At 40.2% G+C, this 261,024-nt stretch overlaps 3 protein-coding genes, 1 long non-coding RNA gene, 1 other non-coding gene and 1 pseudogene across 7 annotated transcripts; 4 read left to right on the top strand and 2 right to left on the bottom strand.

The window, feature by feature from the left end:
* Positions 1–12,745: 12,745 nt before the first annotated feature.
* CHP1 (calcineurin like EF-hand protein 1) lies at positions 12,746–58,462 on the bottom strand. The gene is made up of 7 exons (XM_045771046.2): positions 58,158–58,462; positions 49,090–49,162; positions 37,256–37,336; positions 33,749–33,876; positions 19,890–19,951; positions 15,112–15,234; positions 12,746–14,727 (listed from the first exon to the last, which is right to left on the bottom strand). Exons 1-7 carry the CDS (start codon positions 58,222–58,224, stop codon positions 14,674–14,676), a joined length of 588 nt encoding a protein of 195 aa, XP_045627002.1. The 5' UTR covers positions 58,225–58,462; the 3' UTR covers positions 12,746–14,673.
* On the bottom strand, positions 17,516–17,622 carry LOC123776532 (U6 spliceosomal RNA). The gene has a single exon (XR_006775386.1). It is a non-coding gene; the product is annotated as a U6 spliceosomal RNA (small nuclear RNA).
* Positions 35,603–37,604, top strand: LOC148107053 (uncharacterized). Its single transcript, XR_015723188.1, has 2 exons — positions 35,603–35,725; positions 37,216–37,604. It is a non-coding gene; the product is annotated as an uncharacterized LOC148107053 (long non-coding RNA).
* A 440-nt stretch (positions 58,463–58,902) lies between the features above and the next one.
* Positions 58,903–89,172, top strand: EXD1 (exonuclease 3'-5' domain containing 1). 2 transcript variants are annotated; one of them, XM_045771025.2, is made up of 12 exons: positions 58,903–59,151; positions 60,132–60,317; positions 65,975–66,043; positions 68,663–68,720; positions 69,029–69,150; positions 72,421–72,479; positions 74,588–74,674; positions 77,334–77,438; positions 77,519–77,599; positions 80,917–81,060; positions 81,728–81,919; positions 86,900–89,172. In XM_045771025.2, exons 2-12 carry the CDS (start codon positions 60,185–60,187, stop codon positions 87,557–87,559), a joined length of 1,710 nt encoding a protein of 569 aa, XP_045626981.2. In that variant the 5' UTR covers positions 58,903–59,151; positions 60,132–60,184; the 3' UTR covers positions 87,560–89,172. The 2 variants fall into 2 exon arrangements, with proteins under 2 accessions (XP_045626981.2, XP_045626989.2); XM_045771033.2 differs by lacking the exons at positions 58,903–59,151; positions 60,132–60,317 and adding an exon at positions 65,801–65,887.
* Positions 89,173–129,081: 39,909 nt separating this feature from the next.
* On the top strand, positions 129,082–259,047 carry INO80 (INO80 complex ATPase subunit). 2 transcript variants are annotated; one of them, XM_045771011.2, is made up of 36 exons: positions 129,082–129,617; positions 159,557–159,742; positions 159,971–160,140; positions 160,233–160,300; positions 162,077–162,241; positions 166,514–166,634; positions 167,707–167,921; positions 174,940–174,993; positions 176,015–176,218; positions 178,237–178,432; positions 179,688–179,755; positions 180,802–181,011; positions 181,496–181,576; positions 182,267–182,362; positions 188,961–189,020; positions 189,456–189,598; positions 190,732–190,816; positions 191,802–191,919; positions 192,864–192,949; positions 195,966–196,133; positions 196,349–196,482; positions 197,728–197,795; positions 198,494–198,587; positions 199,337–199,508; positions 214,775–214,915; positions 220,572–220,797; positions 225,122–225,249; positions 234,901–234,995; positions 241,600–241,672; positions 249,105–249,263; positions 249,886–249,988; positions 251,226–251,314; positions 253,953–254,105; positions 254,408–254,567; positions 255,274–255,489; positions 257,447–259,047. In XM_045771011.2, exons 2-36 carry the CDS (start codon positions 159,600–159,602, stop codon positions 257,662–257,664), a joined length of 4,680 nt encoding a protein of 1,559 aa, XP_045626967.2. In that variant the 5' UTR covers positions 129,082–129,617; positions 159,557–159,599; the 3' UTR covers positions 257,665–259,047. The 2 variants fall into 2 exon arrangements, with proteins under 2 accessions (XP_045626967.2, XP_045626951.2); XM_045770995.2 differs by having other exon boundaries at positions 129,083–129,617; positions 253,950–254,105.
* On the top strand, positions 167,932–173,491 carry LOC148107052 (divergent paired-related homeobox pseudogene; annotated as a pseudogene).
* Positions 259,048–261,024: the final 1,977 nt, after the last annotated feature.

Below are 261,024 nucleotides of genomic sequence, written 5' to 3'. Positions count from 1 at the left end.
TCAAATTGATTAGAGTCAGTGCAATACCTAACAAAATCCTAGCACATTTTGTGTGTGTGTGTGTGTGTGTGTGTGTGTGATAGAAATTGACACGCTGATCCTGAAATGTATAAGGAAATACAAAGGACGCAGAATAGCCAAGCCAATCTTGAAAAAGAATATGTTGTCTGAATTACATTACCTGATTCATAACTGACTACAAAGCTACAGTAATTGAGACAATATAGTATTCATGAGGATAGGCCTATAGAATCAGTGGAACAGAATTGAGAGTCCAGAAACAAACCCTTACATTTATAATCAGTTTATTTTATTTTATGTATTTATTTGACGGAGAGACAGCCAGCGAGAGAGGGAATATAAGCAGGGGGAGTCGGAGAGGAAGAACCAGGCTTCCAGCGGAGGAGTCTGATGTGGGGCTTGATCCCAGAACGCTGGGATCACGCCCTGAGCCAAAGGCAGACGCTTAACGACTGTGCCACCCAGGCGCCCCACATTTAACGACTGTGCCACCCAGGCGCCCCACGTTTATAATCAATTTTTGACCAAGACACAAAGATAATTCAATGGGGAAAGAATAGTGTCTTCAATCCAGGATATTGGCAGGGTCAATTGATATTTAGCTCAGTTATTAAAATATTAAAATACTTACACACTTCCCATTTCCCATTTTTCCGAACCCAAGTTTCCCTTCCTTTCCTCCTCTTATACTCAGGACCACACCCCGTCCCCCCCGACCTACCCTCTATCCAGCAACTGAGGGATTTACTGCCTAGCATTGGAGAGAATCTATCTCTAGGACTCAGCTCCAGCCATACATTCTGATAGATCAGTGCAACACTAGCTAAAAATAATTTCCCCTTATACATATTTTTCTTCCTTCGGCACAGGCAACTAGGAAAGAACCAAAAACGAAACCATAAAACAGTGTAAACTGGGATAATACAGACTGTTTCTCATTTATTTCCTCCTCAACAATCATACCCTTCATGCTTAAAAATTCTGCAGATGTAACTGTATGTACCTAAAAACAAAAACAAATACAAAACAAATACACACACACACACAAACAAAAAAATTAAAATAAAAAATATTTTTTTAAAGATTTTATTTATTTATTTGACATAGAGAGAGAGCGTGTGTGCACAAGCAGGAGTGACAGGCAGAGGGAGAGGGAGAAGCAGGCCCCTGATGAGCAGAAAGCCCCAACGTGGGGCTCCATGCCAGGACCCTGAGATCATGACCTGAGCCGAAGGCAGATGCTTAACCAAACTGAGCCACCCAGGTGCCCCCCAAAAATAAAAAAATATTTTTGTAAAATACTGTTATATATACACGGAGAACCTGACAACCTAATAATTATGCTCTGAGCCAATAGGAATTCAAGATCATCTACAACCTCTGTTGTAATTTAGGAATTCTGCAAGGTTCCTGACAAAAATGGTCATAAAAGATTTTGCTTAAGCAACTCTACCAACTAAAGGCTAGAGAATGCACTAGTTTTGGCAATATCCTGTTCCTCATTTGACTAGTTTAATAATTATAAAGAAATTCTTCCTTAGGAGTGCCTGGCTGGCTCAGTTGATGGGAGTATGAAATTCTTTTTTTTTTTTAAGATTTTATTTATTGGACAGAAAGAGACACAGCGAGACAGGGAACACAAGCAGGGGAGTGGGAGAGGGAGAAGCAGGCTTTCCACTGAGCAGGGAGCCCGATGCGGGGCTTGATCCCAGAACGCTGGGATCATGACCTGAGCCAAAGGCAGACGCTTAACGACGGAGCCACCCAGGCACCCCAGAGTATGAGATTCGTGATCGTGGGGTTGTGAGTTCAAGCCCCACGTTGGGGGTAGAGATAAAACAATTTTAAAAAATCATTTTAAGAAAAAGAAAGAAATTCTGGGGTGCCTGGGTGGTTCAGTTGGTTAAGTGTCTGATGCTTGAGTTCAGCTCAGGTCATGATCTCAGGGTTGTGAGATTGCACCCCACACTGGGCTCCACACTGGGTGTGGGGCCTGGCTTAAGATTCTCTCCCTCTCCATCTGCCCATACCCCAACCTCTAAAAAAAAAATTTTTTTTTTTAAATAATTGTTTCTGAAGAGGGTGTTCTGGCTGGCTCATTGGTTGATCATGTAACTCTTGATCTCGGGAGGGCTCGGGTTCAAGCCCCACGTTGGGTGTAGAGATTAAAGTCTTAAAAAAAATAGTTGTTTCTAAAGTAATAGTGTGTGTGTTTTAGGGAGTAAGAGATTTTCTTGTGAATAAAACACCAAAAGTCTGTTTAATGGTGCTTGATATCTATTATAGCAGCCAAGAGATCTTACTTGATTAATTCTTATTTCTTTTTTTTTTTTAAAGATTTTATTTATTTATTTGACAGAGATAGAGACAGCCAGCGAGAGAGGGAACACAAGCAGGGGGAGTGGGAGAGGAAGAAGCAGGCTCATAGCGGAGGAGCCTGATGTGGGGCTCGATCCCATAACGCTGGGATCACGCCCTGAGCCGAAGGCAGATGCTTAACCGCTGTGCCACTCAGGCGCCCCTGATTAATTCTTATTTCTGCCGCCACATTCAGGTATAGCATATAACAATTCAGCTACCTGGTTCAGTTCTTAAATAGACTGCAAAAGATGGTGTCTCCAAAGTCTTTCTAGTTTTGACAAGAGATCAGAATCTAGTGCTTAGAAGACTGAAGAGTATAGAGAACAAAACTGAGTCTTGACATCTCAAGACCAAGTCCTAGATCAGCAGCTACCTCAAGACAAGATGTCAGGCTAATTATGTATTCCATCTTAAAAGACATGAGGCTCCTCATTGCAGTCTGCTCCATCCCAGAGCTGGGAAAAAAAGTGCCTGCAGTACCTCACAAACTTACAGGTAAATCTCCCATCACTCCTTGGTGTAAAGGAAAAGAAAAAGAATCTCTAGGGGCGCCTGGGTGGTGCAGTCGTTGGGCGTCTGCCTTCGGCTCAGGGTGTGATCCTGGAGACCTGGGATCGAACCCCACATCGGGCTCCTCTGCTGGGAGCCTGCTTCTTCCTCTCCTACTCCCCCTGCTTGTGTTCCCTCTCTCGCTGGCTGTCTCTCTCTGTCAAATAAATAAATAAAATCTTAAAAAAAAAAAAAAAAGAAAGAAAAAGAAAAAGAATCTCTAAGTTGAAGTTTCTACTAAGCTAGATGTTAAACAGATCTGTATTAGGAAATGCCAGCCATCGTTAGTGTGAATCATTTGCTGACTTAAAGCTCAGTCAAAATAACGTGAATTTAGGGAATTTCAGCCCATTAATGACTTCCTTCCAAGCAATTCTGTCTCAGTGTTTGGGAAGCAGGATAAATACTGGTTTGCAGTATAAGAAACCCAGTTTGTAAAGATAGTCCTCTCTGAGGCATCTCTGCAATGAATGTTTGCTCTAAATCCTAATCAACACAATCTATTCTAGTATTTTATTTTTAAAGATTTACTTATTTTAGAGAGAGAGCACGAGAGAGTGGGGAGGGGTAGAGATATTGGGAGAGAGAGAATCTCAACCAGACTCCCCACTGAGTGCAGAGCCTGACACATGATTTGATCTCACAACCCTGAGATCATGACCTGAGCTGAAATCAAGAGTGGGTTGCTTAATCGACTGAGCCACTCAGGTGCCCCATATTCTAGTAAGTAATTTAAACACAGAACTTGATAACATGATTCTAAAAAGCAGTTTGAAAAAATAGATGACAGTAAAGAATATTCCAAGAATGAAGGTAAAAGAAAGTAATTCAATTACTTGTGGCAGTTCAGCATTTATTTCTTTTTTAATTTAATTTAATTTTTTAATCTATTTTTATTTTTTAAATTTTTTATTAACATACAATGTATTATTTCAGGGGTACAGGCCTGTGATTCATCGCTCTTACACAGTTCACAGCACTCAACATAGCACTTACCCTCCCCAATGTCCACCACTCAGCCACCCCATTCCTCCCACCCCCTCCACTCCAGCAACCCTCAGTTTGTTTCCTGAGATTAAGAATCTCTTATGGTTTATCTCCCTCTCTGGTTTCATCTTGTTTCATTTTCCCCTCTCTTCCCCTATGATCTTCTGCCTTGTTTCTCAAATTCCACATATCAGTGAGATCATATGATAATTGTCTTTCTCTGATCGACTTATTTCGCTTAGCATTATACCCTCTAGTTCCATCCATGCCACTGCAAATGGCACGATTTCATTTTTTGATGACTGCATGATATTCCATTGTATATATATATCACCTCTTCTTTATCCATTCATCTGTTGATGGACATCTAGGCTCTTTCCATAGTTTGGCTATCGTGGACATTGCTGCTATAATATTGGGGTGCACATGCCCCTTCGGATCACTACGTTTGTATCTTTGGTGTAAATACCCAGTAGTGCAATTGCTGAGTCTTACAGTAGCTCTATCTTCAACTTTTTGAGGAACCTCCATACTGTTTTCCAGAGTGGCTGCACCAGCTTGCATTCCCACCAACAGTGTAAGAGGGTTCCCCTTTCTCCACATCCTCGCCAACATCTGTCATTTCCTGACTTGTTAATTTTAGCCATTCTGACTGGTGTGAGATGGTAACTCATTGTGGTTTTGATTTGTATTTCCCTGATGCCGAGTGACATTGAGCACTTTTTCATGCGTCTGTTGGCCATTTGGATGACTTCTTTGCAGAAATGTCTGTTCATATCTTCTGCCCATTTCTTGATTGGATTATTTGTTCTTTGGGTGTTGAGTTTGATAAGTTCTTTATAGATTTTGAATACTAGACCTTTATCTGATATGTCATTTGCAAATATCTTCTCCCATTCTGTCAGTTTTCTTTTGGTTTTGTTGACTGTTTCCTTTGCTGTGCAGAAGCTTTTTATCTTGATAAAGTCCCAATAGTTCATTTTTGCACTTGCTTCCCTTGCCTTTGGTGATGTGTCTAGGAAGAAGTTGCTCTGGCTGAGGCGAAGAGGTTGCTGCCTGGGTTCTCTTCAAGGATTTTGATGGATTCCTGTCTCACATCGAGGTCCTTCATCCATTTTGAGTCTATTTTTGTGTGGTGTAAGGAAATGGTCCAGTTTCATTCTTCTGCATGTGGTTGTCCAATTTTCCCAACACCATTTGTTGAAGAGACTGTCTTTTTTTCATTGGATGTTCTTTCCTGCTTTGTTGAAGATTAGTTGACCATAGGGTTGAGGGTCCATTTCTGGGCTCTCTATTCTATTCCATTGATCAATGTGTCTGTTTTTGTGCCAGTATCATACTGTCTTGATGACTACAGGATTGTAATATAGCTTGAAATCTGAAATCGTGATACTACCAGCTTTGCTTTTCTTTTTCAACAATCTTCTGGCTATTCGGGGTCTTTTCTGGTTCCATACAAATTTTAGGATTATTTATTCCATTTCTGTGAAAAAAGTGGATGATATTTTGATAGGGATTGCATTAAATGTGTAGATTGCTCTAGGTAGCATAGACATTTTAACAACATATTTCTTCCAATCCATGAGCATGGAATGTTTTTCCATTTCTTTGTGTCTTCCTCACTTTCTTTCATGAGTATTCTATAGTTTTCTGAGTACAGATTATTTGCCTCTTCGGTTAGATGTATTCCTAGGCATCTTTATGGTTTGGGGTGCAATTGTAAATGGGATCAACACCTTAATTTCGCTTTCTTCTGTCCTGTTGTTGGTGTATAGAAATGCAGCTGATTTCTGTGCATTCATTTTTATATCCGGCCACTTTACTGAATTCCTGTATGAGTTCTAGCAGTTTTGGGGTGGAGTCTTTGGGTTTTCCACATAAAATATCATATCATCTGTGAAGAGTGAGAGTTTGACTTCTTCTTTGCCAATTTGGATGCCTTTTATTTCTTTTTGTTGTCTGATTGCTGAGGCTAGGACTTCTAGTACTATGTTGACCAGCAGGGGTGATAGTGGACATCCCTGCCATGTTCTTGACCTTAGGGGAAAAGCTCTCAGTTTTTCCCCATTGAGAATGATATTCACTGTGGTTTTTCATAGATGGCTTTTATGATCAAGAGGTATGTACCCTCTATCCCTACATTGTGGAGAGTTTTAATCAAGAAGGGATGCTGTACTTTGTCAAATGCTTTTTCTGCACCTACTGAGAGTATCGTATGGTTCTTTTTCTTTCATTAATGTATTGTATCACATTGATTGATTTGGGGATGTTGAACCAACCTTGCAGCCCAGAAATAAATCCCACTTGCTTGTGGTGAATAATCCTTTTAATGTACTGTTGGATCCTATTAACTAGTATTTTGGTGAGAATTTTTGCATCCATGTTCATCGGGATATTTGTCTGTAATTCTCCTTTTTGATGAGGTCTTTGTCTGGTTTTGGGATCAAGGTAATACTGGCCTCATAAAATGAGTTTGGAAGTTTTCCTTCCATTTCTATTTTTTGGAACAGTTTCAGAAGAATAGGCATTAATTCTTCTTTAAATGTTTGGTAGAATTCCCCTGGGAAGCCATCTGGCCCTGGCCTCTTGTTTGTTGGGAGATTTTTGATTCCTGCTTCAATTTCCTTGCTGGTTATGGGTCTGCTCAACTTTTCCATTTCTTCCTGGTTGTTTTGGTAGTTTATGCGTCTCTAGGAATGCATCCATTTCTTCCAGATTGTCTAATTTGTTGTCATATAGTTGATCATAATATGTTCTTATAATTGTTTGTATTTCTTTGGTGTTGGTTGTGATTGCTCCTCTTTCATTCATGATTTTATTTATTTGGGTCCTTTCTCTTTTCTTTTTGCTAAGTCTGGCCAGGGGTTTATCAATCTTATTAATTCAGAGAACAAGCTCCTAGTTTCATTGATCTATTCTACTGTTCTTTTGGTTTCTATTTCATTGATTTCTGCTCTAATCTTTATTATTTCTCTTCGCCTCCTGGGCCTAGGCTTTATTTGCTGTTCTTTCTCCAACTCATTTAGGTGTAGGGTTAGCTTGTGTATTTGAGACCTTTCACGTTTCTTGAGAAAGGCTTGTATTGCTATATACTTTCCTCTTAGGACCGCCTTTGCTGCATCCCAAAGATTTTGAACAGTTGTATTTTCATCTTCCATTTGTTTCCACGAATTTTTAAAATTCTTCTTTAATTTCCTGGTTCACCCATTCATTCTTTAGCAGGCCACTCTTTAGCCTCCATGTATTTGAGTTCTTTCCAACTTTCCTCCTGTGATTGAGTTCTAGTTTCAAAGCATTGTGGTCTACAAATATGCAGGGAATGATCCCAGTCTTTTGGTACCGGTTGAGACCTGATTTGTGACCCAGGATGTGATCTATTCTGGAGAATGTTCCATGTGCTCTGGAGAAGAATGTGTATTCTGTTGCTTTGGGATGGAATGTTCCAAATATATTTTGTGAAGTCCATCTGGTCCAGTGTGTCATTTAAAGCCCTTATTTCCTTGTTGATCTTCTGCTTAGATGATCTGTCCATTTCAGTGAGGAGGGTGTTAAAGTCCCCTACTATTATTGTATTATTGTCCATGTATTTCTTTGATTTTGTTATTAATTGGCTTATATAATTGGCAGCTCCCACATTAGGGGCATAAATATTTACAGTTGTTAGATCTTCTTGTTGGATAGATCCTTTATGATACAGTGTCCTTCCTCATCTCTTATTATAGTCTTTGGTTTAAAATCTAATTTGTCTGATATAAGGATTGCCACCCTAGCTTTCTTTCGATGTCCATTAGCATGGTAAATGGTTTTCCACCCCCTCACTTTCAATCTGGAGGTGTCTTTGGGTCTAAAATGAGTCTCTGGCAGACACCATATCAATGGGTCTTGTTTTTTTATCCAATCTGATACCCTGTGTCTTTTGATTGGGGCATTTGGCCCATTTACATTCAGGGTAACTATTGAAAGATATGAATTTAGTGCCATTGTATTGCCTGTAAGGTGACTGTTACTGTATATTGTCTCCGTTCCTTTCTGGTCTATGTTGCTGTTAGGCTCTCTGCTTAGAGGACCCCTTTCAATATTTATTGTAGGGGTGGTTTGGTGATTGCAAATTCTTTTAGGTTCTGTTTGTCCTGGAAGCTTTTTATATCTCCTTTATTTTCAGCGACAGCCTAGCTGGATATAGTATTCTTGGCTGCATATTTTTCTCATTGAGTGCCCTGAATATATCATGACAGTCCTTTCTGGCCTGTCAGGTCTCTGTGGATAGGTCTGCTGCCAATCCAATGTTTCTACCATTGTAGGTTACAGACCTCTTATCCCCTGAGAAGCTTTCAGAATTTTCTCTTTGTCTCTGAGATTTTGAGTTTTACTATTAGATGTCGGGGTGTTGACTTATTTTTATTGATTTTGAGGGGGGTTCTCGGTGCCTCCTGGACTTGAATGCCTGTTCCCTTCCCCAGATTAGGGAAGTTCTCAGGTATGATTTATTCCAATATACCTTCTACCCCTCTCTCTCTTTCTTCTTCTTCTTCTGGGGTCCTAACTATTCTTTTTTTTTTTTTTTTTAAGATTTTATTTATTTGACAGAGATAGAGACAGCCAGCGAGAGAGGGAACACAAGCAGGGGGAGTGGGAGAGGAAGAAGCAGGCTCATAGCAGAGGAGCCCGATGTGGGACTCGATCCCAGAACGCCGGGATCACGCCCTGAGCTGAAGGCAGATGCTCAACCGCTGTGCCACCCAGGTGCCCCTGGGGTCCTAACTATTCTAATATTGTTTTGCTTGATTTTATCACTTATCTCTTGAATTCTCCCCTTGTGATCCAGTAGTTGTGTATCTCTCTTTTTGTCAGCTTCTTTATTCTCCATCATTTGGTCTTCCAGATAATTATTTCTCTCTTCTGCCTCATTTATCCTAGCCATTAGAGCCTCCATTTTTTATTGTACCTCATTAATAGGCTTTTTGATTTTGACTGGGTTAAATTTTATTTCGACAGAAAGGGATTCTCTAGTATCTTCAATGCTTTTTTCAAGCCCAGCTAGTATCTTTATAATCGCCATTCTAGTTCCAAGATCTTATTACTGTCCATATTGATTAGGTCCCTGGCAGTCGGTACTGCCTCCTATTGTTTTTTTTTTTTCCCGAGGTGAGTTTTTCCGTTTTGTCATTTTGTCCTGAGAAACATAGATGAACAAACATGCTAGAGAACAAAATGCTAAAAGGGTAACGACAACAAAAACAGAAAAATATACACTAAACAAATCAGAAGAGACCCGAAACTGGGGGGAAAAGGAAAAAAAAAAAAAAGAGAGAGAATATGATCAGGCTGGTGAATAGAACAGAGCCACACACTAGATTTTGGGTGTATTTTGGTCTGTTAGAAGAAACCGCCTCCCAAAATTTTAGAGAAACAAAAACTTATATATATACAAAAACAAGGATAAATACAATGTAGTGTTGGAATATGACTGTAAAAAATAAAAACTAAAAAAGATTTAAAAAAAGGAATTGATAAGAAGTTGGTTGAGGGGTGCCTGGGTGGCTCAGTCGTTAAGCATCTGCCTTCGGCTCAGGGCGTGATCCCGGCGTTCTGGGATCGAGCCCCACATCAGGCTTCTCTGCTAGGAGCCTGCTTCTTCCTCTCCCACTCCCCCTGCTTGTGTTCCCTCTCTTGCTGGCTGTCTCTCTGTCAAATAAATAAATAAAATCTTAAGAAAAAAAGAAAGAAGTTGGTTGAAAAAAGAAAGAAGAAAAAATTTTTTAAAAATTTAAAAAAAGAAAAAAAAAAAGAAGAGAATGTGATCAGGCCGGTGAATAGAACAAAGCCATACGCTAGATTTAGGGTATATTTTGGTCTGTTAGAAGAAACTGCATCCCAAGATTTTAAAGAAAGAAAAGCTTATATATACACAAAAAATACAGTCAAATACAATGAAGGGATAGAATATGACTGTAAAAATGAAAATTAATAAAGATTTTAAAAAAGGAATTGATAAGAAGTTGGTTGAAAAAGGAAAGAAGAGGGGCGCCTGGGTGGCTCAGTCGTTAATCGTCTGCCTTTGGCTCAGGGCGTGATCCCAGGGTCCTAGGATTGAGCCCCGCATCGGGCTCCTCCGCTGGAAGCCTGATTCTTCCTCTCCCACTCCCCCTGCTTGTGTTCCCTCTCTGGCTGGCTGTCTCTCTCTCTCTGTCAAATAAATAAAAAATCGTTAAAAAAAAAAAAAGAAGAAGAAGAAAATAGAAAAAGAAAAAATAAAGAAAATTTAAAAAATTAACTTTGGAAGACTAAAGAATCATAGGAAAAAGCCATGAATTCTACCTGCTGTATTCCCTTAGTGCTGGAGTTTGCAGTTCTCACTGATCAGTAAACTTGGTCTTGGCTGGGTGTTCTTGCTGATCTTCTCAGGGAGGGGCCTGTTGTCCTGATTCTCAAGTGTCTTTGCCCCAGGCGGGATTGCACCACCTTTGCCAGGGGCCAGGCTAAGTAATCTGCTCGGGTTTGCTCTCTGTGGCTGTTGTTCCTGAAGGCTTTCCACTCGGCTTTAGAGGATGAAAATGAAAACGGTGGCCTCCCAGTCTCCGGCCCCAGGGGCCGAGAGCTCGGGGCCACACTCCTCAGTGCGGCCTCAGAGGAAAGCAATCACTCCCGTCTCCCTGGTCTCCAGCCACACTCCATGCTCACTGGGCCTGTGACCCTGCGTTTCTAACTCAGGCATCCGACCCCGTTTGGACTCTCCAAACCCATCAGACTCCTGCAGTGGGCTCCCCTGCGGTTCCTCCTGAGGTAGGAAGGGGATTCTGCCCAGTTCAGTTTGTTGGGCCCTGGCTCGAAGAGCAGTGGCCTGACTGTGCCCCGGATCCTGGCTTATGGAAACCCTGAGCTGAAAGCCCACTGCTCGGCTCACTGATTGCAGCCAGCTTCCTCACTCTGATGCCTGGAAGCTCTGCTGCACTCAGGCACCCCCTGTCTTCCTGTGACCCTGAGAGTCCCGAGACCACACTGTCCCAGTGAGGTTCCCACCCCCTGCTTAGCCACTGGAGCGACATCCCTCACAGGAGCCGACTTCTAAAAGTTCCGATTTTTTTTTTTTACAAGGATTTTATTTATTTATTTGACAGAGAGAGACAGACAGCGAGAGAGGGAACACAAGCAGGGGGAGTGGGAGAGCAAGAAGCAGGCTCATAGCGGAGGAGCCTGATGTGGAGCTCGATTCCATAATGCCAGGATCACGCCCTGAGCCGAAGGCGGACGCCCAACGACTGAGCCACCCAGGCGCTCCCTAAAAGTTCCGATTTTGTGCTCCATGGCTCTATCACTTGCCAGTAACCGACTCCCGCCTGCGGTCTATCTTCCCATTTATCGCCTCACATTCACTTCTCTGCACATCCTACCTTCCAGAAACTGGTTGCTTTTCTGTTCGTAGAGTTGCTGCTATTCTTTTCTTTGATCTCCTGTTGAGTTCGTAGGTGTTCGGAATGGTCTGAGAACTATCTAGCTGAATTCCTGGACCAGACGAAATTTAGGTCTCCTACTCCTCCGCCGTCTTGTTAGCCCCCTGGCATTCCTTTTTTTAGAGACATATCAAAAGCTTTAAGTGTTATGTCCAACCTGGACCTAGTAATCCCAACATCTATGTGCAGAAAGGTATTCATCGTATCATTATAATAGATAAAACCGGAAACAATAAGCAAGGTAATAATTAAATACTATATCAAGTTTGTAAAATGTAACCATTAATACAAGCTAGGAAGAACAGGTAACATAGGCAAGTATTACAATACGTTAATTTTTTAAAGCTGACATAAACTTGTGTTATGTTCCGTTTATGTTCAAATATGTAATGCATGGATAGACCAGAAAGGAACAAGAGAGGAATCAGGTTGGTTAAGGAGATTCCCTCAAACTACATTTAATGCTGTAATGTTCTCACAACATTTTTACAGTATTGATTGGGTTCTACTTTAGTCACAAGACTGCTGTGCCTTTGGCCATGGCCAGTAACATTCAGTTTCTCCCAAAATGGACTGCTTGGTCCTTCATCTAGTTTCTGCTTTCACTGAATCCTAACATTAGACTCAAAGTGAAACAAAGCTTAAAAACACCATGCAAGTTATTTGGAATGGACTTTGGAGGCAGATGGGTGGGAGAAGAAGAAGAGGGTATCGTTTTAGAATTTGTATAGCTGACTCCAGCTATTATTACTGCTTTGGATCCTGTGGCATGCCACTAAAACTAAAGACAGATATTCACACCCTACAGACAAAGGAGTCACCGAGTCCTTTTTTTTTTCTTAAGCAGGCTCCACACCCAGTATGGAGCCCAACTGCGGGCCCAAACTCACGACCCTAAGATCAAGACCTGAGCTGAGATCAAGACTCAGGTGCTTAACCAACTGAACCACCCAGGCGCCCCGAGTCACTGAGTCTTAACGATGTGAAAAGCCATGTAATACTAGCTGGGTATAATATGTGATTGAGGCTGCACGCACATGAGGGGGTGGACGACCTTATAACAAGCAATAAACACATACCCCATTTTTAGGCCTTTTCTACATTTAAAAAGCCAGTGAGTCAAGAAGAGAAATCGAATTCTACCTGGAGTGAGTGGGAAGTGGCCAAGGTAACAAACCTGTGCCCAGAGGCACACAGTGCTGGCCCCTGGATGAACACCCCACATAGTATGTCCGGTCAGCAGCAGAGCAAACATACATTTGATAGCACAGACATAAACCTGAGTAAGGGAGACACGGTTTGGGATTTCAAACTTGAGGAAGGGGACTGAGTTATATAAAATTCTTTAAAAAACACAAGGACAAAATTGACCCAAGTTATTTTGTTTTAACCACAAGTATTTATTGATGGATTGAAGAATACAATTTTAATGGAACAATAAGGCACAACCGTGGATTAAAACAGTTTGCTATACAGCCAAAAGGAGGAAAAAGCCATATCTTAGGAACTTTAAATATGGAAGTCAAGGAGCCTCTGAAGTACCTCTCTAACAGATCAGTGTCAGAAAATTCTTCCCTTTTATACATTTCCTATATTACATCACTTGATCACAAAGTCAGACTGATATTTCATCAAGAATTCCTCAGTCATTTATACTTGAGTCATCCAGTCTGGCCACTCTTGTTTCCCACTCTTCCCAATCCCTTTGCAGCATCTTGTTTTTGTTTTTAAGCAATTCCCTTCCTAAAGTATTGTGTATACATCTTAGATAGCCTTCCAAAGCAAGGGAACAACCAAGCAAGCAAGCGATGAGTCAGAGAAAATCAGCCAAGGGCAGATACATAGACAAAGAGATTCTTAAAGACAGGGTGACAAGCCCCTGATTCACTGAGGTCTATACTAAGCTGGACAGGCAGAGAAGTTGCTCTGGCTCATGCAAAAGCCTGTAATGCCACCTCAGGTTGCGCCACTGGTGCCAGACTCCTTGTTTCTAAGGGATGAGTAGTGGTTTACGAGAGGAGCTAGGAAGTCAATGTAACCAGGCAGCTTATGATAATAATACATTCAATGCTTTGGACCTCTTTTAGGAGCGGACTATGGCTTCCAGCAATAACATTTGCCAAGTGTAAAATTCATTGAGAATTTTGTGCAAAACTTCAAGACACTGAGGACAATCTTTAAATCTCTTGGACTGGGATAAGTCAGGCACTTCTGTTAACACTGCTCATCCAGTGTGCAAATGTGACGTGAAACACATTCCAGGGCACATAACACTGAGGCATAAACCATGCTACAGAAGTGGGGATACACCAGGCTTTGAGAGTGCCTGGGCTCCTTGATCAAAAAGCCACAAGAAAGGCCCCAAGCATATTGTCAGGGCAGCCATTTTGGTGGTGATGGTACCTGAAAACAAAGCAAACCTGCAGGCATACGGCCCTTTTCTGAAGAATCAACACTGTACTAACAAGAGTAGCCATGCAGTTATGTATGTTGAGAATCAGAGGCCAGAGGTAGACCGACCTGGGCAAGCGACCTGGAAGCCTTGGCTCTACGCCTCTCACCAAGGCCACCACCTTTCAACATCTGACCAACAGCCCTTTGATGACAGAGCAGAGTGCAGAGGACCAAGAGATGATCATTCTTCTGAGAGAAGTGTTGGTTACGGAAAAGCTCCTGAAGAGGCAACATCCCAGAGACCCGTTTAAGAATAAAGCTAGACAAAAACTGCCAGACCACCACACTATCCTGCCAAGTCAGAAACACGTTTAACAGGCCCAGCTTGGGTGCCAAGTAGAACAGAGGGACTGAAGCTTAATAAAGAGCAGGGAGACTGAAGAACTAAGTGAATGGTATGTTGGGCGAAAGAGACGTAGGAAGCAAAGGACATATAAAACAGATGAAGGAGCATGCCGAAGCCTGCTGGAGGGAAGGCAGCAAGGCTGTCGTCTACATCCAGTGAAAGAGCTTTGCTGGTTGGTTCTTGGCATAGATTCCCTCTCTCACTTTCTCAGACTGGATGGACATGTGGCCTTCAGCAGCGGACCAGGGGAGATGATATTTAGAAATGGAGATAACTGGCGAATGATACTGAACAGAAATAGACTGGTGTACCATTCTGTAATGCCCTGTTTATACACCAAAGGCAGGTTTATGTTGACAGAACATATTTGGGGTTGTCATGCAACAGCAGTAGTACTTTGGGAGAAGGGGAATGATGGGGTGGAGGTGGGGCTGGTGGATAGGAGGACTCTCAAGTTCCAGTTCTTAAATACTAGAAAGCAGGGGATAGTTTGGTCTCAGTCCTTCAGTGAAGAAATCGGATGCTCATTTTCTGTTCTACATCCACCTTCTCCAAAACCTGGGGGGAAAAAAACCCCAAAACCCCATTATGGTTATGAAGGTCAAAAGAGGAGATACTGTCCCAAGTTCTTTCTTTCTTTTTTATTTTTTAAGATTTTATTTATTTATTTGACGCAGAGAGAGACAGTCAGCAAGAGAGGGAACACAAGCAGGGGGAGTGGGAGAGGAAGAAGCAGGCTCCCAGCTGAGGAGCCTCATGTGGGGCTCGATCCCAGAACTCCAGGATCACGCCCTGAGCCGAAGGCAGACGCTCAATGACTGAGCCACCCAGGCGCCCCCCCAAGTTCTTATCTGAATGTTTTTCTCCCTCCCTCCCGTGCAACAGAATTTTCAAACTTTTCAAACGTTTCAACTTTTTCAAACCAAGAGGTGAGTGACTGACCTTAACAAATTCTGTGAAAGATATGGCGCTGTCCCCATCCTGATCAGCCTCCTGGATGGTCCTGTCTGCGATGCTGCCCAGCTGCTCATCTGAGATATTTACTCCAACCATCATACGGAGCACCTACAGGACCAAAAGCCAGGAATTACAGGAGACTTGGGGGTCAGGGGGACTCTTTTAAAAAGAAAAAGATTAAAGAAAAAGCCACCCCCACCCTCTTTTCCTTTGATGTCCTCGAATATAACAGCCAGAAAGCAGAAACCCTTATCTTCTCATCTAGGCCATTCTAGACAATGTTATGAGCAGAACTCTCTGGCAAGTTGCTGGATAGGAAGGCAAAACAAAACTGGGGGAGAGTCCTTTACATTTTGCTCTTCCCATTCTTTCTGTCTGGAATATAGACAATGATGCTTTGGTGGTATAGCAGCCTTTCTGGGACTATGAGGTCAAAGTCCTCTATGTTACGCATCCAGAGCAAGAATACAGAAGCCTGGTTCCTTGACATCAGGTAGGTTCTGTTATCAACCCAGATAATCTCTCCCCAGACTCCTTGTTGCATTAGGCAAACAAGTTCCTTATTGGCTTAAGTCGGTTTGGTAGGGCTTTCTAGGAATCCCACATGAATGCAGTCCTCTCTGAAGCAGTGCATTCACCCAGCTATTCTTAAAGGATAGCCGAGAAACATAAAGATCTTTGAAGGGTCAAATACTAAACCCTTCTTTTTAGAAAAATAACAAGCACATTTAAAGGACTGTAGTCTGGGGTGCCTGGGTGGCTCAGCCATTAAGCATCTGCCTTTGGCTCAGGTCATGATCCCAGGGTTCTGGGATCGAACCCCCGCATCAGGCTCCCTGCTCAGCGGGAAGCCTGCTTCTCACTCTCACACTGCTCTTGCTTGTGTTCCCTCTCTTGCTGTCTCTCTCCGTCAAATAAATAAATAAATAAATAAATAAAATCTTAAAAAAAAAAAAGAAAAGGTTTGTTTTAAAAATAAATAAAGGGCTGTAGTCAAGAGAATTTAACAGGGTTTCACCACATTTGCTTCACGCATAACAAAGAACCCCTCCCCCAATTCTGCTAACATCTTTAGGGTATAAATAGACTTTGAAAATTGTTACTTTAAGCAAAATAAGCAACTGTAGTGATGACTCTTAGTATGAAACGGGGGACAGGGTGCTTTAGTGACGCCTCACGTCACTGTAGTCAGCCACCTCTGTCTTCAGAGGTAAGAGCCGTGCTTTTCCATAGGACAGAAAGACCTGGCCCAACAGTGCATGGGCCTTCCTTTCCCCCACTCCTTTACATCCCTCTCCAGTCTCATGACATAGATTTTTAAAAAGTAAATTACAGAATTTTCTGAAAAGAAAAAAAGAGCTGAATACTGATTTGCATCAATACTGGGTATTTTTTAGAAACTAATTCTTGAAAATTGAAGTTGTACATTTCAGGGTAAAAAGATAGACAAATAGAAGGATTACTAAAAAGAGGGATTCTTGGGGCACCTGGGTGGCACAGTTGGTTAAGTGTCTGACTCCTGATTTGGGCTCAGAGGTCATGATCTCAGGGTGTGAGATAGAGCCCCACCTCTGGCTCTGTGCTCAGCATGGAGTCTGCTTGAGATTCTCTCTCTCCTTCTGCCCCTCCCCTCACTCACACACACACACACACACACACACACACACACACACACACCTACCTCTCTCTCTCTCCCCCAAAAAACAAATAAAATTAATTAAAAAAAAAAAGAGGCGATTCTGGCAAAAATAATGAATGGCTAACCCATTTGCCATCTTCCCTGATTGTGTGTGGTTGACTAGAGAAATCCAACCTCAAATAGCAGCTTCTTCAGATCTCAGTCCAATTATTCTCTGAAGTGTTTTATTTTTAAAATTAGAGAATTGTATTGAGCATGTGTGCTCTGTGGGGAGAGGAGTGGTGGTGTCTGAAGAATCACTCCTCCAGCCTGTTAACGAGGACAAGAGGGCCTAGAAGTGGCCCTCACGGTCTGCCAGGCCTCTGTGCCCAGTCAACACTCCACAGAGCCACTCAGGGTTCCAGTTGGAAGTTCATTAGCAAACAGGACTTTTATTATTACCACTCATTTTTTATTTAAGATTATTTATTTATTAGAGAGAGAGAAAGAGAGAGAGAGTGCATGAGCAGGGGGAGGGGCAGAGGGAGAGAATCCCAAGCAGACTCCTGCTGAGCATGGAGCCAGATGTGGGGCTCGAGCCCAGGACCCCAAAATCATGACCTGAGCCGAAATCAAGAGTCAGACGCTCAACCAATTGAGCCAGGCACCCCTATTATTACTACTTGCTAATGTCTGGTAAGGTTTGTATATTCCTTACATTAGTGTTAAGAAAGCTCCCTTCTCTCTGTTTTTCTAAGACTTTTTTTTTTTTTAAATACAGAATGCTTCACAAATTTGAGTGTCATCCTTGCGCAGGGGCCATGCTAATCTTCTCCGTATTGTTCCAATTTTACTATATATGCTGCCAAAGCGAGCACTTGCTAAGACTTTTTTTAAAAATCATGAATGGACGATGAATTTTATCAAATGCTTTTATTCTGCAGGAAAGACCACTCAATTCTCCTATTTTAATTGTTCATGTGGCAAAATATATTGATTTTCTAATTTTAAAGCAACTTTGAATTCCTGATTTAAACCCACCTTGGCTAAAATCCAGCATCCTTTTTCTATGCTGTTGGATTCAATGTGTCAATATTTTGTTTAGGATTTTTACATCTATGTGAATGAAAGAGACTGCGCTGTAATTTTCTTCTGCAGTCTTAACAAGATTTTCACATCAAAGATACGCTAGCCTCATGGAGTAGAGCAACTATCTATTATGGTATAATTGATATCCGTTAAACTATATGTATTTAAAATGTGCAGTCTGTTACGTGTTGACATATGTCGACACACGTAAAACCATCTCCACGATCAAGATAATGAACATATCCATCATGCCCAAAAGTTCAACCAGTACTTTTTATACAAAAATCACACTAGGGGCGCCTGGGTGGCGCAGTCATTAAAGCGTCTGCCTTCGGCTCAGGGCGTGATCCCGGTACTTCGAGTCCCACATCGGGCTCCTCCACTGGGAGCCTGCTTCTTCCTCTCCCACTCCCCCTGCTTGTGTTCCCTCTCTCGCTGGCTGTCTCTCTCTCTGTCAAATAAATAAATAAAATCTTAAAAAAAAAAAATCACACTAAAAAAACCAGCCACTCAGCTTCTCTTAGGATAAACTCACCACAAACTTTTAAACATCCACTGAGTAGTTAAGAACTGTGTGTCACAAAATATTTTAGACATGGCAGTGTCTAGAAAGGTAAACTTTGTTTTCTTTGTTTTCTTCTCACTTTGCTAAGATGTTCATATCCTCTTCCTGCTAGGATAAAACTAGCTCTGTAATCACGACAGTCCATGAACATGTTTGTCCTAAAGTCATTTCGGGCTTGAGGAACATTCTAGTGGCACTGACTGGCACTCTGGCACATGATCTCCCCACTCCTTGCCTCTGGCTTTGTTATCCTAATAATAGAAGATAAATCAACCCACCACTCCAAAATCTTTCTGGCAGCCAGATCTTCTCGGTTAGAGGATGAAAACATTCAAGTATAGAGGGACTGCCTCTGTCTTTTCTCCTCAGAACTCAGAAGCCCATATATAGCAATTTTCAATAAAGTACATTCTTCTTCTTCTTTTTTTTTTTTTAAAGATTTTATTTATTTGACAGCTAAAGAGATAGCACAAGCAGGGGGAGTGGCAGGCAGAGGGAGAGAGAGAAGCAGGCTCCCCACTGAGCAGGGAGCCCAAAGTGGGGCTCGATCCCAGGACCCTGAGATCATGACCTGAGCTGAAGGCAGACGCCTAACCGACTGAGCCACCCAGGCACCCCTAACGTACATTCTTCTCAATGAAGAAAGAGATCTCCAACTCAAAAGCAAAGAACACTAAAAGTGACCTGCAGCCTGTTTTGAATTCTGCTCAGACACAGAACTGTAGGAATACCTTGGGTTGGTCCTTAATCTGGCCTGAGTCATCTACAGCTTAGGAGACTTCTCAAGACACTAAATGAGTTCAGACTTACTTTGGGGTGAGCGGAACCCACTTTACTTTTTAGGTGTATCTTGAAATAGAGGAATCTCCCTAGGAAATTCCTGAATGTATTAGCTTCCTAAGGTCCTCCAGAATCGTAAATATTAAAGAAAAGAAAAAAGGAGAAACTTCTCCCCTCTAAGCTTGTATTTAAGGAAGTGGGGAAGATAAGAGGAAGGCAATGCTAAAGAGGACAACATGCTGGTCACTGCTAGTGGGAGGACAGGGAATTGTCCTCAGGAGCAACAACGGACAGGGAGCAGTCGGCTCTGTACACCAGCCTGGCAACAGTTCTTGACTCCTACGTCAAGTCCAAGGACAGTCGGGACAGCAGCATTTACCTAAGTGTCATCAGAATCACCTAGATGTCAATAAGCGGATATAACAATAATTGAACTATGTGACTTAGACCATCTTGCATAGTTTAGCCCTGCCAGTCAGCACCTAAAAGACATTAAGTTGGCTTTTAAATAGCAGAGACATTTGTCTTTGAGAACTCAATGAGCCATTTCACGTTTCCCCAGGGTCATCGGGTTCTGCTTTACATCTTGGATGGGACCCTCCACCAGCAGGCATTAAATAAATGCTTGCTGAAGGAACAGTTCCCGCCCTAAAGGACAAGCAGGCAAAGCCCAAACAAGCTGTCCACATGCATGGCAGCTTTCCCACATACCTGTAACAGCTCATCACGGGAAATCTTGTCATCTTTATCCAAGTCATAGAGTCGAAAAGCAACTGGTAGGGGAAAACGAGAAGTTACTGGAAATTAGTAGTGTTTTGCCCCTTCTCAAAAAGTAAGTGTGTAGAGAACAGTAGACAGGAAACCGACAACAGTTTTTCAAGTGCAACTGACATGACTCTAGAGCTTTTAAAGACTTTTTAACCTTTACGAAATTGAAATGCATCTCATAATTGATGACATCTTAACCCTGATACAATAGGGCCCCTCTTCAGGCAAATCAGAAAACTTAATAAAAAGAAACAACTGAACGTCCTTTTTCTTACCTTAGAATGTTAAAAAAAAAAATCCAAACAAATCTGTAAGTGGTTCTATACATGAGGTCGTCTCACAAAACCCATCAAGTCTACCGTGCACCGCTCAGAGGGAGCCAGGAATAGGAGCCATGCGGACAAAGGAGCTGATTACACAAAGTACCACTCTGGGAAAATGGCCACTTCGGCATATTTGTGCCAAATTTCAAATAACTATCTTCCCTGTTGGAGCCCTAAGAGTAAAGAACTTCAGTTTCAAATAAAAATGCTAAGAATGTGATGGTCTCCTGGCCTTATCATGTTTTGTCTCCCTTTAATGGTAAGTAAATCTTGGGGCGCCTGGGTGGCTCAGTCGTTAAGCGTCTGCCTTCGGCTCAGGGCATGATCCTGGCATTCTGGGATCGAGCCCCACATCAGGCTCCTCTGCTGGGAGCCTGCTTCTTCCTCTCCCACTCCCCCTGCTTGTGTTCCCTCTCTTGCTGGCTGTCTCTATCTCTGTCAAATAAATAAGTAAAATCTTTTAAAAAAAATGATACATAAGTCTTCTGGAAACCAGGATAAATGAGAATTCAGAAGAGCAAAAATCATTCAGACAGTGCCACGTTGCTAAAGAGCTACCAGGTGAGGAGTGTCATACCACCGGATGATTTTACTGGCAACTATGAGAAATCGTCACACTGAGGAAATGACTGCCTTGTAATTATAGCTGAATGGAGTGTGGTTTTGAGGCTCTGAACCACAGTACGCTACTAAGATTTTGGGGTTTTGGTATGGTGCTGTGAATATTAAAAGGTCAAAATCCACTGCTCTAGTTATTAAGATACAGATTTAGATCTTGTCCTCTGCAGCTCACGATCTGGGAGAGGACAGCAACACACCTCTCATTTTATTTTATTTTTTTTAAAGATTTTATTTATTTATTCAACACAGATAGAGACAGCCAGCGAGAGAGGGAACACAAGCAGCGGAGTGGGAGAGGAAGAAGCAGGCTCACAGCGGAGGAGCCCGATGTGGAGCTCGAACCCAGAACGCCGGGATCACGCCCTGAGCCGAAGGCAGACGCTTAGCCACTGTGCCACCCAGGCGCCCCAACACACCTCTCATTTTAATACATTTGCAATGTTATCATACATATGAAATGCTGGGGAACAAAAAGTATGGCCTTTATGCCTTTCTGGTTCAAGTAATATTTAAACATGGTCCTGAAAGACAGACAAGGCAGACGACGGGTGAGTTTCTAGGCAGAGCTCATACTGGGCACAAAGGCATTAGAACTTGAATGAATATCTCAGTGTCAAAACATCACCCCTCCTTCACCCCCTACCCCTGCCAAAAAGGAGTGAGTCCACCAAAAGTTGAAGTAAACATTTTAGAAAAATTTCACTTACTTGTTTTAAGGCACATGTTAGAATTCTAGAGGGGGAGGGGCACCTGGCTGGCTCAGCTGGTAGAGCATGAGACTCTTGATCTCGGGGTTGTGAGTTCAAGCCCCACACTGGGTGTAGAGATTACTTAAATAAATAAATAAACGTAAAACAAAAACCTAGAGGGGGAAAGAACTGGGAGACTTCCTCTAATGTTTGCTTTCTTTAATTTGGTTAGTTGATAAATTTTGTCACATTTGAGAATTTATACGCTTAGGAGGTTTAGATTGCAAAGGAAGGAAGACAAAGATCATTACTATTCCTAAAGGAGTATGTGTTCATTTTATTTTATTTTTTTAAAAATTTATTTGAAAGAGAGAGAGAGCATGCCCAAGCAGGGGAGATACGCAGAGGGAGAGGGAGAGGGAGAAGCGAACTCCCCGCTGCAGGGCTCGATCCCAGGACCTGGAGATCATGACCTGAGGCAAAGGCAGATGCTTAACCTACGGAGCCACCGAGGCGCCCCAGGAATATGTGTTTAGTGTAATCCCCAGAGTGAACACATGAGGACACACATACCTGTGTATGCTGTCAAGTTTAAGATACATAAAATGTGTTATCGATCTACTAAGCACTATTCAGGATGATTTCAGAATGGAAATCTGTTTGCTATGTAACCCATAAACATCTGTTTCTGAATTTTTTAAATTTAAACAACCATTTATTTTCATTTTTTTAAAAGTAACTTCCACGCCCAATATGGGGCTTGAACTCATGACCCCAAGATTAAGGGCTGCATGCTCTACCAGCTGAGCAAGACAGGCGCCCCTGTTTCTGAATGTTTTAATCAGGTAACTGTTATAAACACATCCCCTTCTGCCAAGGTATTTACAGAAGCCTGAACTGCTAATTCTACTTTCTTTTTAAGATTTATTTATTTACTTGAGAGAGAGAGAGAGAGAGAGAGAGACACGAGAGAGAAAGTGGGAGTAGGGGGAGGGGCAGAGGGAGAGAGAATCCTTAAGACGACTCCATGCTGAGTGTGGAGCCTGACACAAGGCTTGATAACAGGACCCTGAGATCATGATCTGAGCTGAAATTAAGTCAGATTCTTGGGGCACCTGGATGGCTGTCAGTTAAGCCTCTGCCTTTGGCTCAGGCCATGATCCCAGGGTCCTGGGATCGAGCCCGGAATCTGACTGCTTGCTCAGGGGGGAGCCTCCTTCTCCCTCTCCCTGCCACTCCCCCTGCTTGTGCTCTCTCTGTCTAATAAATAAAATCTTAAAAAAAAAAAAGTCAGATGCTTAACCAACTGAGCCACTCAGGCGCCCCTTAAACTGCTAATTCTTAAAACTCAGCTGCCAAGGACTGAGTGTTTGTAACCCCTCCCCCAATATCTATGTTGGAACTCTCAATCAATCCCCAACGTGATGCTATTAGGAGGTGAGGCCTTTGGGAAGTAATTAGGTTTGGATCAGGTCCTGAGAGTAGGGCCCTCAAGATGGAATTAATACTCTAATAAAAAGAGGAGACAGGAAATTTCTCCTCCTCTCTGTCTCTCCCTCCCTCCCCATATGAGGATACAGCAAGAAAAAGGGAGCCCCTTCTGGGTGAAGCAGGAAGACCCTCACCAAGAACCTGACTGTGCTCCCACCCTGTTCTCAGACTTCCAGGCTCCAGAAATGTGAGAAATGTCTGTTGTTTAAGCCGCCCGGTCTACGGTGTCTTGTTACAGCGGCCTGAGCAGAGGTAGGTATCAGCAGAGAGGTAAATGCAGAGATTACCTGATAGGACCTTCGAAGAAAACCCACAGCATTAGTAGTTGTTTCTTAACTGACGTGGATTCCTATCAGGCAGTTCTGGCCCTGAACCAGCAAAAACATTTTCCCTAAGATAATGAATGGTCAAATGCGTAAATGACTGAGCCATTTTGTTAACATTTCTCTCTTTACTCTTTTCATCTCTCTTTCATCTCGCCATTCTTGGTCCTATGATTTGGACTCTCCTAACCCAGAGCTATCTTCCTGCATCTCTGGTTCCATGGCTTTAATTGAACGCTTTCTAGTGCCCTGATTCCTAAATGCGCAGCTCCAGCTTGGACCTGTGCTCTGAGCTCCTGACACTGATGTCAAAGTGATATGGTACACTGGTCAGGACTCTGGCTCTGCTGAATTCCGGCTCTGAGGGTTACGAGCTATGTGAACATGAGCAAGTTACTTGACCTCACAGTGCCTCAGTTGCCCAAAAGGTGTAGGCAACGTGAGGATAACACAATCCACCTCACTGGGTTGTAAGGACCGAATGAGTTAGTACACAAAAGGCACTTTAAACAGTGCTGGGCACATAGTGGGAGCTCAATAAATGTCACCTACCTGCCATTACCTTCCTACCCTCCTTTCACACCACTCACTTCTGTCTTGGTAGTGCTTTGTTCTCTGAACATTCCAAGTACTCACTTACCCTGGTTGTTCTCTATGCCTAGAGCTCTCTTCTGTTCTTTGCATGGCTGGCTCATTCTTAGCTCAGAGAGGCTTTCTTTCACTCACAACTCCTTCTAACGCAGTGGCACCCCTCACCGCTTTCTCATCTCATCTTATCCATTTCCTTCACAAGACTTACCACAATCATAAAGTTTGTTTCTTCATCTGTCATTTTTTTTCCTTCTTCTTCTTTTAAGTAGGCTCCACACCCAGAGTGGAGCCCAACACAGGGCTTGAACTCACGACCCTGAGATCTAGACCTGAGCTGAGATCAAGAGTCGGACACTTAACTGTCTGAGCCACCCTGGCACCCCCATCTGTCTTTTTCCACGTAGTCTGTTTCCCTTATTAGATCGTGAGCTCTATGAAAGCAACCACCTTATCTGATTTATGCATCATTGTATCATGGGACTAAATTAGTGCCTGGCATACAGTAATTGCTCAAACACTTGCTTAATGAAAGACCAAATGAATGATCTCAGTCAAATCTTCACCTTTTAATCACTGATTCTTCTTTTTAAAAAACACTGTGGTAAAATATACAGAAAATTTACCATTTTGACTCTTTTACAATGTACAGTTAAAGTACTTTCACATCGTTGTGTAACCACCACCACCAACCATCTCCACAACTTTTTCATCTTCCCCATGAAACTCTGGCCCATTAAACAGTAATTCCCCATTTCTCCCTGTCAAGTCCCTGACAACTTTCTATGAATTTGGGCTACTCTAGGAACCTCATATAAGAAGAATCAAACAATATTTATCCTTTTGTCTATTTTTTTTAAAGCTTCATCCATGTAGCATGTAGCAGAATCTCCTTCTTTGAGGCCAAATAGCGTTCCGCTGTGTGTATATAACGCATTTTGTGTATCCTTTCATCTTTAGATGGACATTTGGGTTTCTTCTGCCTTTTAGCTGTCTCTGAATATGCTGCTCACTGTTTCTTGTTGGCTACTCTCCCCAACTCCACTTTACAATATTCCTCAACATCCAAATAAAAGAGCTTCATGCAGACTCATTTTCCACATCATTCATTATGTGTTATAAAAAACTCTAGGGTCGCCTGGGTGGCCCAGCTGGTTAAGATCTGCCTTTGGCTCAGGTCGTGGCCCTAGGGTCCTGGGCTTGGGCCCCACATGTGGCTCCCTGCTCAGCAGGGAGTCTGCTTCCCCCTCTGCCCCTCTTCCTGCTCGTGTTCTTCCTCTCTCTCAAATAAATAAAAAATCTTAAAAAAAAAAATTCAATCATTTAAGAAGACAATCAGAACATCAACAGGAAAGCTTATAGACCTCTCCCCTACCACATCCCGGACCACCTAAGGCGGGTGGTACCTTTCATGTAAGACATTATAACCTCACTGATCTGAAAAGGAGAGCAACTAGGAACCATTCCTTGGAGACAAACAGATCAGTAGTACTATGTGTGCTTGGGCCTGTGCCTACATGGGTACAGTTCAGCCCTGGTGGTTGCCCTTGACATTCTTTCACTGATCATAATCAAATTTGGTTCCAGAAACTCATATTTTTAAGTAGCTAAATGTGGAAGGTAAATGTCTCTTAGTGGTAAATATGTTGCTGGATGTACAATGTTCAATTGCTCTTAGTCTACACCAAAAAGTGCTGTCTTGCTGCTTCTTTAGCTCTGTGGGAAATTCAGAGAAAACCAACATATAAACAGAAGTAGACATACAAGATCCTCCTATAGCTTTGGTTTCATCAATCACATCACATGAACGTGATCCCAACAGATAGATTGCAACAGAATTCTAATTGGTTTTCAGATTCCTGTAAAAGCTGGTCTGAAAGCCAAGACTAAAGTAATGGAAAAACTATGTATAACGTGCACAGCACTTTGCTACTATTCTCTCTCATTCTAAAGTTTGCCATTTCTGGGGACGCCTGGCTGGCTCAGTCAGTACAGCGTGTGACTCTTGATCCCAGGGTTGAGTTCAAGCCCCAGATTGGGTGTAGAGCCTACTTAAAGGAAAGAAAAGGGAAAAGGAAATGAAAGAAAAGAAGGAAGGAAAGTTAGTTCGCCATTTCTGTGGCATTCAGACCTTCTTCCTTCCGAACACACTCTCATCCACAGCTGTCTGTCTCTGTCCCATCAAATGTGAACAGGGAAACAGCCTCGTTGCTGATGAAAGCCATCATGTGACCACAAGGAACCAGGCCTTTGGACGAAGCACATCCTAAGGATGGCAGAGCAGAGCAACAGGAAAAAACACAATCAACTCTGACACTTAGCTCACCTGATTTGTAAAGGGAGATAAAATACTTTCTTACTGTTCAATCCAGATGAGTCAGCTAAAGGAATTCTAACTGATACACCAAGTAACTACCGAATCTGTTTGGAATGTTTTCTTCAAGGTCAGTGTGAATTAATGCCTTAGACCATGGCAATTTACAAAGGAAATGAACTACAAAGAAAAGACACTGACCCATGTGTTGCATAAAATGTCTGGATCAAGCCATGGGAATACAAAGCTAAAGAGGTACAATTTCTTTCTTTTCTTACTATTAACTGCTTGCTGATTTGAAAGGTCTATAATGCAGAAATTTTTAAAAACCACAGGGGTTCAATTTGTTTTACCCACTAGTTTTTCTTTTTTTCTATTGGGGTAAAATACACAGACTTTACCATCGTAACCATTTTTAAGTGTACAGTTCAGTGGCATTAAATACATTGACACTGTTATACCAGCATCACCACCACCCATCCCTAGAGCTCTCTTCATTTTGTAAAACTGAAACTCTATACCTATTAAGTAATAACTCCCCATTTTCCCCTCCCCCCATCCCTGGCAATCACCATTATATATTCGGTTGATTGTGACTACCTCTAAGTACCCCTATCAGTGGAATCATACATTATTTGTCTTTCTGTGACTAGCATCATGTCCTCAAGGTTCATCTGTGTTGCAGAATACTGCAATTTCCTTTCTTTTTAAGGCCTTATTCCATTCAATATGTATATAGCACATTTTTGATTATCTACTCATTTATGGATGGACACTTGAGTTGCTTTCTCATTTTAGCTATTGTGAATAACACTGCTAAGAACATGGCTGTAGCAATATCTCTTCAAGACCCTGCTTTCAATTATTTTGGAAACACAGCCAGAAGTGGAAGTCTTAATCATACAGTAGCTCCATTTTTAATTTTTTGAGGAACCAACATACTATTTTCCACAATGGTTGTACCACTTTGCATTCCTACCAACAGTGCACGAGGGTTCCTATTTCTCTACATCCTTAACAACACTTGTTATTTTCTGTTTTTTTTTTTTTTTTAAGATTTTATTTATTTACTTGAGAGAGAGAGAAAGCGAGAGACAGCACGAGTGGAGGGAGAGGCCCAGGGAGAGAGAGAAGCAGACTTCCTACTGAGCAGGGAGCCTGACGCGGGGCTTGATCCCAGGACCCTGAGATCGTGATTCAAGCTGAAGGCAGACGTCCAACCAAAAGAGCCACCCAGGCGCACCTATTTTCTTTGCTTTTTATAGTAGCCATCATAATGGGTGTAGGGTAATATCTCATTGTAGTTTTGATTTGCATTTCCCTAATAATTACTGATGTTCAGATTTTCATGTGTTTGTGGACCATCTGTATGTCTTCTCTGGAGAAATGTCTATTCAAGCCCTTTGCCCGTTTCTAAATTGCGTTGTTTTTGTTGTTGAGTTTTAGGAGTTCTCTATATATTCTGGGCTTTAAGCCCTTATCAGATATATGATTTGCCATTATTTTCTCCCATTCTGTGGGTTGTCTTTGTACTTTGTATTGTCTTTTGAAACAAGAACACATTTTATTTTCATGAAGTCCAATTTCTTGATTTGTAATTATGTCACCTATTCCTTTGGTGTCACAGCTAAGAAATCACTGTGAAATGCAATGTCATGAAGGTTTGTCCTATGTTTTGTTCTTAGAGTATTATTGTTTTAGGCCTTACATTTAGGTCCTTGATCCATTTTGAATTAGTTTGTGTCTATAGTTTGTGTCCATAGTTAGGTAACGGTCTTCATTCTTTTGCATCTGGATATCCAGTTTTCTCAGCACCATTTGTTAAAAAGGCTGTCTGTTCTCTTTTTATTGAATAGTCTCGGCACTCTTATCAAAAATCAGTTGACCTGGGGCACCTGGGTGGCTCAGTCGGTTAAGCGTCTGTCTTCGGCTCGGGTCATTACCCCAGGGTCCTAGGATTGAACCCTTTGTAGGGCTCCCTGCTCAGTGGGGAGTCCTGCTTCTCCCTCTCTGTCTGCCTCCCCCAACCACTTGTGTTCTCTGTCTCAAATAAATAAAAAATTTAAAAATCTTAAAAATAAAAAAAGCATTCTACAAGATGCCCTTTTCTTCTTGAACAGGGAATTACCTGTTATTCATACTCATCTCTCTTGTTAAAAAAAATTCCTCCCAGAGTGCCTGGGTCACTCAGTTGAACAGCATCTCACTCTGGATTTCGACTCAGGTCATGATCTCAGCATCCTGAGGTAGAACCCTTAGCACAGCTCTGAGCTTGGCAGGTAGTCTGCTCCTCTCCCTCTGCCCGCCCCTCCCAGCTCATGTGCAGGCATGCACGCCCTCTCCAAAATAAGTAAGTAAAATCTTTAAAGAAGACGGTTAAGATGGTAAATTTTAGGGAAACCCTCTCGGGTCCCCTCCCTCTTTGGAAGCTTTGTACTATCACTTTACTATCACTCAATAAACTTTGCTTTGCTGCCCACCAAAAATTTTTTAAAAAAGACAAATTTTATGTTATGTGTTTTTTAGTACAATAAAAAAAAATCCTCCTTATCATAACAATTTATGGCTCTCAGTGCCCTCAAACTTCTAGGTAATTTCTTATAAATGTGCTTTAGTATATCTCTGGGATCCAAAAGGAAATACGGCTCCTAAACTGTATTCTCTTTAGCATAGAGTGGGATTACCATTATTCTCATTCTACAGGATACATTTCTGTTCTTGCGGCCCTGATACTACATGACTCTGAGGTGAGGGTGAAGGTGCTACAAGCCAGGCAGTCCCGGTGTACAGCGGCTGCATCTGAGATTTATCCCTGAGGTCTTGTTCAAACATGCTGTTGGACCCAACTGCAGCACCCTAGTAAATCCCTTACAGCATTCATTTAATTACATTTAGTCCAACTTTTTCCAGCCTATCAATATCTCTTTTGGTTCTGATTCTGTGGTGTCTTGTATTCACTATGCCTCTAAGTTTAGAGTCAACCAGAAACCTGATATATTTACTTATTACAGCTTCAATGAAAGCCACCGATGAAAAGAACAACAAAAAGCTATGGGGCCCCTCAGCATACCACTGGGAACCTCTTTCTCGTCTGACATAAATTCACACCTTTTTTTTTTTTAAAGTTTTTTTTTTTTTTTTAATTTATTTATTTGACAGAGAGAGACAGCCAGCGAGAGAGGGAACACAAGCAGGGGGAGTGGGAGAGGAGGAAGCAGGCTCCTAGTGGAGGAGCCTGATGTGGGGCTCGATCCCAGAACGCTGGGATCACGCCCTGAGCCAAAGGTAGACACTTAACGACTGCACCACCCAGGCGCCCCTAAATTCACACCTTTTGGGTATTCTAACCTACTGCTCCATTGTATACAACGAAATACTGAGAAAGACTTTATTAAATGTTTTTCTGAAATTTATTTTACATCAACAAATGCCATGAAAGAAATATGCAAAGGAGAAGCACATGAATGAGTTTCTCTTGCTTTCTCCAATGTATTGTTTGCCGTTTTTTGGTTTACTTTTTATTTTGGAGTAGAGATTCACAGGAATTTACAAAAAAAAAATATAGGAAGGTATATACATATATACACCCATATCCTGGTGGTTACTATCCTGCATAACTGTAATATACCATCAAAATCAGGAAATCGACAGTGGTACAATCCAAAGCTTATTCAGATTTCACTGTGTGTGTGTTTCTGTGCAAGCACACACGTGTGTGTACAGTTCTATGCAGTTTTATCACCCATGTAGTTTTGTGTAACCATCACCACGTTCAAGATACAGAGCTGTTTGAAACAGACTCATAAATACAGAGAACAGAATGATGACTGTCAGAAGGGAGATGGGTGAGATGAGCAAAATAGGTGAAGGGGATCAAGAAGTACAAACTTCCAGTTATAAAATAAATTGGTCACAGGGATGTAAAGTACAGCATAGGGAAAATGAGCAGTAATAACTTTTGGTGACAAATGGTAACTTCACTTACCATGGGGAGCACTTCATAATATCTATCAATGTCAAAGCGCTATGTGGTACACCTGAAACTACTATATTGTACGTCAACTATACTTCAATAATAATAACAATTAAAAAAAGATACAAAGCTGTTACACAGCCTCCAAAGTTACATCCTGTTATTTAATAAATAATTGGGACGCCTGGGTGGCCTACTTGGTTAAGCGTCCAACTCTTGGTTTCGGCTCAGGTGATGATCTCTGAGCCCTGAGATGGGACCCTGCATCAGATTCTGTGCTCAGCAGGGAGACTGGTTGGGGATTCTCTCCCTCTGCCCCCTCCCCCGGCTCGTGGGCTTATGGGCACGTGCACGCGTGCACACTCTCTCTCTCAAATAAATAAATCTTTAAATAAATAAATAACAAAGAAGCACATCTATTACTCTGCCACAAAGCTGCCTTAATACTTTGGCAATTGGGGTGCCTAGGTGGTTCAGTTGGTTAAGTGACTGCCTTCGGCTCAGGTCATGATCCCAGAATCCCAGGATTGAGTCCCACATCGGGCTCCCAGCTCAGCGGGGGGTCTGTGTCTCTCTCTGACCCACTCCCCTCTCATGCTCTCTCTCTCAAATAAATAAAATCTTAAAAAAATACTTTGAAAAAAAAAAACCACTTTGGCAATTGTACTTCGATATAATTGGTTTCCTTTATAATCCTATGTATTTGATTTTATGCTTTCAAGAGTATTCTGAGATGGGGTCAGTAGGATTCACTAAACTGCCGAAGGAATTCATGATTTAAAATAAGTAGAGTTCTCCCTACCCCCAAAAGTAGAGCCCATGCTAGAGAGGGAATTCAGGTAACAGGTATGTGTTAGGTCTGATGACCTTTAGAGTCTCCTCTAATCCTGGATTAGAAAAGCAAACATAGTTTCATTCTGTGCTTTCATAACAGCACAGAACGTCTCTCAACTGTCTTCTCCTTAACTAACTCACTTGATTCAAGGATTCTCTCCCTCTCTTTGCAAATCGTTCCAACTGACGTGGTGGCACACTGCGTACTCGTAGTTAATGGGCAACACCTGAGTGTCTACCCCACCAGCTGAGGTGGATGCTCACCACGAGTCAGGAATATACACTGACCTAAAATTGGGCTATTTGTACTGTTAATAAAAACTATATATAATTAATAAAAAGTGAAACATGTATGTGAAAACAAAGTTACTTTTTCTGTGAAAATTAGATTACTTCTGAAAGATTCAAAATTAAGTTACCAGAAAAAAAAAAACAACACCTGCTGCTTACGTAAAGTGTGGCAGAACAAGGGTAAGAGATTGAGGAAAAATGTAAACAACAGAAAGATTCTATTTTCGGAATGCTTTATGAGCATCTTTAAGCTTTTTCCACTAAAAAGAAACTGCAACCAGAGACCTCAGACTATACATTATATATGTGCTCTATATAAAAACGTCACACCACTCCCACCAGCAGACTTCTATGAAAACAAATAAACCCAAAAACTCTTTAGTCCCAAACCAAAAGATTGGGCAGTGAATGTGTAAATCAAAAAAAGAAAAAGAAAAAGAAAAAGAAAAAGAAAGAGAGAAAGAAAGAAATCTTGCCATCTGCAACGATGAGTAAAATAAGTGAGTCAGACAAAGACAATTATCCTATGTTCTCACTCATATGTGGAATTTAAGAAACAAAACAGAGGATCATAGGGGAAGAGAGGGAAAAAATAAAACAAGACTTGAAATCAAAGAGGGAGACAAACCTTAAGAGACTCTTAATAATAGGAAACAAACTGAGGGTTCCTGGAGGGGAGGAGGGAATGGGAGGATGGGGTAATTGGACATTAAGAAGGGCACATGATGCAATGAGCACTGGGTTTTATATAAGACTGATGAATCACTGACCTCTACCTCTGAAACCAATAATACATTATATGTTAATTAACTGAATTTAAATAAATATTTTAAGGTAAAATAAAATATTAAACCATGTATCCTCTTCTCTGATTCTATGCTATAACTGGCTTTTTCAATTATTATTGAAGTCCTGGTCTGACAACATTGAGTAAGAAAATTTCTATTATGCTAATGTCAGAATCAGGCAAACATGTACCAAACATATGCTGAAACTCTTAAAATGTTGAGAAACAGGCTTTGTCTCAAGTAGTATTTAGTCTTGAAAGAAGAAATTAGAATTCACTAACAAAGTATTCAATACATTTGAGAACAATTCATTGGAGTTCTATTTTCTTCTACATTGTTTTGTTTGTACTTAAGTTTTCTGCTCTTCATTAAGGTACATGATATTGTGGTAAAGAAGAGCAGTATTTTACTATTTGGGTTCAAAAATCTTCCCTGTCCTATATAACAAAACTTATTTCAGTGCTTCTGAAACTCTTTACCCAAAATATCAAGAGAGGAGTAAAATCATAGTCCCATAGCCAGGGAGATCTGACGATGTGGTTCAAAGGCCACAAGTTAAAAGTTGAAGTTTCAAGCACCCATCTTTTTTCTTCTTCTTTTTTTAAAGTAATCTTTCTGCCTAACATGGGGCTGGAACTCACAATTCTGAGATCAAGAGTCACATGCTCTACGCACTGAGACAGCTAGGTGGCCTACATCTTTCAAATGTGTGTAAATGTGGCATTATATTCTACAATTTATCTATATTTGTTTCAATATTAAAAAGCTTGTTATTTTTCTTTAAATCACCCAGTAAAAACTTGATGGGCCCCATTTATTCTGTGGCTTCGAAGACCTCTCTGTATACCACCGTATACTCCTGTAAGAGAAGCTTGGGCTCCATCAGTGCAATACAATGTCAATGTCAATTTCAACTTGTGTTGAATGAAAAGAGAAATTCAATTTCAATTTCTGCAGTAGTGTTGCAAGGGATTGGGCAATCCCATACATGGATCAACGAGGGCAGAGGGAAATCTAACAAATAGCCAAGGAAAGGAGACAAGAGGCATGGGGACAAAAGTTAAATCTTGCACTAAGCCAGCTGTCTACCCTTACTTAAGTCACATCCAGAATCGATGGAATTCTAACAGCAGCTGAGACTGCCATTCTCCCTTATAGGTGGGGCTAGGTCTTACTCACTGTTGTTGCTCTGGCACTCACCACACCGCCTGGTGGACGGTAAGCATTCTATGAATTTACAGGATAATATTAGCAGCTAAGCTTTTTATTGCTGGGTACTTGACATATTCTAACTCATTTAATCATCACAACATCTTTAGGTGAAACCCCTTAACATCCCATTTTACACAAGAGGAGACCAAGGCCCAAAGATTTTAAATAATTTGCCCAAAGTCACGTGGCCAAAAAGTGGCAGAGCTGGGATTCAAAACCCAGTCCGTGTAATTTCACATTCTGAGCTCTTAATCACTATGCTCTTGTAAATGCTTGCTCAATGAATGAATGAGTAAATAAATGATTTGTAAACGCAAGTGAAAGCAAATATTTTAAGCACAAAACTTCTCCTTACAGTGCAGTTTGTTGCTTCGGCTATTGAGTGGTTCTGGTCCATTCACATCTTTGCTCTTTTCATTATCCTCAATGGGTCGAAAATGAGCCAAAGTTCTCATGAATCCACGGAAGTTTACCTGGTCCTCTCTGATTGGGAAACAGAATAAACAGAACACCATCTCAATCAGGGGATTCTTTCTTATGAATCCAATATACTGGCAACAGTTTTAGCTAGAGTGGCTTGAAAGTCCATTCAATGAGGTCTTTCCCCATGTACACGATTCTTTAGAGCTCATTAAAATACCTTTATTAGCGTCACCCCAACCTTGTGAGGTAGGTATTCTTTTTCCCATGTTATAAATGATTAATCAGACTTAGAGAGGTAACGGAACTCAGCAAAGTCACCTACTGAAGTTCCTTCTAGCTCTTTTCTCAAAAGGATTTCAAGCAGCACCAGGGCTACACTATCAGGCAAGTCAGGACCGGAACTCACTGCTTCGAAATCTACAGTGAGCAGGAAGTTAAGCTGTGTCAACCCAATGACTCCCCAGGCACCTCTCATGTTTCCCCTGCACGCACATACACCTAGTGGTATTTTAAGGTTAAAGTATACTACGGAAATGCAGCTTTTAAAATAAGTACTTTGCTATAAAGGCAATAAATACATTTTTGGAAATTTGGGGGAAAAGAGTAGAAAGAAAATACCATTCCTAGCTCTAGCAATTACTACTATTGTTAGTATCTTTTCTTCTATTCATTTTTCTATGATTTTTAGAGAACTGTGAACATACTGCATATCCAATTTTCTACCCTGCCTTTTTAAACTTTTAAGCATGTCTCCAATCAATAGAAACACTTTGAAACATTTTAAACATCTGCAAAATAATTATGTTACTTATTATGATTTTATCATCCCCTCACAATTGGATAGATTTCTCATGATCATAATGCTGGGAGGACTCTTGTAAAAGGCTTTTCCGGTACTTAAGACTACAGAAAATCTTTCTATCATACCACAGGCAAATCAGTAACCCTTTGAGAAATAATTCTAAAACCTGAATGAACAGCGAAGAATATCCAATGTGACATAGTTATTTATCTATGGCAGTCATGTAAAGAACAGGCTGCCTGGTTCCTGTGACTACCTAAAAGTAAATCCCATTCTTTTCTTGCCCCACTGAATCGTTGTGATATGTCAGGTCTCATAAGTGCCAGGCAGAAACACAGATCAGACTTTCTAAGGGCAGCTATCAAATGCCAGCTCATGAGCCCACTGTACTCAAAAGAATGACCGTTAGTTTTTCAAGTCAGCTAGATGGCTAATGGAGCAGATCTGAGGAATCAAGTAATGTGGAATAAGATTTGAGTCATATGCCTGAAAAACAGATTAATGAGTACAAATATTACTGCCATCAGTCTCTGAGTAAAAGAGAACTAAATATCAATGCTCCGCTCTCAAATCTCATTTAAAAAATTCCACATGCATAAGACTAGATAGAGAAGAAAAAACCCAGAACCTGAACATCTGTATCTTATTAGAGTAAGCAGCAGAAGTGCAGCTTGCGGAGAGCTTAGTGGTGTAGCCCAGTGCGGGCCTCAGCTTCCTCGTGTACACCTGCCTGGTGTCCTTAGCAGAACATGGCCTAGGATGGCAGGCGACACTGGAGTCAAAACCGCTTGCCTCAAGCTGTTTTTTCTAATAACCAGTGGTTACTGTGGAACTCTGAAAAAAAGTGTTGGCAAAATGACTCTGCTGGGTTTACTTTTCATTGCATAAGGTTTGGATACAAAGCATAGTTGTGAAAGTTATCTCTGGACAGGGTCAATGCTCTGCATGGGCTAATGAGGAGGAAGTAGGAAAAAAAAAAATCTTGCATTGCAAGATTGCAGCACAAAAGCCACACCTGAAACAAACAGGGCAGTTCATGGAGAGAAAAAGGGAATAATGAATATGGGCAAGATATTCCTCTGGTCAGCATGAATCTGAAGAGAGCAGGTATCAGTTTGATTCAATTCCTGTCTTCACATAAACCAGCTGCTAGTCTTCCCTGTCACTCAGCTTTACTGAATGCCTAACTTCTCAACTCACAAATTCTTTTGCTTTCAGTTCAGAGTTCTAAAATTTCCTCTCCATTTTATCTGATAATATCCTCACTGACACTTAGTCTCATTATTAAGAAATTGGCAACCACTGAACTTTTTAAAGTCCTTTGGGTCATACGGATAAGTCACAAGGAACCAGGAAGAAACTGTTAAAGAGATTACTTAAAATAATATAACATAATAAGCTTTATTCAGAAAAAGGTACCTAATCAAATCGATAAATATTTACTCAGTACTTTGAAGTCAGTGTATTAGGTAGTGAAGCATATCGAAAGCCTAGTTCTACACTAGACAAGCCCAAATCTAGTTGATAAACTGTATGTGTGGTGGAGCCGATGTTGTAAAAGAAAAATAAAGGCTGTGGAAATGGTCCACATTAAAGGAGGCCAAAGAAACACGACAACTGACCCACACTGGATCCTGTACTACACAGGGAGAAAGTGTTATAAAGGAGATTAAAATAGGAATATGACGGATATATTAGAATAAAATAGACAATGGGAGAAACAGGTGAAGGTGGTCAAAGGGTACAAACTTCAGTTATAAGATGAGTAAGTTCTGGGGATGTCACGTACAGCATGGTGACCATAGGTAACGGTACTGTGCTGTGTATTTCAAAGTTGCTAAGAGAGTGGATTCTAGAAGTTCTTATCCCACAAGAATAGGAACTATGTAAGGTGATAAATGCATTAACTAACCTTACTGTGATAATCATTTCACAATATATACATATATAAAACCACTGTGCTGTATGCCTTAAACTTACACAATATGAGTTATTTCTCAATAAAGCTGGAAAAAAGAATACATAATATGTTATATTAGTATTACAGCAGCTGATCGGTGCTGTAGGTATAAACTACACATAAGATTTCAGAGACTTAATATTAAAAAGAATGTAATAAATTAGTAATGTAAATATATTGATTATATATTAAATGATAACATTTTAAATACACTGGATAAATAAAATATATGTTGACAAAGTTAATTTTTACTTTTTTTATGTGGGTACTATTATAATCAAGTATGTGACTTGATTATATTTTCATTGGCTAGAACACAGGGAGACAGAGAGCACATGACAATGAGGCAAAAGGTTACCGATTTAACAAGAGATGCATCTGGGTCAAAGACATACAGAAGTTCTTTGTATTGTTTTCAATTTTAGCAACTTTTCTATAAATCTGAAATTATTTCCAAATAAAAGTTTTTTAAAGATTTAGTTTTACATTAAAGATAAACAGAGATTAAAGACAGAATTTTGAAAATAGGCTCATATACCTACTTTAAGAGATATTCTAGATACAACCAAGTTAAGGACGCCCAATATAATCAGGAGGATCGTGGCCTAAAATGACCCAACCAATAACATTATTCCAGATTTGCCTCAGAAAGGAACCCAACCACTGCAGGGACTCACCCCTCTGGAAAGAAGGCATTGATGATCCGGTCCCCCAATGGGTTGATAGCAAGTTCCGGAATTCGCTGGAAATCTTCCCGGCTGCCAAGAGAATCACCTTGAATTAGAGACTACTGGCCCTTAACAGGAACTCATTCGGTCATGCAAGAGTACAACCTAGCAGGAATATTACCTCGTGGAATTTACTTCTGTGGCAAATTATACCAAATAACTGCAAAGAATCGCACTTTAGCAGCTGCCAAGTGTTTCTTGCACCAACTCAGGAGTGGAAGAAGCCAGATTTGACTATGCCGCACTCCAGTGAATTCAGCACACAAGTTACGTCAATAAAACAACTGACGGGCAAACACTGAGCTGTCCCTGTAAATCATTCTTTGAACATTACCATTTTGTACCTAGTTATTAAGTTTGGAGAGTGAACAGCAATGCGAACTACCAACACCACAGAGCTTGTGTATAGCAGCAAAACTCCTGTACCCTTGGTAAGATTTACAATACCTATGAAATGCAAGCAATTCTTAGGCAATGTCCAAGGGAAGAATAAAATGTGACAACTAACTGATTTCCAAACTTCTTGCTCTGATTCTGGCCTTTTCTCCATTGCCTTCTACAGACTCAGACCACAGGAGTATTTAAGCCTTGAGCCTGGCAAGAGCAGTCATCCTCTCGCAACTTGGAAGTTATGCTGAAATGAATAGCATTAGCTGCCATTCACTGTACACACATCATGTGCTGCTCTGTTTATACACATTATCTCATTTCTTTAGGCCAACATTTTACCTGCACCTTTTTCAAGTTGAGGAAACTGAGAGTCAGTGAGATAAAGAAACTTGCCCAGTGCTAGGAGCTAGTAAGTGGCAGAACTATGATTTAAATCTAAATTTAAGTTTAAGTCAAAGCACATGTTCTTTTTTCTAAAAAAACAAACAAAAAAAACCACCCAAAACACATTTCTGGGGTGCCTGGCTGGCTTAGTCGGCGGAGGGCATGACTCTTGAGTTTGAGCCCCACGTTGGGTGTAGAGATTACTTAAAAATAAAATCTTAATAAATAAAATAAAATAGTATAGAATAGAATAATTAAAAAAAACACAGGGCACCTGGGTGGCTCAGTTGGTTAAGTGTCTGCCTTCGACTCAGGTCATGATCTCAGGGTCCTGGGATAGAGTCCCATTTCAGCTCTCTGCTCAGCGGGGAGCCTGCTTCTCTTTCCCCTTCCTCCCATCCTCTCTCAAATGAATAAATAAAATCTAAAAAAAAAAAAAAATACCCCACACTTCTTGGGGTGCCTGGGTGGCCAAGTTGTTTAAGCATTCAACTTCAGGTCAGGTTACGATCCCAGGGTTGTGGGATCCAGCTGCACCCGGCTCTGCACTCACCGGGGAGTCTGCTCGAGGTCTGATCCCTCTCCCTCACCCCCTCTTGCTCTCTCTCTTTCACTCTCTCAAATAAATAAATGAATAAATAAATAAATAAATAAAATATTTTTTAAAATTTGATTATTTATTTTAGAGAGAGAGAGAGCATGAGCAGGGGGAGGGGCTGAAGGAGAAGTATACTCCCCACTGAGCAGGGAGCTCAACTCAGGGCTTGATTCCAGAATCTCAGGATCATACCCTGAGCCGAAGGCAGACGCTCAGCAGACTACGCCACCAGGGCGCCCCAATACACACACACACACACACACACACACACACACACACACTTCTTTCCCATATTAAACATTTTGAAAGAAAGGTGGTCTCCCAAAAAACGTTTAGTTAGGTATTTTCTAAAAACTTCCTAGTTGATATTCTGTGACAAGAATATAAAGCTGTCCATAATGTATCTGTCCTGTACTCCTCAAAAAAATGAATGTCATGAAGGACAGAGAAAGGCAGAGGATTGTTCCAGGTCACAGGAGACTAAAGAGATACACAACTGAACTCAATGCATGATCTAGACTAGGAATAACATTGCTACAAAGGACATTACTGAGCCAATAGGTGAAAATGGAACACAGGCCATATAGAATATGGAATTATATAATAGTACTATATCAAAATGCTGAATTTCATGACTTTGTCACACTGAAGTATGTAGCAAAATATTAACAATTGGTAAATCTGGATATCAAGTATGTGGAAGTTCTTTGTATTATTCTTGGAACTTTTCTATAAGTTTGAAATTAATTCCAGATAAAAAGTAAAGGAAAAAAAGAGAGAAAAAGAAAAATAGAACTCAAATAAACCTGATTCCTGCCTTCAAGACGTTTACTAGCAGAAGAGATAAAACTTATTCCCCTACCTGCTCTGTACTAAGTGCTAATGAAATATCCCTATTTTATCCAGAACCCTTCTCTGTTTCTCTTAGAATGGTTTAACATTTAGATAGTGCTGAATTAATTCAAGCTCAACTCCAGCACATCCGGTGGTGACACAGGTTGAAACTGACCTAGGGGACTACATGCAAAGCTCTGGAACAATAACTCTGAATTCTCATCTTCCTTGATCACTTAGGGTAATAATGTTTACATCAATGAATGAACCCGAAGAAGTCATTGCTTAAGATGAAAAAAGATAAAGGAAATTACAGAGGTCCTGATTATTTGGTTCCACAAACATGCACTAAGCTCTTATTACATAACTTGTTCTGTAATACGAAGTCCACATTATCACCCAAAATGGTTCCTCTTCTTTGACAGAGGTTAAGAAACAATAACCACTTCCTTTTAAATGAAGATTAAGGCTCATTTGAATTGCATAGCCACATACCTCAGCTTAATGTATAACAAGCTGGAGTAATTTTAGCTGAGAAAAGGCACAGTTTAAATACCAGGTCTAATATTAGGTGGTGAGTACACAACCTAGCCTGAACTTCAGTCTCAAAAGGGATCCAGTCTTGGAATTCCAATGTTAGTAAGACCTAAACCTGTCCTTTGACACTTTTTTTTTATTCTACTCTTGGAATTTAGATTGTATATACAATGCAGTTCTAGAAGACCAAGAGGAATACTGTTGATAGTATCAAAATTAAAATGAAAGAGTATAAAACAATAGTTGGTAAAATGCTAAACAATACACAGTTCGTTATTACTAGTTCTTCTACAGAAGAATGGAGATCATCTGGGCAATTTTTCTAAAATGTAGCTTCTTAAATTTGTCCACTAACATGAACCTAATAGAGAAAAATATATACTCTTAGCAGTCCACACACAAGTATTTGTTCAAAATTTGCGTGCGCTCATAAAAAAAGCATGCCAATATTATATTCTACCTTACAGTAGACCTAGGAAAATCTTTCTCAAAGATACCTTTTTCCCTCAAAGAAATTTTACGAAAAGATATAACTAGATGTAGGCAAGTCTGAGAATAGAATCGTATATAACAGCGTTCTTTGTGGCCAAGAAATTCCCAATGAAGGGGCGCCTGGGTGGCACAGCGGTTAAGCGTCTGCCTTCGGCTCAGGGCGTGATCCCGGCGCTATGGGATAGAGCCCCACATCGGGCTCCTCCGCTGTGAGCCTGCTTCTTCCTCTCCCACTCCCCCTGCTTGTGTTCCCTCTCTCGCTGGCTGTCTCTATCTCTGTCGAATAAATAAATAAAATCTTAAAAAAAAAAAAGAAAAAAAGAAATTCCCAATGAAGAGTGGTTTTCCAGACCTTCATAGGCATAGGGACGTTTGAGAGACCAGAGTAACCAGAAGTGCCAGCCCTCTACACTGATCTTCACGATACAGGCCTTCTCTTACCTGGAGAATCAGCCTCAGTTAACTGTTTATATTTCGGGACCCAGGGTCGATGGTGAGATGACTTATACATAACGAGGACATTAAAATCTGTTAAAAGGACGTACTTGTGGGAAAATATCCAATGAAGAAAAGTGTTCTATATTTAAGTGATATAATAGAAATAAATAACTTATTATTTAGATTTAACATTGAAATAATTTCCATTTGAAGCATTTAATCGATATTTTAGTTTACATTTTTTAGTAATCTCTACACCCAACGTGGGGCTCAAACTCACGACCCCAAGATCAAAAGTCACAAGCTCTTCCAACTCAGCCAGCCAGGCACCCCCACTTAATTAATATTTTGAATTAAACTGATAATATAATTTTGTTGTCTTGATAACAGAACCATGTAAAGTGTCAACAGGTGCCAAATCGAGTCTTTGCTAGTTGTTTTAGCATTGCAGGGCCAGACTGGCTAGGCTGCAAGGCTGCATGTGACTTTTGGTTGAATACAGTGGGCACATACACATGTACCTACTCTCAGTCTCTAAAACCACCTGAAATGTCAAGCAGAAACATACACATGGGAATATATCCCTGACATAAACAACCAGGGTGGGAGGAATGTGCTTGTAAACAAGGGATTGTGACAAATTCTGGAAGTCAGAAAATAAATGCAAACGTAGTAACAAGTAAGTCAAAGTAGAGGAGGGCCCATGAAGAGGCTGCAGCACAGCTGAGAGCCATTCTGTCCTACAGAATCTCAGCAAAGCATCACACTCAGAGGTGCCAGGTAAGGGAAGCAGCATTTAGGGCAATTAATTAAAGGAATTTTTAAAGAATAGGCCAGCTGCCCACTGCTGCTTAGTGCCCATCCTAAGACTATAAAACCATCTGTCCCCAGGAGAAAAATGGAGAAGGGTTATGGAAAGAAACAGAAGGTCCTACCTGGGCAGGGCTGCAACCAAATATGGGAAGTTGGCCTCGGCGGAACACAGTCCTTTTATTTGGGGGAAGGGGGCCACTAGTCTGTTCCCTTGCTCCTTGACCCTAAAGTGAGGTCTACCAACTTATTGGCCCTGCTCAGAGAATAGAGGGCCTGAAGTGAGCCCTTCCATCCAGGGAAGACCTGTGGAGAAACCAACCACAAACAAATCCATGCCAGTTTTCTACAGTAATCCATGCAGGTGTTTTCATAAATATGAATGGACAACCAAAGCTCACCAGATATTTTTGGAAAATTAATAGCATAAAAGAACAGGATCAAGATGAATAGAGATAATGATAATTCAGGGAACACATAAAGTTCTGAAAGACTCTAGTAAATAGCCCAATAAACATTCGATACATTTTTACATCTGTAAAGCAAAAATAAGCTACTATGACAGAACAGAGGTGAGAAAACAAGAAAGGTTCTTAGAAGTTAAAAATAAGACTGTGGACTAATAAGAAAATTCATCAAAAGAACTGAAAAATATATTCAAGGATTTCTTTCAGAAAGCAAAGGAAAAAGTCAGTCAGGAATTATGAGTGAAAAGCTGAGTCTTGATGGTCCAATAACCAGCCAACAGATATCCCATAAAGATTTAAAAAAAAAAAAAAGGAGGAAGAAGGAAGGAGGAAATAATAAAAGAAATAACAGAAGAAAAACTTTTCAGCTAAGGGACATATTTTTAGATTGAAAATGTTCATCTAATACTGAGCAATGAATAATGACCCAAAAAACCCCACAAAAAGGTACATCTTTGTGAAGTCTCAGAACGTCAAAAGATTATTTGAAGGTTTCAGAGAGGAAAAAAAGGGAAAAAAAAGATTTTCTACTACAAGAGTGAGAATTAGACTGGCATCATGGTTCTTATGTGTGAAACTTCGTTCTGGAATGACTAATAGCAGTGTGTACAAAGCAAATGCTTGTCTGGGACATTGAAATCATCTGTCCTCTGGATAAAGTCAAAAAATAAAGTGAACTTCAAAAGCACTCAGTGTTAAAGCAGATAAATGGCTACCATTCAGGACACAAGCTCGTGCAATTTACAGGTAATTTTTTTAAAGTGATATGTAACAATACAGCCGCTAGTATTTCTCAGTAATAACGTACTTGCAGAGTTTAGTTGGCTTGCACTATCCCCTGTAGTCAACTTAACCTGCATGATTTAATATCCAGAAATATTTTTCATCATTACTTGGAAAAAGTATTATCTGACAAAGAGTCAATATTAAAATTGCACAATACAGAAGAGATTTTTCAAGTAAACTTTTACTCAAGTATAATACACGCATAGAAAAGAGCACAAATCACAAGTATTTGGCATGATGAATTTTAACCGAGTTAAGAGTATAACCAGCCCCCAAATCAAGAAACAGATTATGATCTGTACCCAGTCACCGCCTCACGGTCCTTTTGTCTCTACCTGATCCCCTCCGCAAAGGGTAATCATTATGTTGACTTTTAACACCATACATTAGATCAGTACAGAAGATATTTTTCTTTAAAGATTTATTTATTTATATAAGAAAGCAAGAGAGAGAGAGAGAGAGAATGCACGAGCCAGCATGAGCAGGGCAGAGGGAACAGAGGGAGAGGCAGACACCCCAATGAGCAGGGCTCCCTCCCTATGTGGGGGCTTGATTCTAAGGAACCTGGGATCGCGACCCGACCGGAGCCAAATGCAGACACTTAACCGACTAAGACACCCAGGTTTCCCAGTACAGATGATATTTAAACAAAAGAAATCATGTTTGTATTCAGATGCTGACCAGATTCTCATCTTGACCTGACCTGCAAAGGGCCACTGTAAGACCTTCACAAGACAGATGCCATTTCAGGAAATCAATTTCAACAGCACTGGTAGAAACATTTTACCCAAAATAACAGCATCTGAAGAAAATAAGATTTATGAGGTTAGAGTATATTCTTATATTCTATGAAATACCAATCAGAAAGATGATCCACGCAAAAAGGAGGTCTATAGGAAAACTGCAAATCATTTGACAAATACTGTTTACAATATTCCCTTCTTGAAGAGGCCCAATTCACTTGAGCATTTTAAAGATGCCAGGAAATTCCATAAAAAAGAAGCCTGTTAAACCTTGCTCATGAAGCTTTGCACTAAGTTCAGTTGATAATTTTTTTTTCTTCTTTTTATTCAACACCTATTGGTCGACCAACAAACTAGTGTTCTGTTAAACATATTTTGGGGTGCAATGCTCATCGCAGCATTGTCCACAACAGCTAAATCATGGAAGGAGCCGAGATGCCTTTCAATAGATGACTGGATTAAGAAGATGTGGTCCATATATACAATGGAATATTATTCAGCCATCAAAAAGAGCGATTTCTCAACATTTGCTGCAACATGGATGGGACTGGAGGAGATAATGCTAAGCCAAATAAGTCAAGCAGAGAAAGACAATTATCATATGGTTTCACTCATTTATGGAACATAAGAAGTAGGAAGATCGGTAGGAGAAGAAAGGGAAGAAGAAAGGGGGGGTAAACAGAAGGGGGAATGAACCATGAGAGACTATGGACTCCGGGAAACAAACTGAGGGCTTCAGAGGGGAGGGGGGTGGGGGAATGGGATAGGCTGGTGATGGGTAGTAAGGAGGGCACGTATTGCATGGTGCACTGGGTGTTAGACACAAGAATGAATCATGGAACTTTACATCAAAAACTAGGGATGTACTGTATGGTGACTAACATAATAAAAAATTATTATAAAAAAGTAACTAAAAAAAACACAACAACATACTTTGGGGTGAACTCTGAAAGCACTCCGGAGAGGCTCCATTTCTAATGAAAGCTTTCCATAGTTTCTGCTTTATGTTCCCCCAGGGACTGACCCTGCAAAGGCATACAAATGCTATGGGTGGTACACGGTATAGCCTCTTGCTCTGTAGATCTGGTTTCAGGCCTAGGCCCAGAGCACCACGGAGGAGGGAAGTGAAGAAAATGTAAAAAGGAAATGATCTCTGCTAAAAGCCTTCTTAAGAAAGTGGGCAGGCAACAAAACATTGGTCACTTGCATTTGGCTAAACACCCTGATGGGTTCTGGAAAGGTCAAGACAGGACTTGGGCTGGGTTGGGCAGTAAAGGCTAGAAAGAGCTACATCATACTACACTACAGAAGATTTTAGAGTCCAGTAGGTATTCTCTAAGGCTGGAGGGAGCAGAAAAGAAGATGTGGCTGAGGAGGAGGGTAAGACAATCTACGAGATGGCCAGAGGCAGAGATGGCTGTTGTCCGGAAGCACAGGCAGAGATGGCTGTTGTCCGGAAGCACAGCCAGAGTGACACCCCTGATAGTGGGTGGTCCAACAAAATGATTGACATGTAATATGCTTGTTGTTTACTATGTAATACAATGGGGTAATTTCTTCTTGTATTCAAGGTAGCCTGGGGCTTCTCCCATATTTGAATCCACACCACATGGAGGTCAAAGCACAAATTTAGGACCTAGTGCTTTGTAAAGCTGAGTACAAAAAAATCAGTTAGATACAGGTAGCTGTGAAAAAAAAATTATCACTTTCTACCACCTCTTCCCCAAGAATATGTAGAAACAAGCACTGAGAACAGTGCCTAGCACATCACAGATAACCAAATAATACCTATCAAATGAGTGATTAGCCCACTGGCTTTCCATAGAGCATGAAACAGTGTTTTAAGAATTGAGCAAATCTTAGATTTTAATGAACGGGTAAATACTAGCTGACATCTGCAAAGTTTTCATCCCTTCTGAGAGACAGCTCCTTTTATAAGAGTCTTTCCACTGTTTTTCAGCAAATAATCAAAGTGATTTAAACACACACACATTTACGTATCACTCAGTTTCCACAAAGAAAAGGACTCAAAATGAATGTGAATTTTATATCTTTTTTTTATAAGATTTTATTTATTTATTTGACAGAGAGAGAGAGACAGCCAGCGAGAGAGGGAACACAAGCAGGGGGAATGGAGGGGAAGAAGCAGGCTGCCAGCGGAGGAGCCTGATGTGGGGCTCGATCCCAGAACGCTGGGATCACACCCTGAGCCGAAGGCAGACGCTTAACGACTGAGCCACCCAGGCGCCCCAAATGTGAATTTTATATCTTTACTCAGTGGTTAAATCTGAATTTATGAGGAAGATGTAACCCCGAATTCAAGTAAATAATTAAAGTATTAGAGCTGAAAGAAAAAAAAAAAGATTTCTGGGGTACCTGGCTCACAGTCCATATAGCAAGCAACTCTTCATCTCGGAGTTGTGAGTTCGAGCCCCACATTGGGTATAGAGATAATTTAAAAATAAAATCTTAAAAAAAAAAAAAGATTTCTAGTCTGATTTATTTCTTTTTCTTTTTTTTTTAGCTTTTATTTATTTATTTGTGAAAGAGAGAAAGTGCGCAAGTGGAGGGAAAAGCAGAGGGAAGGGACAAGCAGACTCCACGCTGAGCCCAGAGCCAGATCCCATGACCCCAGAGATCATGATCTGAGCCGAAATTAAGAGTCAGACGCTCAACCGAATGAGCCACCTAGGCACCCCTGATTTATTTTTTCAAGTGCAAATCCACATAGTCTCTTTAACAAATGGTACTGGGACAGGTAGATATCCACATGCAAAAAAAAAATATATAAAAGTTTGACTTCAATAACCTCACATCATATATATATAGTACATATGTACACACACAAAATTACTCAAAATGAATCAAAGACTTAAACAGAAGAGCTAAAACTATACAACTCTTAGAAGAAAATATAGGGGTAAATCTTCATGACTTGGATTTGGCAATGGTTTCTTAGATAATGACACCAAAAGCACACAGACCAAAAAAGAAATTAGATAAATTAGACTTCATCAAAATTTAAAACTTTGGTGCTTCAAAGAATACTACAAAGAGAATGAAAAGACAATTCACAGAATAGGAGAAAATATTTGCAAATCATGTCTTTCATAGGATCTAAAAGCTAGAATATAGGAAGAACTCCTACAACTCAACAACAAAAAGACAACCCAATTAAAAAATAGGCAAAGGACTCGAATAGGCATTTCTCTAGAGAAGATATACAAATGGTCAAGCATGAAAAGATGTTCAATATCAATAGCCATCAGGGACTGCAAATCAATACCACAGTGATATACCATTCACACCTACCAGGACAGCTAGCATCAAAAGACAGATAGTAAGTGTTGGTGACGATGTGAAGAAATCTGAACCCTCAATACACTGCAGGTGGGAATGTAAAACAGTGCAGCCGCTGTGGAAAACAATCTGGTGTTCTTCAGTAAATTACGCATAAAACTACCAAATGACCCACAATACTACTCTTTTTTTTTTTTTTAAAGATTTATTTATTTATTTATTTGACAGCCAGCCAGCAAGAGAGGGAACACAAGCAGGGGGAATGGGAGAGGAAGAAGCAGGCTCCCAGTGGAGGAGCCCCATGTGGGGCTCGATCCCAGAACGCTGGGATCACGCCCTGAGCCGAAGGCAGACGCTTAATGACTGAGCCACCCAGGCGCCTCCCACAATACTACTCCTAAGCGTAAGTCCAATGAGAATTAAAACATATGTCCACACAAAAATGTTCACAGAAATACTATCCATGATAGCCAAAAGGTGTAAAAAACCCAAATGCCCATCAACTTATCAGCGGATAAACAAAATGTGGTATATGCACACTATGGAATATTATTCAACCATAAAAAAGGAATGAAGTACTGATACTTGCTATATTGTTGAAGAACCTTGAAAACCCATGTTAAATGAAAGAAGCCAGTCACAGAAGGCCACCTACTATATGATTCCATTTATATGAAATGTCCAGGGAGAGAAAAAAGTAGATTAGTCTTTGCCCTTGACCCTGAAATAGGAAGTGACTGCTTATTGGGTACATGGTTTCCATCTGGGGTGATGAAAATGTTCTGTGACTAGATAGTAGTAATGGTTATAAAACATGTGAATGCACTTAATGCCAATGAATTGTATACTTTAAAACCGTAAATTTTATATTATTTGCCTCAATGTAAAAAAGAAGAAAAAGCACCCAGTGTGGTCTTTGCACATGGTAGGTATTCCATAGTTGTTGACAGTAATGACTAAATACAGCATGGTTTGAGTCCATCGCAGCTTCCAGTGACAGCAGATTTTGCCCTGAACAAACATGGCCCTATGGATTTACCAGCATTCTCTAGCTATTCTGCTTGAGGATTATGTACAAAGGCTTAGCAACTATATTCCCCCTTTAGACCACATCCCACAACTGTGCTAGAAGTCTTCCAAAGAATTCCCAAACTACTTCTTGCTTCCTGCCAGCCACCAGAAAAGCTCAGCTTCATTCTATATTAGTTAAAGCTGAGCTTGCTACTGAGTTAGGGTGGGAGGTGATGGTAAGGTGATATTTCACTGGACTATGATAAGACAATTACAAATATGAAGCGGTATAACATCACATTACTCTAAGTCAATTATTAACTCTAGACCAGAGCTTCTCAACTTCGGCATGTTTGATATTTAGGGAAGAATAATTCTTTGTTGTGGGGTGCCTGTCCTGTCTATCACAGGATATTTAGCCGCATTCCTGGCCTCTACACACCAGACATCAACGTCACACCCCAGACAGGACAATCAAACACATCTCCAGATATTCTGTTGCCTAGGAGCAAAAGAGCCCTCAGTTGAGAACCACTGCTCCAGACTAAAACACTGAACATCTTATCCAACATTAATACATACAAAGTGGTGTGTGGACCTTAGGGTTAGGGGGCTGGACTGGGAAATGAGAGGAGAAGGCAAAACAATCTAGACCACCTTGGAATGCTAATGGTCGACTTTCTGAAAGCTAACACGTTTGGGAAAGGGCCATGGGAAAACTCAAGCAGAGAGCGCTGAATTCTCAAAAGGAAGTTCGTAGGACCAAAACAATGGCCACCCAAGCTAAGGGGAGTTAAGAGTAAGGCAGAAAGTACCAAGTGATAAATGTAATGCCATTCTTCTGCTTATTTAACTCCCTTGTGAATCCATGATGCTCAAAGACAGTGAAGAACTGGTCCCTGCTCTCCGCTCTCTAGATGCCTATCACTCTGCCCTGGGGATAAAGGCACCTGGTTCAGATATTGCCCGAAAATAAAGATGGGAACTGCCTACCTGAGAGTCCCGTTCTCTCCTTTGTCCAGGCTGGTGAAGCGGCTGTAGAGGCGAGTGATCTGACTGTGGGAAACTAAAGAACACAAAATTAGTCCCATTTGGAGAAGTCACCCTCCACTCAGACAACTAGAGTGTGGCCTTGCAGAAGTCAACTGCCTTTCTGGTCCCAGCCCACCATACACTTCAAAGAGAGTAAAATGGGGAGCTGTCTCAATTCTAACTGATTTCTAGAGTGTCAAAACAGAAATTTTAAAAGCTAAAGAAAGAAAGGAGTTAGAAAATAAATAGAGAGCAATCAAAATTGACTCTCAGGAATAAAATCTAGGCTTCATTAGGACTATATATTAAATGTCAAGTGGTTAAGATTTAACAAAACAAAACCAAATTTAGTTTCAAAGGAAACTGTGAAATTTTTACCTTTTTTCACATTTTCACCTGACTTAGAGGCTATTAAATGTACACTTTAATTAAAAACACACACCTATTAATCATTTTGATGTTTCAGGCTGGCAATGCCAGGCTGGTTAACTTATACTTAATTAAAGATTGGGGCAGATTCCTCTTCTTCTTCTTCTTTTTTTTTTTTTTTTTAAGATTTTATTTTTAAGGGGCGCCTGGGTGGCTCAGTCGTTAAGTGGCTCAGTCGTTAAGAGTCTGCCTTCGGCTCAGGGTGTGATCCCAGAGTCCTGGGATCGAGCCCCACATCAGTCTCCTCCCCTAGGAGCCTGCTTCTTCCTCTCCCACTCCCCCTGCCTGTGTTCCCTCTCTCACTGGCTGTCTCTCTCTCTGTCAAATAAATAAATAAAATCTTAAAAAAAAAAAGATTTTATTTTTAAGTAATCTCTATACCCATTGTGGGTCTCGAACTTACAACCCTGAGAACAAGCGTCGCAAGCTCCACCAACTGAGCCAGCCAAGTGCCCTGGGACAGATTCTATTTTTAAAATCTGGTTTGCTCCTGCACCAGGCTTTAGTGGCTTTCTTTTCCCCCACGACTGACATTTAGGTAAAAGATCACAGGGTCAGGTCAGCCTCTTTCCTGTGATTCCATGAGCTCCACTGAGTTCCCAGTAAAGCAGTGGGCTCCCAGAAAGCAAATTAAGCTATCTGTACAAAGATCAGGTTATCAAGAGATGATATCTACAAGGAAGCTATTTTCCTCTTCATTTTTTAACTCAAGCACAAGCTGGCAATTAAAATGAGGTAATAACCACAGGTACACAGTTAGAGTTTGAAAATGCAAAAAGGAATTTCTGGGAAACAGTTTAGCTTCCTGGCTGATGGGAAGTAGGAGGGTAGAAAAAGGAGAGTTATCAAAGGGGAAAAGACAGGAGCCAAAAAGGGTGTGGTAAGTGTGGACTTTGTCCTAGGCTGTACCTTCAGGGGCTTAAAAGGGGTGGCTGAAGGCGTTCTGATAGTAGCCCTCCTCCCCCAAGCTCAACAAAATCTACTTGCAGTCTTAGGAACAATGGGACAAAGTAAACCGGGGCACAGCGGGAGAAGCAGGAAGTGAATGGCCTAGAGCTAGGATGAGAGGACACACTAGGGGCAGCAGTGAATTCTTCGGCATCAGATTTCACCCCAAGCTGCGCTGTTGGGTACTAGCTCTCCAAAGAGAGCAGAGAAGAATCAATCTCAGCCAGCGCAGAGCCAGCAGGTGCCAGGCAGTGAGAGGCAGCTGTGGACCCACTGCCAGCCAGCGCTCTCTGGCGAGGGTCAGGTAACAGACTGATCCCATTCATGGCACCACCGCCTACCTAGTGAGGGGTGAACAAAAAGGGCTGCGGAGAGCACTAGAGGAAAGCACTTTGGCAGAGTGTCTGGTACAGGGTAAGCACTCCAGGTTAGCCATTATCATCATCGTCCTCACATTGTGAGCCTGAAGGTACATTTCACTGCTGTGCTAATTAATCTCCACCTTTCTCCTGACTCTGGCAGCTGCGTCAGTTTTCTTCAGGAACCTGACCTGTTTACCCTGGCTCTGGCCTCTGGCCTCAAAGGATGCTCTAGAAGTACAGTTCCCTTTAGTTTAACAAAAATAAGTCAGTTAAAGAATGACTAACTTTCCCGAAAGATTTTTTGAAAGAACAAAACTTGTTCACAATCTCGACACCACTGTTCTCGTTTATGTACCATCTAGTATCAGCCACTTGTACACTTTCCATAGTTAGAACAGCTTCTCATTTATTCATTTATAATTTTTCTGTGTTGTTTTGGAGTTCTTAATAATTGCAGAATATTTAATCCACTGGGTCAGTTTTTAGCACTTAGACTATTATATATTTCAGATTACTTTCTTTTTAACAAGGAAAACATTGAATTATATTTCTTTTTATACTAGTTTTTTTTTTTTTTAAGATTTTATTTTTTAAGTAATCTCTACACCCAACATGGGTCTCAATTCACAATCCGGCAAGAGTTGCATGCTCTACAGACTGAGCCAGCCAGGAGCCCCTTTTTTTAATTTGAGAAAATAATCCACACACATTGCAAAAATGCAGATAGTACAAAGTGTACACAATGAAAAGTCTCCCTAACAATCAAGTTTCCAGTTTCCCTTGCTAGAAGCAAACACTATTACCAGTTTTTGTGAATCCTTCTAGACATTCCATATATGTATATGTAAGTATATATAGCTATTGATACAATTTTAAAAATGGCAGGAATGTTGTCATCTAGTCCAACCCCTTCAATTAACAAGTGAGCCATCAGACATCTTTCTAATCTAGATCATCTCAAAGAACCTCTTAAAGTACGATTCTAAAAATTCCCTTACTAAGTACTGATATGGTATTACATCCCATATTTCAGAAAAAAGATAGGCTTATGGCTGGCTTCCTTAAAAATATGGAACGCTTGGGGCACCTGGGTGGCTCCATTGGTTAAGTGTCTCTTGGTTTAAGCTCAGATCATGACCTCATGGGTTGTGGGATAGAGCCCAAAATCAGACTCCAAGCTGGGGGGGGCTAGACATCTGCTTGAAGATTCTCTTCCTCTGCCTCCTCCCCCCTTGCGTGCACATACTCTCTGTCTCTCAAACAAACAAACAAACAAATAAATAAATCTTTTTTAAAAAATGTGGGACACTTCACAAATTTTTGTGAACCATAAACCTGCTATCTTCCAGAAGGAACGGGGCTATATGGAAATCACTGGAGAAATGTACAACCAAATGTCAACTTTTAATACAACTCGATATGGTAAAATCTCAATCTATGTTCTAAACTTCAGAAATAATGTTTTGGTTTTTTTTTTTTTTTAAGTTTTTACTTATTTATTTGTCAGAGAGTGACAGAGCTCACAAGAGCATAAATAAGGGGAACAGCAGGCAGAGGGAGAAGCAGACTCCCCACAGAGCAAGGAGCGTGATGTGGGACTCCATCCCAGGACCCTGGGATCATGACCTGAGCCGAAGGCAGATGCTTAACGACTGAGCCACCCAGGCATCCCCAGAACTGTTTATTAACAAGAAAGAGAAGGAGAAAGAGGAGGAGGAGGAAAGCAAGCTTTAATTTGGGTGTTTAAATCCACCATGACAGAGAATATAAAGCAGTCTCCAAGGTATAGAGCTCAGAGCAACTTCATGGAGCAGAAAGATATTGGAACTGCCACAAATGAAGGCAGGACAAGTTTCCAGTAAACTCTTCTCACCAGGAGGCACTAGGCTAACAGAACAGGTGCCCCAAACCTGCACCAATTCTTGGTAACCCAAAGGAAGTCTCTGGAGTTGACCTCTCAGAAAAGGCTGTGCACATAGTCATGTCTTGAATGAAACTATATTCTTCTCCACTAATGTGTAAATAATTATTTTATTCTGTTGAAAGATTACTTGAAAGACCCTGCCAATCTGACTTACAGAACTCTCTATCATCACTGCCTCATGCTCAGAGGACAAAGGCATTTCAGAGAAGTACCAAGCACGAGGCAAGAATGACAGAGGGAAGAATACAATGGAAAGGGAGTAAGAAAAAAGTTATTTTTCCCTCACCTTTATCCTAAATCTTAATACAGAAGAACAGACTGATAACCTAGGTAAAGCATACTAATACAACCAAAGGGAACTCCAGATAAAAGATTGAGAAGTTGAAGCCTGAATCTCAACCATTCCACACCCGAACACTTCCTATTTCCCGACAGAGGACTTCAAGGGCTAGCCTACTCTCTAAGAGAACCTATAGATTAAAAGAGACTTAAAAGACATTAAAACAACAACAACAAACCACGTTCTTATAATTGGGGAAAGCTGAATATGGACTAAATGGTAGATAGTATTTTAAAATTACTGTCAATTTTCTTAGGTGTTATTATAGTACTGAGGGTATGTAGGAAAAAAAATCCCTATTCTCAGAAGATACATGCAGAAATATTTAAAGGTGAAGAGTTCCGTTATCTGCCTTTTAAATGGTTCACCAAAAAATAAATATATATATATACACATATAAATAAAGCAAATACACAGCTAAAGCTATATATATTTATATGTAGATAAAGCAAAATGTTAACTGTTGAACTTAAGTGGAAGGTATATGGATGATCATTACACTACTTTAACTTTTCTGTATATTTCAAAATTTTCATATAAATTGGGGGGAAAAGTACATAGCTTTACAAATCACTTAACCTCAGACCAGCTAAACGTGTTAGTTATATGTGCATTTCCATTTCAATAGGAGCCGGAAGATAGCACCTTCAGGCAACATGGCTTGGCAGGTAAGGGCCCTGAAGGAGTTCTTGCATTTTGAAATAGCAGGAGCCTGAAATTGAACTTCGTGTACACTCTAATCCAGGAAATTATTCTCAAGCAATTGCCTTTGCCAGACTTGTGCTCTTTGTTGAAACTACAGAAAAACCCACACTAGTTCTATCACCACTATACCTTCTCAAACAAAACCTCACCAGCCTGTAAAACTTACTTCCTAAACCTGTTCAACACCATCCCCATATCACACAACACACACCAGAACTAGAAACTAAAATTAAATGAATGTAAAAAATAATAATTAAATTAAATGAATGGGCATTCATTACTACTTCATTGGTTTGAACTGCTTCTCACAGATTAAGTGGCTACTTTTAAAAAATGGTTTTAAGTAATTCACAGCCAGTTTATTGCTACAGTTAAGTCAACTAAGAGTGGAGATTACAGAAACTCCCAAGACCGTTGTGATTTTCCCCCCAATGACAACTTTTATTCAGCTGGGCTTTAATATATGAAAATGCTAATGTATGAAAGAAGGTAATAAAACAAAGACAATATAGCAAATGTTTTATGCCAACACAAAATGTTTTAAGGGGTGGCTCAGGTGGTTAAGCGTCGGACTCTTGATTTCGGCTCAGGTCATGATTTCAGGGTTTGTGAGATCAAGCCCTGCATTGGGTTCCGAGCTAGGCAAGGAGCCTGCTTAAGATTCTCTCTCTCCCTCTCCCTGTGCGGGGGAACCCCCACCCCCCTTACCCCCAGCCAATCTCTTGCAAAAAAAAGAAAGAGAGAAAGAAAGGGAGAAAGAAAGGGAGAAAGAAAGAAAGAAAGAAAGAAAGAAAGAAAGAAAGAAAGAAAGAAAGAAGAAAGAAAGAAAGAAAGAAAGAAAGGAAGGAAGGAAGGAAGGAAAATGTTTTAATTTTTTTAGAGTGGTTTTTTTTTATTTTTTTTTTAAAGATTTTTTATTTATTTATTTATTCGACAGAGATAGAGACAGCCAGCGAGAGAGGGAACGCAAGCAGGGGGAGTGGAAGAGGAAGAAGCAGGCTCATAGCAGAAGAGCCTGATATGGGGCTCGATCACACAACGCCGGGATCACGCCATGAGCCGAAGGCAGACCTTAACCGCTGTGCCACCCAGGCGCCCCTAGAGTGTTTTTTAAACTGTTAGAAACATTAAGGAGTCTATTCCTTTAAAGGTTTTACTTCTGTAGAGTTGGGAAAACGACTTGATTTCTATTCCGATGCTCCCTGAAAATAGGAAAACATAAAATGGGGGTGCCTGGGTGGCTCAGTCATTAAGCATCTGCCTTAGGCTTAGGGCGTGATCCCAGAGTCCTAGGATGGAGCCTGAGCCTGGCATCGGGCTCCTCCTCTGGGAGCCTGCTTCTTCCTTTTCCACTCCCCGTTGAGCTCCCTCTTTTGCTGGCTGTCTTTCTCTCTGTCAAATAAATAAATAAAATCTTTAAAAAAAAAAAAAAGAAAGCATAAAATGCTTTCACCTCTCCATTTATACAGCCCTAGACATAGTTTTATAACTAGCACACACAAATATTTTCCCAATAAGATGACTCTTATCTATGGTTCAAAATAGTAGCTGACACTTACCTGATACTTATATATCAGGCACTGTTGTAAGTAGTTTACATAATTTATCTCATTTAATCCTCATAAGAATCCTATGAAGTAGATACTATTATTATTCCCATTTACAGATGACAAAAGTGAGGCTTACAGGTAATTCTTACCTAGAATTAGTTTGCCAAACACTTGACAGATTACATTTGAAATACTGGCTAAACCAGTCATGCAAGAATTCTAATCAATTTAGACTTACGGAAAATATGTTTAAATATAATCATCAATTCCAATGCAAAGCTTTCATATTCAATATAAAGTCAGTTTTCCTCAATTATGCCACATTTTCTTACTGGCAAAGGAAGTAGTGAGATGTCATATTACTTGTTCTTAACTTGAAGTGTTTCTGATTGATAGGTCCTTAAACTCTTAATGGAACAAGAAGCAGATGAAAACTGGACAAATTCCACTTCTCCACCTCACCCTTGGGTATCTGTTTTTAGTCTTCTAAACCTTTTTTGTATCACGTTACAATTACTGCTTTAAAAATCAACTCCACTGAGGGACACTAACCGGATAAAGTGATAGCTCAACTCCCAGGGCACAGGAATGACTGTGTAGCAAGCTGAGGGAGAAAGCCTGGAAGCCACCCAAAATGCCCTAGGTTAATGTTTCTAAATCTAATTCATTCATGGCTGTATCAGAGCCCAATTCCTGTCCTCTCCCAGCCCAGCCCACAGACTCGGTCTTCCTTGAGACTGAAGGCGCAAGGTACACAATTTCAGCTACCTTATGTGGTAATGCTAATCCTAACTCCTATGGGCATCTTTCGTCACCATCTGCTTTGAGTACCTAGCATAGTACTAATCACAGACAATGCAAAAATTCAATAACTACTTGTTCTTTAGGCTTTCTGGCTTAACATCATTTGCACTGGTTGTGGTTGAGAATCTCCTTCAGGCTTGATTCACTTTTTGGCAACTAGGAAAACAGCTCTTCCAGAAGTATGCAGTGTTGTTCCTCCACAAGCCACAGTAAACTAACTCCAGTCCTTATAGAGTCCAAGGTCTGCCATTTTGTCAAAGGTAAATAAGCCCAAATGGGATTAGTGCTCCCTTCATCTTGAGGCAAAAATAGCTTTTTCCCATCCTCACTATGGCTTGCACTTTATTATGTGACTTTCTATTTTAAGTATGAATGCTTTAACTGGTGTCACCTTAGACCTAAAGTAGTTCTTACATTTACAAGTGTGGCCAGAGGTCATGACCACAAAATTTAATAAAATGCTTGCTGACTCCAAACTGCCTACATTTCTACTCTTAAGAGTCAGAATGAGTCATCAAATGACCATAAGGTCAAGTAGCCAAACAAGTATCATACATTATAACCAGCTAACTACTTTCTGTCTTCCATCCAAAATCAGTAGGTGGTATGCTCATCATCCTTAAAGGTATTTATGGAGAGGCTATTGGCCATGTGTTAGGGGATGCTAAAAGCAGTAAACCAATCTGACAAGGGTGGGGGCTAGATAACATCCCTTCCAAACTGAAGATTCTAGAAAGTTAAATTTTTTTCTCTCAGGCCACCACTGCCTGTGTAATTCTGTAGTTCCCCCAGCACCCTTTGACCTTACCTGCATATGGGCCACTGGGTTACTTACTGGTCACCTCACTATGAAAGACAGGTTATCCAGAGGGGAGGGGGCTGAGGGGAGGGGGTAACAGGGTGATGGGTATTAAGGGGGGGCACGTGTTGTGATATGCACTGGATGTTATATGTAACTAATGAATCACTGAACACTACGTCAAAAACTAATGATGTACAATACAGTGGCTAACTGAACACAATTAAAAAAAAAGACAGGTTATCATGAAGAGACAGAGCTCAGACAATTACATAACTTATGTAAAATACAAGAGTCATAATGGATTACTGAGAAAATAGTGTATGCATTATCAAGGGCTATACAAAATTGTGTGATGATGTTACACAGAGCTTCTGAATTCCCAAAGCCCTGTTGCCCCTATGTTCAGGCTAATGAGGAAGAGACTGGACTATAAAAAATCAGTTCCTAGTACAAATTTGCACTGAGACTTTGGAGCACATCCAATTTCCATAGCGACTGCATAAAGTACACTAGCATAGAAATCAATATATCTGAAATTAGGATGCAAGCTTTCTCAGTGTGAGTAAAAAAGCTGGTGGTCACAGCATCTGTGCTTTTTTCTCCACAGCCTCAGAATGAAAGAAGTCTCACAATCTCCGATCCCTCATTCTTTTTTAAAGGTCTCCTGTCACCAGGTCACGTCTTCCAAAGCATTACTATAGGATCTTGCTTTCTGGATTTATTTTCCCAGTTGAAGAAAGAATTTATTTGTCATTTCCCACAGTTGACAGTGATTTTAAGTGCTTCCCCAGAAACGTCATAGGAGCGGACTGTTTTCTACAGGATCCATCCAGAGCTCCTGAATTCGAGGTTGGTGAGAGGAAAGATAAAGGAGTTCGGAGGCTTTCATGAGCAGGGGGTAGAGAAAAGAGCGGTGCCTCTGCTCTAAGGGTGATCATGAATCCTGCCTTTGAGGGGAAGGACAGCCCCACAGGAGCCAGAGCCCCGCTCCAAGTAGCCGTAAGAACAGGTCCTCCAGCCCTCGGCCACGAAGCGCCAGCGCTGGAGGCTGCCCAGTACCGGCAACCTCCGGGCACCCCAACTCCGGACCTCAACGACAGCCGCCGTCGGTTCTGAGGCCAGCCAGAGGCGCCCGGCCGCTTTCCCACCCCCTACCCGAACTCACAGCCAGTCTCCTTCTTGATCTCCTCGAGCTCTTCGTCCCGCAGTAACGTGGAAGCCCGAGACCCCATCACCAAACCGGGAGCTCCTTCGGGAGCAGGGGCGTCTGAAGCGACAGCGGCGGCGGGAGGGAGGGTGGGAGGGAAGGGAAGGCCCAGGGTCAAGAAGCGAGAGGGCAGTGTTTCTACTGCGGACCCGGGAGGGAACCCAGGGGTAGCAAGAGGGGGAGGGCGGTCCCCGAGAATGAGCCAATGAGGAGCGAGGCTGCGCCCGGCGCAGGAGCCGACGTTCCAGCCCCAGCCCCCGAATGAATCAGCCCAGCGCAGGGCCGGGTATTCCTAAGGACGGACCACGCCCCCGGAAGCGTGATGCCACCGGCCTTAAAAAGGCGATGCCACTCTGGCTCTACCGACCGCAATTAAAAGGGAAACGCCATCAACCCACAGTTTTACAGCGAGCTAACCTGAGGCAGGGAGCATAGCCAACCCGTTTCTCACAGAACTCTGAAAGTGGAAACCCCACCCACAGGTGGCACGGATTGCAGAGAGAAACTATAAAAATAGACCAAACATCTCTTGGGGCAACTCTAGGGTGTGTCTCTTGGGAACTGCATGCTGGGAGTTCCACCTCCTCCTTTTTTCTGGAGGTCCTCCCACCTCCTGGCCACTGGGGGCGCTCGGGAGCAAGCCTCCGGGTCGAGCGCCGATTGGCTCCTCGGGAAACAGCCGGGACCTCTGGTTCCGCCAAGCTGGCGTCCGCTCTGCGGTGTGGGTTTTCAGTCCCGTGTACTTTTCTCCTGTTTTTTCGGCTCTGTCCTTTGATAACCGCCAGCGCTGGCTTGGAACACCCTGAAAGTTCTTCCTTACCAGCAGTACCTCCTTTTTTAGTTCAAGACTGAAGCTGAAGGAAGTCACCATTTGGCTGAAATTGGGACAGGATTTCCCAAACTTCCTTCGGGAAAAAAATAACCTAACGGTGGACAAGATTGAATTCCTAGCGTATGGCCCGCCGTTTATTTGGAGTTTATTGTTTTGTCTTAAAAATGAGGAGTTTTGCATTTTATTTTTATATTTTTCTTTGTTTTTCTTGAAAATGTTTAAGCCGCCCGTTAACTAATTTAGCCCTCTGCGTGAACCGGTTCTTTTTCTGTGGCTTTAATGCCTTTTCACCCTCTCTCCACCCTTCTGAGTGTTGCTTTATGCATAACCGGTTTGAGATACGGAAGAACCAAATTCTAACCACTGTCGTTTAGTACCTAAACTACTTTTAAGCTTTACCTACGGTTTTGACGACTTAGCATGAGGCCAAGGTTCTAGTCTCACTGAGTTGTTTTCATGATTGACCTGCTCTTGTCTGTTCTAGTGTTGTCTCCTTTCAAACGCACTGACATGGCAGCCGGATTGGTCATGCATAAATTGTGATAGTTCTAAGCGTCTTATGCTTTGGTTGGTAACAGTGTCAAATTCTGGAAATGTTACTAATGCATAAGAGGCCAGAAGAATTTAGATCCTAGATATTTCTGGGTGGGCAGCTTATGGCAGCATGTATTGGCAAATATTTTGCCAGCATCAGTTTTTTTCACTTGTTTTTTTAGTTTTTCTTTCTTCCTTCTTTCCTTCCTTCCTTCCTTTTTTTTTTTTAATTGGTGTTAAAAAGATATATGTACGTGCCATTTAAAATCCTCTAAAATGTTCTGCTTGTTCCACTTAGCTAAGGAATGAAAGGTAGTATTACCCCATTTTATAGACAAAGAAGTCAAACCTACAGTGCCTGAAGTCTTATGGCTTTCAGTTTCCCATGTATAAATTAGAGTTGGGGCTTGCAATAGTCCTTTTCTCATTATTGTTCTAAAAAGATGAGCAAAACTGAATTACTCTCATTTTTCTTTTTCTTGTCCCTTCTAGGTATGGGGAAAGGGAAAATAACCTCATTCCCCCCAAAATATTTTTTTAAATCCTGGATCTCTTTTATTTTCAAGTGTTTGGATACTTAAAGAAGATTATTTGAAGACTGCTTTTGGAATCAAATAGCATGGATCCCAGCAGTGACTACCATTTCCTCAATCAGATTTTGTGGAGAAGGGTGAAACTCACATTGGTTTGTGGCATATTTGAGGGGGTACTCCAGCATGTGGACCCTAACAAGATTGTTGTCCTGAAGAAAGGTCTCATTTTATTTGTCGTTATCTTTTGCCTTTAAGAAATTAATAGTTAAGTTTGGGTGAGGGCTCTGGGGGCTTCATTAGCAACTAGGAGGGAGGCATTCCTATTCTAGGGAAGAGTTAAGAGGAAGATTAGAATGCTGTTTTCCCTAACAGAAAACATGGCTGCATCTGTGGGCTTGTCCCCACTTTTATACTTTTATTGACATGATAGTGGAAATTTTCAGTGTATAGATTCTTTTTCATTGGGTGCTTCTTTTAATTGCTTACTATATGCATATTGAAATTAAAATTAGCCACTCTATTAAGTAGAATTACTTTTGGCTTAAACAGACAAATTCACAAAGACAGGGGTTAATTTTTGACATGCAAAAGGTAGTCCAGAGGTAGGCTGCTAAGGAATAGTGCAGTGGCTTGAAGATGCGGGGAGGGACCAGGTGTCTTGTGATTTTGCCACCTCAGGGATGATGTATTATCCTCATGGTCACAAGGTAGCCTCTAACCTCCCAGCTTCAATTCTGTTCATTGTAAGGGTTGCAATTCAGGAACAGTCAAGTGGAAGAGATGCATAGGTCAAGGTCTGTGGGAAGGAGCTCAGAGTGTCCATGCGGCCTCTGGGTGTACCACCCTCCTAGTTCCTACATGTGCTCATCTTTAAGCTCCAATATATAGTTTTTTTTTCAGCTAGAATGTTAACTTGCTAGGGTAGTTGTTCACCTGGCATACGTTTCAAGTTCACAATTGAAACATGTATAAATGGCATTTGAGAGATTAGTGTTATTGTTAAGCCATATTATAAGTTAGAATAGACCTTTGTGGACCATGGTGGGGCTATACCAGACTTTTGTAATATTAATTCATTCAGTAATCATTTATTGATAGTTTTGTATCACAGACACTGTGATAGGTACCAGGGATATAGATAAGAATAACATGGTCCCTGTCCTTAAAAAAACTTAGTGTGGTAAGGAAGTAGAAAGGTATAATGCAGTGTGGTATCCTCTCTGATAGAATGATGCACGAGATGCTATGGAAACACCAAGGTTTGGTTAATTCAGATCTGGGGGTGGTAGGGTTAAGATAGTGGGGAAGGAGTCCCAAAGGTGAGTAAGATTTAACTGGATGGGGAAAGAGTGGTAAATGTTTTAAGCCAGTGATTCTCAAACTTTATCTGTGTATCAGAATCACCTGGGGGACTTGTTAAAACACAGATTGCTGGGCCACCCTCCAAGAGTTTCTGATTCTTAAGGTCTGGGATGGGGCGTAAGAATTTACATTTCTAACAAGTTTCCTGGTGACGGTGGTGCTCAGCAGGAGACCCACACTTTGAGAAAACCATTGTTTTACGTAGAAGTAGCATCATGTACAAAAAATGTAGACCCATGAAAACTTGGTTCATTCAGAAAACCTAACTAAATTTCCCTATGGGGATGTAGTGAGACTTAAGGATGGAGAAGTGGGTATGGGACTGATCAAAAGGCCTTACCTGGGGCGCCTGGGTGGCGCAGTCGTTAAGTGTCTGCCTTCGGCTCAGGGCATGATCCTGGCGTTCTGGGATCGAGCCCCACATCAGGCTCCTCTGCTGGCAGCCTGCTTCTTCCTCTCCCACTCCCCCTGCTTGGGTTCCCTCTCGCTGGCTGTCTGTCTCTGTCAAAAAAAAAAAAAAAAGAAAAAAAAGGCCTTACCATATTATAGAATTTGGACACTTCTGAAAGCAATGAGGAAAAATTTGAAAGATTTTTTTTAAGTAGGCTCTAGGCCTAGTGTGGGGCCTGAACTTATAACCATGAGATCGAGAGTTGTTTGCTCTACTGCCCAAGCTAGCAAGACACCCCACAATCTGAAAGATTTTTAAGTGGGAGACATCTAAGTTTTCAGACTCATTGTCTGAGATTTTTAATGCCGTGTTAGTTAGGAACCATGCTCAGCTGCTGGAAAGAGATTCATGTACAGTGGCTTAAAGTAGGAATTTATTCTCTTATATAAAAGAAGGCAGGCCTCTCAGGGCTGCTGTGAGTCTCCCCAGACTTGGCAGAGATCCAGGATTATCCATCTTTATGCTCTACCATTTTCATGACTTCAAACCTCAAGATCCTGTGATGGCCTGGTAGCTGGTAGACATTACAGATAGGAGGAAGAGGAAAGAGGGGTGGGAGGGTGTTCCCCCTAGCTGAGTCAGTCCCCTTAAAGAGATGCCCTGGAGGTCCAAGAAACCACCACTGTCTGTGGGGAGACTAAGCTCATTGCTAGCCTGAATAAATGACATTGAGTTGAAAAGAATCAAGATATGCCACATGCTTGTTCAACAAAGCATTCAGTTTAAATGAAATATTTTGGTATATTTCTCTCTAGTCTCTAATTACATAGATTTTATATAGTTGACATAGTAATTTAGGTATATCATATTTTTTTTACTTAACATGATAAAAAGCATTTTCTCATGTTATTTGAAACTCCAATTTAATAGCTAAACTTTTGATTTTTAAAAAATTTTTTTCTTTTTTTTAGAGAGAGAAAGTACACATGAAGGGGGTGGGGGGCAGAGGGAAAGAAAATCTTAGGCAGGTTCTATCCCAGGACCCTGAGATCATGACCTGAGCCAAAGGCAGACACTTTACCAACTGAGCCATCCAGGTGCCCCTAACACTGGAATTTTTTTTTTTAATGCTGATGTGTATCTTTCCTAAATTTTTGCTAGTTTTATAGGTAAAAAGTGATATTTCATCTTGGCATGTTTAAAAAATATTCCTAAAGAAGTTGAATATATTTCTTTACACTTCTTTACTAAATTTATGCACTACTGGGACAAAGCAGGGAGTATTTTCACTATGACAGCAATGTGAAGGAAGAACTGAATTAGGGAGAAACTAGAGGCAAAAAGCAAGGGATCCAATAAAGGGAACATGATGGGGGTCAGAGCTAAAGCTCAGCAAGGAATGGAAAAGAGAAGACAGATTTTAGAAATACATAAGAGATGGGATAAGTAACCTGGTAATCAGTTAGATAATTAAAGAGCAATGGAAGGGTGCCTGGGTGGCTCAGTCAGTTAAGCATCCAACTCTTTTTTTTTTTTTTTTTTTCTGTGAGAGAGCACGAGCAAGGGAGGAGAGGCAGAGGGAGAAGGAGAAGCAGGCTCCCTGTTGAGCAGAGAGCCCTACGTGGGGCTCGATCCTAGGACCCTGAGATCACGACCCAAGCTGAAGCCAGATGCTTAAACACCTGAGCCACCCAGGTGCCCCTAAGCATCCAGCTCTTAATTTTGGCTCAGATCATGATGTCAGGGTCATAAGATTGAGCCCCACGTTGGGTTCTACACTGAGCGTGCAGCCTACTTATGATCCTCTCCCTTTCCCTCTGTCTCTCCCCAGCCCTGCACACGTGCTCTTAAATAAATAAATAAATAGCAATGGAAAATGACTACTACATTTATGACTCAGAAGATTAGGTATATAGTACAGTTATTTTTCTTTAAGATTTTATTTATTTATTTGACAGAGATAGAGACAGCCAGCGAGAGAGGGAACACAAGCAGGGGGAGTGGGAGAAGAAGAAGCAGGCTCATAGCGGAGGAGCCTGATGTGGGGCTCGATGCCACAACGCCGGGATCACGCCCTGAGCCAAAGGCAGACGCTTAACCTCTGTGCCACCCAGGCGCCCCTATAGTACAGTTATTAATTGATAGAAATTGGAAGAGGAAGTTTGTGGGTTACTAGGAGAAGATAATGATTTCAGTTTGAGAATCTTATAGTAAGCCTGCTACTAGTCATTTGGAAATGAGTGGAGCTCAGAGAAATAATCTGTGCTGTAGAAATAGTGGATATTGAAGGCACAGTCCAAAGAGCATGTGACTCTTGATCTCAGGGTCGTGAGTTTGAGCCCCACATTGGGTGTAGAGATTACTTATGTTTAAAAAAAAAAAAAAAGAAAGGAAAAAGAAATGGGGGGGGTGAGGATGTCAGAGGTAGTGGAGGCAGTTGAAGAGATGGGAAGGAGCAAATGAGGGAGACTGTAACATTGGTTCAGAGTTGCATATTAAAATACCCGAGGCCTGGGTTTGAATCCTGACTCTGTCTTTAATTAGTGTGATCTTGACCAAGTTATTCAACCTTTCTCAGTCTCAGATTCGACCATAACAGAGATAATGAAGTGCCTCTCTCGTTACGTTACTGGAGAATTAAATGTAGGCAAATAATTAGCATGGTGCCTAGCTCTGAGTCGGTGCTCAGTATGGTAGCTCTACGAAATTAGTAGGAAAGAACTAAACTTGAAGTGTGTCCTATAAGCCAAAGAAGAAAGGAAAGAACAGTATTGTCAAAGGATACATGGGAGCCAAGGGTGATAAGACTATAAACTTCTTTTTGGATTTGAAAAATAGACAGTTGTGGGGTGCCTGGGTGGCTCAGTTGGTTAAGCATCTGCCTTCAGCTCAGGTCATGATCCTGGGGTCCTGGGATTAAGCCCCACATCGGGCTCCCTGCTGGCCCGGCGGCGGGGGGAGCCTGTGTCTCCCTCTCCCTCTGCCCCTCCTCCTGCTTGCGCTCTCTCTCTCTGTCAAATAAATAAAATCTTAAAAAAGAAAAAGAAAGAAAAATAGGCAGTTGTGATTTTTGACCTCAGTAAGAATATATTCAGTGGAACAGGAGGGTGGAACTCAATTATTTTGGATTGCTGAGCGATATGGAAATATACAGCTGCTGGGACACTTACATCTAGAGAAATGACACCATATTGTAGATAAGACATCTAAACTGCTCCTGACTCTCTTACCTACTCACAGAAGAGCTCTATATTTGGGCTAGAAGTTGGATTATTGTCCTTGACAGTATTTTCGAGCATGTAGCATGGCATGAAACAGGGTGTGGACTCTAGAAGTAGTCAGCTGCCTTAAAATTTTATCTGCAATTAGGCAGAGTAAAAATCAATAGAAATATAATAAATAGATAGTCCTGAGCCTCAAGGGCCCCAAGAGTCTTGGGAGAAGTTTAAATGTACCGTACTACTCCTGCCCTTTAAGTTCCTCTTGGACCATTCTGAGGTTCCCTCTGTTCGTTGTCCTTCTTGTTTCAAGGCTATAGCTTTGTAATTTATTTTTGAGTCTTCATTTCTTGGGGAAAATAATTTGGGGATTTTTATAAAACTCAGATATGGTGCTTTTTAAAAAAGATTTATCTATTCTAGAGATAAAGTCAGTGAGTGGAGGGAGGGACAGAGGAAGAGGGAAAGGAGGGAGAGAATCCTCAAGCAGAGTGGGGAGCCCGACACAGGGCTCGATCTCAGGACACTAAGATCATGACCTGAGGGGCACCTGGGTGGCTCAGTTGTTAAGGGTCTCCTTGGACTCAGGTTATGATCCCAGGGTCCTGGGATCAAACCCTATGTCAGGCTCCCTGCTTGGCGGGGAGCCTGCTTTTCCCTCTCCCTCTGCCTGCTGCTCCCTCTGCTTGTGCTCTCTCTCTCTCTCTGTCAAATAAATAAAAAAAAAAATCTTAAAAAAAAAACAAAGAAAAGATCATGACCTGAGCCGAAACCAAGAGTTGGACGCTTAACCAAATGAGCCACTCTGGCACCCCTAGGTATGGCACTTTTGAGAGGCATTATTTTCTTATAATTTTAGGGAAATGCTATTTTTTATTAACTGAATGAATTGTTTTCCGTAACAGTGAAGAATGTGGAGACTGGTCGAAGTGTTCCAGGAGTGAAGATGTTTTTTGGGCATGAGATTCTGAACGGTGAGAGCTGCACGTTCCCTGACTGTTGGTAGTGGGATTTGTGGTAGTCGCAAATTCATTGCTCTGCCTCATTCCAGTATTTGAAAAAAGAAAAAAAAAAAAAAAGAGATGTTGTGTTGCCTTTAATATTGCTCTTATGAACTCTTAAAGTTCGTATTTGAGACTTGACATGTATCTTACTTTTTCGGTGGGTACTATGAGAAGAATCGTCATAGAGAATTTTAATCATCTTGGTTTTACAATGTGAGGACGGCTGGTGCTCGTTACTAGAGACTCAGTCAGTGAGTAGTTAGGAATCTCAACCGCAAGGAATTGTCTTGCTCAGCAATTGAATTTAGCACTATGGAATCAGTACCTTCGCTGTCCCTTATCTGAGCCCTGGGGGCCAAATGTTTCAGAATTCAGAAATCTGGATTTTTGGAAAATCTAACACAGTGTATACTCTTTATATTATATAAATCTCAAGCAGTTCTGGGAAACACTCTGTAATAACACATTTCTACAGGGAAACGGGTGGATAATCATTCTAAATGGAATAAAATAGGACTATAAATAGTATGCAGTTAGGTTTTGCTGCCAAAATTTTTAGTTTTTTAGTTTTCAGAGATTTTTGGATTTGGGAATTGCAAGCTGCAGCTCTGTTTTTCATTTCTGCCAGCAAAAACCATTTAGCAAGAGTAGGTCCAACTGTTTGCCAAAAAGAGTAGATGTGGAAGCTCTTCTGGTCAGTGTACTTCAGACGAGCCAAATAGGATAAAAGACACGGGAAGCAAGAGGTGTTCTACTTTCAAGAACTCAAAAGCAGAAGGCCCTCCAAGGAGGAGTAAAGATCAGCATAGGGTGGAGGAGTGGGGAGAGCTGGAGATCTGGGACCTAATAGAGCTGTTTATGTCTTACCAGTGGGGCAGATAGGAGGAAAGGAAAGGACTCCTGCAGACCAGAGGCTACTGCTGCTCAAAAGATTGCTTTGTTTTGTGAGAGAAGTAGAATTGAGAGACAGATGGAAGTCTCACCAAATTAATGACTGCCAATCCAGATTTATTTCAAGGCAGACAGTTCCAGCCAGCTATCTAAGTGTCCTTTCTCACAGAGTATGCTACTAGAAACACTCGTTGTCCCTCGAACACCTTTTTGTAGTGGCTGTGAGGGTGGTGGTAGTAGTGGGATTCTTTTTTTTTTTTAAAGATTTTATTTTTAAGTAATCTCTACACCCGACATGGGGCTCAAACTCACAACCCCAAGATCAAGAGTCGCATGCTCTACCAACTAAGCCAACCTTGCGCCCCCGTGGTGGAGTTCTTACTGTGTTTTAGCTATTAGCCTTTGCACTGGATCAGAGCTCTGGACTGGAACAAAGCTAGGCTGTGGATGGGTTTGTAAAGAGAAGTAAAGGAATCGCTACTACCATCTCCCTAGTTTCAAAGAAGTCTAACTGTTTGACCAGCTTTGTGAACTGTATACATGGATTTCATCTCTTTCTAAATTCTTAAGACTTGGCCTTTGTTCATAATTTTTAGTGCAAAGGACTTCTCCTGCTTTGCCCTGTGGTTCAACCAGCCATGGGTTGAGACTTTTTCTACTCTCCCTGAAAAGCACTTTGAGTAAGAATTATTGAAATGAAGAATAATACTAACTGGAATTTAAACAAAACCTTGAAACAAAAATAAATTTAAAAAATTAAATCAAGAAGAATAATTGACTAGTCAGTATTTTTAGTGACTTTCACTTTCTCTGCCCCAGACTCAGCATCTCGATGGTGCTGGTACAGGGGAAAGGGACATTTTGAAACATAGTGACCCCTGAGTGGATCTTCTCTGAGTAATCCCTAAGTATACTTAATTGACTCTAAAATGCCGTTAATTATAAATACACTATTACTTTTCACATCCCAAGAAAGAAAAAGTAGCTGCCAATTAAACTGTCATGTGCACTTACTGTAAATCGTATCTGATTTCAGAGCTGTTTAAAATGTGCACCTTAGACTCAATGATATGCAATATTGCCCTACATTCCCTGCACTGTTAGGTTAAAAGTAAAATTTTTCAGAATCTGTGGAATGTTTCATATTTCTTTTGTGATTCCTAGTCTAGCTTTTATTGCCTTTCATGTCACTGAACTGTTTCAATTCACAATAATGGCGCCTCGGATAAACCTCAGTGGCTTCGGTACTGCCACTGTGCAAAACTCGCATCACTGAACTGTTAATGCACCAGCTTGTGAGAGGGCAAGGGACCGATCCGGGAAGGATGTGAGAGAAAACCCCCAAACAGTACACGGTGTGAGGGAAGATGCATTATGGTGGGAATTAATAGGAAAGAAAACCTCTCTCTAGAACCAATCTGCACGACTACAGAGGTGCCCCGGACCATGTAGGGAGCTTTCTAATCCTGCTGAATGACCAGTGAAGCTAGGTAGGAACGTAATATCAGGTATCTTCAGTACTGTGAATAGGCTCTTCCACTCTATTTATTGCTCTCCAGTGAAGGACTCTATGGACTAATATTTCATTTCCAATTACTGTGTATGGTACCTAGTCAGACTGTGGTAGAGGGAGACAGGGGAGTGGTTAATTGTGTTCAGATTGGAAACTCTGTTGGAAGCCATTTGGTTATTTTACAGTGGAACTGCTGGATGAAGTGGAACAGGGTGCGATGAGAGAAAAGGCATCTTCTGTCAGGTATGGTGGAATAATTTTCTTAATTATGATTTTAGTCAAATGTACACATTAGGGTAGAAAGCCTTACCTCTAATTCATTAGCTATGTAATTTCTCAAATGGTCTGGGGTAATAGAAATGAGAAGAAATAGATGGGTATTTTCTTCCATCTTTAGATGGTATCTTCAAATCAGTGTAAAAGCACTGGATGAGTGTGGGTCCTCTATGAAACGGAGGTCTAGATTTTTTGCCATTGATGCGTGGCAAAATCTGTGTAAACATCAGCAACAAAGAACAAGTTCATCTGAGTGTTGTTTTTTGTAAGCATAGTCTAAATACAGAAAGAACCAGGATGGATAAAGGTGAAGACCTAAACATATGTGAGCCTCTTTCTCCTGCCTCTGAGCCACCAACCACCTCTCTGCTGAGTGACCTCAAGTACAGCCCATCAGGTGAGTACTGGGGCTCTGAATTGTCTAGGCTCTCTTTATTGTGGTTCAAAACTCTTTAGAGTTGGCATAACTCTGAGTTAAGCTTCTTTTTTTTTTTTTAAGATTTTATTTATTTATTTGATAGAGAGAGCACACAAGCAGGGGGAGTGGGAGAGGGAGAAGCAGGTGCCCCAGTGAGCAGGGAGCCACTCAATCCCAGGATCCCAGGGTCATGACCTGAGCTGAAGGCAGATGCTTAACTGACTGAGCCACCAGGTGCCCCTGAGTTAAGGTTCTATATGTAATGCTGAGCTAGGCCATTGCTTCTAGGCTCTGAATTAAGATAAAATATTGTGATTCATTTATTTAATAATTGAGGGCACACTATATGCCAGACATTGGAGATGCCAAAACGTGGTGTCTCTGCCTTCATTGAGCTCTGATACAGGAAATGGACACTAAGATAAAGGAGTATAACATAAAATATGCTAGTGCCAAATGCTAAGGAGAAAAAAATAGAAGGAAGAAAAGGGTGTTTAGGACAGGCCTCACAAAAAATGGTGACATTTGAGCAAAAGCCTGAAGGAGATGAGAGACCAAGCTGTGTGGCTATCTGGAGGAAATGTTTTTTAGGCAGAAAAAAGAAGGAATCTAAAGGCCCTGAGATAGGAACATGCCAGGATCTTGAAGGAGCAGCCAGATCAGTGTGATCAGTGTAGTTGGAGCAAGGAGAGAGGTAGTTGGAGCTGAAGTGGGGTAGGCATATCACGGAGGTCATCCTAGATCATTGTAGGGACTTGAGCTTCTACTCTGAAGTGAGAAGGGGAACCATTGGGAGATTTTTGGTTTTATCATTTCTCTAATGACTAAGTATGTTAAAGATCTTTTCATGTCCTTATTTGCTAACTGAATATCTTTGGTGAATTGTCTGTTCACATCTTATGTGTATCTTCTTATTGGGTTGTTATTTTTCAGTGTTGGAAGTTCTTTATACATCCTGGATATAAATCTTTTCTCAGATACATGCTTTACAAATATTTCTGCAAGTCTGTGGTTTGTCTTTTTATTCTCTTAAAGTATCTCTCAAAGAGCAGACTTTTTTTTTTAATTAAACTTAATTGTATTTTATTTATTTGAAAGAGAGAGAAAGCAGAGGGAGCACAAGTGGTGGGGAGAGGCAGAGGGAGAGGGACAAGCAGGCTCCCCACTGAGCTCAGCCCCAAGCCCCCTAAGGATCATGACCTAAGCCAAGGCAGACGTTTACCCCCTTCCCCGACTGAGCCACCCAGATGCCCCAAAAAGCAGACATTTTAAATTTTGATAAAGTACAATTTATCCTTTTTTTTAATGGATTATGCTTTGGAAATCATATCTAAAAAAATTTTTCCTGGTTGGGCACAAAGATTTTTTTCCTATGTTTTCTTCTACAGATTTCATGATTTCAGCCAACATTCGGGCCTATGATCCATTCTTAGTTAAGTTTTGTACATGCTGTGAAGTATGGATCAACAAGTTTCTTTCTTTCTTTCTTTCTTTCTTTCTTTCTTTCTTTCTTTCTTTCTTTCTTTCTTTCTTTCTTCCTTCCTTCCTTCCTTCCTTCCTTCCTTCCTTTCTTTCTTTCTTTCTTTCCCCTTCCTTCCTTCCTTCCTTCCTTCCTTCCTTCCTTCCTTCCTTCCTTCCCCCCTCCTTTCTTTTTTTTGCATATGGATAGCCAGTTGTTCCAGCATCCTTTGTTGAGAAGACTGTATTTTCTCTATTCAATTACCTTTGTACCTTTGTCAAATTTAGTTGTCCATATATGTGTAGGTTTATTTCTGGACACTATATTCTGTTACACTGATCTATTTTTTTGTCTTTACACCAATACTAGAATGTTTGTTTACGGTTTCTTTTGTGTTTTTTTAAAACTGTTGTGGTTTACTGTTGATTGATGATAGATCTTAAAATCTCGTAGTGTTCGTTCTCCAACTTTGTTCTTTTTCAGAGTTGTTTTGGCTCTTCTGTGTTCTTTGCATTTCCCTATGAATTTTAGAATCAGGTTGCCAATTTCTACAAAAAAAAAATCCACTGGAATTTTTACTGGGATTGCAATGAATCGATAGATCAGTTTGGGGAATATTGGCATCTTAACGATATTGCCTATTCCAATCTGTTAACCCAGTATATCGCTCCATGAGATCTTTAATTTCTCAGCAGTGTTTTGTAGTTCTTAGACATCTTTTGCTGTGTTTATCCCTAAGTATTTCATATTTTATACTATTATCAATGGTATTTTTAAAAATACTTCTTCCTGTTGGATAGTTTTGAGCAGAAGAGTAACATGATCTGACTTCTGTTTTAACAAAGTTACTCTAGATACTGTATGGATACTGAGAGAAGGAGAAAGGTAAAAGCATGAATACGTATTAGGCTATTGAAATAATTATAAGGCACGTTGATATGGTGGCTGGGACCGCAGTGGTTGCAGTATGGTTGGTAAAAAGTGGATTCCTGAATGTATGTTGAGGTATAGCCAACACAGTGTACCGGCGTATTAGATGTGGATGTGAGAGAAAGAGAATTAAGGGTGACTTCAGCGGTTTGGGTCTGAGTATAGCCTGAAGTATGGAGTGCTATTCAACTGACCTGGGAATACTTCTGGGCAGAACAGGTTTTGGGAAGGTGATTAAGAGTTTAGGTCCACCTAAGTTTGAATGTCACCCTAGAGAGGAGGGAAAGGTCTGAGATGGAGTTACAAATGTAAGAGTTAGCCGATAGATGATAGTTACGGTGTTGAGACTAGATGAGATCATTAGAAAAGTGAGTAACGATTGAGAAAAAGAGGTTCGTGGACTGTGTCCTGTGCCGCTCCTAAGTTTTAGAGGTTGGAGATGAAAAGAAACTATATGTTATGCTATACCTCTAATCTTTTAAATTACATGATTTAAAACCATAATTAACGACCCAGAGAATTCCAGTAGTGTGGACTATGGCCCATCTCCAGGATTGATTTATTTTAAACCATTATTTTTTATTATGAACATCCTTTTAAAAAGTGCATGTCTTGAAATACTTAAGACCTAAATCTATGAGGAGGGAAACATTACTAGATTTTTCACAGGAAATGATTAAATAGTCTAATAGGATGCTAGAGTGTTCACTGTGTGTTGGGCTGACGCAGGTGATAATGAAATAGCATTAGACCTTTGAGTTGCAATAGAGGAGGAATTTATGAGGATGGCTAAAATGAGTGGGAGGGCTATTCTTTTGCCAAGGAAGAAAAACATATCTATTACCATCATTCTCCTGCAGAGGAAGAAGAGGTGACATACACAGTCATCGATCAGTTCCAGCAGAAGTTTGGTGCTGCAGTAAGTATTGCCCTTGATCATTCCAAGTATTGTGTGCATATGGATATCATGTTTATATCTCATACATTTCTCTGTTCTTATAAGATCATTGATGTTTTCCCTAATAAATTCCTAATAAAATATCTGAGTGCCTGCTAAATGTCAGGCATTGTTCTGAGGTCTAGGGTAAAATAAATAATAAAGAGAAAGTTCAAACCATCAAGGAGTTTACATTTTACTTTTTTTTCAAGATTTATTTATTTAATCTCTACACCCAGTGTGGGGTATAAACTCACAATCCCAAGATCAAGAGTTGCATGCTCTTCTTACTAAGCCAGCCAGGCACCCCAAGGAGTTTACATTTTAATGCAAGAAAATAAACAAACAATTGTCTATCAGCTGGTGATAAATGCTATGAAGAAAAATAAAGTGTGATTTGGAGATTAGAGTAACAAGGAGTTGCTATTTTGTGTAGGGTGGACAGAGAAAACCTCTGTGAAGAGGAGATGTTGGAACAGACATCTGAAAGAAGTAAGGGAGCTAGCCAGGTAGATATTCAACTAAAGAACTTTTAAAAAGTGTGATTAGCAAGTGCAAAGGCCCTGAGGCTGAAGCACACTTAACTTGTGTGAAGGAAAAGCAGGGAGGCAGGACCACAGTGAAGAAGAGTGATAGGAAATGGAAGGGGTCAGAAGGCATATCAGGTAGAGTTTTTTGGACATTGTAAGGAGTTTGAGTTTGGTTTGAATAGATTGGAAAGCCATTGGCAGTTTTAGAGGAGAGTCAGGAATTTTTTTAGTTTTAATTTTTTATTTATTTTTAAAGATTTTATTTATTTGACAGAGAGACAGTGAGAGAGGAAACACAAGCAGGGAGAAGAGAGGGAGAAGCAGGCTTCCCGCTGAGCAAGGAGCCCGATGTGGGACTCGATCCCAGGACCCTGGGATCATGACCTGAGCCAAAGGCAGATGCTTAACGACTAAGCCACCCAGGCGCCCCTACTTAACATTTTTTATTTTATTTTGTTTTGTTTTATTTTTTTAAGATTTTATTTATTTATTCGACAGGACAGAGACAGCCAGCGAGAGAGGGAACACAGCAGGGGGAGTGGGAGAGGAAGAAGCAGGCTCATAGCGGAGGAGCCTGATGTGGGGCTTGATCCCATAACGCCGGGATCACGCCCTGAGCCGAAGGCAGACACTTAACGACTGCGCCACCCAGGCGCCCCCTACTTAACATTTTTTAAAGTCCATTCTACATGCTGTGTATAGGCAGTTTCTGTATAATCATTTATGAGTTTCCAAACATGACAGTAACTATTCAGCCTAGCATACGTTCACAGATGGACTTCAGGGGACTCATTAAGCCTCCTGTAGACGCATGGGTGCATTTCTTTAAGGGAGAGTTAGCTTTCCACAGATTCTTTTTTCTCTAACCACTTAAGTGAGATATAGTTCACATACCATTAAATCCAGCAATTTAAAATGTATAGCTCGCTGAATTTTAGCATATTCACAGAGTTGTACATCCATCACAATGAATTTTAGAACATTTTCTTTGTTTTTTTTAAAGATTTTTTTTTTTAAAGTAATCTTTACATCCAACGTGGAGCTTGAACTCAGCCCTGAGATCAAGAGTCACATGCTGTACTGACAGAGCCCACCAGTGCCCCTAGAGTATTTTTGATACCAACAAAAGAAACTCTATACTTCATAGCCGTCACCTCCATGCCTCCCCAGTCTCCCAGCCCTTGGCAACCAATAATCTATTTTTTGCCTCCTATGGTCATAAAGACAGAAATCTTTTGCTGTAGCATGAGTGGTAACACAAGGTATCTGAGTTTTCAACTCCTGTTAGCATTTATGATGATATGAATGATTTATTTTCCAGTTGTGTTACAATTTTGCAAAAACGAAAAAGAAATTAGAAATATTCGGTGTGCCGTGTGTATGTGTGTGTGTGTGTGTGTGTGTGTGTGAAAAAGAGAAGCTGACTTGTGTTTTGGATTAGTCAAATTGTGTAAGTTTAAAACATCCACTTTGTTAATTGCTAGCCATTTGACTTGTGCCTTTCACGATGTCGTAATCACAGCATTTATTATCTGGACATTTTCCCCTGTTTCTCCCTAGATGCTTCACATCAAGAAGCAGACGGTGCTGAGTGTGGCAGCAGAAGGTGCTAATGTGTGTCGTCATGGCAAACTATGTTGGCTTCAGGTAAAAGATATTTGCAACTCTTTATCTTGAAATAATTGCAGGGGCGCCTGGGTGGCACTGTGGTTAAGCGTCTGCCTTCGGCTCAGGGCGTGATCCTGGCGTTTCGGGATCGAGTCCCACATCGGGCTCCTCGGCTGGGAGCCTGCTTCTTCCTCTCCCACTCCCCCTGCTTGTGTTCCCTCTCTCGCTGGCTGTCTCTATCTCTGTCGAATAAATAAATAAAATCTTCAAAAAAAAAAAAAAAGAAATAATTGTGGATTCCCTGGCAAATTGTTTTTTGTCCTCTTTATGTCACCTCAGTGTCACTATCCTCTAATTTGTTTAGAATGTCCTTTACTCCTCTAGTACTTAGTTTATTCTTTTCAAAAGGAAAGAGCTTCTGTCTCTTCGTAGGTTCACTTTTATAATCAACATTGCTGTCTCACAGGCTCTGCTTGACGTCTTCTTTCCCAGCTCTTTTCTCTCATCTTAGATACATGAGGAATTTCAAGGGCGGCTAGCTAGCTCAGTCAGTGGAGTGCGCAGCTCTTGATCTTGGGGTTATATAGAGATCACTTAAAAATAAAGTCTTTAATTTTTTCAAGTGAACTCTACACCCAACGTGGGGCTTGAACTCACAGCCCCGAGATCAAGAGTTGAACACTCTACAGACTACCAGGTGCCCCCAAAATAAAATCTTAAAAAATATATATGAAGATTTTTTTTTTTACATGAAGAATTTTTATCTTTCCTTCTGGTTGGTAGCACTCCACAGCAGGATTCTGCCACATCATTTTCATTTTCCTGGGCGTGGGAGATGTCAGGTGAGGATCTCCATTGTGTCAAAAGCTTGTAGTGAGCCTCGAATAGCTATAGGTTGGGCAGCTGCTTTTGGATCAAACTCGGCAGCATCAGTTTCTAAGGAGGGCCGAGAAAGCAGGCTGAATCCCCAACCCATGTCTTCTATTCTTTGAGTCAGGACCTACCGCCACCTACTGAGAGAATAAATGTTATTAGGATTGGCAGAGTGCCCACTTCTCAGGGCCTCATCAAGGTATCTACCCTAAATAATTCAAAATATGAAAAAAATCATGTGAGAACCTAGTGATCTTGGCATCATTTTATGGTGAAAAATCAGAAACCATGTAAGTAGTGAACAATAAGAGACATTACTGTAGTTTCGATAGATCTTATGCAGCTGCCAAAACTTGATGACGAGTGCAATGTAGGAAAATGTTTCGAAGTTACGAGTGGAAAAAAGCAGGATATAGATTGGAATGCATGTTATCAGAGCCATCTACATTGTTTGCTTATGAAAAAGGAAGGGAGAGTCGTATGGCATGCATTGGCTCGCTGAAGAAGTGTCTAAGCCATCCATGGGCTTGGTTCTGTTCTAGTCGATGCATGTACAGTGGTGAATCCAGCATAATCTCCCCTCTCGCAGAGTTTGCAGTCTAGCAGAGAATTATTTTTCAAACTTTTATAATGTGTCTATTCAGTTTTTATAATTAAAGAGGTAGAGAAAAAGAGCAAGGAATGACTATATTAGGGGTCCGGTTCTCACAAACAACATGAAAGTTCTGAGAATGGGTGTCAGGTAGGCTTGGCAATTGCAGCAGTATCAACACTTAGCCCCTGAAATGACAAAGATGACATCAGACTGCCCTGTCGCTGGCTCTCTAGACCTATTAGGATCTCTTTTTGCCTCATTCCCTGACTCCAGCCATAGTACTGCCTTTGTGAACTTTATGATCAGAAACAATCTAAGATTCTTATGATTATATAAAATTCATCTAAAAAGTAGTGTCTCACATCCTACCATTTGTGCCAGTTTATTTGTTGCCTATTTAAAACTGCTAGAGAGGGGCACCTGGGTGACTCAGTTGGTTAGCAACTGCCTTCGCCTTGCGTCATGATACCAGCGTCCTAGGATCAAGCCCTGTACTGGGTTCCCTCTCAGCAGGGGAGTCTGCTTCTCTCTCTCCACCTGCTCATGCTCTCTTTCTCCTTTTCAAATAAATAAATAAAATCTTAAAAAAAAAAACTGCTAGAAAGCAAGGATCTTCTCTTATGAGTAATTTTATGTAACACCTAACACAACCATGCATATTATGAGACTCAGAGAAATAGCATGTTGTGTTACTAACAATGAAATGCTGTTCATTCCTCTTAAATCTGTAATCCTTGGAGTATTAAAATGCCATGGGTGAGATGTAAAACATTATATTTGGGACTGTAAAAAGCAAAAGGCTAAATCCACCAGCTTGTCTCTTTCTGCCCTTTTGAAAAATCACAATGAGGGGCACCTGGGTGGCTCAGTTGATTAAGCATTTGACTCTTGATTTCAGCTCAGGTCATGATCTTGGGGTTGTGGGATTGAGCCCAGCGTCAGGCTCTGCACCTGGCATGGAGTCGGCTTGAGATTCTGTCTCTCCTCTCCCCCTCCCCCTGCTCATGCTTCCTCTCTCTCTCTTTCTCTCTCTCTCAAGATCACAAACGATAGTTTCTTTTCTTTATTTAAGGTCAACTTAAATTTGTTTTCCCTAAGAATCACTGAATGCCTATTGTTTTCTTTAAAATGAGGATGTGAAATGTGTTGTCATATACCTTTCTTGATCTCAGATCCCTTCCTTAGTTCCTTTTTACCCTATAATATGTATGTCTGGATGGTCTATTGTAGGTGGCCACAAATAGCCGAGTTTACTTATTTGACATTTTCCTTCTGGGAAGTCGTGCTTTCAACAATGGACTTCAGATGGTATTAGAAGACAAGAGAATTTTGAAGGTGAGTGTGTAAGCTGATTCCCCTGCTAGTGAGATTAGCAACCAGGTTCTAATTACTCCGTCTTTCTTCTGATTCCTTAGGTTATCCACGACTGTCGTTGGCTTTCTGATTGCCTCTCTCATCAGTATGGAATTTTGCTGAATAATGTCTTCGACACACAGGTACAGGAAACCATGATTCAGTCCAGCATATATAGCTCTTTTAGAAGACAGGCCTCTTCTGGTGAGTGATTGAGTCTTTTTGTGTGTGTGTGCCTCATTTCTGCCTTCTTCTTCATGTAAGATGTCTATACGAGAGGTGAGACCATTTGGTGAACTATAAAAGCACTACAGAAAAGTTACGTAAAAATATTTAAAGGGTGCCTGGATGGCTCGGTTGGTTGAGCATCTGAGTCTTGATTTCGCCTCTGGTCATGATCTTGGGGTCCTAGGATGGAGCCCTGTGTCACCGGGGAGTCTGCTTACCTCTCTCCCTCTGCCCCTCCCCCTGCTTATATGCTCTCTCTCTGTCTCAAATAAATAAATAAATAAATAAATAAATAAATAAATAAATATTTTTTAAAAATATTGAGGATTTTTTTCCCCCTCATTTTGCTCCAGAATTTGTCAAATATAGAAGCAAGCTCTGGGGCACCTGACTGGCTTAGTCAGTAGAGCACGCAACTCTTGATCTTGGGGTCGTGAGTTCGAGGCCCATGTTGGATGTAGAGTTTACTTAAAAAATAAATAAATAAAATCTCAAAATTAAAAAAAGAAGAAGAATAAGAAGAAGCAAGCTCCATACTCTATAGCATTCAGGAACTCGAAGAGTTTGGGGGTCTTTCAGAAGTCCAACATGAGACGCTTAGGGTGAGGTGAATAGTCACATCTGTGCCTTAAGGTCATGTGTATCAGTTAAGACTAATACCTAGTTACTATCTACCTCAGAGGTGCAGGTTATCTTAAACATACCCCAAAAGCCTATTCTGGGCCAAAATAGTCTGATTATGTGTGATTTTTCTCTGCCCTAAAGAATCCTAGAGAAACGAGAAGTCCTTAGTCTATACTAACTAGCTCTTAGAGCTGATGTGAGTTTCTGGTTTGGCTGTGAGAATAGTAAAACCACTAGCTTTCATTATGTTTTCTTTATGTTCTTCTAGTCTTCTAGGTTTATGCCAGTCAGAGGGGACATGTTGAATACATAAGTCTAGAGCCTTTGGAGAGGGGTTAAAATAATGAGTTAGCTGGTTATTTATTATTATTATTATTTTAAGTAATCTCTATACCTCTAGCCAATACTTTTGAACAAAAATTCCTAAATGCTCAACTTTATGTTATTAAATATGGTTCAAGTTTGCTCTTTATGTATCTTCCCATAATGAACTTTATGCCACTTCTCTTGTTGACATGTTCCTTGGGCCTTTCAGGATCTTTCACTATATAGAGATAGTTTCTAGCTTACTCCCAAATGTAAGAGAATTGCTCACTGTTCCCCTGAGGCCATTAGGCTTCTTCATTAGACCCCATATGAACACACTGGCACATCTTTCCATATTTACTTTTCAGATTTCCATAGTACAAGAAGAAAGAATTCAGAATTTTTCTAATTTTTCCCCCTTTAACACAGTGTATTTGCTTTCCTATTGCTGTTGTAACAAGTCACCACAAATTTAGTAGCTTAAATCAACATAAATTTATTCTCTTAGTTCTGGAGGTCAGCACTCTGAAATCATTTTCACTGAACTAACATCAAAGTGTCAACAGGGCTGGTTTCTTTTGGAGGCTCTAAGAGAAGTCTGTTTTTCTGCCTTTTCAGCTGTCACCTGTATTCTTTGGCTGTGACTCCTGCCATCTTCAAAATGCACCACTGCTTGCAGTCACAAATCGGTAGTCACTCGGTGGGCTGGACCGAGAAAACATAAACCCAGTGACATTTGGCTCTGGCCAGCAACTAGAGGGAGATATATAGCTATATAAGTATATAGAATTCTATTTTATTTTAGTTTTGTTTTGGCAAAACAGAGAAATGAGAAAAGCATTTTAAATTTCTCCCGAGTGCTTACGAGCTTGTTGGCGTTTGCTCCGTGGCAGTGGGGTGGGGGTAGAAGGTTAGGAAGGAGCGGTTATTGAGAGCTAAAGGAATCAAGAAGTCTGGAGAACTTCGAGTTTTGCGTGGAAGTGAGCAGTGTTGTTGGCATGAACGTTTTCTAGAGTACCAGCTTTTTTATTGAAACCTTTTTATTGGTCCCAGTAAGGGAGGACTGCCCACCAATTGCCCTGAAGCTGAAGTGTTGTGACAGCACATTTGTCTTTTAATAGTACTATGATATTGGCATAAAGAAGTGTGAGTGTGTATGCAAGAAAGAAAGAAAGAAAAAAATTGTATTCGTATTTGGGGAATGACATAATTTTTTTTCTGGGAAAGAATCCCTTTAAAAAAAACCTCTCTAAGTTTTAGAAAAGATGATCAGTTGATTCTGATTGTTTTCAAATAAACAGTTCGTTCCTTTGTTTGTTAAAATACAAAAACAAAAACGTACGCTGCAGTCTCTGCTTCCATCACCCCATCGCTTCCAGTGACTGTAGCCAAATCTCCCTTCGCCTCCCTCTTATTACATTTAGGACCTACCCAGATAATTCAAGAAAATCTTCCTATCTCAAGAGCCTTAACTTAATCACTCCTGCAAAGTCCGTTTTGCCGTATAAAATAACACTTACGGGTTCCAGGGATTAGGATGTGGACATCTCTGGGGGCCATTATTTAGCCTACCACACACAGATAAAGAATTAGTCCAATTCTTAATTTTTTCAAAGATTTTTAAAAAATATTAATTTGAGAGAGAGAGACAGCATGTACACAAGCAAGGGCGAGGGACAGAGGGAGATGGAGAAGCAGACTCCCCACTGATCAGGGAGCCTGACACAGGGCTCAATCCCAGGACCCTGAGATCATGACCTGAGCCAAAGGCAGACACTTAACCAACTGAGCCACCCAGGCATCCCAAGATTTTACTATTTTTAAGTCATCTCTTCACCCAATGGACTCAAACTCACAACCCTGAGATCGAGTTGCATGTTGTACCAACTCGGCCAGCCTGGTGCCCCTCCAATTCTTAATTGTATTAGCTCTCCTTACCTAAACTTTGCCAGAGTTTCTGATAAGTAATACAAATAATTCTTGAAATTTATCTTCCTTTCCCCATTGCCTAAGGCACCAAGGAGTAATAGATAACCATAAGGCAGGCAAACAAAAGGGATGGAAAAGAAACTAGCCAAGGATACATTAGAGTTGGGTGATCCTTTTTTTTTTTCTTTCCTAATTTTTCAGAATTAGTTGACTGAACAATTTTTCCGAATGGCATTTTCTATCATGTGGGTCCTTGGGGAAAATGGTATTTAAATACATTTTTCTAAATATATTTCTGCTATTTCTGCCATGAGATAGCTTTGTATATATTCTATAGACAGGCTTCTGTTTTGTTTTGTTTTGTATGCCACAGGTAGCAGATGTCCTTCAATTTTCCATGGAAACAGGTGGCTTTCTTCCAAACTGCATCAGTTCTTTACAGGAGAGTTTAATCAGACATCTTAAGGTAGCCCCTAAATATCTCTCCTTTCTGGAAGAAAGACAAAAATTAATTCAGGTGAGTATTAAAGCATGTCCCATATGACATTAATTTTTCCCAGGGTTTTGAGAGCGGGATCATAAGCATATTATATAGACAAATGACAGCTGCTTCGTAAGCATATGAGCATTGCCAAAATTTTAGCTGTTTCAAGTGGGAAGTTTGTGATTTCAAGTGGATAAAAGCCAGGATTCAGATTTGTTGGTTATCAGAAAGTACTCTGAAATAAAGTTACAGTCCTCCAGGGGAGGTTTTTGTTGGGAATGTTGATTAAGGTGGTAGAACAAAAACCATCCCAATTATTTCTCCCAAAGTAAGATAAATTTTCCTTAGCTCCTAATAGCCTCACCTGCACACTTAGGTCATGACCATATTGGTTACAGTTTTGGTCCTATAATCAAGTCTACTGTCTTCAGTTTTGAATGAGAAGCCCTGATCGATTGATCAATGGATTGATCTTTCTCTCTCCCTTTCCCTCCCTTCCTCCCTGTCACCCCATCTTTTCCCTCTCACATAGACACATTTACTGTATACATACATAAGGGGTGTGTGTGTGTATTTTCAGAAATATACTATCGTTGGAGAAAATGACGGCAATAGTGTTTCAAGTTAAGCAATCCTTAGATAAACAGTTACCTTTAAAGTTTTCCTTATTATTCAGAGAAAATTGTTTTGGTATTTCTAGGAAAATCCAGAAGTGTGGTTCACACGACCTCTTTCACCCTCCTTACTGAAAATTTTGGCCCTGGAAGCTACCTACCTACTACCCCTTCGTTTGGTGCTCCTGGATGAGATGATGTCTGATCTAACCACCCTTGTGGACGGGTACCTAAACACCTACCGAGAAGGGTCTGCAGATCGCCTGGGAGGCATAGAGGTAGGTGCGGCTGTCTGTGACTGTGTGTTTAGGACTTCCATTCCTGCGCCATTCCTCATGGAGGGCACAGTGATGCCCCTTCTTCACAGCTACAGCAAATCACAAGGCTGACTTGGTAATAAATATTTGAAGGGGCTATAGCTTGAGTTTCATTCGTCTTCTTGAGTACTTTTGCGCAGTATAAAGTTATATTCTGTCAAAGAATGGATAAATTTAAGATTTCATTACTAATTTGTAAGAAGCCAGCACAACATAACAGAACTATAGACCCGGAGCTGGCAAACTATTGCCCGAAGGCCACATCTGGCCCACAGCCTGCTTTTGTACAGCTCACAAGGTAAGAATGCTTTTTATGGTTTTAAAGGATTGTTTAAAAAAAAAATAAATGCAACAGAGACCATTTGTGGCTAAAATAGTTACTGTTTGGCCCTTTACATAAAAAGGTTGCCGTCTGGGGGCACCTGGCTGACTCAGTCAGTGGAGCGTGTGACTCTTGATCTTAGGGTCATGAGTTTGAGCCCCATGTTGGGTGTAGAGATTGCTTAAAGGTAAAATCACTTGAAAAAAACAAACAAGGTTGCAGTCTGCTGCTATTGCCGCTGTTAGCCGTTCGTTCTTACTTAGGAATACTAAAGCAAAATCCTAAATTAAAAAAATAGCATTTTTTATATGATTCCTACTTAGATATATTATACTTCTCTTTTTATGTGTTGCTGATTTCTACTTGCAAGCCTGGTACAGTTAGGAAATTCTCCATTTTCCTAGAACAAAGAAAGTCTTATGATTATCTCATATATGCTGAAAAAAAATGTAACCTTTCTGTATTTTGCTCTGACTGTTAAAAAAAAATAGCAACATAAAAATCCTTGCATACTTTGTTCAATCGGAGAATTTAAATGTCTTTATCATTGTGAAACCAAGGAGTTTTATAGCTTTTTGTATTTTGCTCTCACTGTTTAATGCTGAGAAAATGTGATAATATCCTATATACATTACTGATTAAAGTTGGAATAATGATAAAACGTATATCAAGTGAAGCAGTTTGGATTCTCTAGAAGCAGTGTGGAGATGGAGTTTGGGAGCAAGATGTTTGCATGTATGTATATCCTATATACATTTACTGATTAAGGTTGGAGTAATGATAGAACATACATCAAGCAAGAAGTCTACCTAATGTTTGGGAACACTAAAAGCATTCCCATTAGTATTAAGAAAATACAAAAATTGTGACTACCACCACCACTTTAACATTTTTTGAAGGTATTAGCCCATGAAATTTGAAGAAAAAAAAAGACAAACTATAAAAAATGAATAGGAGGAATCAGAATTCTGACTTGCCTATGATACAACTGAAAACTGTAGAAAATCAATGGAAGAAGATTACTACAAACAAAAGAACAATTTGGTAAAATGTGTACAAATATAACATGAAAATTGATAGTTTTCTTGCATCCATATACACAGCAAGAAAATACAATGGGAGACAACATCCATTTTTAATTGTAACAAAATGATAGATTTCCTAGAAATAAATCTTACAAGAAATGTGAAATATAAAGAAAACATTAAAATATTACTGAATGGCATAAAAGCAGACTTAAGTGAATGGGAACACTAAGCATTTTTAGCTATCCATTACTCCTAAATTAACTTTTGAATTCACCTCTATTCCAAGAAAAATACTAACACCAGCATTATTTTGGCAAACTGTGATTATAGTGTTTATAAAGATAAATACATATAAAGAAGAATAGTCCTGTCAGATATTAAGTCATATAAGTCTACATCAAATAAAAATCATTTGTGGGGCACCTGGATGGCTCAGTTGGTAGAGCATGAATCTCTTGATCTTGGGGTTGTAAGTTTGAGGCCCATGTTGGATGCAGAGATTAGTTAAAAAAAACCCAACAGTTTGTGACTGGTACATGTGTAGGCGGTTCAGTGGAACATAGTAGAGAACCCAGCAATAGATCCAATATATATCTGCCAGTATGGGGGCGCCTGAGTGCCTCAATCAGTTAAGCATCTGCCTTCAGCTCAGGTCATGATCCCAGGGTCCTGGGATGGAGCATTGGGTTTCCTGCTCACCAGGGAGTCTGCTTCTTCCTCTCCCTCTGCCTGCCGTACCCCCCCACCCCGCTGTGCTCTCACCTGCTCTCTCTCTCTGAAATAAATAAATAAAATCTTTAAAAGAAAATATTTCCCAGTATCGTTGGGATAAAGGTAGAATTTCCAGTTAATGAGAAAAAAATAATCAATAAATGGCTTTAGGTAATTGACTAACCATTGGATGGGAGGAGAGTCAGAGCGAGATTACCAAAATAAATTCCTCAGATCAAGTATTTATGTAAACAATGGGATTATAAAATTATTAGTAAAAACAAAATTGTTTCACAGTAAGGAATGCTTTTCTCCCCCCCCCAAATTCATTGAAGAATAATTGACAAAAATAATTGTATATAGTTAGTGTACGTTGTGATGATTTGATAGACATATACATCGTGGAATGATTATCAAGACTAAGATAATTAATGTGTCCATCATCTCACATAATTAACTCTGTGGTGAAAATGCTAAAGATCTGCTCTTAGCAACTTTCAAGTATACAAACCAAATTATTATAGTAAACATGCAATACATTAGATCCTCAGAATTTATTTTTTTACAGTTTATTTTTCTTGTAATTGAAAGTTTGTACCCTTTGACCTACATCTCCCTCTTTTCCCTTCCCCCCAGCTGCTGGCAACCTCCCTTCTGTACTGTTCCTATGAAATCAGCTTTTTTTTTTTTTTTTTAAAGATTCCACATATAAGTGATACCATACAGTATTTGTCTTTCTCTGTCTGGTTTATTTCACTTAGCATAATGCCCTTTTAGTACATCCATGTCACAAATGGCAGGATTTTCTTTTTTTAAGGCTAAATAATAGTCCAGTGTGTGTGTGTGTGTGTGTGTGTGTGTGTGTGTGTGTGTGTGTATCTTACATCTTTTTTTAATCCATTCATCCATTGATGTAAACAGGTTGTTTCTATATGTTGGCTATTGTGAGTAATGCTACAGTGTAAAGGGAATGCAGATATTTCTTAAAGATAGTGATTTTATTTCCTTTGTATATATACCTAGATGTGGAATTGCTGGACTGCATAGTAGTTCTATTTCTAATTTTCTTAGGAACTTCCATACTATTTTTCGTAGTAACTGTACCAGTTTCTATTCCCACCGACCATGAATAAGGGTTTCCTTTTCTCCACATTTTTGCCATCTTTTTGACAATAGCCATCCTAACAGGTGTGAAGGGATAACTCCTGTGTTTGGGGTTTGCATTTCCCTGATGATTAGTGATGTCAAATACCTCTTCATATACCTATTGGCCATTTTAATGTCTTCTTTGGAAAAATGTCTATTCAGGTCCTTTGCTCATTTTTAAATTGGATTATCATTTGCTTTTTTGCTATTCAGGTGTGTGAGGGAATGCCTTTCTATGCAATGCAAAAATACTCTGACCTCATAGGAGATTAATATATTTGACTTTATTTTTTTTTTATTTTAATAATGATTTTTTATTATATTATGGTAGTCACCATACAGTACATCCCCGGTTTCCGATGTAAGGCTCGATGATTCATTAGTTGTGTATAACACCCAGTGCACCATGCAATATGTGCCCTCCTTACTACCCATCACCGGTCTATCCCATTCCCCCACCCCCCTCCCTCTGAAGCCCTCAGTTTGTTTCTCATAGTCCATAGTCTCTCATGTTTCATTCCCCCTTCTGATCACCCCCCCTTAATATATTTGACTTTAAAGTTTTTCTGTGGTGAAAATACTGTGATGAGGGGCGCCTGGGTGGCTCAGTCGTTAAGCGTCTACCTTTGGCTCAGGTCATGATCCCAGGGTCCTGAAATTGAGCCCCACATCAGGCTCCCTGCTCAGCGGGGAGCCTGCTTCCCCCTCTCCCACTCCACGTGCTGGTGTTCCCTCTCTCACTGTGTCTCTCTCTGTCCAATAAATAAATAAAATCTTTAAAAAAAAAAAAAAAGAAAATACTGCGATGAAAGTCAAAAGGCAAGCAACCTGGGAAAAATTATTTGCCTTATATAACAAAGAGGACATTTTCTTAATATAAACTTTACTGTAGCATTTATGTAATGACAGAATACTGGAAACAACCAAATATCCATCCATATGGGTTTAGTTAAATAAATTATGGCATATCCATACAGCCCTTAAAAATGCTAATAGGGAAAAATCTCCAAGACAAATTTTTTAGTTTAAAAAATCAAGATGCAGAAAAATATATAATACTATGATACCATTTGCGTAAAATAAATTTTAGAGTTTTCAAAACAAAAGGTTGGGGGAAAACTAAAATTGAAAAACGCAAAGCAACGAAAAGATAAACTCTTAGTAACGGATCTATATACACAAACATGGGAGGCTATGCAAGAAACTGCTTTCTAGGGGCGCCTGGGTGGCACAGCGGTTAGGCGTCTGCCTTCGGCTCAGGGCGTGATCCCGGCATTATGGGATCAAGCCCCACATCAGGCTCCTCCGCTATGAGCCTGCTTCTTCCTCTCCCACTCCCCCTGCTTGTGATCCCTCTCTCACTGGCTGTCTCTATCTCTGTCGAATAAATACATAAAATCTTTAAAAAAAAAAAAAAACTGCTTTCTAGAAGATGCACTCGCTAAGGCAACTGGGAACAGGTTGGAAGGGACGCTTACTTTTCATTGTTAATCTTTACACATGCACACACACATGCATAACACACAGTGCACAACACACACGCATAAACTGCGGATTCAAAATATTTAACTTAATCAAAAATAGTACTACCGTAGTTGAATACGCTAGAGGGAGCCGTAAGAACACGTTTGAAGTGATCCTCACTTGCCAGATACTGGGAAGTGTAGAAGCGGTTTTAAGGACCATATTCAGAAGTTTAGTTACAGCAGACTTATTTTCCTGTTCTTTTCTTAGCCTACATGTATGGAGCTTCCAGAAGAACTGCTTCAACTCAAGGACTTCCAGAAGCAGCGCAGAGAGAGAGCTGCAAAAGAATATAGGGTGAATGCACGGGGACTCCTAATAAGGACAGTGGTCCATCCAAAGAAATCAGTGACAGAGACAGCAGGGAAAGAGGGGCAAGTAGGGGTTTCCTTACTTTGTAAAAACTCTATGCTAGATGAAACTGCAAGTTTCACATCTCATCAGGACGTAAATTTGCTGAAGGAGGAATCTAAAATTGAACAGACTCCCGCAGAACCTCAACGTCTACCTCCCGTGAAGGAAGAAACCAGTGAGGGTTGTATCAACAAGCTCATTTGCCCTGAGTCACAGAGGCTAGAGGACCAGAGGATAATAATTCAAGAAGAATATGGTAAGATACCCAAACAGGAGTTTCAGACAAGTTTATCTTTGAAAGAGGAGATAGAACAATTACTGACGGTGGAAAACAAGGAAAATCTAAAATGCACAAAACGAGATGTTTCAGTGTCTCCTTCCCTTCCTCCGGAAACCGGAGTGTCTCCAAGTGACACCTTTCATCCTTTTAGAAAAGCTGTGCTGCCCACACTTCCTCCTTGTCCAGCCTTGGAGAAAACTGATTCTTGGATAAATACTTCTCCAAATTTATCTTAGAGATGTGCAGTTTATTCTTGAGATGGTGAAGGTGGCTCATTTCCTCTACCAATAGGGCCTTCGTCAGTGCTTAAGTTTGTCATGTTGTAAATTTAGTTTTGCCTCAATCACAAAGGAAGGAAGGCTTCAGCGAAAAATTATAGCCTCTTGCTTACTCCTACATGCCTAGAATTTGATTAGGAGGGAAGGAATACGTTAAATAATGGAAGAAGTAAATGTTTTGATTATGTCACTGTGCAGAAATGTTCCCAGTGGTCAGAGTGAATGATTTCTCATAATTTGGGTTTAGAGGATTTGAGGAAGGAAAAAATCTTGGGCTTAGTATCTGGAAGAATCTATACTTTTGAACTTTTTTTTTTTTTTTTTTTTTTTGGTTAATGTAAGCTCTATGCCCAAAGTGGGCTCAAACTCACAATACCAAGTTCAAGAGTTGCATGCTCTACCAACTGAGCCAGCCAGGCACCCCTACTTTTAAACTTTTGTTGTGTTTTTTGGTTTGAAGGGGGTTGGTAAAAGTTGTATCAATAAGTCAAAAAAATTGGTGCCTGATAACTTTACCGGTACTTTTTTCTTTTTAAAAATACTCTAATTTGTCAATTATACTTCAAAAAAGCTGAAAAAAAATACTGACTTTAGTTCTGAATTTTTATGTTTTGTCTGTCTTATGTCATAGACAAACAACTAGTTAATGTTATTACAGGAATCAGTATCCCAGTTTTCATTTCTTTTAATTCCATTTACTTTTAGGAGGTTTTGTCCATTTTTGTAACAAAGAAAAGACTTCTTTTGAGTACGTCTGTTATGTAAATTAAAGTTTGATTCCACTCTATTTTCCTGGAGTTGGTATACTTTCCTTTTTTGTTTAAAATTTAAAAAAATAAATAAAAAATAAAATTAAAAAAAAATTTTTATGTAGGCTCCACTCCCAGTGTGGGGCTTGAAGTTACGACCCTGAGATCAAGAGTCGCATTCTCTACTGACTGAGCCAGCCAGGTGACCCAGTTTGATATACTTTCTTAGGGTGAAAGGAAGTCAGCTTGTACTGAGCCCTTTTTATATTGAATACTTGCAAGTTGCTCGCATTCTTTTGTGTATAATGACCAATAAACCTGTTGTGCCATTGGATTATCTCTTCTCTTCATTGGGTCACAGTAGGAATAAGTTGGAATATGTCTGGATTTCTGGGTCTAGAGTCCAGTCTAAAAATCTGTAAGTTGACTCTCATACAGGACTGTATTATTTATTGTGCTTATGGGAAATTTTGGGACAACCTACAATTAGGAACAACCTTGTCTGCACTCGCCAATTCTGAGTGCCACTGAAAAAATAGCCGTGCCCTTCCAAACTTCAGAATGCAGATCTAGTCTAAACTAAAGATGAAGGCAGGTCCAAGAACAGTCAGCTCATCCCTGCAGTTGTGGTTGTCTCACTTTGTCCTTAGTTTAAAAGGTCACTTGGGGGGCACCTGGGTGGCGCAGTCATTAAGCGTCTGCCTTCGGCTCAGGGCGTGATCCCAGCGTTCTGGGATCAAGCCCCACATTAGGCTCCTCCCCTAGGAGCCTGCTTCTTCCTCTCCCACTCCCCCGCTTGTGTTCCCTCTCTCGCTGCCTGTCTCTGTCAAATAAATAAATAAAAATCTAAAAAAAAAAAACAAAACAAAACTTGTTTTAAAAATAAATAAATAAATAAATAAATAATAAATAAAAGGTCAGTTGGGGCCAGGGTGGTTTCTGGTTCATCTTGGGTGAATACATCTTCAGGTTGAGCCCAGAATGTGGTTAATCTAGGTTTACTCTGGAAAGAGCATGAATTCTTGTAAAATTCCTAGAACTGAGTTAACTTCCTATAGAACCATTAAATTACCACACACAACATATACACATAAAGGCTACAAAGAAAAACAAAATATTCTTCATATTAAAAAAAAAAAAGAATTCTTGTTTCACTAGGTATGTTTGGCTATATTTGAGAAGAACTGGGGTGACTGGGTGGCTCACTCAGTTAAGCAGCTGACTCTTGATGTCAGCTCAGGTCTTGAACTCATGGACTATGTTAGGCCTTTGCTGTGCTGCCCTATGTGGTGGCATAGTCATATGTGTGGCTATTTAAATTTAAAATTAAATTAATTAAAATTAGAAATTCAGTTCCTTATTTGCACTTGTCATATTTCTAGTACTCAATAGTCCCATGTGCCCAGAGGCTATAGAGTATTGAATGTCACAGGTGAAGAACATTTCCATTGTTTAAGAAGGTTCTTTTGGACCGTGCTAGTTGAGAGGTACTTTGACTCCCAGAACTAAATGAGCCTTTTGGGTTTCATCACAGTATTTTCTCAATGAAACATTCATACCCGAGAACTACACTCTTCTCCATAACCTCATTATAGCCTGAAGTGCCAACCTAAACCCCATGTGTGCGCCCAGCTCCCACCATGAAGTTCTGTTTTAGCTAGAGTAAAAAAAATCCCTGCATTGTTCAAGCCCTGTTGCTAGTGTTCTGTGCCTTTACTCAGACTTCTTGTCTAAATATTGCCCAGAATTTTGGGAAATCCTGTTCTTGTCCCAGTCTATCACTGAGTTCTTTACTTGGTGTTTTTCTAGTTGAGAGTTAATAAACCGCACTACTTGGTTTCCCAAACTCTTGGGGTCTTGTTTCAGTCTACACTAATTTCATGCATCTCTTCTACTCACGTGTGACTTTTCTGGTATCACCTTTATATATATGACCTACAACTAGAACTTCTTACAAGTAACCTGACCCTTTTACTTCGGGAACTAGGAAACAGAGTTAAATGACTTCCTTGGACAAAAATGCAGAGAATAGAACCATGGTTGGTTTTTGGTCCATTCAATGTTCTTTCTACGTTATGATGAAAATTCACTGCAGCAGCTTTGCGTCCAATCAAGCTGTGGGCTTGATAAATCCTAAAAGGACACAATTGAATTTTAATGCCCTATAGACCTTTCATTGTTTTGACACAAGGCAAGTCCCAGTAGCAAGCAGAGATGAGGCCTGGGGCGAAGTAGGGGGCCTCAGGGTGATTAGCGAAGTATACTCATCATAAAGACATTTATTAAAATAGTAACACAAATAAATACCTTAGAGGAAATTTAGAGAATAGAAAAAAAAAACAACTACCATCCCATATTATATAACCCTTCCTAGTATTTTGGCATTTTTCTTTCAATCTTCTTTCATTCTCAGTGTCTCTCTCTCTCTCTCTCTCTCTCTCCCTCCCCCCCTTCCCTCCCTCCCTCTTATCTCCTCTCTCCCTCTCCGCCCCCCCCCACTTGAAGCAGTCATATCATAATATAAATACACTTACTGTGCCTTTTATATCATGTATTTTTTCATTTCATTATCCTAACTACTCTTTTAGTAGGTATTTAATTTTAATATTTGTATACTATTAAATGGAATTTAGAAAATACTGGAAAATAAAAAATTTACTCTAATTCCTCTAACTCAACAGAAAAAGCAGGTAACAGTTTTGTTAATTCCAGTGTTTATGTGTAGTTCCCCCATATCATTGTAATCATACATATATGAATATATTCTTATGAAGGTTTTCCTATCCTGTTGTACAACCTTTGTGAAGATTTTTAATGACTGCATAATATGTTTTTTAAAGATTTATTTATTTACTGTAGAGAGAGAGAGAGAGCACGAGCAGGGGAAGGGGCAGAAGGAAAGGGAGAGAGAATCTCCAGCAGACTCTCCACTGAGGGCAGAGCCCAATGTGGGGCTCGACCCCAGAACCCTGAGATCATGACCTGAGCCAAAACCTCAATGACTGCCCAATATTTCTAAGCGAATGCTGTATGGTTTGTTTAACTATATTGGGGTACATTCAGCTTGTTTCCATTTCCTCATTTCATGCTTTTTCAAAGCTATCTCAAAGCTTTTTCATGTTTTGGATCATTCTGTTAGAGTGAAATTGCAGAAACAGAAACAGCAGGTCATAGAGGTTTTCTTGTTTTTGTAATTACAAAAATTTTTTAAAGCTCTCACTAAGTTACTTTCCAAAAGTGTTAACCAAGTATATTGCCACCTCCAATTTTTGTAGTAATGATGTACCATTGAGAGCATTAGATTTTTTTCTTGAGAAGCATGGCATACTTTTGACTTTCAAAATTCTAACTTCTTCATTTATACATGTGAAAGGATTCCTGTCATATTTTGTAACTTACCTGCATTGGGTATTATGAAGATTAATGAGAACGTAAATACTGGGGACATTTGAAACCCAATAAATGTCCCTGATCTCTAAGTAAGGACAATATTATAGGTAAAATATTAAATCCTAGGAATCCTAAAATAAAACCAAGGTCTCTATATTCATGACAAAATGTATCTTTGAAATGTCTCAGAGCTCCCTTTAGGGTATCATAGAAAGTGATGTTTACTGTTATGTAAAACAAGAATCTTAGCTAAATTGGTAGGTTCACCCTAAGATAAAGTTTGATACATTCTATTCCACATACTCAGGATTTGAGCCTGTGACTCTACAATTTAATACACCTACTCAAACAGGAAGAGCTGTCAAATTGTAATCAAGGCATAATCAGCAATCTGATCTTAAAATAACAATCTGATCTTAAGTCATCGCAAAAAAGAATCTATACTGTGCTTCAGTTTAGTCAGTCATGAGCAGCATTTTCTTAAACAATGGGATGGAATAGAAAATATCAGAGTGCATTGCACATATTAAGGGAAAATATTGTTTTGTGAAACTTTTTTTCTCGGTTGTATGCCTGGGGTATGTGTACTTTTACTGTTGTTTGCAGTAAAAAAAAAACAAAAAAACAGCTAAAGTTAAGCATAGAAGGAAATTTATATCTTTAAACACTTACACAATAAAACAAAGATCTAAAGTCAATGATCATAGCTTCTATCTTAAGCTAGAAAAAAAATAGTAAAGTTGGGGTAAGTAGAGGATAAAATGAATAATGATTAGAGTAGAAATCAATAAAATAAAAAAGTGGACAGAGAAAAGCAATAAAACTGAAACCTGATTGGATCAGGCTGAAAAGATCAATAAAATTGCTAAACCTTGGGTGCCTGGGTGGTTCAGTCAGTTAAGCATCTTCCTTGGCTCAGGGCATGCTCCCAGGGTCCTGGGATTGAGCCCCAAATCAGGCTCCCTGCTCAGGGGGAAGCCTGCTTCTCCCTCTCCCTTTGCCCCCTCCCCCTCCCCCCTCCCCACTTGTGTTCTCTCTCTCACTTTTCCTCTCACTCTCTCTCTAACTTGTGTGCTCTCTCTCTCTTTCAAATAAATGAAATCTTTAAAAATTGCTAAACCTTTGGGCTGCCTGGGTGGCTCAGTTGGTTGAGCACCTGAGTCTTGATTTTGGCTCACATTCTGATCTCAGGGTTTTGAGATCGAGCCCTGCATGGGGCTCCGCAGTCAGGAGGAGTCTGCTTGAGTTTCTCTTCCTCTCCCCCTCTCAAATAAATAAATAAAATCTTTAATAAAGATTTATTTATTTATTTGACACAGAGAGAGAGCACAAGCAGGGGGTGGGGGTGGCAGGCAGAGGGAGAGGGAGAAGCAGGCTCCCTGCTGAGCAGGAAGCCAGATGCGGGGCTTGATCCAAGGACTCTGGGATCATGACTTGAGCCGAAGGCAGATACTTAACCAACTGAGCCACCCAGGTGCCCCATAAATAAATCTTTTTAAAAAATTGCTAAACCTTTATACTGAGCAAGACAAAAACCAAAAACATGAATTACCAATATCAGTAATGAAAAAGAGATTATTAATACAGATAATGCATATATTAAAAGGATAACAAGGGACTACTATGAACAATTCTGTGCCCACAAATTGAACAACTTGGGTGAAATGGACAAATTCACTGAAAAACACAAATCACCAAAACTAATTTAAGAGGAAATAGAATACCTAGGGGCACCTGGATGGCTCAGTCTGTTAAGCGTCTGCCTTCAGCTCAGGTCATGATCTCAGGGTCCTGGGATCAAGCCCTGCCTCTGGCTCCCTGTTCTCCCTGCTTGTGCGCACGCATGCGCTCTCTCTTTCTCTCTGTCAAATAAATAAATAAAATCTTTTTTAAAAATAAAAAAAGAAGAAATAATAAACCTGGGGCGCCTGGGTAGTGCAGTCATTAAAGCGGCTGCCTTCGGCTCAGGGCGTGATCCCGGCGTTCCGGGATCGAGTCCCACATCCGGCTCCTCTGCTGGGAGCCTGCTTCTTCCTCTCCCACTCCCCCTGCTTGTGTTCCCTCTCTCGCTGGCTGTCTCTCTGTCACATAAATAAATAAAATCTTAAAAAAAAAAAAAAAACCTGAATAGCCCTAAATCAATTCAATAAATTGTATTCATAATTTGAAACTTTCCCTAGAGCAAACTTCATACCTAGATAGCTCTATGGTGAATTTCTAAGGAAGCAATGATAGTAATTCTTACAGGAAGTAAAAAAGGAGCCGTCACCTCTCAACTCATTTTATGAGGCCATAAATATGGTATTACTCTGATAGCAAAAGTAGACAATAATATTGCTAGGAAAGAAAACTATATTCCAGTATTCCTCACAGAGATGCAAAAGTCCTTAACAAAATATTAGCAAATAGAATCTAGAAATATATAAAAAGGAAATACGTCATGGCCAGGTGAAGTTTATTCCAGGAACACAAGTGTAGTTTAACATGAAAATACAATCCATGATTTTAACAGAATAAAGGAGAAAGACCACATTAACATCTCAATAGCTACTAAAAAATATTTTGGAAAATTATATATCAATTCATGGTAAGAAGAAAAACTTTAAACAAACTAGGATTAGGAGAGTACTCCATTACCTAATAAGGTGCTTTAAAAAAACCAAAGGTCTTAAAAAAAACAAATCAATGTAGGTCTGGGCACCAAAAGAAAAAAATAGACAAATTGGGCTTTGTGATAATTTTAAAAATTTGTGCATCAAAAGACACTATTAAAAGAGTAAAAAGGCAACCCACAAAATGGGAGAATATAGTTATAAATCATATATTAATAAGGGATTCATATCCAGAATATATAGAGAATTCCTAAAATTCAACAACAAAACAACAACCTGACTCAAAATGGGCAATAGGCTTGAAGAGACACTTCTCCAAAGAAAATATATAGATGTCCCGTAAGTACATGAAAAGATGATCAATATTGCTAATTATTGGGAAATGCAAATCAAAACTACAATGAGATACCGCCTCATTCCCATTAGAATGGCTACTATCAAAAAGCAGAAAATAGGGGCACCTGGCTGACTCAGTTGGTAGGGTATGCAACTGGATCTCAGGGTTGTGAGTTCGAGTTTACTTTTAAAAATCATAATAAATAATAAATAAAAAATAGCATGTATTGGTGAGGATATACGGGAATTGGAGCCCTTGTGCACTATTGGTGGGAATGAACAATGGTATAGTTGCTGTGGAAAACAGTACCATGTTTACTCAAAAGGTTAACAATAGAATTACCAAATCATCCTTCAACTCTACTTCTGCATATATACCCAAAAGAATTAAAAACAAGGTTTTGAAGAGATATTTGTGCCCCATGTTCATAGCAGTATTATTCACAATGGCTAAAACATGGAGACAACCCAAATATCCATTGACAGATGAATGGATAAGCCAAATGTGATACATACTTACAATGGAATAAGATTTAGCTTTGAAAAGAAAGGAAATTCTAACATATGGTAAAACATGGATGAAACTTGAGGATGTTATGTTAAGTGCAATAAGCCAGTCACAACAAACAAATCGTGCTACCTAGAGTAGAATGAGAGAATAGATGGTGGTTGCTGGGGACCGGGGAGAGGAAGGGATAGGGAGCTACTGTTTAATGGCTATAGTTTCAGTTTTGCAAGATGAAAAGAATTTTAGAGATTAATGGTAGTCATGGTTCCACAATGATATGAATGTACTTAACACCAGTCCTCTGAACATGTGCAATGAACACGATGGTAAATTTTATATGTATTTTACCACTTTTTTAAAATTAGGGGGGAAAAACCCTATTACTAACAGCTCACTTGCCATGTTGAAAGCCTGAATGTTTTCCTCATATGATTTAGAAGAAAGAAAGAATATATGGTCTCACTACTTTGACATATACTATAGTTACTAACTAGTGAAATCAGGCAAGAAAAAAAAAAGCATATAGATTAGAAATTTTAAAAGTAAAATTGTATTTTTTTTAATGACTTTTCATTCATGAGAAAGAGAGAGGGCACATGCTGGAGAGTACAGGCAGGGGAGGAGCAGAGGGAGAGGGAGAGGCAGACTCCCCACAGCTGAGCAGGGAGCCTGACGCGGGGCTTAATTCCAGGACCCTTGGATCACGACCTGAGCTGAAAGCAGACACTTAACCAACTGAGCCACCCAGGTGCCCCAAGAACTGTCTTTTGAACAAAAGTCTGCCAAAACAACTAGGCATCCCTATAAAAAAAGGAAGCCAATCCTTATCTCATACCATCCAAAAATTTAACTCAAAATGAATCATAGACCTAAACGTAAAAGGTAAAATTATATGGGGTGCCTGGCTGGCTCAGTTGGGAGAGCATGTGACTCTTGATCTCAGGGTCATGAGCTTAAGCCTCATGTTGGGTGTAGAGATTACTTAAAAACGAATAAACTTTAAAAAAAGATAAAATTATCAAAAATGTCAGAGGAAACAGAATCCTCATGACACTGAAATAGGCAATAATTTCTTAGGATACAAAATGCACAAACTATAAAGGAAAAAAAACCCCTATGAGTTGGATATCATATCACATCTAAATGTTCTGCTCTTTGAAAGATTCTTCAAAGAAAATGAAAAAGCAAGCCACAAACTGGGAGAAAATATTTGCCATACTTATATTCTGACATAGAATTTGCCTTTAGTATATATATAGAAATCTTATAATTCAATAAGCCAATCTAATTTAAAAATGGACAAAAGATTTGAACAGAAATATCACAAAAGAAGATAATAAGAATGGCCAGTAAGCACTGTATTATTTGTTATCATTCATTATCAGAGAATACAAATTAAGCTCACAAGATACCACCACACACTCACTGCAGTGGCTAAAAATAAAAACCAAACCAAAACAAAAAACTACCACCACCAAATATAGGTGAGGATGTGGAGCAACTCGAGCTCCCGTACACTGCTGGTGGGAACGTAAAATGGTACAAACACTTTGGAAAAAGTTCTGGCTGTTTCTTAAATGTTCAATATTCACTTACCAAACAACCTGGAAATTCAGCTCCTACGTATTTATGCATCAATTAAGTTGATTTTTTAAAAAGATAGATCGATCGATCAATTGATTTTAGAGAGCCCAAGCAGGAGAGGCAGAAGGAGAGGGAGAGAGAATCTCAAGCAGACTCTGTGATGAGCACAGAGCCGGAGCCGGACTCGGGGCTCCATCTCACAACCCTGAGATCACAACTTGAGATAAAACCAAGGGTCAGAGACTTGACCTACGGCGCCACCCAGGCACCCGGATAGCCTTATTCTTAGCCCTAACCTGGGGTCCAAAATTCCAACAACAGGCAACTGGATAAAAAAATAGTGATATATCCATACAATGGACTAATGCTTAGCAATGAAAAGGGACAAACTACAACTCACACAACCTGGACAACTCTCAAAAACTGTTGCTGAGCAAAAGAAGCCAGATGCGAAAGAGTACATACTACACGATTCCATTATATGAAACTCCAGTAAAAACAAAACTAATCCAAGGTAACAGAAAGCAGATCAGTGGTTGCCTGGGACTAGAGGGTGGAGTTGAGGACTGATTGCAAAGAGACATAAGGTATTTTTTCAGGTATATGAATGTTATATATCTTGATTGTGGTGGTTGTTACACCAGCGTATGCATTTGTTGAAACCCATGGAGCTGTACATGCATTAGTATTATTGTACATAAGCTGTGCCTCAAGAATTTATTTTAAAAAACATTTAGAAGCCACTGGTCTAGTGGGTAGAGGGAAGAGAATCATTAGGATTACAACATTCTGTTAAACGATGCCAATGAACAGAAGCCAATGTTATGTTGCTAATGTAATCAGATAAAACTCAAACAAAATTTAAGAAGAAATAGTAATATATGCACATAGTTATAAAATAGTACAGAAGGGCTGAGAGTGAAAATGGGTATCCCCTGCCCCATCCTTCCCCAGCCTCAGCCCTTTTCCCCAGATGCATCCTCTTAATATTTTAATTTCCCTTCCTCTTTTATCCCCAATGAACTGCAGTGTGAACAGATAGATATGGAACCGTTAATGAAATGCACTTAATTGCGATGTAAACCAGAAGGGCCAAGAACAGGCAGACATGGCTCATTTCTCCCCGTTGCAACAGTAGCCTCTCTGATTTGGAGGAGATAACTTCCACATTCTGGAGTTCTCACATTCCCCAGAGTGCTTATTGTTTATAACTTGAAAGCCACCTGATGGCTAAACCCTGAATGTTTTAAATAAAAGCTTTGTAATGGAAACAAATTCTAATGAAAACATTCCTCAGGAAGAGCCAAGGCGGGAAGTTCCAGGAATGAGGGAGATCAGGGAAAAAGCTCTACTAGTTATTGTGTAACTTGTACGGATGCCATCCATAGTTTGCTTTTTAAGAAGCCATTAACATAGCAAACTTTTGACAGAGGCGAGGAAACTTCCTCAGTCCTTTCTGAGAAGGTATAGGTCCATAAAAGAAGTAAAATATGAATGAAAAGATTACATGTATGAGTAGCTCATACTTATACTTGCCTCTAAAATATTGAACACCACGCCGTGGCTGTGAAGCGGCTTTAGTGCGGTATCCAACATAGCAGGCTGCTTTTTTGCATTCATTAGAGAACGTTTTGGACACCCTTTTTGGAGCTAGGCACTGGGCTGGTTTGGGGAATCAGAGATAAAAAGACACAGTCCTGGGGCGCCTGGGTGGTTCAGCCGGTTAAGGGGGTTGTGATCTCGGGGTCCTGGGATAGAGCCCAGCATTGGGGCTCTGCGCTCAGTGGGGAGTATGCTTGTTCCTCTGCCCCTCCCTGTGCTCATACTCTCTCTCCCCTTCAATCTCTCTCTCAAATAAATAAATCAGTCTGAAAAAAGAAAAAAGACACAGCCCCTAGTCTCAAGGAACAAAGTGTAGCGGGAGACATGTACAAAATATTATAATTGAAATAAAAGTTATGTTCAAGGTGTACCAGTGCATGGGCGATGGGGGGGTGGGAGTAGGGGAGACAGAATAGCCTTGGAGAGGAGATAGCAATTACCCTGGAATTGAGATGTGTGTCAACAGGCTTCTTAAGAGGTAGGGAAGGGTGCTTTTGGTTAAGAGAGCTACAAGGAGTTCACTATTGTGAAAGGGGAAAGCATATAGGGTATGATGGTGAGAGGTAAGGCTGAGAAACAGGGTCCGTGTCTGTTAAGGTTTTTTGGTCATAAGCAAAAAAACTGACTTGGCTAATATGAATGAAAAGAGAATTTATTGGAAAGATTAGTGGCTACAGAATTGACGGGAAAGCTGGAGAACCAGGGCTGGAAATAAGATCAAGGACAGCTGTACAACTCTGGGCAGCAGAAACCACTCAACTGTTTGAGGGAATGAGTGCCAATGCATTTTTTCCCCTTCCCTGCATAATTTGACTCGGGATTCAAAATCCTGAGAGAGAATATAATTGACTTTATGTCATGCACCCACCCATCTAGGCCACCTTGATTTATTGTCCTACCAACATTGCCAACACTAGGGAAAAGGTAATTCCCAAAAGAAATCTTAAGTGCCCTGCCAAAGGAAGGGGGAATTGAGGATATGCCTTGTCGAATTTAGGTTTTATGGTCCTGTAGACCATAGAAAACCATTGAAGAATTATGAACAAGAAACCAAGATGATAAGAAAAGTAGACTTTAGATCATCTTGGTTTAAATTGGAGGATGGATTGGAAAGGGTCAAAAATAGTATAAGGGGGAATCATATAAAAACTCTTGCATTGTTTCAGGTGGGAGATGGTGAATGCTTGAATTTTTATAGGGATTCTTAAATACATTCATATTTAAGAATGAATAGGAGAATGAACCAAATGACCAAATGACCAATTGAATATGGGTGGTAAAGGAGGGGGAGAATTCTTGGTTGATTCCCAGGTTTCTTACTTGGACATCTGTTTGAAAGTTGGCCATTACAGACAGTGCATTGAGAGGGCAGATTAAGGAATGGTGACTCAATGGTAAGTTGAATTTTACATGTTTGCCATTTAGGATCCATTTGGAATTTTGAAATGGATATGTTTAATGGGCAGTTGCATATACGGGGATAAGGAGCAAGAAAAAGATCTGAGCTAAAAAAGATTTGGAAGATATCACCATGTAAATAGCCTTTGATGTTATAGACATGTACCATGTTTTCCAGCGTTTGAGTAGAGAATAAAAGAGAAAGGAAATGAGAATCACATTCAAAAAGGAGGGTAGGGAGAAAGAAATGCACAGATACCAAGAGGGAGCAGACAAAGAGGAAGAAAATTAGAATAGTATCATGAGGGGCGCCTGGGTGGCTCAGTTGTTAAGTGTCTGCCTTTGGCTCAGGGCGTGATCCCGGTGTTCTGGGATCGAGCCCCACATCAGGCTCCTCTGCTGGGAGCCTGCTTCTTCCTCTCCCACTCCCCCTGCTTGTCTCTCTCTCACTGGCTGTCTCTCTCATTGGCTGTCTCTGTGTCAAACAAATAAATAAAGTCTTAAAAAAAAAAAAAGAATAGTATCACGAAACCAGAAGATAACTCACTTATGGTTTGATGAACACTTACTGTGAATATATCCACCACAATTGAGATATAATTGACATAATATATAATTCACTCACTGAAAGTATACATAATTGTATACTGAGATATAATTGACATAATATATAATTCACTCACTGAAAGTATACAATTCACTTTTGAGCATATTCTCAGGGTTGTGCAACCATTAACAACCTAATTCTATTCTCCCCTAAAGGAAGCACCATACCCATTAATTGTCACTCCTCATTTCTCTCTTGTACCTTTTCTCCGACATAAGCAATCACCAGTCTGAATATTTCATATAAATGTAATCATACACATTGTGGTATTTTGCAACTGGCTTCGTTCATTTAGCGTAATATTTCCAAGGTCATGTATATTTGTATCATGTAGATATACCATTTATTTATGTATGTATTTATTTATTAAAGTAAGGTCTAGGCCCAATGTGGGGCTCAAACTCACCACCCCAAGATCAAGAGTCACATGCTCTGCCGACTGAGCCAGCCAGGTGCTCTGTACCACATTTTATTTATCCATTCATCAGTTGATGGATGTTTGGGTTGGTTTTACATTTTGTTTATTATGAATAATGCTACTATGGACATTTGTGTACAACTTTTTATGAGGACAGTTTTCATTTCTCTTGGGTATGGAGTGGAATTGCTGCATCATATAGTAACTATATGTTTAACTTTTTGAGGAACTGCCAAAGTGTTTTTCAAAGCACATTATTAACCACAAATTATTTTAAACATTTCTTTAACCAATGTTTTGTTTTATTATTTTTTTTTATTTGTTTGTTTATTTTTAAATAGTCTTCATGCCCAGCATGAAGCCCAACTGGGGGCTTAAACTTAAGACCCTGAGATCAAGACCTGGGCTGAGATCAAGAATCAGACTGATTTTACCATCCAGGTGCCCCTCTTTAACCAATATTTTAGATGTATAATTGCTTTAGAACATAAGCATTTTTAAAAGAGATTTTATTTATTTACTTGAGAGAGAGAAAACACGAGTTGCGGGGAGGGGCAGAGGGAGAAGGAGAAGCAGACGCTCCACTGAGCAGGGAGCCTGATGCAGGGTTTGATCCTAGGACTCTGGGATCATGACCTGAGCCAAAGGCAGATGCTTGACTGACTGAGCGACCAGGTGCCCTGGAGATATGCATTTTTTAAAAAGAGTTTATTTTTAGGGGAGACTGGGTGGCACAGTTGGTTGTCTGACTTTTGGTTTTGGCTCAGGTCGTGGTCTCAGGGTCATGAGATTGAGCCTATTGGGCTCTGTGATCCACACAGAATCTGCTTGGGTTTCTCTCTTCCTCTCCCTCTGCCCCTCCCTCCCCCGCTACTCTCTCAAATAGATAAATAAATCTTTTTTAAAAAAGATTTTATTTTTAAGTAATCTCTATACCCAATGTGGGGCTCAAACGTACAACCCTGAGATCAATAGTTGCATGCTCTTCCAACTGAGCCAGCCAGGCGCCCTTAGGAGGTATTCATTTTTATAGCTTAGGAAGATAAGGTGAACACTCTTATAGCAACCACCCAGGTCATGCAAAAGAACTTGGCAGACACTTCAGAGGATCCCCCACATGCCCCAACTCAATTACAGTCCTTAACTTTTCTCCAAAAGTAAGCACCATCCTGATAATTGTATTACCTCTGTATCTCTTCCACATAAAGAATTCTGGTTCCTAAGGACATGGGGGGATGTTAGAATTAGACTATCCTGTAACAACTCATTTCTTTATCAACTTTACACAAGTTTGCACAAGTTTTATAATATATATATATTTAAGATTTTTATTTGATAGAGAGAGAGAGACAGCCAGCGAGAGAGGGAACACAAGCAGGGAGAGTGGGAGAGGAAGAAGCAGGCTTCCAGCGGAGGAGCCTGATGTGGGGCTCGATCCCAGGACTCTGGGACCACGCCCTGAGCCAAAGGCAGATGCTTAACGACTGAGCCACCCAGGCGCCCCTATAATATTGATACTAGTACCACTACCACCACCAAATTATGATTACTAAAATCAAAGAATAGTTTTTGCACGGACTTCCCAATCTCCCCATTCTGTTTAATAGTTGTATTAGATCTACGTTGCCAGATCATGTAGCTATTACATACTATTATCTAACTCTTCGCCTTCATTTAGTCTTAGTTCTATAAAAAGCCATGTAATTAATGTTTACTACCAGCTCTTATGTCAATGACTTTCTAGTCATTTTGATTGTCTGAAGATCTTCTTCTAGTAGATTCATTAGCAGGGGCTCATGGAAGCAACCTTCCCTGAGTTCTTGCATGATGTAAAAAAATTTATCTATGCTTTATATTTACAGGTCAGTTTTCCTGGATATAAAATCCTTGATTTGCATTTTCCTTCTTCTAGTATCTTAAATATGTTACTCCTTTTTTTTCTGGAACAACATGTTTCTATTAAAGTCTAAGTATACTAATCCAACCTTCTTTTTTTCTTTTTCTTTTCTTTTTTTTAAGAGAGAGAAAGAGGGGTACCTCGGTGGCTCAATTGGTTAAGTATCTGCCTTTAGCTCAGGTCATGATCCCAGGGTCCTGGGATTGAGGCCTGAGTTGGGCTCCCTGCTCAGTGGGGAGCCTGCTTCTCCCTCTCACTCTGCCCTCCCCATGGCTCGTGCTCTTTCTCTCTTAGTCTCTCTCTCAAATAAATAATATCTTTAAAAAAAGAGAGAGAGAAAGAGAACACATGCGTGCATGCTCAAGCAAGGGGTGAAGAGGGGCAGAGGGAGAGGGAGAGAGAGAATCTTAACCAGTCTCCATGCTCAGTGTGGAGCTCAAGGTGGGGCCCCAGTTCACAACCCTGAGATCATGACCTGAGCTGAAATCAGGAGTCGGACACTCATCTGACTGAGCCACCAGACACCCCTAACATTATTTCTAATTTTATGTCACAAAGTCTTCTTGCCTGGACGCCCAAAGTATTTTTTTATTTTTCTTTAAAGATAAATAATTTAAAAAAAAAGATTTTTGGTAATCTCTACCCTCAATGTGGGCTCAAAATCAGCACCCCAAGATCAAGAGTCACTCAGTCCCCTGACTGAGCTAGCCAGGTGCCCCTATAGCATGCCTTTTTAATATGTAGTTTTAAGCTTGTTTTTTAAATTTCAGGAATGATTTCTTAAATTATATTTTTAGTATTCTTTTCCCTTGCTTTGTTTTTATTCTTTAAATGCTTCTATTTTCCTTGTGTTGGATTTTCTTTGCTTGTCCTTCCATTTGCCACTTTCTTTCAAATCCTTTTACTTTCCTTTCACATGTCTTTTTTTAATTTAAAGAATGTTCCTCCTTTTCTTCTCTTTTTCTTGATGTACACTTGTGTTTATTTGCTTATGTGTTGCTTCCAGTTTAGTCTTTATTTTTAAAATGGTTTATTAAATTGGATTTCTAATTCTCTTTCAGGTTTTGTCACCTCATTTCTGAATATTTCTAATTCTTATTACGTTCTTTATCTTGTATAATATATTTTTTAAGTAGGCTCCATGCCCAATGTGGGGCTTGAACTCAAGATCCTGAGATCAAGAGTTGGACGCTCTACCAACTGGGCCATTCAGGCACCCCTTGTAAAATATATTTTTTTAAGATTTAATTTATTTATTTTAGAGAGAGAGAAAGAGTGAGCAGGGAGAGAGGCAGAGGGAGAGAATCTGAAGCAGACTCAGTGCTGAGCGCAGGGAGCCTAACACAGGGCTCAAACCCATGACTCTGAGATCATGAGCCAAAATCAAGAGTTGGTCACTTAGCCAACTGAGCCGTCCAGTGCCCCTCTTGTATAATATTTTAAATGACTTCTAGCTTGTTACGCAATGGTACATTTGAGTGTTGGTCTGTTTTTGAGTATGTCTCTTTGGCATGATCTCGCTGGGATGTTATTCTGGTTTTTATTCTCTTTTTCCTTATAATAAACTCGTATGGGATTTGAGTGGCATGCTTTTTTTGTTGCCCATATTTACGTGAAAGTAGTTTTCCTAAAATTTTGGTAGGAGGCTTGATTCAATTGTTTTTCTTTTAGCTTCACAGAGCTCCCACTTTTCTTGTTTCTGTATCATGTTAAAACGACTGTGATTTTCTCTCTGAGATTTCCTGGCTCTCTTTTTCTGCTGCACTTCTATCTTGAGCTTCTTTTTCTTCTTTTTTGTTGTCTGCGTCCTACTCAGTTTTGACTCCATTTCTAACAGTTTCTCTTCAGTGTGGGACCCTATCCAGAAAGGGAGCCATGGTTGATTCTTTTCTGGAATATAGGGTCTAGGCTGTTCTAGCCAAAATAAACCTTCACATTGTGGGTACCTTACACTCTTTTGCTATTGGAGTGAACAAAACCCTCTCAGTTTCAGTCTTTGTTGTTGTTGTTGTTTTAAAGATTTTATTTATTTATTCGACAGAGATAGAGACAGCCAGCGAGAGAGGGAACACAAGCAGGGGGAGTGGGAGAGGAGGAAGCAGGCTCCCAGTGGAGGAGCCCGATGTGGGGCTTGATCCCAGAACGCTGGGATCATGCCCTGAGACGAAGGCAGACGCTTAACGACTGAGCTACCCAGGCGCCCCAGTTTCAGTCTTTGTTCTCAAATTGGCCCTTACTTTCTAATGAATAACTATTAGCTATTTTATGGGTTTCTTTTTAGGTCTGTCACATGTCCCATTGTTTCTGTTTTTTCTTACATGGATCCCGGTAGCTCTTGGTGGTTTGTCCTCATCAGCTTTTAAAGTTTACAGAATACTTTGTCACAGAGTTTTTTTTGCGAATATTTTCAAGGGTTTGAGGTTATTTAATTATTCTGTTTTTGTGTGGGAATTTGGGAAGATTTAAAAACTATGCCATCATAGCTACTGCTGCCATCCTCCCAGAATCTTGGTATACACTTATTTTCACTGAAAAGTCCAATACTGTGGCTTCCTTCTTGGGTACACTTTCCCTCACTTGCTCTGAGGTAAGTCAGCTTTTGCGTCAGTAGAACACTCGGGCAGTCCTATGGAGAGGCCAACCTGGCAAAAAAAACCCTTAGAACTCCCTCCAGTAACCTGTGAGGGACTGTATCTTGCCAACAACCACATGAGTAACCTTGGAAGTGCATCCTCCACAGTCAGGCCTTCAGATAACTTGCAGCCCCAGCCACCAGCCTGACTGAAATCTCACGAGAAACTCTGAACCATAACTACCCAGGTAAACTGATTCTTGATTACCAATCCTCCAAAATTTTGAAATAATAAATGTTTGCTGCTTTAAGCTGCTAAGTTTTGGGGTAATTTGTGATCTAGTAATGGATAACAAATATACTTAGAAACAGATGATCTTACTTTGTGGGCCTAGATAGCTTGCTGAATTCAGTGTTATTTTTCTAACATCTTATTGTAGAAAATGTCAAACATACAGCAGAGTCAAAAGATTTTACAGTGAATTCCCATGAACCTACCACCTAGATTCTATCAACATTTTTCTGTGGCTTTTAATGACATCATGTAGAATTTGTAAGAAAACATACTTTTTGTAATAATTCAAAATATTTACAGAATTATGGATTCTACATTTGCTGCTTTTCAAGGCAAACTGTTCCCCTTTTTAGATAGTTCTGTTTATTTAAATGTTCACCTTTATTTTGAGTTGAACTTCATTTTACTGAATTTTCCATCTGTTGATCCTCCCATAGTGCCATGGACAATAAATCCTTTCCTTCTCCCAAGGGGTAGCCCTTTGACTTTTTGGAGGTGTTATGACTTCTCTGAGTCCCCCTTTTCCCCCAGGTCCCTCCATTTCTTGCCCTTTCCCTATTCTCCGACTTGTGCTGTTTTCCAGCTGGTGCTGGCTACTGGGAAGCACTGGGGGAAGATAAAGAGAGGGAGAAGCCCAGATATTCATAGCCCTTCCCCACTTTGCACCCTCGGTGGTATCTCCAACGTTGACCCATGGCTTCATTGCCAGCCTGCCAGGCCTGTCATGGTTTCAGCTTCTATAGACTGATCCTGGCCCCGGTAATACCACTTCCTCTAAAGAGAGGAAGTTATTCCAGTGTAGGTATAGTAAAGCATTCCTGTTGTTGATCATCTCTGGACTATCTCACTATCCACTGTTAACTTCTCATTTCCTCCATCAGCTGTGCAATTAATTTCCTGCATTAAATTCCCTCTGTCTCAAATACGTAGAGTGTTCTATTTTCCTAGTTAGATCCTGACTGATACAGGGATATACTACATAATTTTTGAAGTATATCCTAAGAGGGTACCTGTAGTGTTTACCACAAGCATGTGTGATTTCTCCCAGAGACAGGAAATGATATTGTATGGATTTATGTTTGTGTTATCTGTGCCCTGCCACCCATGTCATGCCTGAGGGTATAAGGGAAACCCTGTTTTCAGATATGCAGTTGGAATTAGATGAGGAAAACTTAAAATGATGATATTTTAGAAAATATTATATTAATGAGTTGTAACTGATGGAAAGGAAGTGGTCTTTAGAGTGATATCCTATAAATGAAGTTAGAAGAAACCTGATAATGAAAGAGGAATTAGGAAGTTAAAGTCAGGCAGATGACTGAAAGCTGAATGTACATTGAACATCTCTCTTCAGGGGCGCCTGGATGGCTCAGTCAGTTAAGCATCTGACTTAGGCTCAGGTCTTGATCTCAGGGTCCTTGGGTCTAGCTCTGCACTCAGCGGGGAGTCTGCTTCTCCCTCTGCCCCAACCCCTTCCCCTGCTCATGCTCTCTCTCTCTAAAATAAATAAATAAAATCTTTTTAAAAAAGAATAAAAAGAAAATCTCCCTTCAAGGGTGCCTGGGTAGCTCCGTCGGTTAAGCATCTGCCTTTGGCTCAGGTCATGATTTCATGGTCCTAGGATCAAGCCCTGCTCAGCAAGGAGTTTGCTTGTCCCTCTCCCTCTGTCCCCCTCCCCGCCCCTGCTTATGCTTTCTTTCTCAAATAAATAAATAAAATATTTAAAAAAAGAAAGAAAGAAAAGAAAATCTCCCTTCAGTAAGAAAAAAAAAAGACCCAGTTGTGATGGAAGGCAAACAGCAGTAATATTGTACGACTCATTGCTCATGTTTAAAGCCAACAGGGAAATCAAAGCATTGTGCATTAGTATCACTTCTCATCATATGACCTTGTGTAAATATTCTTTTTTTAAAAATTTTATTTATTTATTTTAGAGAGAGAGAGAAAGAGCGCATGCATGCGTACAAGTGGGGAGAGGGCCAGAGGGAGAGAATCCTACGCTGACTTCCCACTGAGTGCAGAGACCTACACGGACTTGATCTCATGACCCTGAGATCATGACCTGAGCCAAAATCAAGAGTTGGACGCTCAACCAGCTGAGCGACTGAGGCACCCTGACGTTGGTTAAATATTATATTGTAATTTTTCTAAAATCTTAACAATATATCATGGTTATTTTCATTCATCTCCATTTATCCTGTGGGTGTTGAATGAATGATAGGAATTAGGGAAGAATGGGTAATAAATATGTGAATTTCAAAAAATATGTTTCTGGAAATCACCATCATGCAAACATGATCTTAACGCTACATAAAATAGTGGAATAAATATTTTAAAAGAAAAATATGTAGCCTCTAAAGGATGAAGGAATTCTGACTAATCAACAGCAGTGATGAATTATAAATAGTGGACCTTGCCAGATTGGTGTGAATGGATTTCTGGGGGGTTTTTGGATTATGAATTCCAGGAACAAGAGAACAGAAGTGTTAGATAGTCTAGATTGGGCTATCAGTAAAGCATTTTGATCTAGCATCTTGGGAAATCTCAATTACGAAATTAACTTATAGTGATTTCCAGGTGAGAGTGGTAACTGGAAAATTTCAAGGAAGACTTAGAGGAACAAATGAGCAATGACAGGGAATTTTTAAAAACTTTTTTATTGTGAAATATACATAGAAGTTTATATAATGAAAACTCACTGTTTAAATAAAAATCTTAAGTGAACACCAGTTCAAGAACTAGAACATTTCCACTACCATAGAATCTTACCTTGTATCCATTTTCTATTACAACTCCCTCCACAACCCCACCCCTAGACATAACAACTATCCTGACAACCATATCCTTGCTTTTCTCTACAGGGTCGCTATCTGCCTATCAATTCCACAACAGGCAATTAGCTTTGCCTGGTTTTGAACTTTATATACATCGAATTATAAAGTATGCGTTCTCCTGTATTGGCTTCTTTTATGCAATATTATTGTTATATGTTGTATATGGCTGTGTCTCATTAAGTTTCATTTTTGGTATATACCAAATTTATCTATCGCTGTGTCTGTGATGATACCAGTCAGGAGGGAGTGACAGGAATTTCTGCTGGTGAAAAGATTACTTCTCAAATCAGTGTCTTTCAAAGTCTGGCCCAGGGCTGCCAGCATCACAAGCACTGTGTGCCGATGGATTGATTGATTGATTATTTTTAAAGATTTTATTTATTTATTTGACAGAGAGAGAGAGACAGCCAGAGAGAGAGGGAACACAAGCAGGGGGAGTGGGAGAGGAAGAAGCAGGCTCCCAGCAGAGGAGCCTGATGTGGGGCTCGATCCCAGAACGCTGGGATCACGCCCTGTGCCGAAGACAGACGCTTAACGACTGAGCCACCCAGGCACCCCTGTGTGCCGATTTGTAATGAAGATTCTTGGGCTTCTCTCAGGCCCTTCTGAGTCAATTTCTGGAGCCGGGCTCAGGGAGTCTGCCCTTGAAAAGCTCCTCAGCTGGTACCCTGAGGTAAGCTCCCTGTAACAGTTTGCTCCGTCAAACTGGCTATGTGTGAAACTTCTACCCTCTACAACGAACAGACTTGTGGCTCTGTTCTCAGAGACTGGGGTTCAGTAAATTTAGGGTGAAGCCTGAAAATATATGTAGTCAAAAAGCAGGTGCAAGTCCAGCAAGCACAGAGTATATTTGGACATACCGACTTGCCCAGTATGATTGGCAATGAGAATTTTTTCCCCAGCAATTTATGAGAATAGTCATGAAACCCTCTCATTTATTACATATTCCATAAGTCTATTATTATTTACTTTATGCAAACAATGTGCTAAGTAGTGTGAGAAGTGGGAAGATAAATTAGACATAGCTTTTACGTTTAAGGCTTTTAAATTTTTTTTATTTTAAGTCATCTCTACACCCGACGTGGGGCTCAAACTCATGACCCTGAGAACAAGAGTGACATGCTCCACTGACTGAGCCAGCCAGGCACCCCTATGTTTAAGGCTCTTAAAATTGGAAAAATAAGATGTGTGGACATAATTGTTATAATGACATGGCTCTCAGATCCACATGCTGGGACCTTCTAGTAAGGACCTTAGAATAGGGGAGACCAGGATGAAGCATGGGGGCCTGGGTTGAAGCCCCATCACTGAGTCCAAGTTAAATTGTTTGGGGGTCAGTCTCTGAAGGCCCCAAAGCGAGGGGTTCAGGACATGGTTACAGGATTTCTCATCAGCAGATACTGGCCAACAAGTAGAAGAGAAAGAATTATAAAATCAGTGTAAGTAATACTGCATAAAGGGATGGTGAGAAACTTTGCAAGGGGTCAGAGCATTGACTGAAAAACAGGCTCCAGGGGCAGGATGCAACTCTGGAAGGAAACTGGAGTGAGAATCAAGGACCCAGGCCGGAGGTCTTTGTCTAGACTGATCATGCACGCTGGAGGGGTAAACAGGAAGACCTAATTCAGTGTTCTGCAGACATCCAACACTGTCCGCACTAGGCCAAGGGCAGCAGACTATATCCTCAGTAGAGGAAAAGGAACAGGAATTGTGCCAGGTCAGATCCTCATTAGTTTGGGGCTGCTGGGGCAGAGTCTGTAGGTAACAGGCTCTCAGTGCCTACAGATGTCTGGGGCAGGGGCTGGAATAAGCAGGAAGCTGTTCATAAGAATGTGATGGGATCCAGTTTGACTAGAGTTAAAGAGAGAGAAGGAGGAATCAGGAAAAGTTTCATGGAGGTGTAGGAATTTGAAAACAGCTTACGAAATCAATGCTAAGTAGGGAAAATGAAACCTACTGGTCAGAGTTCACAAGGTCACTTCTGGAGCTCTTCTCAGGATTAAGAATTGTGTAGCAAATTCATCAAATCTTGGCTCAGTGACCAAGTTAAATTTTTTCACTTTTTGTATGCAATTGAATCCTAGCATTTTTAGAAATCTGGAATGTATGCCATTTGATTCCAGTGACTTTTTTCCCAGTATCTTATTATAAAAATGTCAAACATACACACAAATTATTCTATAGTGAATACTACATCTAGTACGTAGATCTTACAATTGCCATTTCATCGTTGCATGCTTTTCAGAGTAAGTTAGAGACAACAGAATACTTCGCCCAAACACGAGCTACGTAATATTAAGTAGTAATCAGTATTTGGTTATTTTTTAAATAAAATTTACATACCATGAAAGGTATAATCATTAATGTACCATTCGATGACTTACGACAGATGTATACAACTATGTAACCCCAAACCTCTATGAAGAGTCAGAAGATCCTGAGCAATCTAGAAAGTTCTCTCATGCCCTTTCTCAGAAACATTGCCTCCACCCTTCAGAGGCAACCTCTGTTCTGATTTTTTCCATCATAGATTAATTTTGCCTATCCTAGAACTTCATATAGACATACTGTACAACATGTACGCTTTTTTAAAATATTAGTTTCAGAGGCAGAATTTAGTCATTTATCAGTTGCATATAACACAGTGCTCATTGTTATCAGGTGCCCTCCTTAATGCCCATCACCTAGTTACCCTGTCCCCCCACCCCTCTGCTCCAGCAACCCTGTTTGTTTCCTAGAGTTCAGTGTCTCTTATGGTTTGCCTCCCTCTCAATTTTCATCTTATTTTATTTTTTCTTCCCTTCCCTTATGTTCGCCTGTTTTGTTTCTTAAATTCCACATAAGAGCGGAATCATATGGTATTTGTCTTTCTCTGATGGAGTTATTTCACTTAGCGTAATACCCTCTAGTTCCATCCATATCATTGCAAATGGCAAGATTTCATTCTTTTTGATGGCTGAGTAATATTCCATTGTCTATATACACCACCTCTTCTTTATCCATTCATCTGTCGATGGACTTCTGGGCTCTTTCCATAGTTTGGCTATTGTGGACATTGCTGCTGTAAACACTGGGGTGCATGTGCCCCTATGAATCACTGTATTTGTTTCCTTTGGATAAATACCTAGTAGTGCAATTGCTGGGTTGTAGGGTAGTTCTATTTTTAACTTTTTGAGGATACTTCAGACTGTTTTCCAGAGTGGCTGCACCAGCTTGCATTCCCATCAACAGTATAAGCGGTTTCCCCTTTCTCCACATCCTCGCCAACATCTGTTGTTTCCTGACTTGTTAATTTTAGCCATTCTGACTGGTGTGAGGTAGTATCTCATTGTGGTTTTCATTCGTATTTCCCTGATGCCGAGTGATGTGGAGTGTTTTTTTCGTGTGTCTGTTGGCCATTTGTAACAACACGTACTCTTTTGAGTAGGGCTTCTTTCATTCGGCGCAATGTTTTTGAGATTTATCCATGTTGTTCCATGTAGTTTGTTCTTTTTTGTTGAAGAATAGCTTTTCATTATATGGTTATACCACACTTTGTTTATTGTTTTTTGAGTGTTTTTTATTTTGACATAATTTCATATTACAGAAAAGTTACAAGAATAGCACAAAGAATTCCTGGACATCCTTCACACAGATTCTCCAGTTGTTAACATTTACCTACACTTGCTTTATCTCTTCTGCCCTCTCTACTTTTTCTCTGAATTATGTCAAATTGCATACGTGATGTCCCTTTCCTCCCTAAAACTTCAGTGTATATTACCTAAAACAAACAAGAAATACTCTTATACCACTGGCGTACATTTAACAAAATCAGGGGATGAGAGGGACACAATGTGATTTTATAATCTATAGGCTTTGTTCAAATGTTGCCAATTATCTCAATAATATCCTTGATAACAAAAGAAAATCCAAGATTCTGAGTTGTCATGACACTTTAGTCTTTTTTCTGGATCAGTTCCTGAATCTTTCTTTATATTTCATGACATTGACTTTTTTTTTTTTTTAAGAATATAGGCAAGTTATTTTTTTTTTAATTTTTAAAGTTGGCTCTATGCCCAACATGGGGCTTGAACTCACAACCCCAAGATCAAGAGTCACATATGCTCTTGACTGAGCCAGCCAGGTGCCCCTAGGCAAGTTATTTTTTAACTAAGTTCTTAATGTGAGGTAAATATAGAGCTGCATGCAGTTCTAAGGAATATTGTAGCGAGAGCTCATGTACCCTTTTCCCAGTTTGCCCCATTGGTAACATCTTGCAGAACTGTGGTATAATATCAAAAGCAGGATATTGACATTGATACAGTCAAGATATGGAACATTTGGGGCACCTGGGTGGCACAGCGGTTAAGCGTCTGCCTTCGGCTCAGGGCGCGATCCCAGCGTTATGGGATGGAGCCCCACATCAGGCTCCTCTGCTATGAGCCTGCTTCTTCCTCTCCCACTCCCCCTGCTTGTGTTCCCTCTCTCGCTGGCTGTCTCTATCTCTGTCAAATAAATAAATAAAATCTTTAAAAAAAAAAAAGATACGGAACATTTATCACCAGAAGTTTCCTTCATACTGCCCTTTTACAGCCACCTTCATTTTCCTGCCACCCCTATCTCCTCCTTAATCCTGGAAAGCAGTACACTGTTCATTTCTCTAATTTTGTTTCAAGAAAGTTATATAGCCAGAACCATATGGTATGTAACATTTTGGATTGGCGTTTTCCACCCAGCACAGTTCTCTGGAGATTCATGTAGGAATTGTTGCGTGCAGCAATCTTTCCTTCTTGCCGAGTACTATTTCATGGTATGGATCTACTGAAAGACATCTGGGTTGTTTCCAATTTTTTTACTGTGATGCATAAAGCTAATATAAACACTTATATAGAGGTTTTGCTGTGATCCTAAGTCTTTCTCTGGGAGAACTACCTAGGAGTGCAACTGCTAGGTTGTATGATTGTTATATGTTTAATTTTTAAAGAAACCATCAGATTGTTTTCCAAAGTGGCTATACCATTTTGCATTCCCAGCAGCAATGTAGGAGCAATGCAGTTTCGCCAAATCTGCGGTGACACTTAGTATTGTCTATATTTATTATTTTTGCAGTGTGAATGGGGTGAGGTGGTAGCTCATCAGGATTTTATTTTGCATTTCCCTAATGGCTATCGATGTTGAGCAGCTTTTCATGTGTTTATTTGCTGTCCGTATATCTTCCTTGTTGAAATGTCTTTTCATGTCTTTTGTCTATGGATTCTTTGCTTTTGGACTGTTTGCTATTTAGATTGTTTCCTATCTACTGTTAAGTTTGTTGTTCTCATTGTTATCTCCATTGCTTAAAGTAGAAGGGCTGGCATTGTTTTTTTGTTTTGTCACTAGATGTCTTGGATGAGCCACTCAAGGAATATCACCTAGTCCAACTGGATGCAACCTATCCCACTGCACACTGATGCAAACACTGCTGTCACTTAACTGAGGCCTTATTTCCAGACCAGATTGTGCAGATTTGAGCAAAGGTAGCAAGAGCAAGCACCTGGCTGGATTCTCATGAGTGGCTTCAATGGAACTGGTGGTGACCCATCTCGCTTTAATGGATGTGAGAAGGCAAAAGGCTACTGTTGAGTTTTGAGAGTTGTTAATATATTTTAAATACTTGTCCTTGGACAGATACGTGGTTTGCAAATATTTTCTTTCAGTCTGTAGTCTGTCTTTTCATCCTCTTAACGAAGTCTTTCGGAGAGTTTTTCATTTTGATGAAGTAAAATTCATCTGTTTATTTTTACGGATAATGCTTTTGGTTTCAAGTCGAAAAACTCTGCCTAGTCCTATATTCCAAAGATTTTCTGCTATATTTTTTCCTGAGAGTTTTGTAGTTTTACAATTTACATCTAAGTCCATGATCCACTTTGAGTTAATTTATTATGTGGTGCGAGACTTAGGTCAACGTTCATTTTTTTCCCGTTATAGGTGTGCAGTTACTCCAGCACCATTTGTTGAAAAGGTTATCTTTCTTACAATGATTTGCTTTTGTAATTCAGCTGGTCTTTGTGACCTTGGGTTTAGCAATGGTTGCCTGGATATCATATCAAAAGCACAAGCCACAAAAGAAAAAAAATATATATGAGGGTGTCTGGCTGGCTCAGTTGGTGGAGCTCTTGATCTCAGAGTTGTGAGTTCAAGCCCCATGCTGGGTGTAGAGATTACTTAAAAATAAAATCTCAAAAAGAAAGAAGAAAGAAAAATATATGAATTGGACTTTATCAAAATTAAGACTTTGTGCTTCATAGGTTACAATGCTAGATTTATACGTAAATATTTCTTTTATTTTCCTGAGTGATCTAAATGCTATTGTATTTTAATCCAAGTGTCCACATGTTCATTGCCAGTAAATCAAAATGCAGTTTATTTTTATATGGTTATCTTGTATCCTAAGATCTTACTGACCTCGCATATTGGTTCTTAAATTTCTTTGGTAGATTTCTTTTCCTTTTTTTTCTACATAGACAATCATGTCATCTACAAATGGGGCAGTTTTATTTCTTCCTTTCCAATTAGAATGTGTTTTATTTCCCTTACTTGCCTTAAAGTACTTCTAGAACTGCCAGCATTCTGCTGTTCCAAATATTTCCTCTACATATATTTAGAACATCAGACAGTGATTGTCTTAGTCCATTTGGACTACTATAACAAAATACCATAGACTGGGTGGCTTTTATTTATTTATTTATTTTTAAAGATTTTATTTATTTATTTATTTATTTGAGAGGCAGAGAGAGAGTACAGGCAGGGCGGGGAGGAACAAAGGGAGGGGGAGAAGCAGGCTGCCTGAGCAGGGAGCCTGACATTGGCTTGAACCAAGGACCCTGGGATCATGACCTGAGCCAAGGGGAGACGCTTGCTTAACTGACTGAGCCATTCAGGTGCCCCAGACTGGGTGGCTTCTAAACAACGGAAGTTTATTACTCATAGTTCTGGATGAAGTCCAAGATCAGTGTGTTGTCATGATCAAGTTCTGGTGAAGACCTTCTTTTGGGTTGCAGATTATACTGACTTCTCACTGTGTCCTCACATGGTGGAAGGGGCTAGGGAGTCCTATGGGGTCTTTTTTTATAAAGCCACTACTTCCACTCATAAGAGCTATAACCTCATGACCTAATCACCTTCTGAAAGCCCCATCTCCTAATACCATTACCTTGTGCATTAGGTTTTCACTATATGAATTTTGGAGGGACACAACATTCAGCCCATAGTAGTGGTATAGTTTTTGCCTCAACTGTCAAACATAATCAGCAGGAATATGTTTGACAAACATACAACAAACACTAAGTCAAACAAAATCGAGGAGAAAAAAAGCCATATATATATATATTTTTTTTTTTTTTAAGATTTTATTTATTTATTTATTTATTTGACACAGACAGAACACAAGCAGGGGGAGCTGCAGAGGGAGAGCGAGAAGCAGGCTCCCCACTAAGCAGGGAGCCTGACCCCAGGACCCTGAGATCATGACCTGAGCTGAAGGCAGATGCTTAACCGACTGAGCCATCCAGGCGCCTCTACCTTACATTATTTTTACTTATCGTGTTCCTTTTTCTTCCCTGATGTTCGAAGTTCCCTTCTTTCATAATTCCTTTTAGAGAACTCCTTTAGCCATTCTTTTAGGACAGGTCTTATGACTACATAGTCTCTTAGTTTTTCTTCATCTGACAATGTCTTGATTTCCCCTCCAACCCTGAAAGATATTTTCACTAAGTATAGGATTCTGAGTTGGCAATTCTTTCATCATTGGAAAAATATTGTGCAACTCTCTTCCTGTCTCCATGATTTCTGATAAGAAATTCACTGTAATTTAGGGGTACCTGGCTGGCTTCGGTCGGTAGAGCATGTGACTCTTGATTTTGGGGTTGTGAGTTTGAGCCCCATGTTGGGTGTAGAGATTACTTAAAATAAATAAATAAAATTTTTAAAAAAGAAATTCACTGTCATCTCAATTATTTTTCCTGAATAGGAAATGTGTCACCCCCGTTATTTTAGTCTCAGCTCTATTAATAGTCTTTTTATCATGAAGTTAGAGATGTTAATTCTTGGTGATTCTCCACTGAAACCTGGACATTTTCATCTGTGTCTTCAAATATGATTCGCGGTCTTTTTTAGCCTGTTTTAGTTGGCCTTCTCTGACAGCACGCCAGCAGGGGAAGGGAGTTGTGCCATCTTGTTACTGTCAGGTGGAGGTAGAAATTCAGGTTCTTCACTTGGTTTCCATTGATATCTGAATGTGGGGGCTCCCTGTTAGGCTGGTGGGAGGTTTGAGTTCCATATCTCCACATGGTCTCTCTCCACTGATGTCTTGGGGTAGGAGGACTTGCTACCCCAAGATAGGATGTAAGTCCTGGCTCCCTACTTGGCTTTCTTTGGTGCTATCTCATAGGGGTGTTGGGGCACCTTGTTATAGGCTGCAAGGGCGAAAGTCTAGGCTCCCCAGCCAGCCTTTGCTGGCATGGATGTGGGCTGGGCCATAGTTTTTTTCCTGTGTTATTTGGCTGGAGTGTGATATTTTGTAAAAATTTTCTGTCTTGCCAGGCTGCCCTTTTCCTGGTTCTTTGGCTAAAAAGTGGGTTTTGGGGGGGCTTTTTTAATCTGTACCCATTGGTTTCAAGTTTGCCAGCTTCTTCAGATCCAAACCTGGTACACAAGACAAAAAGAAAATCCAGGGATCTTGCCACTATGTCATTCCTGATGTCCTGGTGTTCCTTGCTGGTTTGTCTTCTGTCCACCATTCAGAGTCTTATGTTTGTTTTCTAAATAGTGTTTTGGGGGTTTAGTTGTAATTAACAGGAACAGAGAAGTTTGTTTACTCACCATCTTTTAAACCTAGTTAATTTTTGAGCTAATGTCTCTCAATTTGACCTTCTCTGACATTAGATTTAGGTTATGTTAGTTCAGCTGTAGTTCCACAGAAGTGATGCCAAGTTCTTTTCAGTGCGTCGTAGCAGAAGGCTCACACTGTCAATTAATACCATTAGCAGTCCCTATAAAACAAGTGCACACTGCCTGTGTCCTGGTCAATAACTTGGGCTCTGGGCATCCCCACAACCTCTCCTCATCAGAATGACGAGAAGGAGAAATCCCCCCCAGCAAAGAAAAGATAATGAGTCTGTGGCCTCTGCCACAGAACTGATGGATATGGATATAACCAAATTGTCAGAAATGGAGTTCAGAGTAACAGTGGTCAAGATGATGTGTAGGCTTGCAAAAACTATTAATGAAAATATTAACGAGAATATAGAATCTCTAAGGGCAGAAATGAGAGTGAGTCTGGCAGAAATTAAAAATGCTATGAATCAAATGCAGTCTAAACTAGACGCTCTGACGGCCAGGGTAAATGAGGCAGAAGAACAAATTAGTGAATTGGAGAATGGGATGGTAGAAGAGAAAGTTAAAACAGAAACTTGCCTCAAAAAAATCCAATCTCAAGAATTTAGATTACGGGAGATTACTGACTCAATGAAACATTCCAGTGTCAGAATCATCAGCATCCCCGAGGGGGTGGAGAAAGAGAGAGGTCTAGAAGAGATATTTGAACAAATTGTAGCTGAGAACCTCCCTAATCTGACAAAGGAAACAAGCATTTGTGTCCAGGAAGCAGAGAGGACCCCTCCCAAGGTCAATGAGAACAGACCTACATAATGTCATGTCATAGTGCAATTCGCAAATATTAGATCCAAGGATACAGTATTGAAAGCGGCCAGGGGGAAGAAAATCCTTACGTACAGAGGGAAAAATATCAGAATAACGTCAGACCTGTCTACAGAGACCTGGCAGGCTAGGAAGGGCTGGCAGGGTATTTTCAAAGCTCTATCTGAGAAGAACCATGCAGCCAAGGATCCTTTATCCAGCAAGGCTGTCATTCAGAATTGATGGAGAGATAAGGACCTTCCAGGATCGGCAGAAACTGAAGGAATTCGTAACCACCAAACCAGCCCTACAGGAGATATTAAGGGGGGTTCTATAAAAGTAGAAAGGCCCCAAGAATGATGCAGAACAGAAATTTACAATCTATAGAAACAAAGACTTCACAGGCAACATGACATCGTTAAAATAATTTCTTTCAATAATCATTCTCAATGTGAATGGCCTAAATGCTCCCATAACGCCACAGGGTTGCAGATTGGATAAAAAGACATGACCCATCCATTTGCTGTCTGCAAGAGACTCATTTTGAACCTAAAGATACATCCAGACTGAAAGTGAAGGGATGGAAAACCATTTTTCATGCCAATGGACCTCAAAAGAAAGCTGGGATAGCAATTCTCATATCAGACAGATTAGATTTTAAACTAAAGACTGTACTGAGAGATGCAGAAGGTCACTATATTATTCTTAAAGGATGTATCCAACAAGTGGATATGACCATTGTAAATATCTATGCCCCCAACAGGGGAGCAAATAGATACATAAACCAACTCTTAACCAGAATAAAGAGACCTAGGGATAATAATACATTAATAGTAGGGGACCTCAACACTCCGCTCTCAGCAATAGACAGATGACCTAAGCAGAAAATCATCAAAGAAACAAGAGCTTTGAATGACATACTGGAACAGATGGCCCTCATATATATATATATATATATATAGAACACTACATACTGGAACAGATGGCCCTCATAGATATCTATCTATATCTATATCTATATCTATATCTATATCTATATCTATATCTATATCTATATCTATATCTATATCTATATCTATATCTATATAGAACACTACACCCCAGAACAACAGAATACTCATTCTTTTCTAATGCACATGGAACTTTCTCCAGAATAGACCATATACTGGGTCACAAAACAGGTCTTAACCGATACCAAAAGACTAAGATTATTCCCTGCATATTCTAAGACCACAAAGCTTTGAAACTGGAACTCAATCACAAGGAAAAATTGGGAAGAAACTCAAACACTTGGAAACTAAGAACGATCCTGCTTAAGAATGATTGGGTAAACCAGGAAATTAAAATTCAGTTTAAACAATTTCTGGAGACCAATGAGAATGAAAACACATTGGTCCAAAACCTGTGGGACACTGCAAAGGTGGTCCTAAGGGGAAAATACATAGCCATCCAAGCCTCACTCAAAAGAATAGAAAAATCTAAAATGCACTTTTTATATTCTCACCTCAAGAAGCTGGAGCTGGAACAGAAGAACAGGCCTAACCTAGACACGAGAAGGCAGGTGATCAAGATTAGAGCAGAGATCAATGAATTAGAAACCAGGAGCACAGTAGAGCAGATCAACAGAACTAGAAGCTGGTTCTTTGAAAGAATAAATAAAATCGATAAGCCACTGGCCAGACTTATTCAAAAGAATAGAGAAAGGACCCAAATTAATAAAATTATGAATGAAAGGGGAGAGATCACAACCAATACCAATGAAATAGGAAGGATCATTAGAAACTTTTATCAACAGCTTTATGCCAATAAATTAAACAACCTGGAAGAAATGGATGCCTTCCTGGAAACCTACAAACTACCAAGACTGAAACAGGAAGAAATTGATTATTTAAACAGACTGATTAATTATGAAGAGATTGAAGCAGTGATCAAAAACCTCCCCAAAAACAAGAGTCCAGGGCCTGACGGATTCCCCGGGGAATTCTACCAAACATTCAAAGAAGAAATAATATCTATTTTCCTGAAGCTGTTTCAAAAAATAGAAACAGAAGGAAAACTACCAAACTCATTCTATGAGGCCAGTATTACCTTGATCCCCAAACCAGGCAAAGACCCCATCAAAAAGGAGAATTACAGACCGATTTCCCTGATGAATATGAACGCCAAAATTCTCAACAAAATCCTAGCTAATAGGATCCAAACGTACATTAAAAGGATTATCCATCAAGACCAAGTGGGATTCATCCCTGGGATGCAAGCGTGGTTCAACATTTGCAAATTGATCAGTGTGATAGATCATATCAACAAGAAAAGAGTCAAGAAACATATGATCCTCTCAATTGATGCAGAAAAAGCATTTGACAAAATACAGCATCCTTTCCTGATTAAAACCCTTCAGAGTGTAGGGATAGAGGGTACATTCCTCAATTTCGTAAAAACCATCTATGAAAAGCCTACAGCGAATATCATTCTCAACGGGGAAAAGCTGAAAGCCTTTCCCTTAAGATCAGGAACACGACAAGGATGCCCACTCTCGCCATTATTATTCAACATAGTACTAGAAGTCCTTGCAACAGCAATCAGGCAACAAAAAGGGATAAAAGGTATCCAAATCGGCAAAGAAGAAGTCAAACTCTCTCTTCGCAGATGACATGATACTCTATATAGAAAACCCAAAAGACTCCACCCCCAAACTACTAGAATTTATAGAACAATTCAGTAATGTGGCGGGATACAAAATCAATCCTCAGAAATCAGTTGCATTTCTATACATGAACAATGAGACTGAAGAAAGTAGGAAATCCATTACATTTACAATAGCACCAAAAATCACACATTATCTCGGAATTAACTTAACCAGAGACGTAAAGGATCTATATTCTAGAAACTACAAATCACTCTTGAAAGACATTGAAGAAGACACAAAAAGATAGAAAAATATTCCATGCTCATGGATCGGAAGAATAAACGTAGTTAAAATGTCTTTGCTATCCAGAGCAATCTACACTTTCAATGCCATCCTGATCAAAATACCAATGACATTTTTCAAAGAACTGGAACAAACAGCCCTTAAATTTGTGTGGAACCAGAAAAGACCACGAATCTCCAAGGAATTATCGAATAGGAAAAACAAAGCTGGGGGCATCACAGTGCCAGATTTCAAGCTATACTACAAAGCTGTGATCACAAAGACAGCATGGTACTGGCACAAAAACAGACACATAAACCAATGGAACAGAATAGAGAACCCAGAAATGGACCCTCGGCTCTCTGGGCAACTAATCTTTGACAAAGCAGGAAAAAACATCCAGTGGAAAAAAGACAGTCTCTTCAACACATGGTGCTGGGAAAATTGGACAGCTATATGCAAAAGAATGAAACTTGACCACTCTCTCACACCATACACAAAGATAAACTCCAAATGGTTGAAAGACATCGATGTGAGACAGGAATCCATCAAAATCCTAGAGGAGAACAGGCTGCAGCCTCTTTGACATCGGCCACAGCAACTTTTTTCATGACACATCTCCAAAGGCAAGAGAAACAAAAGAAAAAATGAACTTGTGGGACTTCATCAAGATAAAAAGCTTCTGCACAGCCAAGGAAACAGTCAAAAAAACTAAGAGGCAGCCCACGGAATGGGAGAATATATTTGCAAATGATGCTACAGAGAAAAGACTAGTATCCAAGATCTACAAAGAACTTCTCAAACTCAATACACGTGAAACAAATAAATCAATAAACGGGCAGAAGATATGAACAGACAGTTTTCCAATGAAGACACAGAAATGGCTAACAGACACATGAAAAAATGTTCAAAATCATTAGCCATCAGGGAAATTCAAATCAAAACCACATTGAGATACCACCTTACGCCAGTTAGAATGGCAAAAATTGACAAGGCAGGAAACAACAAATGTTGGAGAGGATGTGGAGAAAGGGGATCCCTCTTACACTGTTGGTGGGAATGCAAGTTGGTACAGCCACTTTGGAAAACAGTGTGGAGGTCCCTTAAAAAGTTAAAAATTGAGCTACCCTATGATCCAGCCATTGCACTACTGGGTATTTACCCCATTGATACAGATGTAGTGAAGAGAAGGGCCATATGCACCCCAATGTTCATAGCAGCGTTGTCCACAATAGCTAAATTGTGGAAGGAGCCGAGATGCCCTTCAACAGATGACTGGATTAAGAAGATGTGGTCCATATATACAATGGAATATTACTCAGCCCTCAGAAAAAACGATTACACAACATTTGCAGCAACATGGACGGGACTGGAGGAGATTATGCTAAGTGAAATAAGTCAAGCAGAGAAGACAATTACCATATGGTTTCACTCATTTATAGAACATAAGAAATAGGAAGATCGGTAGGAGAAGGAAGGGAAGAATGAAGGGGGGTAAACACTTGATCTTAGCCAAAAGGCTGAGAAGCGATTGAAGGGGGGGTAAACAGAAGGGAGAATGAACCATTAAAGACTGTGGACTCTGGGAAACAAACTGAGGGCTTCAGAGGGGAGAGGGGTGGGGAATTGGGATAGGCCGGTGATGGGTATTAAGGAGGGCACATATTGCATGGTGCACTGGGTGTTATATGCAAGTAATGAATCATGGAACATTGCATCAAGAACTGGGGATGTACTGGGGCGCCTGGGTGGCACAGCAGTTAAGTGTCTGCGTTCGGCTCAGGGCGTGACCCCGGCATTATGGGATCGAGCCCCACATCAGGCTCCTCCGCTATGAGCCTGCTTCTTCCTCTCCCACTCCCCCTGCTTGTGTTCCCTCTCTCGCTGGCTGTCTCTATCTCTGTCAAATAAATAAATAAAATCTTAAAAAAAAAAAAGTTAAAAAAAAAAGAACTGGGGATGTACTGTATGGTGACTAATATAACAAAATAAATATTATTTTAAAAAATACCATTACCAGTGATGTTAACTTCCCTTGCTTTTGTTCACTTGGTTAAGTTGATGTTTGCCACGCTTCTCCACTATGAAGTTACTTTTTTGACCTTTTTTGGTTAATAAGTATTTTGTACGGAGATACTTTGAGACTGTGTAAATATTCTCTTACTCTTCGAACTTTCACCTGCTAGTTAATGCAGTGATGATACTTGCCTGAATCAGTTATTATGGTTTTCAAATGATTTTCCAATCTTATCATTCCTTCCTCATTTATTAATTTACATTTAAATGAAAGAAGAGCTTTCCCTTCTTCACCATTCATTCACTCGTTCATTCATTTATCTATATATCTATTCATATCAGCTTATGGAGTCTTTTATTATAATAATAATTCTGTACTATTAGTATTTATTTTGATGCTCAAATTGTCCCAGATTTGGCCAGTGGGATCCCTCTTTAGTTATCTCTTATATCCCTGTGACATGTCTTTATTCAAAGACAACAAGATCAGGGGTGCCTGCCTGGCTCAGTTGGTAGAGCATGTGACCCTTGATCTTGGGATCATGAGTTCGAGCCCCATGCTGGGTGTAGAGATTACTTAAAAAAATTAAATTGAAAAAAACAACAACAAAGACAACATGATCATCTACATAGAAAATCCTAGAGAAGCTACAAGAAAACTACTAGAACTGTGAGAATAACAGTGTTTTAGGATACAGATTAATATACTAAAATCAGTCATAATTCTACATAATAGGAGCAAGCAACTGAAAATTAAAGTGTTAAAAATACCATTTACAAGAACAAAAATAACATGAAATATCTAGGGATAAATCTAACAAAATATGTGCCAGATTTGTATTTTGTTTTTTTTTTTTTTTTCAGATTTGTATTTTGAAACTACAGTTGATAAGATAAATTAAGGAAGACTTAAATAAATGGAGAGACCTACCTGTTTATGTATTGAAGAGTCATAATTGTTAAACTGTTAATTCTTCCCAAATTTTGGGTAGAGATTGGTAAGCTGATTTTAAATTTATATGAAAAAACAAAGATCTCAAATAGCTAAAACAATTTTGAAAAAGGACATAGTTGGAGAACTCATACTATCTAATAAGACTTATGCTAAAGCTATAAGAATCAAGACTACGTGGTATTGGTATAAATATAGACAAATATGTAAATGGAAAAAAATGAGTACAGATTGTCAATTCATTGTCAACAAAGTTTCTAAGATGATTCAATAGAGAAAGGATAATCTTTCAAAAAATGGTTGTGGGAACTATTGGACATCGATATAAAAAATGAGCCTTGACACTTGCCTAACAACAGATTAAAAAAAGTAACTTAAAATGGATCACAGACCTAAATCCTTAAAACCTAAAATATAACTTCTAGAGGAAAGCACAGGAGAAAAATCTTTGTGATATTGAATTAGGAAAAGATACCAAAAAGAGGACACAAAAATAAACTCAGTAGCAAGAAACCCCAAACAATTCCTTTAAAAAATGGGCAGAGTTGCTGAATAGACATTTTTCCAAAGGAGGCATATAAATGGCCAATAGGTACACGAAATAGTACTGCACAGTATTAATCATCAGGAAAATGCAACTTAAAACCACAGTGAGATATTACCTCACACATATTAAAATGGCTATTATCAAAAAGGTAAGTGTTGGCAAGGATGTGGAGAAAAGTGAACCCTTGTGTACTGGTGGTGGGAATGTAAATTTATACAGCCACTATGGGGGGTCTTCAAAAAAATTTAAAATAGAACTACCATATGATCCAGCAGTCCCAATTCTGGGTGTATATTCAAAGCAAATGAAATAGATCTTGAATTGATACCTGCAGTCCCATACTCATTGCAGCATTATTCACAATAGCCAAGCTATGGAAACAATATGAGCATCTGTCTGATATTTCTTCTCTGTTAGTTAGTAGCCAGCTTATGATTAGATACAGAAAATCTTAAATCCCTGCAGTTTATAATTCTCCCTGACTTTTCCAAAAGGCTCTGTATGTCTATTTGGGTACACCTTTAATGCTCTAGCTTTCTCTTCTGGCTTACATATTAGGTGTGAAACAAAGGATTGATGGTATTAACAAAATGAATTCTGTTGAGCCACCCTACAGCCAGAAGAGGAAATACAAAATTGTTGAGGCCAATAACTATAGAAAGAAAACTGGCTAAAGAAACCCAAATCTAGTAGCATAGCTGGTTGAAATGGGGATAAGGTGCCAGAGTCAAACTCTAACATCCCCTGGATCAAGGCATAGTAGGTCACCTGAAAGGACTTGCCACGGAAACACTGTTTGAACCCTTTCACTCTCTCTACATCCAACTAGTCAAATTGACAATCGTTATGCCTTTTTCTCCAGGGGATCGATGGGTTAGTTTTATCACTGTGGTTGGGTAAAAACTGAGTTTCTAAGATCAGTCAATATTATAACTAGAGTGTGCTGACATATACTAGACAGAACTTTTCCCCTTTTTTAAAAACCTTTTCTGGGATGCCTGGGTGGCTCAGTTGGTTAAGCATCTGCCTTCAGTTCAGGTCATGAACCCAGAGTCCTGGGATTGAGTCCCGCATCGGGATCTTTGCTCAGCAGTGAGTCTGCTTCTCCCTCTGACTGCTGCTCTCCCTGCTTGTGCGCTCTCTCTCTCTCTCTCTCTGGCAAATCAATAAAATCTTAAAAAAAAAACCCACCAACAACAAAAAACCTTTTCTTACGGAAAATGTCTAACACACTTAAAAGTATGTAAAAGAGTATAATAAATCCCCAGGTACTCATGATTACACTTGCATAATTATTAATATTCTGTCATTCTTGTTTCATCTGTTCTTTTCATTTTTTTCTGAAGCATTCTTTAAAGATTTATTTATTTATTTATTTGAAGGGGCGGGAGAACCTTTATCGTTTTATTTTTCCATTTGACACTTTTACATTTTTGGCGACCCAGAGGAGCACCCCATGTTTTTGGAAATCTGTTGTCCCCCTCTACAATCCGATGGTTCTGGTAGTGGGTTGTCTGTTGTAACCCACTGCTCCAGTTCAGCCCGTTGCGGATCAGAAGCTCCTTGTGTATATAGAGGAAATTTCGCTGGCATACTGTAGTCTTATTACTGATATTTACCTTGATCACTTGGTTAAGGTGGTTCTGCCAAGTTTCACTACTGTAAAGTTACCACCTTTCTCTTTTGTGCTAAAATATATCTTGGGTGAGACCCTTTGAATCTATATAAATCCTCAAATTTTCACCAGCTAATTTGGCGTCCATCAGTGGGTTTTGTCTGCAACAGTTATTACTGTGGTGTTTGCTTAATCGTAATTTTTGTTATCCTCTTACCTTCTATATTTATTAAATGGAATTCTGCTCTGAGAAAGAGCTGTCTGGGGGCACCTGGCTGGCTCAGTTGGAAGAGCATGTGACTCTTGATCTCAGAGTTGTGAGCTCATGCCCCACATGGGGTGTAGAGATTACTAAATAAATAAATAATGAAAGCGCTGTCTCTTCTCCCTTATTCATTTAAATAACCAAGTACTATATCAGGATAGACACAGAACTGTTAAAAATAAATATCTTTGGGTCATAATGCAATACTATCATTATGTATTTTCTGTTTTGGCTGTTAGGAGCTCTTTCAGGTTGGCTCCTGTGTTTTCGTGATGTCCTTTGTTGAGTATTGTTTCCTGGCATCACAAGATATTCCAATCTCATCTTGAATCAATCATTTCTTCAAGGTTCTCCTGTTCTTTTTATTGGAGAATGGTGTTTAGAAATCAGTATCTGGGGCGCCTGGGTGGCTCAGTTGGTTGAGCGACTGCCTTTGGCTCAGGTCATGATCCTGGACTCTCAGGATGGAATCCCACATCAGGCTCCCTGCTCAGCAGGGAGTCTGCTTCTCCCTCTGACCCTCCTCCGTCTCATGCTCTTTCTCTCTCTCTCAAATAAATAAAATCTTAAAAAAAAAATCAGTATCTGTGTACTAGGTATCCTCATTGCTTGTAGATACTCTCAGCAGACAACTAGCAAATATATATGTTTATTTACAAATATATTTATATTAATCCACACATACACACCAATCTATATTTCCGTACTTGTACATATATTAAAAACCATAATCTTATACTGATACCTCAGATTGCAGTCCAACACCACAGGCTTCATTTTAGTTTTCCCCTTTTCCTTAATAACTTTTTTCTTCAACATTGAGAAACTCCGCTCATGATCTACAATATATTTGTTTAATTCTAGCATACACATTAGTTTCAAATTGCTAATCTACCTCCCACACCCCTGAAAAAAACACTTAGTATGTAGACGACAGCATTTCTGTACAGTATATTTGATCTTACTCTTAGGTATCCAGTCGATATACTATTTACCTCGGTTATTTAGGTGATTTCTTTTCTTCCCTATCCTCTGCAGAGTGCCTAGGTATAATCACAAGGATCCTGAAAAGGGTAAGAGTTGGTTGGATATGATGTGAGAAGGATCCAACCTGCCATTGTTGGCTTTGCAGATGGGAGGCTTTGGAACTGGAAGCCGAAGAATGCGAGCAGACTCTGGAAGCTGGAAAAGGAAATAATTCTTCCATAGAACCTCCAGGAAGTAAGACAGCCCTGCCAACACCTTGATTTTAGCCCAGTTTGAGATCTATTTCAGTTTTCCTATCTATAGAACTTAAGATTATAAGTTTGTGTTATTTTAAGCCACCGCATTTGTGGTACTCTGTTTGCACACTGATAGAAAAGAAATACAAGAGTCATCCTATACTTGAACTTTATTTTTTAAAAGATTGTATGTATTTGACAGAGAAAGCGAGAGAGCACAAGCTGGGGAAGCAGCAGAGGGAAAGGGAGAAGCAGCCTCCCCAATGAGCAGGCCCCTGAATCATGACCTGAGCCAAAGGCAGAGGCTTCACTGAGCCACCCAGGCGCCCCTACACTTGAAGGTTCTACATCTTGGTCCCTCTAGGGGCTTACTGACTTATTCCCTTTATTCTTTTCCTTTCGGTCTATGCTACAGTCAACTCATTGGTACTCAAATATTATCCTAGTTGTTTTAGGTGTTTATTTTTGGGGGTATGTGAAACACAACTATGGTTCAAAGAGTCCTATACAACAATATTTACCACACTCTTCTCAATCTTGTTACCTTGTTCCCATTCCTCCCCACATTCCCACCCTTCTAAGACACCATCACTTTAATTTCTAGTTTATTCCCCCCCCCCAGCCCCGCAACAGATACTTGTGTGTTTTCTTATGTCCTCTTTGTTGTTTCACAAAGGGTACTGTCTGTATTTTTGCCTTTAAGCAAAACTTTCCGAAGTGCAGTAAGTTTAGCACAAGAAGAGTACTGAATGACCTTATGGAAATACTGTTCTACTTAAATGCGAAGGGCCAGATCGAAATGAATTACAGCATTAAATGTGAGGGAACTGAAACACTGTAGCATAGTTAACTTTCAAGGAAATCTAATTCTTATCTTCAGTTAGGCTTTACACTAGGTACTTCTAATCACAGATCCTGGTAACTGAATCTCACTAACTTTAGTAAACGTGGGTAGCGGAGGGCTTGAACTGTGGAGCTGGCACAGACAAATCAGGCTGAGTGGGTGGGTTTGAAAATAGAAGACATTTCCGCTGACAGGTCTGTGAGTTTCCACGTCCTTGAATCCTGGAGCTTTCACTTAGGCATCTGCCTAACTATGCCACAGCATCGTGGTCTTGGTCCCTAAGCCCTAAAGGGGAGCTCAAAACTGTACTGTACTGAATGAGCGGCTCCACATAGCGGCACTTTCCCAACGATGTACAACCACGCTCAACGTGGCCACAAACAGGATAAAATATCGTACCCCAGCCTGATCTTTCCCTCAAGTGATCTCAGGGTTCAGTGGCCCCTAGCAAACTAATCACTAGCATCCTCCCACCGCCTGCCTGCGGAAACGAATATTCCCAGGATCCCGGGCCGTTTCGATTGACGTTACTTCCGGGGAAAGTAACCTTTCTCCGGCGGTTGCAGGACCGGAGAGGTCTCGCGACATTTGCTCCCGCGAGATCTGCTTGCTCACTCTAGCGATGACATCCTCCTCCTCCTCCCCGCCGCCTTTCGGCAATCTTCGCCAGTCCCAGCCCCGACCAATCTGCACTCAGATGGCATGGATCAGGGTCTCCCCCCGAACCCCAGTCCGCACTGGGCGTCAGGCGGCAGCGGCGGGGTGCGAGCTGCACGAGGCCGACGGCGGCGGCACTGCGGGAGGCCACGGGCTGGCGACGATCTGCGAGCGTGGGCGGGGCAGGGGTAAGCTAGCTGAGTAGCGGCTCGATTGTTCTGGCCTGGCTATGGCGCCTCTCCTCCCCCCCGCCATGGCTCCCCGTGTCCCTGCTCCGCTCCTCTCAGTGAGTGAAAGTGGCCGCCGCCGCCGCCGGCCCAGCGCCCGCAGCCGCCTCAGCGCCGCCGCCATCTTGGGGTCCCAGGAGCCGCCGAGGGAGCGAGCTAGGAGCGTCCACGCCCAACGCAGTCACCGTCCCCCGGCCTCAGCGAACCGCGGCTCCACCGTCGGCGGGGCGACCCCCCCCTTCGGACCCCGCCCGCACCCCGCCCCCCCTCCGCCGCCGCCGCGGCGGCGGGGCCCGGCGGCCCGAGGTGAGGCTACTAGACGTGGGCGGGCGAACGGAGGGGGGGTTGTGTAGGCCCCGTTGCGCCCCTCTCTGCGGGCGACGACTGGGCCGCGTCTTAAAGGGGCCGTCGCCCCCGGCCCTTGGATTTGTTGGGGTTAGTGGGGAGGATGGGTGTGGACACTCCACGTAGGGTTGGGACCTCAGGGACTTGGGCCTCGTCCTTTCCCCTCTCATACCTCTAGAGACCCGGGGTCACGCGGTGACCTCAGATAGCCGAGGAAGCCCGTGGGGCGCCCACACGTGGGGAGTGTGTTAGACCAGGTGCACGTGGGACCCGGTGGGGCGGTGTCGGGCTAACACGTGTGTGGGTTTGGGGGTGGGGTGGGTCAGGGCGGGGGCTGGTTGAGCTCGAGTGGGAACCCTGTGAGGGCTTTATCTGTCCTCTTAAACAAATGAGATCTAAGAGCTTGGTAGTATGTCAGTTTATGGGGAGCAAGTTGGGTTATGGGTAAATAAATGGTGCATGCTGCTTGTTGGTGTTAGGTGGGGACAGCCTAACACGTGTACTACTTAGGAGTGTGTAGGGGATACCCTTTGTGGTCTTTTAGGCTTTTGTAGAACGTCTAGGCAAGTGTCATCCTATTTTGACATTCCTTCTTGAGCTTGCTGATGAAAACTACTACTTCCGTAATCAGCTAGGGTGGAAGCCCCCTATAGTTAAGGAGTGATAGAGCCCAAGAAGGCACTCACTATTTTAGTTTACAGCCAACTGTGCCCGAATTTTTTGATTCATACACTGCCTAGTTTCATGTTTGAGTACTTGTTGGTAGGATTTGGAGATGGAATTAGTAGTTAGACTTCTCTAGAATCACAGGTAACCAGCTTACTTTTCCAATCAGTGACTTTTCATGATTTCCTTTTCCAAGGAGATTTTCCTTGTGGTTTGTTGGTGGCCGCATTTTATTTATTTTTAAGTAACAACTTTTTTGCAATATAATTCCCATACCAAAAGACTTACACTTTCTAAGTGTACAGTTCCGTGATTTTTAATATACTCATAGAGTTGTACAGCTTTCACCAGTATGTAATTCATCACCCCAAAAAGAAGCCCCCTTAGCAGTCACTTCCTCATCAGCCCTTCCCCTGGCCCCTAGCAACCACTAATCTATTTTCTGTCTTTATAGATTTGCCTATTTGGGGTATTTCGTACAAAGGGAATCATACAGTGTGTCTTTTTGTGACTGGCTTCTTTCACTTAACATGCTCTCAAGGTTCATCCATGTTGTAGCATGTGTCAGGACTTTGTTCCCTTTTGTTGCCAAATAATATTCCATTCCCATTGTGTTTTATGCTTGAAATTCTCAAGCTTTCCTTTAAATCAACAATTTGTGATTATTATATGTGGTAAAAGTCACATGCCTACTACATAATAAAATGAATTTGTGCTTTGGGGTTAAATTCTGTTATTTTAGTTTCCTGTGTTCTTTTCCTCTTTATTTTGCTTCAGAAGAATCCAAACTAATATTTAAAGATCCATGTCTTTTAATAGGAAGTAACTATAAAGAGCACAAATTGATTCGAAAACTTTATGACTAATAAAAACATTTTGAGGACATAAGGTAGAAATGTGAATAAGTCTAAGCAACAGACCATAAACTATGGTGTTATAGCTTCACTTAATAAGAATTTGTCATAGTACTACCAAGGAATGGTATTGTAACAGCTTTTGAGTGCTGTTACTTGTGTAGACATAGGGCTAAGGAGAGAGTAATAGACACCTCTCTGCCCTCCAGAAGATTAAAACTGGTTTGGGGTTTTAACATGTCAACACATGAGTTCACACAAAATATAAATGCTGGGATGCAGTGAATTTTTGAGATATTGGACGGGATAGGGTTAATGTGACACTTTGAATTTGTGTGGGAAAATCAGTGAAGTTGATGACAAGTTTTAAAGTTGAATCTTAAGCATGAGCATTTTGATATGATAGGCTGTAGCATGCAGAGGATGAGAAGAGCATAGTTGCTAATACTTACTAAACACCTGTTGTGGATACTCATCCTAATCATGAGGGCTCTGGTCCCCCCCAATACCATCATCTTTGTAGTTAGGATTTCAACATATGATTGGGGGAGCACAGGCGTTCAGACTGTGGCTGTACATTAAGTTAGGAATTCAGCTATAGAGCTTTGGATTCGCTTGCTAATCTTGATGGCGTAGGTTTGCTTAGTGTTGAAAAGATCACAAACCTTAATGCTTGGCTTTAATAAGTACGTTAGAGAGATTTCTATATATGTTAGGTCAGAATTAGGAGATCAGTAATAGTAAATAGTTGACAAATCAGATACTAAAAAAAAAATCATTGGGACTAAATGCTATCCATATTTTCAGTGGACTAAAAGACAGTGAATCAACTGTGTGACATGCTTTTATAAACCTTCAGTACCAAGGATTGATAGCCTGTGTGATGGTCTATAAAGCAGGGTTCTTTTTTTTTTTTTTTTTAAAGTAGGCTCCACGCCCAGTGTGGGGCTTGAACTCACAACCCTGAGATCAAGGGTCGCATGCTCTACCAACTTGAGCCAGCCAGGCACCCCTATAGAGCAGGGTTCTTAATGTTTTTTATGTGCCCTGGACCCTTTGCAGTCTAAAGAAGGCTGTGAATGCCTTCTCAGAATATGACATTTAAATGTATAAAATATAGTTCACATATTTAGAAAACAATTAATGATGTAAGAAATTTCCTTTTTATTACTGAATTAAATGACTAGTGAAAGTCTCATACCTATGGGCTGTGCTGCCTACATTCAGAATTGAAGGAAATGCTAATTTCAGTTATAGGTTAGTGAAAATAAGGATGGAAATTTTTTTCCATCCAGGTTTATGGACACGCTAAGTGATTTCATATGGGGCAAACCAGTGTTTTCCTATCAAGAAGTAGGATTATTGACTCTTAAGTTCATGTTCACAAGAACATGAACATGACTTCTTATGGAAAGAGCAAGGGATAGTTTAGCTAAGGGGAAACCTGGTAGTGTGATGGAGGGACATTGTTTTTAGGCTAAAAAAGATTTGGGTTTGAGTCCCACTTACCTATTGGGTAAGCTGCTCAACTTTTTTTTTTTTTTTTTTTAAGATTTCCATTTTTATTTTAGAACGAGACAGTGCACTCGGGAATGTGAGTGAGGGGAGGGGGAGAAGGAGAGAATCTCCAGGCAGACTCCTTGCTGAGCATGGAGTCTGACACAAGGCTCCATCCCAGGACCCATGAGATCATGACCTGAGCTGAAACCGAGTCAGATGCTTAACTGACTGAGCCACCCGGGTGCCCCAAGCTACTCAACTTCTTTCAGTTTCAGTTCTCCTTATATGTAAAATGGGGATAATGATTTTCTCTTCTGAAATTAAATGACATATTAAATAAGACAGCATATTGATGAATGTTGGTTTATTTTTGTCTTTGAGGAAATAAACACACCAAAGGCCATGACATACATTTAGTTTTTATTTGGGAGACGGGAAACTATTTGTTATGTAGTAGGAAGGAACGGTCCATATGGCATATAGGATCTACTCAGGGTATTCAGATATAGAGTTCATCTTTGATGGTACTAATCTTTTGGTGGTAATGGTACTAAAACTATTTTTACTTTTTGTAAAAGAACAAACAAGGCACCTTCAGGTTTGCATGTGCCAGCTAGCTCTTCTGTGGAAGAAGGTGGTAGCTAAGTAGACCAAACTGTGGGTAAATCTGTCATATTTTTGTGCACGAACAGAAAAATGGCTAGTGAACAGCAGTATGGTAGAAAGAATGTTTGGGTCACTTTATCCCTGAGAATGTTGCCTGAGTGTTGCCGGAAAGCCAACAAAATGTTAGTCATTCCCTGGAGAGGTATGTAAAAGAAAATATAAAAATGGACTGCATTATCTTGGTACAAAACCACAATACATCCACTCTTAGACTATAGAATGGATTCCAATTATTGCACCTCAAGGAAGAATAAATTAATCAGGAGGGAAGTTTTCAGAAAATGTCAGTATAAATATGAAGGCACTGGTAAGGCTTTCACCTGAAGATAAAGAAATTTGACTCGATAATGGAATGATGAAGACTGGGATGGACTGTGATTAAATTATATTGAATTAGGAAAACCATGCATTGTAATCCTGGAAAATTATAACTAGCTTGAAAAATGAATATTGTTTGACAGGTGTATAATGAGTGGTTTGTTTATGAAACTTATTAGGACAGAAGGTTGGTTAAGGCTCAAGAACAAACCAGACACAACGTAAGGGTTACAAAGCCAGAGACTTGTGATCCAGTCCTAGTTCATTTCAGGTCAACAAACCATTTAATGATGCTTGTACCTAATGGTTTATGAAACTCCTTATTTTGTTCATTCAATAAATATTTATTGAACGCCTAATGAGTGCTTTTTGACCCTCCCAACAACAGTTTGTTGAGCATCTGCCACACTCAAGGTACTGCGGTAGACTCTGGGGGTTTTCAAGTGAATTAATCCAGGTGTGTGTGTTTGTATGGAAAGTGCAGAGGGGCTCTGCAAAGATAAACACGTGGTTATGCAAACTCTAGGTGCCATAGAGAAGTATGAACCTAAATATTCTTTTGAGTTGCTGATAGGAATTAGTAGTACTTAGTTGTTTTTTTATTTAGTAAAGATTTTATTTATTTGTCAGAGAGAGCATGCGTGAAACAGCACAAGCAGTGGCAGCGCCCCTCAGAGGGAGAAGCAGGCTCCCTGCTTAGCGAGGAGCCCGATGTGGGGATGTGGGATGTGGGACTCCATCCCAGGATCCTGGGATCATGACCTGAGCCGAAGGCAGACACTTAACAGACTGAGCCACCCAGGCGTCGAGTAGCACTTAGTGTTTAGTCTTAAAAAAAAAAAATTATTGAGACATTGTTTTTATTTGTTTAAAGGCCCGAATCTGCCTTGTTAACAGAGCATTGTAATCTAGTGGCAGTGTATTACAGTTGAGCCCCTTCTAGATCCTAGAGCCAGATTAGCTGGGCTCGAATTTTAACTCTCCCTCTTATTAACTGTATGACCTTTGGAAAGCCATTAAGCTTCAGTTTCTTCATCTGTTAAATTAGGAGAATAATTGTACCTACTTCGTAGAGGATAATCGTGAGAAATAAATGAGTGCATAAATGAGTAATTGCTTAGAATGATCTCTGGCACATAGTGCTTTCAACAAGTGTTAGCTATGATTAAGAGTACCGTTTTATTTTCACAGTTTAATTAGTTTTATCTAAAGTTTTAGTTTATAAAGTATTGAAATCTGAACCTTTTGAGCAGAAAATATCTCCGATCTTTTTCTTAGATAAGGTGGGGACAAATACACCAATGAAGAAAATAGTTACAGTGCATTAACCTTTGTGTTGATGTAATGCATACTATTAGATGTCAATAGAAATATCTTTCTAGTTAAGATTATAACTCAAAGAGGTGGTATTTTGCAACATTAAACATTTTAGTTTAGGGTCTAAAATGTTTCTGTCTTGGATGTTATTCTAATATTAGTAATAGTTTGCCTTTTTTAGGGTCATTCTTATAGTGTAATAGTAGACTCAGGCTTTAGAGCAGGGCTTGGAAATGTTTTCCTGTAAATGGTCAAATAATAAATCTTATGTTTTGGTGGTCATTACTTTCTCTGTGGCAACCACTGGGCTCTGCCCTTCTACAGTGTGAAAGCAGCCATAGTCAATATGTAAGTGGATGAGTGGGGCTATGTTCCAATAAAACTTTATTTATGGGCCCTGAAATTTTAATTTTGTATAATTTTCACATGTCATGAAATATCATTCCCCCCATATTTAAAAATGTAAAAACAATTCTTTCCTATCAAGAATAAAAAAATGGGTGGTGGGCTGGATTTGACATGCAGGCCATACGGTCCTGACTCCTGCTCTAGAGTCTTTACAACTCCCTGGCTAGGTGATTTTCTGCAAGCTAGTATGAAGCCTTAATGTCTTTTTTTTTTTTTTTTCCTTGCGATTTTATTTAAGAGAGAGAATGAGCGGTGGAGAGAGGCAGAGGGGGAGAGAGAGAGAAAAGCAGACTTCCACTGAGCAGGATACCTGATGCAGGGCCCAGTCCCAGGACCCTGAGATCATGACCCCAACTGAAGGCAGAGACTTAACCAACTGATCCACCCAGGCACCCCCTTAATGTCATCTTTTAAATGGAGATAATAGTATCTACTTCATATAGTTGTTAGGAATAAGATAATCTATGTTAAATACTTAGCACCATCCCTGACACAGTGTTTAATAAATGCTATATATATATATATATATATATATATATAATTATCTAATTGAACCCCCCTTATTTTACAGTGAGGCTCTTGGGACCCTGAGAGGATAGCCAATAGTCCTAAAGTCTATCTGTGGCTTGTCGATAGCATTAAAGTCACAGGTCTTGACTTCAGCTTCTCTACCCAACCATGTTGCTTCCATAGAGGATTGTAGTACCTTGTAATTTATTATTATTTTTTTTAAGTAGGCTCCAACTCAAGACCCTGAGATCAGGAGTTGCATGTTCTACCAACTGAGCCCACCAGGTGCTTCTAGTACCGTGTAATTTAGTTAAAATACTGCTTGATAAAACTATTTTATCGAATACCGTAATGGTGGATAGGACATGAATTTTTCAAAACCCATAGGGCTTTATGGCACAAAATAAACTTTAATGTGTACAAATTAAACAAAAATCATTTGGGAGGTGGAGAGGTCCCAGGAAGGAATGTAGGCTGTGACAAGAGAATCTGATTGTATTAGAAATGTATGAAGAAGGGGTGTGCAGACCTAAGGAACCTTGGAAATGAGTGGAATCTAAAACGAAAGGAATTTTACATAAGCACTGTAATCTAATTCATAAAGTTGTATCCCATGAAGGTACAGGTTAATTTTGATACTGTTATACATTTATACTGCAATTGAACAGTTAGTAAATAGATGGTAAGAGACCGGCTTCTCACTGTTACAGTGTGTGAATTTACAGATAAGCAAGGGAAGGAGGCTAGAATGATTCATGTAGTAATAGATTAGAGTTGGGAACATTAGCATGAACTCATGTTTAGCTTAATACAGATGGTTACATGGGGCGCCTGGGTGGCTCAGTCGTTAAGCGTCTGCCTTCGGCTCAGGGCGTGATCCCAGTGTTCTGGGATCGAGCCCCGCATCAGGCTCTTCCACTGGGAGTCTGCTTCTTCTTCTCCCACTCTCCTTGCTTGTGTTCCCTCTCTAGCTGGCTCTCTCTCTCTCTGTCAAATAAATAAATAAAATCTTTAAAAAAATACAGATGGTTACATATTGAAATACTTATATACCTGTATACATGCTTGAGTTTATACCCACACACTGTGCTGTATCAGCTGAAGTTAAAAGAAACCCAGGAGCAACACCTAAAACCCAGATGTTAGTTTCTAATACCATTACTTAATACAAGGAACAAGAGCTCCTTAGAGAAATGGCTGATTCTAGGACGGGGCAGGAAATATACAAGATGAGCCTGGAACATCTTGTAGTGCCAGAAGGTAAGGAAGTGCTCTAACAACAACCACCCACCACCACCACCACAGCACAACCCCATGATGAGGAGGCTATGTCAGAGGAGCACAGGAGCCAGCTGAAAGAGCTCTCAGTGGCCCAAACTGCAATGATTTGAGCAGCAAAATAAACTAAGCAGCATTGGATTATAACCCATAATATAAAATCAATATTTTTTAGTCTAAAATGCTCTAAATAAATGGTTAGATAAATGAATATACTGTTTGGAGTACTGCATTAGCATAGTTTTATGTCCTCAGAGCCACTGGTTTGCTTGAGGTCTTTCAGACAATACTGGAGTTTAAGCATGTGGGGCTTTGGAGTCAGACTTCTTGGATTTCAGACCTGGCTCTGGCACTTCTGGCTGTGTGACCTTGGGCAGGTTATTTAAGCTCACTTTCTTTATCTGTAAAATGAAGGTTATAATAGTGCCTCTGTCATAAAAGGATTAAATAACTTATTGCACATTTAAAGTACATATGCATATAAAATGTTTGGCACATAGCTTTCTTTTTTTGTAAGATTTTATTTATTAATAGAGCATGAGCAGAAGGGGGGGTAGAGGAAGAAGGAGAAGCAGACTCCCGACTGAACAGGAAGCCCGATGTGGGACTTGATCACAGGATCCTGGTTTTATGACCTGAGCCAAAGGCAGATGCTTAGCCGACTGAGCCACCCAGGCATCCCTGGCACGTAGCTTTCAATAGAATGTGTATATAGCCTCCTTATTACAGTGGTATTTGATAAACAAGATCAAAAAATTTGGAATCCCATTTGGAATTGTTTGTAATGGAGTCTCCCTCCTTACCCCTCACAGTTCTTGAATAGAAGAAAAAGTCTAACTTCAATTTAACAAATGTTCATCGAGGGTAGTTTGATGTACACATACCTGCTTTTCCTAATTGACTGTATAGACTGTATAAGGAAGAGAATGAGAGTGAATTTATTTAGTGTTAATAAAATCCTTACACATCTAAGTGACTGAAATATCTAACCAATGAAAAGCAAGATCCATTTAGTATACAGTTCAACTTGTGCTTATTTACAGATGGTGTGTCCCTAGGAAGAATTACCCGAACTTTGATTTCTCAGGCTTCTTTGGAGACCACAGTTCAACACAACTGCTCTGTTAGTGTGTTCACTTTCAAAATGAAAACTGACTTTTAGTATAGGACAACTAAATATAAAAGTGAATTTTGGAACATTGAGTATTTATGGATACCTCTTACTTTTTATTCTTGGTAATAACCTTTCACCATCACTCATGTAATAATGGAGGATTAACTGTATGGAACTGAGAGCTAAACTTTCCCCGCACTTTGTGAGGCTTCTCACTTTTTCACAAGTAACTGTTAAGCAAGCTAATGGTATCTTCCCTTTGCTGAGGAATGAAATGAGTTGCTCACGTTTTCTGGGCTGCTGAGTTCAGTCCTTTAATTTGTCTCTTCTATGGGAGCGTCTTTTTCTCAGCGGTCTCATTCCTTGGAAGTGATGGATCTAGCTGTGAAATTTGTTGAAATAACTGGTTTTTCAGTAAGAGATCTTCAGCTATGTTTTCAAATTTTTATTTTGATAAATTGTTATTAAATGGGTGCTTTTCATTGTAAGACTTATGAAAATAGAACCCAGGGACCTCTGTCATAGCATAACTTTAAAAAAATAATATATTTTTAAGTTACCGTGTGGAAAGGTCCATTAGATACCTCAGGAAACAGTTCCTCCCTTTTGGATTTTTGATTTACTAATACATAAACCCGAAATGCTTAAATGAGGATTAAACTTGTTTGACCAAAGGTTCTGTCTGTAGTGTATACTATAGAACTCCATAGAGGCAGTCGTGCTAGTAAAGAGACTTCTTTTATTATCTGGTAAGATGTTTTTGTTCCCTATCTTGGTGAAGATACTTTTCCAGGAAGTTGAAATGGTACTCTCCTAGAGGAGAGTACATGCATTGTAATTGATTCTACATGCATTGTAATTGATTCTTTTTCATCTTTGGTAACGTATTTCATTTTGGTATAATAGTCCAGTGTCATTAATGAAGAATAGTGGGGAAGGGAAAATGTGGATAAGCATTTTTTTCTTCCTCACAATATGCCTTTGAAGTAGGCCAAAATATTTTCTTTGCCATTTTTGAAATTTATGAAAGGGCTATCCTTTTTAAGCTAGAAGTTCTTTATTCTGTTTAAAATGCGGGTGTTATTATTTCTGAAACTTTGTGTTTTGGGTAAACTCTGGGCTTGTTAATTTGCTAGACCGTACCCATGCTATTATAGTGATTCCTTTGAGTGATTGTTTCTGGCCTGCTTGTGGAGGGCTCTGTCAGCCTTTGTTCCTTGAGGACAAGGTCTGGTATATAGTAGCCTTTTAGTGAATATTTGATGGTCCGAAAGGAAAGTTTTGGTTCAACTAGGGTTTTATTTAAAGAGCGCTTTGTGATTTATTTACTTCTTATTTACCATGTGCTGGGGTGACCAAAAGTTTATTGTTCAATTGTGGATACTTTTGAAAGTGAAGGGTGAGGGACTATTAGTAATTATGCTTAGGACAGTGAACTTACACGGTGTTGGCAAACCAAGGAGGAGGTGTGGTCACCCAGATAAGGAGGCTTCTTTGCTTTGGTTACAGAGGTCTGGTGGTGAAGAATTGGAAATTTGGTGTCACCAGCAATAGATCTGAGTTCTAATTCTAGCTTGGGCAAATTATGTAGCTTAACTAAAATGAGAAAAAGATTTCAATTGTTGTGAGGATTAAACGGGCTAGTATTATCATGAAAGCACCCAGGAAAGCCCCTCACGCTAATGTCCTCTTGCTCAGTGTAGGTGCCTTGTCTTCTCCCATCACGCCACCCTAGAGTCTCTGCTTTCAACTGAGGCTGGCTTTGAAAGCTTTTTTAATGGTTAAGAGTAACTGAAACATTGTACTAAAACATTTTAGTGAATGCAGGAATGTTTCCCAGCTAAGCCAGTGAGCTTATTTTTTGTTAACTTGTGTAATATGGTGAGCCGGAAATGAATGCTCAATGAAACCTAATTACTCTTACTCTTTCTCAAAATATTCATGAAAAACTTTTTTTCCCAATTATTTTTTGCAGAATTGCTGAAAGATGTTTTAATAGTTTCATTTTGGCAAAATAGTCACTTGTAACCTTTATTTCAACGTAGTGGATGCATACAAATTTTACTGGTTAGGGAAAAAAGGATTTAAATGAAAATTTCATTAAGTTTCTTATCAGTATTTATACTGTGCAGAATTATGTTTTCTCTTTGGGTATTTAAGTTATTTTTCCCCCGTATTTTTTGATATTTTGCTCAAATTTTAACTTTTTAAAATTTAAAATTTTCAAATCTTAATCTTGCTCAAAGTCAGTTTTAATTATTTGTGATTTTTAAAAAAGGAAACCAAAGAAAAACAGTCTTCATGGACTTCATGCCTTTAGTATAGCATCCACACTGTGAACCAAGGGGAAGTATTCTGGTACCAAGACTTCCATCTGCTTCTAGTATTGCCTGTGATTCCTTACTTACCAAACAGCAGATAAGAAAATAATGTAGAAAGACCTAGGGTTAAAAACAATCACAGTGATATAGCTGCAACTAAGAGAAAAGGGTATTACTTAGTTTGCTGCTTTTGGCATACATTAAATTCTTGCTTCCTGTAAGATATTGGAGAGTTAGGGAAGACACTCTTGTTTATTTTATCAGTAAGGAGTATTACTTAAGCACAGTGTATGTTGTGCGAGCTTTTAGTATCTACCTTAGATTGGTACCGGAAGAACACAAAAAAATACTTCTAAGGCCACGGCTGGAAGTTGGATCCTAATTTGAGCTGCAAAAGAGAAAGTGTACCAGGATCTTTTGGAGTAAACCTGGGTGGCCTTGGAACTCCTCAGACTTCATGAGAAGCCTGATAAGGTTATGACATTTGTGTTAGAGGGAATTTGTACCTCTATTTGGTATAGAGTTGCAAATGGAGCCACTTAGCTTGATTACATATTATTTGCACTGCCCTCTGCAGACTGACTTTTTTTAATGTCCTTGCAAACTGATAAAGAATAAAACCAAGCAAAGAATGATTAACAATTTTTTAAAAAATATTTTATTTATTTATTGGACAGAGAGAGAGACAGCGAGAGAGGGAATACCAGCAGGGGGAGTGGGAGAGGGAGAAGCAGGCTTCCCGCTGAGCAGGGAGCCTGATACGGGGGCTCAATCCCAGGACCCTGGGATCATGACCTGAGCCGAAGGCAGGCGCTTAACGACTGAGCCACCCAGGCGCCCCTAACAATTTTTTTTATGGAAGTTCTTAATTTTCATTAAGTCAGTTAGTATTTTCTCTCATGGTTAGTGCTTTCTGTGTCCTAAGAAATTTTTTTTTTTTAAGACTTTAAGTATTTGTATTTTTGGAGAGAGAGAGAACAAGAGCAGGGCGGGGAGGCAGAGGGTGAAACCCCAGCAGACTCCAAGTTGAGTGTGGATCCCACCACAGGGCTTGATCTCATGACCCTGAGATTGTGACCTGAGCTGAAATCAAGAGTCGGACACTTTATCTGAGCCACCCACACACCTGTGCGTCCTAAGAAATTTTTACCTGCTCCAACTCAAAAAGATACGTTCTTAATGTTTTCTTTTAGAAGCTTTATCATTTTCGCTTTACATTTAAGTCTGTGATTAATCTTTCACTTCATTTTTGTATATGGTATAAGGTAGGAGTTTGAAGTTCACGCCCCCCAAGCCCCCAAATATGGATTTCCAGTTGTTTCAGCACCATTTCTTGGAGAAACTTTTCTTTCCCTGTTGGATTGTTCCTCAAGAATTGGTGTGACCATATAAGTGTGGGTCTTTTTCTGGACTGTGTTCTCTACCATTGGTTTGTCTGTCCTTAGGCCAGTGCACTATACCATCATGATTACTGTAACTTTTAGCAATTCTTTTTTTTTTTTTTTAAAGATTTTATTTATTTATTCGACAGAGATAGAGACAGCCAGAGAGAGAGGGAACACAAGCAGGGGGAGTGGGAGAGGAAGAAGCAGGCTCATAGCGGAGGAGCCTGATGTGGGGCTCGATCCCATAACGCCGGGATCACGCCCTGAGCCGAAGGCAGATGCTTAACCGCTGTGACACCCAGGCGCCCCCAACTTTTAGCAATTCTTATAATCACATAGTGTGAACTCCCAGTTTTGCTCATCTTTTTCAAACTTGTTTGTGCCGTTTTGCTTTTCCATATAAATTTTAGGCTGAGCTTGTCAATTTCTTCAAAAATCCTTCTGGTGGGGCAACAGGGTGGCTCAGTTGGTTAAACGTCTGCCTTCGGCTCAGGTCGTGATCCCAGGGTCCTGGAATGGAGTCCCGCATCGGGCTCCTTTCTCATCGGAGAGCCTGCTTCTCCCTCTGCCTGCCGCTCCCCTGCTTGTGCCCCTCTCCCCTGATAGATAAATCAAATCTTTATTCGTTTTTATTTTTTTAAAGATTTTTATTTATTTATTTGACAGAAAGAGAGACAGCTAGAGAGGGAACACAAGCAGGGGGAGTGGGAGAGGGAGAAGCAGGCTTCCCGCCGAGTGGGGAGCCCGATGCGGGGCTTGATCCCAGAACGCTGGGATCATGACCTGAGCCAAAGGCAGACGCTTAACGACTGAGTCACCCAGGTGCCCCTAATAAAATCTTTAAAAAAAGAAGTACTATGATTAGGATGTTGGGCTCCCTGCTCTGCGGGGAGTCTGCTTCTCCCTTTCCCTCTCCCCGCGGCTCCCCCTCTTGTGCTCAGTCTCTCTCTGTCAAATAAATAAATAAAAGCTTAAAAAGACCCGGAAACAACATAACCCAAAAAAACCAGAAAACCTTTTGGCATTGGATTGGAAATCTATAGATGAGAGGATATATAGGAGACAACATCTTAATAATAATGAATATTCCAGTCCGTGAACATGTGGTAATGCTAACACATATGTCTGACAAAGGAATTATTTGTATAATATATAAAGGACTTCTGTAACTCAGCATTTTCAAATGTGGTCAAAAAACTTTAACAGATAGTTCATAAAGGAAGTTACATAAACAGCCAATAAGTATGTGAAAAGGTGCTCATCAGTCACCAGGGATGTACAAATTAAAATCACATCAAGGGACGCCTGGGTGGCCCCGTCGGTTGAGCGTCTGCCTTTGGCTCCTGTCATGATCCCAGAGTCCTGGGATTGAGTCCCACATGGGGCTCCTTGCTCAGTGGGGAGCCTGCTTCTCCGTCTGCCTGCCATTCCCCCTGCTTGTACTCTTGCTCTCTCTCTCTGGCAAATAAATAAATAAAATCTTTAAAAAAAAATAAAATCACAGTGAGATACTATTATAACACCAGGTGTTGGCAAAGATGAGAAGCAACCAGAATTGCTGTTCATTGTTGGTGGGGGATGTAAAACAGCAGAACCTTTTTTGGAAAGTTTTTGGTGGTTTGTTATAAAGTTAAACATATGCATCTAACTGTGGCCTAGCAGTTCCATTCCCAGGAATTTACCCAATGTGAAATGAAAATCCAAGTATCCATCAACAGGTGAATAAACTCTGGTTATAGTCATTCTTATGATGGAATCTGTTTCAGCAACAAAAAGTAGTGAATTCCTGATGTATGCAGTAACATGGATAAATCTCAAAAACATGCTTAAAAAAAAAATCCAGACACAAAAGTGTATGTGCAATATGATTCCCTTTTTCTAAATTTCTAGAGCATACTAGAAATTAGTTAATCTGTGGTCATAGATATCAGAATACTGGTTGCCTCTAGGGTAGGAGCAATTGACTGGGAAGAAGCACAAGCCTGAGAGAACTTTCTGGGGTAATGAGCTATTCTTATATACCTAATCGGGATGAAAATTAGATATGTGTGTGCATAGGTCAAAACTCATCAAACTATGTATTTAATATTTGTTTCAATATATAAGCTATACCTCAATTTAAAAATCTTCATAATTTTTCATTTGAAAAAATTACATGCAGTACATGGTAAGAATTTTGAAAAATATTGAAATTAAAAAATAGAAAACGGAGTTCCCTCTTGGTCCAGTTCCCAGAAAGAAACACCTTAAGTTGTTTGAGATGTAACTTTTCAGACATTTTCTAATCTTACGGTGTTAACGGTTAAAGATGAGGGTTTGGGGCAAGATCTCCCTCTGCTCAGCGGCAAGTCTGCTTCTCTCTCTCCGTGATCTCTCTCCCTCTCAAAAAATAAATAAAGTCTTTAAAAAAAAAAGAGGGGGTGCCTGGTTGGCTCAGTCAGTTAGGCGTCTACCTTCAGTTCAGGTCATGACCTTGGGGTCTTAGGATCGAGCCCCGCGTGGAGCTCTCCACTCAGTGGCAAGTCGTCTTCTTCCTCTCCCTTTGTGATCTCTTTCACTGTCTCTCAAAATGAATAAATAAAACCTTTAAAAAAAATGATGAGGGCTTGGGGGTCAGATTATCTGGATTCAAATCCACATTCCATGTTAAATTGTACAGCCTTGAGCAAGTTACTTAAAATGTGTAAGTAACGTGGTTCCTCATCTGTAAATGGGATAATAGTAACAATCTCTGTTTTTTCCTTTTTTAAACATTTAAATTCAGTTAATTAGCATAATCTTCACTTTTTTATTTAAATACAATGAATTAACATATACTGGTAACAATCTCTTTAAACAGAAAATTATTGGGCAGGTTCTGTGTTCTTAGAGGTCTTATAGTATTGCTCAAATTTTTTGAGAACCGTCTGTATGACACTTAAATTGGTAAACTTGTAAACATTTTTCACAATTTATCATTTACTTTTTATCTCTGTTGTTTTGTCTTGTGCAGAAATAATACAATTTAAACATGTTTATTGAGATATAATTCTCAGTCTGTAGAATTCACCTACTTAAAGTATATATGGTTGGAGCGCCTAGGTGGGTCAGTTGGTTAAGCGTCTTTCTTTGGCTCATATCATGATCTCAGGGTCCTAGGATCCAGCCCTGCATGGGCTCCCTGCTCAGCAGGGGAGCCTGCTTCTCCCTTTCCCACTGACTGCTACTCCCCCTGTTTGTGCTCTCTCTCTGTCAAATAAATAAATAAAATATAAATAAAAAATAAAGTATATATGGTTTTAGTATGTTCATTATCTTTAGTATATCCACAGTTACAACCACCACCACAGTCTTAAGTTTAAAACATTTCCATTAGCCCAAAAAGGAACCCCTACCCATTAGTAGTCACTTCCCATCCTGCCACTGCGCAGTACCACAGTCTGCACCTCCCCCTTCCCCATGCAACCACTGATGTACTGTGGCGTTTTCTTTTTTATGGTTATTTCTTGTAAATGGTATATTACGATATGAGGCCTTGGTTGAGTAGCTTATTTACCTAGCATAATGTTTTCGGGGTTCATCCATGTTGTAGCATCAGTTAGTATTTAGTTCCCTTTCAGTTACCAAGCAATATTCAATTATGTGGATATATCACATTTTATCCATTCATCACTTGGTGGACATTTAGGTTGTTTCCATCTTTTGGCTGTTGTGAATGTTGCTGTGAAGATTCATGTCTGAGTTTTTTTGTGGACTTAGTTTCCATTTGTCTTGGGTACACCTAGAAGTTACATATGGTAACTTTATGTTTAACCTTTTGAGGAACTGCCAAACTTTTCCAAAATGGCCACACCATTTTACATTTCCACCAGCAGTATAGGAGGGTTCCAATTTCTCCACATCCTTGTCAGCTCTTCTTATCTTTCTTAAAATCTATACTAGTAGGTGCTCAGTATTATCTCATTGTGGTTTTGATTTACATTTCCCTGTGGCTAATGATGTTAAAACTTCTTTTCATGTGCTTATTAGCCATTGGTATATTTCCTTTGGAGAAATGTTTATTCAGTTCTTTGGCCATTTAAAAATTTGGTTACTTGGGGTGCCCGGGTGGCACAGCAGTTAAGCGCCTGCCTTCGGCTCAGGGCGTGATCCCAGCGTTCTGGGATCGAGACCCACATCAGGCTCCTCCGCCAGGAGCCTGCTTCTTCCTCTCCCACTCCCCCTGCTGTGTTCCCTCTCTCGCTGGCTGTTTCTATCTCTGTCGAATAAATAAATAAAATCTTTAAAAAAAAATTGGTTACTTGCCATTTTATTATTGAGTTTTAAAGAGTTTTTAAAAAATACTTTTAGGATATCAAACCCTTATCAGACAATATGATTTGGAAATCTGTCTTCCCAAGTGTTGGTTTTCAGTTTCTTGTAGCTTGGTTTATAGCACTAAAGTTAATTTTGATGAAGTCTAATATATCTATTTTACCTTTTGTTGTTTTTGCTATTGGTATAATATCTAAGAAACCATTACCTCATTCAAGGCCATGAAGATTTACCTCTCTGTTTTCTTCTAAGAGTTTTATAGTTTTAGCTCTTAAATTTACCTCTGTGATCTCTTTAGTGTTCATTTTTGTGTATAAAGAAGAGATCCAACTTCATTTTTTTGCATGTGGCTGTCTAGTTGTCACAGTACCATTTGTTGAAAAGGCTCTTCTTTTGCAGTTGAATTATCTTGACAGGCGTGTTGGTAATCAGTTGACTCTCAAGTTAAGGGTTTATGTCTCAGTTCTGTTCCATTGATCTATATGTCTAGCCTTATGTCCTAGCACATGTCTAAACTAATGCAGCTATGTAGTAAGCTTTGAAATTGGGAGTTTGAGTCCTCCAGCTTGCCCTTCCATATGAATTTTAGGACCATCGTGTCTATTTCTGCAAAAAAGCCAGCTTGAATTTTGTTAGGTGTTACATTTAATTTATATACCATTACTGTCTTCCTAATATTAATCATTTGATCCAAGAACCATAGAATGTTTTCTCATTTAATCATTTTCAGTAATGTCCTGTTTTCAGTATAAATATGTCTTGTAGTACTTTCATTAAATTTGTTCCAAAGTCAGTCTTTCTTTTCTCTTTCCTTTTTTCTTTTCTTTTCTTCTTTTGTTCTTGTATTTCTTCTTTCTGTGTTTTGTTCTTTTTGATGCTATTGTAAATGGAATTATTTTCTTCATCTTATTTTCAGATTATTCATTGCTAGTATATAGAAATAGTACTGATTTTTGTATATTGGTCTTATAGCCTACAGGATTACTGAGCTTGTTTGTTAGTTATAATCATTTTTTAGTGCATTCTTTCGGATTATCTATCTACCTATAAGTATCTATAAATAATAGTTTTACCTCTTTCCAGTCTGGGTGATGTTTATTTTAATTTGTTTTATTTTGCTTTCCTAATTGCTCTGGCTAGAACTTTAAGTACAGTTTTTTTGTTTTTTTTTTAAAGATTTTATTTATTTATTTGACAGAGAGAGACAGCCAGTGAGAGAGGGAACACAAGCAGGGGGAGTGGGAGAGGAAGAAGCAGGCTCCCAGCGGTGGAGCCTGATGTGGGGCTCGATCCCATAACGCCAGGATCACGCCCTGAGCCGAAGGCAGACGCTCAACCGCTGTGCCACCCAGGCGCCCCTAAGTACAGTTTTGAATATGAGTTATGAAAGTAGACAACCTTGTCTTATTCCTGATTTTAAGGGGGATAGCATTCTTTCACCATTAGAATGATTTTGTGAGTGTTTTGTAAGTGCCCTTTATCGGATTATGGGAGTTCCCTTCTAGTTTGTTGAGGGCTTTTATTTTGAAATGGTGCTGGATCCTGTCAAGTCATTTTTCTGTGTTAATTGAGATGCTCCGGTGGTTTTCATCCTTTGTTCTGTTCATGCGGGTGTAGTACATTGATTTGCAGATGTTCTACAAACCTTCCATTCCTAGGATAAATTCTGCGTGTTAATGGTGTATAGTTCTTTTTATCTGTTGCTAGATTTAATTGTTAATATTTTATTGAGGATTTTTGTTTCTATAAGGGATTTTAGCCTGTAGTTTTCTTGTGATGTCTTTTTGTGGCTTCAGAATCAGGATAATGCCCATCACATAGAATGATGTGGCAATTGTTCTTTCTTCTGTGATCAGGAAAAGTTTGTGAAGCATTGGTATTAATTCTACTTTAAATGTTTGATAAAATTCACCAGTGGAGCCATTTGGTCTGGGCTTTTTTTTTTTCTTTTCCTTTCTTTTTCTTTTTTTTCTTTTCTTTCTTTTTTTTTTTTTTTTTGGTGGGAAGTTGGAAACATTAAATTTTATATGATCATCAGACTACTTGTTTTCTCTTCTTTTGGTCATAAATACATAGAAGGATCTTCCATATCCTAACCTGCTGTTTCCTCATCAAAGATGTAGATATATATAACCTAATGTAGACAGTAGGATTGACCGATTCCTTATATGACATTTAACATGGTCTAACACTCATAAATATTCATTTTTTCCTGAACTCCATGGCACTTTATCTGTACATCTTTTAAGTGACTTCCCAAGTGTGGTTTTTATTGTTATTTATGTTTGAGTCTTAACCTCCTCTATGAAACTGAATTCTCTGAAGGAAATACCTTCTGTCTACACTGTGCTTAGAGTTCAGCAATTGAATGGCTGAGTGAATGAAAATGTTACTCTAATGTTTATGTTAAAATTACATCCCACTTCTTTTTGGTCTTATTCTATCTGTTAAAATATTATGAAGTTCATTTATTTGGCCTGATCCTGCTATTTGTGCTATAGTCCTGCAAATTATCCGTGTAACCTGTTGATCTGATTCGGTAGATCACATTCAGTCATAACGGGTTTGGGCTACAGAGTGTCTGAGTTACAGGGGAGCAGAGGTGAGAAATTCAGTTATTTTGTTCCCTTAATGGTTTGGCCTTTTGTATAAGCTAGAGCCCATAGCTCCTACAGGCTATCTTAGTCCTGCAAATGCTTTCGAGCTATGTAGTTTGGGGATGCCCCAGGGGCTCAGTCTGTTAAGCATCTGCCTTCGGCTCAGGTCATGATCTCAGGGTCCTGGGATGGAGTCCTGCATTGGGCTCCCTGCTCAGCGGGGAGCCTCCTTCTCCCTCTCCCCAGCCCCCCCCCACTCTCCCTCTCTCTCTCTCTCTCTCAAATAAATAAATAAAACCTTTAAAAAAAAATGTACTTTTTTTTACGCTTTTTTTTTTTTTTTTGTTAAGAGCTATACCTTCTTTTGGCCTTTTCTGTATTAGTCTTGGTAAGTTTAAGAATTATTTCTTATTTCTTAAAAAAAAAAAAAGAATTACTTCTTAAAGGCATATATAATTGAACTCTTTTTAGATATTTGACTGAATCATTGATGCCCCATCTGGTCTTCTCTGAGTTATTTTGATAGGTATTTTGACGAAAATGGTCAAATAAGTTTGGAATTCCTTTTGGAGAGAGACTCTGAGTACGTTAGCATATTGAAGAGGAAAAAATTTTAGGCCTAACATTAATGGACTTTTGTATTTTTTCATATTAATGGACATTTGTTAATATCTTTTTTTTTAAGATTTTATTTTTATTTATTTGACAGAGAGTGAGTGAGCACAAGCAGAGGGAGAAGCAGGCTCCCCGCTGAGCAGGGGCTCCATCCCAGGACCCTGGGATCATGACCTGAGCCACCGAGGTGTCCCCCATTTGTTAATATCTTGAGCTAGTATTCAGAGAAGCAAAGTTGGAGAAATGCTTCTATAAATGATTGGTATGAAACCAATTTTGGGCAGTGTATATAAAGAGAAATCAGAAGTGAAAGTAGAGTTAAGTGTGGAAAGGTTAAATGTGTAGTTGTTCAGACAAGTACTTGTTAATGGCCATCATTGTAATTGTAGTACTTTATGAGGGGGTCATTATTTGTCACGTCCTTACCATTGCTGTTAGGAAAAAAAAAAAAGATTAAAAGTCACCCCCACTCTATTTAAAAATAAAAAACATGGGGCGCCTGGGTGGCTCAGTCGTTAAGCGTCTGCCTTGGGCTCAGGGTGTGATCCCGGAGTTCTGGGTTCGAGCCCCACATCGGGCTCCTCCACTAAGAGCCTGCTTCTTCCTCTCCCACTCCCCCTGCTTGTGTTCCCTCTCTCCCTGGCTGTCTCTCTCTCAAATAAAATAAAATCTTAAAAAAAAATTTTTTTTTTAAACCAAACTAAAAACTGTTACATTAGGCTACCATTTGAACAGTGCTTCCTAGTTTATCTCCGTCCAGAGATAGGGTGGCTTTCTCTCCAAGTAATTTTTGTTAGGCTTTTCATTTGGAAGAAGATGAAAATCCTGTCCTTGTGTAAGAATTGGCAGTTGGTGCAGGTATCCTTCAGATTCTTGTCTAGAAGTAACACTTTGATCTCCTCTCACCTCCCAGTATTTATCTAAAGCTTGTCTGATACACAGTTTTTATGTAGGATTGCCCAGAAGATTTTTAGTACATGCATTCTCCTGTTCAGCAAGTATGGATAATGGATGATCGCACCCATTCTGCTTAACTTTGTTACCTGATTTTGTATCTTTTCATTTGTTTCATTTAAACTTTCGTCCCCAAATCGTGTGTCCAGAATAGAACTAGAGCCCCATGGTCATGGACTATAGATTGTCTTTATATAGGATCTAACATTAGAACTAGAGTTTTGTAGCCGTGACCTTTGACACTATGCATAAAAAAGCAGATTAATATGGTTATTTGTAAATATCAGAACCATATAGATTCATGAGATAGGGACGCTGCTCAAATAGTGTATAGTTTAGTAAGAGATAAGGCATGCATGTATATAGTAAATAGACTGTAAGATCATATAAGTGCCAGGCTTACTATAAATAACCATTTAGAACTTCAAAGAAGAGAGAGAATAGCCTTAGCTAAGCTAGGAATAATCCAAAAGTATTTCCTGGAATGGGGTGTTTCATTTTGTCTTTGAAGGATTTTGGTTTAACTTGGTAAGACTTCTTACAGAAACATCATTCACAGGACAAGGGCAAGACAGCTTCCATAGAGACATAGCAGTAATTAGAGAGTGCAAAGCAATCAGTCCAGGATCACACATGGACACAGGTAGGGTGTATGTATGTGGGTGTGATTCAGAAGCAGACACTTAACCATGGATATCAAACTGAATCAGGGCTGCTGAAGTATGATCAAAGTCCAGTTGAGGATAACCACGATTAAAGAGCCAGAGTTCAGGGTATGGACCAGGCCAATCAATGGTGAATTGCTCTAACAACATATATTAATACTCCTTCCATTCTTTGAAATTGTTAGTATGACCCTGTGATCAGATGAATTTTAAAGAGCTCTTCACTTGAAGATTAGGATGGGTCTGACGGGTAGTTAAGAGACATCTTCAGGATGTTCTTAATTTATCTGGAGTGTGGGGGGATAGTAAAAGATTAAATTGGAAAGGTAGCTTGGAGCCAGATGATAAAGGTCTTTGAATTTCAGGCAGAGGAATTTAGACTTTATTGAATTTTGGAAGCAAGTTGGAAAGCAGTTGAGGGATAACAATGTAATCAGAGTGATGTTTTGGTAATACTGAGATTAAAGTGAGAAGAACATAGAGGTGGGGAGCCAAATTAGGATGCAGTAGTTTAGGGGTGATATGATAAGAACCTAAATGAAAACAATAATAAGAGAAGGACAGATTCTAGACATCATCCCTAAAGAAGTATTGACTAGACATCGAGACCGTTTGGGTGTAAAGAGAGAGGTAGAGAGGAATGTAAAAACTGATGCATAGATTTTGAGTCTGACTAACTGTTGTGTAAATAGGAAAGACAGATGGACTAGCTGCTGTAGGGGCAGATGAAAAGTTTTGAGTTTGAAGGGGTCAGTTGTCTATCAAGGGTGGAATATGCAAGCATCAAGAAATGTAGATTGTGTACTTTTAAAATGGAGGCCAGAAAGTCAGCCATACAGCAGTACTTTTTTTTTTTTTTAAGATTTTATTTATTTATTTGATAGAGAGAGACAGCCAGCGAGAGAGGGAACACAAGGGGGGGAGTGGGAGAGGGAGAAGCAGGCTCCCAGCGGAACAGGGAGCCCAGTGCGGGGCTCAATCCCAGGACCCTGGGATCGTGACCTGAGACGAAGGCAGGCGCTTAACAACTGAGCCGCCCAGGCGCCCCAGCCATACAGCAGTATTAATCCAAGTTAGTAGCGGATGAGGTTTACTAAGGGGTAAGAATGGATGACAGAACTTGGGTGGACTCCACATTTAGAATAAAGAAATTTCCATTAAGGAGGTAAAGAAGTAGTTGAAGAAGTTGTCAAAGACATAGAGAGTATCCAGAAGCAAGTGTCAGTCAACAATTTTGACTTCTGTTCATACGTTTTGATAAACAGTGCTTTATCAGACAGAGCGGTTCTCAGCCATTTCAGACCCAACTCTCCCTTTTTTATTATTTATTTTATTTTATTTTTTAAAGATTTTGTTTATTCATTTTGAGAGAGAGAGAGCTTGAGCAGAGGAGGATCAGAGGGAAAGGGGGAAGCAGACTCTCCCCTGAGCAGGAAGCCCAATGTGGGGCTCCATCCCAGGACCTGAAGATCACGACCCGAGCGGAAGGCAGATGCTTAACCATTTGAACTACCAGGTGCCCCCAACTCTCTTTTTTTAAAAAAATATAGTATTTTCTTTTCTATCCTTAAAATAAAATCTATAGGTAATATTTTGTACATAAGTATGTATCAACTTATATGTATATATAAAATTAAAAAGCAGTATGATGCCCCAATTGTAATATATTGGGGGAAAAATAAAATAATTTGTAATAACTCATGTATTTTAAATTGTGACTGCATGGGTCTGACCGACAGTGGATGACGTAATGAAGTAGTCCTATTTTTACACCAGACGTAGAATACCTTGACGGGAGAGTTATAATGTAGACTGATAAAGTCTACTTGTATTTGTGGCTCAAATACCACAAAGAATAAGAGAAGAAAAGAGGGAATTATAGTAGAATAGAAAAGAATGGAGAGATTTGCTTCTCCTCAAGCCCTTCCAAGATGAGGGGGAATGAGTTCAGAATTTTGAGGAAGAGGGGAAAATGTTTGAAATAATCTTTGTAGGGAATGAGAAACAATTGATAAGAGGTGGGTAAAAGGGTTTTTGAGAAATGTCATTTGCTCTGTTGAAGTTGGATAACAGCTCGTGGGTCAGGTTAGCATGGCCCTGTTGTTTCCTTGTGAAGAATGAGAGAAAGACAAGTTTAGGAGGTGAAAGTATAGGCTATTAGAGAAACAGCTTTTTTTTTTTTTTTTTAAGTAGTCTCTACATCCAACGTGGGGCTTGAACTTACAACCCTGAGATCAAGAGTCTCGTGCTCTGCTCACTGAGCCAGCCAGGTGCCCCAGAGAAGCAGCTTTTAGCAGACTGTCCAAGGCAACTGGGTTGAATAGAGAGGCCACTAGTTTTAAAAGATGATTAAAAATATAATTGAGGATGGTGGTGATGGCTGATTGGCACGACTATGTGAATGTACTTAATGCTACTAAACTGTACACTTAAAATGATTAAAATGGTAAATTTTACGTTAAAATATATTTTACCACAATAAAAGGAATCTAATTGAACACTTAAAAATATTCCTTTACTCTCCAGGTATAATCTTAAGACTATTTGTGGAAATATGTCAGAAACTTCATGCTTGAAGTACCTCCTCTCTTTAGCCTTGTGGAAATAAGGGAGTGCATTATGCTTGCCATTTCAGCCATTAGTGGTGATATGCTACAAAGTAATTCTGGGAGACTCTCCCAGAATTGGTATTGATGGGTACTGGGAGTCACATGGAGACACATATTGAGTATCATGAGACTGTAGAAGTAACTGCGATCTTTCCTGGACAGATTGGTTTTGACTTCATGTTCATATACAGCTTAGTTACTGAGGAATTATTTTTTGAAAAGAGTTCTTTTTGAATCACCCAGTATTACTTTGTAGTCATACCTTCATACTTTCTTAATCATTTTCATTATCAGCCAAAATAAGTACATGAGATCAATTATTATTTTTTTTTAAAAGATTTTATTTATTTATTTGACAGAGACAGCCAGCCAGCTAGAGAGAGAACATAAGCAGGGGGAGTGGGAGAGGAAGAAGCAGGCTCCTAGTGGAGGAGCCTGATGCGGGGCTCGATCCCAGAACGTTGGGATCACGCCCTGAGTTGAAGGCAGACACTTAACGACTGCGCCACCCAGGCGCCCCGAGATCAATTATTTTTTAATGAAACATTTAGGAGGGAGCCAAGTAGCAATTTTATATGCTTTGATTTTTATGTATGTATATCTAGATGAATTATATGCATTCTCTTAGAGAATTTTGCTGTGTTTTTAAAACTGTTTCTTTGAAATCTTTTGGAATGGGTACATGTTAGCTCTCACACTGAAAAGTAGAACCTATTGAAGTCTTTAAAAATATTCAACATTCTTTTCTCTTTGACTGTGTTACTAAAAACTATTTTAAATTCATGAAATTTATCTCATTTATATGTACGATTGAGTGATTTTTATCAAACTTACAGAATTGTACAACCATCAATCCAGTGTGCATTTAGAACATTTCCAACTTCCCTAAAAAAGAGGTCTCGTATCTATTTACAGTCAGTCCGCCTTTGTACACCTAGCCAACCACTAATCCACTTCCTGACTATAGATTTCCTTTTCTGGATATTTCATATAAATGGAATCATACAATATGTGGTCTTTTGTGCCTGGCATTTTTTTTTTTTTAACTTAGCATAACGTTTTTGAGATCCATTCATGTCGTTGCATGTATTAACATGTTTATTACTTTTTATTACTAATAATATTCTGTTGTGTGGGTGTACATTTTGTTTATCCATTCACCAGTTGATAAATGTTTGGATTGTTTTGCTTTCTTTTCTTTTCTTTTTTTTTAAGATTTTCTTTATTTATTTGACACAGAGAGACAGAGAGGGAACACAAGTAGGGAGTGGGAGAGGGAGACACAGGCCTCCTGCTGAGCAGGGAGCCTGATGTGGGGCTCGACCCCAGGACCCCAGGATCGTGACCTGAGCCAAAGGCAGACACTTAACAGCTAGGCCACCCAGGTGCCCCTGGATTGTTTGCTTGTGAGTAGTGCTGCTGTGTTCACATTAAAGGCTTTGGGTGGACATATGTTTTTATTTCTCTTGAGTAAATAACCAGGAGTGGAAGTGCTAGGTCATATGGTAACTTTATATTTAGAATTTTAAGAAAGTGCCAAACTGTTTTCTATAGTGACTATAGTAGTTTACATTTTAACCAGCAGTGTGTGAGGGTTTCAGAAATTGTTATAATTTTTCTTTTTTATTATAGCCATTCTGGTGAGTGTAAAGTGGTATCTCACTGTAATTTTAATTTGCATTTTTTGATGTTGAGCATCTTCATATACCTGTTAGCCATTCGTATTTCTTTGGTAAAATGTCCGTAAAAGGTCTTTTGCCCATGTTTTAGTTGTCGTCTTACTGAGTCATAGAGTTCTTTATGTATTATGGATACAAGTCTGTGTTCCCCTCCCCGATTGAAACCTAGTAATACTTCCTTATATAATTCACTTGAATACAAAGTTTAGATGAAATAGGTTATATAGTGAAGATTTTTGCCATCTGAGCAGTTAAAAAAATCTTAGCTTTATGAGCCTTGCCACCGTTCTTCTATTTCTTAAATTCTCCCAGTGAGATTCTGTTTGAGTAGACATAGCGTAGATTCAACCCAATGTCCAAAAGGGTTTTTTCCACCTAATTTATTTATTTCAGAGAGAGAGAGAGAGAAAGATTGCGAGCAGGGGGAGGGCCAGAGGGAGAGGGAGAGAGAAAATCCTCAAGCAGACTCCCGCTAAGCTGGGAGCCTGACGTGTGGCTCTATCCCAAGACCTGATACGATCCGAGCTGAAATCAAGAGTCAGCTACTTAACCAACTGAGCCACCCAGGTGCCCCCAAAAAGGTTTTCTTCTAACATATAACACTATAAACAAATTAATGTGTTGCCTATTTAATCTAAAAATTAATGCCGACATCCTCTTCAATAATTCCAAGACTAAATTTTTACATCAATATTGAATTGAACTTCAGGCAGGAGTATTCCACTATTAACATGTTATTCTGCTTTAGTGTCTTTGTAATCACATCAGTTAAAAAACAATGATTATTGACAGCTTATATTGGCCATTTATTGACCTTGAACTAAGGGCTAATCTGTTTAGCTTAACATAGATCCTATTTGTTCTTTTATAAAACCCTGCACCTCAATGAGCAAGAATGGTTTCTAAACAGGTATTTCAAATAATGCAAATACTAAGTGATCTTTATTCTGTAGAATTGGTGCTTTAAAAATATTTGGCTCTTGGGATTGTGTTCTTCACAAGATCAAAGCATACACTCGAGCAGCTTAAGAGGTAGATCCTGTCTAGGGAGACAGTTAGCCGAGATTGAAGAAGTACTGGTTTAGGAACTAGGAACCTGGCTCTGCAAAAGAGCTCACATTATTTAATCTTTCTGGTTTTTAGTTTCTTCATCTGTAATATGACCCAGTTGGACTGGATAATCTCGGTGACCCCTCCCAACTCTGAATATGTGAGCATACACTGAAAATACTTTGGCATTTCTTATAAAGCCCTTTCACATATACTTCATTTTATCCTTAAAAGATTGAAGTAGAGAAGGCAGGTGTTTTTTAGAGGATAGATAGAAAAGTTGGGTATCCCGTTTTTATTATTTTTTAAAAGATTTTATTTATTTATTTGAGAGAGAGCATGAGTGGGGGTGGGGAGGAGGCACAGACAGAGAGGGAGAAGCAGACTCGCTGTTGAGCAGGGAGCCCCATGCGGGGCTTGATCCCAAGACCCTGAGATCATGACTTGAACTGAAGGCAGATGCTTAACCGACTGAGCTACCCAGTCACCCCTATTATTTTTTTAAATATTAATTGAAGTATAGTTGATATACAATGTTATATTAGTTTTAGGTGTACAACATAGTGATTTGACAGTTCTATACATTACTCAGTGCTCACCACTCAGCATAGTCCCCTTCTGTTACTGTTGTTATATTATTGACTATATTCTCTATGTTATACTTTTCATCTCCATGACTTTTTTATTTTATAATTAGATATCGTATACAAGTCCTTTATCAGATAGACAACTTGCAGATATTTTCTTCTAGCCTGTGGCTTGTTTTCCTCTTTTTAATAATACTGCTTAAATACAAAAGTTTAAAATTTTCATGGCCTAATTTGTCAGTTGTGGTTTTTTTTTTTTTTCAATGGATTGTGCTTTTGATGTCATATCTGAAGACTTTTTGCTTAACAAAGATCATGAAGATTTTCCCCCATGTTTTCCTGTAGAAGTTTTACAGTTTGGGGTTTTACACTTAAGTGCCTGATCCATTTTGAGTTAATTTTTATGTATAATGTGATGTAAGGTTTTTTTTAAAGGTTTAAATTAATCTTTTTGTATGTGAATATCCAGTTGTCCAACACAGTTTGTTGAAAAGACGGTCTTTCCTCCCATTGAATTGCCTTGGCACCTTCATTGAAAATTGACTATAAGTGTAAGGGTTGTTTGTTTGTTTTTAAAGATTTATTTATTGATTTATTTATAAAGATTTTATTTATTTATCTGACCCAGCGAGCAAGCAAGAGAGCACAAGCAAGGGGAGTGTTAGGCAGAGGGAGAAGCAGACTGTGACTCCCTGCTGAGCAGAGAGCCCCATGCGGGACTCAGTCCTAGGGTCCTGGGATCATGACCTGAGCCGAAGGCAACGCTTAACTGAGCCACCCAGGCGTCCCATAAAGATTTATTTATTTATTTTAGAGTGAGAGCGTGCAAGCACGAATCAGGGTGAGGTGGGGGGCAGAGGCAGAGGGGAGAGGGAGGGAGCGAATCTCAATCAGACTGCGCTGAACACAGAGTCTGACATGGGGCTTGATCTGATGACTTGATATGACCTGAGGAGAAATCAGGTGTCAGACGTTCATCCAGCTGAGCCACCCAGGTACCCCGGTTTGGTTTTTTGTTTTTTTTACCCCAAATATTTTTTTTTCTTTTTTTTAAAGTCAGCTCTATGCCCAGTGTGGGACCTGACCTCAAGACCCTGAGATCAAGAGTCACATGCTCTACCAACTGAGCCAGCCAGGCACCCCTGTAAGGGTTTATTTCTGGATTCTCAGGTCTGTTCTATTGGTCTATGTGGTTATCCTTATGCCACTATCACACTGACCTGATTACTGTGGCTTTATAATATGTTTTAAAATCAGGAAGTGGGGGTACCTGGATGGCTCAGTTGATTAAATGTCTGCCTTCAGCTCAGGTCATGATCCTGGAGTCCTAGAGTCCGCTTCTCCCTTTCCCTCTGCCTCTCCCCGTGCTTGTGTTTTCTCTCTCTCTCTTCCTCTCTCTCTTTCACTCAAATAAATAAAAGCTTTTCAAAAAATAAATAAAATCAGGAAATATAAGTTATTCAACCCTCTTCAGTTTTTTTTTTTTAATATTTTATTTATTTGAGAGAGAGAGAGCATGAGTGGGGGTCAAAGCGAGAGGGAGAAGCAGGCTCCCCAATGAGCAGGGATCCTGACCTGAGGCTCCATCCTAGGACCCTGGGATTATGACCTGAGCTGAAGGCAAACACTTAAGCAGCTGAGCCACCCAGGCACCCTGAACCTTCTTCTTTTTCAAAATTATTTTGGCTATTTTTATTTCTTTGCATTTCCATATAAATTTAAGAATTAGCTTGTCAGTTTCTGAAAAAGAAAAGGAAGCCTGCTGGGGAGATTCTGTTCACTCTGTACATCAACTAGAGTAGAATTTTTAACATGTCCTTAAGAACAAAGATTATATAGGAAACTTTTAAAAACTGTAATAAAAAGAGAAGATGCTCAAAGGTGTTATGATTTCCTTTAACACCACAAGGCAGCAAAGAAAATGCTCAGGCTGTATACCTCTGTTTCTCACTCTTACACTCTCTTTGGTCCAGTTTTCTAAATCATTTCTTTATTTTACACTTTAAAGAATGTTTACAAGTAAGTAAAATACTCTGACAATATCTCTCTTCCCTTGTAAGTGGAATATCTCATACATAATGTACAAAGGTAAATACAAAATGAAAAAGGAAGAAGCAGCTGTTTTGAAGGTGATGCTGGGAACAAGTGTTCCTCTATGAGGTGTGCAAGAGAGCTTGTGGTGTAGAGTTAGATGATTGTGACTAATTGTTAATTGTAGGACAAAAGGTAAGTGGGTGTAAATTTTAAGGTACTCTTTCAAAAAAGTATAATATGAATTTTTGTTGTGACATATGACAGTATTTCTATATTTTGATGTTCTCCTCATTCTTTTAACTTCTGCCTTCGCATTAGAAAAAAGTGCCTAACGAGAACTTTATTATGATCTTTCCATAGACTGCTGTCTTCTTGACTTGTGTTCTAGAAGGTCCGATTTCTCTTCACATTGATAGTAAGCAGGCAAAATAAAGGGAGAATAAATTGTATTCTGTCTTTCACTTCATCTCCATTCTTCAGCCGAGAAGTCGGAGACCCTTGTGCATGAAGACAGATTTGTTCTATGGCCTCGGAGTTGGGTGCCGGGGACGATGGCGGCTGCACTGAGCTGGCAAAGCCCCTCTATCTTCAGTACTTGGAGAGGGCCCTCCGGTTGGACCATTTCTTGCGACAAACATCAGCCATCTTCAACAGGAATATTTCTAGGTATGCAGTTACATATTCCCAATATAATGTTTGACCACTTTCTGATTCCCATTATCTCTGGTTTTAGGGTTAAAGTATTTTCTGATTTTTGGTATGTTGGTATTTTTTTCTTCCTTCTTTCAATAGAACACAGTCAACTTTATTTAAAGGATCAATTTCTTCTGTCTGCTAACCGTGTAGAATTTTGCTGGATTAGCTGTGATTGTAGATTTATTCTTCAATTTATAGTGATGAGAGTGAAGATGGACTGGATGACAGTAATCCTTTATTGCCCCAGTCTGGGGATCCCTTAATACAAGTTAAGGAAGAACCTCCAAATTCATTGCTTGGAGAAACTTCTGGAGCAGGCAGTTCTGGAATGTTAAACACGTACTCGCTGAATGGAGTTCTACAGTCAGGTCAGTGTGGTGTGAGATCCGTCTGTGGGCTATCAGTTCTCTTGGGGCAGTCTTCCTTTCATTTTTGTTGTTCTTTATGTTTCTTTACACAGAATCAAAATCTGACAAAGGGAATTTATATAACTTCTCTAAGTTGAAGAAAAGCAGAAAGTGGCTAAAGGTAAGAGATAAGGCAAATGCTTATAATTCAAATAACCTACTAAAATTACAAATAGAAGGGAAGGTTATTGACTCATTCTGACACATTAGCGGATATTTTTCTAGACGCGAATCTTCTACTGTGGGTGTGATTTTTTTTTTTTTGTTTTCTGAAGAGATTATAGAGGAAAATCTAGAGGCCTCAATGAAGTTCATTTTAGCAAACATTTTTGAGTATAAAGCACTGTGCAGAGCAAAGGAGTGAAAAAATAGGTAAGATCCTTGCCCTCCCTGGCTCACATTGTAATCAGGATTATTAGTGTCCTTTTCATTAGTTCTTGAGTTGTTGAGATGTTGATTGAGTATATCCTACCTCCAGATACTATTGTAGACAGACAGGGTTCCCGTACTGTAGAGCTTACATTCAAATGGGGGGAGGCAGTGAGTAAGTCTATAAACAAAAAAATAAAAATGGCTTCTTTAAAGAGGTAACATTTCAGCTGATTTCTGAACGATCAGAACTATGTGAATGTTTAAGATAAGAGCATTTCAATCGGAAGGAACATAACTGCAAAATTCTTGAGAAAGGAAGCAGTTCAGTATGTTTGGAGGAGAAAGAAGGCTAGTATAGCTGGAGCACAACGAAAGAGGGGATGGTAGAAGATGACGTACGCCATGTTAAAGAATTTGTATTTTACCCTAATAAATTTCTGTTCAGTGTTTATAGGCAATATAGAGTGTTTCTATATTTTCCGTGAGTGTTTATAGGCAAGGATATGGTAGACTCTTGTTTACAGTCTTACAAGAGTACTGTCATTGGCCCAACTGAGTTAAGGCTAGCATTTCTTCTGTTAAAACTAATTATTTCTCTATTGCTTTCTTTTCTTGTGAAGAGCTCAAAGTAATTTAAAGGTACTCTTTCATTATCATCATGAAGTCCTTTAAAAGGTTTGTGTATAAAAGGCCTAATTTGATTCATATCAGTGAGGCTTTAAGCTGTTGGCAATGCAGAAATCTTTGTTTAGCCATCACATTTTTAAAAATTGAGATACAATTCACGTGCCATAAAATCTACCCTTTTAAAGTGCGTATTGTAGTAAAGTTCTGTGCAGCCATCACAACTAATTCCAGAACATTTTCATCACTCTAAAAAGAAACTCTGGTTATTAGCAGTCACTTCCCATCGCTCCTGGCAGCCACTAATCTGTTTTCTTTTCGCACGGATTTGCCTATCCTGGACATTTCATATAAATGGAATCCTGTAATATGCGGCTTTCTGTGCCTGGCTTCTTTCACTTAGCATAGTTTTCAGTTTCGTTCATGTGGCACATATCAGTACTCCATTCCTTTTTATGGCTAAATAATACTTCATTATTTGGATAATAACAAAATCAATTAATGATTTTTTGGGTTGTTTCTCCTTTATTAGCTATCACGGCTGGCTTGCTTTCTATATTCCTTTATACCCTAAAGGTTGTGGGGTTTTGGGGGGTTTTTTTTTGGTTTTTTGTTTTAGTTTTTTGCCTTAAGTATTTGACAGTTAAAATATCCTACATATATTTGTTAAGTACTTAGTGAAATCTAGCTTTGTTGCTGTTTCTAGCATTTCCATATGTTAGTGCTCTTGAATTCATGCCCGCTAGGTTCAGTTGGTATCCTTTTCTTTTCCACGTGAATTGGGAAACTGGAGTGACTCTCTTCCAGCTGTTTTTGTCCTTGTGTTGGGAAAAGGTGCTTGGGTCATAGAAGTTCTGGCTCCATAGTGACAGATTCCATTCCCATTTCCTCCCATTTGCAGAGCATTCTGCTAAGTGATGAGTCCAGTGAGGCAGATTCTCAGAGTGAAGACAACGAAGAAGAAGAAGAGGAAGAGCTCCACCTCAGCAGAGAAGAGCTTCATAACATGTTGCGACTGCACAAGTATAAGAAACTTCACCAGAATAAGTATAGCAAAGACAAGGAGGTAAGAGAGTTTCAGGGGAATCTCAGACCTTTGCACTGGGTATTTAATTTAGCCTTTAGTTAACATTCATTGAAGACGTGTCATTTCACCTTTATATTTAGATGGTGGTAGTGGTGATTCTAATACAAGCTTTATTGAAATATATTTCACATACCAAAAATAGCCTTCTAAAGTGTACAGTTCAGTGGTTTTTAGTATATTCATAGAGATATGTAACTATCATCACTATATGATTCCAGAATGTTTTCTCCAAAACGAAGCCCTACTCCCCTTAGCTGTTGTCTTTCATTTTTTTCCATTCCCCTCAGTCCTAGGAAGCCACTCAGCACTATAAATGTGCCTGTTCTAGACATTTCGTGCAAATGGAACAACATGTGGTCCTTTATGTCCATCTTCTCACTTAGCATGTTTTCAAGGTTCATTCATGTTGTAGTGTGTATCAGTACCTCACTCCTTTTTACTGCCAAATAATATGCTGTTGTGCAGACACACTGCATTTTACTCTCCATGTATCACTTAATGAATTAATTGGATTGTTTCTACTTTTTGGCTTTTACAAATGGTAGCTATGAGTAGTGAGTTGTTTCTACTTTTGACTGTTACGAATAATGCTGCCGTGAAGATTTGTGTACAGGTTTCAGTGTGGACATTTGTTTTCATTTCTTTTTTGTGTATACCTATAAGAGGAATCAGTGGGTCATATGGTAACTGTGTGCTTATCCTTTCTGAGGCACTGCCAGGCCGTTTTCCAAAGTGGCTGCACCGTTGTAAATTCTGGGGGTTCCTTTTTTATTGCACTTGCTCTTTGGAAGTGTCCCTATCTTGAAAAAACTCCTTTTCTTTACGTACTAACATTAGATTGATGATAGTTTTTAGTGACAACTATTTGAATATTGTTACCAAAGGCGCCTGATTTTTGTCAGAAGTGTGGTGCTTTGAACATGATGAGCAATAGCATATTTGAAGACCGAAATTCTTTTTAACAACTGATTAACATTCAAAGTTAGTTCAGAAAGCTTTGAATAATAATGCTAAAGATTTGGGGCGCCTGGCTGGCTCAGTCAGTTAAGCATCCGACTCTTGATTTTGGCTCAGGTCATGATCTCAGGGTTGTGAGATCGAACCCTGGGTCAGGCTCTGCACTGGGCATGGAGCCTGCTTAAGATTCTGCCTCACCCTCTCCCTCTGTCCACCCCGCCCCTCACCTCCCCACTTGGGTCTCTCTCTCTAGGGGAAAAAAAATAGGTAGATAGATAGATAGACAGACAGACGTGTATATAAATGGTGAAGTTTATAAACATGCAGAAGTAGTAAATAGTAAGATATCTGACTATTTTTGACTAGAGTTCCTTCTTAAAGTACAGTGCTAGGCATTTGGTACTTGAAATAGTTGGTCTTTTTTTTTTTTTTTTTTAGCGTAGTTGACGTAAAATAATTAGTTTCACTTATACAACATAAGTGATTTAACATCTCTATACATTATATTGTGCTCACAAGTGTAGCTATGATCTGTCACCATACAACACTATTATAATATTGACTGTATTCCTTGTGCTGGGCCTTTTATTCCAATGATTTACTCATTCCATAACTGGAAGCCTGTATCTCCCACTCCCTTTCTCCCATTTTGCCCAACCCCCGTCACCCTCTTCCCCTCTTGATAACCATCAAGTTTGTTCTCTCTTCAGGTCTGATTCTGCTTTTTGTTTGTTTTTTAGATTGTGCATATGAGTGAAATCATGTGGTATTTGTCTTTTTCAATCTGACTTATTTCACTGAGCATGATACCCTGTAGGGTATCATCCATGTCACAAATGGGAGGAGCTCATATACATGCGTACGTGTGTGTACGTGCACGTGCTCCACATTTTCATCCATTCACCAGTCAGTAGACACTTAGGTTGCTTCTGTATCTTGTCTGTTGTAAATAATGCTGCGGTAACCATGAGTGCATGTATCTCTCTCTCTCTCTCTCTCTCTTTTTTTTAACATTTTATTTATTTGTCAGAGAGCACAAGCAGGGGGAGTGGCAGTCAGAGAGAGATGCAGGCACCTCACCGAACAAGGAGCCCAGTGTGGGGCTCGATACCAGAACCCTGTGATCGTGACCTGAGCCGAAGGCAGCTGGCTAACCGACTGAGCCACCCAGGCGCCCCGCACATACCTCTTTGAATTAGTCTTTTTATTTTCTTTGGGTAGATACCCAGTAATGGAATTATTGGATATGATTTTTCCACTTTTAATTTTTTGAGGAACCTCCATACTGTTTTCAAGAGTGGCTGTACCAATTTGCATTCCCCCCAACAGTGCATGAGGATTCCTTTTGCTCTACATCCTCACCAACACCTGTTATTTCTTGTGTTTTTGACACTAGCCATTCTGACAGGTGTAAGGCGATATCTCGTTGTAGTTGATTTGCATTTTCCTGATGATTAGTGATGTCGAGCATCTTTCCATATGTCTGTTGGCCATCTGGATGTCTTTTGGGAAAGTGTCTACTTAGGTACTGTGCCTATTTTTTTAATCATCTTGTTTGTTTTTTGTTGTTGAGTTTTACAAGTTCTTAACGTATTTTGGATATTAACCGCTTATTGGATATATAATTTGCAAATATCCTGTCCCATTCTGTAGGTTGCCTTTTTGTTTTGTCGATGGTTTCTTTCACTGTGCAAAAGCTTTTTATTTTGAAGTAGTCCAGTAGTTTATTTTTGCTTTTGTTTCCCTTGCCGTAGGAGACATATCTAGAAAAATGTTGCTATGGCTCATGTCAGAGAGATTACTGTCTCTCTTCTTTTCTAAGATTTTTATGGTTTTAGGTCTCAAATTTAGGTTTTTAATCCATTTTGTTTGTGGTGGTAGAAAGTGGTCCAGTTTCATTCTCGTGTATGTGGCGGGTCCAGTTTTCCCAGCACCATTTATTGAAGAGACTGTCTTTTCCCCATTTTGTATTCTTGCCTCCTTTGACATAGATTAATTGGCTATATAAGCATGGGTTTATTTCTGAGTTCTCTGTTCTGTGTTGAAATTTTTTATTTATTTATTTATTTATTTATTTATTTTAAAGTAAGCTCTATGCCCAACATGGGGCTTGAACTCATGACACTGAGATCAAGAGTCACATGCTCTACCAACTGAGCCAGCTAGGCGTCTCTTATTTCTGGGTTCTCTGTTCTGTTCCACAGATCAGTGTGTCTATTTCTGCACCGGCACTGTACTGTTTTGATCGCTGCAGCTTTGTAGGATACCTTGGAATCTGAAATTGTGATACTTCCAGCTTTGGTTTTCTTTCTCAAGATTGCTTTGGCTACTTGGGGTCTTTTGTGGTTCCGTACAGATTTTAGTGTTGTTTCTTTTAGTTCTGTGAAAAATGCTGTTGATACTTTGGTAGGGATTGTAATACTTGGTCTTTTTTTTAGATTGAAGTAAAACATATATGGGAAAGTTCATAGATTTTAACTATATAGCTCAAAGAATGCTCATATAATTTTGACCATTGACAGGGGACCTCGTGATAGTTCTCCATGTCACTCTTTTGTCCTAGTTTCGGTTCTTGAACTGGCTGTAATCTAGGAAGGAGATTCAACAGTGGACTGTTTAATTTTATATTCATATTTATCCATTAGTAATAAGTGAGACAAAATCAATGTGAGCTTTGGGGGTCAGTTTAAATACAGTGTTTGAAAGAATCTCTGCCTGGACAGAAAAGAAAATCGATCATTCATATGTTAGGAATCTGACAATGTAGGCATTATCCATAATATTGTCAACCTCTATTAGCGGGAGATATAAAGAGTGAAGAGACTTGAAAGATAGGAGAATTGGGATGGCTAGTGACTCTCTGAACCAGATAGAAGACCAAAAGCCAGAATAACAGGTATCAAAACCTTATTAAATCTGAGGACCTATTGGTAAAAGAAATATGGTTTCTTTCTTATTGATGACTTCCATGCAGAGCCCTTTCTGCAGTTAATTGTATCTCTCAAATATGTGTCAGTTCCAAACAAATAGTCTGGTGGAAATTCAGAAGCATGAAGCGTTTTTCTTGTTTTCAGCAATTTACCATGTACATAGCTGATGAACCCATTTTGTTTTGAAGTAAGGAAATAATTCACCTGGAGATACTAAATCTTTATTGGTCTTTTTGTGGGATGAACACCATATTTAGGATCTGTGGTTTTTCTCTGGCTCAGCTTTTTGTAGTGAAGGTGATGTGAAGGCAGGCTTAGAGCACAGACGAGCCCTTGTAAGCCTCCCTGTCTTTGCCTGCTTCAGTTGCAGCAGTACCAGTACTACAGTGCAGGCCTGCTCTCCACATACGACCCCTTCTATGAGCAACAACGGCACCTACTTGGACCTAAAAAAAAGAGATTCAAGGAGGAAAAGAAACTTAAAGGTGAGCATACTGACCTGCCTTCTATAGTTCCTCATTCTTAGTTTCAGGGTTGTGCGTAGCCTTTTGGTACATTTGGACTTTGAACATAATCCATGTATTAGAAACTTGCTTTATCTGAGAAACCCTAGTCTTCCCTATCCAAGTAATATGGATTGTTAACCTTATTTCGTATTTGGTTTATGATCTTTTCTAGCATTATAAAGATGTAAGGACTATGGATTCCTAGCCAAAGGTTTAAGCCAATTAGTTTATTCCTTTTGTCTTCTACACACTCTTCCAAATGTTGAAAATGTTCTGGGAGAGGAAGAAGTTGGTTATGCGCAGGGAAGTACGAAGAACAACCCGAAGTCTTGGGAATAAGTCATAATTGTTGCTGTATGTGGAACTTTTAAATAGATCACCGCTTGCTAATCTTGTGTAGTGTTTGTTTGCATGTTTGCCAGGAAGTGTGTTTCCCTCCCTTACTGAGCTCCAAACAGCTGGAAATCAGGAAGGAAGTAGGAAGGGAAAGTTTTAAACTATCTGTGCGAGACAGATTTTATTCCCCTGAAGGTATGAACTCTACTCAGAATTTCTGTTCAGCCTTCTTCCCTTTCTCCCACATCTGCTAGTTTATCTCTGTTTTCTCATCCTGCACACTCTCACCCCCAAATAAGTTTTTTATTCTGTGTATGATTTTCTCTTCATAGGTCATAATGTCCTATCAGCTCGCTTTTTTCTTTCTTTGTTATTTCTCCTTAATCACCTTACGTTGCCGCCAAGTAGAAATGTTTCCTTCCTCTTGGCTATTACTTGAGTTCGTGGTACTTTGTAAGTCTCCCTTCCTGTTGTTGGGTTCGACAGAAATTCAGTTTTTAGATTTCATTTTGTGTTTCTCTTTCATGTAAACATAGGGAGTATCCAGTTTTCTTTTCCAAGGTAGTAAGATCTTCCTCTTGGAATATTCATAGTCCTGAATAGATGAAGAGATAAACATTGCCAGCCTCAGGTGGAAGGAGGAGAGAACCTTGAATTGTCTTAGAGCGAGGGATGGGCAGAAATGCAAGATTCTCAGTGTCTGTTTCCTTTGCAGCCAAGTTGAAAAAAGTGAAGAAAAAGAGGCGAAGGGACGAAGAGCTTTCCTCTGAAGAATCTCCTCGTTGCCACCACCATCAGACCAAAGTCTTTGCCAAGTTCTCTCATGACGCGCCTCCTCCCGGCACCAAGAAGAAGCACTTATCCATTGAGCAGCTTAATGCCCGTCGCAGGAAAGTATGGCTCAGCATTGTGAAAAAGGAACTACCAAAGGTACGTGAGCGCCTCCAGCGTAGGGGACGGCAAGAGTATTTTGTCTCCCTGCCCTCTAAAGAGGAGCTGCGAGAGCTACATACCTTCACAGTGTTCAGAAAGGAAACTGATCTCTTGGAATTAAGATCTTGTTGAAGAATACTCTTGCCAATCAACTGTTTCCCTAGATTTTGGTGAGAATTTACAAGACAGCTGTTATATGATGTTCCTTGTCCAAAAAATGGAGGGAAACTTCTTTGAGAAAGGAAAGCAGTTTTCTTACTTATAGCAATAGAGATCTGACAGCAAATTGATAGGTGATAATAGAGGAAATCAAAATGAAATGGTAGAGTTATGTTTCTTGGAGAATCTAGAAATATTTGGATGTTACCGAGTAATCACAGGCATTGGGAAAAAATGTGAATGATGTAAGAGAAAGATATATAAGCATTCTTTTTGCTCTTTTAATTTGTTTGGTTTTGATAACATTTTATTTTGATAAAACTTCAAGTTTGAAAGTTTCAGGAATTGTTAGAGGAATGTCCATATACCCTTTATTCAGTTACTCACCAGTTGTTTGCATTTTACTTAGTTAATAGCCTTATAAATTGTGTGCGATCCTAATAGAAAAATGAACAGGCTATTTTCTGAATTTAGAAAAGTTGATACTAACCTCAAGGAAAAAGTCAGTGTGTAAGAATTGCTGGAGAAACACTGAAAAAGCACCATCAAACTTTAAAATATACTATAACCCTCTGTAATTAAAACAACATAGTACTGCCACATGAATAGACAAATAGAACAGTAGAGTAGACTAATGCACTTTTTAATAAATTGTGCTGGAACAAATAGGTAGCCATTTGGAAAAAAATAAAATTAGATGTTTCTCACTCATATACTCTGAATGTATTAGGGTTCTCAATGTAAAAAATGAACCATACAAAGACTAGAAGAAAGCTATTACAATCCTGTTTAATCTTGTCATAGGAAAAGTTTCTATGTGTGTCCCGGAGGCAATGAAAGAAAACATTGGTAAATTTGACTAAATACAAATAAATTTTTTATGACAAAAGACAACTGACAAAGTGGGAAAAGTTATTTACTTTGTATATCACAGTCAAAGGGCTATTATCTCTAATATATAAAAAAACTCTTAAAAATTGAGGGACACTTTTGACACAGGACCAGAGCATGGGGACACAGCTAGATCGCAGGATGTTAGGCGCAGGAGACCTTCCTAAAAGTAACTTTGTGAGAGAGGAATTTTAGTCATCACCGACTATGCTTGGAACTTCTGAGCCTGCAGCAGCAAATGCAGGTTTAAAGGAAAACACCAGAAGCATTCACAAAGGAAATGAACAATGTTCACTGAGAAACACTTGGCAGATTTGGAATTCTTGTTCAGGAAAAACCCCTACCCTGCTCCCAGCCTTAAGAAAGAAGTGGTTTCAACACTGGAGATACATCCCACAGTACTTTGGGTTTGGTTCAAGAACCGTAGAGCAAAACTCAAGAAAGCCAAACAACAGCAATGAGCTGTGGTGGAAGGTCCAGACCAGCTCTTCCAAGAGAAACATGGATGCACCTCCAGCATCCCCCAGTGGTGCCTACCCTGCTTCCCTGTTATATACAGATCATCCAGTACGTTCCTTCCAACTCAGCATACGCTCCAATTTTAAGGCTCTCCCAGACCATTCTTTTGGCCACAAAATAGTCCATTTTGTCTGCTGGCAAGATCCTAACATCTACTCCCTTTGTCCCGTTATGGAATCTCAAATTCTTTCCACGAGCTTCACTGCTAATTCTTTTGGTTCTTCATCTCCACAAAGAACTTAATGAGAGAAACCAGACACAAAAGGTCCCATATTGTAATGATTTCGAATGATTCCCATACAAGAGACAGATATGAGATCTACACAATGTGGGTGCATTTCAAAAACATGCTCCGTGAAAGAAAAAAAACACAGAAATGCCCTTGTGGTGGAATTGAGTGGAAAGAGGCACTAAGCAAACTTATTGTGATGGGGATGTTCCATGTTGTAATTAGGATGGCAGTAAGCTGCATGTATAAATTCATCTAAAGACACAGAACTGTCATACTATATTACATACACTACAAAAAACAACCGTGACGGGATGGAGGTGTCAGCTAATGCTGTGGTGGTAATCATTCTGAAATGTATCAGATCAACATGTTGTACACCTTGCATTTGCAATGGTGTACAACAGCTGTGTCTCAGTAAAGCTGGAGAAATTTTTTAAATTACAAAAATCTCAATAAATGTATATAATGAAAAAAATCGAGGGACAAAGGACCACAGATTCAGTAGACAAAATGACATGAATAGAAATTCACAAAGAAAGTATAAAAATGGCCCTTGGGGCACCTGGGTGGCTCACTCAGTTAAGTGGCTACCTTTGGCTCATGTTATGATCCCAGGGTCCTGGGATTGAGCTTCAAATTGGGCTCCCCGCTCAGCGGAAAGCCTGCTTCTCCCTCTCCCTCTCCCTCTGCCTGCTGCTCCCCTGCTGTGCTCTCTCTCTCTCAAATAAGTAAAATCTTTTTTTAAAAAAAATTGGCCTTCAAACATGAAAAAGGTTTAAAGTCTCTCGTAATTAGAGTAATCTAAATTAAAATAATACCTAGATACCATTTTGTACTTAACCACAGTGGCAAACATTTTTAAATATGGTAACACATTCTGTCAAGGAGGCTGTGAGGAAGCGGGCACTTTCATACATTGCTGCTAGGAATGCAAATTTGACAGAACTCTTCTGGAGGGCAAGTTGGCAATACTTAACAATCTCCATATGCACTTACCTTTCAAACCAGCATTTCCGCTTCTAGAAATTATCCTGAGGCTAAATCTCTGGCAATACAAAAATACATGTAAACAGAGTTACTCATTGCAGCATTATTGTTACTATTTTAAAATTTATTTATTTATAATTTCTACACCCAAAGTGGAGCTCGAACTCACAATCCCAAAATCGAGAGTAGCAAGCTCTACTGAGCCAGCCAGGTGCCCCACAGCATTATTTTTAATTGCAAAAGAAACAACTTAAGTACCTATATGTGGGGCTTGAATTGAACTATGGTAGATCTACGCAGTGGATTATTATGCTGTAGTTAAAAAAGAAATAATGAGGAAGGCCTTCTTGAGATGATGTGGAGTAATTTCTAGGACGTACTGTAAAGTGAGAAAAGCAAACAAAAACAGGTATCTATAGTATTTACCTTTCATGTAAGCAAAAGAGGCATATAAGAAAATATATAAATAAATCCTCATTCATGCAAAAGAAATTCAGGAAGGGTAAACCAGAAATGTTGATTTTTTATAAGGGGCAGGTTGGAAAAACGTGGAAAGAAAGGGGGGAATGGACAGGTTAGCAGGGATGAGGGGGCAGTCTTTAAGTACATCTTTTATGTATAGGGCTGACTTTCAGAATCCTAGTAATGTTTCATGTACTCCTCACATACTCACGTACTCCTATAATAAAACCATTAAAACCAGCCGGGATGTGGGTGAAGAAGGAGGTTGAGGGGATATGTGGGCAAAGTTGAATAAAGACAGGAGCAAGTGCTTAACTGCATTAGAAATGAGTAACATAATCGAGTTGCAAGGAGTGGGGAAAGGAAAGGACTCATTGAAGTAACGGAGGAAATCAGTATTTTGACTGCATATGTAAGGCTAAAGACCAAAAGAACTATACATAAATGCTATGATTAGTATAGTGAGTGTTTCTTACAAAGGAGTAGGTTAGTAATTTTAGAACTACTTTAAATGAGCACTAGAATTGAACAAATAAATATGTTGTAGTTGACAGCCAGTTTGTGACTGTTGGGAATGCTAAAGTGAAGCCTTTGAAATTTGATTGGAATCAGAGCTATCAGTATAAATTCATGGGTTTTTATATATATACAGATAGATATGTACAGAAATATAGTTGTGTGTGCATGCATAGGTTAGTATGCATATATACTTACTTTTTGGCTCTGTTTGCTGAGAGTGCCTGGAAACAGTGACACCCCAGTAACAGTGTGAATATCTTGTGCCCAGGTCTTGATTTCTAAACACCTTTTATTCTCTAATAAAATGAACCAGAGCTCCTTGGAGAAGTAGTTTATACCAGAACTTGGCAGGGAAAATACAAGATGAGCCTTAAACATCTTGGAGTACCAGAAAGTAAGGAAGTGCTTAAAGAAATTTGAGTGTGTGGAATTGTCAAAAAAACACAGGGGCAACTTGAAGGAGCTCCTCATGGTCAAAGTTAGAATAATTGAGCACCAAAATTGATAATGATAATCCTGGGGTACCTGGGTGGCTCAGTTGGTAAGCATCCACTCTTGATTTCAGATTAGGTCTTGATCTCAGAGTTTTGAGTTCAAGTCCTGCAATGGGCTCCACACTGGGCGTGTGGCTTACTTAAAGAAAAAAAAAAAAAGACAATACTGAATTTTCACACATAGATTTAAAGAAATACTTATGAGTCCATACGGTTTTAAATAAATAAGCAAATAGATAAGGTAGAAGGAACAACTCTTCCTGACAGTAGAATTCCAATTAATGAGTGCAGAAGAAAGGAAGTAGAGAGCCATCATTACACAAATACCACAGTGATAATTGTTGCAGACTGGATCCATTGATGTAGACTGAAATTAGAGGATGAAGGTTAGAAGAGAAGCAGTTTGCACAGACTAAAAGCATCTACTCAGCGTACATATTAGCACAAAAAGAAAGATAGTAACTATTATGGTGAAAATTGGCAGAATCTACTTTACCCAGATGATCTAGGGAGTCACTTGTAATATAAATGTTGACATCGTGAACTTGATGTGATGCATGAAGAACGCATCATTTCTGTGGTATTCTTGCCAGAATGCGTAACATCATTCCATTCATGAAAAAATACCAGAAAATCACAAATTTGGGGACATTCTACAGAGTAACTGATTGATACCTTTCAAAAGTGTTGAGGACATGAGAGAAAGATTGAAGAAATGAAACATACAGGAAGAGACTAAGGAGAAAAGCAACTAAATACATGGGATCCTGTTACCGGATGCTGGAACAGGAAGAGGATTTTAGTGGAAAAATTGTTGACACTCAAATAAGACTTGTAATTTAATATTTTACCCGTGTTATTTTCCTTTCTTAGTAATTGTATTCTAGTTATATAAGATGCTAAAACTAGGGAAAGCAGCAGGAGGGATGTAAAGAACCTCTATTATTTTTTGCAACTTTTTCTGTAAATTTAAAATTAGTTCAAAACAAGAAGTTTTAAAATAATATGAGAAGAATAATGCAAGGAACTTCCATGTAACTTTTACTCGTAGTTAGCAATTGTTTGCTTCCTTTGCTTTGGTTATATAAATGCATGCTTTTTTTCCCTCCCCCATTTTGAGGGTTAGTTTGACACTTTGCACTGAACTTTGTAATAGTTCATTGTATGTTTCTTAAAAGGACATTCTCTCATACAGTACCACAGTGAAGTTATAAAAATTATTTTCTGGTCCACAGACCATATTCAGATTTCTTATCAGTTGGCTCTGTAACGTCCTTTATAGGGTTGTTGTTTTTTTTTTTTTTCTTGATTCAATCCAGGATCCAGTCTGACTCCGTGTTTCATTTCGTTGTCACCTCTCTTTGATCTCTTTTAAATCTGACGCAGGGTACCCTGTAAATCCGACATAGTATACCCCTGTTGTTTTGTACAGTGTTTCTGAATTTGGGTTCATGCGAGTCCTCATGATTAGATTTGGGTTATGCATTTGGGGCAGGATTACCAAAGGAGTGACGTGTCCTTCTTGGTATGACACATTAGGAAGCACATGACACGTGTGTCCCAGAATGATGATACTAGCTTTGAGCCCTTGGTGTGTAGGTGCTTCTCTACTGTATAATGGCTGTTTTTCTCCCCATACCAGTTGTAAGTATTTTTGGAGAGAAAGTTTAGATAGGAACATTTTTGATGGGAGAAGTAATGGGGAAACCCTCTTTGTACCTGGTGAAGAGGCTTCAGAATGATGCCCTTCCAGGGCACCTGGCTGGCTCAGTGTGTAGAGCACACGACTCTTAATCTCAGGATTGTGAGTTCAAGCCTCACATTGGGTGTAGAGATTACTTTAAAAAATAAATAAAAATATTTTTTAAAAAATAATGCCCTTCTGATGATCAGGAATTCACTAGAAATATCTGAGATTCTTGTCTTTAAAGTGGCAGTAGCTAGCTGCTTAAGCAGTAGTAAAAGTTTTTTTTTTATAAAAAGCCTAGAAATTCCTATAAGCAGACAGTCTGAGGTGGGAATTTTATATAAATGGCATTTGGGCTGTCAGTAACTTTGTACCCACTGTTTCTTCAGAATTAGGGGGAGAGTTCTTTAACAGCCAGAGCATCACTCAGCTGTGCCTGTGCTGTGTCTTCTCCCATGTCAAGTGGATCATCCTGGGAAATCAGGTTTCTTTATTAGGTTTTTGTTTTAACTGAATTGCAAGACAAAATAAGCAGCTTGTGACTGGTTTGTTGGCTGCTGAATCATCTTGTGTTAGGTCTGCCTTGGAATTTTTTGTTTGAGAAGATGAAGCTTAAGTGTTGGCAGAAATGAAGAGTAGCAGCAGGTTTGTCCTGGTTGGAGGATAGACTCACAGACTGGGAGGCTGGTTTCCCTCTCTCCTAACAGGTTCTGTGTGTGAGTGACTACTATCGCAGCTTCTTTGCAGATTGGCTCTGGAAAGCAGTGTGTTTTAGTCAGGATGGTATACGTTGGGTATGTTGTTATACTTTCCTAGTCTACGTCAAGCCTAAAATATAACTGGAATTCTTTCCAGAAGGTTGCAGAAGACTCTATTTAAGGCGGCCACAGGACTAGCTTATTCTTCTTAATACTGCTCTAGTAGCTTTGCGTGGGGTTCTGAGTTGAGGTGTTTGTATGACTTTTTTTTTAACCCTCGAGGAATTGAGTAGAAGACCGTATCAGTCTACATTATCTTATTTCAAAAGGACTCCTAAATGAAATAATTTGTTTTTAAATATTTTAGGCCAACAAGCAGAAAGCTTCAGCTCGTAACCTGTTTCTCACCAATAGCCGAAAGGTAAATTATAGTTTTGTATTTCCCATTTTATGTTGTGCTGGAACGTAATTTATGTTTGCTGCTCTTGTCTCTTGTGACCTGTTGATAATGAATCTAGTAGTACCTAAGAGGATTTCTGAATGTTCTCAATTTATTTTAAAAATAAAATTGCCGAGGCGCCTGGGTGGCTCAGTCGGTTAAGCGTCTGCCTTCAGCTCAGGTTGTGATCTCAGGGTCCTGGGATCGAGCCCCACATCGGGCTCCCTGCTCTGCTCGGGCCCTGCTTCTCCCTCTGCCTGTCACTCTGCCTACTTGTGATCCCTCTCTCTGTGTCAAATAAATAAATAAAATCTTTAAAAAAAGAAAATAAAATTGCTCTCCTCACATTTCTGGTATTTGACCCTTTTTGGATGAGACCATAGCCTGCTCTGATTCCTTAGGCAGATCATGGAAGCTTCCTGTGCTCAGTCTCTTTATCTAAGAAATGATGATGTTAATATCGATACCTTCCTTTAGAGGGAAGTAGCACAGCTTCCTTTGAAAGCTGTGAGATCGGATGAGGTAATGTTGTTAGTTCTGTTTCCCTGGGCTGGTCACTCATCCTTAGTTTCCTCATCTGTAAAATGAGGATGTTGATACTACCAACTTCATAGAGTTTTTGTGAAGAATAAATTAGTTTAATATATGTTAGGCTTAGAGTGGAGCATAGCATATAATAAGCATTAATAACTATTACTATTAATGTGTGTGATAATACTCTGTAACTTCCCAGCACATCTCAGATCGTTACGCTCCCCCCCCCCCCATCTACTAAGGCAGTATGTGTATATATTTCTCATTCCTTGTATTACCTCGGGGTTGGGTCTGGGTCTGGGTCACAGTACTGTGCGGGAACATTAACCACGTAGGAGGAGAAAGAGATGTGACCATAGGAATACTGTGTGCACTGAACAGACTGAGGAGTTCTGTGGTTTATAGCTCAGGGAGAACTGGCCCTGGTGTTGGGTCTTCTTCTTTGTGAGACTGCTGTTGTCATCTGCAGCTTGCCCACCAGTGCATGAAGGAGGTGCGTCGAGCCGCCTTGCAGGCCCAAAAGAACTGTAAGGAGACCTTGCCTCGTGCCCGCCGCCTCACCAAGGAGATGCTTCTGTACTGGAAGAAGTATGAGAAGGTGGAGAAGGAACACCGCAAACGCGCAGAGAAGGAGGCCTTGGAGCAGCGGAAATTGGATGAGGAGATGCGGGAGGTATGACAGTAGTATAAAATTTTGAAACCCTGATTGCTGCAGCCATATCCAGAGGTTGGTGTGTACTACGTAAGTTGCAAGTTAATCAATGAAATCATTGGAAAAACGTTTTAAGACATAATTTTGAGGATAGTAATTGTCCAATAAACCGATTCTGTTTTATCCTTTCAGTAAGGCCCTCTTCCTGGCCTTCACCTCTCTTTTTCTATGCCAAGTTTTTCTGTTCTTTGTAGCCTTATTCCTCTGTATATTTCTTGAGGAGCAAAAAAAAGGAAAAAGAAGAGGGATAAACGAAAGAAAAAGAAAACTGCTTACAGCTTATCTTGGCTTGGTTCCAGGCACTGGCTGCAGTTTCTTCCTTGTTGGAAGGACAGGGCTGGCTGCCAGATTTAGGGCCAGATAGGAACAATAGACAGCTAGTTCGGTTTTGAGACCCATCCCCCCACCTGCTTCACTGTTTTAACTTTCAGCCAGTACTCTTTAAACTCGATGTCAGCTAATGTAGGTGAGTAGATTGTTCAGGGAAGCAAGAAGAGAGGGTAGGAGAACGAAATCATTGTGTTGCCGTGGGCAAACCAGTTGGGATGTGTGGAAGGAAAGTTGAGGTCTGGAGGAAGGGAATCAGCGGATCGGTTAATGTTTCCTTTCAGGTATGGGTAGTACTCCTGTCAGAGCAGAGCTGTGGGTGTTTCTGAGCTCTTGATCTTCTGTCCTTTATCATGCCTTTGAGGATGAATATGGATTTTGCCCAGTTCTCTTAAGTCCTCTGGGTAACGTTTACTTTTGCATGCAAGATAGACATATTAGTGTGTTAGGAAACATTTGATGCTATCTGGAATACTTACTGAATTTAGAGGCATTTGAGAGTTAGTCACAGATCCTAAAGTTTTGCAAGCACCAGACTTCTAGTCTAGGTTTGTGAGACGTTCTCTCAATTTTGTCGATAGTTAACCAATGAGTTTCCTTCATGGTTATATTTATGTCTTTCTCCGATCTTTTGAAATAAAACTATTTGTGATGAAACTTGATTGTTCCTTTAATTTACCTGGTTCATTTGAACACGTAGTATTTGACTTTTTTTTAAGGTTAAAGCAGATATTACTGTTCTGTTTTAATTTGGAAAGGTTTTTTTGAAGTATGTTCGCTTTGCTAACATACTAAGCATAAACACCTGTATCCATTATGGAAAGTAACTCCATTTTCTGTTAAACTGTCTTTCAGATTTCCTACTCACTTGAACCTGGCTCAAGTACTGTAAAATCGTAAAGAGAGAGCATAGTTTTGTGTAACATTTTTTAGGACTGGTCTCCTTTCTTGGCTAACTTCCTTGTTATGTTTTTATTTTTAATTTGGGGAGGTATTGGATCAAGGATAAATCAGCTGTACCTCTTAAGAGTTTTATTGTAAACTAGTTCCTGCAGAGCAGTGACCGTGTGCGTGTGTGTATTTGATCTATAGTCATCCTTCGTAGATCATTATCACAGATGAACTATACACTGTTTTCAGGAGGATTTTCTTCCTTTGATTGGCTTCTCCTGCATTGACTTTTCAGAATAATTCATAGCTCCTAGTCACTTATTTTGACTTTTGGTGATGAAGAAGATCTTTGCACATGTTTACATTGTTTAAGATATTAAAGCTGTACACATGTATCTGCACCCAGGTTGTGGAATAAAATCCGTTGGTTGAGTTTAGTTGGTGTCTCAGTGCCACTCTAGGAAAATCATACAGTAAAGAAATAAGCATTTTAGACAGAAGCCTAATAGAGAACAGATTTCATATTGTAAATGAGAGCAAAGCCCATGTTATTATTAAATATAAGTAAAGGCTATTCTTTGCTTTTAGTACCCCTGACTTGATTATAATAAAATTGTGTGTTAGCAATTAACTACCTTTCCAAAGACAAAGAATTTGTAGAAGAATTATATGCAAACTATATATAGATTTGGTGAATTCTGTTGATCACCTTTTGTATGTGATTCACTCTCTTTAGTGAAAATAACTTTCTTCCCCTTTAGGCCAAGAGACAACAGCGAAAACTGAACTTCCTAATCACCCAGACAGAGTTATATGCCCATTTCATGAGTCGCAAACGAGACATGGGTCATGATGGAATTCAGGAAGAAATCCTAAGGAAACTGGAAGACAGTTCCACCCAAAGACAAATTGACATTGGTGGAGGGGTGGTAGTTAACATCACACAGGAGGATTATGGTGAGTCCTGAATCAGGAAGTAGAGGGAGTGGGTATCCTCCATTATTTTATACCTAAGGCTATACACATGATTAGTTCTTATAAGTTTTATCTTGATCGGTAGGTAATGATTAGTAAAGGGGAATTTATTGCACTGGAGTAGGGAAAGGATGAATAAAACAAACATACAGAATAACTTTTATTAAAGAATTTGAAAAGGAAAGGGTGTGTTTATATAAGTTTGGGAATATCTTATATGTTTTGATTTGTTGGTAGAAATGGAGGGTATTATATCAGAAGAATTCAGTGAACATGTCTCAGCAGAGAAAATCATCTCTCACATAACAAGGTTCTTGGTGATACAAGTCAAGCATGAGAAAGAGACTGTTCAGTTGTGGTGGTTTTTTTGTTTTTTAGTTTTTTTTAGATTTTATTTATTTGAGAGAGAGGGAGAGAGAGATAGCGAGAGAAAGCACAAGTGGGGAGGAGAGGGAGAAGCAGGCTCCCTGCGAGCAGGGAGCCCAATGTAGGGCTCGGTCCCAGGACCCTGGGATCATAACCTGAGCCAACTAGGCGCCCCTGTGGTATTATTTTTTAGAAAGATTTTATTTGTTTCTTAGAGTGAGAGCACAGGCCAGGGAGGGAGAGAGAAGGACAAGCAGACCCCTTGCTGAGCAGGGAGCCCAATGTGGGGCACTATCACAGGACCCTCAGATCACGACCTGAGCCAAAGGCAGATGCTTAACTGACTGAGCCACCCAGGCGCCCCTCAGTTGTGGTCTTTTTGTAACCACAAGGGGAGGGATGAATTGGGGTGAAATTCGAGTGGAATTTCATAGAGAATAGTGATCAAGATCGCTTTGAGCTCTGAATAAAAAGAATGAGTGTGCTTGCAAGGCTCTTGGGGTTTATACATGTTTGGATTTCTTCTTTGGGAATAGTTTCACCCAGCGGAAATCTATCACAATTTTGAATCCTCATTGTTTTGCTTTTCTTTGCTTTGTGCAAGAAACCCAGGATTGGGAGATGAGCTCAGTATTCTGGTGGTTTCTGTGAGCTTCCTGTGGCTATGGAGACCATGGCAGCCCTCTGCCTTCATAGCCACTTCTAGGTCCTTACCTCTGTCATGTAATTTGAACCTTTCTACACTCTCACTCCCTGTGAGCTTAGGGATGAGTAAATTGGGGGAGTTAGGGATTGACAATGTTCGCGTGAGTTGCATGTTTGAAGGAGATCAGTTAATGACATGTGATAATCTCTAAGTTTTCCTTTTCAGATAGTAACCATTTCAAAGCCCAGGCCCTGAAGAATGCTGAAAATGCTTATCATATTCATCAAGCTCGGGTGAGTCTTAAAAATGAAAAGAAACTGTGAGGGACTCTGGAAGTACCCTACAACCTTTCATTTGGGTGGTCTTCCTTTATTCTTACTCATATTTTCAATTAAAAGCATTGGCAGATGTGTATATATGTGACTGTATTGGGTGCAGGCTGTGTCTCTATTTAGTACAGTTGGAATAATTGGGGAAGGGTGGAAAATGAGCATTCACTTGTCTAAACTTTAGGAGTGTGTTGATTGAAGCTAGGACAGTTTACCTATTTTTTTGTTGACCTGAGTAATCATGGGTAACATAGTGTTAAATGCATCATGATTGTTTAGTGGAAAAGACCACACTGGTGCTTGTTAAGAGAGCTGTATCATTGCCTTAAGAATACTGCTATGTTAGGACCTTCTTTCATCTTAGTAATAACTAGCTAATTCTTGATGTAGTGCTACTTCATGAAATCAGAAGAAACTGCAGTTAGATTAAGTTGAAGTTGAAGTAAGTAAAGAAAGTAAAAAAAATATTGCATAGGAACCCCATGTAACAGTGTCCAAGTCAGAATAAACTTGACCTTCTCCATACCAACCCCAGCTAAACAAATTTTATATCAGATTTTTAACACATTCCTTGATTAAACAAGTGGTCATGTAATATGGTTTATAGTCTTGTAATATGTCTGCTCATCAAAAGCGTATTCTTAATATAATTGTTAAATTAATGTAAAATATTAGTAGTGTTTCATATATTGTGCTTTTTTTTTTTAATTTGAAGAGAACATGAACAGGGGGAGGAGCAGAGGGAGGAGAAGGCTCCCAGCTGAGCAGGGAGCCCAGGCCAGGGCTCAATCCTAGGACCCCGAGATCATGACCTGAGCTGAAGGCAGCCGCTTAACCAACTGAACCACCCAGGCGCCCCTCGTATATTATACTTTATACATAATATGTTACATAATGTTACCAGAAATTTTGTTCCAGTTACCACAAAGTAGATATATTATCATTATGAACTTTATTTGAATTTCATTTTTTCCCTCTTATTTTTCTTCTAACACGTTTTTATTTTCCAGACAAGGTCATTTGATGAAGATGCAAAGGAAAGTCGAGCAGCTGCCCTTCGGGCAGCAAACAAGTCTGGCACTGGGTTTGGGGAGAGTTACAGCCTGGCAAACCCATCTATCCGGGCTGGGGAAGATATTCCACAGCCTACAATTTTTAATGGCAAATTAAAAGGCTATCAGCTGAAAGGCATGAATTGGTTGGCAAATCTCTATGAACAGGTGAATTTTAGAACTATGCCATACCCACTCTCTTTCGTTACATTTTCCTAAAGTCACTGGTTCAGTGTATTGTGAAATGAGCATGAGACAATGTTTTAAATTTCATCCCTTTGAAAAGCTTTATCCTCTGACAAGAGTCAGAAAGATGTCTTTATATTTTTAATCTGAAATTTTATTGGAGAATATTTGTACAGTGTACATAGTTTGTCTTATGTGGTCTTGGTAAACGTGATTGCTTTTTTGCCTGGATTAAACTAGCTGAAAAACTGGCTTTGGCCTGTTCACCTCAGATAACCATGATTCATAGTTGTAGCTATGGAGTTGGCAAAAGGAATCATTACAGCAGTGGGTAATAGTAATGAAATGGTATTTCTAGCCACTTCTGTTTAAATAAGACTGACAGTTTGGTTAGTTTTGGGGGACAGTAGATTGAATCCTGTATGATGGAATGTGAGAGGTTATTGACTGTATTTTTTTTTTCCAGGGCATTAATGGCATTCTTGCAGATGAAATGGGCCTTGGTAAAACAGTACAGAGTATTGCCCTCCTGGCCCATCTGGCTGAGGTGGGTAGCCACAGTCCTTCTATCTTCCCCACTCTAGAGTCTGGAGTGGGAATCAGCCATTATCAAGCATTATGCTAGGCTTTGTAGCATATGAGAACAGCAGGTATAGTGGCAAAGACATTGTAGTTAGTTAGAACCAGAAGACCCAGGTTCACATCTGAACTCTCTGTTGACTATAAACAATGTAAACTGGCAATTCGTCTGATCTCTTTTGCTCTGACTTCACTTTAATTCTCTGAGGTTTAGTTTCTACTTGCACAGAGTGGGGATAATACCTACTTTGTAGGAATTCTGTGAAAATTAAATGAGAAAATAGGTGTAGAAGCATTTTGAAAATAGCAAAAGCTCCAATAACAGTAAAATTGTTATGATCATCTCGTATAAGGGAAAGCAATACATACAAGTCAGGATATCATAAGTGCTTTGTGAATGATAGAAATTAGGACCTATAAGTGATGGGGGTGGGAGTAATTGCTCGGTATTTTCTCTCATGGTTTTTCTGAGCAAATTCCTTGCCTGTGTTATTATTAACATAGGATATTATTACTGAGTATTCAGATGTGGGAGGTAGGCACCATTTCTCATGTTGGAATGTATTATTTATTCTTGAACTGCTCTTGTCATTGATTATAATTTTGAACTAAGTATCTTCAGTTTTCAGCAGTTAGCTGACCCAGTTTTGTCTTTCAGAGAGAGAACATCTGGGGACCTTTCTTAATAATTTCACCTGCTTCTACTCTTAACAATTGGCACCAGGAGTTTACTAGATTTGTTCCTAAATTTAAGGTAAAAATCCAACAAAAATTTCTTTTCCTCTTTAAAATAAACTTTCTGACTTTTGTTTTGCTGCCTTACTTAATTGCTCTAAGAGTTTTGAATTTCTTGCATTTTTTTCCAAAATACTTTAAGTACATTCCCTTTAAAAGTTACTGATGGGTGGAGCGCCTGGGTGGCTCAGTCAGTTAGGGGTCCAGCTCTTGATTTCTGCTCACGTCATAATCTCAGGGTCCTGGGCTCCATGCTCAGCGAGGAGTCAGCTTGAGATTCTCCCTCTCCCTTCACTCCTCCCTTCTGCGTTCACTCTCATGCGCACACACTCTCTCTCTTGTCTCTCTCTCTCTCTCTCTCTCATGCCCTCTCTCTAAAATAAGTATATCTTAAAGAAAAATTACTGGGGTGCTTGGATGGCTCAGTTGGTTAAGCGTCTGCCTTTAGCTCAGGTCATGATTCCAGGGTCCTGGAATTGAGCCCCCTGTTAGGCTCCCTGCTTAGCGGGGAGCCTTCTTCTCCCACTCCCTTTGCTGCTCCCTCTGTGCTCTCTCTCTCTTTCAAATAAATACATAAAATCTTAAAAGAAAAAAAAGTTACTGATGGGAGCAATAAGAGGGCATATTACATCCTTACGTTTCATAAGTGAGAAAGCCAAAGTCCAATTTGAATGATGTGCTGCATTAGCCACATAGATTGATACTCCTGGTCAAACTGCCATAGAAGAAAATATCTACCTTATTTGTTTAACAGAGATTTTGGCAAATCATATTATCAGGGCACATACCCTATAATTTACGGCATGGTCGTCCCCCCATATATTCAGAAATAATTTATTTTCTTGATACTCTAAAATCAGATCTTTAGTCCTAGTCCAGACTATAATGTCTGGCGTAGATAATAAGAAAGTTGATTTTAACTAATTTAGAGGAAAAGAAGTGAGATTGAGGTCGGAAGTGATCAGCAAGGAAGTATGTTCCACTAAGTTGGGTAAGATGTGGATAAGATTTATTAAACAGGGTTTAATTGTGGAAAGTTATTGGTATGTAAGAAAGAATGGGTAGGATTTATTATATTGCTTGCAAGTAAAAATGGTGAAATCTGTTAAATATGTGTTCTGTCCCTGAAGTAATATAATGATGATGAAATTGCATGGTGAGGAGGATCTTATAGAGTTTCTATATCAAGAGTTACTGTTATGGTCTCCCTGATTTGGGGTCTCCATGATACACAGGTTCCATGCAATTTAAAGGGCACAGGATAGGGTGGAAGTGGGGGGGGGGTCATGTGTTTTCTCACTTATATTTTGTAGGGAATAATGACACGTCTGAGATATTCCACTTTGGGATACCTTTGTGGCTGTGGTCCACCTTTGTGGCTAAGTTGTAGATTTAGAAACTGTTTACAAGGCACATTAAGTGTATAACTTTTAACTTTGCTGACTCATTTTTAAATTTCTAAGAAGATGAGATTCTAAAGCAATTTGTTGAGTATTTTTCTCTAGAGTTCTTTGCCATTGGGAATATGGAGCTGCCATATTTTTTATTCATTCATTCGTTCGTTCATCCATTCATTCATTTTTGTTTCCTTTTCCGGTACATGTTGAATAATCAGAAAGTTTCCACCAAACCACTTGAGTTTTCAGTATTAACTTCCTGGCCATTAGATGGCAATGTAGTACTGCTTGCATCATTGATACCTCTCCTTTGATTTTGTGCCTAGGCCTGGAACTGAGCACTCGTTTCCATGTTGAGCTTCCTTTTGGTATTCTAGGGGTCACTAAAATTCCAGTTGCCACTTTCATTTGTCCTAGTTTGTTTTGTTTCATTGTTTTAAATTGTGATAAAATACACATACATAAGGAGAGCACCTGCCTCGCTCAGTCAGTAGAGCATCCAACTAGATTTCAGGGTCGTGAGTTCAAGCCCCACATTGGATGTAGAGATTACTTAAGAAAAAAAAAAACCACACACATACATAAAAAGTCTAAAATGTACCGATTTAAAGTGTACAATTTACTAGTATTATGTACATTTACAGTGTGGTGCAATGGTCAGTGCTGTCTGGTTGCAGAATTTTTTCATCATCCCAAACAGAAACCTCTTCCCCATTAAACAGTCACTTCCTAATCCCCTTTCCCTCTAGCCCCTGGCTACCACAAGTCTGCTTCTCTGGATTTGCTAATTCTGGATATTTCATCTAATTGGAATCATATAATCGGTGGCCTTTTATGTCTGGCTTCTTTTCACATAACACAATATTTTCATGTTTTAGCATGTCATTCCTTTTTATGACTGAATGATGTGTCATTATCTGGGCACACTATATTTTGTTTATCCATTTATCTCTCAATGGTATTTGGGCTGTTTCCACCTTTTGGCTATTGCTAATAGTACTGTTACGAACATTCATGTACAGGTTATCATTTGAATACCCGTCCTGTTTTCATTTCAGTTCTTTCGTATATACTTCAGAGTGGAATTGCAGGGTCATTCTGTATTTAACTTATTGAGAAATCTGCCACCTGTTTTTTTGTACAGCTTGCAAGCTAAAGGTAGTTTTCATGTTTTTAAACTGTTGTAGGTATATGTTGAGACACAGCCATGCTCTTCCATTTCAGTGTTATTTATGGTTACATTCTCACTACAGCAGCATAGTTGAATGGTTGTGACAGAGATCATATCGCCTGCAAAGCCGAAAATATTTATCATTTACCTGTTTACAGAAAAGGTTTGATGACCTCTGCTCTATTGATTCATTGCTTCTATTGCCATTACTCCTTTAGATCGTCAGAAATGTACTCACTTCCCTACAGAACATAGTTAAATGTAGACTCTGCTCAGATTTGTAGTTAGTTTGCATTCAAAGATACTTTGATCTATGATGATAACATCTGAAAGTTCATTTTATTTGGCAGGTATCTGAGTAACATTTGTTTTATGATTCTAGTATGATCAATGCCTCTGATTCCTCTTTTTTCCCTGAGAAATATGGTTTACATTTTTTTCTATGGTTAATATTCCATTTTCATTCCTGAAATTGGCTCTTTTATGTGTTTTCTATTTCATTCATTTCTGCTCTTTTATTATTATTGTCTACTTTTTTGTGCACTTTTTTCTTTTTCTAACATCTCTGGATGGAGCTTAGATTGTTGATTTTCAGCCTTTTCCAGTAAGTGTATTTAAGGGTATTAATCGCTTTCTAAGCATGACTATAGCCATCCAAAGGTTTGATGGGCCACATTTGCATTATTCTTTAATTCAAAATAATTTCTAGCTTCTATTTCAAGTCCCTGTTTGATTCATGGCTTGTTTTAGAGTGGTTTTTGGGGGTGCCTGGGTGGCTCAGTTGCTTAAGCATCTCCATCAGCTCAGGTCATGGTCCCGGGGTCCTGGGATTGAGCCCCACATCAGGCTCTCTGCTCAGCGGGGAGCCTGCTTCTCCCTCTGCCTGCCACTCCCCCTGCTTGTGCAGGTGCATGTGTGCGCACTTTCTCTCTCTGTCAGGTGAATAAATAAAATCTTTAAAAAAAAAAAAAAAAGAGTGGTTCTTGAGGCACCTGGCTGGCTCAGTTGGTATAGTATGTGACTCTTGATCTCAAGGTTGTGAGTTCAAGCCCCACATTGGGCGTGGGGCCTACTTTAAATAAATAAATAAATAAGGAAGGAAGGGGGGTTCTTAATTTCCTAACAAAGGACGATTTTTTAGGTATCTTGTTACTAATTTACAGCTTAAATTTACTGTGATAGGATGGAAAACAGGCTTTTTATGATTTTAATCCTTTGAAATTTTTTGAAACTTTTCTTTTACGGTCCACCATATAGTCAATGTTTATAAATGTCTTGTATCTGTTCGTAGGTAATAGGTGTTATGCAGTTGTTGAGTGCAGCATTGTATATGTGTTGATCAGGTCAGGTGTATTTCAGCTCTTCTGTATCTTTACTGATTCTTTTGTCTGCCTGTCCAAATACTAACTGAAAGAAGTATGTTAAAATTACCACAGGGCGCCTGGGTGGTTCAGTCGATTAAGCATCTGACTTCGGCTGGGGTCATGATCTCAGGGTCCTGGGATAGAGCCCCTGTTGGGCTCCCCACCCTACCAGGAGTCTTTGTGTTCCTCTGCCCCCCCCCTTGCTTGTGCATTCTCTGTCTCTCAAATAAATAAATAAATTTTTTTAATTACCACAATTAAGGGTTTATCCATTTTTGTTTTCTTCTGCCCATTTTGCTTTATATTTTGAGGCTGTGAGTTGTATACAAGTTTATAATTATTTTTATCTTCCTGATAAATCAAACCTTTTATTATCATGAAATTCCTCTTTTTAAGACTTTTTGCCTTATACTTGTTTTCTTTGGCATTAAATAGATTAGCTTTGTTCTGGTTTTTATGTGGTATCTCTTTCTTTCTTTTACGTTTAACCATTCTGTTTACATTTAAGGTTTTTCCTTGCCTTTTATTTTTTAATATTTATGCTGACTTTTAATGTAGTTACTGATACATGGATTTGAAATCTGCCTGGCTGTTTGCTTTCTACTTCTACACCTTTCCTTTTTCTCCTTTCTTGTGTCCTTTGGATTGATTAGATTTTACTACTCTTTTTTTTTTTTTTTCTTCTTCTTCATTCCTTCTTAGCTTGCTAATTATATATTCATTTTATTCTTAGTAGATACCCAGGAGAATACCTAAGAGTGAAGGAACATGCATCCTTGACTTTTAAAAAAGTAATATAAATTAGGGGCGCCTGGGTGGCACAGCGGTTAAGCTTAACGTCTGCCTTCGGCTCAGGGCGTGATCCCGGCGTTCTGGGATCGAGCCCCACATCAGGCTCTTGCGCTATGAGTCTGCTTCTTCCTCTCCCACTCCCCCTGCTTGTGTTCTCTCTCTCGCTGGCTGTCTCTATCTCTGTCAAATAAATAAATAAAATCTTTAAAAAAAAAAAAGTAATATAAATTAATACTATTACTGCTTTCCAGACAGTACAAGGGCTTTAGTGTACTTTTTTTTTTTCCTTAGAGTTTGAGAGAGAGCCCGTGAGTGGGATGGGATGGAGGCAGAGAGAGAGGGAGAGAAAGAATCCTAAGCAGGTTCCACAACCCTGAGATCATGACTTGAGCCAGTATCAGAGTTGGACACTTAACCAAGTGAGCCACCCAGGTGCCCTGGGCTTTTAGTATACTTTACGTACATTCCTTTTCTGTAGACTTACGTGCTGTTGTTGTTTTAGAGATTTTATTTATTTATTTGAGAGAGAGAGACATGCTGTTGTTTTTGTATATATTTTCTCTTTGAAACCCCACAAAGCATTTTATTATTACTATACATTTTAAATTTGTTTAGATATATTCATATTACCTATTCACTGTTTCCACTGCTCTTCATTTCTTCTTGTATATTTATACTTCATCGTGACTGAGATTTTTCAAAACAACAAAAAAACGTCAAGCTACAGATCCAAGAAGCACTTTGAAAGAAAACCACACCTAGAGACGTCACAGAAAAAGTGCTGAATTTTGCATTCTTTTGTTTCACCATGCTTTAGTCTAAATATTTCCTTCTAACCTAACATCTGTTTCACTAATTTTCTCTAAGCTGCATCTAATCTATCATTAAACCCATGGTTGAATTCTCAGTTTTAGTTCTTGTGTTTTCCAGTTCTAAAAAAACTCCCTTTGGTACTTTATAGTTTCTGGTACACCACTGAAATTCCCAAGCTTATCTTTTAATTCCAGGAACAAATTAGCATCTTTTTTAAAAGTCTGTTTCTGATATTTTCATTATTTGGGTCTCCTCTAGTTTTATTTCCTGTATCTGTTTCTCATGTTGGTTTTCAGTCATGGGGTCTAGCCTTTCCATATGTCTGGGGCTTTTTTGTTGGTTTTGTTTATTTGTGTTTTTATTGTATGCCAGACATCATATAGGAAAAATTCTAGAAATAATTGTGTGCTCTGTTTTCTTCTTCCAGAGGGGACTTATGTGTGTTCTGGGTTGGTGGTGTTTGTTTTGTTTTTGGCCTCTAGTAATTTGGTGGGGCCGGGTTGGGGGGGGTGGGCACTAATAATCCAAAGTCCCCACCTTAATCTGGTCAGGAATTGAGATGATTCAAAGTTGGCATTCAGTACTTGGTAAGGCTCATCTGTCTGTAGTTGACCTTTACTGCCCATGGGTATGTATCCTGTGATTCCTGTCTTAAGGCCAGGGAGGTGGGTGGTTATCTAATCCTTCCTCCTTGAACTACAGGTTTTGTTCTGTAGGCCATGCATCTCTTAAAAAAAATACTCTGCTCAATTTCTTAGCTTCTCAACTAGAACTTTTAGAAAGGATCAACACCTTTAGGAAGGACACATACCAGGTGTCAGGGTTTACTTTCTGGACAGACTTTCTTTTCTGGATCTTGACTCTGTAATTCTCTGCCATGGTAGATTTCTGATGCCTTCTCACAAATGTTTTGTATGTGTGTTTTAATTCAGTCAGCAGGAAGCGTACTAGTGGCAGTGACAGAAGAGGAATTCCTATATTTGTTTTTTAGGTTCTTTTAAAATCATTCTGAATAACATTTGTGATCATACTTTTAAGATTATAAGTAGGAAATAATCTGTATAATGGTCCTTTTTCCAGGTGCTACCATACTGGGGAAATCCTCATGATAGAAAAGTTATCAGGAGGTTCTGGAGTCAGGTAACTTTCAGCTTATTGCATATACACATATGCCCATGCATACACACACACACACATACATATGCAATCATTTCTCCATTTTATTTGAGTAATTTCTTGTGTATAAAATCTTATATATATTTCTAGACACTAGGCCAGTGCACTTTTTTTCTTCTACAACACTTTTCTCATTATAGACAATCAGCTGGACTTAAAGTCCAGGATTAAGTAAGAACTTTTAAATAAGCTGAAGATTAATGTTTAACATGGTCTGTAATTAAGGTGAGTACTTTAAAAACAGTTATGGTTTAATTCAGTTTACATCTGCTACGTAGGAGAAGCACATCTTTAGTAGGACTGTCTTAAACTTCTTAGCCTTAGAAAATAAAATCCATTCCTCATTATCTTATGAATTATTAGGTACCTATTTTCATTCTTCCCTTCTTGTATTTACAGAAGACCCTCTACACTCAGGATGCCCCCTTCCATGTGGTTATCACCAGCTACCAGCTGGTGGTGCAGGATGTAAAGTACTTCCAGCGGGTCAAGTGGCAGTACATGGTATTGGATGAGGCCCAGGCACTCAAGAGTAGTTCCAGGTAACATGATTAATAGAAACCAAACTCTGTAGACTGAGGCTGTGTAGATATATAAATATAGGATATAGACATATGTATACACACAGGTGAATAAAGATCAGAGAGGTTTCAGAACATGGCATGATACGTTCTCTGCATATGCCATGTATCTGACCAGAAAGCAAAAATTTCCTTTTGCATTTTACATGGAATACAAATATTAATGTTTAGAATACAGGGTTTTTCTTAACTTCTATTTCTCTACTCAGTAATTATTGCATCTTAATAGGTCTTTGTTCTTCCAGGAACATTTTTGTAGGAGAAGGCTTGTCTGCCCTTTGATTCAGGGAACATTTCGAACAAGAGATCTTAGGAGGAAGTAGAATATTACATTTTATAGATTGTAGGTTCTGTCTGTGTTATGCAGGTTGTCCTAGTCCCTGATTGGTTATTAGAGCCCCAAGATCTTTTTTATTGGAAGTTACATGTTTAAAATATTCTATTACCTTCAAAGTAACAAACTGAATAGTAAGTTGGTGTTTGACTTTAAAGTATTACTCAGTGGTATTAAATGTTGCATTTGATGCATTTTTATTAACTCTTTGGTGAGCCCCTAAGACTTTCTTGGAAATCCATTTTAACTGACAGGATGGTACTTTCTATCCTCTGATGGTCATTACTTCATATTCTGCTCTTCTGAAGTAGGACATGCTTACTGCTGGGAGCAATATACTCCTTTTGCATTTTCTTCTCACACCCTTCTCCTTTCTCCATTGATCTCTCTAAACTCACACTGGAAGCGCACAGATTAATAATTGTAAAGCTTTCTACTACAGATAAATACCTTATAATTAAGTGGCTCGTGTCAACAAAACTGACCAGAGGTAGTAGAGCACTTTGTTAAGCCAGAAAGGATCCTACTCTGCCCATTTGAGAGCTATTTTTTCTAAACCCGAATACCATGTTTTCTGTATGCAGGAGTCATTTTCTGTCCTCAGCTTTGTTGAATAATATTTTTCAATGTGTACACGGTGGAGTACTTGATTCTGGGTGTTTGGCAGTTTTTTGGAAAGCATGTTTAGAAATACAGGATCTTAGTAGGGTGAAGAAAGATTTACTGCTAACTTGGAATTTCTAATTCATTTACTGAACAGTGTTCGTTGGAAGATTCTCTTGCAGTTCCAGTGTCGGAATCGGCTTTTGCTAACTGGGACCCCAATTCAGAACACCATGGCAGAGGTAGGCATTAGTAAAGGCTTCAGTTTTCTGTCTGCATTAAACAGAATGGGTCTAGCACAGAATAGAATTCTTTTCCCATGCCCACCTGGAATATTAACTGCTCTGTACAAGTTATAATCCCCACATAAAAGGAAGAGTTTGACCATAGTTTGCCCTAAATGGGTTTTCTGGGCATCATTCCTATTTTATTATTCTCTGGCATGGGCAAATAAATTAATGTATTCCTTTGTATTTATGGAATAAATAGTGACTACATTAGGAATGTTACCTATCTAATGCGGAGATGTTTTTGTGACAGAATGAAAAGGTTAATATTCTTTGGCACTGAGAGGAGCTAAAATTCCTTATTTAGAAAAGATAAATGATCATCTAGAACAGGAGTCAGAAAACTTTCTGTAAAGAGCGAGACAGTAAATTTTTTTCTCAGGTAGTAAATATTTTACACCATAGGCCATATTGCTGCTATTGCAGCTGCTCAGCCTTGCCATTCTAATGTGAAAGCAGCCATAGATGACACATAAGGGAATAGATGTAGCTATGTTCCAGTAAAACTTTATTTATAAAAGTAGTTGGCAAACCAGCCTTGGCATCATAGGCCATAATTTACTGACTCCTGATTAAGAGTTACTATTAGCAAGTTATGCGAGTTCAGATTGTGTTCGGTTGTGAAATGGATTTTTTAATGTATAAAATCTTTAAAACTATCCCATTGCAAAATATGAGCAGGACTTTTACTTTCAGACTTTTAGTTTGAAATTAATTGAGAAATAATCTCATTTTGCTATTGCATCTTAGAAAATAAGGGTTGGTTGATGAGGCATGTGCTTCCACACTCATTCTTTTTCGCCCACTTGCCCACACTTACATCTGTTCCTAGACACACACACACACACCTGCAACTTTCACTCTCTCCAAACCCTTGTCATATCCTCACACACTGTCATTTTGTTGTTCTACAGTTATTTCACATTTCTTCTGTTTCCAGCTCTGGGCTCTGCTGCATTTCATTATGCCAACATTATTTGATTCACATGAGGAATTTAATGAATGGTTTTCCAAGGACATTGAGAGCCACGCCGAAAACAAATCCGCAATTGATGAGAGTGAGTGCTTTTATGAACTCTCTTTCTTTCTGCCTATTAGTGTAGGCTACCACATAATTGAATATTTTCTTCTATTAAAGAGTTTTTCTTCCAGTATTCATAGAAGGATCGGGGGCGGGGGGTAGTTTTTTCTCTTATTAAGTATGTGCTTTGTTCATGTTTAAAAGAGCCGAAAGGACTAATACAGGTGATACTGCTGTACTGTTGACTATTGAATCAAGGTAGAACAGGCAGAGTTCAAAAAGTGCCACATTTTGGCTTATAGAATCCTCATTTTCCATGTAGATCCTGAAAAATTCATATCAGAATGATATTCCTTATGGAATGAGGTGAGGTTTTTTATCCTGTGAGAAAAACAGAAATATTAGAGGGGTCATTTTTGTGATTTTTCTAATATATATTAGGATTTGTTTCTACTGTGAATATTTTAAACCTTATTTATCAATACTTTTGACCTTGTTGAATAATATCTTTTAAGAGAGTAATGAAGTGTTTATTACATAGATATGAACTGACATCTACCAACTATTAGAAAAGTCCTAAAGTCATTTCTTATACTACAATTTGTTAAGTTGCTGACATACTTTGAAAAAATATTTTTAGAGGAACACTGGGAGGCCCAGAGAGCAGATATCAATAACAGGGTTATTGATAAAATGATCCTAAAACAGTCTGAAGGTGAATTCGAATGAAAATAAAGTTGTCCTTGCTGGTGTGAGTAAATGATAGAAAAATGCATTTGCCCCATCAACTATAGGTGGATGCTATGGAAATTCAGACTCCTTGGTTTCCTCCTTGAGGAAAAAATTAAGTTTTAGTCGTCTTTCAAAGGTTCATTAAGCCAAAAAGTATAGGGACATTTTAGTGAGAGATCATGATATTTCTTTTGTTTGTGTTAAGTCAATATAATGTATTATTTGTCGGGGGGCCTCCTGGCATTTCAGATCAACTCTCTCGATTACACATGATCTTGAAGCCATTTATGCTGAGGAGAATCAAGAAAGATGTAGAAAATGAATTGTCTGACAAGGTAAGGAAAGAAGACTTCATTAGTTTAAGCCTTAATAGGCACCACCTTAGGGTTCCAGGACAAAAAAAATTCCTTGGTAAATGTTTAGTTGAAGGGTGATTAGTTCGATTGAGAGAGGACCGTTAAACTTGAGTGGATCAAAGAAGACTTAAAATGAGTCAGACAACCAAGGCAGGTAATATTTTTTCTTCTTTTTGTTTTATACTTTTTATTATGGTGAATTTGAGACATTACAAAAGTAGAAAAAATAGTATAATGAACCCTCTTGTAACCACCATACAGCTTCAACAGTGATTAACTCATTTCCATCCCCGTCCCTCTAGATTATTCTGAAGCAAATCTCAGATGTCTTTTATTTCATTTACAAATATTTTCATCTGTACTCTATAAGATTTAGTCTTTTTTTTTTTAAGGATTTAGTCTTTTTAAAAATACATAACCAGGTGGCACCTGGGTGGTTCAGTCGTTAAGTGTCTGCCTTCGGCCCAGGGCGTGATCCCAGGATCCTGGGATCAAGCCCCGCATTGGGCTCCCTGCTCCACTGGGAGCCTGCTTCTCCTTTTCCCACTCCCCCCGCTTGTGTTCCCTCTCTCGCTGGCTCTTTCTCTCTCTCTCTCTGTCAAATAAATAAATAATTATTTATTATTATTTATTAAAAAAAATAAATTTATTTAATTTATCACCTCTGCTAAAGGAGACAGTAATTCCATTATACTATCACATATCCAGTCATTGCTCAGCTATCCCCATTTGTCCTGGTGTGTGTTTCTCTCTCTTCCCTCTCTGTCCCTCCAAGTTCTGTTCTCTGCCTCCCTCTATCTCTGTTAAAGAATTAAAGATTTTTGAAATCAGAATCCAAGCAAGGCCCACACATAGCATTTGGGTGATAAGTGTCTTAATTATCTTTTAGTCTCCCTACTTTTTTCCCTTGTTGAAGAAACTGAGTTATTTGTCCTATAGAGTTTCCCACATGTAGGATTTTGCTAACTGCATCATTGTGGTGTTGTGTAACATGTTGTGTGGTCTCCTGTATTTCTGTAAGCTAAGCATTAGATTTAGAAGCTTAATGTGCTTCGGGTTTTAATATTTTTTCCTTATACTAAGCCAATAATTTTGGTTTGTTGGGGTGTCCAGCTGGCTTAGTCAGTGCAACTCTTGATCTTGGGGTTGTGAGTTCAAGCCCCACGTTTGGTGTAGAGATGACTTAAAAATAAAAGCTTAAATTTAAAAAAAATTTTGTTTTTAATTTATAAATATCTTTTTTTGAATCCTTACCAAACTTCTCTTGTTTTTTTCTTATCTTCTGTGAATCCTCCCTATATTTTCCTTTCTTCTTTTTTTCCTCCCAGTTCCCAGTCCTTCTTTTCCCCATCTACCATAGATTCCACCTGTTTCTCACAATTCTTCTTTCTACCCAAAAGGCATCTCTCAAGGTTCTTGATAATATCAGGTGGTTCTCCTTTATCACTGCCAAAAGGTTAGATTATTTTGAAATTAGTAACTCACTTTGAAAGATTGTGGTGGGGATGTACACCTTTAAAATGTGGAGTACCTTTTTGTACCTTCGTTTTATTTATTTTTAAGAAATCTTGATGACTATTTTGTGAACCTGGCTGACTTTAACTAAATAGCAGTGTTGCACAGATATACCTGATAGAAGGAAAATACTTTATAAAACAGTGAATCCTTTTATATCAGAAAGGGCTTAAAAAACTATAGCGGTGTCATAATTTTTGTTATTTGGTGGTGAGTAGGGAGGTGATCAGAAGATGTAGTATGGTTCTTAATCACTGTGCATAGTATTTTCCTCAAGATTTCTTAAACATCAGTATTGTTTCTGATCTATTTTTAAATAGTATATTTCTTTATTAAACTCTTATTGCCTGCTAGCCACTGATATATAAAGATGTAGTATCCAGGTTCTATTCAGATTTCCAAGGGAGATGAATACATAACCAACTAATACTGTATCAGAAGAGATACAGTGATTATCTATGTGAAGTATAATGGGAACACAGATAAGGGAGTAGTTTTGTTAGGGAAGGTTAGAGAAGGCATCAAAGCAGAAATGACTTGTGAGATAGGTCTGGAATAATGAATTGGCATTTACTAGGAAACTAGTAAGCAGGTGTTAGGCGACAGGAGCAATGTGAACAAAGGTAGAGCAACATTCAGATAGGTAGCATGTTTAGCAGACTTTATTCAGAGCATTGTTGCTAGGGTATATAGGAGGACGTGGTGATGAGACTGGGATAGTAGGGTTGGTTAGAGTATGGGAGACCTTCTCTTCCTACCAGAGAATTTTTAATATGTTACTATAGACAGTAATGTACATTGAAGGTTTTTTAGCAGTTGGAATCACCTTATAATATTTGTATGGAAAGTTTCTTAGAACCACTGAAGACTGTATAGGCAGGAAGACACACCCCCTTTTCCCCCAGATAGTAACAGTCTAATATGATGAGATTCTGCAGTAAGACAATGGGAGTGGTCAGAAAGGATGATTATTAGAGGTTAATTTCCTGGTGGATTTGAGGGACTTAGGAAATGATAGAACATGGGCATGAGAAGGAGAAAAATCAGAGCTGGTTGAAATTTGTTTTTGGGTGACTGAGTGAGTGGTAATGCTGTAATCAATTTAGTAAATTCTGGAAAAGATTTTTTTTTCCCCGCTGACTCTGAGTGGTACGATTGTAATGGGTAGTTGAAAATATGGGGCTGGGAATATTAGGGAAAGTGTTTTTGCAAGTCGCTGCAATGGATTACAGTTGGTGCTATTGAAAATGGAAGAGATTTCTCAGGGCGAGCATGTAGAGTGGGTGACAGGGAAAAGTGTCAAGAAAAGAATATTTTTCTGGATAATTAGCCACATCACAAATTTATAGAGATAGTGAGTTTCTAGAGATATGTATATTGTCTGTTCAATCATAATCTGGCTTGCATGTGTTTCTTATGCTGATACTGAATTCTCTTAGAAACTGGTTTTCAAAATATAAATGTCCTCATTGATTTTTAGATTGAGATTCTAATGTATTGCCAACTGACCAGCCGACAGAAGCTGCTATATCAGGCACTAAAGAACAAAATTTCTATTGAGGATTTATTACAGTCTTCTATGGGCTCTACCCAGCAAGCACAGACCACCACCAGCAGCCTCATGAATCTGGTCATGCAGTTTAGAAAGGTAAGATTTTAGGTCAGCAGCCTTGGACTTGTCTCATTAACCCATTTCAAGAAGAAGGCTCTAACCTTGGTCAGATAAGCAAAGGCTGTTAAAAAGAGATGAAATGAGAAAGTATATTCACAAAGGTAAGCATTAAATGTTTGGGATGCCCCAAACATTTCTGAGAGTGATGTCTGCATGTGTCAGTGGTGTCTTGTCATTTTCCTTTCTCTTAGGTGTGTAATCACCCAGAGTTATTTGAACGACAAGAAACTTGGTCTCCATTTCATATTTCCCTAAAGCCATACCAGATTTCTAAGTTTATCTACCGTCATGGACAGATCAGGGTCTTCAACCATTCACGAGACAGGTGAGCACATACTAATATCTGTTTATTCTAGGGTGTTTTTGTAATTTGGGGTTTTGCGGCTTAGTGCTTTTGGGGGTTTAGTGGAGAGTGTTTGAGTTCCCCAACAATGAGGTATTTAAGCCTAGGGTGGACAACTATTTATTGAGGGACATTGTGAGTAGGAATCTGTGCAGTATCAAGTGTTTAATTGGATGACCTTAATAGCTCTAGCCACTTCTGGTTGCTTTTCTGATTGGGGAATGCGCACGTGTGTGCATATATGTACTTGTACGAGGACAGAACACCGTATGTCTCTGCTCCAGTACTGAAATTGTTTTTCAGTGGCTTATTTTATACTTGGAATAGCACTTGTGGGAGAACTGATTGGATTTCAGATTAATCAAATTTACCTTCCTCCCAGAATCAGCAGTGACGGATTTGGTTAAAGGTGAAATGTAATATGCTAGAGACGAGTTCCATTCAGAAGAAGTGTGCAGGTCCATTCTACACATGGGAGTGAGGATATGCATGGCTTCTGGATTTTTTAACAAGCTCCCAAAGGATTTTTGTGCACATCATAATTTGAGAATCATGGATTTAGAAAGTTCCATCTGTAGAGAAAAAATATAAGCACCATTACCAAAATAATCAACAATATTTAGCCTAATGAAACTGAAGTTGAGACACATTTCTTGGGTTTAATAAGAATTCTTTGTTTATGGGATGCCTGGATGGCTCAGTCGATTAAGTCTCTGACTCTTGATCTCAGCTCAGGTCATGATCTCAGGGTCATGGGATTGAACCCCGTGTCTGGCTCCCTGCTCAGCTGGGAGTCTGCTGGCGATTCTCTCCCTCTGTCCCTGCTCCCATGCTCTCTCTCTCTGTAAAATAAATAAATATTTTTAAAATCTTTGTCTGTGATAACTCCCAGGGTATTACTCAACTAGATGGGCAGGGGGAAACAGACCAGAGTTGTAGTGCTATTTGTTTCATATGGTATATGGCAACTTAAAGCTTTGAACTGTGATTCTCTGAAATGAAATGAGACTACTTTGAATTTGTATTACTTCCTTTTATCTATATTAATTACTTAGCACTGTACTTGGTACATGCCATGAGTTTTGCCTGGTAATATGGCAGCAGACCTCTTAAAAGTAGAAACAGTTTCAAATCTAAAAGATTCTTTTTAGTGTTGGACCTCCAATCTAGTTCATTTCCCAGTATTTATATTTAGGTTTGGATTTGATTTATTTACTGATTTTACAGGTGGTTAAGGGTTCTTCTTTCTCCGTTTGCACCAGACTACATCCAGCAGTCTCTCTTTCACAGAAAAGGTAGGTGTTTTGATTTGGGGGAAGGAAAGTATGCCAGGGATTTAGTAGGATGCTCTTTGTTTTGCTGAGTGATTGATTTTCAATTAGCAATGGTTTTGCCTGCACGCTAGGTCTTTATTTATAAAGTCTTAATAAGCTTTAAGTAAATTAGTTGTCTTCATTTGTAGATGCTATGATTTGTGGCTATAACAAGAAGCAATGAAAAATTATTACATTGACCTTCCATCTTTATTTTATACCTGCCTCTTAAGAGTTTCTTACACCCTTGAAACTTGACAGAGACAGTGCAGGACTTTCATTAATGTGACTTAGTTCCTTCCTCTTTAGTCTAAGGGAAAGGAGCAGCTCACCTTTGAGCATTGTCCATGGTATTGAGGCAGAGGTTCAGGATCTTTCAACTCTATGCTTTTCTTGCCACGATGAAAAGAGAACGGCAATTAGCCGAGGATCCAAAAAGCCCAAAGGTAGCTGATGAGCCACCTCCACTCTGGCCCATATATGCCATATCTTGTAGGTCTGCCTCTCCCGCTTGCGACTGTAGTACACAAATGTGACACCCTGACTTTCATCATAGTGGCTGGGTCAGAACCTTTAGGTACCTTTTCATTCTTGAACAGAAAGACAGCAGTTCAGTAGCTTTAGTTGACTGTTACCTCTTGGCTTGCTGTTGGGTTTAACTTTGTTCATTGGTATTCCAGGTGTTAATGAAGAAAGCTGTTTCTCCTTCCTTCGCTTTATTGATGTATCTCCAGCAGAAATGGCAAACCTCATGCTTCAGGGACTTTTGGCCAGGTGAGAAGTTTGTGTAATTTGATGAGAGAGCAGTTGGGAATAAACAGGCAGAGACTTTGAACTGTGAAACTAAATACTTAATATTGGAGCCTCTTAATTTTTTCTTGTTAAGAGTAAAGATTTTTATAAGGGAAACAGAGTTTTCTTTTGATCATTTAATAATCGCACGATGCTTCATGATATACCTTAAATACAAATTATTTCGGCTCTCCCCCCAAATGCTACCAGAAGGTCTTTAAGTCTTTGTAATTTCTAGTTAGTCTTCTGTGTTGTATTTGCTTCTGCAGGCAGACGATGGCCAGTGAGTCCTTCACTTGGTAGTGATTGCCTTAAGTATTCTGGGAAACTTAGTTCTGTGTTCTTTTTCTTTGGAATAATGGTTTTCACTTAAGTTGTTATTTTGTATTTATGTAATAAATAGCGACCTTGTTAGAAAAGTTTATCTCCCTAATTATGAGGATATTTTTGTAATAGAATGTTTGTGATAGAGTTAAATATTCTTTAATACTGAGTGGAGCTTTACAGAAGATTTTAGTTTTCATAGTAGCAAACCAGGTCATGCCAGAGATAGAATTTATAGAAGAAAAGTGTGAAATGGCTTCATCTGAAAGTAGGGAAGAACTGTTTCTAAAATGCTCAAGATGTACAAAAGAGACACATAAATGAAAGACAAGGTTCCTCGCTGCTCTGAACTACCCTCAAACCTCCATGGAGCACTGAATAAGCATGTCTGCTGTGGTCTGTTTCAGATGGTTAGCTCTTTTCCTGTCTCTGAAAGCCTCCTACAGGCTCCATCAGCTGCGCTCCTGGGGAGAGCCAGAAGGGGAGAGCCAGCAGAGATATCTGAGAAACAAGGATTTCCTTCTTGGGGTTAACTTTCCACTCTCCTTTCCCAACCTTTGCAGCTGCCCTTTGTTAAAGGTAAGCACTTATTTCAGCTTCAGCTCTCCATAGTAGTACTCACTTCCCTTCTCTTTGCATCAGTCAAAGGAGTGATAAAGTCAGTGATGACCTCATGGAGCCAAAAGTTCCTAGAGGGGTGGGAGCGGTGTACTGAGTCATAACTTACTATCACTTCATAGACGTGTTGTAGATGTATGGAGATATATAGATATATAGTGTGTGTGCATGTGTGTATATTTAATATATATTTTGTATATAACTTTACTGTAAAGTTCACAGAATTTAAATGTACAACTCTTTGAATTTATCAACGTGGATACACTTACGTAACGACTAGATTATACCTAGATTAAGGTATAGAACGTTTCCGGCACCCAGAAGTCTCCCTCATGCATCTTCCCATTTAATACCTCCATTTCAGAACAAACCAACAAAATAACTGTTCTATCACCATAGATTATTTTTGCCTGTTTTTGACCTTAATGTAAATGGAATCATCCAGTATGTGCACTTTTGTGGCCAGCTTATGTCTGTGAGATGCATCCACATTGCACTGTAGCATTCTTTTGTAATACTATGAAGTAAGCCATTGTCCGAATAGACCACAATTTATTAACCTGTACTACTGTTGGTGGATATTTAGGTTGCTTCCACTTGGGGGCTATTGTAAATAAAAGTGCAATGCATATTCTTGTACATGTCTTCTGATAAATGTAAGCACCAATTTTTTGGGGTTTATATCTAGGCATGAGATTGCTGTATCACCAGGTATATGTATGTTTAGATTTAGTAGCCACTACCAAGCCTTTTTCCAAAATGGTTTTAGAAATTTATACTCCTACTAGCAATATGAGAAGTTTGCTGCTGTTCATCGTCCTTGCCAGTACCTGATATTGTCAGTCCATTTTGTTGCATTTGTAGTGTTACCTTGTTATCTCGATTTTAAATTGCATTTCCATGAAAAATAATGATGTTGAACACTTTTTCATATAGTTGTTCTGGCCATTGTAGAGTAGGTGAGAGAGAAAATGACAGGAAATAACGTTATAGATGTAGGTCCAGATCAGTACTTGCAAGGATTTGGATTTTATTCTGAATGAAATGGGTAACACTGGAGAGTTTTGAAAAGAGATTTGTATATCTATATGTTACAGTCCTTCAACAAAATTAAAACTTAAGAAGGCAGGATGTTTTCCTTGGGTCCTCTAAAAAATGTAATGGGTCATTAGTCTTACAGTTCATTGCTATTGAATGCTGGATATTCTTTGGTTGGATCTGGTATTTGCCCCCTGTACACTGAAGAACCCATGTGACTTCTTTCTCTTTTCCCAATTGGTTTCTTAAGCATTGCTCCATGTGCTTTTTTGGACTCTGGAGAGAAGATCGGTAATTCAGAAAGGAGAATAGAATTAGGTTCCAGTCCTGTTGGAATAATGTAGTCAGTGGTGGCAGGGCAACTTCCTACTAATGAAATATTGCTGTAGCTGGTCAAGAGTTGCTTAACTTCCTGTAGACTGGTTCACCTACATCTGGTAATTTATATTACTATATAGTTATAAATTGTTGCTAGTTTTATTTTTGGTACAGGAAGCACCATTCTCCGATGGGTTTATTATGTCTTCTTATGTAGACACCTGCATCTTACTAAACACTCAAAGATCCTCCTTCCCTTATTTGTATTCTTCTGCTTTCTGAAAATACAGTAGTGTATTCATTGTGTCTGTTCAGTGAGGTCCTTGTATCAGTTAATGAATTTCCTGAGAAATTCAGGTATGGGCCATATGCCTTATGGGAAATTGGTAGTGAAATCTGTAAGGTTATCTCATTGAAGTTAGATTCACTTTCATTTCCTCTTTAATTTTATTTCATGCTGTGGATGGACATTTGCTCTCATAGGGGCTTACCATGTACACAACCAGTAGGTCGCAGGTGACTTAAAGCTAGTTCTGTATGTGTAGAAACACTGCTCTGCTTTTGGTTTCATCATCCTTATCTCCCAACATGTATATATTGAAATATCAACCAGGCAGTGTATTTTGCCAGAGTTTGTTGATCTGTTTTAAGAACTTGTTGCTTTCAACCAAGCAGAATGATCTTTACATGGTATCTAGTCTTAAAGATTGACCTAACTTCTGAATAAAGAATTATTTTCTTGAGACTCCATGTGTAACAATTAATAAAAATATAATAAAGCCCATTATATCTGTGGCTTTTGAAGTGTGACCATAGCTCAAGAATATTTTTTAAGAATATTTTATATCACCACCTAGTAAGTATGTAGATAAACGAAATACTAAATACATGTACATAAATTTTTATAACAAAATATTCACAAAACAATACTTCATGTGCAATGAACTCTGATTTTTTTCTTTTGTTCTTTTTTTTCTTAATGTTAGGTTAGAATCTACTAAAAAATGATTTCATGACCCTTACTAATCACAGTTTGAAAAATGCAACATTATATGACCTCATACTATTAGAATAGTCAGAGGACTAGAAAAATAGAGTCACCATGTAGAAGATTCTGGATCATTCTTTTTAATAGTAAGAACAAAACTGACTTTTGAAACTTAAGGAAGAGTTTCACTTTCAGAAGTTTCTCCGAGACTTGAATGCACATATGGAATCAGAGTTTTTTGTTTTCACAGGAAATAGACTTATAACTAACTATGCTTACTGTTTTCAGTAAATGTCCTGACAGTATAACTTGAGATTATTTGCTATAATTCAAATGGTGAATTACAAACTTAAGAAGGATGAGAAAAGTCTTGAAAGATTAGAAAAAGACAGACATAAATGTGGGGTCCATCTTAAAGCTTGTGGGGGTAGGAAGAAAATTTGGGAATGATAACCAGTACCCTAATGAAGTTATTAGGGAAGTTAAAAAAATTTTTTTTCTAACAAAATTAATTAGCAACTATTTGAATTTATGATTCTCAGAAGCAGCTAACTTGATTCTGAAAAGATGAGCATTTGCTTTGCTTTAGTAAATAACAAGCCAAGTAGATTAGAGAGACAGAAGTAATCAATACAGCATATTAAACTTTTTTTTTTTTTTAAGATTTTATGTATTTTTTTGACAGAGATAGAGACAGCCAGCTAGAGAGGGAACACAAGCAGGGGGAGTGGGAGAGGAAGAAGCAGGCTCATAGCAGAGGAGCCTGATGTGGGGCTCGATCCCAGAACGCCGGGATCACGCCCTGAGCCGGAGGCAGATGCTTAACCGCTGTGCCACCCAGGCGCCCCAGCATATTAAACTTTTTATATCTTCTCTTTTGTTGCCTTAGCTGTCCTTCTAGAGCTACTAACATGCATATGGGAAAGTGCACAAATCATAAGTGTACATACAGCTGAGTTACTTCACAAACACTCCTGGAACTCCAGAAGTCCCTTGTGCCCACTTCCATTCACTTTTCCTCTCCGCTGCCTTGCCTTCCCAAGCGTTACTGTGCGTGATTTGAGTGATTCCTAGTTTTTGTTGTTACAGATACTACTGTTGTGAGTGACAAATATTTGGGTGATTCCTAGTTTTTGTTTTTACAAATACTACTGTTGTGAGTATTACCGTAAACATCTTTTAGTGAAAATTCACATGCAGTTTGTAGGGTATAGATCGAGTAATCAAATTGCTGGGTCATAGAGTATGCATATGGTCATCTTCAATAGATAATGCCAGTTTTCTTAAACAATTGTATCAGTGTTTTCACTCTCAATAACAGCATATTAGAGGTTTGAGTTGTTCCACATCCTTGCCAGAATGTTGTATTATTTGTTCATTTTAGCAGCCTTTCTGTGTGGTTTTATCTCGTTGTGGCTTTAAATTACATTTCCCTTATGAATAATGATGTTGAATAACCTTTCCTAATGCTTCTTAGCCATTTGGATAACCTCCTTTATGAACTCTTATTCAAGATCTTGCTTATTTTTCTGTGAGGCTGTCTGTTTTCATAGTGATTTGTAGTCCTTATGTATCACAGACGATATTCTGTTCTGCAGCTTACTTTTGCACTCAGTGGTGTCTTTTGTTAAATAGTTAGCATTTTGTGTCTTGTTGAAGAAATCTTTGCCTATATACAAAGGTCATGAAGGTAATCCTCTACGTTTTTCTCCCAAAGTTTTATTTATTTATTTATTTATTTATTTACCTTTCACATTCCAATCTACAGGGAATTGTGGTGGTGTTTTAGTCTGTGGTGAGGATTGTCTTTTTTTTTTTTTTTTTTTTTTACATATAGATATCCATATCCATTTGACACAGATCCATTTATTGAAAAGATCGTCTTTACTTCCCTCCGCATCACTTTTGCCAGATACGTGGCTGTATATGTATGAGTCTGTTTCTGGGCGCTTTTTGTTCCAGTGGTCTATTTTGCTGTCCTTGAACTGTACCACCCTGTCCGAACTATAGCTTCATAATAAGTCTTGATGACTGGCAGCACAGATCTTCTAGCTTCATCTCTCATCAGTATTGCCTTGGCTGTTCTTAGCTTTTTGCATTCTTATGTAAATTTTAGAATCAGCTTATAAATCTTATTTTTTTTTTTTTAAAGATTTTGTTTATTTATGTGACAGAGAAACAGCCAGCGAGAGAGGGAACACAGCAGGGGGAGTGGGAGAGGAAGAAGCAGGCTCACAGCGGAGGAGCCCGATGTGGGACTCGATCCCGGTACGCCGGGATCACGCCCTGAGCCGAAGGCAGACGAAGGCAGGTGCCCCAAAATCTTATTTTAAACTCTTAAGCATTGTAGATATATAGGCCACTGGTCCCCAAATGTTTTTTGATTATGTCCCCCTGTTATTAAAATATATTTAATCCATTTTGACTATACCTGTGTATTATTTTCTTTAAAATGATACACTTGGACTAATGTGTAAATATTATTTACCTTGTGAATCTTGCATATGAAGCTTTGTAGACCACTAGTCTAGATAGTAAAAGAAGCCTAATTGAGTAAGGAATGGTGATAGAGAGGAGGACCCAATATTTACTGGGGGAAGTACTCCTTTTTCTTGACACACCCTTTTCTTTTTCTCTCTTAATGCTGTTTTTAATTGTTCAGTACTAAGGCCAATTGGAGTGAATGGGTGTATCAGTCTATATGTCAGAAGACCTGACTGATCGAATGAATCTCTGGTGGTAGAATGTGATATTGGCTTAATGATCAGGGGTTGTCGGATGCTCCTTTTTTTCTGGTCAGACTACCTTTAGAATTGCCTCCTTTCAATGTCAGTCTGCTCCCACAGAGAGCATATGTAATTACTGTTGTTTACCAACCTGTTAGTCAGCAGTGTCTATTGTGGGCAAGGTGTGTTAGCAGTCACGGTCCCTGTTTTCTGGTTTGAAAAATCATTCATGCATGTAGTAAAAACACACACATTTAAAAAGACTTTATTTTTTATTTTTTAAAACATCTATTTATTTGAGAGAAAATACACGGTGGGAGGGGGAGGTGCAGAGGGAGAGAGAGAATCTTGAGCAGACTCCCAACTGTGTGGGGCCGGGGATAGAGCTCAATCTCACAACCCTGAGATTGTGACCTGAACCAATACCAAGAGTTGGGCACTTAACCGACCGAGCCACCCAGGCGTCCCTTAGAAAGACTTTAAAAACAAAAATGACTCAAGATAAGAGTTGAAAGAAGACATAATTAACTGCCAGATTGATGGTGGATGATTAATGGTAAAGTTCAGAATGGGAAATCGCCTTAGATTGAAATGGACAAAAAAGTCTTTCTAGAAATGGTGTTGTTTTATTTTTTTTTTTTTAATATTTTATTTATTTATTTGGAGAGAGAGAGGGAGGAAGAGTGAGCAGGAGTGGGTGAGGGACAGGGGAGAGGGAAGAGCAGGCTCCCTGCTCCAGGGAGTCTGACATGGGGCTCGATCCCAGGACCCTGAGATCATGAGGTGAAGGCAGATGCTTAACTGTCTGAGCCACCCAGGTGTCTGAAATGTTGTTTTCGTTGGACTTTGAGTGATAGAGATCTGGGTAAGAGGAAGGATATACCAAGTTAAAGACTGGAGCTAAACAAAAAAAAAGGGCCAGAAAGGTAAGTTGTAGGAGTCTTTAAATGCCAGTCTGTTGGGGTTCAGATATTAAACCAGGAGTTTTAGCCTTTTTTTGGCTTATGTTATTATATAGATGCTATAGTTGTAGTCTTGGGGAAATAAACTTTTGGTGGCTACTATCAAGCCACTGGAAGGAGTAATTTGGTAGCCAGTTTCAGGAAGGCCACTTAATCACTCAAATCACAAGCACAGCAGTGGGGATCTCGGTCATTGGTATTTAATAAAGATTAATCTCAGTGTGTGATGTCACGAAAGACGGGACACCAGGGGTCCATGTTAAGGAGGATGTTTTTTTGTTTTGTTTTGTTTTTTAAAGATTTTATTTATTTATTCGACAGAGAGAGACAGCCAGCGAGAGAGGGAACACAAGCAGGGGGAGTGGGAGAGGAAGAAGCAGGCTCATAGCGGAAGAGCCTGATGTGGGACTCGATCCCGTAACGCCGGGATCACGCCCCGAGCCGAAGGCAGACGCTCAACCGCTGTGCCACCCAGGCGCCCCAAGGAGGATGTTAAACAAAGGTTGCAATGGTAGTAACTAAATGTGAGGAAGGGTCAGTGGAGCGCTCGGGTGGCACAGCGGGTTAAGCCCCCGCTCTTGAGTTCTGCTGTGGTTATGCTATCATGGTTGTGAGATTGAGCCCTGTGCAGAGTCTACTTAAGACTCTCTCTTCTTCTTTCTCTCCCTGCCCCCCCCCAAAATAAATAAATAAATCTTAAAGAGAGGGTCAAGGGACTCTGATTTGGATATGGATGATTATTGTCAGTGAAGGAATCACTTCCAAAACCCAGAGTTCAAGAGAAGATCCAAAAGAATGATAAATTCTTTTTTTAAGTTTAAAGCAAATACACCGGGATAAGATTAGTAGCTTTTGTTGTTGTGAGTGTACATAGAAGACAGAAGACCCAGGTGGAGGGATTTACAGGGCGAGGGATTCTGGTTAGAAAGTGTAGAGAGCACATGAAGTGTGCAATGAAGTGTGACAGTCAAAAAGAATAGGGAAGTATTTCAGGAGGGACACTGGGTTTAAGTCAAAGTTGAGTTTGTAGGGGAGAGGAGACTCAGATTTGAAGATTAAAATGGAAGAAGCCTGCAAAGAAGGAAATTGAACGTGAGAGAGAGACGATTGGGGGGATTGCAAAGTGGTTAACTACCCTTTTTATGTGGTAGAAAACTCCAGTAAATACTGGTGGGAGCTCTATAATTAATGGAAAGGTACTCTCTACCACAAAGAAAGTTTTGCTATTTCTAGAAGCTCTGAAACTAAGCTTAACATGAAAAAAGAAAGTGTTACTAAGCAGTGCTTTCGTTTTATTTTTTATTTTATTGTTTTGTCATTCCTTTTTCTTCCCCAAGTGAGAACACAGTTCATGTGTTTGTATATTTTATATAGTCCCTCTTGTCTTTGCGGACTTGCACAAAAAAAGTTAAGTAAATGTTTCCTGAATGATTTAATAGTGGTGCTTTGTATTGTATTTGTGTTGGTTTTCCCTTTGGAATTTGATGTGTATTCTCATCTGAGGGAATGTTCTTCAGCCTAAAATTATAATATCAGTATTTAAAATAGAATTTTGTGGGGCGCCTGGGTGGCACAGCGGTTGAGCGTCTGCCTTCGGCTCAGGGCGTGGTCCCGGCGTTATGGGATCGAGCCCCACATCAGGCTCCTCCACTGTGAGCCTGCTTCTTCCTCTCCCACTCCCCCTGCTTGTGTTCCCTCTCTCGCTGGCTGTCTCTATCTCTGTCGAATAAATAAATAAAATCTTAAAAAAAAAAATAGAATTTTGTGAAAAGTTCTAACATTCCTTTGGAGGTTAAGAAATGTGGGATTGGTAACTTGTTTGATCACTCATTGATTTTATCATACATCAGTTGTTTTTACCCTGCAGTTTCTGTTGATCAGGAACTTGGGAGCAACTTAGCTAGGTGAGTTAGCTCAGAAAATCTTACAAAGTTCCAGTCAAGATGTCGGCTAAGGTTACAGTTATTTGAAAGATTGGCTAGAGCATAGGATTTACTTCCAAGTATCTTATTTACATGCTTAGGAAGGTGATGCTGGCTATTGGCTGGAGGCCTCAGTTTCTTGCTGTGTGGACTTTTCCATGGGGCTGCTTGAGTATCCTCATGACATGGCAGCTGGCTTCCCCCAGGGTAAGTGATGAGAGAGAGAGAGCAAGCGAGGAAGAGGCACAGTGCCTTTTACGATCTAGTTTTAGGAATCCTAGGAGAGGGGAAGGAACTAGGCTCTACCTTTTAAAGAGAAAGCTACCAAAGAATTTGTGAACATATCTTAAAATGACTAGAGCCTCTTACTGTTGGGCTGATGCCTTTATATTGGTTATTTCATTGTAAAGTTTGTTCTGGTATTCCTAGTTCTGAGATTTTGGCCTAGGCTATTGATGGGTTCTGAGTGTGACATCATGAAAGTTCTTAAATTGATTAAAGGCTGTTGGTGTCTCTCCCTGCGCTCCGTGTCACTCATCTTGTTCACAGTTTTATTAGCCACAGCAGTGTCAGCTGGGGAGAATATTAAATACTGGATGATATCTGGCTTTCATCTTCAGCAGAAATTCACTGCAAAGTCCTTGTAAGCAAAATATTTTCATTGCAATCTCTGTTGTATTCTGTATCTTGCATTTTCATTTGGTTTGCCAACTTAATTCTGATTATGTAACCTTGATTATTTATGAAGAGATGCTATTTCTCCAACTCGTTGCTTTGCTTTCTTTTGTAGTCCTAAAAAGTGGAATAGCCTTGTTTTTATGCAAGGTAAATACCAATTGTGTTTCAAAGTTTTGGTGGGAGTGGGTCACCTGGCTGGCTCAGCCAGTGGAGCATGCGACTCTTGATCTTGATGTCGTGAGTTTGAGCCCACGTTGAGTATAGAGATTACTTAAAAAAATAAAATCTTTAAAACAACAACAAAGTTTTGATGAAAGAACATAGGAATGATTCCATGTTCAAGTTCCGTTTTTAAAGGTGAAGTTTGGGGGTATTTCTTTTCTTTTCTTTTCTTTTCTTTTCTTTTCTTTTCTTTTCTTTTCTTTTCTTTTCTTTTCTTTTTTTCCCTTCCTTCCTTCCTTCCTTCCTTCCTTCCTTCCTTCCTTCCTTCCTTCCTTCCTTCATTTCTCTGCCCATCATGGGGCTCAAACTCACAGCCCTTAGATCAAGGGTGGCATGCTCTACCGACTGAGCCAGCCAGGCACCTTTGGGGTTATTCTTGAGTGTATAGACCTGAGAGCAAAGAGAAGAGGAAATGCTAAAATTGGAAGCAAGTGTAGAATTCTTTCTCTTGTACTATTCAAATGACAATTTCAAGTAAAATTCCTTTGGAGCTACCACATTAGCTTTGAATTAATGTTTCCATATGCAGCTTTGTCCTCTTATTGCAGACAATTCTTCATTCTCTTCTGCGCCTTCATTTGTTTTATAAAGAGTGGTAGTTATTGTTCCAGCAGCCTGTCTCCCAAATACAGCTTCCTACCATCAGATCAGGTAAAGGCTTTGTTCTTATTCCTCTAAGAAGACAGGTAATGAGTGTTGACTTGGCTACATGTTGTCATCTTGTTCAGCTACCTCAGATCCCATACTACTGAGTCATTCGGCAATCTAACCCAGTCCTCACCTCATTCTTTCCCACTGTGAATATGAATGAATGTGGGCAGTGAGAAGCTTTCTTCCAGGGGTGCCCGTAAAACCCTTGTTCTCACTCTGCAGTGAATGTTAGGTTTGAATTCTGTGTTACAGAGGTCAAGGAAGTACTAGTCTCATAATACTGGCTTTGGGATGATATGTAAACATGAAGGAACTAGGCTAAGGACACAGATCAAATGACACTTAGGGGCGTTTTAAACAAAGTTTAGGGCCTTTTTAACCCTCTTACTTGATGTGAATGCTTGTCTGATATTTCTTTCTTTTGTGATACTTGTGGAACAAAAGCCAGCATGGTTCACTGTGTTCCACTTAATTTTATTATGCTCCACCCTGCTTTACGGGTGAGAATTTTGAGAAGGAATAGTAGTTAGTTCAAATTTTTCATAAATTCATTCTCACACACCTCCTTCCCCACTGTGAGCTCTGGCCAGAACTCCTTTCTTGTACAGTTTTGTAGGGGTTAAAGAGTACAAGTCTCACACATAAGAATCTTTTTCTTTTTAATCTTGTTTTGCTTAGAAGAATAAAGGCAAAATCCAGAATCTATAGGATATATACCATGTGTAGTGATCTTTTGGGGAGGGAAAGCAGATTTTATGCTATATCCAGTTAAAAATGATGATTGGCAGAAGCAGATTACAAGGCGTCCCCCACTTCAAAAGTTCAAGGTTATGCCACTTGACTTTTACAAAAAACCTACTTTTGTACCTGTTTTACGAATCAAAAGAAGTCTGAGGAGGACTTTTGCTTTTACCAAAAAAAAAAAAAAGACAAAAAGTAGAACTAGAGTTCAGCATTTGTTTGGCACTGAGCCGTTACAGAGCTCTGTGCACTGGAGCAGTGAGAGTGGCACCGCCGAGCTCCTTCCCCAGGAGCTGTGCTCAACCTTGAGCTGCCATAGCTTTGAACTGTGTGTGTGAGCATCTGTGCTTTATTTCAATTTATTTTGTGCATCCTAAGATATCAGAAAAGCCTAAAAGAGGTTATTTTTGGGGGTCTGGTAATGCTCAAAAGAATTTCCATATAGATTAATGGTAATTGCTTCTTTATTTTATGCTATGTCAGCTTACGAAAGTTTTCAAAGGAATTCTCTACTTTGGGGTAGCAAGGGAAACCTGTACCAGCACTGATTCCATCTCCTAACTCTGTTTCAGTGAAACTATTGTCATGGTAATGGGCCACTTAGGCATCATGTGTGTCAAAAGCTTTACATACTCCACAGCTTTTGTGAGCTATCTCATAAAAATTGGGGGCAGTTCAGATTTTGCCGTTTAAAATGTACAAAAGGGTCTAAACGTAAAGAATTGTTTTTGAAAAGAGTGGTATGGTTTAAGTTTTAAGCACTGTTCTCTATTAAATGCTTAGAGAGCTTTGACTGGCTATTGATGAAGAATCCCAAATAGGAAGTTTTCAAAAACTCATCTGCTAAATGTTAATTTGCAACTACAGTATTTATATATGTCATTATTTCCTGAGATCGCGAAGGCTGCCAGCGCCTCTTGTGGAAAGCTCTGAGAAGCCATTGTATTCAGGGTTTTTCTGTGCTTTATTTTCTCTCTTTTTGTTTGGTCACTTAAAATATCTGAAAATAGAATCCATTTAGTCTAGCAGTTGATCTATAAGCACTATGCCCTTTCATTTAAGGTGAGACCTTTCCTCACAGACTCTTAATTATAGAGAACAAAGTGACGGTTACCAGAGGGGAAGGGGGTTGGGGGAAGGTTGATGAGGATTAAGGAGTACACTTGTGATGAGCACTGGGTGATTTTTGAAATTGTTGAATCACTATATTGTGCACCTGAATCTAATATACTGTATGTTAACTAACTGGAATTAAAATAAAAACTTAAAAAGCAAAATAATAATAATAATAAAGTGAGACCTTTTCCCTGTACCCATGTTTGATGTATTTTTTAAGAACAAAAGCAGAAAATTAATTTCTGGGTGATGAAGACCTAATGGTAACATAAACGCTCCTTTTAATTTTAAACAAGACATGGAGAATAAAGTATGGCCCCTTGTTAAATGGGTAAGTCTGTATCTGAGGGGAAAAACATCTGTGTGTTTTCTGTGCTATACTGTGGCAAGAAGTTTACAGCTGTGGGATCGGTCTTCCTGCCCTACTTACTTTCATTTGAGAGTTTTGCGTGTTGCCAAGAGACTCTTTACAAAAGCCTAACTTCTCTGTTATGTGCATATTGTGGTTCTGGTAGCAAGACACACACAGCTGTCAGTGCCTACAGGGTAATGAAGACACTCAAGAGCATGAGGAAGAGACAACAGAACAGCAAAACCTGTGCCCACATCATAACGCAATCATGTCTCCCATAGTGTGACTTTCTGTGTCTTTTTTTCCTAATTTGTTCTAGGCCAAAACAGGTTAATGTAGTAATGAACCTTCTTTTCTGTCCCTCCTGTACCTATTCACCCAAGCATCTTATGCAGTGGTGCTTAAGGTGTCCTTTGTGTTCCTCTGCGTTAAGCATTAAATTTTTTTGTAGGTAGCAGTGTCTGGTAGTTCATGTCATTATGTGAAGAGAATGTGGGTAGTGTGGTATTAAGGACCACCTATACTAAGGAAGAATTGATGGAACCAATGTTAAGAGAAAATAATGTAGAAAAGTACAGATTGAGTAAATATGCTGGGAGTGGCCAGGGTTTCTCTGAAGCTAAGGCTGTGTGTGAGCATTTTGAACTAGTGATTTTTTTTAAATCTAAAATCAGAAAGCTACAAATCACCTTGCCTTTAGTGAGTTCCACTGAGAATACATCATAACCTAGCTCATGTAAGACAAGTGAACATGTTTTAATTTGGGAATGACCACCCCTAGGAGTAGAATTATCATTAGATGTTTTCCAGAAAGGTGTCACAAATAACATATTATGTTAAAAGGACTCCCTACAGTGAATGTTGTAACCGTTTCTTACTAATAACTATAATGCTGAAGAGAAAATAACTGACGGAAATGTTCATTCTTTCATCTTTTACCTTTATATTCTAGGAATGAATTAAGAAGCAGGCTTTATTAAATTTTGCCATTTGAGAATACTTAAAATGAGGGTGACTTTAAGAGATCCCTGGCAGAGACATTGTTTAGTTACTGTTCATAGAAGTTAGTAGACAATTCAGAGGTCTTTAGGTCCTCTACTGCTGCTGCCTCAGCCACCTGGGTGGCAGTAGACACCCTAACTAGCAGTCTGAACTACTCCTGTAGCTCGATGACATGAGCCATAGTTACTTGACTCTTACCTCTTCTCTCCACCCTCTAGGAGGCGCAAGGAGGCTTACCACCAATAATAGAATATGTGCTTGCCAAAAACAAGATTGACTACCTTCATCTGTGCTTTAGGAGTAGGAATTTTTTTAAGTGTTCATTCTTAGGTATCCAGTATCTAGTATTGGAAGAACAGCGTGATACCTGGTCTAATAATCTTTGTAATGTCCTCACCCTAGGCATTCAGAAGGTAATGGGCATAAATAGGTAGCAAGGCAGATGAACTTAAATGCAGATGCTAGCCAACATACAGATGAGAATGCAGATATTGTTGAAAAACCATCAGAAGGTTAAAATTCTTTTCTCAGTAATGACAGGGACATCAACATCTAGAGGAGAATATCAAACATGTCAAAACTACGTGGACCCAATGTTGTAATAAAGCATTGTAAAGACTTCCGTACAGTGTGGTTAGAAACCACTGGAGACTGCCCAACTCTCCTGGAAACAGTTCAGGCCTTTCAATTTGTTCATGACCACTATTCAGAAAATGCTGATTGGTTTTTGGAAAACAGATTGTGATACACATACCCTGCAGGACAGCTTTAAGATGGCGTCTCTCAAAGTGTGATCCTGAAGAGCCCATTTACTTTGGGAAAAGATCTCTACGAACAAAGAAGCCTTGAAGAGATTCAGTCCTGAAATCTTTTGGTACTAGAATTATGACTGTTATTCTTCTGTACAGAGTCCTGGTTACTGTTCATCTTGCAGTTTGTTTTCTTGACCTTACACCAGTGTATAAATTTGCCTACCTTGTATATGTATTATCTTCATCTGTATGGGCATTTAGGTTACCAACCTGCCTTTCTGAGAAAACTAAGAAAAAAAGTGAAGTAATCAAGAATGAAGATCAAAAGATAAAATGTCTAATGCACTGAAGAAAGAATTGCATTTGCACTAAAGAGCACTGTAATCCCACTGACAGATTCTTTTATGTGGACATTCCATACTTTTTTTTTTAAAGATTTTATTTATTTTGAGAGAGAGAAAGACAAACCAAGAAAGCAAGAGAGGGCACTAGTGGGGAGGAGAGGGAGGAGCAGCAGGGTCCCCCCTGAGCAGGAAGCCTGTCGAGGGGCTTGATCCCAGGACCCCAGGATCGTGACCTGAGCCGAAGGCAGACTCTTAACCAACTGAGCCACCCAGGCACCCCAACATTCCATACTTTGAAAAAAATCTTTCGCATGAATGCTTATAAACTGAAGCTTTAGTATGAGCTTTTAGTCTGTTAAAATGTGTTGATATGGTAACATAAATGAAGAATTTATATTTTTAAAAAAATGGTCAGATAAAGGAACTAAAGCAATATTGTTTCCTTTTTCCTGAGCACTTGTATTGATACCACTGAATACGTGAAACAGCTAACCTTGCTAGAACTACAGTTGACTCTTGAACAACGCAGGGGTTAGGGATGCTGCCCCTCTCTGCAGTCAAAACTCCGCATATAGCTTTTGACTCCCCAAAAACTTAACTACTAGTAGCCCGCTGTTGACAGGAAGCCTTACCAATAACATAAGCAGCCAGTTAACACATATTTTGTATGTTGTATGTGTTATATACTGTATTCTTATAATAAAGTAAGGTGGAGAAAAGAAAATTATTAAAATTGTAAGGAAAATACATTTACAGTATTGTGCAGTTACTTTTGAGAAAAATCCATGTATAAGTGGATCCACACATTTCAAACCCATGTTCTTCAAGGGTCAGCTGTGCATTGCGCTGTTAATATACATGTGTGATGCTAAACAGATGTGCCTTACGCCTGGCTGGCTCAGTCAGTAAGTAGAGTATGCAACTCTTGATCTCGTGGTTGTAAGCTCGAGCCCCACGTTGGGTGTAGAGATTACTTAAAAATAAAATCGTTAAAAATCTGCCTTGAAGAAAAATTTAGAAGGAAATATTGTTGGCCACCATGTTTTTAATTTACGATGTGAGTTCGCATCCGTGGTATAACAAATGAACTAAACTTCCCCCCACATATACGTTGTTCTGCCTAATGAAAGTTATGTTCTCAGTATTTATAATTAGCAGTATCTCTTCCAGAAAAAGATAAAATTAGGAATGCCACTTGCTTACAGTATATTGATAAAAACCATGTTTCAAAATTAGCATGAACCTTGACTATGTTATACATTTGGTTCTAAATACTGGTTTATTATTTATTAGAATTAATAATATTCACTAAGAAGAATGTGTTTAAGTCAGATGTTTAATACGTGACATTTTTTCCATTTTGCTTGCATTAAACATACTTCCCAATGGCACTAATTCGCATTTTTGTTTTGTAGTCTCTGGTTTTCAGCAGCCACTGTAAAGCAGTGAGTGGCTACTCAGACCAGGTCATCCATCAGCGGAGATCAGCTACCTCCTCACTTCGTTGCTGCCTGCTCACTGAACTGCCATCTTTTTTGTGTGTGGCCAGTCCACGAGTAAGTGCCACAGGAGGGAAGAGACAAAATACATGATACTTTTAAGAGATCCACTTCTTAAACAGAACTGTTTTAAGCTGTTTGGACCTTGAGAAACATAAATCCTCAGTATTTATTTATTTATTTATTTATTTATTTAAAAGATTTTATTTATTTATTTGGCGGAGAGAGACAGCAAGAGAGGGAACACAAGCAGGGGGAGCGTGAGAGGGAGAAGCAGGCTTCCTGCGAAGCAGGGAGCCCGATGTGGGGCTCAATCCCAGGACCCTGGGATCATGACCTGAGCCGAAGGCAAACGCTTAACAGCTGAGCCACCCACCCCAAATCCTCAGTATTTAGAAGACATACGTGTTCCTGGCTTTCCCAAGACAGTACTCCTCCCTTTAAATTGTGTTGGTTTGAGAACTGTTGTATGGTAGATAGGAACGGCTTCTTTCCCTGACCATGTCTCTCCTGTGTAGATCCTCTCCTTTAGTCAGGGGCTCTAAACTACCATGGTAGCAAGCCAACTGTTAGGTAGATTATCACTGAACAGCAGGGTCAGGGCAGTGCAATATTTGAAAAGGAGAGGGAGCCATTTGTTACCTGCATTGAGGTTTTTGAGGATTTTTTTTAGAGGAGGCGGCCATATTGGGAGGGAGATTTGATCTGGCCTTATCACCTCAGTGCAGTCTCCACATAACAAAAGGAAACATAACACTCCAGCATCAAGAAATTTCTTAGTCTGGTGTTCTCTCGCTTTCCTCAGCAGCCCTACCTAGACTGTGGTTCACAGGTATGTTCCCTTTGAAGAGTGACTGTTGTGCTCTTTTCCCCATTCAGCAGCCATAATTTTATTTGCAGGTTGGGAGCAGTTTCTGTTGTGGTTTCAACATTGAGCACCTGTTAGTTCCTTCCTAACACTCCATTTATCAAAACAGGGCACTCTGGTGATTGCCAACAGCATCGCTGCAAAGGCTCCCCTTTGTACGGTGCTGTTTTTTACTCTGCTTACCTCTTCCATTCTTTGTCATTGATCAGAGCTAGACAGAAGCTGTCTTACAACTCTGAACAAATATATGAAGGGAGAGGGGCAAAGCAGAGATGTGCTAGACTCTGTGGTTAGAGCAGAGAACAAGTTTCTGTCTTCCCAGCTCATTTCCTTTTTGCTCTAAGGAACATCTTTCAGTTAGCCAGGAAAATTCTTAAGAGGCCGACGTTTCTCACCCTTCTGTGTTTTATCTTGTTTTCTCCACTCATTCTAGAAGGTCTAAAGAAGGTGGAGCCTTTTGAATCTTTCTTAGTGATATTTTTCTGTCATTATTTACATCAGCTTGCATCTTTATTAAGTTATCAAAGGTCAGATTCTGGCAGGGGTCCCAAGAAAGTTGATAAATGGAAGTGAGATGATGGTGGTACTGAGTCCCATTGACTCCTCCCTGCCTTCCCTTCTTTCTGCTGACCCTGTACTACATGAACTTGATTCCCAGGCCACCTGCCAACTGTGATTTATATTGGCTGTCTAAATAGAAATTATTTAGATTTTCTATGTATCCTGTTCTTCCAGAGCATTTTTGGTCTTAAGTCAATGCAGGGAAATGCACCTTTTCTAGAAAACATTTGAAGTCAGCTGCTTTTATAGGAAGTGGTCTTCAGGCTTCATAGTTGCGTGGTTCATTTCCTTTTCACCTTCCCAAGCTGATGTGTATACTGAGAGGCCTAATAAGAGGAAGTCTGGATTTCAGAGAGGGATGTTTAGATATTTTTACTTCTCATATCCCTACAGATTTATAGAGCCAATTAAAATGTAAGCTGCCTTGGGCTGTCATTGCATTTGCAGGCATAAAAATTCCTCATTTGTTCCACTCAGAGCTCTGTAGCCATCCACTCTGAAGAAGAACCCCACTCTTCCCACATGCTCACACATGCAGTACCCCAGCTGTACAACTGGAGACTCGTTTTCTGAGGAGCCCAAAATCTAAACTGTCGTGCCTGGTGCTGCTGTTTCCCTAAAGAACAGTAAATAATGACTAGCTTGAAGAAGGCTAGAATAGCATAAAGGTGGGGTGGCAGGAAGGGAACAGAAGAAAACTTCTTATCATTTGGCTGAAATGTTCTGCCCCAGCACCCTCCTTTCCTACTCAGCCCCTCTCTCCATAATTGTTTGTAGAGTTTCTTCACATAGCAGATGCCAAACCTGAAATGGGAGTAATTACACTGTGGTTATATGGACAGGAAAAGGAGTTTTAAATATGTCTGAATATTTTTTACACTCATATGCAAGCTTTTACCTTTCAGATCAGGCCTGGAGTGTGAATAATCCTGAGATACCTTGATTATCTTATATTGATTTCTTTTTTTTTTTTTTTTTAAGATTTTATTTATTTATTTGACAGAGATAGAGACAGCCAGCGAGACAGGGAACACAAGCAGAGGGAGTGGGAGAGGAAGAAGCAGGCTCATAGCGGAGGAGCCTGATGTGGGGCTCGATCCCAGAACGCCGGGATCACGCCCTGAGCCGAAGGCAGACACTCAACCGCTGTGCCACCCAGGCGCCCCCTTATATTGATTTCTAACGCAAGACTTCCTTTAAAGTCTTAACCGTAACCTTGAGGCTAAAACAAATTAATATCCCTGTCTTGTGGTGTGGAAACTTTAGGATCAGTTTTGGAAGAACTGTGTCCCTAAGGAAGGAATTACAGGAGCTGTTTTCTCATTAGCCGAGGAAATTAATTCTGCAGGGTTAATAAACCAAGACCCTGGAAATCCATCTCACCACAAAACTGAAGCGCTTGGAGGGGTCACGCTTCCTAGAGCTAGAGCAGGAGTGTACACGTCCTCAGGAAGGACGCGCTAAAGGCTTGAGGAGACAGCCCTTGAAGATACTATAGTTTAGGATGTTAATGAAGCAAGAAGCAGAGGTTAGTTCATGTGAGACTGAAGGGAGTATGCATTTCCATTTGTGGGGGGGGGGGGAGAATGGTATGTCATGCTCCATCTCCCCCTGCTTCTGAGCCATCAGGAAGGCCACTTGGGGTTAGAAGAATGGGTGGAGGCTGTCTAGGATAGAGCGGACTTGGGAAGCACAGTTTAATTAGAAGTGGACTTGTTTGCCTCCTTTTGGACCTCATGAGTTCACTGCTTACGTACTTATGACATGATATTCTGTGATTCTGCATATATCTTGATCCAGGGCTCCTGCCAAAGAAGCTTATCAAAACATTAAGAAATATTTCACTAAGAACTGGGCCTCACATACCTCCTAGTTTTCAGTCCTGGACTTGGAAGGATATCAGCAGAATGAAATTGGAAAATGGATGAAAGTTCATAACTGGAGAAAGTTGTTTTGTTTTTAAACTATAAGAGTGCCTAGGAGTGAGTTCTAGACAGGAAAAACATTTTCCCTGTGTCAGTGTTCCCCTGTTCCTTTGTGCTGAGTTTCTGGCTTTTGATTTTTCATCTGGAGAATCTGGGCCCAAAGTCTATATATATTTTTTATTTTTATTATTCTTATTATTATTTTAGAGAGAGCGCATGCATGAGAGCAAATGGGAGAGGGAGAAAGGGAAAAAAAATCTTAAGCAGGTTCCACATCCGGCACAGAGCCTGATGTGGGACTCGATCTCGTGACCCTGAGATCATGACCTGAGCCAAAATGAGGAGTAGGACGTTTAACCCACTAAACCACCCAGGTGCCTCCCAAAGTCTGTATAAGTCTAGTATAAGTTCTGCTTTTCTACAAAATAACAACAACAAAAACAAAGCAGTTATCTTTGAGTGTAAAATTCATCAGTATAAGTCTCTCATTAGAAAAGAGTAAATATGCTTTACTCATCCAAAAGCATATATACTATATAGAACTGGTCATACTTCTGCAGTCGAACCACTGCTGCTTTTATCACTGTTACGAAAGTACAGCCACCATTGATTGTGAGGTTCTGGGACTCGTACCCTAGATGGTAGATAGCTGCTGAGTTACTGCTAGGACAGGCCATAGCACGAAAGATCCAGTTTTTATCCACCTGTTTTTTATTTCTGTCTTCGTTTGTCTATGGTCAGCTTTCGGTGGGAAAAAGGAGTAAGTTGGAAACAAGAGAACAAACTCCTTTTGGAGTGGGTAAAGATGATAGGAGATTACCAACACCTTTGCCTGGTACTGTGTGTGAAACTGATTCATGTGTGAGCCTGTCTGGGTTTTGGAGCTGCAGGGGCCCAGCTTGCTGTGACCCTCCCTGTAGTTTTGTGTCTGGACTGTAGATGGCACTGTTCTCTAGCAAACTCTGTTCAGCTTTATCTGTAAGCCAGAGTAGAGGACGCTGTGGTAATTAGGAAATGATGCTCCTTCTCTTGTTTTAGTATTCTCTAGTCTCCAGCAGAGGCACCTGCAGCCCCGCAGTCAGCTAGCTGACTGTTAACGTACTTTAAGGCAGCATTAAGGCTTGGCCTGAGGGGCCGTGGTTTCGTTAAAAGCCTAGAGCTACTGGCTTCTCCCTTAGACCTTCTGGATCAAAATCTGCACTTTAGATAAGCTCCCAGGAAGGTTCTTATGCATACCAAAACTTGACAGCCATTCCATTGCCCTGGAGATTGATGTGCATGAAGATAGAAAAGTTAATAACAAGATATATTTTCCCAAATGTCTCACTTCTGGGAAATAATAGCAACAGTAGAACTAGCTAACTAGTTACGGCTGGTGTTCTGTGTTTTCTCTCTCATTCCTCTGCACTTGCTCCTTATACCCAGTTTCTCCCCATTTCTTGGTCTTCCTCCAAGGTTTTTCTCAGCCATTTAGTGCATATAATGAGACTTCAGCATTTTTATCAGCCTGAGCTTGCAGATAATCACAACCTCCAAATTTCAACAGAACGTAACTCAGGCTTCTAATCAGGTGATTTCACAGCTATCTGAATACACAGATGCTTATTAGAGTGGGACAAGACCCAGATCACTAAAGGATTAAAAAGCCTGTTTCTTAATTGGCGGGAGCCTTCTATTCCATGGAGAGGCGGCATTTCAGTGTTGTTGCACCTTGTAGGGAGATAAAAATATGTGCACAGCCTCTGTCCTAGTGAATCCACCACTCTCTAGCAGTTGCTTTCTCCACCCTCCTCCACCATATCCCAGCTTATGGCCTGAAAGAAAGGTTCTCTTATATTTCATTAGGTTTGTCAGTTAGCAGCTTTGTCAGGAAAGAGGAGAAAGAAGTCTTGATAAACTTGGGAGCTTTGCCACAAAAACATTGAAGATAGTTTCAAATGCACCAGGCCAATACCTCTGTTCGTTCTTTAGTAATGACTGCGTAGCTCCAGCTCCCTTCCTGATCTCCCCATTCTGTGTATGGCTAACAGAACTTGGCGAAAAACACCATCCAGCAATGAGGGGAGGTGGCAGAGTTGGATCAGAAATACACAGAACCGTGGTAGAATTATTCGTGACCTGGTATCCTAGTTTTCCTGCAAACTCCAGCACTCGGGATCTTTAGTTTGCTGCAGATTTATGTTATAAGACGTTGGCCTTTTACTTGGACCAGCTCACTAAGTCAGTAATTAGGGGCAGCTTATTTGTCAGAACAAGGAAGTTAAAACCACTAGCCTAAAAATTACCCACATTTGTCTGATTTCAAAGTTGGGGTGTAGAAAATGTGCAAGAGCTATCTCATGTGACTATCTCACTGCAGGTTACCGCAGTGCCATTGGATTCTTACTGCAATGACCGAAGTGCAGAATATGAGCGGCGAGTGCTGAAAGAAGGAGGGAGTCTGGCAGCCAAGCAGTGTTTGTTAAATGGGGCCCCTGAACTGGCAGCAGATTGGCTAAATCGACGATCCCAGTTCTTCCCAGAACCAGCTGGAGGACTGTGGAGCATCAGGCCTCAGAATGGCTGGTCTTTCATCAGAATTCCAGGTAAGTTCTCTGTTCTCTTGGAATGTGTTCCCAGCTCTGGCAAGGGAAGAGGAACCGAGGAGATGGCTTTAGATATTTGGTATTCAAAGTTCTTGGGGTTTGTTTCCTGTTTTGCCCTTACTAACTTTATATGTAAAAATACTTAAGTAATTTATGACTTAAGAGAGAAATGTTTTTAGATTTGTGCTTACGTACTCTCCTTTGACAAGCTTACAACTGAGAAAGGAATGCCACCCTTGGAAAAAAAGGGGGGGCTTTTTTTTTCTACCAAGAAATAAGCTTGGTAGGAAAGGCTTCAGGTCGAGTGAGTACAGTTGTCTTGTGCCATTGCCGGCAGGGTGAATGAGAATGTCGTCACTCGCAGAAAGCCTAGTTGAAGTAGCATAAACAGTGTCCTGCACGGAGCACTAGAGATCTGAATGATAACCAGAAGAAAAACAGTGTGTTTTGTGCCAAAATGCTAGCAGATTCCCAGACCTCGTAGAGTCAAGGTCGAGGGTTGAAAGGAAACTAGGTTTTCATCTTTGCTTTAGTGAGACTACTGTTAAGGAAACTGAACACAGGGTTCATAAGCTATGTTCTTTGCTTACACCTGCTGGCAGATTGGAGTGGTAGTTGAGAGCTACCATGTTAGTTTTGGTTGTCCAGGTTCTCTGATACTTTGATTGTATTCTTTTTACTGGTTATAATGGAAGTAAACTAGAGCTGAGCGTTCAGAAGAGAGACTCTGCCAAGCGTCAGGGGACTGGGTCAGCCTGGTAGTTGCTGTGGGGGTGCTTTGAACTAGAAGGTGCCATTGTGAGATTGTAAGAGCAATATAGTCTGCGGCCTGCTAGTGGACTTAAAACACCTGAAGGCAGGGGGTGAAGGTGTACTGTTGGAAAACAAGGGGAAAGCCCAGTTGTAAAGCAGGCCTACGTTAGTAATGCGAATAGAGGACTAAAATCCAGCAGGTCTGGAAGCCATCGAGTCCCAGGCAGAAGATGAGCACAGGTGTTGAAAGAAGCAAGACAACACCTTATTTCTTCTTTCTCCCTTCTTCAAATTCTGGCTCCTGAGTTCCCAGTACAGGAGTAGAGGGCTTATTGCTGGCGCTGTGGGAATCTCTTGTGGCTTTTCCTGTTCTTTGAAAGAAAAATGGACCTTGTTTAAATAGCAGGAAGTGTCTGAGTTCTTTTCGCATCGATAAAAAGCGCCAGCCTCACTGGCTGTTTACTGTGAGAACCAACCAGCTCCTCACTGACCCCATTGTGCTCTGTAGACTAGCTGGGGCAGGGCAGTGAGGGGTGGGGGGCTGCGGGGTCACTGGAACCTGTATTTTATCTCTTTTTTTTCTCTGTACTTTTACATTTTCTGTTTCCTTGGGAAAGATTGGTTCTATTATAGTCCCCGAAAGACCAGAATCTCCTGAATTTCACATCTTGAATGCATCTCCCTGTTTGACCAGGAGAAAGGTGTATGGTCTTTCAAAAGTCTCCTCTCCTTGGAAAAAGGAGATATTTCCTCTATTAGCCTAGTTTTACTGCCATGGGATATGTTCATTTTGTCCCTAAGCAGGCTCTTACACTGCGGCCAGTAAGAACTCGTGTCTGAGTGAAAATATTGAAAGATTGTACTATAGGATCGTAGAAATTATTGCAAGAGAGTAGAATAGGTCTGTACAACATTTTTTGAGATCCTGTTTTAAAGAGAGGTTTGACTTGGCACAATCAGCCTAATTTCTAGGGAATTGTGCTCTTTTTGGCTCTGTGCCCTGCTTAGCAACAGGTGGTGCTGTTGTCCGGTGCAACTTTGGTAGCTCCTAAAAATTGGGTAATGGGTGCCAGGCCCAAAAGATAGCAATGTGTGCATGGAAAGAAACCCATTTTTTCTGCCTATCTTTCTAAGGACAAGTACTGGGTTGTTGAGTTAACATGCTTAACAGAGAAGCAGAAATCCTGTTCATTGCTTCAGTATTCGAAGGCTATTGCTGCAGTCTTTCTGCTTAGGCCTTTTCTTTCAGGGTAGTCCAGAGAAATCCAGTGCACCCGCCTTCGCTTCCCATGTACACAGTAACAGCTAACAGCGGGCACCGCTCTTGCTTCTTTCAGGTGCATCAGAGTCTGTGTGCATCTTCATCTCTGAGTCGCCTCTCTTAGCATCAGGTCGTTCTGGTTCACAGAGGAAAGGAGATGTGGGAAGCAGGAATGTCTGAAAGCCATTGAATCATGATTTTGAGATGAAACTTCTCAAAATGCAGACATGAGACAGATTTACGTACACTAAAATATTTGTGTGGAGAGAGTAGATGTGAATGGAGAGAGAAAAGCAGGCTGCAGAAATCTGATGATTGGGGCGCCTGGGTGGCACAGCGGTTGGGCGTCTGCCTTCGGCTCAGGGCGTGATCCCGGCGTTATGGGATCGAGCCCCACATCGGGCTCTTCCGCTATGAGCCTGCTTCTTCCTCTCCCACTCCCCCTGCTTGTGTTTCCTCTCTCGCTGGCTGTCTCTATCTCTGTCAAATAAATAAATAAAATCTTAAAAAAAAAAAAAAAAAAAGAAATCTGATGAGCTTAGCTTGCCCACTCTACTCAGCGACTGATTCTCTTTTTCTTTTCCCACCTTCCTGTGCTTTTAATGAAAAAAGAAAGAAACTTATTGTCTAAAGCTGATTGGTAGCTCTGTGGGGAATGTTTAGGAGCTACCAAAATTGAGGGATCCCAGGGAATCCAATTAAAGGAGAAAGGTAATTGTGACAAGGAGAAAACGTTGAAGTTGTTAGGATAGTGTAGCCGCCTGATCAGACTTGGAATTCATACAGGCCTCCGTGTCTGGTGCCAGGGAGAGGGCCTCGCATTTGGTTCTGTCCCAGCTGCAGTCATTTGATTGTGTTGGTACGGAGATCAACAAAAAGAAGAGCATTTCAATAATCTAAACAGGACCAAACAAAGAGGCTGAACAAAGGTGTGTGTGCCACAGCATCAGGGAGGGGGTGGTGGAGGGAGAGATGTGGCCTGGCAGCGTTCCGAAGGTGGGAAAAGGCAGGCAGCAGTGCAGAGGAGTAAACATCCAGGGCCTGTGGCTTTGTAGCAAAAACAGAGTGGCTGATGATTTGTTATGGTGCTGTCAGCACATCCGTTCTCGTTTGGTTTATACAATGATTGTGCACTTGGCAAATAGTGGCGAGAACAGAGAAATATCCATTGAGAACTCTTGGATTGCTCTCAACAGTCAGCCTCTGCAGTTCTGAGGGGGAAAAAACCATGGGTTCGAACCCAGAAACTAGGCATAGACTGTATGTTTTTTTAATAGTTCCCTTTTTTACTTTTAGTGGTTAGTTGTCTGTCGTCTCTCTATCCTTTTTGTCTCTCCCTTTTTGCATCCCACAGCCACTTCCACATATACTCTTAAATCTCCAAGCTCCTTCAGCCTCATTTCTTCCCCCTCTTAGTGGCAGCGATTGTTCAGGGCATGTTTATGGACCAGTCTGCAAACAGGAAACTCTACTTCCTGAAATGTGATGGGAGTTGAATGATACTGAATGGATAAGATGAAAATTTGAGAGTTAAGTGCTCTGTAAAGATCTCTGGCTAAGATGTTTTTTTTCTTTTTTTAATGGGAAGTGGAAAGAGAAAGCGCAGGTTAGTGAGTAAAAGCAGCTTCCATTTCACAGAAACCCAATGTCAGTCCTTCTGAGAAGCTGAACAAACCTTAGTGTCTTTATTGAATTACAGTTTAGGATAATGACATTTACCAGCCAACCTATTTGAAATCATCCAGGAGAAGGAGTTTGGATTTAAACAGAGAGGCAGGAGTGGATATGCGTATTTGCATTTCTCGGTATTTAAGTTTCTCCAGGGACAGGCAAGAGTAGCCCTTGTTTCCCTACGTTTTCATGCTTTCAGGAGGTGTAAACAATTTAGCCACAGATCTAGCAGAAACAGATATCTAGAGATAGGATGAAGAAGGAAAAACAAGTTTCTCAGGTCATTTAGAACAGATACGACACGGACCTCACTCTTAGATGTCCACGTGTACCTGCTGTCCCCTGAGTAAGGACGTGGAGCAGGGAAGCTTTCAGTTGTCTTAGCAGCAGATACCTGATTGGGAACTGTCTGTTGGAAGGGAACCTACACCTCCCTCTTTCAGGATACTTCTTCCCAGAGCACCACTGGATCTTGACTTAACAGTGCTTGCATTCTTCTCTAGAGTTACTTTCCTGCTCTCATGATGACAAGCATCCTGGTTGTAGTAATTTTGGCTACATACAGCTTTGCAGTGAGTGATTTTGCTGCTTCAATTAAATACAGTTTCCCCCTCCTCCCCCCCCTTTTCTTCTCCCCAGGCAAGGAGAGCCTCATCACTGACAGTGGAAAGCTGTATGCCCTTGATGTCCTCCTGACTCGGCTCAAGTCTCAAGGACATAGGGTCCTTATCTACTCCCAGATGACCAGGATGATAGACCTGCTGGAGGTAGGAGAAGGAACCTTGGGGACCTAGGACACCTTGACATTTAATTTGCAAGAATCAGATGTCTATGACTAATGTCCGTCCTACTTAATGGGAACCCAAAACTTGTCTTTGTGATTTTACTGTCTATAAAGGGAGGAGAAGCAGCTCTTGGCAGATAAGAGAATATGCAAAGGACTTCTACCTCCTTCCCTACTCCAGTGAAAATAGAATATCACCTACTCCTTCCTTTACTAGGGAAGGAATTCCCTAATTTAAAGGAGATCAGAGTTTAGGGATTACTTAAGAAGTCCTCTGAAATACTGTATGGAAAACAAGATTCAGGCCCCTATATAAAAAACCAGAGAGCAGCTGTTCAGTCTGACTTAAAGTAGTGGCCTCAGCTTGGCTCAGGATTGCATCTCCTGGAGGAGCTTTAACAAATACTGATGTCTTGTCCCATCCTCAGAGATTGTTATTTAATAACTTTGGAATGAGGCCTAAGCATCAGGATACTTAAGAGCTCCTGAGGTGATTCTAATAGGCAACCAGAGTTGACAACCACTGGCTTATGCTGAAAGATACAACTTGTTTTACTGTGCAGGGCAGCTTCTGTTTCTTCAGTTACTTCTTTCTGCATGTTGTCTGAGTGAAGGTTAATTACTTAAGGGAGAGGAAGTCATGGACAAGGAAATAGGAGAGTGAAACTGAGGACAAATAATCACAAACCACCAGAGTTAGTGTTTAGTGCTAGAAAGTTGGAAAGCCGCTGGGGTCGGGGGGCTAAAGCACCCGAATGTAAGTAGTGTATCAATATTCGCATATTTTTCGATGGGCTTTTTATAGTTAAGGCTTCCTGTTGTAACCCTGCTACTCCAGGGACTAGCTGGTAGTAAATAAGTGGAAATTGGACCATGATTACCCCTATCTAGGAATAAGGAAGTAGGGAACATATCAACACAGAAGGAATGAAGGCTAGCGTAGGGAAGAAGTTTTTGGTTTCTGGAAGCCAAGCCTGGCTTGCTGAATTTCTCGGTCAATAATTTGGTAATTCGGTAGCAGGCTTTTTTTAATAGTCTGGCAACTTCTTTTAGCAAGAGACATAGCACGTGATACTTGAGGTCACTTTAATCACTAAGTCTGGCATTTAACCCAGTGTTTAGCCCCTCAAATGCTGTCAACAGGCTGAACTTTCTGTTTTGTCCTATAGAATAGGTCACCTATTTCTAAATGATGGAAAAATGCTTATTGGTGGCAGTAAACCACTGTAAGAGAAGTAATTAAACCATTGTGTTTGATGCAGATCTTAACTGTGTTAAAGGTCCTAACAGCAGTAATCCAGAATAAAAGGACTGCCTGCATCTTTAATGTTCTGTTCAAACCAAATGATGCCAACGGCCCAAACAATATGAGTAACTTTCCTTCAGTGGGATCCTCTTAAAGTGCACTTGCCTTGTCCTGAGGAGTAAGGGAAGTACAGATGAAGGAGTGATCTTGCATTGTTGTGAATTACAGAAAAAGCAGTATGCTAAAGATTTTGTAAGGGAAGTGATGGATCTGTTTTTTTTCCCCCCAAGACTATGTTGGTGTATTTTGGAGTCCTTAAAATTTGCTTCATGTTAAAGGAAAGTTCAAGAGTAAGTGGGGTAAGCTACCAAAAAATAGCTAGCTCTGAGAGCTGAAGGGGAGTGTAGATGGTTTAAATCTGATACAATCCTACATTTGAGTTCCTCATTCTATATATTACACACTTCTAGGTACTCCGAAATACTACCGAAATGAGTGATTCAAAGTATGATAATGAGCTTTGTTCAGGATGAGTGCTGTAAACCCTACCCACCAGGGTCACTTCCTATCTCTTTCTAATCCAGCAGGTTTTTGGGAGAGGTTTGTGAGGATGTGGACGTTCTGGGTAGGTTGTGCAAACATGGCAGCCTGAGAATCTTCTCTAAATATAGTTGTATCTCTCTATGGGGAATTCTAAATTAGGGAAAACTGAATTTCACAGCTGCTAACATTCCTTAGCCGTATGGATAACATGCATCTAGGGTGCTGAAGCCAGAAAATGTTGAAACTGTTTTTACTGAAACTGTTGTCTTTTACTGAAACTGTTGTCTAGTTTTTTTTTTTTTAACACTATACTGTTCTTTTTCCTTGAACATTTACATTTCCTAAAAGTTCATTTGTCCTTTCTTTTTTCTCTCTATTTGTTTTAATATTGTTTACTCATATGAACTACATTCTGTATTTCAGGGGGTTAAATCCTCAAAATTTATTTTGTGGGCATGGAGTTAAAATGCCCGCAGTGCTTAATATATGTCTAATTATTTATTGGAATGTAAATGTATTGTGGATCATAATGGCAATGCAGGATTAGGTCTGCATTTCTTTACCTTTTCAAAGAGTTACTCTGGGTTTTTTAGTCATTGTCATAATAGAAGCTTTCACTGTAAACATTCATTAGAGCCGTGTTTCAGCTTTAAAACATGACCTGGCATGTGAACCTAAGGGTCATGTTATAGAAAGGCCCTTCTGTATAGATGCTTTCCCTTGAGTACACTTGACATTTTCTTTAAAAAAAAATACCTTAACCCTTGCCTTGCTTCTTCATTCTCAAATGTGTTGTGGGTTTTGTTTGGTTGGTTAGTTTTAGATTAAAAAAAAATTTTTTTTTCAGGATTCTCTTTTTTACCTTGACATCTTATACCTTGTATATCAAAGAGGGAAAGAAAAGCTTCCAGTAGATCAGAAGTAAGAAACTCATGTGGGGGAATTGAAGCTCTGTTGTGTTCAAACTGTAGAGCACATCAGCATCTCTTTCATGCAACAGCCTTTTTGGGCTTTTTGTTCTGTGCCTTCACCTTGGCTCTTTGTTTCTAGGACTCAGAAGAACCAAAAGACGGTAAAAATCCACATACTTCTGTATGACCAGTTTTCCATTTGGGGAGAAATACTAGTTCTGGGCACTTAGTATTTGCTCAGTATTTTTTTGAAGTGATTAATAGCCTCTTCCTCTTGGGCAAAAATCTGATTTTAAGTTTCTTATGAATATATCAGATCTTATTCCAAATAGAATTCTGTATTCAGAAATGTCTTATTCTTTCCCATGGTATCTAAATACTATTTCTGGATAGGGGATAAAAAAGCAGACTGCTAAACTTCCAGGGCCAGGAATTTTTAGTGTGCCACAGGGAGTAGTCAAAGTCATAGATAGGGGAGGTTATGCTATCACTAAATGTTATGTTACGGATTTATTTTACATTTACTGAGTCACCTGTAGGGTCTTTGCTGGTGGGGTACTGTGAAAGCAGACATGGCCTTTGTGCAGTTGGGATGGTGGTATCCAGCTGGATGTCAGACAAAACTCCTACCGCCACCATTTTTACCCTAGTTTGGAACCTCCCCACTCTCTACCACCATATTCTGACAGTTGCAGAAAGCTTTTAACTCACTACAGATGACTTACATCATCTCTGCGTTGTCTCATTTGAGGTTCATTCCTGTTGCATCAAGCAGCTGAGTCTGTAGTTAAAGGAAATAAGTGTCAGTATTTTCTATCCAATACAAAAGTACTGGGAAAGGTCAGCCAGCTGGTACTGTATGTGGTGTGATTGCTAAGTACTGAAACCCAGACAAATTTTGTATTGCACCAGTGTATGAAAATAGTGCAATACAGAATTAAATCCAGATAATCTGTAGCTAATGACATTTGAGACGCTAGGTTGTATAACTTGCCCAGTCAACAAGTACCTCACTTGGATAGGATTTATCCTGAACAGACGTTCTATCATTTATGAGCTGGCTTCTATTAAAACTCCCAGCTACCTTTGGGAACTGTGATTCTGAGCATACTGGGAATCTGGGTACTAAAACTGCCCCACGGAATGAAAAGCAAATTGGGGTCACTGTTAACTAGCATTTTGATTAGGCTTTAGGAATGATGGAAGGAAGTGTGTCAGCTTCCAACCACACCATATTCTGTTTCTTTCATTTCTTTTCATGCTGAGCATGAGGAAGGCATTGTGCTTAGGCAGATGTGAACATAAGTTAAATGTGGTCTTTGGCTTCAAGAAGTGTTTCTAGTGGAGGATATCTCACACACACACACACACACACACACACACACACAACTGTCAAGTGTACCCTGATACCAGTGCCCAAAATGAACCATTAACAGAACTGAAGATAGGGGCGCCTGGGTGGCTCAGTCCTTAAGCGTCTGCCTTCGGCTCAGGGCGTGATCCCAGAGTCCTGGGATCGAGCCCCGCATCAGGCTCCTCCGCTATGAGCCTGCTTCTTCCTCTCCCACTCCCCCTGCCTGTGTTTCCTCTCTCGCTGGCTGTCTCTGTCTCTCTGTCAAATAAATAAATAAAAATCTTTATTAAAAAAAATTTAAAAAAAAATAAAAAAAAAAACAGAACTGAGGAGAGCAAGATGATACGTTTATTTCTAACTGGGTCACTTGAGGAGGGGTTCCCATTGATAGTAACTTCTAAACTGAACTTAAATAGAATTTTAACCATCAGGGGCGCCTGGGTGGCACAGCGGTTGAGCGTCTGCCTTTGGCTCAGGGCGTGATCCCGGCGTTATGGGATCGAGCCCCACATCAGGCTCTTCTGCTATGAGCCTGCTTCTTCCTCTCCCACTCCCCCTGCTTGTGTTCCCTCTCTCGCTGGCTGTCTCTATCTCTGTCGAATAAATAAATAAATAAAATCTTAAAAAAAAAAAAAGAATTTTAACCATCAGCGAGAAGGGCATTCCAGACTAAGGAAGCCAGATGTAAAAAGGCACAGAGATGGGAAGGTATAAGACATTTGGGGCAGACTAGCTCAGTGTGACTGGAGCATATGGTGTAGGAGACAAGGGTGAAGGCAGATTATGATGGGCCTATGTATGCCTTGTAATTAGGTCTTGCTCCACAGGACTCTTTGTATTAGATAAGGGAAGGGTGGCTGCATATTTCACTCATTTGGTGCAATTATAACTGTAATAGAGACTGTGAGAGGAACCTTACTTTTTGCTGGTGATATACCCCAAAGATGGAAAGTGGCATGTTCAGGAAGTAGTTACACCAGTTCTGCAGGTTTGTGGATCATACTGAGTCTTTCCCCCAGTTTGTTTTGGGAGAGTGAAATTGGGTTGAAGTGAATAGCAGAGGCATCTTTGAAATAGAAAAGAAGACTCCTAACGGAAGGTTCAAGTTAAAGATGTACAAACATTTGCCTTTATTTTTTTCAAATGCCCAGTTATCCTTTTTTTATGATGATAGTGGGTGGAGGTTATGAACAACATGTATTAACCCTATGTGGCTTCTCCCCGACACACTACAACCATCTTTTTTTCCCTGGTGGTGGTGAGCTTCAGTTCCATGTGGAAAGCAGTAAAGGGATTAAGCCAGAGGCTCTGGCACCAATTAACTTGAGTTCCAATCCTAGCTCCATTACCTGCTGCCTATGTAACGTTAGAGACCTTACTTAACGTCTGTTATGTGGGAGGGCCGATAACAACACCTATCTTAAAGACGACTATAGTGAGGATTAGATAGGCAGGACCAGGTAAAATGTACAGAATAGTGTTTGTCACTTAGTAAATGCTCAGTAAATGCTAGCCACCATCATCACCACTCCTTCAAGATGAACCTGGTCCCTTGTAAGACACCACTGGGTGTGTGAATGTTTGCTTTTATTTAATGTACTTTAAAGGAGCGAGTGGTACTTGTGGAAAGTAGTTTGAATTATACTGATACCTCTGCAGCTACTGCTTTAAAAGTGATTTACAGATCTGATCCGGAGACGACTAGTCTCAATGTGTATTCCAGGGGTGGTTTTCAAAGTGGTAGTGTGGGATAGAGGACAGGAAACGTAGTAGAGATTAAGCAGATGGGGCCCTGGACTTCCCCTTCTTCATCAACCAGAATAATAATGCTTTTTATGAATTTTATATTAGAGGGGTTTCTTTTTTTTTTTTTTTAAGGTTTCATTTATTCATTTGAGAGAGTGAGAGAACATGAGCAGGGGCAGAGGGAGAGGGAAAAGTAGATTCCGCTGAACAGGGGAGCCTCACAGAGCTCAGTCTCAGGACCCTGAGATCATGACTTGAGCCAAAGGCAGATGCTTAACCAACTAAGCCACCCAGGAGCCCTTAGAGGGGTTTCATACAAGATTTCACTTGGAAAAAGAAAAAGTTCCAGTTCTTTTAAAATAGTATAAGGATATTATTCTGCAACAGTGTTTCTGAAACTTAAATGTACTTATAAGTAATACATGTTAAAACACAAATTCTGATTCATTAGTTATGGGGTATATCCCTCAATTCTGCATTTTTTTTAAAAGTAGGTTTCACACGCAGCGTGGAGCCCAACACAGGACTTGAACTCAACAACCCTGAGATCAAGACCTGAGCTGAGGTCAAGAGTCGGATGCTTAACTGACTGAGCTACCTAGGTGCCCCTCAATTCTGCATTTTTAACAAATTGCAGGTGTTGCCAGTGCGGCTCATCTGAAGGCCGTGCTGCAATAGCAAGATTCTGAGGGACCCCGTCCTGCCTTCTCTTTGTAGTGGTGGTTCTCAGCTGCAGATATAGGGTATCTATTGCACTCATCTTTGAGCTTTTTAAAAATAAACCAGTCCGGGCCCTATCCCAAACCTACAGAGTCTGAATCCCTGGGGTGGGTCCAGGCACATGTATTTTTAATCCTGGTTGAGAATCACTATTCAAATACCAAGAGTACATCTTGTCCATAACCCCTTTGGCTTCTTCGATAATTTTTAAAAATAGTATCTACTAGGACTGTATAGCTCTCAAGACTTCCTAAATGTTAAAAGCCATAATTTTTATTTTATTAGTTCAAGCAGTGTTAGAATTTACTTTGGTTAGTAGTTATTGATCCACAAGAATCCACTTGAGAGTACTCATGTTCATTTTATCTAATTAAAGGAGGATACTAAATTATGAGACTTCTGGAAGAAGAAGGTCTATATTTGGTTTCTCTTCTCTCTTTGCTTCTTTAAGTGGAGCAAAAAGAATTGCTTTACCAGGCTCCAGGAAATTTAATCATACTGGTGGATCATTTTCTAAGTCTTTCCTAAATACCAAAAGGGACTTGGATAAGAGATAGCCTTGTTATCTACAGAGTACCTTGTGTAAGGAAGGACTGGATAATGGTTCATCTTTCTGTTCCATAAGCCTTCTTTAATGCACAGGAGTGTTAAGCATGACACAGTTCCTACAGACCATAGTAGTCATCCAGCAAGTATAGTAAAATCAGCCAGCAGTGGTCCTCAGACATGGGAATGAACTACAAAGAGTTGGGGCATGACTGGAACTATTTAAAATGGATCTTAGAAAACCTTATGATGTAGAGATTGTTAGATGGAGATATATATATATATATGAGATAGATTTTTAAAATAAACTTTCAAGGGACACTTGGCTGGCTGAGTCAGAAGGGCATGTGACTCTTATTTCAGGGTTGTGAGTTCAAGCCTCACATTGGGTGTAGAGATTATATAAATATACATAAATATCCACAGTGCTATGACTTATCATTTATTGTTAGCATTTGTGTTCTGATTGTAACAAAATGGAATTTGATTTTTAAATCTTTAGACCTTTTTAGATCATAGGAAAGCTGAACTAAGCATAGAAGTGGTCTTGAATTTAGAGTTTGAGGTCTTGAAATTAGAGTTTGAAAGAAGCGAGGCATTTCTTTCCAGATTAAATGAAGTGTCTTTTCTAAACCACCCAGAATTGTAGAGACACATCTAAAATAGCTTTGGTATAGCCAGAATTTGTGAATGAAGGAAACACTGAGTTGCTTTTTTAATCTCTGCCTTTATCTTTTAGCTGTTTTTCTGTGGTGTGAGGATGTAGACGTTCCTCTATTCTGCTTTTAACTGCTTTTTTCATGTCCATTTACTTGTTGTTTTGAAGCTATTTACTGAAATCGGATCTAAACTCATCTAAGCCTTTTGAAATCCCACTGCTCCCCTGGGTAGGAGAGCCAAGGCTTAAAGCAGTAAACGGAAAAGATGCACTTCTGTTGCCTCAGTAACAGGCTCTCTGTAATCAGCGTTGGTTTGATTATGGTCCAGGATTAGTATCTCTGGTGTCATGCTGACCTTGACATATAACTGATGTCAACAGGAAGTTCTACAAGAAGATTCATTCATCAGTGCTCACTGAGGTTAGGAGTTCTGGTTCAGAAGGCAAGAGTGCCTGTGCAGAAAGCCCACCTTGTGGTAGAAGTCCAACGTGCAAATATCTCTGGGTAGGATCTAGTTAGTTGGACGTTCTGGATGGCAGCATCCCTGATTGGATTGGCTACCAAGCTATAGCTAGTCTCTAAAGACTATCCTCATGCTCTCATTTTTCATCTTTTTTCCTGAATCCTTCCTTATCTAAAACACCCCTTACTCTTCTATTAATCCAGTCCCATTATACCGCTATACCACTAAATCTGAACTTGAAACTCTCCTTTGAATATGTTCTATCCCGCTTTGATTATCAAAGCCCTTAAAGAGCCACTTCGGAAAGAAAAAAATAGTAAAAATATATACAAACCACAATGAAGATGTGTACCTCGATGAGGTTGTGTACTTTGTCAACCAGTCCCGCCTCATAGGTACTCTAGCCAGAGACCTCTGTCAGGCCATTAAAGGAGTTTTGGTACTTGCTTGCTCTGAGAGTGGGCTGCCACATGCACTGTACTGGCCGTCCCCAGCTGTAGCAACCTTGTGTGCTCAGATACCCAGCCAGGTGTAATAAGAGCTACATAAGAGAATATTGCAGTAAATGAACATTTGACCATAGAGAATTAACACAGACTCTCCCAAATGTAGAAATAACTAGTCTTTTTCAATAGGAAAAAATTACTTTAGAACTGAAATAATTGTTTCATGGTGTTCCTTATAAATGGGCAGCTGTGTTGCGTTTTTGATAATGGTTCCTCTACAAATGGACTTCTTGAAATGTAATCCATATAATCGGGTAGGAAAGAGGAAATCAGTGCTCATTTGGACATCATCTGTAAGAGGAATTGCAGCTTTTAAAAGTGGCATTATGTTCTCTCCATTGCATCTCTTGAAGTTTTTTCTCCGTTCTTTAAAATTGTAATTCCTCTTACAGGTAATGTCCAGAACATGCTCTGCCATGGAAAGTTATCTTGTCTTCTGTTCACTCTGATGCCTAGCCTTCGCTTAACGAGGATGCGTGCCCTGCTGGGAGAAGGAAACTTAGGCTGTAAACTCAAGGATATTGGTCAGCAAGGATATGTTGGGGAGAAAAACACTAGGGCAAGTTACTTAGGGAAGGAAAACTAGATATTCCGTAGCTGTGAGAAATATCTGGTCGCTGACTGAAAGGCCATTTTTGTTTGGAAATTTCATTTTATTTTGTTGGTTTATTTTTATGAAACCTACTGAAATCTGCAGGAATATGATGGTTTCCAAGTTGAAATTGAGGGTGGCTGTAGTCTTCACAATACGCCCAATTTTCATATACTGGCAATAAATTCATTTACAAGTTAAGTTCTTCTACTTTTGAGATTACTTTCTTCTTACTCAGGATATAATGACTTGCCCCCAGTAAGGATGAGGTGGAAGGTGGGTAGAGATTGTGGGAATTAGAATACAGTAATTTGCATCTGACTTCTGTTTGTTTACTCTGATTGGCAGGAATACATGGTTTACAGGAAGCATACCTACATGAGGCTTGATGGCTCATCAAAGATCTCAGAGAGACGGGACATGGTTGCTGATTTTCAGAACAGGTAACGTTAATAGAAATTACAAAAATTCTCACTTGATTTTCCTTTAGTGCTTAAGATGATGAGTTTAAAAGAAATGTCAACATATCTCATATTGTTAAGCAATCATGATATAGTCATTTTAAGAGGTAGGTAAATCGGTTTATATTGGTTCAGATCTATGTGTGTGTGGGAGAGAGAGAGAAAATGAATACTCAATAATTTTTGTATTCAAAATATGCCTTCTTATCAAATCAGCACCCTTTTATTTGGGCAATAAAAGAAATGATTTCTGTGTATGAACCAAGATCCTCCTCCTTTATATGGATAATATATATGTAGAAAGAAATCCACAATGCTATATTTCTAAATGTTAACAGTGGCTATTCTGAATATTGACTTATAGTGGATTTTAAAGAAAAATACCTTCCTTTCTCCTGCTCTCCCTCGAGCACTGTAGTAATACTACAGTGTGGCAGAGCGCAGTGGTGCACAGTCCACTCAGCTGGCAGCTCTCAGTTACAGTACTTCTCCCACCTGATAATGAGCCTATGAAATCTCAAATACCGCCTGCTGGATGCTGATGGCTTACAGAGCCATAATTATCCTAAGTGCAGGTTCTCACTGTAATAAGCAGAGTCTGGTTACTGCTCCCTCCAAGGAGAAAGCCAGGCTCCACTAGCCAGGAACAGGGCTGCTGACCTCCACCCTTGAATTTTCTTCCTTAGACCTGGAATAACTAACTAGAGTAGATCTTAGTGTGCTATAAATCACAACAATTCTGGATTTTTGGACTTGAATCGCATAGTTTGTTAATATTTAAGTTTTAAATTCTTAGGAAGAAAAGTAAGCACATAGTCATTTGTATTTAGGTTATAATTTTTAATTTCTTTCATTTCAGTTTTAAAGCATGGTTTACGTCAGATATAAAACAATTTAGCCTAAAGCAAATTCATAGTTCAACATAGAGTGCCCTCTGATTGATAATTTCTGCTATTGCATGCTGCTTTATAATGAAGCACGAGTAAGGAGATAAAAACCCCGTTTTGGTTTACAGTCTTACAGTCAAGCCAGGAACTCCTAAGTTGAAACTATACGGCAGAATTCGAGTGGTTGTGTAACGAACAATGGAGGGGGAGGAGGGGGAAGATCTGCTTTGAACCTATTTCACTTGGTTACCTTGTTGGAACTGTGTGGATGGCCTAACCTAGCTTCTCACCTAGCAGAAGCTATTGGCAGATTCTTAAATTGATTATTTTAGACATGTATAAGTCTGATACAGTTGACCCTCAAATAACATGGTTTTGAACTGTGCAGGCCCACTTATACATGGGTTTTTTTCCAGTAAATATAAAACAGTGCTATAAATGTATTTTCTCTTCCTTGTGCTTTTCTTAATTACTTTTCTCTAGTTTATTTTATTGTAAGATTATAATATAAAATACACATAACATCCAAAATATGTATTAATCAGGGGCGCCTGGGTGGCACAGCGGTTAAGCGTCTGCCTTCGGCTCAGGGCGTGATCCCGGCGTTCTGGGATCGAGCCCCACATCAGGCTCCTCTGCTGGGAGCCTGCTTCTTCCTCTCCCACTCCCCCTGCTTGTGTTCCCTCTCTCGCTGGCTGTCTCTATCTCTGTCAAATAAATAAATAAAATCTTTAAAAAAAAATAAAAATAAAAATAAAAATAAATATGTATTAATCAACTGCTTATATTATTGGTAAGGCTTCTGGTCCACAGTAGGCTATTAATAGTTAAGTTTTTGGAGAGTCAAAAGTTATATCCAGATTTTCGACTATGCCAGGAGATTGGCTCCCCTTACCCTCCTGCATTGTTCAAGGGTCAACTGTAGTGTCTCCAGACCCCATCATACTGTTATGCGCCCCCCACAAAAAATTTTTTACCAGCTGACCTTAGTCTTTTCTTGATTCTGAAATCAAATGAAACATGTTTTACTTATTCCTTGCCTGCTTCAACTCTTACGTATATCCCTCTGGTCTTTAATATGTGTGTGGTTGTATTTACATGTTGATACCATATTGTAGATATGATTGTGTATCCTGATTTCTTCCACTTAATATATATTAAACATCTTCGCGTATCATTTAAAAAGTCTTTGTAATCATTTTTAATGACTGATATTCCATTACACTGTATATTTATACCAAATTTCTCTTGTTAAAATGTTGAGTGAATATCTTTGTTTACAAAGTTTTATCACCATTTTAATTTTCTTAATAGAGATTCAGACAAGGAAAATCACTTAGTGAAGGGATATGCATATTTAAGACTTTGCAAATTATCACATTGCTCTGTAGAAAGTTCTGCCAACTTAGAGTCCGACCAGAGCTCTGTAGTATGTTGATTTATAGTGATTTCAATCTTCTGAATTATAGAGGTACAGCTCTTCTAGCTGACCCAGCGGACATGAGATCCCAGGCTAAGTATATTTTACAGTGGTCTTTTAGTGGAAAGAACTAGTAGATGTATCTGATTTATTACTTCTGAAAACTTCTATTTAACTTGTGGAACAGCTGTTTAGGCAATCCCAGTATCGCACAATAGTTCTGAAAAGTTTAGCTCTAAAAGAAGGGTATTTTCACCATTAATTATATTGGATGTGTTTAGTAAATACTTGCTTTACACAGCTTGCTTGGGAAACCTTACTTAGGCTTCCAGACCCTACACTTGAGAGTTATTTAGGGAGCAGTGATTTTTATTAAGATTCAACATTTGCGTAATCATCAATTTAACACCTGTGTCTAATAATAGGCAAAATGAGAAAAAAAAAGAAACAGACTAATGTCTCCTTCCCTGCCTACATGATGAGGTGTAGGTAGTGGACTGGAGTTGGAATTATGAGTAGGACATAATCTCTTCTTCTCATACATAGAGTTTGAACTGTGCCTATGCTGATAAGAAGCTTATCCAGCAGACCCCTCCAAATGGGAAGAAGTTATCAACTTCTAAATTTGAGTGGCTTATGTAGCCTAATATAGAGAAAAAGACAGGTGTTTTTGAAAACAAAAAAGCATGCCTTGCCAAATATTTTCATTATTATTAATGAAAAGACATCAAAAGAAAAAAATGTAGTTTCAACTGAAGAGCCCTGTGGCTCAAAGGTCAGCCAGAGTAAACAAGAACTCCTATAAAAAGCCATTTACATTCCCTTCATACAAGATTTATTTATGAGGGATCCTTCCAGGAAAGAGTCCGACTGAGACTAAAGACTGTTTGGCCAGGATGTCCTGACTGGGCAACATTCAGAACATGTGATCAGTGCATGATCCTAGAAGCCATTCACAAGGTCTTTGCTCTGGAGTGCCTCGGCCTTTGCTTCTCTTCCTCCTACCCCATGACATTTACCAAATGGATCAGCCCCCTCCCCCCCAACATCTGATCCCTCAGAGTGACCCTTTGGAAGACATGAGAAAAAGTTAGTGTAGCATCAATTTTTCTTCCTTGGTGAGAGTGTTGTAGAGTTCCAGCCTCTTCTTTCATTCTGGCTCTTTTTCAGTCATTGAGCAAGTCTTCATTACAGTCGGTCAGGCTGCATGCCCAGGACTGTTTGGGTATTTTGGTGCAGAGTGGCCTCAGTGGGTCCTTAAACAAGAATAAGAGTGAGACCTTAGCATGTCTTTGCTACGTGATTTCATAGGCTCCTTCACAGACCACCCAGAAGCCTGCTTGCTGAGGCCTGTTGCAGCGGAAACCCTGAATTGAAATTCTTTTTCAGCCCCCTAGAGGGCACCCAGACCATCATGTTGCCTTCAGGGAGTCTGTTTTCTTCCCTTTAGTCAGAGCCCCCAAAACAGTAATTCACATTATCAATACTAGATTTATTAAGTTGAAAGGAATTTTTCAGCAGTTTGATTTAGATGTTTTTGTTTATAAATGATCCAGCAGTGTGTTCTAGGATGGACAGTAGTTTATTTTAACAACCCAAGGTTTCCATAATCCTTATCTTTCCATTTCAATATGATAAAGTTATCAAACCTTGCTGCTTACCATCTAACCTTATCATTAAAAGGCATCTTTTCAATACATAATTAATATCCAGAAAAAGGTGTCTTCCACTGTTACATTTCTAAGTTTTGCTACTGATTTATTTTTACCTAGATTCCCTTCACTGCTTTTTCTACATATGGTCCCTGTTTGTAATTGATTACCATAGCTGGGGACTTACCTCTGGCTGTCCAGACTATGGAAGTGACCTATCTTTCTGCCTCTACCCTCCCCCCTTTTAAAGATTTTGTTTATTTATTTGACAGTGAGAGAGTACAAACGGAGGAGCAGCAGGCAGAGGCAGAGGGAGAAGCAGGCTCCCCACTGAGCAAGGAACCTGACTCAGGGCTCAGTCCCAGGACCCTGGGATCATGACCTGAGCTAAAGGAAGACGTGTAACCCCCTGAGCCACCCAGGCGCCCCATGGGGCTTGAACTCACTCACGATCCTGAGATCAAGACCTGAGCTGAGATCAACAGTCAGATGCTTAACCGACTGAGCCACCCAGGCACCCCTGCCTCTACTCTTCCGTATATTGCAGTTCCTAACTGCTTTCTACCTCCCTCCCTGTCTCATCTCCCTTCCCCCACGCCTACCCCTTGCTCAGGCTCTGAACTTCTTTAGGAGTTAGCAAGAGTCCTAGCCTTTGGGTGGTTCCACCAGCTCCACACAGGTATTGAAGAGCAGCCTTTGACCACTGCTTCTGTATCCACCAAAGCAGGAGAGAAGTATGGGGAGGAGCAGTCTTCTCAGGGTCAGAGAGGGAAGAATTTTTCTGTAGAGATTAGTACACCCCTGGAAAGTTCAATTGGTTTTTATTTGCAGCCTCACAGTGGTTAGATACTGTCCTCTGGGCTGTGAGGTATCAAGCTTCCATTTACATTATCTCATATCTGTGGGAAAATGTGTTTGCAAACCAGCATGTGTCTTTTAACTTTTTGGTTTGCCCTATATGTATTAACTATAAACGAGGACATTTTATAAATTAAATAAAATTATGAAATATTAAACTTGATAAAATTCAAGGATAAACTAGTAGAACTTCAGTGGGAGTATATAGCTTTTGGAATATCTGGCCTTATAACAGGCCTGCAGACATACTTTGTTATCATTCCTGCCTCTAGGAACCTTGTGTTTAACTAAATGCAAATAATGGACAGATTTCTCTAGGACCAGCACAGCTTAGTGATTAATCAGGAGGCTAATTTCAAAATAGTTCCTTCACTGATACTCATGTTTACTGTTGATATGTCATCACGTAGTCACTTCAGCTATATTCAGAGCACCCTCATTTTATAATCCAGGAAACAGACCTTCAGCAGTCAAATGACTTTACCAAGGAAGAAGAGCATCAGGGAATGAGAGCATCCTGATACCACTGTGTTTCCTTTGTTTTTAAGGGGGTTTGGGAACCAGCAGAATAAAATTCATTTTACATTGGGATTTAGTACCTCTATGCCATATCTAAACTTGAGTCGTATGCTCTTCTGACTGAGCCAAGCAGGTGCCCCTGTGTTATAATATTTTCTAATCTGTTCTGTTCCTTTCTTTAATTTGTTTCTTTAATGTGGTCCAGATCTACCAAACTAATTTCATGACCAGGTGTGACTTTCAATTTGAATAACACTGGTCTAAGTGAATTTCTAGTTGTACTCTTCATTTTAATCATGAGAAAAGAGATTAGCAGCTTGATTTAAAGGACTGTAAAGTTTGCTCACTAGGTATAATGGAGTTCCTTTCTCTCTCAAATGTTCTGGAAAATAACCTCGGGTAGCAAGAACATGAAAATGCAAGAGAGTCTTTAAAAATATGCAAGAATTGGGTTCAAACTGAGCCCTTAATTGTATGTGTGTACATAGATATATCTTATAGTCCAGGCTTGCTTGCTGTGATCTGACATGGGCCTCGTTCCTAGAAGGTGTTCAGTAAATATTTGTTGTCTGAATGAGTGGCAGTGGCATCTACTGGTTTATTTGTAATTCTGTAAAAGGACGAAGGATGTCAAGACAACTATATCTAACCATCAGGGTTATGTTGCCATTCATTAAAAAGTACTTTAATTCCAGCCTGTCTCCATAGATTGATCCTAAGTTCAGCTTAAGATATAGAAGTCTTGAGCTGTGTCTTAGTCCTGACCTCAGGGTCATTTTTCTGGAACTGACTTTATTCTTCTGAAAATGAGTACTTTTGGAATTATAATCATTAGTTCCCAAACTATTGAAAGTCATGACTCCTGAGGGAAGCACCAAGGAATACTGATTTTTGTTCCCTCTGTATGAACTAGGAATGGTTTGACTTGTTTGAACTATGACTGTTACATAACTACTTCCATGATAACATATTTTTCTGTTATATTTGCTACATGTTGTAATTACATTGCCTATGAGTCTGTCAGTATTAGTGGGCAGCAGAAGTATATCTGCAGATTAGAAGATGACAGCCATGATTTCATTTTAACATCAGAGCACCTTGGTACAATGTGTCAAGGAATGTGGATCAGGCCTGGGTAACCTTTTCTAGCCCTGGACACTATTCTGTTTTCAGAGATCCCTGTCTTTTGTCACATGCTGTCTTTCTCTTTTAGTATTCCCTTTTAACGTATCTTCTTCCCTTTTCTGCAGGAATGACATCTTTGTGTTCCTGCTAAGCACACGAGCTGGAGGACTGGGTATCAATCTCACTGCTGCAGATACAGTAAGTAAAGAGAACACAACATACCAGATGTGCAGGTTTTCTAGTATAAATATGTTGTCCAGTTGGTATTACCCTTCGCTTTGGGTCACACTTTTTATTTCTTTGCCTCATTATGTTAAAAGACAATAGTTGCATTTTGGCTGGAACTAAGACATTTTAGCTTTCCTTCTGGACTTTTCTGTCCATTCTCTGTGAATAAGTTTCTTACACATTCATTCAACAGATATTTAGGGAATGCCAACTATGTGTCTGATACTGTTCTAGACACTTGGAGTACCTCAGTGAATAAACAGACTTAAATAATCTGGCTGGATTAACAATTTTTTCTTAGTAGCTATAACTGAACAAATCTGAAATGATTGTTTTATTGCTCTTATGCATTATTCCACCAGGGGAGGAAGTCATACTTTTTAATCCCAAACTTCAAAAGGTGGTTGGAGAGCAATGAAATTGGTAATTTAAAAAATAGGGGCGCCTGGGTGGCGCAGTCGTTAAGCATCTGCCTTCAGCTCAGGGCGTGATCCCAGCGTTCTGGGATCGAACCCCACATCAGGCTCCTCTGCTGGAAGTCTGCTTCTTCCTCTCCCACTGCCCCTGCTTATGTTCTCTCTCTCGCTGGCTGTCTCTGTCAAATAAATAAATAAAATCTTTAAAAAAAATAAAAATAAAATAAAGACATTGTATCAAATTATTTATCCTTTCTTACCCAGTCTCCTTGGAAGAATACTTCAGTTGACTAAAATGGAAAAGAGCATTCCTTTTGAATCTCAGAATTATTCCCAGTGTTCAAATATGTTTAATTACAATTTTAGTAACCTTGAGACATAAAAATGCATAAGTGGGAAATTGTTTTGTAGCAAGTATGACATAAAACGGCATTTTATGTGGCTGTTGTGGTGCTTCTCTGTGAAACACAGAGCATGAAAATTCCAGAAATGGGATGAAGGTGCAAACTCTGGAGGGTCATGGAGAGATGAGGTAGAAGGGGGAAGAGGCTTGAGTAGACTCACAAGCTGCAGAGCTAGAACTAGAGCTCGTATTTCCTAGTCTGCACCCCTAGGCTGTGCCCACTCCCTCTCCTTATTTCCTGCTGTATGGTAGAGCCGCCTGACTTCGAGAAAGAAAAGCAGATTGTGACATCACCTAGTAGAATATCAGCCACAGGACTCCGCTGTACCTTCCTTGGCATGTTAAGCTCATCAGCCAGTTAACCAGGTTTCCACAAGGCTTCAGGGCCTGAGGACTGCTGGAAGCCTACCTAGGTAGAGGCTGGATCTAACATGCACATAATCAGTTTCGGTCATCCTAAGGCAAGGCTGTCATTGGTGGTAGGTGTGTTCTTGTGGGTTCTCTGAGGTGGTGTCACATCAGATAGCAGAAATTTGGCTTTCTTTTTACTCCTTGCTTCTTGGCTCTATTTTTTAAGCATTCCATATAGTCCTAACTTAGTCATACTCTCAGTGAGTACAGGAGTCACCACTTTCTCCTAGTGAATCTTTTGGACTCCAGTCTCAGCCCCCAGCCCCATATTTATTCTCTTGGTTTATTTATACCATTCTTTTTTAACCATGCCACTCCCTTTACCCAAAATTCTCAGGGAATCTCCATCATCTTATAAGACAAAGGATAGGCTCCTTTACATGGCATACAAGGCCCTTCATTTTGTGGCCTTTATCCTTTCCAGTCTGATTGCCAGATTGACTTCCCCCTTCCCAGAATTTTACGTTCCAGAAATAATGATTGACTTTTTGTGCCTGAACGTACCATACTGTATTAAAACGCTGCATGAACTGTTCGCTCAGTGCCTCTTCCACCTGGTAAACTTCTGTTTATTCTTCAAGACCCCATTCATGATCGGGGGTGGTTGTTTTATACGCAGTGGTATAGCTTTTCTGATAAGGCAACACTTGAGCCAAGATCTGAAGAGAGTGAGGAAACAAGCCAAGCATGTATCTGGCAGAAAGAAGAGCATTCCAGGCAGAAGAGATAACTGCAACACCCCGCGGCAAGAACGTGCTTGGCATGAGCAGGCCATAGCAAGCAGCCCTTTGTAGATGGAACAGAAGGATGAGGGGGAAAGGTTGTCAGATAAGTGTTGTGAAGCAGATCGTGGAAGGCTTCATGGGCCTTAGTAAGACTTTTGAGATGGGAGGCCACTGGAAAAATTTGAACAGAGAGGTAACTTGATTTGACTTGGGTTTTAAATATGTCCCTCTGGCTTTGGGGGAGTAGTAGGGTGGGAAGATCTACAAGGAGAAAGGTAGAAGCAGGAAGTTCAGTTAGGAGTTAGACGCTAGGGAGAGCCTGGGTGGCTCAGTCGTTAAGCGTCCGCCTTCGGCTCAGGGCGTGATCCCGGAGTTCTGGGATCAAGCCCCACGACAGGCTGTTCTGCTGGGAGCCTGCTTCTTCCTTTCCCACTCCCCCTGCTTCTGTTCCCTCTCTCTCTGGCTGTCTCTCTCTCTCTCTGTCAAATAAATAAAATAAATCTTAAAAAAAAAAAGAGACGCAAGGTGATGGTGACTTGGATAAGGGTTGAAGCAGTGGAGGTGGGGCGAATAATAGGAATTTGCATGTATTTGGGGGGCACAAGCAGTAGAGTTTGCTGCTACATTGGATATGGGATGTGTAGGAGGTGTCCAAACTCCAAGGTGTTTGACCCAGGCAACTGGAATGATGGAGACATCAATTACCAATTAAGGGATAGATGCCGGGAAGAAGGGGTTTGAGAGGAGAAATCAAGAGTTTGGTTTGGGGTGTATTCAGTTCAAGATTCTTAGCAAACACTAAGGGGCAAGGTCACCCAGGCAGCAGGGTCTGGAGTTCAGTAGATAGCATAAATTCATGTGATTAAATCAAAATGCATCTCAGCCTGCCTATCTCAGGTTTGGTCTATGGTTTCGTCAGGGATAGTTCCTATGGCGCCTGGGTGGCTCAGTCAGTTAAACTTGATTTCGGCTCGGGTCATATCTCAGGGTCTGCTGGGCGGGGGCGGGGGGGCGTGTCTGCTTGTCTCCCTCTGCCCCTCCCCCAGGTCATGCATGCTTTCTTTCTTGAATAAATAAATAAGTCTTAAAAAAAAAAAAAGGAATAGTTCTTGTCATTTATTTGCATAGTCAAGAAAAAAAAAGAAGATTTGAGCAAGGAGATGCTGCTTTATGCTTCCAGTATTCACATAATTTGCCCTGTGGAGGTTAGGAGCTCCTGCCAGCCTCAAAGAACCAAAGTAGGCGGAACCCATGGCTAGAGAAGTAGAAGTAGGAATTCCCTTTTCATCCTAGGGACTAAAGAGAAAGGCTCTGAATATTCTGAGTTCCCAATTCCAAAGTAATTTACATTTAATTTTGAGGGAAAGGCTTGGGGACTCACTTGTAAATTAGAACCTCCTGGAATACTTCTCAATAAAATGTTCCTCAAGATTGAAATGGATTTCTAGGTTATGCTTTGTATGAAGTCGAAGTGCGCGGTGTGTGTGTGTGTGTGTGCGCGCGCGCGCACGCGCATGATTAGAGAAACAATAGGCTTAACTGCTTGCCTGGCATTCTTCCTTTGTCCTGAGATTTATTTAGCTTTGGAAGATTCCCCAGAACCATTTATGGACAAGGAAGAGGTTAGTCAGCCTAAAATGTCAGGAAAAACTTAATGTCTTATGATTGAAAATGCATATATAAATATGTATTTTGTAAACAGTGGGACTCTTGCCCACTCTGTTAGTAAAAACATGATTTTAGCGTGTGATTAATGGCCCCTTGCTGGCTGTTTTGTTCTTTGTATATTTTTCCTAAAGTAGGGATCTCTTTGCATTTGACTATCTTTAGTGTGGGGTTGTTATAAACTTGACTGTTTTGTTCCTGTGTCTCACATGTAGAGAGAGAAGAAGGAGCTTTTCTCTCTTGGTGGCAATGTAAGAATTCCTATATGTCCCGTGAGACATGGGACAGACAACTTTCAGCCCTCCCAAGGTACTGAGCTCCCACCCATTCTCTCGGGTGAGAGTTTCACCCTTCAAGTGTTGGTCCAACTTTTTCCAGTTGTTCCTCTCGAAATTTTCCTGTTTTCTATTTCACTCCCTCATCCCCTGAAACTCCCTCTCATTGATCTGTAAAGCCAGTGCCTCCACCCCTTCTCAGCTCTCACTTCCCTCCTCCCCTCATGCCTGTCCAGCTTGGCATGTACAACTTCATGAAGGTGCTGTCTGTTAATATATCTCCCCTTAGTCATTGCTTGGTCATGCTTTGTGGCCATCCATTGACTTGCTTTAATCTTTACTGGCTAAGTTAGTTCTTATCCTTTAATTGTTATTTGTGTTTCTCTAGATTGTGTCACTGAGCTCGGTAAACCTGATTACCAAATCTAGGTGTCATCTCTTTTCCACTGTGGTGGGCATTGTCTCCCCCAGCACCCCTCCTCACAGCCCCCAGTTCAAGTCCGGATTGATTCAGTGTTCATTTCATTGTCAGGTTAGATAATAACCATCTATCTGGCTTGGGTTTTTTTTATTTCTCCCATTCTTGGTTTTAACTTACTAGTTTATATATACTTCATACTCTTTTTCCCGGTTAAGTATTTTTCATAATAGGATCTTATTTTATTCTGGTCCACCCAAATTCCCCACCTCTTTTAACCCATTTAAATGATAATTAGCCACTAAATGTGTGGGTTGTTTTGAAGTTAGATTGCTGACCTGTCTCCTTAGCTTTAATTTTCTTACCTTTTATGAGCTCAGAAAACCCAAGTTGAATCAGGTCTCATTTGCTGCTGAGACTTCCAGGAAAAAATGTAAATGTTAAGGAAGCACCTCTGAAATGATTCATAATATAGAACTTCCTATTACGAATTCCTGCTGCACCATTGCCTCGGGCTCAGGTAACTAAAGGTACTGTCTTTTGGATGAGACATCCCCTGTCATTTTCCAGTAATAGTCATTTTAGGTGTGATGGGCAAGTAGTTTCTCCCCAGTCCAATCAGAGGCCTCGTTTTCATTAACTCTGTCTTGTCCTTGTTCTCTCTGAAAGTTTAAGGTAGATTTTCTAGAATTGAATCTCCAAAATAGTCTGTCTTTACTCTGCTCCTCTACAAATGGCAAGCATTGTGTACTTCGAAGTCCTAGGTCTTTGGGCACTGTGGATTAGCAGTGAGTTTTCACAATGATTTTCTTTCCTTTGGCAGGCAGTTAGTAATTTTCTCCCCAAGGATTCTGACACTAAAAATTGCGGGATTATACCACACATAAAAGCAAGACAAAAGGAGCAGCATCAGAAAGAGCCAGTGGGGGGTTTACTATTGTAGGCAAGAGTGTTGAAAATGCCAGTGCCTTTTGTCCATCTTCACTCAAAGTCTGAGTTCTGCAGAGAATGGCAGAATTGTGTCCAATTTTAAAAGAGAGAACAAATAAATTACTCTGGAGTGAATCATTCAGTTTACATTTTTAGGCTTGGTCTAGTGTTGATCGATTCCCTTAGAAATTCTAGTATTAATCAACTAGTATTTGTGGAATTCTACTTTGCACTGATGGCTGCTGTCTGTCCTGCAATATGACTAGATAGGGAGATTTTTAAAATAATACACATGAAATAATTGGGCACCCATAGAAGATAGTCGGTGATTCAGTGGAACTTGGACCAGGATAGGCAGTGCAAGGTATTGTTAATAGTGCAGGTTGTAGAGGGTGACTGTTAGTACTGTGAGCTCAGGCCAATGTCTTCCTGATTGATAAGATGAAGGGAACACACAAGATTTTCGTGAAAATTTAGTGAGATATGTACGTACACTAGTGCCAGATACATTGTAAGCACTGAACAGATTTTTTTTTTTTAAGATTTTATTTATTTATTTGACAGAGACAGCCAGTGAGAGGGAACACAGGCAGGGGGAGTGGGAGAGGAAGAAGCAGGCTCCTAGTGGAGGAGCCTGATGTGGGGCTCGATCCCAGAACACCGGGATCACGCCCTGAGCCGAAGGCAGATGCTTAACAACTGAGCCACCCAGGCGCCCCAGCACTGAACAGATTTTAACCATTATTATTTCTAGTAGGAATCCACGAGGAATAGGGAAAAGGGACATTGTTATAGGCAGGAGAAATCAGGGAGGCCTTCTTGAAAGTGGGAAGCTTGAATCAAACCTTAAAGGACCAATAGGGAAGACTTGAGGGACTACAGGTCAGAAAAAGAGCTTGATCAAAAAGTGGTGCAAACAATCATGAGTGAGGAGCGCTGAAGAGACCTCTTGACAAAAAGGAAGGGGCGTGTTTATTTTAGAAAAGAAGAAAAATTAAGTTGGCTCAGCATAGCAGGGACTGATTATTGAGGGGAGTTTGGACTTGGTGTGTTACCGCATAACTGGCAGGGAAGTAGAGTGGCCTACAGTAGACTAAAAGAAGACTAAAGAAGAGAGACTGAGTTCTAGAAAGCCTGCTGGTCTGACATAGGCAGCAAGCCAGGTGTAGGTGATGAGGTCCCAGTCTAGGATAGGGACAGTGGGACTGTAAAAAGGAGAGGTTCATTTCTGAAGAAGCAGTAGCTGGATATGGTGACTTGCTTGAATATTGATGAGGACCATTTGGAGCTGGCTTTCTTTCAGAAGGTCCCGTGTATTCAATAGTAGCCTCAGGGCTGAGGACCCAGTAGTCTATTGGCTGTAGGATCACTTGTGGGGTAGAGGAGAGGAGGGTACATTCTGTTGTTGTTTATGTTTGTTGTTTAGCAAACTAAAAGTAGCTTCCAGGGAACCCTTAAATATGTCTTTGCTGAATTCAAGGGATAGGAAATATGAACTGGAGAATGCCAGGAAAGCCATGCCTATCCTTTACCATGGTAGACTTAGTGTTAAAGAGAAGGCTTTCAGGGATGCCTGGATGGCTCAGTTGGAAGAACATGGAGCTCTTGATCTTGGGGTTGTGAGTTCGAGCTCCACGTTGAGCGTAGAGATTGCTTAAATAAATACATGAAAACTTGAAAAAAAAGAGAGAGAGAGAAGGCTTTCATATCCCCTGCCTCATAGGCCTACCATGTACTTAGGCTCTGTGATCTTGGATAAATTCTGTAATTCCTATGTGTCTCAGTTTCCTCATCTGTAAAATGGGGCTCTTAACAGTACCTAAATCATAGTGATTGTAGGATGTGAGTTGATACACATAAAGCAACTAGAACAGTGACTGGCAGATAGTTAGCATTAAGTATTCATTAACTGTTAATATTATTGCTCTTCCCTCTTTGTAAATGAAAATACTGAAAAAAAAGCTAAAGTATGTCTATTTTGCCCAAGGCAAGTGAAGAAATGGCCTTGGTTTTATGAGTGGATGTCTGCTCACCTTAATATCCTAGGAAAAAATCTGGCATCAAACTGCAAATGACAAGTGGCTGGGTCGCTCTCAGAATTCCCAGTCTTGCCATAAGAGTGTCTCAGTCTTTGCTGTATTCTTGTCCTGCCCGTGCAGGTGATTTTTTATGATAGCGACTGGAACCCCACTGTGGACCAGCAGGCCATGGACAGGGCCCACCGCTTGGGGCAGACAAAGCAGGTTACTGTGTACCGGCTCATCTGTAAAGGCACCATTGAAGAACGCATTCTGCAGCGAGCCAAGGAGAAGAGTGAGGTAAGCAGCAGTCAGAGGAAGTACTGTCGTGGTGGAGAAGCTGGAAAGTCCAACCGCATTTACTGGGCTAAGACCCTTGCCTTCCGTGGGTCAGGAAGGGGCGGAAAGTTCTTCTGAATAGAAAATAAAATCAAGTCCGGTACTGCCCTGGCTGTTCATTCCTCACTCCTTTTCTAGCTGAATGGTGTCTACAGCCTAGATGGGGCTGTCGTTCATGGGGGGATGACATCAGTCATGGTCCTCCTGTTTCACATACTTTCCTGTTCAGGGCAAGAAGGAATGACATTTGAGCTCTCATCCTAGTACTCTCAATTTGACAGCCTCTAAGTTGTATGCCAGGTTTGCTAGTTTCCGAAGAAATGATTATTTGGGGGGGTTGTTTTTTTATCTTGATTTCAGTATTATTGGATCTTCTAGCTATCAATTAGCAGTCCCAAGCAAAAGAACTTCTCATTGTTCTTTCTGTTGGACAAATAATCTGGATGAGCCAGTAAGATGAATGAGAAGAAATAGGGAATCCAAGTGCCAGAGGAGCAGATTGAGAAAGATGTTGCCTTTTTTCTGGATATTAGCCATAGGAAATGGGGGCCTGGTGGTGATGTTTTGATCTGCTTTGGTATAGATTCAACGGATGGTGATTTCTGGTGGGAACTTCAAACCAGATACCTTGAAACCCAAAGAGGTGGTTAGTCTTCTTCTAGATGATGAAGAACTGGAGAAGAAATGTAAGTACTCTAAACCTCTTACTAAAGCTCTCTCCTCCCTACAAAAGATGTTTCTCTGGCCCCACCCATCCAAAAATGGTAGGACCCCTTGGCTATATGCCAAGGGTAGGCAAAGCCAAGGACTGTATTTGGGGAGAAACATTTTTTATGTTAATAACCTATATTAAAACCCAAACAAGAATGTGTGATAGAGTAGAAGACAGACTCTCATATATATTAAAAGTACTATGACTTCTGGGGCGCCTGGGTGGTGCAGTCGTTGGGCGTCTGCCTTCGGCTCAGGGCGTGATCCCAGCGTTATGGGATCGAGCCCCACATCAGGCTCCTCCTCTGGGAGCCTGCTTCTTCCTCTCCCACTCCCCTGCTGTGTTCCCTCTCTCGCTGGCTGTCTCTCTGTCACATAAATAAATAAAATTTAAAAAAAAAAAGTACTATGACTTTGAATAAATTTGCATGAGGGAGGCTATATCCCTAGACTCCTCAGCAGTAATGAATTTACTCTGTTCTGCCCAAAGAAATGTTTTTATGGAGAAGTTGGAGAAACACATTGCTGTAGCACTTCTCCCATGTATTGCTGGCTTTTGAGAACAATTGGTTTCAGAATTACCTTGTGCGCCCCTGTGGATGTCAGCATCACATCAGGAAGTATGAAGCTCCTTTCTTACAGTGCTCATATTTGCCACCACCTTCTAAAACCCTTTCAGGACTCTACAACCATACTTGATCTGTGCAATGCAGAGATATTAAAAGGCTAAAAAGAGGGGCGCCTGGGTGGCTCAGTCGTTAAGCGTCTGCCTTCGGCTCAGGGCGTGATCCTGGCATTCTGGGATCGAGCCCCACATCAGGCTCCTCTGCTGGGAGCCTGCTTCTTCCTCTCCCACTCCCCCTGCTTGTGTTCCCTCTCTGACTGGCTGTCTCTCTCTTTGTCAAATAAATAAATAAAATCTTAAAAATTTAAAAAAATAAAAGGCTGAAAAGAAAAGGAGAAAGAGTAAAGTCAAGGAACGGCCCATGACAGTTAAACTGAATGATAGTTTGAACCCCAAAACTGTTAAAAATCCAAGAACTCTGTTCCATCTCCAAGTTAAAAAACCACCAGTTAATCTGTCCTAGACAGAAGTCCTACCCTTAGAACATAAATATCAAATGGTGTGGCCACCTTAATTTCAGACAGTGAGGATTGTGATTACCACAGATACTTCATCAGATCTTCAGATCTTTTTAATTTTCTTGATAGTGAGACTGCGGCAAGAAGAGAAACGGCAGCAAGAGGAAACCAACCGAGTCAAAGAGCGCAAGCGCAAGCGGGAGAAGTATGCAGAGAAGGTATCTCAAGCTTCGGGTGGCTGACAGGGACCGGTGGGGGACAGGGCGGTGCTTACAAAAAAGGCCTTGGGTACATGGCTTATCATCTTGGTTACTGGTTGGTATCCAGCTCCAGCTGTATATGGTAAGTAACAGCTTTGTGCTGATTGACATTTGATCGGGAGAAATGCACCCTTGGTAGACCAGTAGTCCCCACACAGACCTGCCTTGTCTGTGGTCGCATGTAATTATGGAAACCATTTGTCAGGGCTGTTGCAAAGCATAAGGCTAAATGTGGAAAAGGTGGATCTTACTTACATTACAGATTCCATAGAGTCGTAGAAGGGGCCTAAGAGGTCATTATGTCCAATCCTACCTTAATTCTGCTAGTGTTCCATTCAGTGTCGTCTGCCGTTGGAAAGAGAAATCACTGGCCAGTCTGTTCATCTCTTTTTCTCTAATTTATGCCAAAGATGTGTGCTGTTTTTTGTCTCCCTTCTCACATTTCCCACTTGACCCCACCAGCCAGCTACAAAGTGGAATGTAGTGCCGCTTACATTTCTCCCTATCTTGCTGTTTCTACCAGAGTTTTATTTCAGTGATCCTTATTCCTGGTCTTTATTGACAAGTAAATCTAAGTGAGGCCTTCAGGATTTATTCTTGTTTCAGTGTTTCAGGAGTCAGTCCACTGGTTCTGACCAGGTTCCCAGATGTAGCACCAAAGGATTGTTGGTTCAGAACCATTTTACTACCTTCCAGAAAGTCTGTCCCAATTTTTTCTGGTGGGTTTGGCTTACCTTTGGGTTGTGCTGCCCTTCCCATCTTTATCAGCCTTCGTTGGGCCCCTGGTCTCGAACAAGATAGCTACCATGAGCTTCAGGCATTTGGGTAGCTCTGGGTCCTCGAGCCCAATAGTTGTCCATGCTTCGTTTCCCTGGACTGTTTAGTTTGTCTGAAGCATGTTGTGTGGCCACATGTTCAAATTGCTTCTGTCGTAAGTGGAGGTTGACTTCTTCCCCTTATCCAGGCTGATATTGGGCCTCATGTCCCTTGTCGCTTTGGCCATATGACCTTGATGATCAGCAGCCTAGGAACTTGTCTGTATTATTTGATCATCTTCAGTAGATTTACCAACTCTTCCTTTTGTAAAATCCACACCCTCCTTTGTACGTTCTACTGAGCAGAACTATCTCTAACCTGAAGGATGCCCTGGTACTCACTATATCAAAGATGAGAAATCCAGAAACTAGGACTCCACCCTCAAATCTCTAACCCATTACTTACTACTATTTATAATTAAGATAGCTTTAATATTCAGAAACAACATCAAAGAAGAAAAGGTGGTGGTTTTTGGGGGGTGGGGGTTGTTTGCTTTTTATTTTAGCCTAAGTCCAGTAAACTTATTTTGCAAAACAGTTGATATCCTGAGCGTTACTGAGCCAACAGAACATCAAAATAAAAAGTAGTCTGAAGTTAAAGGCAGGGGCACCTGAGTGGCTCAGTCGGTTAAGCGTCTGCCTTTGGCTCAGGTCATGATCCCAGGGTCCTGGGATCGAGTCCTATATCAGGCTCCCTGCTCAGTGGGGTGCCTGATTCTCCCTCTCCTGCTGCCCCTGCTTGTGCTCTTTTCTCTCTCTGTCAAATAAATAAATAAATCTTCCAAAAAAAAAAAAAAAAAAGTAAAGTTAAAGGCACAGTACGTTAATAAACAAATGACCCTCAGTCACAAAATTATAAATGGCAGTTTGGGATGGACAGGAGGGGAGTTAATCCAAACTACAGCAGTGAAGTCTTTGAACCACAGAAGGTGGTTTTCTGATACAGGACACTGGGGGGTTACTGAGCTTGCATCAGAAGCCATCCCTGCTCTGAGTAAAGAAGTCTCAGACAAACATCCAGTGGTAGGTATAAACTACACAACGCCATCAACCCTAACATAGGGGTCGGTACAAATGCACTTAGATACAGTGAGTGGGTGTGATTCCCATAATTTTCCAAGCACATTCTGCGATTTCAGGTCCGTACACGGTGACAGAGCCCTACTGAGCTTCGTTCTAGACCTGCATAATGTCGCTCAACCCGCAAGTATTTATATGTAAACTAAGAAAATAATGACAAAAGCAACCCATTATTTCTTGGGTATGATAAGAACAAAGCTTATCATAAGAACGTGGCTTCGTGCAGCCCCGATTCAGTGTGACTGGCCTGCGTCTCAACTCTGTATTACGGGGGTGGAATATACATAAATTCTTATGCATATTTTAGAAGAAGCAGAGTGAAAACAGATGTGCCGAAAATACACTAAAGGCACTGGGCCTCCCTCTTGTAGGACTGAATCAGTTCCACCCCTGTGAGTGCTGCAGCTCGGACATGCCCCTCATGGGTCAGGCCTCGTGCAGCCCTGATTCAGTGTGACTGGCCTGCCTCTCAACTCTGTATCACTGGGGTAGAATATACATAAACTCTTCTTAAGCTATTCCTTTCCTCCTTCCTTAGGAGTTTTTCCTTCCTTAAAAGTATGCTAATTGAAAAAAACAAAACAAAACTGAGTTTACAGAGAGTCAGCTTTCTGTCATCACTTTCTTTTCCAACCCCACTTTTCTTTTGGTGCCTATCTTCATGCTTTTTCCAAATTTCTTGATTTGTGTGTTCCCAGAAGAAAAAGGAAGATGAATTGGATGGGAAAAGGAGAAAAGAGGGTGTGAACCTAGTGATCCCATTTGTTCCCTCGGCTGATAACTCCAACCTCTCTGCTGACGGGGACGACTCCTTCATTAGCGTGGACTCGGCCATGCCCAGCCCTTTCAGTGAGGTGAGGCTCCTTTTAGATGCCTTCATCCTAGCAGTGGGGACTACGTCCTGACCTTGTAGCCTTTGCTTCTCCTGGAGTTCTGCATTGGGGAAGGGGGCTGCACATGGAATCCATAAGGAGAAAAGGAAATGAGGACAGGCTGGCTTCTCTGGAGCCAAAGCAGGGGATTTCACCCTTAGGAGTAAAGCCAGGCAGGAGAGGGAAATAGTGATGAGGCCTAAGAAGCACATCCTCACGTGGGTATGAGGGCCATGGGCTGTGGGCACCAAGAATGGTGGTGATCTCAACCTTTCCTCTTCCAGATCTCCATCAGCAGTGAGCTGCACACTGGCTCCATCCCTCCTGACGAGAGCAGCAGTGATATGCTGGTCATCGTGGATGACCCAGCCTCCTCAGCCCCCCAGTCTCGGGCCACCAACTCTCCTGCTTCCATAACGGGCTCCGTTTCAGACACGGTGAACGGTGAGTGGTGCTGCAGTCTCCTACAGCTTGGGCCTGGTCCAGTGCCTCAGGAGAGGCATTGGTTTCATGCTGGATGAAGTCCCAACTCCTTCTAAGATCATGGCATTTTCTACTGTCTAAAGAAGAGTGGAGTGGAGGGAAAAGAATTGATAGGCTTATTCTTTCAGTAGCCCTGTCAAGTGAAAGGGAGAAAGAACTTTATAAAGATTTCAAACGTCTTTGTTTTTTAGTCAGCCCTGTCTTTCATATTTCACCTTTATTTTTGCTAGTTTTTAGTTAAAGTCGGCTTCTCTGGGCCTTTCCTCACTTTGTTCTGTGGGACCCAGTGGTGCTATTTCTTGAGCTCTAGCTTTAAAACTTGGGGGTAAAAGTTGACTCTTCAAGGCAGGAGCACATTGAAGTGTGCTGGTGAATCACAGGCAGCACACCCCTGGGGTTCATTTAGTAATGAACTAGTTTAAAGAAGAAATTCAGGAGTAATGGAACCACTCTTTTAGAATGAAAAGCAGCTTAAGCAGTCAGGCTGTTTTAGCTGTTCAGAATTCTTACTAATTCTATGACTCCTTGGCCCAGCCATTAAATGGGGATGGAGCCCTCCCTGGGAGTCCTGAAACACCCCAAGAGCCAGCCCTCCCTGTCCGAGGAAGATTCTGTTAACATGGAAGAGACTGACTCTTTTTCCCTCTTGGCCCATTTGTTCCCACAGGAATTTCCATTCAGGAAATGCCAGCTGCAGGACGGGGTCACTCAGCTCGAAGCCGAGGCCGCCCCAAAGGTTCAGGAAGCACAGCCAAAGGAGCCGGGAAAGGCCGGAGCCGGAAGTCCACCGCAGGCAGTGCTGCTGCAATGGCGGGAGCCAAAGCGGGGGCCGCGGCGGCCTCAGCAGCCGCCTATGCTGCATACGGGTACAATGTGTCTAAAGGTGCGGAGGCCCTGGGGTAGGGGTGAGCTGCAGGCGCCATTATGGTGAGGGACAGTCTGGAGGGTCTTTGGAGTGTTCTGCCCCGAGAGCACGTAGGGCACCCCCTGGGCCAGGAAGCTCCTTCCCGGAGGCCACGTTGGGTTCTGCCGTGCTGAGCATTCCTGACTCTGCCCTTGCCCCGGTGACTTAGTACATACAGTTTCACCTTCGAAGTGGAAGTAACTACGAAGAGAGAGCTGAATTTCTGGACTATACTGCTTTATTTTAAACAATCACAGTTCTTCCTGCTTTGAGAACTGATGTTTTTTCCAAGACGCACATCTCAGTAATTCTATTTCAGTAATACGGGCTAACATAGTCAACATTTGCCATCACCCGTGCTGTGTGCATGAGAGTGTAACACACGGCCCCCGCTCTGGAGTGCGTAGTAGAAGTGAGAAGAGGGAGCCGTCTGTGGAATATGTTTAACAGCATACACGACAGTAGGCTTGTGCTGAGTGACAAAAAAGGGTGAGGCCTTAATTATAGCTGTAGCTCGGAAGAAGGGGGAATCCATGGACCTGAAGACAAAGTTGCCAGGCTGTAATTCAGAAAGAAGGAGAATGATGACAAAGGAAGGGGCATCTCCGGGGTCACCGAGCAGGCCAGTCAGGCCGTCCTCAGGAGGAGCAATAGGAGTCAGGAGTGGAAACACACGGCAGGATCTTATGGACAGGAGCTTCTCAGGTGTGTGATGAGGAGCTAGAAAGTTTGAGAAGGGAGGTGGCTATGGTGAGCACACCGTGTGGAAAATAATGATAAGCATAGCCTGTAGGACAGCTGCAGGGGGTGAGAAGGGGAGCACCGTTTACTGGTCTCTCTCCACATTCACAGCCTGGGAGTTAGGTGAGAGTGGTGTAGCGGGTGTTGCCCAGTACTGGATAGAAGGTGCTTAGTAAGTGTTAGCTCCCCTCCCCTTCCTCCTACGGCAGGAATCTCTGCTTTCATTGATTTGTCCAATCAATGAATTTGAAGTATAATAGCCTAGTCCAGCAATTCTCAACCTTTTGTCGGCTTATCACATCCTTGGAAAATAGCAGTCGTACCAGCAGTGAAGGCTGCCATGGCATGGTCTCCCCCACGGACAGGCGGAGTACAGCACCCATCAGGCTTTCCCCTGGAGATCCGGTCTGAGAAGGTGCAGGAGGTGTGAAGGAGGCAAAGTGTCACAAGAAAAATGAACAATTGCTTGGTGACCGGGAATGGGAAAACCAGGGAAAGGACTGATTCAGAGATGCCCTGCAGGGCCATCCTCCACGGTGGATGGGAAGAGACAGTTGTGTGCCCACCAGGCACTTACTGTGCTTTTTCAGGATAGTCAGGCCAGCCCGCAAGAAACAATTGAAGCATATCAGACAGTGTGTTATGGGGTGTAAGTGGATTTGGCTCATACAAATAAGAAAGAGTTGTCACCCAGGGAGCCATCACTGGGGATGGGCAATTTGAACTGGGTCCTTGAAGCAGCAGAGCTTGGGGAGTAGAGGACATCTTGTGAAGTGAAGGAGGAGTGATTAGGAGCAGCTAATCACAAGTGGTGTCCCAAGGAGGAAGAAGGAACACGTAAGAAAATACCTTCGTGCCTAAGAAGTTACACGCCATCCTGCAGCCTTGGCTTCCCCACGTTGTGTAACATGTGCTCTGTCCTTGAGCTTCAAGGTGACATCTTACTTCTTGTGGATGAGGTGATGTGGAGAAGGCGGAGCGCGTGTTGCTTTTCCCTGAAAAAAAGCATCCCTCTTACAGAACAGACAGTTGATAGGAGAGCAAGCAGATGTGCTAAGAAGAGGTTGGCAAGGAATGGGAGGGGTTCCCCCAACCTCACCTCCAGCCCAGACTCCAGTAACCAAGGTCAGGCATCGGGGCAGCTCAGACAGGCCTGGTGCCTATACTCTTCTCATCTCTTTCTCCATCCCCACAGGAATCTCTGCCAGCAGTCCTCTGCAGACGTCTCTTGTTCGGCCTGCTGGCCTTGCTGACTTTGGACCTTCAAGCGCCTCTTCTCCCTTGAGTTCCCCTTTGAGCAAAGGAAATAATGTTCCTGGGACTCCCAAGAGCCTCCACTTGACCAGCAGCCTAGCCCCAGACTCCCTGGTCCGGAAACAGGGCAAAGGCACCAACCCCTCTGGAGGACGGTAACCACCTGGACCCTCTAGCTTCCTTCAACCAAACCAGGGGCCAGAGTTCTGGCCTGCACATGGTCTTTGGATGGCTTGCCCAGTGCAGCGTCTTACATCCCAGGTCAGAGGGCAGAGGTGAACCAGTTGCAGCAAGGCAAGGACAGGCAGGTGGCTGGTGTGAGCACTTTTCTAACCTGTGTCTCAAGACGAGTGCTCTGGGGGGCCTATTAGGAAAAAGGCCCAAGGACAGAGATCGGCCTTGCAGCATCTCAAGTGAACTTTACAGCCACATCTTAAACCTCGCACTGGGGAAGGGCCTGACATAGACCCCTTTAGATGCTCAGGCACACAGTCTCCATCCCCATTCCACTCTGGGGCTCTGTCCATCTCCCTTGCAGAAGCTCTGCAAGTGCTGTGAAGAACCTTCCACAGTGGAGACCTCTCTTAGGGCTGTGATTTCCTGTAGGGCTAGGAAGGGAGGAAATCATGTGTCTGGCATCCTCGGTCTTTGGGCAGCTCCCCAGGTCTTCAGACCCCATTTGACAGAGTGTCAGCACCGAAGAGAACAGTGAGTGCGAGAAGGTTAGCGGCTCATGAGGGTGACAGAGGCTAGAGGAGGCATGCCCGGAGGCACTTGTTTTCCCAGCATTTCCTCCCCTGTCCTGCATGGTTCATGCCAGAGAACCTTCAGGTCCCACCAGCAACCGTAGCAGCAGCTTCCACCCCGGAACTCCCAGAAGCCAGTAAAGAGACCAGGAGCCACCTCAATCAGCAGGACATCCTCACTGTCCCTCTTGCAGACTCCCCTTGCCCTTCCTGAATGCACAGTCTCCCCACCCCTGCCCTTCAGCCCCCTGCTTGGCTGTATGCACTGTCTGTATTGCACTGAGAAAGGAAGGGACAGCAGGAGTGAGGCGGAGAGGATGGAGAAAGGGCAAAGCTCAGCACCAACCCTACTGGCCCCAACCCCACGCGCCTGAGCTTGCTTCCCCCCTGAGAGAGGCAAAGGGGTGGTGTTTGCATGGGAGGAGTTTCTTCCTGCCCCCAGCCTGATGTCCCTGGTGGAGCAGGTGCTTCCGGGCGGGCCAGCCTCTAATTTGCACACCTGAAAATCGCGGAATTGAGTTTAGACAGATTGATTTTTAAAACTTTTTTTTGGAGTAGGGGTGGTAGGGGAATCATTTAATTTAAATCATTAAGATTCCCCTGCCCAAACCCAGACTCTTGTGTACAGATGCTATTTAGAGGGAATCAGAAAAATGCCAAGCCTTTTTTCTCTTTGAATGTGCTGTCTATTTTTATAACTGAACTTGTACATATGTATAAAGAGAGACACATCTTTCTTTTACTAACTGGAGAAAAAAAATCTTAAATAAAATGGAGTGAGATAATTTTATGTAAATCAGGGTGTCTGTGGTCTTTGCAGCTGCCTCTCTTGGGGGCATAGAGGGTTCTTGGAGGAATGTGGCAGGGTAAAGGGGAAACAGAGCTCTAACATCATTCCTGTGGTCAGAGAGGACAGGTCGTCATTGGGACGAGGAGTGCTCTGTGGGCATTTCCTCAGTGGCTGTGGGCATTTCCTCAGTGGCATTTTAAATCAGGCTTAGGAATTTGCCTGCAGCCATCAGAGAGGAGGTCTGACCAGTCCCTGGCATGCTGAGGCCAAAGCCCTCGGGGTGTGAACTAATTATGACTCAGGACCTAGACTCTCAGGCTCAGGTGTGTACGGCTTGGTCTGGTCCACCGTCAGATAGCTTTCTAGTGGTAATCTTAAGACCGACAGGTTCTGTCTCCAAAAACCACAAGTGAGAGATGATCCTGGCAATGTGTAATGTGTCAAATCCCCAACTAATAGGAACAGCTTTATGGTCTCACTTTCTAAAACTGGTGTATGTACACGAATGTGTGCGTTGGCAGTTCCAGGACACTGCGTGTGGGTCGGTTAAGGCAGCGGAAGTACTAACAAACTTTGAACGGAATTCAGTGTTCTCAGTGTTAGCCCTGCTTGTAAGAATCATGAGCGAAAATAGTGAAATATGTTGCAATGATTCCAAAGACATCCACGCTTTGAAAACTTAGCTCTGAGATCAGTTGGTAAAAGAGCAAGTTCCCAGCCTAGACTGGCAGTTGGTGTTTCTCTGATTGAGCGGAAACACTGATATGCTCTTGCGTCACCTTCAAGCAGGGCTCGTGCTGTTCCCGAGTACGTTGCTGTGTGGCCTCCTGAGCCTTGGCTCACCCTGCGTACCCTTGATCGGAGTGGGCTGGTTCCTGAGTAGCGGCTGCTCACCCAGTCGCAGGGGTCGGCCTTTTCTTCATCTTGTTGATCCCCAGTAGCACTGTCCTACGCGCCAGGTCTTGTTTTCCCTGCTGCTGGTAAACTTGACCAAGGCCTCACACAGAACAGACCAGTGTCAGTTTCCCAACTAACCATGCTCTCTTGTCGTCACCACTGTGGCTTGTGGTCACAACAAGCCCACTAGGATGGGTCCTCTGCAGTTCTCATCACTCAGCAAGGCCCCCAGTGACATTCCTGCTGGAGCCTTGCCAACGTTGGCAGCGGCTACCTCTCTGGAAACCTGACAACTTGGATCCTGTCACAGCTTCGTCCAGATGTGGGTAGGCTAATGACCCTGACTGAAAAGCATGTTAAGTTTTGGATCAGAGACCTTTAGTCTTCTCAGTCCCCAAACATGCTACCATACTCCCCTTTCACCCATTTTTAATCCAGCGCTGAAGAAACACAGCTAACATTTCATAATGATAAACACTCACCGCCTTAATGTTCCGCCTCACCTGTCCCTCCCTTCCCTGAGGATAGATGGATGGAACTTGAATCTTAAAAGTGAAAGCTTCAAGCTCATTAACCAGTCCCCGAGTCATAACTCGTGCTCTGTCTACCCACTTTCTGAAGACTTGTCCATCTCCCATGTGAGAGAGCCCCAGCTCTCTTAGGAACACAGGGAAGCAGTGCCCTAACACGGAAAAAGGCTGGGGAGGCTCCTGCCTGCTAAAGGAAGCGTCTGTCGGGAAGCCTGGAAGCCCAGGCCTTCGAGTGCCGGTCTGGCCTGGATCACAGCCTGTCCCTTTGGCCAGGATCACCTCGCCACACAAGTCTTCTCTGGGGCCCCTAGGTAAGTGAATTTTAAGATTGTGGGTCTGTATGAGCAGCCCTGGAAATGCAGGGTCTGTGGTGGACTTACTATCCCAGTGTCTATGTGTAGGGATTTGTTGAGGCATCCAGGACTCTCTGGGGACACACCAGGGCTTGTTTGTGTCTCTCTAGTCCTGAGGTTGGGCTGGGCAGGAAGCAGGGCAATGCAGACTGAGCAGTGAGCTGGGTTCTTCTGCACAGCTTTGCCCTGGTGTCCGCCAGCAT

Source organism: Ursus americanus, chromosome 36 (assembly GCF_024610735.1).
Source record: "Ursus americanus isolate L20-20 chromosome 36, mUrsAme1.1.p, whole genome shotgun sequence".
NCBI lineage: Eukaryota > Metazoa > Chordata > Mammalia > Carnivora > Ursidae > Ursus > Ursus americanus.
Note: the sequence above shows the minus strand (reverse complement) of the source record. Positions and strands in the feature narration are given on the sequence as shown.

What these genes read in the sequence shown, in the direction of transcription:
- EXD1 (XM_045771025.2), top strand. Translation starts at nt 60,185, where the DNA reads ATGGATCCCAGCAGTGACTACCATTTCCTCAATCAGATTTTGTGGAGA. An exon ending in AAGACAAGAGAATTTTGAAG is followed by an intron (nt 77,439 to 77,518) that starts GTGAGTGTGTAA and finishes CTGATTCCTTAG; the next exon opens with GTTATCCACGACTGTCGTTG. An exon ending in AAAGACAAAAATTAATTCAG is followed by an intron (nt 81,061 to 81,727) that starts GTGAGTATTAAA and finishes TGGTATTTCTAG; the next exon opens with GAAAATCCAGAAGTGTGGTT.
- INO80 (XM_045770995.2), top strand. Translation starts at nt 159,600, where the DNA reads ATGGCCTCGGAGTTGGGTGCCGGGGACGATGGCGGCTGCACTGAGCTG. An exon ending in AGTATAGCAAAGACAAGGAG is followed by an intron (nt 162,242 to 166,513) that starts GTAAGAGAGTTT and finishes TGCCTGCTTCAG; the next exon opens with TTGCAGCAGTACCAGTACTA. An exon ending in AAAATGAATTGTCTGACAAG is followed by an intron (nt 192,950 to 195,965) that starts GTAAGGAAAGAA and finishes ATTGATTTTTAG; the next exon opens with ATTGAGATTCTAATGTATTG.
- CHP1 (XM_045771046.2), bottom strand. Translation starts at nt 58,224, where the DNA reads ATGGGGTCTCGGGCTTCCACGTTACTGCGGGACGAAGAGCTCGAGGAG. An exon ending in GATCAAGAAGGAGACTGGCT is followed by an intron (nt 49,163 to 58,157) that starts GTGAGTTCGGGT and finishes TGTGTTCTTTAG; the next exon opens with TTTCCCACAGTCAGATCACT. An exon ending in CCGAAGCAACAAACTGCACT is followed by an intron (nt 19,952 to 33,748) that starts GTAAGGAGAAGT and finishes TTCCCCTACCAG; the next exon opens with TTGCTTTTCGACTCTATGAC.